Consider the following 288,358-nt stretch of genomic DNA (forward strand, 5'->3'; position numbering starts at 1 on the left):
GCGTTTTCATACCATTTGATTGGACTAGTTTATTTGAACTCAGGTGCGATTTCTCCAAAAGTCTGATTTATTTATTTATTTATTTTCCCCAATAAATAAATGACCAAGTATAATATTTTTGTCTCATTTGTTTAACTGGTTTCTCTTTATCTACTTTTAGGGCTTGAGTGAAAATCATATTTATGCAGAAATATAGAAAATTCTAAAGGGTTCACAAACTTTAAAGCACCGCTGTAGATGTGAGCATGCCAATCGCACTCTGGTGCATTTAAATTTAAAGTCATAAACTTTTAAAGCTTTTAACACATAATACTGATGTTATGAGGCACAGTTTTAATGTGCTATAGAAATCTGAGAATAGAATTTATCAAACAACAGAATGAATACTTACAGTATCCAAAAGACTTAGGTGACATGAGTTAAATCCTGGTTAATGATTTTTTTCACCATGTTAGGATAAAAGAAATAGAAAAGAGACACTGGGTGTCTGTTATTTTGATGTGATTATTAAAGTGGAAATGGAAGATTGCCATTATGATAAAATAGATGCAATGCTCAGTGCTTTGCACTGCTGCTTCATAGCACCACATGATGTATGAAGATTCAGATACCAGCCCTGTCATGTTCACCCCATCTCTTTCATAAGGGATCAGATTTCCTCTCAAACCTAGTGCATGTGATTAGGCTGATTGAAAACTCGGGATGAAGTGTAGATACGTATGACAGTGTTACCAGAGAAGAACTTGTTCCCTATTTTTCTCCAGGTGGCTTAGGCTCCCCATAATTCTATGTTAGAATAAGAAGGTTCAGAAAGTTGATGGATGGTAACTAGTGGAGTGAATATTCAGCAGGTATATCCGGAGCTATTGCATTGACAACTGCAGGGGTACCCACTTCTGTCCTGAAGGTCCACAGTGGCTGTAGGTTTTCATTCCAACCAGTTTCAAAATTAAAAGCTGGGCCTGGCAGATAATGAAACTTGGTATTTTGTTTATAAGTGCTTTCATTCTTCCGAGACAATATCATATTGTAGATTTTCCATTTTCTGAGAACATTATCCATATGCGGTCAGGAACAGATATGTACATCTTTATCCTTCTCTTCTCTTTATAATATTATATTATCAGTTTGTCATTTGCACCTCAGGACCAGAGTTTACACATGGACTATATTATAGCTCTGTAGCGATAGTATTGAACAGGGTATGCTGTTACAGGCTTTTTACCTTTGCTCTCTATTGCCCTCTATCTTGACCCATTAATTTAACCAAAGATACTGTATATGTAGCCTACAACCATGAAGGAATTCCTCCATACCTGTGACAGTTGCCAGTATTCATGCCACAAATCAGGGCTATCTGTCCTATACCCATTTTTATTCTCACCATACCTGAAGTCTCAGTATATCAATAGTGTTACATTAATTAGAATACTGTAATATACGTCAAATTATATTTCAAAGTTTAATATCAAAGTCATCTTGTTTTAATATATTCCAAAACAAAGCTACCACATCACAGAGAACAGAAATTGCTGTGCCTTCTTTCTGAGTCTTGAAAGTTCTTCCTATTTCCAACCAGGGTTTCCCTGAGCCCTCCAGTTAAATTCCAGTGAAAAAGTTTGTTTTTGTTTCTAATTTTGGTCCTAGATATTGGTGAGCCCTGCAATATGCTTATGCCCTATCCTGGGTAGACTTTTGCCGTATATCTATTGCTGCTGGGATTGGCTCAGGACCTTGTATAGAAAAATTAAGCAAACAAAACAGCTAGTTGGACATCTTTTTTTATAGCTTTTTATCACAGAAACATAAATTATTCAATAATTCATTCAGTTCATTGATCCCCAAGTGTTTTACATATTCATAGATTCAGAGTTAAAAAAAATAATTTTAAATTATACATTATAATAGACTACATGCACCTGGCACCCTCATGCTACCTTCTTGTAAATGGTTGTTGTGGTCTACTGATGCACAAAAGCCTCTTGCTGAGCCACCTGCCTTTGTAAGAGACATGAATGCATGTCTTTGTACTTTACATCTGATCAGCTTCAACCTGAGGTTGTGCTTTTGTGTGGGAGGTGGAAGTTCTATCCAGGAAACAGCTTATCAGCATGGGCTTTTTACACAATTCTTACTTTCTTGTATGTTAGATTGGGCAGTGAGATAAATAATCTTCACATTTTATTCACTCATTGTGTGTTTTTGAGTGGTAAATATGTAATGGTGTATGTTGCTAATGGTTTTCAAAGAATTATTAAAACAAGATAAAAACCAAGACCTCAGAAAAACAGCAACAATGTTAAATCTAAAATACTGTTGTATAACAGTCTATAACCTGCTTAGTCCAAGTCACAGTCATAGATGGCCGCAGCCTATTGTTGCCGTATCAGGTTCAAGGCAGGAACTATCCCCAGATAAAGCACCTGGCCATTGCACAGCTCATTATTAAATGAATGTACACTTGCACTGGGCCCATTTGTACTCTCCAACCATTGTAACATGAATGCCATTGAGGGTGTAGAAACCAAATCCATAAATATAAAAGAAGCAACAGGAATCAAATCCAGAGCATTGGACCTTTGAGGTCACACCACCATGCTGCTCCAGGAGTAATTTTTTTTATAGTTACAGGTATTTGATATGTGGGCAGGTGCACCAGATACTTGGATTTGTTCATTCATATAGCACTTTTCTCAGTACTCAATGCGCTATCCACACAGGGAGGAACAAGGAAGCGAACCCACAGTCTTCCACAGTCTCCTTACTGCAAAGCAGCAGCACTACCACTGTGCCACCTGTGAGGATTAGGTGTCATAAGATGAAAGAAAAAACAAAATATATGCATGGTGTAACCTTCAGTTGCATTCAGAGACTTGGAATAGTTTGAAAGTTGAAACATTTCACAAATGTTCTAGTCAGTTATCAGAATATCATTTATTACATCATTTGTAACAGTGAGTAATATTCAAAAATACCGGAGATAACAGAATGGGATTACATGTATTACTAGACTGCATAAAATATGATTCAATGCCAATTTCCATGCTTTCCTAGATAGAAGATTCCAATTCAAGTGATGAAAAGATTCATGCGCTGTTGTTAGTTGTTGGATATGGAGCACCAGTGTATATTTGTACATTAAATTTCTTACAGCACTACATTTTTTAAAGAAGGACCTAACAGAAATCTGTGCTGAAGTCTTATAGTAAAATTGCATGCAAACTGATAGACAGCAGATCATTGAGGCACTTTGCAAAATAAATTTTGTCAGTGAAATACATGAATAATTAATATTTTAGACAATGCAGAGGTGAGGTTTCTTTAGTGTAACAGAAATACAGAGTACTTGTTTAGTCTCTGTAGCAAAAAGTGTCACCGAGCCATCTTTCATACATTTTTACATAAGTTAACTTGCTTAAATGTTTTACTTTTACAAACAAGAAGAAAACATCACTCACTGAATTAGATTTCAAGGAGCAGCAGTAGTCAGACGCTGTGACTGAAGTTTGCAGAAGACGTTGCACAGCCATAAAGATGATACTGGGATAGAGTGGAGGCAGACAGCAGACTGTTAGAATGTAATGAGAACTACCACTTCATCCTGAATATCATTATTAGTGAACTGAAAAAATACACATATCATGTCATTCATTTCTTATATGTTAACACTTGGCCGTCCAGCCCCACTTACATCTTACCCTGCTCCATCCCATGTCGTGCAGTGAGATGTACTTGCTTCAGACTGCATGACTGCAGGTGTTTCACTGCTTTGCCATCAGGAGCAGCTGTTTTAATGAGTAAAACTAAAACAATATAAAAAATATACAAGTTGAAATACCTAGTCTTAAGGTAAAATTAAAACATTAAAGTAATTTATGGTTGGAATTGCACAGGATGTTTACCTGGTTTAAGATCGATAAGTTTGCAAATTCACTAATGCCTTTCAATGTGCGATTTTGATATTTCAAAACTTTGTACAGTAAGCTGTATTCAAGACATCTAAAAAAATGTAACAGCCCTGAAAAATTCCCTAAAAGAATAAGTGCACCAAATTTCAACAAAATCAGTTCACTGGGAGGAGAGTTGTTCGTGTGGACAGATGGACAGACAGACAGGCAGACATGACTATCTCAATAGGTGCTTTGTGCATTATATGTGAATGCACCTAATAACGTTCACACACATGTACTTAACATTCTTAAACTCGTCTAATAAAAAGAGGAACATAGTTTCTTCTGGAAGCCTTTGAATCAAATACACATTTTTTTCTGTGTCCTTACTGCAGACGTTGTTTAAAAACATCAGCAAGCATAAGATTTTCTTATTTTGTCCTACTTTTAAATAATTCTGTCAGGTGATTTCAAGAACAGACTAATTTCACTAACAGCCCAAAGTGGAAAATATTTCCAATTGACTCATTCTTGTAAACTCTAAAAATCTCTTTACTTTTCCAAGGCTGCCATGGGAAGGGAAAGTTAGGAAAAAGAGTAAAGCAGCCCTTTTAAATGAATACATACATTTTCTTCTTTGCCATAGTAACAAACATTTACAGTTTTATTGACATGTTTGATGATAAAATAGCCTTTGGTTTTTGCTCCTTATAACCCAACACATGATGAACTACCTTCTTACATCGATGTATATGCTCATGTTTGCTGCTAGAGACAAGCTGGATATGTGGTGTTGCTTGGAATTGCAGATAATCAATAGAGAATTATACATTTTTTGTGCCATAGGATTAACAGGAAAACTCAAAAAGGTATAGGAAACAAATTCCATAATGAAAGCGGTGGCTTTTAAAGTTTTAAAAGCCCAACACTGTAATTAATTGGTGAGGTAACATAAATATGGAAAGTAATACAAATAAAAGTAAAGTAAAAGTAAAAAAGCACAACAAAAAGTGTAGTAAGTACTAATCGATGATACCACCATAAGTGTTTCTTATGGATTCATCAATAATGAAAAGAGCTAAACAAATAATTTGTATTTTATTACAAGTATTATTAGAATTTTTATGTTATAGCCTTATGTGTTTGAAGCTACGAAAATCATACATTTGGGTGGGAATCCACTGTTTAAATACAGGAATGAACTAGGAAATATTTTAAACATTTTACATCAGAAAGTAAAAAAATAAGATTACTTCACATTTAAAAGGTACAGTTCCATCTGTAAATGTTTTTCTAGTATACTATAAAATAGGTTATAAAGTGCTGTCTGTGATATGTAAGCAAATGGATGGAATAAAAAGGTGGTGTGATGTTTTCACTTTTAATGTATACGGTTTTGAAACTCAACGGGCACTAAAAACCATAAAAATCCCAGCTTCATTTATGTCGTTGGAAACAAGCTTACTCTGACACAGTGGTTTGTGGTTTATTCTTTTGTGTTTCTTACAGTGATTACTCAAGCATTCATATCTGATGATTTAGTGTTATCTATAAAATTTGTTAGCCATAGATGCTTCTCTTCTATTCAGAGACAGAGGTCTAGCTGCTTGTTTACTGCCTCAAGAAAGATACAAATGTTTAAAACTCAACAATTTATAGGCATTTTACACAAGAGCAAATACACAGTTTATGCATGTCATTGCATGCACCTGTCAATGTTGTCCATGCCCTTTTTGCCAGCAGTATCTCCGTTTACCAGATAACAACACTTGTAATTCAAGACACTCTGTTACAGTTTTGATTCTTCCTCACCCAAGTTTTTGTTTTTCTTTATGTTTCTAATTTTCCTCCCATCCCTGGCCTTGTCTTTTCTTTTCTATTGGGGCAGGCCTCTAATCTGGCTAAAGCATAAGGTTCTGCATTTAATATGAGTCACATGTCTGTCTCTCTGACATATGAATAAATAACCACCAATCAATTCCACAGAGTTGTAGGCAAGGCAATCAAATTTAAACAAGTTTTACAAATGACACACAACTATGCATATCAAGTACTCAGTATAAATATTAAGGTGTCCTCTTATTCATTCTTAAGATAATATCAAATGGAATGCACACACAGTAATTACAAGTGCTGAGGCCATCATATCCTACAGTGAGGGGATAGTCATACATGAAGATAAACATGAAGATGAAGACAATTGTGTGTGTCGTGGGTGTGTGGGGACATGGGAAGATGAAGGAAGATGACGGGTTGAACACAAAAGATTAGGGGCGTAAGCCCCTGAAGCCACCATCAATGCTGCCACTGGTCTCAAGTTTGAACAGGGAACGTTATCATTTAAAAGTGGGGATTGTGAATCTTCTGTTGCTGATTTGTTTTGTTTAAGAAAGTAATTAACGTTTGGTTACAACACAATACAAGTTAAGTGCAGGCAGAATAATGTTCCACATCTCTCACAGTAGTGACTAGAACAGCACTATGCATACTGAACACTTATCACCATGGTTCTTAGACTTTTTTGATATCATTAATATGGTAAAAACAGAATCCAACACTTATTTTAGGGCATATAATGTTTCTAGTAAATATCGTCAGGAGTACATTTTGCACAATACAACTATTTACCACACAAAGTTTACTCATAGTTCACTGATTAACTGTTTTACACATTCATTCTTTCAGTGATATTCCACAACCCTGTCTCCCTTTCTCCCCTTCTGCTGTGTTACTTGACTTTTCCTAGATATGCCAATAATCTACAGGCACTATGAAAAACAATACCTCTTGGCCTGCAGGTGTGAAGGTTGTTCCTTCTGTTTCTCACACTTGAAGTCCACGGTTCCTCAGTTTTTCAGTGCTCGACTCATAAGGGCTTATAAATTTTGCTGTGAATGTGTGTTAGTCCGGATCAATCAATCCACGATTGCGTGAACCAGCTAATCCGCTGCTATGAAATCTTGTAGAACAAAATGGCATTTGTTGTGAGATCTGGGATTATCTAATAACTCATTCTGGAACAGACACCAGGAGAGATAAATTGCAGTCAATAAACAATTCTTAACTGGAAAATGAATCAGTATTCTAGAACCTAAAACCAAAATGCTATGTCCAAATCATAATCAGAAAAATAAAATGGAGATCCATTAACCAGAACTTTCAAAATAACAAAGAAATAAAGAGTTAGAGAGTCTGAGTGAATACACAATCTTGGACAAAAGTGTTTAACATGAGAATTTACCATCTATATTCTAAAATGATTTACCTGAAGACATAAAAAATGAGATAGTGGGTTGTTGGCTTATTTGTGGACTTATTTCAGATGTAAGTTATCCTAATTAATTAAGAAAGGGTAGTAGTATATATTGCAGGACTCACAATAAATTAATTGTATTGTTTACTTAATCCTTTGCATAGGAGCTTTTTTTAATTAATGATTGTTAGCTGCGGTGGGCTGGCATCCTGCCCGGGGTTTGTTTCCTGCCTTGCGCCCTGTGTTGGCTGGGATTGGCTCCAGCAGACGCCCCGTGACCCTGTAGTTAGGATATAGCAGGTTGGATAATGGATGGATGGATGACTGTTAGCACATAAATTCTACAATATTTTCATATTACATACAATATTTTTATAATCGTTCAGTGTTTTAATACAACATCACTGTGTGTCTTAAGCAATACAACAATTTTTCACATAGTTTTTCTGTAATGAAACAATTTATTGATACTGGCACATAAAGTAATGCTTACATTACTGCAACCCAAGATAATTTGATTGCAGTTTTAACATTCTGAGTAGAAGCTCAAATGCACATTGCTCTTCATAAAATGTTGTAATTATATAGTCATTGGATTTACCAGTAAACTGTTGGCTGTTTAGCACAAAATATTGGCAAGGGTTTTAATTTCCTGTTTTAGCATGCCAAGTTGACATGAGGGGTAGTGAAGTAAAAGTGCTTATGCATCTGTTAGTTCAGGGGTAGGAAATGTTTTAGTATGCAACACACTATACATTGTTAAAATTATGGAAATCTTAATATGAAGTCATGGCAGGTTTGAACTTTGCAGGTAGGTGCCATAGGAAATACACAAAACAATTGAGGCAAATGCAAAAATATTTTTTATTGAATTGCTTTAGAGTTATGTTCTTTGTAAACCATGTATTGTTTACTGAGAGTGAGGATATGGTATCCTCTTCCCCTCAAAATATTCACAGATTCACATTCATTCAAAAATCTGTCAAAAAATACTAATCTTTGATTCTTTCATTTTTAATAATGTCATTGTCTTTTCTAAGCTCTCACTGCTAGATTTGAAATGTATTCAGAATGAACACATATTCTTTTGAGGGGCTCTTAAGCTTGAGCTGTGTTAATATCTGTTTATTACACTACATAATATCTTGATAATTTCACACTGTTTCATGTCATTAAACACAAGCTGCACAAAGTGTCTAAAAGTCATAAAATCATAAACTTTCATCAAAGGATTGCATAATGCAAACAGCTTCTCGCCCTCATGAACTGCTGACCACTTCAAAGTGTGGCTGCAAATGTAATTTTCCTACTTGCAGATAAAAGGTTGTTCAGTTGAGACACAGTTACTGAAACAGATGACAAAGTGCAAATCTGTGGAGGTGCACATTGTGTGTTTTATTTTTGTATAATGAATGCCATCCTAAAGCACTTCAAAAGCTATGACTTTACAAGTATGACAGCTTACATGTCATTCTTGGGAAATCACAGTGAAATAGAGTAAGGTACCAACCTGAATGCCCAGTAATTTAAAGTCTGATAACTACTCAGTAAATGACCTTCTATATTATAGTAATTTAATTCAAAATAAAAAAATGAATTTATTAGGCATCAGTATCCCCATAATGCAAATGAACAGTGTTAAATCTTTCTAATTTAGAGTGACCCTACAGTTAAAAGCAGGTCTATCCAATTCAATAAATCTAACAGTCCTTTTTCCAAGTGGCAGTACCAAAAGTTACAATATGGTTCAAATGAGGAGTACAGCACATGGAATGCTCTGAATAGGTCTTCCCATTATTACTATTATTATCATTAATCCTATACTTGCTTAATCAGAAAGTACAAAATTAACAAGAAATAGAGAACAAAATTATATGCCAGTAATCTCCACAGGAAAGTTAACAAGAGACAAGTGAAGAGCTAAATAGTTGTATTACTGTGAAAATAACCTGCATAAATTCAAATCTCACCATGACATACTAGCAGTGAGGAACAGGAATCCTCTAAACTAAAAGTTGGTAGCAGTAGGTAAGTCCTATAAGGGTAAGCAAGCCAGTAACACTTTTGGGTTATTGACCTGAAAAGGAAAGGCAGGATTCAGTTTCTGCGAGAAGCAGGAGAAAATGTTTAATGAGGATTGATCAGGAAACGAGACATAGCTGAATAAAACTCAAAGTTTCATAAACCAAAGGTCAGGCCCAATCTTTTGACAAAGCCCTAACAGAAACCAGTTTTATGTTCAAATCACAACATTCTTTAACTGGAGTTCAAAACACAAAGCAATTCAAACACTAAAAAACAGAGTTTTTATCCGTAATCATGGACAACCAGGAAGTGCACAGTGCTGACCTTTATATAGTCACACTAATAATGTCTTATATAACTTTGCTATGGCAATTGTAAACAAATTATCACAAAATGGCAATGCTGATAATGGTATCTATACTAAAATATTTACAAAATTAAAATGTCATTGAATCTTATTCCAAAAAGGAATTTAATAACCTATACAGATTCTGCACCTTTAAAAACTCTAACTGGAAAAGAAAGAGACCTTATATCATGTATAAAAATGTCAGAAATTATTAAAAAAAAGAAATCAAACTATAACAGGTATAAACAGCCACTGACTGTGCCAGGCAAAGATTCTTAATCCCAGATTCCTCTTTGCAATCTCCTTTTCATTAAACAATAGAATACAAAGGCTCTTTGGGCTCCATTTTCATTATGCTATAACTTATTAAGTTTTTTACTCCGAGCCTGTATCCAACTGAATGGAGGACAAGTGGGACATTACATGGAAAATCAGTGAATTAATTCAATGTAAATCCATTTTCATTTATTACAAGATATTTTGAACAATTCTTTTGTCTTGTATTGTTTTCCTGCATTACATTAAAATTGCATAATTAGATTGGGCCCACCCTATATATGACATTTATTTAACAAAGACATCTATGCAGTATATCATGCAAGATGTTATCCCTGCACTGTAAGTACAGTTATACTGACAATTGTTTGTTCAAACAAAGCCTTTATAGACATGAATATTGTCACATGTGTGCGCTTAGGGGGCAGCTAAAGGGCCCAAATGAGCATGAAAGTATAAACGAAGGGGGAACAGGACAGAGTATTAATGCTTTTTTCTTCTCATCAACAGAAAAACCGAACAACAACAACCGTAAAATACCTCAATTCCACATGACTACAATACTTCTGGCTCTCCATGATCTCTTCATTTCTGGCTTCCACTATTCAAGATGTCACCTCCATCCCATAATGATCTTGTCAGTTCCAGTCCCTCGCAAATTACCTGACTTCTGGCTTCATCTGATGATGTTGGCCATCCACCAAAGTAGACATCGTTTCCACCTTCTGATTTCCTGCCAACTCAGTTCAGTTTATTGTTTATCCTACTTCCTCTCTGCTTATATAAAACGCCTCACAAATCTCAATGCCTCTTTCAAATGTCTTATTGTGCCATTTACGACTTGATTTCAGCCCTTAACAAAAAGAAAACAAGCCAGATATTATGCAGAGAATTCCTCCAACCCTTAATGGTATTTCTGTGTCTTTTTATCGTTCACAATATACAAGAGTATCTTTTGCATATAGCTGATAACATCTTTAAGTGAGCACATCCACTTAAATAGGTAAAGTAGTATGATCTAAACATGAATAATGGAATCTATTTTTGTTACTGAGTCAGAGGCTGCTTCCTAGAGAAGTGTCTGCATGGGTAAATCAGATATGCAAAAGTCAGTATGAAGCACCTTTGTTGTAATCGTAATCTTATGACATCAAATTGACATCAGCTGCAGTTCTTAGAACAATATCTGCTCTTTTAACATAGTCAGAAAAACCTTCTCAGACCAATAGTCCAAGTTGCTAAAGCTGGTTAAAACATTTTCTCCAACACCAGTCAGTGTTCAAAAGGTCTAGTGTCGAGAACTGATCTGGAAAGATCTGTTTGCTTGAGGTTGTGGGCCCTGATCTTTATAGGATGCAAGAAGGCACATTTATAGAATTAATTATCAAAATGGTCCTAAAGAAAGGAGCAAAATGAGAAAAAAATAAACTTGCAAAGAACTTTAAAATAATACATTTATATTTACCTTGTTTTTGGAAAGTTTAGCCCTTTCTATCCAACAGAGGGCAGCTAATCTGCTCACCTGCACAACTCTTTCAGATACAGAAAGCTCCACTTTTACTTGCTTAGAAAGGGTCATTATTGCCTTTGGTCAAACCAATCTGATCAACATAAGTATGATGAATGAATTCCATACAGTATGCAAGGTGGAAAGGCCTTCCAATCCATTTTCTACTCCAAAAAAAGGGTTTACAAGAGGGCACCTTGCTAAAACACGCGAGCACTACACATCCTATTGTTTTCCTAAAGGAACATTGTGTATCTTGTTCAAACGTTCCTACATATTTGAGTAATTTTACATCAGACATGAGATTTGTGACAATAAAGAAGCTCAAGTATCCATTCCGCCAATAAAGTAAAGCAACACTCCCTAACTGCCAGGTGAGGAAACAATTTCTCATGTCAAATAGCAGTACCAGTGCACTTCCATCTAATATGATTTTGGAGGTTTTGAACAAAGCAGAATTTACTTTTGCAATTATTTTCAATTTGTCTATTTCAGGCAAGTTATTATTTTTTATTGTTACTTTGTACTTTTATTGTGCCACCTTTATGTGCGTGGGGCAATATTGTTGTCAGTAACCATGCCCCGTTTCTAATTCATCACTGCCAGAAATCACAATGCCTAATATCATCAACTTAATGATATTTAGGCCTCTGGCACAGTAATATGGGCATCCAAGACTGCAAATACTTTGGGGAAACTTTTTATGGCATTAGGTAGAAGAAAAATCTATTTTGAAAGTCAGGACTTGAAGTGTGTTATGACCAAGATATTGTATTCTACAGTATTTATCTAAAAAGTTGAATGTAGGAGCTGGGAATGATGTCACCCATGAGTTAACCAAATTCCAGTAGAACATTTATAAAACCAATATAGGTGCCTTCAGGAGAACCTGTTGTGCTTGCTCTTTCGGAATACAGACTACTACTGAACAAGTTCATAACAACGCATTACGCCGTACTTTGCAAATCCAAACATTCTAGCATCATGTCCACAGGTAACAGCTGGACAGTACTGTTTGTATGATTGATTTAACGAGATACAAATAGACAGAATGCTAATGAAAAGTATAATACTTAAGCTTTCCCTTCTGTTGATGCACAGTACAGGCATCTTGGTTTTCAGGTCAGGGTTGGTGACAGGCATCTTGATTTTCTGAGTAGGATATCGAACTTATGGGGGGGTTCCAGTTGAAACGTTTTACTTGGAACTTAAAAATTCTGACTTCCCAGTTTAAATGGAACGTAACATCAGTCTTGCTTCAGCATATTGGTTTATTTTGAATATTTTGGCTTTGACCTTTCTTTTTGATTCCTGGCCTTTTAATTATTTTTTCTTTTCAACTTTGCAGAAAACCATCTTTCTCTCTCTCACTCTCTCTTTGTTGATCAACACTGGCATCTTCCTCCTACCAGTGGGCCTGATTCAATAACTCAGCCCCAAACTCTATTCTCAATGAGTTCATAAAATGCTTTAAAATGCCTTCCTGGTTTAATCTCTCCCCAAGTTTCAAATCACTTCCATAATTGGGCTGGCCTTTATTTGACTATAGCCCTAAAGCTGCCTAAGAGATCAGCCATGCAGCCTTTAGTGCTATGTAACTCTTTAATCAGTCCATGTTTATTAGCTACTTTCTGGGATGCCTGCTGTAAATGAGTAGCATGGTCCAACTGATCATATTATTTTTCTAAAGAGCTAATGAACGTCCTGAATTTTTACTTTTCAAGCAACAGTGATGGGGGAAATAGCAAAAAGAATGAGTTCAATATTTTGATAACAATCAACAAACCCTCTTCCTTCAGCAGAGCTTACAGTGACATCAGAAAAAAATACAGAGATGATCATAATGGGAACACCATGTACAATAAACAGAAATGTTAAACAAAATCACTTGCCCATCTGCACCTCTCTTTACAGGTTTTAAATTCATCTACTGTATACGTTGAGATTTGTTGGCCCCCTTGTTGATCAAGTGTGGTATGTGACCGGCCATTCATCCCGGCCAATACCCCCACGCCAACAGACGGATCCTCCCAGCAACATGGAGGTGCTCTGAATTATAGCAGGGCATCATAGACCTTGGAGTTTTTCTTCACAGCCCTGCTGGATACTGTGGGGCCTGCCAGGGGATGCTGGTGGGAAGCCCAGGGATTTGTACTTTCAATATAGCCCGGAAGTAATTCACAATCACGGTAACGGAAATGATGATATACTTCCGGGGTGAAGAAAAGAGGAGTTTTGATCTGACCCGGAAGTGCTAAGAATCACATGGACTGGGAGGATCAGAAGTACTTCCGGGTCATGGACTATAAAAGGACTGTGGGAGATCCCAGCAGAGAGCTAAGTTGGGAGGAAGGGTGACAACGCGTCTGGAAGTGAAGGATTTGATTATTGATTGTGTATTGGATTATTGTGTTTATTGAGAATAGTGGAGGTGGAGGTGTTTTGTGCACTGTATTATTGTAAAAATAAAATTATTGGGACTTTTATCTGGTGTCTGGTGTCTGGTCTGAGGGTTTAAGGAAACGACTATCTGTCACACAAGATATTACACAAATCACTCCCCAGGTATATTTATTGTTTAACACTGTGCTCTGCAGAAGTAGTATTTCAGGAGCAGAAGATGAAACAGGGGTCAAAACCAAAAAGACAAACCAATCTTTCACCAAGCCAGAAATGTGAGACAAGAATCAGAATCGTAAACCAGAAAGTAAGTCAGAAAACTGAAAATGGAAATAGAGAGAAGCACACAATAAATATTTTAGTTTTATCCAATACAATCATATAATTTTCAAATCAGTTACATAGTACTTTTTACAATTAATACTGTAGCCAAATGAATTTGTGGTTTTAAAATTTAAAATTAGTTTTCACTTTATTTGATCAAATCAGTATTTTTTCTTGAATCCCATGAGCTGCCTACTATCAGGATAACATCACTAACAAACTAGTAAACACTGTGCGGGCAGCACACTCATACTTTTGGAATAGAAGCCAAAAGCAGTGCAAAAATTATATGAACCTGAATGATTCCAATCAAAGATTCATCATGGCATTTGAGAGGGAGGGCACTAAATCTTGAAAAAACACTATACCAGAAGTTGCATACAAAAGTAGCTAATAATAAGTGCTGCCGTGCAAGTAATGTGGACATTTTACTGCCATTCGAGAGCCAACTCTATTTATGTAAAAAATATCAGCTACTGCACATTGCTAGATTGTTCAATTCTACTGATACATTCGGTTTGTGGGTATCTGGTTTCTCTTCACAGCCTTCAGCCTTGTTTTTTAAGCATACTGTGCCACTCCTATTATTCAGCAAAAGATACTCTTCCTTCACACTTCCTTTCACACTTTTATCAGTGCCAGCCTCAAAGAACTTTCACTCTGAGATAATATCAAGACCCACACTCACTGTTCATTTTCTGTCATATTGTGTTTTTGTTATAATTAACTGCAGTGGGTAAAAATAGAGGCAATTATTTTATTACGAAATACTAAAAGAAAATACAATTTCTTCTAACCCTAAATATCCTCTCTGTGTTATGTACCATTTATTAGCAAAACTGCTTTTCACTTCCACATTCTTTTTATAGAGGAAGTTGAAGTCATCAGTTCCTAATAACTCACGAAGGTGAATTAACTTCTTTTTGCAATGCCTCCAGCCAAAACCACACCACTGTGTTTATAACAACATTTGTAATGACATTCTTGGATTCACTTCACTCATATAGTGTGATAATAGGGTATTCAGGTGGGAACCCTCAACTCCTATAGTAACAAAACTGAGGTAAAAGTTAAAGAGAATGCAAAAATTGAGAGAGGATCATATAGGAAACACCAAGTACAATAAACAGAAATGTTAAACAAAATCACTTGCCCATCTGCATCTCTCTTTACAGGTTTTAAATCCATCTACTGTATATGTTAAACTTTGTTTGCCCACTTGCCCATCAAGAAATCATACATATCACTCCCCAGGTGTATTTATTATTTAACACTGTGTCATGCAGAAGAAGATTGTTTTATATTCCAGGAGCAGAAGAAGAACAAACCTACAACCAAACACACAACCCTACGTGAGAGCAGAATCAGAAAGTACATCACAAGTAAGCGCACAATAACTCTTTTAGTTTTATCCAATGCACAGATACCAGAATGGAGCATAAATTACTTTTTTTAAAGGGTTGTGCCAACGACATCATGTAAGCACGCTCCCAGGAACTTCTAGGAGGTTGATTCAGCTGACGTGAGTAGAATTGAGACCATTACACCACATATTATTACAGGGGTGAGTGTGGGTCCATAATAGTATGCTCTGTATGACCTGAAATTCCTCTTTTTCCCACAGCTACTGAACCCAAAGTGACCGTCTTCCCTTTTTGTGCAGTTGTGTGACTTACATGAGGAAATGATGACTTACACCTACAGATTCTCTATTGCAGTAAGAAAATGAGTCAGCAGCGAACACAGAGGAAAATCATCATTGAAGAAGTTTGTGGGTGAAATTACTTCTTTTGTGCTGAATACAGCATGTGTGTGTAATGGGGAGCATTTGCAGTTTTGACTTCTCACAATCATAGCAGGAGGTTTGTTAATTATGGTTTGAACTTAGAGTGTTAGATAATCATTTGACATACATGGTATGGGTTGCCAGATTTTGATGTTGTGGTTGATATTTCATGATATTTATTGAAAAGTTTTTCTTTCATATTTATCATCTGTTCCTAAAACCTGTCATTGCTACAGAGGAGCTATGCAGCCCTTTTTAGAACTGTTTTCCATTAAAATGTTTTTTGGCATATTTTCACTTGTACAGGAGCAAATGTAGGTAAAATTTTGCCATACAGTAATTTATAACATGAATAGAATAGAATAGTGCATACCAAGTGGTAAGTATATGGAGACAATTGATGAAACTGTACGGTCAAACATTTATGTTTCAAACCCAATTAATCTTTTTCTTTTTTTTTTACATTTTATTAATTTTATTGTAATCATTCCATACAGATCGTTAAATTTTTTCAAAAAAAGAGGATTGAAAACAAGTCGACCCCCACCCCTGAGGGAGAGAGCATGGCCAACGGGGTAAAACTTAATGTTTTTAAACATACCCAAATTGATGAGTTTAATAGACCAATAGAAATGAATGAAGAAGAAAAAGAAACACGGAGATAATTGCTTCCTCTGTGCTTTAAGAGCTTATACTAAAATATTATTGATTAGATCATGTCAGGTTTTGTATCGATCCTGTAACTGAGTCTGATTTTTTCCAATTTCAAATAGTATAAAACATCAGTTTCCCAAAGACATAAAAGAGAAGAGTTAGGATTCTTCCAGTTTAGCAAAATAAGTCTGCGTGCCAAAAGTGTAGTGAATGCAATCACAATTTGTTTTGTCCTTCTCCACTTTAAACCCATCTGGAAGAAAACCAAACACAGCTGTTAATGGGTTAGGAGGGATTGTGACACCAAGGCTGTCTGAAAGGCACTTAAAAATTTTAGTCCAAAATCATGTTAATTTGGTGCAGGCCCAAAACATGTGACCCAGCGAAGCTGGGACTTGATTGCAACGTTCACAGGTTGGATCTTGCACTGGAAACATTTTGGACAGTTTTAGGTGAGACAGATGTGCTCGATATATATAATTTTGAGTTGAATAATTGTATGCTTTGCATATATGGAATTCAAGTGAAGTCTCTGCATTGCTACTTTCCACTCCTTTTCTGATATGTTGATTAAGAGATTTTTTTTTCCAGCATGGACGAGGGGGCGAGATGAGGAAAATCGGGCAGGTTCAGTTTAACAAAGTTCCTAATTTGAAGATTGTGAAAGAAATGTGTAGCTGGAAAGTTAAATTTGGAATGTAATTGTTCATAGGATGCAAAGATATTGTCTATATAAAGATCTCTATGCAATTTAATCCCAAATCGTTTCCAGATATTAAAAATTGCATATGTTTGCGATGGTTGAAAGAGGTGGTTCTCTTGCAGAGGTACCACAGATAACAGCTTCTCCATCCTCTACATTGGTTCCATATTCTGAGTGAGTAAAGCACAATTGGGTTATTAGTATATTGCCGATAACTTGCATTTATTTGGGCACAAAGCAGGGAATATAAAGAAGTACTGCAGGATTTTACTTCTATTGCAGAACAGGCCTGTGTATGTTCATCTATTTGTGTCCAGGTTTTTATATCTTGTATGTTTGCTGGCCAGTAATAAAACTGAAAGTTAGGTAGAGCCATGCCACCTTCTGCCTTAGGTCTTTGTAGGGTCGCTCTTTGGATGCGTGCATGTTTTGAGTTCCCAATAAATGAGGTTATTGTTGAATCCAATTGCTTAAAAAATAATTTATTGGTGTATATTGGAATGTTTTGAAATAAAAAAAGAAGCTTTGAAAGAATATTCATCTTAACAATGTTAATTCTTCCAGCTAGAGTGAGATAAAGGGTTGACCATCTATGCAAGTCTTGCTTAATTATTTCCATGCAGACAGCAAAATTTTGTTGATAAAGAGCTTTGTGTTTACTTGTGATTTTTACCCCAAGGTATTTAAACTGATCTGCAATGATAAATGGTAGGATGTCTAATCTAATATTATATGCTTGAGAATTCACTGGAAAGAGTACACTATTATTCAGATTAATTCTAAGACCAGAGATCTTTTGAAATTCTATGAGTGCTGTTAAGACTGCAGGCACAGAATTTTGTGGGTCTGATATATACAGTACCATATCATCTGCATATGGAGAAATTTTCTGTTCCAGTCCTTTTCTGATAATCCCCTTTATCTGATCAGCATTTCGACAATGAACTATCAGTGGTTCATAGGCGATTGCAAATAGCAGTGGTGACAAGGGGCATCCTTGTCTGGTACCATGTTCTAGTTTAAAGTAGTCTGAACAAAAGTTGTGAATACAAACTGAAGCTTCTGGATTGGTATATAGTAGTTGGATTCATGCACAAATCTTCGGGCCAAACCCAAATTTCTCTAATGTAGTGAAAAGGTATTACCATTCAATCATGTCAAATGCTTTTTCTGCATCCAATGATAATAATATTTCTGGGTTTTGTGACTTTGTTGGTGAGTATATTATATTAACTCTTTGAGGGCTGAATATTTTTTCCAAAAGACAGTTTCTGAAAAGCAATGGTTTCACACAGAAATCATCATAAAATATCTGTTGCTGCATGTTGTGTCTGCCTGTTTGTGTGGCTGGGGCAGCAGCAGCAATGATTACGGTCGCAGTGCATTGCAATCTGGTTTCTACCTCTTATTATTGTTAAGTGGCAGTCCTACCTGGTGAACATTGTTATTATCACAATTAACTGGGGACCAATCAGCTGAAGCTGGAACCTCACATTCGTTTTCGATCACTTGTATCAAAATCGGAGTCTGACAAGTCATAGTCCAGTTCAGAGATAATAGGCAAAATGTTGCCTGTGGAGTATTTTGCTTTATGCATTTGCTTTGATCTCTCAACAGATGTCAGTCCCATTTTTGCTGTTGTTTGTACCTTGCTATTCATGCAAGCCCAGGAAATCTCGGTCAAACCAATGAATCTAACTTTCCTTTTAGCAATGAGAGTCAAACTAAAACATAATAGTTTGTTTTGTTACAGTTGACAGTCGATTACCATCGTCAACTCCTCCTTTTGACAAAAGTTGACATCAGCCCTGAAAGAGTAAGAAGGAAGATAAGTGTCGAGCCTTGATAAATGTAGTTTGATCTTGTGATATTACCAAAGGCAGCACTTTCTCCATCCTTCTAGCTATAATTTTTGAGAGTATCTTAACATCATTATTCAGAAGTGAAATTGGTCTGTATAATGCACATTGTAATAAGTCCTTATTTTGTTTAGGAAAGATGGTGATTAATGCTTGGCGAAAAGTTTGAGGTAGAATTTGATTGTCTCCGTCTTCTGTAAATGTTGCTAATAGGAGGGGAGCTAGCTGAGCGGAGAATTTCTTATAAAATTCTGCAGGGTGGCCATCAGGGCCTGATGCTTTTCCACCTTGAAGTGACTTTATAGCATCTAGTAATTCTGATAGCGCCAGAGGTTCATCAAGTTCCACCGCACTAAAAGTATCTATTTGTGGTATCTGTAATGTATCCAGAAATGTATTAGATTGTGTTTTGTCTTCTTTAAACTCAGTAGAATATAAGGATTTATAGTAGTCTCTAAATGTGTGCATTATGCTTTTATGGTCAATGATTTCGTCTCCGTTTTCGTGTTGTTGATTACTGGGATTGCATTGCAAACTTCTTGCTTATGGATTTGTTGAGCTAAACGCTTATTAGCTTTCTCTCTGTGTTCATATTAATGATGTCTGGATTTATAAATTAGTTGTTCAGTTACTTTAGTTGTCAAAAGGTTGAGTTCTGAATGCAGAGCCTGCCTTCATCTATTCTAGTAATTTCACTTTTTAGCTCTGATACTTTCTTGGTTTCTAATTTATTCCTGTGGGAAAGATATGAAATAATCTGTCCTCTTAAGAAAGCCTTTAGAGTTTCCCAGAGTATTCCTGCAGAAACCTCTGAGGATATATTTGTCTCTAGGGATAAACTGATTTGTTTGGATATAAATTCTGTACAGTTCTTGTCTGCTAATAGAAGCGGGTTAAGACGCCATCTGTGAGGTGAGTGTGTGGGGCATAAAACCCAATTAATCTAACCTAACCAATATTTACACGAGTTAACACATGCATGTCCACTCAAACAGGCCCAGACAGGATTCACCTTAATTCACCCTAATTCACAAACTGAACAATCTTAAGGAAAACTGATATGGACATGAAGAAGAATGTGCAGCTGGTGTCAGAACCAGGAATTGTAGTCAACCCTTTGGAGCTGTGAGACAACAACACTAAGCTCTGTTTATCAGCTAGTGTAAGTTATTTCATGTTTAAAATCATAGTACTACGCGTATGAACACTCAGCTATAGCTATGCCAGAAGAAGGTGTGACATATGGATGGGTGGATGAATGGATGGATGGATAGGAAAATTTGATAACAAAAATGAACATGCAAACAAATAAACACCATAAGAATAAACCCATTTCTTCATAGAAATACTAATATAATGCATTGGGGTTATATATATTTTTTTTTTTGCCAGGTTTGCTCCATCAAAATACTTTGAAAGTTATTAATGATTTCTGAAAAGAGATTAAATAAACTTCTGTTGCCCAAATGAGTTTTATTCTACAGGCTATTTCCTACTTGCTTGGTGCAGCCAGCTCTTCAAAAGATGCATCAAGGTCTCTCCAGAGCCATACACAGTCTACTCTGCTGCTCTCTTTAAACCTGGGTGAATGACATTGGTCTCTTGACAGTCCATTGTGATCTCTCATAACGTATGGTGGCCTCAAGATGAACCTTTACTATGGTTTGTTTCTTCTTGTTGGTGTTACGTTTGCCTTGTAAGGTCCATCCACAACTAGAACAGAAAGATACCTAAACTTTAAAAGTCAATCTTCACTGTAGTAAAAGAGGAGAATGAATTACTTAGTTAATAAATTACCATTTTTTCCTTCACATAGGTTCCACGGCAGAGCTCCAGTGAAACTGCAACAGTTTGCTTCTGGGCAAGTTAGGTTGACTAGTAGCTCTAAATTGGCCCTGTGTGTAGGATGTTATAACAAGGTCAGGCCATGCTTTACACACAGTTCCATAGAAAGCCTGTATTGGAATTAGCAGATTTGTGAAATGAAAAACTAATTCATGATTTATGTGTCAGATGAATACAGTAATTTACAATTCAAGTCATTAATTTAAGATTGGTTTCATGATTGTCCAGCTTTCAAGTAAGGGTTTTCTTCCAGGTGACTGGAAGTAATGCATTGCCCCTTGGATCTGATGTTATTGGATGGAGTTGCATCCTGCTGTTTTTGGTTTCTTTCTGGGGGCCTATCCATCTGTAGATACTTCCTCTCCCTTCCTGGAAAAAAGAAAAAAAACACACTCTGAATCATATAGACTTTTTTGTCTTTCTCAAATGGTTTTCCTTTTTTTCAGACTCATTCTTCACTGGGAGAGGTAGTGAACTGGAACTATGTATGCTATATATATTGTATATATAGTCTCAGACATTGTGAGTCTCTTATGGGGACAGACTTCAGGATCAGACACAGAAAGATTTTGGTGTAACACCTTTACCAAACTGTCTTCCACTTTCAGCCTTAGCATTGAATATCCTACCCATGAAGGTGACCAGTGACTTCACTTTCCCTCTGCCTGTAAATCCCCATATAACACCCCATATTGTGACATGGTTGGCACCAGACTATACTCTGAGTGTCTTGTAGTTTGGGAGTGACTAGGATCAAACTTTAGAGAAGTCAGACATGGAGACACAGACACAAAAAAATGGTATTAAAAAAATAGTGCATTTTATTTACAAGTATGTAAAAACACAAAAAGCAATGTCCCAAACTCCCAATCAAAAATAGTGAATACTGTTCATATTGGTTCTTGCCAGTCCCAAAATGAAAATAATCAAAAGAAAAATGTATATACACAAAAAACTGTAGTCTTTCTAAATAAAGAAAATATGATCAAGAAGAACCTACACAAAATATTTACAAAGAGAAAAAATATGTGTAAATACAAAAGAAAAGGCAAAAAGTGCACCACAGACCCTTACTATATAAAAACCTCTACCAAAACAATATTACAACTAGGAGATAGCTACATCTATTTATATACAAAATGAAAATACTGTATATACAAAATAAAGCACAAGCCGATATGCTTGATGTATTTGGAACAATAAGCTAAACTAAACTTACTCTCCCCACAACTGATTCACAGGAGACAACTCCTAGAGGCAGGAAGTGCATTTTATACCAGGGTATGAAACTTTCAGCCAATCCTACGTAACAACACGCTCTTCCTCCTAAAGTGGCTGACACAGGTGCATTCTGTGCACATGCTACACTCATCTCCCTTGAGGCCTGTAATAAATATCACAGTGGCCTTGTTTGTGTAAGAGCAAGCATGAGAACAACCTCAACATATCCCCACTGGACAAGCTGATGTGTTCTCCAGAGTTGATAAAGTAAAATACTTTATTTAATTTTACCTCGGGATCCCCTTCTCAAAAGTAATGCATGCATGCTTGATCTAAATTAAACCAAACACTGCATGCTTCTTACTTTGTTAATGGCAGGTGGCTATGGAGACGTTTAACTTTTTCGACCAGGCACATGCAACGCCCAGTAGGTCTATTCTGGATATGTGCCTACACTGCTGCTGGAGCCACATAGCGCAGTCCTCCCGAAGCCAAAGTTGAAAATCTTCATGTAAGTTCATACTTGCTTAGGTAAGTATTTATTAAGTGTAAGTCATTTTTACACAATTCTTAGAAATTTCCCTTGCATTGGTAATCCCTGGCAGGTGAATTACCACACCTTCTCTTCCGGTGAGAGCAGACAGGAAGTCATTTTCATTTTGAAGACCAGTTTGTTGGTGGATAAACCAATGCAGTCATACCAAGTCATTTTGCATATTTTGGGAAATTAACTAGGTTTCCCTAACATTTAATTTATGTGCTCTCTTTTGTCTTATACTGTATATTATGTACGTTTTGAGCCTTAACCTGAAAGAGGTATTCAATGGTGCTGATATTGTAACTGGCTAATATAATTAGTTTATAGTGTATACTTCTAGTTTCACAAGAGAGTCAACATTGATGCTGAAAGATACAAAATCAAGTATTGTAATAAAAGATACATTTCTAACACTACAAAATAATCCACCTTAATTCTCACAAAGTCAACATGTACCAGGATCAATCCTCTTCATATGACACAGTCACGAAGTTGACAGCAAAAATGTTTAAAGATGACCTAAAAGTCTCGCTGGCCTTTGATATCAAATCATAAGAAAATATTGCCACTGAAAAGCAAATTATAATTATGAATTGACAGGTGAGAGTGTGTGACAGTGCAGACACTATTGGGATTAGTTATCGGTGGATTAATCCAGTCCTGAATTTTGTTAATTATTTTGCTATTTTTTTAACTACTTTTTTGTTATTTTTTGATACCATTTTAATGAGATCATTTTCTTTTTGGCAGACATCTTAATTGTGGCTTGATCTCATGATTCGTGATATCATGGCTGTAGGGATATAAAAGACAGTGACACAGAAATCTGGTTATCCTAACACTGGGATACTTCTAAAAGCACTGTGCTAGTTTTGACACTTTGATGCCTTTTCTGTGGTTTTGTTTTGCCTGTCAAATGTATTTTTAACGGCAATACTTTAGCAATATGTTCTTTTAAAGACCTGTTATTTAAAGAGCAGGACTTTCCTCAGACCTACCAATGAAAAATTAAATATGAGCAAAGTCACCCGCCATATTCTCCACATCCGAGCCCCATGTTACTATTCTATTCTCAAATGTGAATTGCTAACAAAAGAGTGCACTGTGACAATGATGAAGAAGTCAGGTTAGCTACAGAAGAGTGTTTGCACAAGAATAACCAATTGATTCCTGTAGCTTGGAAAATGTTAATGAATGTTATAAAATGTTAATTAATGTTCAAATGAATAACATAATATTCAACAAAGCAGACAAATGAAAAGTTTTTCAAATATAGTCCAAAATGAATGGAGACCATGAGAAGCATGTTCTTGTGAATGATACAAAAATACTGACATTGTATTTATTATTTTGGCTTTTGGAGATATATTTAAATGAATAATTTACCAGTTAGATTAGAGTATTATGGCTTAACTGACCTTGACTTTAGCTTTGTAATACAGTTTCTAATTTGACTCAGAGAATATAATACCCTCAAGGAAGAATTCCCAGATCATCTAATTACAATATTTCTTTGAAGTAGTGACATCAATAAAAAGATAGACAAACCACTATCCATCAGGCACCAAAATGCAGGAATCTGTGAGGGACAGAAAGAGTTTTCTTCCCTGGAAAAACCTTTGGACATTCAACAAACTCAGCTGGTTGATTTCACAGCTGCATGGCTTTGGTGAACGAGCCACCAAGTAACTCTGTCCAGTTAAGGTAGAAACACATCAAATTAAAAATATGAAGATCACCATTCAGTGATGATTCATCTTAACGCAGCAAACACCAAGGTACCCTAGGCTTTTAGATCTCCAGGGCCAGGCCTTATTCAAAACTTAGATCTCTAGTAAGAAAGTCACATCCAAAAAAACGCTTTCTGAGATTCATGAAAAACATACTGTAAGTAACTCCATCCATCCATTTTCCAACCCATTGAATCCAAACACAGGGTCACAGGGGTCTGCTGGAGCCAATCCCAGCCAACACAGGGCACAAGGCAGGAACCAATCCCAGGCAGGGCGCCAACCCACCGCAGTGTAAGTAACTCACTCTAAGCAAAGTTTTTTCTTTCCTGAGGGAAAAACAAGAGTGTTGTTATTTTCCTATACTCAGTCAGTCAATAACAACAACCAGATCAGGAATGAAAACATATCTTGAAGATGTCTCTGATAAATATGTCATTCTAAGTGGGCCAGACTGAAAATACCAAAGGAGCTACTTTTCATGTTCACATAGTAATAACCTTGGCCTCGGAAGACATGGTAAAGGTGTTCTTTGGCTTCAGAGCTTTGAAAATCAAACCGTGTACAACTTAAATCATTGTGATTGTTACACAATGGATGACTCGAGAAAAACAGGCTTTTAAATTCTCCACCACCATGTGACATTATGGTGCCTCATTTGCTTTGTTAACAATTAATACTTTACCTAGGAATGTTTGATATTTAATTATTACCGGAGGAACATAACCTTATTGGAAAAAAACTTAATGTAACACTAATAAAAATGGAAAACCCAGTAACTGGTAATTTAGTTGTAATTCAGAAAGACAGAACAGAAACTCTTCTTTCACTTTTGAGCAGAGACATACTATTGTTGTGTGAAGAAAAGGGATATCACGGTTTGCCTTAACAAAACGTTGGTTAATACAGCCAGGCTACATATATGTAATAAAGTTGGCTAAACCTAGACTGAAACTGGACTTTTCTGATATTATTACTAATTAAGTTGTGTTACTTTTCTACTAATACCAGGGAGGAGAACTAGACCAGAATTTTTCCATCACAATTAATAATGTTAAATCTGACTTTCCTTAGTGGTGGGTTACTCAAACAGACGTCTGAGCAGTATTGTCACATATACAAAGTACAGTGAAATTTTTACTTGTATGTCTGACCAACAGGCAACATGTCAATACAATCTAGCACCACACTAAATAAGAAGGGCAAAGTGGTGGCTCTGAGGCTAAGGATCTGCACTGGTATCCCGAAGGTTGCCAGTTTGAATCCCTGTTACTGCCAAAAGAGATCCTACTCTGCTGGGCCCCTGAGCAAGGCCCTTAACATTCAATTGCTCCAGGGGTGCTGTACAATCTCTGACCCCAAGGGGTATGCACATACTAACAAATTCTTAATTCGGGAAATTGTATAAGGCAAAATAAAGAACAAAATACAAATACAGAATTTGAGTTCAGTTAATATAAAGTACAAAATAGCTTACCTGAGGTGCTAATTGTTTAAACTAAAGTGTTTAAAGTATACTGGTGGCAAGCATTACTTAAACCTTTCTCTTTGCTCTTCTTTCTAAGTTCACAAAACGGTGCGATGTTTGAGATGTTATGTGAAGAGTATGACATTAATTTCAAATTATAACCACAGTGGTTTGGGATAACAATAAAAGAAAAAAGAAAAAAATGTCATTGAGTGCAAGATTACCTCTTAAACATTAGCAAGTATGACAACATATTAACTATATGCCACAGAAGAAAGAGTGCTGCTCATTGAAAACCATGTTGTTTGCAGAATAAAATATCAGTTGCATGCTCATCTTTCATCATGAATGCCAGTGAGAAGGAAGCTGCAGTATACAACACTAAATTCAATGGAGTATACTGATAAAATACTTTGGTGCTAGTTGTTTTTTTGCTGATTTGCAAATGCAGGTCAGAAGAGGGGATCTAGAAATGAGTCAAAGAAATATAGAAGTAAAAACAAAATAGAGAAGCTACATAATTTACAATTTAGAGGGTCAGTCTATCTTTGCTTGACTTGCTGCTTTGAAAATAAAAATAAACCATAAAACTGGCGGTGAATGAAACAATGCTTTGATTACATCATGCCAGTCTGAAAACACAGGGCTAAATCATTTAACAGTCATCACATCAGACTGTCCTTGTTGAAAGGAATTCTGACTCAGAAGGAATACGGCACCAAAGGAAGCATTGAAGCAAAAGCCTTAAAACGTACTCAGTGTGTCAACTCTGAAGCCAAGAATGTTCCAGAGTTCAGGAACAAGAAGACACTGCCCTAATTTGTTTTTTGTACAAACAAAGAAAGACACTTGCTCATTGTAATACATCTTCAATTTAAAAGCACACTGCTTTAGGATTTCCTTTGATTTGGCAGTTAGAACATTAGAACTTAAGAGCAATAATCTCTGTCTGTCTTTACACTACTCGTTTGAACTTCTTTTAAAACTAGATTCACTTTCCTGCTGCTGAAATTGAACCTTCGGTCAAGTGAACTTGTCATCTTTAGAAATGATCTGTGATAAACAAATTATTCATATTTATCCATATTTTTTCATAGATTAATGGTATGGACACATCAGTAAGAAGTACGTTAAATATGCCGTTTTATGTTTTCTATTTATACTTGCACACCCGACTGCCTGGACATTTTAGTCCTACTATCTCTTTATGTTTTCATATTGCCCATGTATGCTGCATAATATTTTGTTATACTATATTTTATCATTTTAGATTTTATCTTCTTTTACATTCTGTGTTGTTCTTGTATGTTGCACCAATACTATCAAGATACATTTCTAGTACGCATTAATAAACCTGGGCAATAAAGTTAATTCTAATTCTAAAATAAAACTGACTTCTGTATTTTTGCTCCCTTGGCCTTAACCCTGAGTAAAACGCAAGCTTGGAATTCTGTGCAAATACGGGGGTTATGGGGCGCCAGCTCATCACAGGGTGAATATAAGCACATGCATACATGCATAGTAGTGTCAATTTAGCATCACCAAATCCCCTAACCTGCATGCGTTAGGAAGGAAACTGAAGCACACAGAGGAAACCCACCAGGAAAACATACAAATTCCAGGCTCCAAACTCCAGGATGTGGCTCACTTGCTGCAAAGCAGCAGCAGTATTGCTGCGCCACCGTGCTGCAACATGTTTAATATATGCTTTAATGCATTTCATAATGAAAATGATATCAAGTATACATTTTAGTATTCTAAAATGCTCACAGAGCTGTAATATCATAAATGTAATGTATTCTGTGTTGTGATTGCTGCCTGCGCTCATCTGTTGGCGTAAGAGAAGGCATGTTTAAGAAGCACATTGTGATTGAAGATTGGGTCAAGGAACATTTAGAATATGATGCATTTATCATGCTACTTTATTACGATGGGGTTTGAGAAACTCTAGTAAACATTAATTTTAAGATGAAGTTTATGAACAAAATAAACTACAAGATGAAAGTGGAAATTTTGAGAATAAAGTTGACATTTCAACTTTAATCTCAACATAGATGATTTTTTAACACTGTGTCCCTGCTTTTGTTTTCTTCTCTATGGCCCTAACACGCTTCTGTATGACATATTTGACCACTTCTTTTTTTATTTTGGGCACTGTGCAACAGTCTGAACTTGAACTTTTCAGTGCCTCTGCCATGCTGTACCACTCCATCAATTTCCTTTCGTTGCTTATACCACTGCTTAAGCCACGAAACAGTATGTTTCTTCTTGCCTTCACTTCACTGAGCAGGACCTCCATTTCGCATTCACTGAAATTCTTCTTTGTGCTTTTGATATAGTCTTTTAACAAAACACTGAACAGAAGAGGCTATTTATATTGATTTGCATATTCATTAGACAAAATTCAGAGAGGTGTCGAGGTGGGGCTGTAGGTGTATGTATGTGCATTAAAAGTCACGTTGTTTGGGATTTATTGAAGGTGGAAGTGTGTAGAACTTTACTTATGCACAGTTTTATGCATCTGAACTTTTTTGTGCGAATGCACATTGCTAGTTTTATAGTCTGAAGTCTATGCAAGGCATTATACATGAGGCCCCAGATGTTAACACATACAGTGAAACTTATGCATACATCACTGTTAGACCGAACTGCTGTGACATGCCTAGTGAATCTGGTCATCTGAAATTTCACTGTGGTGCAAGTAGGTCTGTGGCAAAAAGCAAAATGATTGTGATCAGGCAGCAAGACAAGAAAGATGCTAGCCCCCTAAGCACTCTTCACAATGCAACAACTGTAAATGTGACAAAGGAAATGTGGAAGTCACTAAGCTTTGTACAGTGTTGGCCTTCAGTCATACAAGGAGCACATAGCAAGTGTGGATCAGGTACTGACATTCTACCATTTCATGTGCAAGCAACAGAAAAAATATCATAAGAAAAAGTGTGCAAAGAAACACGCTTCTACTTTTCCGAGTGCAACATCAGGCAGGTCGCTGTTAACTGTTTCAAAACATATCACACTAAATCTATATCACTACAGCAGAGAACACTAGACATCCTGTATTTAAAATGATGTTTTGGTATTTACATGTTTCCAATACACGTAATTACATTTTGTATTGTTCAAAAAGATTAAACATTTTTGGCTTGTTTTTCTAGTGATAAACAAAATGCTAAGAAGGCTACTATATTGTGTATTAAGGTGCAAGAGAGTTTCAGTGTATTACATGGGCATGCATCATTACAAGAAAAAAGTGAGTGAACCCTTTGGAATTACCTGCATTTCTGCATTTGTTTACTAATAAAATATGGTCTGATCTGCATCTAAGTCACAATTACAGACAAACACAATCTGACTACACAAACAACACTGTCTATTTTAGTTGAATGTAAAGATATGTATTTGCTTTTTATTGAGTGCTATCAGAAAAAGCAAAAAAACTAAATAAAATAAAATTGGAGTGAATCTAGAGCATTACACATATCTAAAATATTATCAGTGTTTGACTAAGAAAAATGAAGATAAAAAGCAAATTTCATAATCCTAAAATATATGGTAAAGTTACAATAAATAACAAAAAAAAAACAGTTTTCAGAGACTCAGACGCTAGTGATTAATGAAACAGAGAACCACATATGTCAGCTCAAACAAGTGTTGTTTCTGTCACACACTGCAAGACTGCTCATTTTGAATTCTCTTGAAACTACTTCAGGGGGAAAGGTGGGTTTCATTACAATCCCACACAGAGTAAAACACCGCTCTGGTTTGCAGTACAGGAAACACATGTACTTTGACTAATTTTACTCAACTCTATTACCAAAACTGGGACGGAAAAGAGTAGAGAAACTGCATTAACTGCATTGACTTTATCTTCTTTAAACATACTAAACCAGTGGAGCTCATGTGGCTTTAATTGCAACATTCATGGAAACCTAATTGGAGTACATCATGCTATTTCTTTTAGCTCTTGTAAATCTTGCAATATTTCCTTTGATCTTCAAAGGTAGGATTAATTTGTTTTTGACATGCTAACAATAGTGTTACACTATTCTCTTTAGTAGCATGTTCATCTATACTTTTAAGCTTTACTTGAATGGTATGTCTTCAGCCTAATAGTTCAGAATAGTAAAATCATTGATTACATGCTAAAAATTGACAGATGTGTCACAGAATCTATGGGTATTAAAAGGGTTTTGGCTGTTCTTTTTATTAAGAAAAATGCAGTTTCAACAACGTTTGCTATCTTAATTCTCACCGGGGCAACCCATGCATAAAAGTAAAAGAATGAGTGGATGGACAAATGGAAATATATTAAAAAAAAGTGAAAATAAAAAAATTAAAAAACTGGACAAGATGTACCAATCGATTTATCTTACTTACTTTCCTGTGTACTTTATATCAAATCATTGTTAAAATATCTCTAGTATTATTTACGTCAAAAGCAAATAAAAACAAATTATTTGTGTGTTTATCATTATTCAATGGTAGTATTCCTACCGGTGTTCATTCCATGTGGATACCAGTGAGAAGATAAATCTCCTTTTTTCTTGCGTAAACGTAATAACTCCAAAATATTGAGCTGTATTTAGCATGCTCAAATAGTCAATTAGATGTTGCCATTTATAATAAACAAATAAGAGCATTTTTCGTTAGAATGTAATATTCTTCTGTTATGCCTATAACAGTTATTGATAATTTTGTTTTCTGGTGAACTTTAAAAATAAAAAAGATATGAAAGAATATAATCACATTTTTTTAATGTTTCAAGTTAGAAATTTCAAAAATAAAAATAGAAACAGTATATGCAAAATTAATACTTTTACATTAAAAGTCAATTTCTGTGCATTTATATTTAAATTAAGATTTTTACGCAAAAGGCGGTGGCCTAGAAGAATGGATATGGAATGGCATCCCATCGTGTTTACAACAAGCTTAGCAAATGGGCAGATCTCTTTAGAAGAGCATAATTAGAAGGTATTTTCCTTATACATTTAAGCCATTTTAGATATCACCTTTAAACTCAACAATTAATAGGAGACAGGGCCATTTTTCTAACAATTGAAAAAGAAAGCTGTTAAATGATATGGCTTTATCAGTAGGCTAATTTTGACCTACCATTTTAGCCTACAGCCTACAAGTATTGGTCTCAATTTAATGTATTTGCACTCAGCAGTAGTACTAATTTTTAGAGTTCACTTGAAATTCAGGGCGTAAGTCCTGTATTTGATGAAGACCTCAATTGTCTCAGGGCTCCACATGTTTTTTATTGCATGTTTGGTTAGTTTTGACTGCCTTCCTGTGCTCTATTTTTTAATGCTACACTATTAGCTTTTTTAAAATCTAATCAGACAAACATTTGAGTCTCACTTTCATTATTTTTTCATTAACTACTGTATTTCTTCATTTTGCTTACTTAATAACCTTATAACAATGTAGCATAAAAATGTAAAATAAAGAATTTTAGGTCCACAAGACTTTCAGAGGTTGGACAAAGTGAAAACATTGGATTTTTACACAGATAACGTTTCATATTAACTTTCTTATAATTGGAATCTTGTCATCTTGAGAATGTAATAAATTGAAAATATATTGAAAATAGTTTTGCATGCCAATTGGCCTCTTTATTAGGTCCAAATGCTACACCAAGCAGCCAATCATGTGGATGCAACTTAATATACAGAGCATGAGGTCATGATCTAGAGAATTAACTGTTGTTCATCAAAAAATTACAGTTGACAACATGGTGACCAAAACAACAATGACCATATCAGGTTTGTTAATGACAAGCTAGATGTTAGCAGCATCTCAAAAATACTGATCCTCCTAAGGTTTTCACACGCTTCACTCTATATATTTTATGAGAATGGTACAATAAGATTGAAAAAAGTATCCAGTGAGTGTCAGTTCTAAGTGTTACAACACCTTATTAATGAACAAAAAATGCCCAAAAGTCATAGAATGTCCAAATTCAATTAAGCAAATAAAAAATCCACACATACTAAAATAACTGCATTTTATACCAGTGAACACACATTGTGTTGAGGTTTAAAATGGGGGGTTGCAGCGGCAAGAGACCATGCTGGATCAGAAAGATGAGGCTGCATAGGTATGTGATCTGCAAAAGTAGACAACTGAAAATTAGAAAAATGTTGTCTGATCAGACAAATCTAAAGTTCTGCTTCGGACAAATGAACTAGAGATACACTCTGCCTTGTGTCAAAGGCAAAGACTAATGGTGATAGCATAGTGGTCTGGGGATCGCATTCTTGACAAAGTCCAATAAAGCTTTTTTTGAAGACACAAGTTATTTAAGCACCACTGGCGATGATATTGACCTCTTTAGGGTTACAGTCCATGCTTTTTTCAAATAGGTAACAACATCAGAAAAATGCACCATATCAAAAAACACACATCTCCTCAAGCTGATTTTATAAAGATGATAGGGACTTTGTTTTACTCAGATATCATGCGCAGCCCCAAGATTTCAATCAAACAAAGGAACTTTAGGATGAGTGTAGTCAGTGTAATCAGTAGTCATCAGTGTAGTGAAAAAATCAGATTTGATGTAAATGAAAATATGTGGCCTGACCAGCAGGAATGACAGGACAATCCAGAACTGGCCTTGTTCTTTCCAACATATCTACCTACACAATAAAATACAGTGTACTTTGTTCCTGTAACATACAGTATAACTTAATTTTTTGAAGGCTTCCAGATTTGTTCTTGGTTCTATGTGTAACATTATAATTTCTGTTTTAAATAAAAATAAAATCACTTAACAAATGTTACAGTTTTTATGTCTTGCAGAAAATACCAATGTAGTAGAACTTTGTAATGTTTTCGAGAACATACTGTAAGTACATGTGATTTGGTGCATAAGCAAATTCAGGCTATAGAGAAATGTTAATGAAGAAAATTGAAATTAAACCTTGAAATACTTCCATAGTATATTTAAAGGTTGACAACATGGCTAAACAGTTTGACTTGTAAGTCTCCAAGCATTGGTTTAGAGATTTCACATTTTGGTGATATTGACTAAATGGTTCACAAGATAATTGCATTTTGAAACATGAATGAAAGGTTTTGAATAAATTAGTTCATTTTGCTGGTTATCCAAATTATTGTGCTACAGTGTACAAACTGCTTTGAGAAATGCACAAGCAGTTGAGAGAGCCTCAGGACTATTTAGAACAATTGTCTAAATCAACTGAGAAAAACTGTAATGATTGTGATTTCATAACTTCAATAACTGGATATAGCACTGAATTCATAATCATCTATTTCTTCTTGAACCAGTCTAATCCATTTCAAGGTTATGAGGGACCAGAGCCCACACCAGCAGCATCAGGCACAGAGCAGCAACCAAACATGGATGCGACTCCACTGCTTTGCAGGCCACACTCTTGCACATACTCCTACTCAGTTAGACTGGACCAATTTAGAGTCACTGGAGGAAACCAAAGTACTCAGATGAAAAAATCCAAGTGGACATGGAGATACCTTGATATAACATGTGTACTCCACACGGATGGTAACTGGAGTGGAGATCAAATCCAGTACTCTGGAGCTGTTTTATACACTAAAGAGCTACACTTTGTTTGAAAAATAATGTAAACACTGCCAGAACTTTAATTTGCTGGCATGGATGATCTGTGCCTTTAATTTAATCATCAGCAGTCCAGTAAAACTTGTAATTGCAAGTTTCACATTAAATATCTTTATAGAAACATAGAACTGAAATAATATGACAATGAGTGAAACTATTTTTGAAACCAGACTTGAGTTATTTTGCTTTTTGACTTTATGCCATATTATTAATTTCTAAGTGCTAGTACTCATGCAACTTCCAGGAAGCAGTACCCTTTGAGGGAATTGTCCAAGTTCTTCCAGCATTCGTAACATTTCCTCACACAGTTTTTAACTGCATGGCTATGTCAAGTTATAAGCTCACATTTTCCCTGACTTTAGTGTGTGTCTTCTGGCAGACAGGTGAGAATTTTAATGTTAAGGTTGATTAATGTTTTGTGCTCATGGTTAATGTCATTTAGGTAACCCTGAATTTAATAAACTGGTCAAAACGTGAATGACAGAAAAATATATACAAGAAATCAATTTATAACTGAAATATGTGACAATAATGACTCTACAAACCTATGAAATACTTTTTGTTTTCATTTCAGGTGGAGTGAGTTTGTTACCAGTTGAACTGAAACCAACACAAGTCACAGTTGATGAAGGAACTTCAGTTAAAATGATTTGCTCTTGGAACGTAACACAAGATATAAGGAGATTAAGTGTGACTTGGAATAATATAAACAACTCCTGGAGTTTCTTACATATGTACAATCAAACAAATAAACATAAAACTGAAGGAAACAAAGAGGGGACAATTTCAGGAACAAATGCAATAATAGACATTATTAACACTACAATGAATGATTCTGGATTGTACCAGTGTGAAGTTCGGATAGAAATTCCAGCACCACTTCTTAAAGGGAAAAGTAATTTGATCGAACTACTCGTTCAAAAAAGTAAGTATTCATTCAAACAGCAGAATACAATTTTCCTACCATATTCTCTATTTATAAAAAGTATTATGATATGAAATAATACAGACACTTTTAGAATATAAATAAGAAAAAAAATAGTAGTATGATAATTTGCCTAGCATAGCTTATGAATTATCTTTCTTACATGTGATATGCTGAAAATGATATCAATACTGCCAGGACCCTAGGGTGCTACTTTCAGCTACATTCTGAAGTACAGTGGTGTGAAAAACTATTTGCCCCCTTCCTGATTTCTTATTCTTTTGCATGTTTGTCACACAAAATGTTTCTGATCATCAAACACATTTAACCATTAGTCAAATATAACACAAGTAAACACAAAATGCAGTTTTTAAATGATGGTTTTTATTATTTAGGGAGAAAAAAAAATCCAAACCTACATGGCCCTGTGTGAAAAAGTAATTGCCCCCTGAACCTAATAACTGGTTGGGCCACCCTTAGCAGCAATAACTGCAATCAAGCGTTTGCGATAACTTGCAATGAGTCTTTTACAGCGCTCTGGAGGAATTTTGGCCCACTCATCTTTGCAGAATTGTTGTAATTCAGCTTTATTTGAGGGTTTTCTAGCATGAACCGCCTTTTTAAGGTCATGCCATAGCATCTTAATTGGATTCAGGTCAGGACTTTGACTAGGCCACTCCAAAGTCTTCATTTTGTTTTTCTTCAGCCATTCAGAGGTGGATTTGCTGGTGTGTTTTGGGTCATTGTCCTGTTGCAGCACCCAAGATCACTTCAGCTTGAGTTGACAAACAGATGGCCGGACATTCTCCTTCAGGATTTTTTGGTAGACAGTAGAATTCATGGTTCCATCTATCACAGCAAGCCTTCCAGGTCCTGAAGCAGCAAAACAACCCCAGACCATCACACTACCACCACCATATTTTACTGTTGGTATGATGTTCTTTTCTGAAATGCTGTGTTCCTTTTACGCCAGATGTAACGGACATTTGCCTTCCAAAAAGTTCAACTTTTGTTTCATCAGTCCACAAGGTATTTTCCCAAAAGTCTTGGCAATCATCGAGATGTTTCTTAGCAAAATTGAGACGGGCTCTAATGTTCTTTTTGCTTAACAGTGGTTTGTGTCTTGGAAATCTGCCATGCAGGCCATTTTTGCCCAGTCTCTTTCTTATGGTGGAGTCGTGAAAACTAACCTTAATTGAGGCAAGTGAGGCCTGCAGTTCTTTAGACGTTGTCCTGGGGTCTTTTGTGACCTCTCGGATGAGTCGTCTCTGCGCTTGGGGTAATTTTGGTTGGCCGGCCACTCCTGGGAAGGTTCACCACTGTTCCATGTTTTTGCCATTTGTGGATAATGGCTCTCACTGTGGTTCGCTGGAGTCCCAAAGCTTTAGAATTGGCTTTATAACCTTTACCAGACTGATAGATCTCAATTACTTCTGTTCTCATTTGTTCCTGAATTTCTTTGGATCTTGGCATGATGCCTAGCTTTTGAGGTGCTTTTGGTCTACTTCTCTGTGTCAGGCAGCTCCTATTTAAGTGATTTCTTGATTGAAACAGGTGTGGCAGTAATCAGGCCTGGGGGTGGCTACGGAAATTGAACTCAGGTGTGATACACCACAGTTAGGTTCTTTTTTAACAAGGGGGCAATTACTTTTTCACACAGGGCCATGTAGGTTTGGATTTTGTTTCTCCCTAAATAATAAAAACCATCATTTAAAAACTGCATTTTGTGTTTACTTGTGTTATATTTGACTAATGGTTAAATGTGTTTGATGATCAGAAACATTTTGTGTGACAAACATGCAAAAGAATAAGAAATCAGGAAGGGGGCAAATAGTTTTTCACACCACTGTACCTGTAGTCCTTTAGGAAAATAATTGTCTTCTGACATGCTCACATCTCCTCTTATCCAACTTCAGCCTAGATCTCAGTCTTTTGCACAGTTTATCTTAAGGAAATGGCTGGTGCTCGCCTTATTAATTTAGGACTTCCAAAACATTTATAGAACAATACCACCCCACTGTGTAAATATGTTGAATATTTTACCCTCCTATATATTTATGCATGAAACTTCATATATCATATATCAGGCCAAATAAGAATTATTTCCTGCTCCACCTACACATGTTCTTCTGGCTCTATTGATGTGTTCTCAAACATCATTCCTACACTATCACATTGGGTGCATTTTGTTGTTTCAAGAATTTCTTTATTGAAAGGCCCATTTGTACTCAAATCATATTATTTTCTTATGCTACATGTACTCAAATCATATTTTTTATTAATGATGCTGGCTCCCATACTGACATAGTGGTTTAACAACAGATGCAAACTCGAATCACATGATGAATTTTCTTCATAAACATCTTCTACATTCTTTGTTATTTTACATAGCCTACGGAGCCTACAATTCATGCTGAGTGGTAGCATGGTGTGTGTTGCTGAAGTGTGAACATATGATTCACTGTGTTGCAATGATAAGTGCTGCTGTCTTATAGTTCTAGAGACCTTGGCGCAAATCACAATCTGTATGGCCTCTTCCCATGTCTGCATGGGTTTGTTTCTGATTTTATGCAAAACACACAAATGTTGGGTTAATCTGAGAGTCTAAACCAGCTGTGAGTGTATGCGGCAGTGAGCAACCACCGTATCCTGGGCTGGGTCTTGCCAGGCACCGGATTTCTGAAACATTGAAATGATTAGAAGGAATGATTCAGCCTAAAAGTCCATGGTGGTTCTTCTTCCCTCTGTTAGGTCCTTGCTGTGTGATACAGTGCACACATGTACATAATATGTTGGACATACTGTCACAAGTTCAATATACAGTACCAGTAAGTTCCTCTAATCTTGCATTTGCTATTTTTGCTATTATTTTCTTACAGTATCTTAAAAATGAATAATAATATTACCTTACAATATCAAAAACAATATTCTGATGCCTGTATTCCCTGTTTTTGTACAGGATTTCAAACAAATTCGGATCTCTCTGTTGTTACTGTTAGCATCATAACAATTTCAGCTGGATTGGTGGTTGTTTTTATTGTGGTAGCTGTTTGCAGATGGTTAAGAAACTACACATCCTTCAAAGGGGAAAATCCTATTTATGAAAATCAAAGAAGTGAGTTTAATTTTTTCTTTTTCTAATTTATTTTCTTTTTCAATTCATAATTATCATAAAATAGAATCCTCTTTTATACTCGCAAGTTGACTAGCTTCACTAAATTAACAGATAGGATGCTTATGAGTGTATAAACGGTATTATTCATTTGATATGCACTACCCTTTTTCTTTTTTATCACAAAATATGTCTGCCTTCCAGGAAACTTGCCCAAAGAATAGGAAGTTGACATTAAACTAACAGACCAAAATACTAATTCATACCATACCATTTTCTAAGCCTGCTTAATACTGAAAAGGGTCGCGGGGGGCTGGAATCTATCCCAGCAAGAATAGAGTACAAGGCAGGGACAACCCCCTGGACAGGGCACCAATGCATCACAAGCTGAACACTCTCTCAATCATACCAGGGCCAAGTTTGCTTTGCCAATTCACCTGTGGGAGGAACCCAGAGCACGCAGAGGAGGGAGAACTCGGGCCACAAATCCTGGTCTCCTTACTACAAGACACTAATGTTCACACTGCATCACCACAATGCCCAAAAACTAGTTCTTTCATTTGATCGCTCCTTATGTCATGTCACCCTTGTATGTTTTAGGATAGCGTAGTATAACATCTGGTAAGGCTTTAGCAATTATGGGGCTAGTTTGAATAATTTTTGCTCTTGCCCCTAAACCTAACATTATTTCAAATTAAGTATCAAAATATAAGATACTATGTTGTATTAAAAACAAAACAATCTAACAGTAATTAAAATCGGTGTGGAATGATCAAGGCAGTACTTCCATATAAATTATGCTTTAGTGATACTTCAGGAAATCATTCAATGGAAGATTTTACAATATGATACAACCAACTGTGCTGTGTAATAATATACAATCAAGTACATTAACAATTTTTATTATGTTCACAGATAAATGTAAAATGAGTAAAATGAATAAGAAACTGAATCAAATAAACAACTTTAAATAATATTAAATTTTAAACTAAAAGCATAGGGTCAAACAAAATAAACAAGTTGCACAGACAGACAGATAGATTGGTGCAGGGGTGGCTTAATGTTTCTGTGCATGTCAGTTTTTACAGATCTAGGTGTGTGATTGTGTTTGAGTGTGTTCATATCTTTCTCTTCGTTATCCAGCAAGTGCTCTGGCAGAGCAAACAAGCTGTCAGATATCTTCATTTATAAATTTCTTCTGAGTGTGTGCATGTTTATGGGTAAGACTGCACTTGCATGTGCCTCAATGTGTGTGTACAAATACATTTTAAAAAAATATATGTATCTCAAAAACTACTCATGAAAAAAAATTGAAAATCAACAGGTCTGGTCCCATGACTAAATGGACTAGACTGCAAAAATCATATTTAAACTTAAAACTATTTTAACAGCATTTATTATTGAATGTTGGTCAAACTGGTTTTGGAGGATATGGGGATAAATACTGGACCAAACTAGACCAGAAACAACACATCTGGAACCTGTAAAGAGCCAAACATGTTGCAACTTGGTTGAAGAATATAGGACATTTTTTTGGAAGTTGTACATATGTCGAGGCATTCAGGGTGGATATATCAAAAACTTGTTCTGGATTATTACATCTTTTCTAGGAAGTAGTCACATAGGAGCTCTATACAATGCAAAAAATTATCTGATGAAAATTGCAATTTTAAGACATGAAAATCAATTTTGATGTTCCACAGACACACTAACAACTAATAAATATACTGTATTGTAACTAAAAATAACAGCAGTACAAACTCAAGCAGAACATCTTAAATGGAAGGAAGATTATAAGAATCTGGGAAAATAGTAGGCGGCACAGAGTTCCAGATTGTAGAAGCAGAAGGAAAGATTTAATAGTTGTGTCTGTTAATGAGATCGATAATTAACTCCACACAGTAAATGGTAGAAACTGAACACAGTGGTACACAGATGAGGTGCACCGTGGCACAATTCTGTATTTTTGAACGGTAAAAGGGCTCCCATTTCTCACTTGGTCAAACAGGCTCAATTGGCTATGACATCCATCAAGAAAAGATAACATTCCCTAATGCTGAGTTCACATACTACTTGAAAGATGGAAAGTAAAAGCTTCCACTTAAGAAGTTTAAAAAGTTTTAAAAAAAGAAATGTCCCTTTTTCAGGACTGTGTATTTCAACAATAATGTTTTAAAAATCCAAATAACTTTACAGATCTTCATTGTAAAGGGTTTAAACAATGTTTTCCATGCATGTTCAATTAACCATAATCAATTAATTAACATGCACCTGTGGAATGGTAGTTAAGACCTTAACAGCTTACAGAAAGTAGGCATTTAAGGTCACAGTTCTAAAAACGCAGGACACTAAAGAGACTTGTCTACCGACTGTGAAAAACACCCAAAGAAAGATGCCCAGGGTCCCTGCTCATCTGCGTGAACGTGCATTAGGCATGCTGCAGGGAGGCATGAGGACTGCTGATGTGGCTAGGGCAATAAATTGCCATGTCCGCACTGTGAGACGCCTAAGACAGCGCTACAGGGAGACAGGAAGGACAGCTGATCATCCGGGCAGTGGAAGAGCCCGGATCTCAATCCCATTGAGCACGTCTGGGACCTGTTGGATCGCAGGGTGAGGGCTAGGGCCATTCCCCCCAGAAATGTCCAGGAACTTGCAGGTGCCTTGGTGGAAGAGTGGGGTAACATCTCACAGCAAGAACTGACAAATCTGGTCCAGTCCATGAGGAGGAGATGCACTGCAGTACTTCAAGCAGCTGGTGGCCACACCAGATACTGACTGGTACTTTTGATTTTGAGCCTCCCTTCATTCAGGGACACATTGTGAAACATTTTTAGTTTATGTCTTATGGTGTTGACTCTTTTAGTGTTCATACAAATATTTACACATTAAGTTTACTGAAAGTAAAAACAGTTGAAAGTCAGAGAACGTTTCTTTTTTTGCTGAGTATATATGTGACTACTATGAAGCTATTCTAAGACTCATGAAATCTAGTTAACAATGATAAAAGTGTGCTTCTGCAACTGCATCAGCACCATCATGTCATCTATGGATTTAGAACCTTTCAGCAAAGAATGGAATGTAGCCTACAACACAATAATAAAAACTAGAGAAGTATTATAATTATTTGTACCTGACTTATAGAGATGTACTAATGAATGCAGTAAAAATAACAGTCTGAAAATGCAGAGCATTCAATAGATAATTATGTGGTTTGTAAAACTTCTGGATATTTTAAAGATTTAATTATGTACATGTATACAACTAGTGAAGCAAAATATGTATCAGGTTCATCTAAAATCCTGATTATTATACACCACACACTAAGAGGAACTTTTTACTCCTTACTCCTTAAAGGTACTACTCAAGCTTGATGAAAGCTTTATTTACAAGTATAATATATTAAGGTAAAGAAAGCAGCCTCTATAAAACCATTTAGAAACAGCAAGACCTAGTGAAAATGCTTTGCAAACATGATACTTTTTTAATGACTAAATGCAATTTAGATTTTTTTCAGATTACTAGATCCTCATCCATAAAAGTGGGTGAAACCACTGGAAATCGCTCGATACAATACAACTGATTGAACTGTACAATAATCAAATACATTAACTTACATAATATTTCCTATGTATAAAAATAAATGCAGATTAAAATGAAGAGGAAATTGAATTAAATGAACAACCTCAATAATATTTTATTTGAAACTAAACACATTAGATCAAATGAATTAAATAAGCTGCAGAGACAGACAGATAGGTACAGGGGTGACTTAATGCCTCTGTGCATGTCAGCCTTTACAGACCTAGGTGTGTGTGTTCATGTGTTAATTTCTTTTTCTTTATCATCAAGTATATGCTTAGGCAAACACACCATCAGCTATTTTCACTTACAAATTTCTTTGAATGTGTGTTTGTGTGTGTGTGGTGTGTGTGTGTGTGATTGTGAGAGCCTCTGTGTATGTGTACATGTATGTTTAAATAAACTGCTAAATTTAGCGAAAGTGCTAAAATTTAGCAAATCAAAAGGCCAGGTCCCTTGATTAAATGTAGCAGACAACAAAAATCCTGGTTAAATAGCGTCTGACATTAATCTATTTAAAAGATATTTGGGGTAAATACAATAGTATTTGTATACTATTTGTATGATTTGTAATAGTATAAAATTGTACTAAACCAAACTAGACCAGAAGAAATAGGCCTAGATCATTTAACAAGGAAATCACAAAGCAACTATTTCGATGAAGATAATTCCGTTTTTTCAGAAGTTAGAGTTGTACATTGGTCTTGGCATTCATGGCAGAAATCTCAAAAACTCAAATCTCAAAAACTATTTTTTTCTGTCTTTGCTGGGATATAGTTATTTGGGACTCTACACAATGCATGCCAAATAATAGATAATTTTCAGTTGAAAACGATAATTTTTAAAACATGAAAACCAAATTTGATTCACCATAGACACATCCATACAGAAAATCAACGTCTCTCGACATTTTGAACATTATATAGTCAGAATCTCAACTTAAGATGATAACATTATTTTAAGCATTTTATTGATTTTACTAAAATCAAATAGCATTCCATACAAGCAAGTCAAGTTTAACAAAACTAGGTTAAAAAAAATCAACCCCTACCCATAAGAAAGAGAGCTAGGCCAACAGAGTAATACTTTAAACTAGTACAAATTGGTCATGGAGACATTGCTTCTGAACTTTTGCTGTCATTTTGTAGTTTTAACTTAAGATAAGTCAGCTTTGATCTTAATTTCCAATTTTCCCAGGAGTTATTGCCATGAAGCAATATTGTTGCGTTGGCATACCTAGAGACAGAGCACGCCCAAAACAAAACAAGCCTCCCAGTAGCAGCGTATGAGAAATAAAATTGAGATATCTATTGACAGTACAATCCAAATACTATAAATATAAAATATAGTCTTAAACAGTCTTGAGAGAGTAAACTCAGGGAATGATGTTAAACAGTAGCCCTGGATAAGCATAGTAAGCCCTAATACAATAAACCAAGGGTATGATGTTAAACAGTCTCCTTAAAAAAAAATGCACACATACATACATGTATAAAATTGTAAAATTAAAACATAAAAAGTGGCTGAGAAGGAAATAGGATGTGTAATTACTGTACCGATACCTTTTCAAGTGGATCAAACAGTCGGTAAGATCTTCTTTGCCATGCTAGGACAGGATGCAATTTGCGATTGTATTTGAAAAAGTGTCGGGATCAGTTTTCTTAGCTCTTTTTCTGCTTCCTCCATGTTTGGGCTGTGAAAGGAAGACTAAGTACCCATACCCTGAATTTAATTTCAGTTTCTTGAGTTATGAGGCAGAAGCTCTGACCAATGCATTGTTGTGTGAAGCATGACAAATTATAGTAACAACATCCTTCATTTATTTACCATTTAATGTTAAGGAAGCTTAAGTTAGTGTCTCATAATTTAAAATGTTAGAGGAAAAAATAGCAATTTTGCAATTTACACCATAATAATTTACTTAACTGAGAGCTCTAAAGTATCTTTGATATTCATACTACATATACTGTACACAAATTATTTTCACTAATACAATAAATACTTTTTTCAGAAAGATTTCTTAATGCTGTAATAAATCCAGAAAGGAAAACATAAACACTGTTCATTTTTGTCTATAAAATTCCATTACAAGACATAATTACAAGTCAGTACAGTAAGAAAAACATCTAAAAGCTATATTCAAATATGTAAATAAATATTTTTTAAATGCTGTTTAATTTCTTACATTACTACTTTCAGAGTCAACTGTCCTATTTATGCACCTAGTTTAACTTCATGTTTTGCCATATAAGTACAGGTACACTGATATATTTACACAAATCTGCCACCTTAGTTAAAAAAGCAGGAGGTATTATGTATCATCATATTGAACTACAGCAGTTCTGATGTTATGCCGTTCTTTTGAACCCAGCATGGTTATTGAACACTGACATCCTAAATTGATAAAAAAATTTTCTACAGTAACCTACCGCCTCTTAGTAAACTGAGGCAGCTAGCTCACACCTGTCACTTGTGAGATAGATAGATAGATAGATAGATAGATAGATAGATAGATAGATAGATAGATAGATAGATAGATAGATTTATTAATTCCAAGGGGAAATTCACATACTCCAGCAGCAGCATACTGATAAAAAACAAAACTCTCCAAGAACATTATATTGTCCAAAATGACTCATCTGTCCCTGTCTGTTTTATGGGCTGCTTATGGTCACCTGACAGGTTAGTGTCAGCTCGAAAAAGCTGATGTGCTCAGTAGACAATTATCTTCACATAAAGCTTTGATTTTTAGCAGTGACATATGGCAGATAAACATTTTATAATGTATAATGACTTTTTAGATGCAGTGGTGCAAGTTTAAAAGCAGAATCGGGGTACAAACTGAACATCCCAAGTGTGCAAACTTCTAGCATGCAATTTTTACACAATGTCCAAGGTTGGCTCCTTCTTTTTACCCAATGCAGCTTGTTAGAATCCAGCATTCTTGACCATGAACTGGACTTGCAGGAATTAATAACACTGTGTACTAACTCATAACAAGCTGTACTAGAAAATATGGTATTACTGTATGATTGTAATGTGCAAAAAAAAAGCACTGTTGTCATGTTTGATTATAAAGCATTTTGTTTATTAATCATCACGTCCGGGGATTTCATTCATCAAAACATCTTTGCACAATGTCAAGAGCACTGCAAGCAACCTCATGAGTGATACAGAAGTTCAGCTAAATTTTTACTACTTATCATTCTCATTGAGGATCAAAATGAGCTTCACTTTAACCCACTGATCACAATGGTAGACAGTGAACAGTACACCAGACCAGAATCCATCTTCTCTATCCACCTCTTTCCTTCTGTTTTGCACATAAAAGCAGCAGAAATGCACAAAGAATACAGCATACCTGCTGCTTCTTGGCACGTCAGTCTGTTGTAGAAGAAATGTTTCATAACCTCTACGCAGCAGATAACAAACACCACCCCATTCATTTGATTTTTCAAAACATTTTCTTGTTTTCTCTTGGCAACCACCAAATGTAATATTAGTATAAATAAAACATAACTGTGGCCCATTGTGTTTCGTAAAAAAAGAATGAAATAAATAACAGTTGACCAATAACCACATCCTCCAGAAAGCAATTTCATGGAAACCATTCACAACCAGATTTTAGAGCTGTGTAAAAATAACAGGTGACTTCTAAGAATGCATGACTTTAACATTTGATTTGACCTGCTCTTCATGCCTTCAAGTTTGAGGCCAGGCAACTTCTTTCTTCTTTACTGGAGCCATCTTACAGGAGGACAAAAGACATCAAGGCTGAAATTTTGATCTAGCTTATGGGAATAATCTTTTATAATTGCTCTAGTATGATAATCAGATATTGCAATAAAATAACATAAAATCACACCCTCTGATCTGCTTAATCTAATTCACAATTGCAAAGGATCAGATGCCCATATAAGCAGAACTTGACATAAGACACTAAACATTCGGAAAAGGGCAACCCTGCAGTGCCCACTTCATGTGTACACTGGGTCAGCTTTGAGTTGCCATTTAACATAAAACACACTTCTTTGAGAATGTGGGAGGCATATGGAAGGTGTATGTGGGAGGAACAGGCAACATCCACATGGACAAAAAGTCTAAAAGGACTTAAAGAAAAGGTTCAGACCAGCTCACACTGTATCATGTTAATTAATTTACATGTTTAATTTCTTAACTTTATATAATGAATTTACAATTCATATTTAGTGTGCATTTTCTTGGCTAAATTTAGTAAATGTACATTAACATTGTGTATCTTACATACATATTGCAAATATTATATTAAATTGTATACTGTATAAAATGCAAAGTTGACTAACTTACTCACTCTCATCAAAAAAACACTATTTTCCTGTTCAGTTATAAAGTTGAAATTTGGCAGGATGATAGACCCAGCTCAGTAGGTATCCAATAATAAAAAACATTTCGATATATCAATATTTAGGGGTAACCCCTCCCCCACACCCACCCATAGCAAAGGAATTACCCCTAAATACCTTGACGGATTTTATTGAAATTTGGTGACATTATTGAAAAAACAAAATTAGCTGACACGTGTTTCTGTATTTGTCCATATTTGTCAATAATAATATTATGGCGAAAGGGCTATTCTAATGCATTGCATCCTTTTCTTGGTGCCGTGCTCAGAAGTGATCTCACAGAGATATGAGACTTGCCATGTATGCAAAAGCAACATGCTCCAATTTCAATCCCCCCCAACCCTGCAATATCTTATACTAAAATGTGCTCTCATCTCCAAGGAAGACTGCTACACTAAAATGTCATGTAAAATTTGCAATGCATTGTGAAGGGAATCAAGAAATCAACAATACAGAGTACCTCCTGCATGGTTTCAATTCAACCACTGGATGGGATAATGGGTAACGTGATCTGTGAAGTGAAAGAAGGAAGATTCAACTATGTTCAAGCAAGACGAGTCTAGCAATAAAACTTGAGTGGTGTTGCCAGGGAGGGTGAAATACAGGAAAAGTAGTTCACTTGCATCCAACACAATCAGGTAGTGACTGCATTAGTTTAAATACTAGTGCAGCTCAGTTAACACATCCCACATGACCAAAAGGGAGAAGGGTGGGCAAGTATACATATACTGAATTTCATGAGATTATTACTTTTTACCTGTTCTCTTCTGTACAGTCCTTACTTCTGCCCTGTTTTAAACCTCACACATTAATATAAAATTGTTCCCTTAATTTTTCATATCAGTGTTCAGTGTTACTACTCAATTGTCTGGATATGGCTAGGGCTAAAAAAAAACAGAAGCTTGAATATACAACTGACAAAAAACATTAAAAGTAATGCTTGAGTGAATGATGCAAACAAAAGAAAAACAAAAACATGATTACCAGTTTCAATTCAAAACAATGGTTTCCTCTAAAATTGTGTTTTGTAGTGACTACCAACTAAAGCCAAGGCCATAGGAAAAGCAAGAACTAATCAATGGCAGAAATATTTTTGTCACATGCAATTGCAATAACATATTCAATGATAAGAAGCTTCAATCACCTAATAATATTACATAAAAAAAAAAAACTACAAATACATCTGACTAATTAATGGATCTACTAATTAATGGCAATCTGGGTGTGCAGTCAAGATGCCAAAATGCTCCAGGGGCTCCACACCCTGCTGGATAAAATGATTGAGCCCCCGCACACTGAAAGCAAGAGTGGGATGTTACCATGCCGCATTAAATGACTAGTCATCCACTTGGTGCATTGTTAAAAGTATGATAAACTCTCTGTTAAGGACATGAGTATCCCAGAGGCCTGTAAGGGTCTTAATCTGGGCTTGAACCAACAGCACTATAACTGAGGCCAACTGTGTTTGTAAATTTCCCTGGTAACATAGCTAGGTAGTATAAATAGTATATACATACAGTATATATATTGACATGAATGCGCTTTGGAGAATTACCTTACGGGCTCATCAGAAGTATATTATACCGCTCTCGGACAACAGGGAGCACTATCGCTAACAGTACCATCTCCATTTTCTACAGTGCAAAGAAGATCCCCAGTGATAGCAACCGACCCTGCCCTAGAAAGCCCAGACATCCCCAGAAAGAGGCACCTCATTTGGTTTTGAGCCCACTGCAGGACCGAACTCCTCCCAAGCCAGAGCTGTTCATTCAAGTTACTCAATTACAGCCAGGAAGGCAATAATCTCCACTTATTATTCTGTTTTCTGGATGCTCATGCACTTGTTTTATTTTTCATTACAACTAAACTAAATAAGGTGCCTCAACATTTCTATTTCTTTGTACTCGTTGCTTACTCTTACTCAACAACAATGTATATAAATAATGTATATAAATACATACATACATGCATATTGTGATCAACGATATGCAGTGGCGGGCGTCCCAGCCGGGAAGGAGGGTGGTTTCTTAAGCAGACGGTAGGCCAGCCCTATGCCACTCCAAGAAACGGGGCAAAGAAAACTCTTCCTTGCCCAGAATAGAAGCAGAGAAAGTCAATTCCAGAAGGAATACATGGGTGTACTGGCTGGGTTAGATCCATGAACAATACCAATCTGGGAGGCCTGTATAATGGAAGGACTGGGGAGAACAATGCATTTGGTACATTGCCTCCCCCAGAACATTAGATGGCAGCTACCACGGATTGCAACATTATAATGGGCTTGGAGTTCTTTGTCTCAGCCCTGTTTGGTACTGTGGGTGATGCCAGAGGATGCTGCGAAAACGTAAGAGCCATATGGCATGGGGTTTTTGCCTAAACCAGTACAAAAGGACTTGCCGCTCTCATCCAGGTGAGTCAGAGTTGGGTGGGAGTGAACAAAGCACACCTGGGTGGTGTTGAGGAATAGAAGAGAGACAGAGAGAGAGGGAGAGAGGAGAAGCTGAAGAGAATTTTGAGGATTATGATTTAGGACCAAAATCAGCTTTATTTGAAAGGGACTGGTGTCTGTGAAGTTGTGTCTGGGGTTTGGGGCTCATAATATATATTTATATACGGTAGCACAGTGGGTAGCGCTGCTGCCTCGCAGTAAGAAGAACCAGGTTCACTTCCCAGGTTCTCCCAGTGTCTGCGTGGGTTTCCTCCGGGTTCTCTGGTTTCCTCCCACAGTCCAAAGACATTCAGGTTAGGTGCATTGGAGATTCTGTATTGTTCCTAGTGTGTGCTTGGTATGTGTGTGTGTGCTCTGCGGTGGGCTGGCGCCCTGCCCAGGGTTTGTTTCCTGCCTTGCGCCATGTGTTGGTTGGGATTGGGTCCAGAACACCCCCGTGACCCTGTAGTTAGGATATAGCGGGTTGGATAATGGATGGATGACAAAAAGGGGCTGAGAACCTAATGAAGACTTTCATTTTACAAGAACAATAAGTGCCCTCAGATGTCAGTTACTAACCAGGTTAATAAAATATCCACACAAACGACAAAGGATTCTTGGATAATATAAAGCGTCCAAAATATGAATGACCTACTTGTTTAACACTTCATAGACTCAATAGTATGTATGCTTAGTTTCACTACAAATGTAAACACAATGATTTTATTTCCTTTCGGAAACCAATTATATTTCCTTCTACACTGAAATAGGCCTGTACTGTGAAATAAATTAATATTTTAAACACATACGAATGGATATAATACAAGGCAAAGTAGATTTTTAAAAGAATAACTACTTACCAACTGAAGAACCAAACTGCGTTTTGGTGACGAGATAAACAGATGGTGGAACTGCAGTAACACTGTTCTCGTTCACTATCTCTGTAAAAATTGTGAGTTTAATATTTTGGTAAAAATAATAGCAAAAAATATAAAGCACAACACTTTTAAACAGATGGAGCACAAATCGCAGGTCCGAGATATATAGGAGACACGCTTGCCTGTAGTGCGCGTTTCATCTTTTCTGGACTGGGAGGCAATTTAATGTTCACATTGAGACCTTTTGATATTATATATATATATATATATATATATATATATAGTGTGATCCCTCACTATATCGTGCTTTGACTTTCGCGGTTTCACTCTATCGCGGATTTTAAATGTAAGCATATCTAAATATATATCACAGATTTTTTGCTGGTTCGCGGATTTCTGCGGACAATGGGTCTTTTAATTTATGCTACATGCTTCCTCAGTTGCTTTTCCCAGTTGATTTCATACAGTAAATACAGTGATTTCATACACTATTGGCGGATGGCTGAGAAGATACCCAATCAGAGCACGTATTACATATTAAATAAAACTCCTCAATGACAACCGATATGCTTCCCATGCGGCGCTTAGCCTACTTGAAAGCCCAAACAGCACATATTGATTTTTGATTGTTTGCTTGTCTCTGCCTCTCTTTCTCTCTCTCTCTCTCTCTCTCTCTCTCTCTGACATTCTCTGCTCCTGACGGAGGGGGTATGAGCAGAGGGGCTGTTTACACAGAGGTTGTTTGCCTAGAGCAGGGGTGAGCAGATTCAGTCCTGGAGGGCCGCAGTGGCTGCAGGTTTTTGCTCCAACCCAATTGCTTAATAAGAAGCACTTATTGCTCAAGTAACACTTGTGCTTCACTTTAGTTGTCTCACTCGTTACGATTCTGAACCCTTATTGCTTGTTTTAGTCTTAAACAGATGTTCTCTTGGTTTTTAATGGCTTTTTATTAGCAATAAGATTCAAATGACAAAAGAAAGCAGCTTTTCTCTATTTAGCTTGTTACCATTTACACCTGTGTGTTTTTATCATGCACTATTGGCTTTAATTAAATACTTGGAAGGAAAGTGAAGAGAAAAAAGTGAAAGATTGAGTATTACTCCATTTTAGCCTTCCAATCATTTAGATGATATCCTTACAAAGGTGAAGAACATCTAGGATGTGAGACTGGCCTGATATGGCAGAGTTAAAGCACTAACAAGCCATCAAATTAAATTATTGTTTTCTAATTAAGCAACTGGGTGGCAGCAAAAACCTGCAGCCTTTGCGGCCCTCCAGGACTGAATTTGCCCACCCCTGGCCTAGAGGATACGGACGCTCCTCCAAAAAATGCCAAAAGAATACCTTCACATTGCTGCCTTCCTTGTAGCTGCTTTGTCCGGCGGTGCCTCGCAAACTTAAAAGCCCAAAAAGCCCTATTGATTTTTGATTGTTTGCTTTTCTCGCTGTCTCTCTCTCTGACATTCTCTGCTCCTGACGCACACTTTGAAGAGGAAGATATGTTTGCATTCTTTTAATTGTGAGACAGAACTGTCAACTCTGTCTTGTCATGGAGCACAGTTTAAACATTTGACTAAAGGGTATTATTTCATGTCTAGAGGGCTCTAATGATGTTAGAAAATGTATTTAGAAGGTCGTAAACAGATTTTCTATGCTTTAACTGCGAAAATATTCGATTTATAAATAAAGAATCCTACTTCGCGGAAATTCATTTATCGCGGCAGAGTCTGGAACGGATTAACCGCGATAAACGAGAGTTGACTGTGTATATATATATATATATATAGTATTCTGTTTTGTGATTTTTTAAAATAATATTATTGATAAATAATATCAAAATTTTATTACATATAATAATTGATATTATATATAAAATGGTTGAAATCTTTTTTTTACCTTACATTATGCCTGAAGTCAAATGTAAGATTATCTGTACTCTCTATGATTGTATCAAACCTATTAAATGATTTACTAATCTAATTATTGTTCTTCTGATTTTTCAAACAGCTGTTAAGATAAAAAAACAAAGGTAAGATACTTTATATTAATCTTTACCATGGCGCCGAATAACATTGATTATCTCATTAGAATGACACCTGTCAAGGGGTGGGATATTTTAGGCAGCAATTGAACAGTCAGTTCTTGAAGGTGATGTGCTGGAAGTAGAAAAAATGGACAAGGATCTGAACAACTTTGACAAAGGCCAAATTATGATGGCTAGACAATTGGGCCAGGGTAAAGCCCCCAAAGTGGCTGGTGTTGTGGGGTGTCCTCTGGCATGCAGTGGTTAGTACCCATCAAAAGCTGTTCAAGGATGGACAACTGGTGAACTAGAGACAGGTACATGGGTGCCCAAGGCTCACTGATGGGCATGGGGAGTGAAGGCAAGTCCATCTGATTTGATCTCACAGAACAGCTACTGCAGCACAAATTGCGGAATTACTTAAGGCTGGCCATAAGAGAAAGGTGTTAGAACACACAGCACATTGCAGCTTGCTGCATATGGGGTTACGTAGCCACAGACCAGTCCGACTGCCCATGCTGACCACTGTCTACTGCCAAAAGCCCCTACAATGAGCAAGTGAGTTACAGAACTGGACTATGACGTAATGGAAGAAGGTGGCCAGGTGTGATAAATCATGTTTTCTTCAGGCCATGTGGATAGCTAGCTGAGTGTGTGTGCGTAGTTTACCTTTGAAAGAGATGGCATCAGGATGCACTATGGGAAGAAGGCAATCCAGCAGAAGAAGTGGCATGCTCTGGGCAACAATCTACTGGGAAACCTTGGGTTCTGGCATTCATGTGAATTTTACTTTGACACTTACTACCTGCCTAAAGGTTGTTGCAGACTGTGTACACCTCTTAATGGCGATGGTATTCCCTGATGTCAGTGTAAAAGTATAGAAGTACATTTTTGAAGTGTGGGACTAGTTTTTTTATATTAGACTGGCTGTGGCACATGTCTAAAATGGGATGAAATTTAAGTACTCAACATAGAACTCAGTGTACTCAGCTTTAAGATTTGCAGTGCACCATTTATTGGAATGTATTTTATAATGCATGTAGTAATAAAATGGATAGCATTTTTCATTCCAGCAGATGGTGCATCACCAATGTTAGCATTGCTTTTAGGTATCCCATGCCAAGTGACATATAACAGAGAAATATCAACCCGACAGACGCACACACATACACACAGATAGGCACTTGTCCCATTATTAAGGTGGATTGGTGACTCTAATTAAATGCAATGTGGTGACAATGCCACCAACAGCAAGGTATAAATAATCTCTTTTGGAGAAAACTGATTTAACAGACTGTTCAGCGTCATTTACTCCACTTCACAAATTATTAAAGCACCCTCAATCAAAACTGTGTTAAATAATGGATAATAACAGACAGCAGTCCAGTTTTTAACTACTTAAAATGGAATACATATACTGCAGTTATAGTGACTGATTTACAGCTCTTTACCCATAGCTGTCAGATATTTTCATATACATTTGTGTCACGTAAGCATACTTTTACTCATCACTTGCTTTCACTTTTGAACTGGAAGTTGAACATATTGATTATTTATTTGGTTTGCATCTTAGTAAGGAAAAAGTCAAAAATCTGTGGCTGAGAGAAGAAAGGCTACAGAGAAAGGGTTGTTTTATATACCACAACTGTATTTTTTCCTAGTAGTGAGTCATGTACTGGTAATAAAAACAATAATCAATAATTGTGATCCAAGGTGGCAACATTCATAATGCAATAAAGAAAACTATAATGGGACTAAAAAAGACTTAATGCATAGAAAATCTGAATGGAGAAGTATGGCCATTTCTAGCTTTGGATAGTTTCTTATATGTTTAACTATTTGTAGGGTGCAGTGTAATAAATTATTAAAATCACACTATTTTGAGCATTGCAAAATATATTTATATTAGTATTATGAAATTTATAATTAAAAGTAACAGCTGTGAATTATTTTTATCTAATGAGAAGTACATGGATTCAAACATCTAAACTAATATCGGCTTTAAAATTTTACAGAATGAAGGGCTCCCATACTAAAGAACATAAAGAAATTTCAAGACAAAAAGGTAAGGCATTAGTTTATATAATAAGTTATTAAGATGAAAGAAACATCTCTAAATATTGGAGAATAGGTGATAATCAAGAGTTGCCAAAAAGACAGGAAAGAGCAATGAGGGTCTGAAGAATTAGTCTTACTGTAACTAGAAGTGGATGTAAAACTGAGGACAGGAAAGTAAAAGCCAAGGGAGGCACAAGAGGAATAAATGGTGGCAGTCACTTGCTCTTATACAGTAAATGACTGTGGTGAGCAATATGGTTGACCATTTAGAAAGCCATTTTTACACCACTGTTGATCTATAATTATCCCATTTCTGAAATACTAAATGGTGAATGGGATGTTACAGTACCAAAACTCTTGACATACTAATTTACACTTAGTTGAATTCATTAAGTTTAATTTTAAATTTCAGTGTTGATTTATGCATGTGTTCTAGATGCAAACTTATTTTTAATTATTTTATAAGTTGCAAACTGAAAGCTCTAAGAGTTACTGAAAGGCATGGATTTTAAGCTACTTTTTTAACTCTGGAAAGAAAGTTGAGGTTCTGTTACTTTTCCCAACTTAAAAAAGAATGATTTTAGTTTGAAATGGTTCAGTTATAAAAAGATGCAAATTGGTTGCTTCACATATTAGATCGTTAAAAATAGTACTAGAGAGTAAACTGGAGGGGAAAAAAATCAAGTGAAAAAGCCAATGCAGGACATGTTATATTATCTGAAAGATGGTAAATCATAAAAATAATTGAAAAGAAGAGCAGAAACCTGAATTAAATGGAGGAACATTCAATCAAAAGACCTGCATTATGCTGACAACAAAAGAAGACATATTAAAAATGTGTAAAACACGGTTATTTAACAGTGACATAAAACTTCAGGATGGTAGAGAAGGTAGCATTCCTATCTTACAGGATTCAGACTCGAGTTTGATTCACAGCTAGAATTACTTCTGTATGGATTTTTCAGGTTCTTCCCATTTCTATGTGTTTTTTTCTGTGGGAAAATGTGTTTCTTTTCATGGAACGTCAGTGACAATAGGTTGATGAATGACTGTGTTAGCCATGTGATTGTCTTGCCCCTGTTGCTGCTGAGATAGACCTTTTAATTCTGTGTATGGAAAAACAACATCATAAAATATGTGAATTAAAATCATACTTTTTCATAGTAGTAACTGAATCTGATTTTCTAAAAGAATATTTTTTACATTTTTTATAAATCCTATATTATTTGTACATAGTCCATTTTCAGGTCCCAGTTTTCCCTTATAGAGCCAGCACCTATCTCAGCAGCATTGGTGCAATGCAAGAATCAACCCTTAATGAGGCACCAGTCAGTTTCAGGATACACTCACATGCACACACCTATATTCATTTAAAACAAGTTAAACCAGCATCATTAGTTATGTTAAAATACATATCTTTGTTATATAGGAGGGAACCAGAAGTCTAAAATAAAAACCTACACAGACACAAAAGAAAAATTCAGACTCTCTTCATCAGCAACCAAATCAGGAACTAAGCCCGAGTCTCCAGTTTTAACCACAATGCTATCTATCATTTTTGCTTCTTACGGTAAATAGGATAAGTGGAGATTTTTAATGACCTTCCTTTTTTTGAATCTTCCTCCAGTGGCAGCTCGACGAAATCCAAAATCTGACAGCCTTCCATCCCCTGATTCAAGGTTAGTTTTCTACCCACACTTAGCATTTGAAGTTGCACTTAGCTTGCGACGTTCATCTTTACTGAATGATTTATCTGTCATTGCAGCTTTTGCTGGACCTGATAGAATGGTTATATCTATGGAGAGATTCTAATTAGACGACATGCAGAAAAAACAGCAGAATCTTTTTAAGAATGTTCAAAGACTAGATAATAAATAATGCTCATGGTTAATAAAACATGTCTTATTAAACTTGACCCAATACATAACAGATGAAAAAAATAATACTGAGCAACTCATGTCAAGCGCTCTTTTAATTAAAAGATTTGGGAAATTTTTTCATTTAAATCTCACTTCTTATATTCTACACCAGATAACCCCTCTCTTCATGAGGCAGTAAAGCTGTGATGGTTTATTAAAGATTAAACAAATAAATGTTAACGCAACAGAGAAGATTGGTAATTTGTTTCATTAATAGCAGTAATTGGGTTCTCCTTAAGAAACTGGCCTAAACACAAACTTGCAGTGAAAGGGGACACCACCTAGTTTGTAGACTATGTGTAGACAAGTGAACAAAGTGTATATATCTGCATCTACTGGGAAAACAACTATATCATTCTATCATTTTTAAAACATATGCCAGTTTTCATTTTGCTCATGGAATTATTTGATAGTTATAAAAAAGGCAGTAATCATACTGGATAATTTTTCCTTGAAATCATATTGACAAATGACAGCTGTCAATGAATATGTTTATACTAGTCACATGGTATCCGACTAAAATATATGTCTATATGATGTTTGAATGTACAGGTAGTAGTACTATATATACAAGGACAGTATATAGATACGAATACTAATCAGTAAGTACAGATACATGATATGAATAAATATAGATATATGAAATATTTCTATGTACAGAATAGATATATGTAAAACAGGTGAAAATATACATAGAGTAAAGTCAGAAGTTATTGATATTTAGGGAGGTCAGCTGTTGAGTGGTAAGGGTTGAGAGTTCAGAATGGTGATGGTGTTATGAAAGAAACTGTTCCTGAACCTGCTGATGTGGGACTGATGGCTCCTGTAGTGCCTTCTTAATGGGAGGAGGATAAATAGACCATGGTTGGGGTGAGAAGCCTCCTTGATGATGTTGCGAGCTGCATATATATTGTACCGTATATGCTGCAGCTCAGCAATGGACGGCAGTGGGATGCCAGTGATGTGCTGGATGGTTTTCATCACCTATCGCAGGATCTTTCTGTCAACTACCGAACAGTTGCTTTACCACACACCATAATGCAATTAGTCAGTATGCTCTTGAAAGTGCAGCTGTAAAAGTTCAACAGAATCTGAGGAGATAGGTAGGCTTTCTTTAGCCTCTGCAGAAAGTAAAGTACAAAATTAGCAAGAATAGTTACATCAGATATTTCCAAATATTAACAATGTTTGCTTTAATTGAAATGTTTATAGTCTAAATATTCTCGATTATAATAGAAAATGTATATTATTTCACTCTCTGACTGAGGTACATAGTGGGCTAGATTCCTAGTAAAGGATCAAAAATTAAAAATAACATTATATTCCTAACCTTGAAATACTCTAGAATGATACACCAAATGGTTATGTTTGAAATTTGTCATTTATAATCTTCTGGGAGTGGCCCTTAAGAGGACACAGTCCAAAGGTAAAGAATCAAATATCAAATAGGTTACCATATTCATAATCAGCAACCTTGAAATAGCATAAAATGAGACTCCACATGCCTGTAGTACTCTATTTTTTATTTTTTTTTTAAAAGAGTACATTTCACCACTCATATCCCATTTGAGGGTGAACCCCTGGGGTTGGTTGATGTGGGATGCAGAACTTCAAGTCCTTATGATCATTTCCGCTAAAGACACCTATTGGTTTACTCTTTGTCATAAGGGTGTAATTTCTTTCACAAAATATGAACCAAAAATGACTGTAACATGAGTTTTTTGGGGGGGTCTAGAGGTCCATAAATATTGAAGATCCCCAAAAAGCCTGAAGTCTTGCATAACTACTGTAGACATCAAGATAAGTCAAACAGTATATCATGTCATATGGGGATTTTCTTGTACTGGTGAGTCAGGAGGCGCTGGTTAAAAAAAAAAAGAAATCAGAGTGATTTCAAAGTAATAAATAATTCTTATGAATACAAAAAATGAAAATGCAATTTCAGTCTAATGTTTTTTAAATGTACATTATGCTTGTAAGTTGATGCCTTGTCTTCAAAAATCTACTCAAAACGGATCTGATGTATTCCAAATTCTGTAATAATTCCCACATTGCTCTTAACCATTCCATTTTGGTCCTGTAGGTAATATAAGGCATAAGAAGGCATATTATATTGAACAAAGAAGTAGGATTTACAGCTCACTTCTAGACATTTTTATGATATTCTTAAGTGTAGTTTGTTTTCAGGACCTTGCTGCCCTCTAGTGGCTTACCGCTGGTCATAATGTGGAATTCTGCTGTGCCATCCATTGTGTAGTCCAGCTGCGATATGTTACAAGCTGTGTATTTTGTTACAAGCTGTGTATTTTGATATACCACTTTCAGTGCCATTGTTGACTAACTGTTGCAGGTCATTTAAACTTTCTACATGTAATAGTATGTGTTGGGGCTCTCTTAAGCCATTCTCAAATCCAGATTATCAAACTTATGAAAATTGATTTTAATTAACAAAAAGAGAACACAAGCAGTAATCTGTTACACCATAAACAGACAATAACATCCCAACTGTCCCATCTGAGGCATGAATTGCACTCCATTCTTTCTGGTATGATTTGTGCATTTGCCCACTTGAATGTCCTCCTGTGCAACTGTCCTTTGCCTTCCACAGCCTTATTTTACCACCTATCTTCCTCCTGATAGTCAAGTCTCAAAATCTATCACAGGTCTGACCAGGATAAGTGTCAACCTCAGTAGCTACCCTTGAAACTGCTTCCCACTGCCTTGTACATATTTGTGGGCTACTACTTCCAAGGACTCACTCTATAAACATATGCTCTACTAGCACTCTGGTGATAGTCTGTCCTGGCCCGTTGTTGCCTGTAATACTGGCCCTCTCTTGGCACTGCTTCACAATCATTCCTCCCTTTTCATCAGTTTTCTTTTTCTTAATTTTTTTTTCATACTGGTCCATTCCAGATTAATTCATGACACTATAATGAGTACAATACAATTTATTTTTGTATAGACCAAAATCACACAAGAAGTGCCACAATGGGCTTTAACAGGCTCTGCCTCTTGACAGCCCCCCAGCTTTGACTCTCTAAGAAGACAAGAAAAAACTCCCAAAAAATACCCTAGTAGGGAAAAAAATGGAAGAAACCTTGGGAAAGGCAGTTCAAAGAGAGACTCCTTTCCAGGTAGGTTGGGCGTGCAGTGGGTGTCAAAAGAAGGGGGTCAATACAATACAATACACAATCTAATTTAAATGTTACTTGAAGTACTATATCTAAATATTAAAATGATTCAACTAAAGCAATAGTCTGTGTGCTACAGGCAAGGTTGGTACTGATATGTTATTCTTTGCAAGATGTGCCAGTACAGAAAAGACATAACACGTTCATGTTTATCCAATTTTCAAAATGGGGACAAGTACAGAGCAGAATTTAACAGTAGATGGAATCACATATTATGATTTGGATTTGTTTAGAGTCCTGGAGACCTCAGCCATCAAGCTGCCTCCCCCTATTGGCCATTCCACAGCTGAGTCGGGACTGGGCCAGCCAATCCAATGAAAGGACCCCTCTACACGATTCCTGTGATCTTCCATCAGGGATGACTTTACCATAGGCAGGCAAAACCACTTGAAAGGTGGGCCGTGGCACCAAGTGCCACATTTGAGTACCGAGAAGAGAAACGGAATAGGTGAGGGTTAGTAACAAATTATAACTATCATGTTACTTATGTTTTAGTGCTAATTGCTAACAACAGAGATACAGTCTGTACAGTTAATCAGCAGCTCTAGTCAGGATATGCTAAACTAAAGTAGTGAGTCTTCAGCCGGGATTTGAAAGCTGAGACTGAAGGGGCATCTGTTATAGTAGCAGGCAGACCATTCCACTGTGTATGGGCCCTGTAACTAAAAGCTCGACCTTCCGCTGTTATTTTATTAATTCTTGGAATCATAAGCAGACCGCCATCTTGAGATCTTAATGTGCACTCTGGTTTGTATGTCATGATAAGTTCAGACAAGTAGGCTGGACCTTGGCCATTTAAGGCTCTATACAGTATGTTAAAAGGAGGATTTTGAAAGCTGCCCTAAACTTAACTGGGAGCCAGTGTAAGGATTTAAGAACTGGAGTTATATGTTCGTATTTTCTTGTTCTAGTAATAATTCTTGCAGCAGCATGTTGGATTAACTGGAGGCTGTATTAAGAACATTATGAACATCCAGTGAACACCGCATTGAAGTTGTCAGTCCTGCTAGAAATAAATCCATCCATCCATCCATTACCCAACCTGCTAAAACCTAACACTGATTCACGGGGGGGTCTGCTGGAGCCAATCCCAGGACGCATGGCAGGCACAAACCCCAGGCAGTGCGCCAGCCAACCACAGGGCGCACACACACACACACGGGACAATTTATGTCTTTAAACTGTGGGAGGAAACTGGAGCACCTGGATCAGGGAGAACATGCAAACTCCATGCAGGGAAGACCCGGGAACCAAACCCAGGTCTCCTAACTGCAAGCAGCAGTGTTACCACTGTGCCACTGTGCCACCATGCCACCCCACTAGAAATAAATGCATGAATTAATTTCTCAGAATCCTGCTTAATTAGAAAGCACCTTAATTTCCCAACATTTTTAAGATGGAAGAAACATGATTTGGAGAAGTTTCTAACATGCACTTTAAATGACATGCTAGAGTCAAATATAACTCCTTGATTGCGGGCTGATTCAGTAAAATGAATGGTGATTCCGACTGAGTTAAATGATGACAAAACATTGTTGTGATCAGCATCATTTCCTCCAATAATTATAATCTCTGTTTAAACCATTCGCTAATCCATCCACTCCTTTAATTCATTAACACAACTAATTAAAGACAACATTGGAAAAACTTCTTTTGATCTAAAAGAAACGTATAACTTGGTGTCATCTACATATGAGTGAAAATTAACGTTATGTTTTCTAATGATAGAACCCAGTGGAAGCATGTAGAGTGAAAACAGTAAAGGTTCCAGTACTGAGACCTGCGGGACACCATATTTCAGTTCTGTGTATAATGATGGAGTACTGTCAGCACATTTCTGTACGTATCGGAATCGATTTGATAAATAAGAACTAAACTAAGAGAGTACAATGTCTGTAAGTCCAACATCATTTTCTAGCCTGTGCAGTAAAATAGAATGGTCAATGGTGTCCAACACTGTGCTTAAGTCTAAAAGCATAATTACAGTGGAGTTTCCTTCATCAGAGGATATCAATGACTGCAGTACCTCAGCAGAGTGGATTTTGCTGATGTACTCTTGTTGCTACGTCTAAAAATGCATTTGGATTTACGTAAGTGTTGACTCTTGCCCAATGTCCACTTAGATTGCACATAATTCACAATCCATTGGTGTCTTCCTACCAGTGGTTAAAAGATAGGCTCCAATTGACTGTACGTGAAGTCAAATTTATAAAGAATTTGATAAAAAAAAGGAACTATAAATATAATACAATACAATACAATACAGTTTATTTTTGTATAGCCCAAAATCACACAGGAAGTGCCGCAATGGGCTTTAACAGGCCCTGCCTCTTGACAGCCCCCCAGCCTTGACTCTCTGAGAAGACAAGGAAAAACTCCCAAAAAAACCTTGTAGGGAAAATGGAAGAAACCTTGGGAAAGGCAGTTCAAAGAGAGACCCCTTTCCAGGTAGGTTGGGCGTGCAGTGGGTGTCAAAAGAAGGGGGTCAATACAATACAATACACAATCTAATTTAAATGTTACTTGAAGTACTATATCTAAATATTAAAATGATTCAACTAAAGCAATAGTCTGTGTGCTACAGGCAAGGTTGGTACTGATATGTTATTCTTTGCAAGATGTGCCAGTACAGAAAAGACATAACACGTTCCTGTTTATCCAATTTTCAAAATGGGGACTGAAATCATACTTGAATAAAGCTTGTCAAGAAAAAGTTAAAAGTACAGTAAAATCCAGAAACATTATGTTACCTTTAAGCTTACATAAGGTTAAACAGAGTTTTTAAAAATACCACTATGTCATCCTTTCAATGGATGGTCTGCTTAGGAAGCCTGTAGATGACATTGTTAGATGTTAGATGGGGATGCATTCAAATTAAAAGTGCACATAACCAAAGAAGCAATGAATTTCAGTCATTAGGCAAAAACTTACTAACAAAGGAGAAGCAAATGTAACTGTACAAAATCAGGAGAGAAAAATAATGTTATCCTGAAGTGGCAATTTGCAGTCAAATCTCCACTCAAGTCCACTTAATGCAACATAATTCTCACTTACCTGTCCTCTTAAGCTTTGCTGTAATAACTTTGACTTAGTCAAGCATACATAGATATAGAAGAAAGCTCTATCCATAAATCCATTACCATGCCTATAAATCCATTAGACTAAGTTATAGAGAACATGCTGTGATTTTGCGAAATAAGCTACAGGGGAATACCCTCCACCTCTTTGTTCAAACAGCATCAAGACTGTGTAGAGAAAAGATTATTTTTATCAAAACTTACAGTTTTTCATCATAAAGTGCAGGCAATGTGATGCATAAGATAATGTACTGAACTTTAAACCATAATGTTACTGGTTCAGTCTCTTAACCATCCTGTGCTATGACTGTAAGTGTATGTGTACAATTATACTGATCCAGGTTGCCTTGCATAAAGGTGTCAGTTGTGTACAGTTTATAGCAGACAAGGTGGAACTTGACACACTTGCTTCATAAAAAATGAGAGTTGAAGGATATGATTATATAGTGCAATTGATTTACACCATGCTTTCCTTGGTCATTGTTTTTCAGTTCACACATCTATATCAACAGCAGAGATTTAAGGAAGCATCCCTTTCCAGGCAACCAGACCAAAGGTAATGGCATAAGAAAATTAAAGTGGGAATTTATACAACTAATAAAATTAGACTTCTTGAACATATGTCCTGATTGAGCAATACTTGGGGGAGACTGCATGTAAAGCTCTGTAACAGTGTTCTTTAAGTGAAGCACTCATTCCAAATGTGTCCTCTTCCTTAGTGTTTTGTAAAGCAAAATGCAAATCCGTTTACTGTAGTCAATGGCCAGCATTTGCATACCTGAGGCCTTTACCTCACTACTTAAACATTTAAAAAGCAGAGATAATTTGAAACTAAGGTATAATGTCTTCCTTAACATTTACGCTCATTTACATATCAAGAACCATGCTGTCATTTCTCATTTAAACATCAACACATGGCAATTTAAGAAAAATTTTCACTCATATGTAAGTATGATGCTAATTCAAAGCACTGGATCAGTTCCATAATTGAGGAAACATTCCAACACTTAACACTATCAAAAATTGAAAATATACAAAAATAAATGATTTGCCTACAAGACTCCCAAATCTCATGTTATGCCAATCTCTGTCTGTAGACTTATATTTCCTCCTTCTGCCAATTGAGACTGGACTCCAAATCATCACTTGGTTTGAGACTTATTGTGCTTGTGGGCACCAAGTTACTTTAAACTCCATTATGTGGTCACTTCCAATCAACCCCAAAACAACTGTGTGGTTTAGGTTTGGCTCTACTTTTGCAAATGAACCCCATGATTCAGTTTCTTTTAAAAAGCTATGCCCTTATAACAGCTTGGGAATCCTGGTCATTTCTCTCCAGCCTTGAGACTATGTTCTGTCCTCTATTGGTCATGAGGTACTTTAAACCTTTCGTAGCCTTACATGGCATCTGTCTCTCTCTGTCTCTCTTCTTCTGATGATGTTTGGGTATTTTTAGTACTGCTAGCACACTGGAGGTTGTCCCCCTACCTCTATCCTTGCATGCAGTGACTATACAGTAAACCTGGGAGTGCTTTTCTTAGAATGGCAATATATACTGCCAATGCATACTAACCTCTCATTTGTAAGACCTTGTGGACCTTGTCCCTGTTAAATGCCACCCTTTCCAGCCCCTTCCTAGTGTAACCTAAAAGTCTTTTCTTTTCTTTTATAAAGATCACCTTTAGTTTTATAATATAATAAATTGCAAGCCTTTTGTTGCTATCTATAAAGTCTTGAGGACACATACGCAATAATGCATATTTACTTGATAGTCCTATGATCATTATAATTGATGTTCTGTTTGCAATTGCATTATTGTAAAGTACTAGACAGCATATTTATTTATGAAGACACCAAAGGTTGGTATTAGCACATTACACCATATGGTCCCTACTTTGATTCTAGAATGGGCTGCTATCTGTTTAATGTGTTTTTTGTGGATTCTGAATTCTAGTTATAATCACTCCAACAGTAAATTGTCTCACTCTGACTATATTTACTGTGTTCTTGGACTGACTTCCCTTTCAGGTCTTGATTTCTCTATTTTTTTAGTATAAGCTTTGACTCTAAATGACTAAATTTTCAGTACTATTTTTTGTATTTAGCTTAAAACTGAAATGCTATAAGCTACATGTCACTGCAGTGATAAGCATACTTTTCTTCTCTAACAGTTTTTGAATTATCAAATACATGCTTTGGTAATGGGGATAGTGTAATAGTGCAGTGATTAACATGGCTGCTTCATGGATCCAGCATCCTGGGTTGAAGCCTGGTTGTTTTTTTATATGTAGCTTACATATTCTCTCTGTGTGTGCACTGATTTAACTAAAGATACTTTGGTGTTCTGCCCATATTCCCAAAGATGTCCTAGCCAGGTTAATTGGCAATTCCAAATTAGCTTGAATGTGAGTGTGCATGTGAATAGGTTCTGAGGTGGAATGGCACCTGGTCCAGAGTGGTTTCCTGCCTTGAGACTAGTGCTGTTAAGATACACTCCATCCCCCCTGATTAAGGAGGTTTGAGAATGCTATGTATATTATGATTTGGAAATCCTGAGGTCTTGTTTTAGGTTACAAGAAAATGTTGCAGTGAAATAATAAATTATTTTGAAATGCACATCTTCTAATTTTTTTTTTCTTTTTCCAGTGGTTACACACAAGAAGAAAGTCAGTTTACCACATGAGGATAGATCTAAAGATATAATAGAGGATATAGCTCCTAATGTATGAATTAAAACCTTCATTGCTTGTAATAATTTAATGAGCTCACTGTATGCAGGGTGGTGCTCCTAAATGTCACTTTCATTCATTCAATGTTGTTAAGTGTTAAGGTTTGTACTGTGAATGGAAAAAATAAAGAGCAAGTAAGTATGTTACCAATTGTGTGAGATACTTTTTATTTAATTGTTGATTATACATGCTTGTTATAATCTTTGTGAATTAAAAATAAAAAAACTCTGTCTGGGTAAAGGATAACTTTATGCTTATCATCATGTGTTTTTAAAATGTTATTGTATTAATATGGTTAAATTAACAAACATGATAAAAACACCTGGATATCTGATTTTGTCGTTTCTTGTTTTTAAATCATTTTTGTGATTGATTGCAAGAGTTATCCTTAAAATAATCCAAAATTATAAACAGTGTCAATCTAAAGCACTTCTAATTATGTAACAGATGATAAATGCTGTGTGTGCAACTTTTTAGTATAAAACAACAAATAGACTAATATGTGAAAACTGTTTGACAACTCTGAATAGTAAAAATATTTTTTAAAAATAGTTATATGAAACCATTGAAGAATGCAGAAGTTTTAATAAAGCAAATTAACAACCCTGAGTCATAATGAACATCCATCTCTCCATTTTAGGTTAGTTCATGTATAATGGGAAAGGTACTTACAGTACTACAACTGCCATGCTGTCTGTATGCCTGCATTCTTTTTCTTCCATGAAATGTGTGTAGAAAAATAAATTTTCATTGAGATATCTTAAATACAGTTCACTATAAAAATTTATGTGTGATTGTGTTGAGTAAATAAAAGAGATGAACACTAAAAAAGGTCTGAGGTAGCCACCCAACATACTGTACTTGGAGATTTGGGAAAAAGAAAAAGCAAAAATCATCAATATGTCTATACAGATTTGAGTCCAAAACAGGAATGATTCACTGTTAACATGATGGTGTTTCTATAGTAGGGTGGAGGAAGTGAGATCATCAGGCCCTGAATCGGAAATGATGTTGACAGGCTTGGTTGGGGTTTTCCACAGGTGGTCTGCAGGAGAAATAGAGAAAGGGTTAGTGCACACTGCCACCCCCTGGTCCGGTGTGGGATTACCATCTGTCGAGCCCTTTAGATGCCTCCCACACGCACGTGTGTGACAGTTGCTTCTCATAAAACTCCACAGGGATCCTCCTCTCCCCAAGTGTCCCTCACATATTGAATCATGAAGCTCAAAAATCCACGATTCCCCCACTTGTCGACTGAGAGTGATTGCATTGTGGCTTGCGAATTTCCAAGGGGGAAAGCTTGTCGCTCACTTAACAACACATATGTTAATAGCACATCTGTTCAACAATAAAAAAGTGAGAGGGAACACTGGTCAGGGTAGTATGATTTTCTTTAAAAAAAGACTATTTCACAGATAGGAAATAAGAAAAAATAACTAACTGTGAAGAAGAGGTTCTCTCCAGATCAGCTTTCCCTTTACAGCGACCTGCGGGTATCAACTTGACTAGCCCAAATTTGGAAAGCCGTCTTTTGAGTTCAAAAAATGTTTCTTAAAAAATTTCAAAATCATCAAAATGCCTCACAAGAGGGAGAAACCTGCAAAACACTTTGGCTTGTGTGAATAATCACACATACAAATAATATACGTATTTATAGACAAAACAATGACAACATTGTGCACAAAGGAGTGAAAAGGAGTAGTCTAAAATGTAATCCTAAGGCAAACAAGTCCCAAGCATACTAACAAGAATGAAATCCCACAAACAGAAACAAATAATTTAAAAAAACAGTAAACCCATAAATAATATAGAATAAGAAAATCAATTCAAAAATAGGAAACACAACAATAAAAACGAAGATGAATTCAAGCCAGGGGAAAAACTCTGGCTGTAACATAACAGTATCAAGCCATATTGACTTTATCTACTGAAAGGTTCCGTTTTCCAGTACAGTATAGCAGTATTGTGAGTAATTTCAAGTGATATACCGTACAGTAAGATTCATATTTAATACAGTCTTAGTTGAAGTTGTGTATTGAGCAAAGAACAAAAAATATTGATGGAAATATAAGAAAAAGGCATTAAAGCTGGTATGGTAACCACAACATAAAAATGATTGAATACAAATGAGCAAAATAGACATTTTTCAACGTGGCTTAAAAAGGAGGAAAAATAATGTCAACAAGTAAGGTTGTGAAGCTTACAATAAATGTTCATGAAGGCAAAATGATCAATCATTTGCATCTTTGACCTTTTTTTCTTCTTTGTTTTAGGTAATAACTAATTTCCAAACACATTCCAAAGACACCCATCTCATTCAAGTATGGTTAGTTCCTGATATCAGCCTGTGGAACTCCATGTGACCCAAATAAATTTAGGTTTGATAAATTTATGAATGCATGAGGCAAAGAGTGAAGGAAGAAATCAAATAGAGATTAAATGGGAAACTTATTATAGGTTTTAAGGGTCTTGTGATGAGATGCTCTATGTAATTTTGTTAATTTTTGCTAATCTTTATTCAATCATTTTTATGTTGTCGTAACCATACCAGCTTAATGCATTTTTCTTCTCACATTTCCATCAGTAATAATTGTTTTTCTTTGCTTAATACAAAACTTCAACTAAGGCTATAAAGGCTGTCCTAAATATGAATCTTGCTGTATATCACTTCAAATTATTCACAGCTAGACATTAAGCCCGTTACAATAACGGGTGCTAGAAAAGTAGTGCCTAAACATTAGTAGGAACAGTCTGTATTAAATGGCAAGGGACCTTGACATCATTCTGTTTCTTGTCTTAATTTTTTTTTGTCAAAAATATTTTTGCAAGAAGCCTAAAGTAAAATAATAATAATATAAAATAGAAACATATATGACAATACAGTAAGTATAATTAATATTGTCTTAGTGTAAAACTTTGTAACAATCTGTAAGACACAATATCTGAAGAAGATATTTAGGTAAAATTTTCTGTTTTTTTACCTCATGAAATTTTTCTATACAATATCATTATAGACAACATTTCTTGTAAATATTCTGTCTGAGTTTGGCAAAGGTTTGCCTTGTTCGGGAATCTCTACAACTCTTGATAATGCAACATATAACTGACCGTGGCTGAATACTGGTTCTGGCAAGTAAATGCCAACTTTTTCTAAGGTTTGCTCTTCTGAGTCTTTCTCTTTTAGCGTTTTTCTTCTTTTTCTTAAATCAATCTATTTGCTCGTATTTTTCTTTGTCTTTCAGCCTTTCTTTTGTTGATGTTTACTTATTGAGCTGACTGTTCTTCCAGGAGATGTTGCTTATATAGGATTTGATTGTCTGTGTCTTTTGCCCTACTTGACGTGTCCTTCTTTTTGGGTGGCATGTTGTTAGTAGATACATCTGTAATATTTTCTCCTACAGTAATACTGGCTTGTATGTGGCTGTAATATGCATCACTGTATTGTGTGTCTTTAATTTTCTCTCGCAGTAATACTGGTTTGCATTCCCGTAAAATGTCTGTAATTTCTCTGACAGTAATACTGGCTTTGATGTCCGTAATATGACTTTAATTTTCTGTCACAGCATTGGGCAATCAGCAGAGTGTCCCCAGCAACTGATGTAATGTGTGGCGTGTACCTGATAATCGTGCCTGTGGTGCCTCCCCAGCAAGTATTTTAATCTGTGCTGGCGTGCAGCTGATTATTTTATGTGTGGTGTTTTCCCAGCAATGGATTTTATGTGCGTGGCTGCGACTACCCAATCAGCACTCTCCCCAGCAATGGTGTCCTTTATTTCTTATCATGTGTGTGTGTCCACGGTGCCGAGCGCATGGTCGGGGCACAGTGCGATGTGTGGCGCGGGCCGCGCATGCACACTTCACCAGAAGACACACACACACGGACACCTGGATGCACACAGGGGTTTTATTAAAGAGGATATTGCTATACTGTGTGACAGATAGGGGGCGCTATCGCTCCCTTGAACCCTTCACCAAGACGTCAGACACGAGGTAAAAGTCCAAATGTTGACTTTTTATTATTATACAGTGCACAAAGCACCCTCCTCTCCACAATACTCATTAAACACAATCACTAATCAATAATACACAATCCTCCACTCCCAGATGCGTTGCCACCCTTCCACCCAGCTCAGCTCAACGCTCTGGTGTCTTTCTCAGTCTTTTATATTCCCTGACCTGGAAGTGTTCTCATAGTCCTTCAGTCCATGATTCTTTATTACTTCCGGGTCAGATAAAAAGTCATTTTCTTCACCACTCTGTCACCTTGACTAAAACGTACTTCTGGGTTATAGGTGAAACCAAAGTCTCTGTGTCTTCCTGCAGCGTCCACTGGAGGCGCATGTGGTATCCAACATGGCTGTGATGAAAAACTCCATTGTCCATGATGCCCTTGCTGAAACTCGGGCACCTCCATGTTGCTTGCAGGGCTCCACCTGGCGGCCAGGGGGTATTGGCCGAGATGAAAGGCAGGCACGTGTTCTGATGGGTCTCACAAGGTTACCTGGGATTTGGAATTCTTTGTGTTTGAGGACCGGGTTGCCTTTTTCGGCGGGCTGCGGTCTGTCTTTATTAATTTTTCTGCAGACCGATCAGTCATTTCACGGCTCTCCTTACCTTCTTGCGGGGTCAGTGGTGCTTCACTCGCCTCCCCTTTCCCCTTCGGAAAGTTCGGGACCATCTCTTGGACAGCGAAGTCGCAAGCAGTGGGACGTGGACCTTCTCCTTCCCACAATGCACCGGGTTTGGTCAAGTGTCCCTCGCCGGCAGCCAACATGCAGAAGTCCCCTTTATTGCTCATCAGCTCGAACTGGAGCGTGCCACTGTCTTCGGGAATGTTGTCTTTCTCCCGCAGAGCCTCCAGGTGATCTTCTCCGAGGTACATGCATGGGACAAAGTGTGTTATTTTAAACAGATTGTCAATTAAATTCCCGGCACATACCTCAGAGCGATTGTCTGTCCCCGGAGGCTTCTCCCGACTTGTGTAGCCGCACCGTAGCTCCTCCCGAGCGTCAGCCATTATGAGCGTGGCACTCCCACTGGCGTTGTTGCTCTGCTTGTCCTTCTCCTTTCCAATTTCCCGACTTATTTAAGGTGGGCTCCGCCGTTGTTGTTGCGTGTCTGTACATTGTCCTCTTGGGGTTCTCTGTCCACAGACAATTTATTAACAGGTCCTCTGCCAAATGGACGGCCAGAGAATCCTGCCGACTACACCACTTGAACCCTTGACCAAGATGTCAGACACGAGGTAAAAGTCCAAATGTTGACTTTTTATTATTACACAGTGCACAAAGCACCCTTCTCTCCACAATACTCATTAAACACAATCATTAATCAACAGTATAATACACAATCCTCCACTCCCAGATGCGTTGCCACGCTTCCAACCAGCTCAGCTCGACACTCTGGTGTCTTTCTCAGTTTTTTATATTCCATGACCCGGAAGTGTTCCCACAGTCCTTCAGTCCATGATTCCTTATTACTTCTGGGTCAGATAAAAAGTCATTTTCTTCACCCCGGAGACGTACTTCCGGGTTATAGGTGAAACCAAAGTCTCTGTGTCTTCCTGCAGCGTCCCCAAGGTATCCAGCAGGGCTGTGATGAAAAACTCCATTGTCCATGATGCCCTACTGGAACTCGGGGCACCTCTATGTTGCTTGTAGGGCTCCACCTGGTGGCCTGGGGGTATTGGCCGAGATGAAAGGCAGGCCATATCCCACAACTGTATTGGGAAATGGGAAACATATTACAGGTTTTAAGGGCCTTGTGAGATGCTCTATGTAATGTGCATTATAAATAAAATGTAATTGTAATATATCTCCAGGGCCCCTGAATTGGATTTAGTGAGTCTGAAAATGCTGTTACTTAATATAGAGTTCCATCCTCATTTCACTTTCAGATTACACTTTTTTTGTAAGCAATTAGGTTTTCATCTGCAGTGAATACTATTAAACAATTTATGTCACTTTGTAAATGTTCAAATGCTCTAACAACTAGCACTGAGATGACCTCTTCAGGTTTTAAGGTCCATCTTTCCATTCATCCGATACTGAATTCCGTTATTTCATTATTGAGTTAGATGATGTGGGAACAGTTTCTAGCCTGGTCACAGCCTTTGCAGAGATTGCACATTTTTACTGTGTTAACATGCCCTTTTTCCTTGTTTTCCAGTTGACATTTGGCCTGATATGTGGACATAACTGTGGCCTTCAAAGAACTGGCACTACATTAATGGCTAGCACTTGTCTTTCACCAGCTGCTGACAAGAGAAGCTCAGACTCCTCATTTAACCCAGCAATCTCCCATGACTATGGTTGGTAGTAGTTGATGAGTGGTCCCATTGGTGTTATTGCACCTTACACATAATATACCATCTCTAAAATACTGCAAAACCTAGATAGACAAGATGTTACATCTTTGACTTTTATTACTATAAAAAAGATAATAACATTGTTTCATATCTTAAGAAGTAGCGTTATAACTGTCTACAGGAGTTGTGTGGTCTTTTTTTCTTCAAAAGTATCCAGGTGTCTATCAAAATACATGTAGGCAGTGAAAACATTACAATGTTAGTCTGCTAATGCAATGATGCACTTCATGTATTGTACTATTGTAGAAAACCTAAGAATTTTAGTGGGATTACGTGACTAAAAGTGAGTCATTGTATCCTCTATTCTTCTGGTAATTCAAATTAAAGAGCACTTTTTCTTATCCAGTTCCACCCAACCCTTTGTTTTTGCGATCTTTCTCATCTTCTTGTACTTTGTGTATATTAGTGCATGCTCCCAACTTCTCTCTCTCTGCTTTTACAGTTACATCTTTATTTAAAATAAGAAACGAAACCTACACAATAATGGGTATCATAGTGCAAAATAAACAAACTTCACACAGGTGGAGTAAAGATCTTTTATTGAGAGAAAATGTGTTAATAAAACTTGCTAAATTAAACACCTCTGAGGTATATGTAGTCATTGAACTTTCTAATAAACTCACACATATACAGAGCTGGTAGCTGTTTTCATATCCAGTTGGTAGCAGTTGTTTTCAGATACTGTCAGTGTCATCTGCAGTATAGTTTATAATATGTAGCTATTGTAATAGATTAGATAGATAGATAGATAGATAGATAGATAGATAGATAGATAGATAGATAGATAGATAGATAGATAGAGGGTGGTCCAGATCTAATTATGCAGATCCAGATCGTCTGGATGACTTTGATTTATGCGGGGACAATTCCAGTTCGGCGCGAAGACGATTCTTCATGTCGTCAGTTCGCACATCGATGGTATGGGATTTTTCAGGTGACATTCTATGTAATAAACTTAATATAGCTTAATGAAAATTGCATAATTAGATCTGGACCACCCTATAGATAGCTAGATAGATAGATATTTTATTAATCCTGAAATGGTCTTCTGGTTAGCCAAAACCTAATGGGGTGAGAGTCATTGACAAGAATAACAAGCAACTTTCTGAGTGACCTCAATTCTACCACTTCCTCCAAGTGTGTCTAGCTAGGCTTGTAAGATTGAACTAGACTTCTTAATCAGTTTGTCCACTTCCCAAGCACACTATCACAATAGAAAAATACTCTGACCACTACAGACTGGTTGAAAACATGTAAAAGTACATACACCAAATGACCCCAACCTCCTTAAAGAAACAGAGGTGACTCTGACCTTTCTTGCTTACAGCCTCTGTGCTGGTACTCCACTGGAGACTATCGTTCAGATGCCAGGGGATATTACTGAAAAACATCTTTAAAACTTTACAAATACTAATAGTCAATAAAGCTGTACAAGATTGGTGAGCTTTGTTGGACCAAATGACTTACTGTATTCTTATCATTTTATTTCTAATGTCCTTACATATGGATGGTATTATTAGAGTAAGTAAAGGAGTTTAACTGACTATGTCCATTATGCTGAGGTTTAACTAGGTTTGTGCTTGAAGTCCATGATATACTACATCTTTTATTATATAGTTTATCTGAAAAGAATGCTGTATGTACATATTATTTAGGAAAGATGGGCAATCCAAAAAAGGTGGGAGAGTTGACATTTACGTAAAACAAAATTGTAATGCAAGCCTTTTTCAAATATATGGTGAACCACAGCTTAGTGAAGATAGTTGTAATTCATTATAGACCATTAATTACCCAAATACAGTATTAACAAGGCAGTGAATTACAGTAAATTGTAATTATTAACAAGTACAACAGCAAGAGTTTTCAGGCATTTTTTAAACATAATACATTAAAATATTGACAAGAAGGGCAGCCTATCTAGATTTAATATGGTGTAACAATAAAGATCGAAATCAGGGTGTAGAAGAAGTACTGCTGACAAGTAAACATAACACAGTACCATTCACAATGTTTTGGCCGAGGGGGGCCACTGTCCTGTGATAACAAGGCACTGTTCCACTAGCAGTGTTCAGATTTAGATTTGGTCAGGCCACTTGATAAAAAGCTACAGGTGAAGGGCTTCAAAAAGGTAACATACCAAAGCATGGCCTTGCGTCACCACAAAAAAATTGGAAACATATATATTCCTTTTCATTCATTTAATATCAAGGCATTTAAATTACACATAAAGACATTAATAAAATGATAAAAGACAATAATAAAAACATTTTGTAAGGCCCCTGCAGATTGTGAGGCTGTAAAATGCAGCTTACTAAGCAAAGAAAACTAACGTGCGGCAGCTCATCAGTAAGCAATCCAGCAAGCTTGTACTGTACAAATAGCCATGAGCGCGGGTTATTGGACTGCACACGCAACGATCTATCCTGTTTTTGTTTTTTTATTGCAAACATTTCGTGTTGTGGTGTAATGCTTCTCGAATTTGGGGCACGTTAACTGTGTACTAACAGCGTGATGATTTATGTATTGCAATGAGTGTCCTGTGCTAATTTGGGGGAGCATTTTGCGTATTAGCCGGTGTCCCATGGAGTGTGTGAAGGCACGTCAGTAGCCTGTAATACAAGGCAAGCCATTAGCCTATGGGGGCTGGCCAATATCTAGGAACGTCACACTAACCCGTAAAACGTAACAATACACACTCCATACTCTAACTTCTGTTACGTTTTGGAGATGCTGTGACCCAGTTGTCTAGCTATCACAATGTGGCCCTTGTCGAGGTCACTGACATCCTTTCGCTTGTCCATTCTTACTACTTCCAACACATCAGTACAGCAGACAGTAATAATGAGGTAACTCGAAACTTTTAAAACTAAACAGCTTCGTCTTGAAAAACAGGAGCTATATATAAATATGGGAGTTGTAGTCTTTCTTAAACAGTATTTATGGAAACTGTAATGGTGCTGTGTTTTTCTAAAAACTACAACTTCCATCATCGCCAACGGCCCCTCAACCCGGCAGTAGCGAAACACGCAACGCCCATTGACTCTATTGGCTAGTCCAAAAAGAAGGGGAGTTTTGTTAATATAAGTTAAAAGAGACAGACCAAATTAAAAAAAAATGTATCTCCTACTTTACGTAAGAATTTAGTTTCTTAGATTATCTACGTAATTAAAAAAATATTTTCATAGATTTGAAATCAATTTCTAAAACCACACAATAGATATCGTGATTTCCCCTATCAGAGGGTGAGTACTATGGTATCGTCCTGTCTCCATCGCCTTCTTGGCGCGTTGTATTAAAATCGAATTTAGTACATATTTTTTAGTGCAGTAGGTTTTGGGTAGCCGGTCGAGAACGTTCGCTTTTTTCAAGTTTTACCTTTGAGAACAATACAACAGCACAACAATGTCATTTAAACACCGGTCAAGTCGATACGATGATGGTGATGATGATTATAGGTAAGGAGTAAAACTGGATGATTAGGGATGTGTATTTGTTGCAGCAATTGTGTATTCTTGTTGCTAAAATAGGGGGTGGGGAGGAAAAGGAAAGAGATATGTGATTATACGTTAACAGATTGATTATCAAGCTTTTGTTCAGGTTGTAGCCTCTTAAAAACAGAAATAAAATACGTGGTGAGATAAGGGGATTAGTTCAGAGAAAAACAACTTAGAAAGTTTAGGCGGTTTTAGACGGCAGCTAAAAGATTCCAAGTACAGTAGAATGTCAATTAGTGACTAAATTCCGTTTTAGTTGCACAAGAGTCCGATGAAAAATCTATGAAATTGTGGATCGTAGTAGATGTACGGGTACTGTCGTTCTCTTCAGTATAGTGGCGTGGAAACAGAAATAAAGCAGTAGGGATCAACAAATCCTGGACTATATCCTTGTTACTTTTTTTTCTGGTTTTCGAAAGAATATTTTGATCAGTCGTTTTGCATTTTGGAAGATGTACACGGTTTATTTCCAAAATCTTTCATGTTGTACAAGAAAAGCTCTTACAACCAGTACATTGTTTTTTAAATCTATTATAGTCAAAGCATTACTAACACAGGAAAAAAAGTAGCAGGGAGCCATGATTTGTAACAATGAAAGTTAGACAATGAAACGAAGCACTGTAGAGAATTTATGCTGCTGTCCTTGTTGAATGATCGCGATGCCGATTGGCTACTTTAGAAAATGGCTGCCACGGCGCGAAATCCAACAGCTGACTGAGCCAAACCCCGGGTATTCATTTCCCGCGTTGTTTTGTCATTGCATGGAAATGCTGCGGGTCAACTCTTTAAAGACTCTTTAAAGTCAACTCTTCTGTCGACACTAATAAAATGTGGAATAAAACGATTGCTCAGTTTTCATTTTTTACTTTAAAGAAAAAAGTGGATTCAGCGTAGAGTTAGTTTTGACGGGGGTTAATTTAGAACTGTGCATAGTACGATCTGTCGATTAAGTTCTTTTTCGTTTTATTTTATTTTTATTCTTAACGCTATAAAGTAAAGATCGTATCGTATTCATACTCGTAATTTGTGCATGTCTTTTGGATTACAGTTTAACCTTTTGCATTCAGTATAAAAGCAGCTTCTATTTTCCGTACTTCTCGAAGGTGAAAAATCCCAAGGTTGAGTATCTTTAAAAAGTAAAGCTGATTTGCTACAAATTGTTTTGACGCATACTCGTATTGTATCGAACTGTAGGAATTCAACTTCTGTTGAAAAGGCTTCAGTTTGTACGTAAATCATGGAGTCAATTAGTCCCAAGGTAACATTCTATATTCGAGCATTTCTCAAAATATTGTACCCAGTTTTAATTTAAAAAAATAAGTATTGCTGATTTAATATACTCTGATAAGCAGCGCTAAACGTCTACCTTCATTCGTCTTTTCTTTGTAATTATTGTACTGATCTGTGTAATGTAGGAGAAGACCCCCAGCAAGGTGGTCCCAGGGCCGGAAACGTGGAGCTGATGGGAAGCTGAGGCAGCAAGACGACGCAGATTCCACTTTGTTTGATGACCAAGAGAAAGGGAGTTATGATAACCCCCATTTGGACCAAAGACCACCAAGGTAGGAAGAAAATCTTACTTGATATTTGTGAAGTTCTGGGGCCGAATGGTATCAAAACGCTTGATTTTAAAACTTGTATGGACACTTTGTATATATTTTTTTGTAACTTTTGACATAAAAATGCGATTGCCTCTGCTTTAAATGTTCAGATTTTTTTTTGTCTCTGTACCCCACTCATCCCCCAAATGACGGGCTGAGAATTGTCATTTGTCTGCTAAGATGTTTTTATTTCCAGTCAGTATTTATGTAACACATTGTCTATATTCCCTAAGTTGGTCTGTAGTTTGAAAATTATTTAAAAACGAGTGTAGTTTATCTTAAAGTAATTTTAGATTTTTTATGACCATGTATATGTTTGTATTTGAGAGAGATTATTGCTTATATATTTTGTTTTTACATTTTTTTGGATATTTTGCAGTTTTACAACTCCAGAAGCGGAAGGACCATTCCCACGATGTTCAGATTGGGCCAAATGTGTGGAGGAGGAAGAGCTGAGAACAGATGTAAGGAAAGACATGCAGAGGTCAGTGAAAGTGATCTTTTACTAGATGTGCCATAAATTGACATGGTGGCATATAAGCTTCAGTTGCCTAACAGTGAAAGAAAATTTCCACCTGCATAGAATTGTTTGGCTGTTTCGTCTTTTTTTTTTTTTTCTTCCACTTGCTATTTCAAAAGCAACCTATATTTGAGTGAAACCATTTACTTTGGCACATTTGTGTGTGGGTGTAGCCATGTGTTTACTTGTCTTCAAACTTCAGTTATTGAAAAGGCAGACATGCAAATCCATACGACTTACAACAGTATTACAAGTAAAGTGGTCTTTTTACCTTCATCACCCATATCCATGCATTCCTTTAATGTTCTTAGCTATTTTTTTCAGTATTACCCTTTGCTGTTTTAAAATTATAATAATGAATATGTCTTGATTATGAAAAAAATGTTTTGTTTTTTTTTTCTTTTGGGTAGTGCAGATGGGAGAACTTCTGAGTAGGGATGTTACAATACTAGTCTTTTGATATTTAGTAACAATACCAGTAAAATTTCACATTACTCTTGCTTTTCCTTTTTTATTTTTTTTCTCCCCAGTATCAGTGCTACCTCTAAAGTCTGTATTGCACTCATGCGTGACTGTAGGTAGACAAATTACTCCAGAAGGCGCAATAATACATGAGAGAAACTGAGTAAAGACTACATATCAAAATGCATGTTGGAAATTAAAAACAGAGGTTATGTCTAGAAATGATTTTGTGTTTGCGCATGAACATTTTGGCACATGAGTGCGGGAATCCTATGCGCTTTTTTTTTTTTAAAAAAAAAAAAGAAGAAGAATAGGAGCAAAACACGCACAGGGTTGAGCGATTGCCATTTTTGACCCATTATGGAATTACTTCAGAAACAGATTTTTGCATGCTTTGAGAGCGAAATATTGTCACTGATCAAATCAGGTGTAATTGTTTAGCTTTTATAAATGTGTGACGAGTAGAAGGAAGGATAATGGGATAAATTGCTTTTAAACAGTGTCCTTTACAGGCCTGGTAAATTAATATAAGCTTTGCATAGGCTACATTCTCTGATTGTAATGAGCACTTCCACAGATGTCTATTTTATAACCAGTGTATACGGTTCAGAGTAACACTGGATTGTGATTTTTACATGTGTCCATACAGTATAGGGATGTGGGAGGACTGTCGCAGCCAACAGCTGTAGCAAGAAACATTGACATAAGACTCCAAAGAATTGGCTATTTGGCTTGTCTACACCAGCGGTAGACATGAGCAGCTCCATCTGTTAATGCCAAAATAAAATTAATTTAGTTGTTCAATGCTTTAAGGGACAAATTACATCTTTCTGTTAATGTGTACTGTGTTAGCCGAATTATACAGTTGGCAGGACAAGTAAAACTGTACACTTCATTGCTAAATACAAATGTGTAAAAACTAAATTACAGACCGGCTAAATTTGTTATTCATTTGGCTTTTGAGGGAAAACTAACATTAGTTAGTATAACTGTGAATGAAAGCACACATCATATATTTGAATGGTACATTGAAGAATGTAATGCTGTTTCACAGTTATAAATTTGAGTACATGAAGCAAAAGCTGAAGTACTTTTCAGATTCTGAATCTGTACACAAGCAAAACAAAGTCTGATCACTCACACCAGAACATTTGAACATGACAAAACAAAGGCTGCTTTAATAGGATTTCACACAGGAAGCTTTAAAGTTGAGACAAATGTGTAATGATTCAATTATTATAAATATTTCAATTACAAATATTACAAACAACCAATTTAATTTACTGACTTACCAGCCTTTAAAACATTTTTCAAAAAGTTCTTTAAAGAGTTGGTTTAAATGGCAATATCCAGCAGTATCATGGAATTCACTAGTTTAACAGTACATATATAGAAACTTTTTGAAGTTCTGTATTTAGTATAGATTTTAAGCAGTAATTTTCAGTTTGACAGAAAATAATGAAGAATCAGAATGTGCGCATACGAAGGGTCATTGACGATGAGATGATATCATTCTTTATGAACCCTATGCTGAAATCCACACGTGCCCTAAGATTAAAGATTCTCAGTTAGATGTTACACTTCAGGGATCCCCATCTCCAGCACACATTTACATTCAAACCTTGCAATTGTATTTTTGTATTTATGAATGCAGGTGCTTACTCAAGTGATAGTTGGGTAATAACTTGATGGGTATACCAGTATTTTAGAACTGTCGTTACTGTTGGTATTGGTCTGTATTGGTGTTGGTACAGCATCTAGACGCCTCCAATAGCCTTTGAGTGTCTGGATTCTGAATGGAGGTATTTTTGACCAGTCTTCCATACAAAATCTCTCCAGTTCAGTTTGATGGCTGCCGAGCATGGACAGCCTGAGGGAACTGTGACGGCCATTCCAGAACATTGTACTTCTCCCTCTGCATGAACGCCTTTGTATATTTTGAACTGTGTTTTGGCTCATCGTCTTGTTGGAATTTCCAACCCCTGTGTAACTTCAACCTTGTAACTGATGCTTGAACATTATCCTGAAGAATTTGTTGATATTGGGTTGAATTTATCTGACCCTCGACTTTAAAAAGGGCCCCAGTCCCTGAACTAGCCACACAGCCCCACAGCATGATGGAACCTCCACCAAATTTAACAGTAGGTAGCAGATGTTTTTCTTGGAATGCGGTGGTGTTCTGCCATGCAAAGAGCTTGTTATGACCAAATAAATCAATTTTGTCTCATTAGTCCAAAGCACTTTGTTCCATAATGAATCTGGCTTGTCTAAATGAGCATTTGCATACAACAAGTGACTCTGTTTGTGGCGTGAGTGCAGAAAGGGCTTATTTCTCATCACCCTGCCATACAGATTTTCTTTGCAATTCAGCAAATTGCGCTGAATTGTAGAACGATGTACAGATACACCATCTGCAGCAAGTTCTTGCATGTCTTTGGAGGTGATCTGTGGGTTGTCTATAACCATTCTCACAATCCTGTGCATATGCCGCTCCTGTATTTTTCTTGGGCCTGCCAGACCTGGGTTTAACAGCAACTGTGCCTGTGGCCTTCCATTTCCTGATTCCATTCCTTACAGTTGAAATTGACAGTTTAAACCTCTGAGAGAGCTTTTTGTAGCCTTCCCCTAAACAGTGATACTGAACAATCTTTGTTTTCAGATCTTTTGAGAGTTGCTTGAGGATCCCATGCTGTCACTCGTCAGAGGAGAGTCAAAGGGAAGCACAACTTACAATGGACCACCTTAAATACATTTTCTCATGATTGCACACACCTGTCTATGAAGTATAATTCATGTGCTTAAAGAGCTAATCCAATTAATTCGGTGTTGCAAGTAATCAGTATTGAGCAGTTACATGCATTCAAATCAGCAAAATTACAGGTTGACCCACATTTTTGCACAGCCAGTTTTTCACATTTGATTTAATTTCATACAACTAAATACTGCTTCACTAAAAATTTTTGTTTGGAAAATACCCCAGTACTCGGATGTTCCTTGGAAATGAAAGACATAGCACTGTGACGTGTTTTTTTTTGCTTTGTTGATAGTAGAGTCAATTATTATGCAGGCTGAAAGGGGTTCCCAAACTTTTTCACATGACTGTAAGTGACTGTGAAAACTGAAAATGTATATAATTAGTCTGCTGACAAATGCATTTTCTTTATTGTATTAAGAACGTGTGCAATAGGCAAACCTTCTTGTCCTGAAGTGCTAATAATGAATGTTACTCTTTCATATGCCTTGGAAAATGAACATCTAAAAGTATGTGAATCCTTTCACATAAGCATTTTTCCAGCTGTCCTTAAGTGATGAGTTAAATTTCTTATGCCACTAATCCACCTTATAAATGGTTTTGGTCCATTCTGTGAAAAGTAAGAATTGATGTTGTCATTTGGCTTTAGAGATAAGAGGGCTACGCATAATGTAGTATGCATGTTCATGATGATGGCTCTGTCCTGGGGCCCCTCCTCTTCATTATTTGCCTCCTTCCCCTTGGCAGTACCTTTTGTAAATATAACATTAATTTCCACTGTTACATTGACACTTGGCTCTATCTCACTAGCAAACCTATGTTTTCCTTCCCACCCTCCTCACTTATTGAATGCATAGCACAAATTAAATCCTGGTTCTTCTCAAATTTTCTTAAATTTAGATGTGACAAAGCTGAGGTTCTCCTCTTTGGTACAAAAATCAATATTATCCAAAACTGATCATCTTTCATTTTTTATTAATAATTCCTCTGTCTCCCCTTCACCATAGGTCTAGAGCGTGGGTGTCATCCTTGACAATACTGTTTTCAGTCCCACATCAATAACCTCTCCTGGTCTGCATATTTCCACTAGCTTAACATTAATCATATTGGCCCCTCCCTCACTCACTCCCTATACCACTTCTATCCTTGTTCATAGCCTTGTCACTTCTCGCTTGGATTATTGCAGTTCCCTCTTCTTTGACCTTTCTCGCAAATCTCTCTATAAGCTTCAACTGCAGAATTCAGCTGCCCGCATCATTACTAGATCTCCCTCTATTCATCATTTTATTCCTGTCCTGCAGCAGCTTCACTTGCTTCCGGTTAAGTTCCGCATTGACTTAAAAATTCTCCTGTCGACATTCATGGCTATCCACAGTCTTGCCCCTCCATATCTGTCGGACCTCCATGTTGCCATTGTCTCCTGCAACCTTAGATCCTCTTCCTCCATTCACGTGACTGTCCCCTTCACCCATCTTACCACTATGGGGAGCAGAGCATTCAGTTGCTCTGGAACTAATTACCATTGGAGCTTAGAAATATTGATTCATTTTCACTTAAATCTAAAAATCTCAAATCTAAACTTAAAACTCATCTGTTTAATACTGCTTTTTCTCTGATCACCATTGCTCTGTCTGATTTAATTTTTTTTGTTTTTTATATATATTCTTTGTATTTTTAGTTTTGTTTATAATGTGAATCTTGTCTTTTGTTTGGTGTCCTTGAGTGTTTAGAAGGGCGCCTATGAATAAATGTAGTAGTTGTTATTATTATAATAAGGGATACATCTCGCTAAAGCCATATTTTTGTACAGCACAGATTTCATAAGTGAAACTATGTACCGTTCCCAAAATTTAAATGAAATCGGTCTTCTAAAGTATGTTCTTTGGTTACATGCATTTGACAACTTATTAGCAGTGCAGCACTGTTTGCTTTGGTGTAAACCAAGATGTTGCCTTTGGTAAATTTTTGTTACCTTGTCCTGACCTGGTATTTCTTTTGTTTGTTCAGGTACAGAAGACGAATCTTGGTTAATGAAATACATGACAGGGAAAGGAAGGCCTCCTCTGGAAGGTATGCGTTATATATAACAGTGTAGCCAAGACTCCAGTCACTTCAAACTATGGCTGCAAGAGTAGCAAGATTTTTTTTCCAGTAGCCTGTAGGCATGTTTGAATGACAATTAATACATATTTCCTAGATATTTTCAGTATGTGTAAGTACAGAAATATAAGATGCACCCCAACTTCAGTTGAGCTTGTAGACCTTTTTGGATAATGGTCTTCAGCAGTTTGATTGGGATAAGCAAAATTGTGTTTAAAAAGTTACATAGGTTAAATAGACAGTTGTTTGTGGCAGGCATGTTCAGTGATAGTAAAAACCTCTTGATTGACAATTTTTTTTGAAGTTCAGAATAAAGCCTGCATAAGGGTACTCTGAGTGTTGATGCATTCCACGGTTAATGATGTAAAGTTCTCAGAAGGATGACATCAAAAATGTAGTGAGAGAGAGGTGTTAAAGCGTCTGTGAATTAGGAAATTTATCGTTAACAAAAATACAGTTGGCTGAATAAATGTTTTTGTATTTTCTGGTTAAAAATCCTTTCTAGTGCATTCCTTGCAATCAAGAGCGCTTGAGAATCCTTTTGATTATTAAAGTAATTACTTGCCAACAATTCAGAATTGTAATTATCTTGAGAAAAGATAAATAAGTGCTTTTCAGTTTGGTTGATTTCTGTGTTTTTGTAAGTAACAAAGTATTTATGATAACTTTAACTCATTGGATGCTCTGATCAGCTGAAGGTGATGTGGAAAAAATTTTTCAATTCGAAGTTCACCTGTTTAGCAACGTATAGTAATTTTGTGCATGCCCATATGAGTAAAGGTGTCTTGAGTTTATTTTGTACAGTACATTTACACTAACGTTTTAACGCATTTGCTTCATTGAGTGTGATACCAACATATAATCCTCCCTCCAAGGGTGCTAGCAAATCTCACTTCACTGGCTTAATCAATTAAGTGTTATTTTTCAGTTTGACCATTAGCTGTATATTCTGTACTCTGATGCATATGTTTGTGGATGCACTATAATAGGTGGTAATTGCAGCCCAGGCCTATATGTGCATACCTGGTGACTGTCACTATACAGAGCTTATTTTCAGCTGAAAATTTGTAAATTTGTTGCACTACTTGGAAACTCTGTAGTTAAAATATGCATTAAAATGTACATTCCACTTCCATAGTGCAGTGTATTCATCTCAGTTGTCCTTTTAAATAGTAATGCTACCTGTCTGATTGGTTAAAATCTAATCGGGGTTTTTTTTTGTTAATATTAGACACTTCTACATGTTTTTCCCATTTTTAATTTTTTTCCTAAACATAGCAACTGGATGCACACACAGATACACAGACACTTACCTTTCATTAAATTGGGTAAGTTGATTTTTCTCCCTCAGGCAGTTACTGTCTGTTAGACTTACTCACCATGAATGTTTGCAGCGCACCATTTATCGGAATGTACTTTATAATGGATGTTGTAATAAATTGCAGTGCATTTTTCATTCCAAAAGGTGGTATATCACAAGCTTAGCATTGCTTTCACAAATCCCATACCAAATGGCATATAACTGTCATAGCAATTGGACAGATTCACAGTTGCAGAAAGATACTTGCCCTTTAATTAAGGTTAGGGTGTTGGGTGTGTATGTATAAGTCTATGAATGTGTGTTTTGGATGGCATGGTACTTGCAAAGTTGCTAGGGCTGCTGCCTCACAGATCCAGCATCCTCCTTTGAAATCCCTGATTCTAAATTTGATTAGTGTTAATGTATGTTTTGGTATTCTGTCCAGTGTAGTTTCCTGCCTTGTCCTCGATTCTGTCAGAATAAGCTCTGGAACATCATTAACCTGAATTGGGTTGAGAAAATTGTGTTGCAGAAAAAATTAAACATGTTTCCATGGAGTGGACATTTTATATAGTTTAAATGTAGCTGTGTTATTTATGTTAATCTCTGCCTGTTACACTTGCATTCTATAGCTCGGATTCCAGAGACTCTCCAGTGCCAGCTGAATTGGAAACTGATGAGAGAGTACTTATGCGGAGACAAAAGCAGATAAACTATGGGAAAAATACTATTGCTTATAACAGATACATTGAAGAGGTTCCTAGGTAAGTAAGACTGTTTAGAAAATCATCCATTATTGCCACTCTTCACTGAAATGTGCCTTCAACTTCTGTTTCTTTTACTTGCTTTTCTCATTTGCCTGTCATGTTCTCCATCTGAAGCTTTTTAAAAACTGGATACGTTCTTAGTCACTCTGATCAGATGCTTGTGTTTCTTCCTTATAGTGTTTCACTAATATTCTGTAACAGTCTCCCCATGCTGTTTTATTTATGCTTCAGTTAATTAAATATTTAAGAATACCCCACATTCCTTCCTATAAGTATATGGTTTCAGATATGGCCTTAAATGTACTCCTCCTTTTGTTTTAATACTTTTTTAAGTAATTTGACAGCCATTATCCTAGCATTTATTTTCTAATAAATAAAAACCCTATTAATAATGTTAAATGCTTCAGTGTCTAAACAGTAAAATAGTTCATTTCCAACTGCCCTCCCCTAGCCAATGAGTTAAGCCATTTAACATGCATGTATAAAATAGCAGGCTATATTCTGCACAGCCACTAAGAAGTTTATTCTTTGAACAACTCCTTTTACTCATTTTTGCTAATGATGCAGTAGATGTACGTTAATGTATTGTAAATTGTTCGTGCAAATGCATAGCAGTTAAAGGTAAGGTACTTTACTTGAAACTCCAAAAACACACACACATTTTTGACTGATTCAAATATTTATACAGTCAATTCAGTTATTTTACAAAACCTGTTTGGGCTACGCCAATACAGTCTGTAGCCCCTGAACGCGCGCAATGGTAAAGTAACCTGGTCTAAGCATTTATGTTCATTATGTGTGATGTAGCTGCTTTGAAATGCGATTCTGTAAAGAAAAGTCAAATCGCTGGGTATTTGCTGGCTGTAGCGAAATAGATCCTAGTTAAGCTTAGTAAACAATCTTTTGACACCAGTGTTATGTACAGTATGTACACAATGTATATTTATATTCCCAAAGAGCAAATAAGGCTTACCTACTGTATGACATGAGTTTTCTTAGCTGCACTTACCTCTGTTTTGGGGCTCACACCATTTGTGTGTATTTGTGCGCACGTCCACCGCATCCTGTGCTTTTTGACGAACACCAACATTCAAAATTCTGATATTTGATTGGTGTTACTTCTGCCGATCAGATTTGCTACATGATTAATCGGCGAGACTCATCTTTTTATAGAAAAACAATCCAGAGGTGATTTTATTGATTGATTTAACAAGTAATTTTATACAGATAACTTGCAGGCATTTGAATGTTTACTTTTTTTTATCATTTTATGTATTTGAAAAATAAAAGCACGCAGTTGTGCAAACATTTCTATTTTTTTTTCCCCCCCAGATTTCATCTACATAGTTGTCCTGTAAATGCACTGAGGTGTATGGGTGTTTTTTTTTTGTTTTGTTTTTTTTTTCCCCCCCTCACTTTGTACATCACATTGAGAGGACACCCAGCTACATCTTTCACTTTATGGTCATATTAAGGCATTGTGATACATCTGAACAGGGCATTTTGTTTCTCACCAACCTTGTATGTGGTTTGATCAACCTGATCAGTTTGCTTTATTTTTAAAAAGTTTTATGCTGAGCTCTGTCATCGTATAAAAAGACAGTTCTATTATTTCCAATAGGTTGTGCTTTTTAAAGACTAACATTAAGGTGCATCACTTTTGTTCAGTCCCTCCAACTTGTAAAATATACACACACACTACAAGAATATCTCTAGAAAGACTTAGTGGTGATCCTTTTGAAGTTCAAATGTGTGTGACAAACACAGTAGGCACTGTAGCCTCAATTTTTTTTTTTTTTTTAGTGTTGGTGTATCCTCAAAAAAAAATTGTCATCTTACACTTTTCAGTAGTTAATTAAAAGTACTTTATGAAGATTGATTAAATCTCTACATTTTGTTAATCTTGTCACAGCAGAGGAATTCATTTTGACTTTCATTTTAGACACTTTCGACAACCAGGGATTCATCCAAGGACTCCCAATAAGTTTAAGAAGTACAGTAGGAGATCTTGGGACCAGCAGATACGTATCTGGAGGGTTGCCCTACATGCTTGGGATCCACCAGAGGAAGAAGGCAGTGATTTACAAGCAATGTAAGTGTGTGTTTCCTCCCAATAACAATAACCCCAAACATTACCTAATTATTAACTTTTTGTAGGTGAAATATTTTAATATAAATTATAAAATTTACTAACAATATAAATGTGTATAACTTATTCCTAAATTTAAATTAGGGTTATAAAAAAAAAAAAAGTTACCACGTAATTGGTCTAAAATGTGAAGTAAAAATATCTGCTGTTCATCTTATGGCTGCCACAATACCAACATTATAAACCTCAATATATTAGGTACTAGCAAAATACCCACGCTTCGCAGCAGCGAAGTACTGCCTTTAAATTTTTATTAAGAAGAAAATTAAGCCTTTTTAAACTGAGGGAAAATATACCAATAATTATTTGTTAAGGATCTCTTTGTATACCACATTGTCAGTTCGGCCCTCTGGTTGTAATATGACCAGGCTGTACGCTGGGCTTACTCTTGAGCATGCAACGTACAGTTGGCCATGTGAAAAGTAATCTTGTCTGAAATCTCACAGTTTGGATTGCTGCTGTCATAATCGGTTTGTTTTTCATGGTTTGTTTCAATTACGTTAGTATTTGCTGGACTTGTTGTGTTGAAGTGACATTCGGCATCTATCAAGCATTGTAAGCAAACAACTGGTTTCATCGATAACTTAATATCCAGCTTTTGAGAGTTTAAACATTCATAAACATCAAAGTGTACACTACTGAAATCGTCACCTGTGAATCTAAGATGTTTAAGAGGCATTGGCGGTTGTCGAAAGGTGTAAAATATTTGGCCATTTCGGTACACTTGAAAGTGACAACCGAGCAATTCAGCGGCAGCCATCAACTCACATGCAGAACCATAGGTGAAGGGCTTAAGCATTTCACTCTTCTAGTGCTCCTGTGTAGTATAATTATCTCCTGTAAAGCCATCGGTCCACACCTTGAACCTGTCCCAGTCATTCAATACATAAGACAGAATGTTCCTCCGGATATCAAGAGTGAGCCTGATATGGCCATGCAATATGTAACAAAGAGAATGGAAAAGGCAGGTGCCATCTCCGGGCATGGAAACCATTTGGTAAGTGACAATTCTTTGATCGATGATGATCACCTCGATAGACATGTTAATGGGGGTACAGTTGGAATGATAAAGGAAATGGGTACCTGAGCAATGCAAAGTAAGTTTAAAATACCTACACAATAACTATAATCATAATAAACAAACAATAAAATGACGAAGAAGCTGTGGAATAAATAAAAAGGCTGCAGTTATCAGCAGGGAGACGTGAATCCCGTGGCGAAGCAAGGAAGAGAATGTAAAGACCGTAGCGACGGACTGCCTTATATAGGCAGGCAGCCAACAACGTGGGAGGCGTTGGGATGGGGGACCCAACGCCGCCTCACACGGTGACCGAGCTGCAGGCTATGGACGTATATATGTACGTAAGTAGGATTCAGTTAGCGTTGGGAACCTGCGTACCAAATTTCTTGAAGATTAGCCCATAAGTAACAAAGACCGTTCTACTCTCAAATGAAGACAAAATGGACTAGTTACTGAAAAATATGTAATCGTAACGGTGATCTTAAGTAAAGATTATAAAGGTGATTCTGCACTTTTTTTCTAGTATGCAATGCGGCATGAGACTTAGATTGTAATGTCTTCAAGCAACTTGAGAGAATTGTGATGTCCAAAGCTTGTATTGCCTAGTTCATAAAGATTCCTTTGGTTTTTTTAGCAAAGAGTGCCTCTTCAGGATATACAGACCCCTAGCTAACAATTGAATGTTGTGTAGCTTTTTATAGATATATGCCCAACTAAAAAAAATAATTAATTTCACAGATGTCATGTAAGTGTTGGTTTATTTGAAATTGAATAATTAGAAAAAGCATTTTACCGTAATTCATTTTGCTGCCACTGATGCCTTTTGACTCTTTCTGTTTAGTGAGCCGATTGACTTGGATGATATGGAGGTTGAATCAGGGGCCAGTGGTTCAACAGAGTCTGAGACAAGTTCCCATTATATGAAAGCCTGCAAGGCGCCAGCTTCAACACCAGAAGTAAGTAGAATTGGAATTTCTTAGGCTGCCTGGAACTAAATCGCCTGATAGGCCTCAATTAACCAAAAATAATACAACATTTGTATAAAATCAATTAACTTCAAACATTTTTTTTCATAATATATGAAAGATCTTTGTGCACATTAGAAATATGCTATAGAGAGGGGCATAGCTAACAGTAAGGCTGGACAATATAGACCAAAACCATGTGTCAGTATTTTTAGGCTGAATGGAGCTTTATGATCTATCTATCTATCTATCGAGCGATCGGTTAAATCTTCAGTTTTATGTCAAAGCCACATGTGAGAGGTTACAAACTCTTATTAAAATGGAATGCAATCAAAAAAAATACAAATAGGCTAACAGGATATCCAGTGCGCAAGATTCCAACATGTAAATCAAAAAATAGCCTATATTAAGTAAAAAAAAATATGCTTGTCTTTGAGAATGATTTTAATTATTTACAGCAATACAACACTGATTAAAATATTGTTTAATTACTGTTTTATCTCTCCTGATTAACATAATACACAGCTCTGTAAATAACGATAAAAAATGTAAACCAAAAATAAGAAGCCGCCTTATTCTGACAAATGAAATTTTCAGCTGAGGTGGATATAGTCTTCCATCTGTTACAGATTTTTGTGCAAGGAACATAGCTTATTAACAATCTCAGGTATGAGATGTCCTCTGGCAGGTTACAACATTACTATTACAGCGGTAAATCCTTTCGGAAGGAGATTTGAGAGGATCTGTAGAATTCTTCACACTAAATACAGTGGTGTGAAAAACTATTTGCCCCCTTCCTGATTTCTTATTCTTTTGCATGTTTGTCACACAATATGTTTCTGATCATCAAACACATTTAACCATTAGTCAACTATAACACAAGTAAACACAAAATGCAGTTTTTAAATGATGGTTTTTATTATTTAGGGAGAAAAATCCAAACCTACATGGCCCTGTGTGAAAAAGTAATTGCCCCCTTGTTAAAAATAACCTAACTGTGGTGTATCACACCTGAGATCAATTTCCGTAGCCACCCCCAGGCCTGATTACTGCCACACCTGTTTCAATCAAGATATCACTTAAATAGGAGCTGCCTGACATGGAGAAGTAGACCAAAAGCACCTCAAAAGCTAGACATCATGCCAAGATCCAAAGAAATTCAAGAACAAATGAGAACAGAAGTAATTGAGATCTATCAGTCTGGTAAATGTTATAAAGCCATTTCTAAAGCTTTGGGACACCAGCGAACCACAGTGAGAGCCATTATCCACAAATGGCAAAGACATGGAACAGTGGTGAACCTTCCCAGGAGTGGCTGGCCGACCAAAATTACCCCAAGAGCGCAGAGACGACTCATCAGAGAGGTCACAAAAGACCCCAGGACAACGTCTAAAGAACTTCAGGCCTCACTTGCCTCAATTAAGATCAGTGTTCACGACTCCACCATAAGAAAGAGACTGGGCAAAAACGGCCTGCATGGCAGATTTCCAAGACGCAAACCACTGTTAAGCAAAAAGAACATTAGGGCTCGTCTCAGTTTTGCTAAGAAACATCTCAATGATTGCCAAGACTTTGTTGAAAATACCTTGTGGACTGATGAGACAAAAGTTGAACTTTTTGGAAGGCAAATGTCCCGTTATATCTGGCGTAAAAGGAACACAGCATTTCAGAAAAAGAACATCATACCAGCAGTAAAATATGATGGTGGTAGTGTGATGGTCTGGGGTTGTTTTGCTGCTTCAGGACCTGGAAGGCTTGCTGTGATAGATGGAACCATGAATTCTACTGTCTACCAAGAAATCCTGAAGGAGAATGTCCGGCCATCTGTTCGTCAACTCAAGCTGAAGCGATCTTGGGTGCTGCAACAGGACAATGACCCTAAAACACACCAGCAAATCCACCTCTGAATGGCTGAAGAAAAACAAAATGAAGACTTTGGAGTGGCCTAGTCAAAGTCCTGACCTGAATCCAATTGAGATGCTATGGCATGACCTTAAGGCGATTCATGCTAGAAAACCCTCAAATAAAGCTGAATTACAACAATTCTGCAAAGATGAGTGGGCCAGAATTCCTCCAGAGCGCTGTAAAAGACTCATTGCAAGTTATCACAAACGCTTGATTGCAGTTATTGCTGCTAAGGGTGGCCCAACCAGTTATTAGGTTCAGGGGGCAATTACTTTTTCACACAGGGCCATGTAGGTTTGGATTTTTTTTTCTCCCTAAATAATAAAAACCATCATTTAAAAACTGCATTTTGTGTTTACTTGTGTTATATTTGACTAATGGTTAAATGTGTTTGATGATCAGAAACATTTTGTGTGACAAACATGCAAAAGAATAAGAAATCAGGAAGGGGGCAAATAGTTTTTCACACCAAACTATAACTGCAAGTAGCTTGAAGGTTAATTTTTAATTGTCTCCGTGTCAGTGGCCGTTTTCTCCTTGAGGAAGCTTGCAAGTGACTTCTTTACCCTAACTGTTGGTGGCTTAAGTCTTCGCTTCTTTTTGGTCTGCAGGCTTGGCACAGTAGTACAGCTGTGTAAGGCCGAAGCTGACCTAATTGGCCAAGAGGAACTGTGCCTCCAAGACCACACTGTTTCAATGAGTTAATCTTGTCACTGATGATATTTGACACTAAACCTTGGATTAGATCCACATTTGATGTCATGTTATTGCAACTAGTTTAATAAAGGCATCCTCTAGGGCTTCAGCTGTACACTCTCCAGTATGATCTTGCAGGGAAATAGCTAGCCTGTAAACATGCACATTTCTTCTCCCACTGTTCAGTGAAATGTACTATTAAGTTCATATATGACATGCATGTTCTGCTCGAGCACATTGTGAAATGCATCACTTCTGCAAGCTGATCAGTAAGACTCTGGCTTCAGTATGCATTTTTGGATAGTGTTTCGTTTGCAAAACAGTTCTGACCATGCAACTGTTATTTTCCATACAAGCATTGTTGGACAAGGTTGTGGGGTCCAGTTGCTGTGGGGCATCTGTTGCTGAAGAAAGATTCACATATCTTGACTTGGCTGATGATGCTGTGATCTTTGTGGAGTCAATGGAGGCTCTGATCAGGACCCTCGAGAGACTGAGTGAGGAGTCAGTGTGTCTGGGCTTGCGAGTGTCCTGGATAAAAACCAAGATCCAGGCCTTTAATGACCTCTTGGGCACATCCATCAGCAGTGTGTCTGTTTGTGGAGAGAGTGTTGACCTTGTTGAGAGGTTTACTTACCTTGGCAGTGATATTCATGTCTCTGGTGACTCTTCCTGTGAAGTCAGTAGATGGATTGGGAGAGCATGGGGGGTCATTAGGTCGCTGGAAAGTGGTGTGTGTCGCTCCCTATATCTATGCAAAAGGACAAAGGTCCAAGTCTTTAAAGTCCTGGTGCTTCCTGTCTTGCTATATGGTAGCGAGACATGGACGCTATCCAGTGACCTGAGATGAAGACTGGACTCCTTTGGTACTGTGTCTCTCCAGAAAATCCTTGGGTACGCTGGTTTGACTTTGTTGATTGAGCGGTTGCTCATGGAGTCCCGAATGAGGCACATTACCTGCATTTTAAGGAAGTGTCAGTTACGGCACTCCGGCCATGTGGCGCGTTTCCCAGAGGGTGATCCAACTCATAAGATCCTTATTGTTGGGGACCCAAGTGGCTGAACCAGGCCAAGGGGTCACCCACGTAACACCTGGCTGCAGCAGATAGAGGGTCATTTCTGGAGGGTGGGACTGGACCGAGTGTCTGCCTGGGGGGTTGCAAACCGGGATCCTGAGTTGTTTTGCAGTGTAGTGGGTGCGGCAACGCATGCTTAAATAATTTGGGGTTTTTTTTCCCCCCTTCAAATCAGAAACACTTGAGCAGCTTGAACTGTGGCTCTGTATCCCTACGTAGTTTAGGAAGTAGTGAGCAAGTGGAGGCAGGGTAGCACACAGTGTGAGAAATGCTAACAATGGTATAGTTTTACAAAATCCATTTTACAGAAACTAACGCATAATAAAGTAGCATGATTTAAACAGTGTTGTCATGTATCTACCTCATTTGAAAATATATACAGTAATCCCTCCTCGATCGCGGGGGTTGTGTTCCAGACCCCGCCGCGATAGGTGAAAATCCGCGAAGTAGAAACCATATGTTTGTATGGTTATTTTTATATATTTTAAGCCCTTATAAACTCTCCCACACTATTAACATTATTAGAGCCCTCTAGACCTGAAATCACAACCTTTAGTCAAAAGTTTAAACTGTGCTCCATGACAAGACAGAGATGACAGTTCTTTCTCACAATTAAAAGAATGCAAACATATCATCTCTTCAAAGGAATGCGTGTCAGGAGCAGAGAATGTCAGAGAGAGAGAGAGAGACAGTGCGAGAGAAAAGCAAACAATCAAAAAATCAATACGTGCTTTTGGTCTTTTAAGTATGCCGAAGCACCATGATAAAGTGGCATTTTTTTTTTAGAGGAGCGTCTGTATCATCTAGGCAATCCGCCTCTGTGCAAACAGCCCCTCTGCTCACACCCCCTCCGTCAGGCGCAGAGAATGTCGGAAAGAGTGAGAGAGACACAGAAAAGCAAACAATCAAACACCGTGCGGGAAGCATATCGTATATCATTGAGGAGTTTTATTTAATAAGTAATACGTGCTCTGATTTGGGTAGCTTCTAAGCCATCCGCCAATAGCATCACTTGTATGAAATCAACTGGGCAAACAAACTGAGGAAGCATGTACCATAAATTAAAAGACCCATTGTCTGCAGAAATCCGCGAACCAGCGGAAAATCCATGATATATATTTAGATATGCTTACATTTAAAATCCGCGATGGAGTGGAGCCGCGAAAGTCGAAGCGTGATATAGCGAGGGATCACTGTACTCAGATTCATGATTCTCTGTTTATTATTCCCCTTTAATATGAGAACCAAGATTTCTCTCTCTCAAGCACCATAATACTAGAGGATTACTACAACTTAATGCTTAGAAAAGCAGATGTGGGAGGTGGTTTGAGATTAGCCACTTTGGCTAGTAGGGGGGCAAAATCGGCTGAAAAGTGATATATTGCCAAATGGAGTGGGATTTTTTTTTTTTTCCCCAGGCCAGTAAATTTTGTGTATATTTTATCCATTTAAGTAGCAACTTTCCAATGTGAATATCTGGTTTGTTGGAACACTACAAGTAATGGAAGTCAACAAGTGGCACCTACAAAGGATAGACCGTTAACCTCAAGAGAAAAGCGCTCACTTAAATCCTATTAATTGGAACATATCAACACTGCCCCCTACATTTACAGTTACATCACTTACATATCACCATTGCTGATATCATTTTGTAAGCTGTGCTAAAACCAGACTTGTAGAAGATTAATCCAGGAGATGGAACATATTTTACATTTCTGTGGTGTTTGTTTTACACAGTTGGACAAAAATCTGTAAGGTCATTTTTAATATACAGGTTAAATTCCATTACAACGAATATCTTTACAACTAAATTTTCATTACAATGAATTATTTTTATAGCCCCGACAGCTTCCCCATATGACACGAGTCTATAGAAATTTCGTTACTATGAAGTAAATTCAGCAGATACTTTCATTACCCAGTGCCCAGAAGACCTTGAAATGCCTAAATGAATCATCCACAGAGCAGTTAGTTCTGTGGCTGCAACTCAGTTGTGCACAACGATCCTCAAACAGAAACACTAATTTTTTTTTTTTTTTTCTTTCTTCGTACTGTTTTTTTTTTTTTGTTTCCTGTGATTTTCAGTGATACCTTTTGCTTATTGCTCATCAACATTTGATAAACATCTGTTGGAATGTAACTCATTGTCACCCTCTTATAGAAACGGCAGACATGAAAAAACGATAACAGTTCATGTTAGAAAGAAAAAAAAAACTAAAATTTTTTGCATGTCTCGATTTGCGGCAAAAAGAAAAAAGACATGGCCAGTGAATTTGGAATTTCGCCATCGACATTGTCATTTTTCTTGATAGAACAAGCAAAAAAAAAGTAGAAAAATCTCGGGTTGCAAACGTATGTGAACTGCTGCTTTTGAAGACGTCAAAAGCCATTTTTATGTGGTTCAGTGATGCTCGTTCAAGAAACATTCCTATTAATGCAGCACTCATTCAAGAAAATGTGAGGTTTGTAAACTCTCTTGGGACCTCCCCCAACTAGACAGCAAGCACGATCTCCATATCTGTACAGGACAATAGCAGGCTCACAAATATGCGTCTCTCCGCCAAAGTAAATGGAAAAGATCTTGATGGGTGATGCAAGGTTAGGAGCACGTAAATTGTAAATGCATATAACGGGATTACTTGATCACTGATCTGGCCTCGACCCATCCTGACTGCTGTGTCTGTGTATAGCAGAGTGGCAGATCATGCAACAATAAATAGCTGTGCCGTTCTTGTTTGAAGCTGAATAAAACTGGTTTTGCTAAAGTACTGAGACTAAGCCTCGTGTTTTGAGGTGCAAGACAGGGACTTATAGCGCGACCCTGACCTTTTATAATTTGCTTCTGTAGCGCTTCACTGCAGCGCCTTGAGCCTCCTATTGCCCTGCCCCAGCAACGGACAAACGGCACTGCAATCGCGCTTCAGGACGCACTTTAGTGTATCGTTCCCGTTGGGTGGGGAGTGGGGTGTGTCTCAAAAGAGTTCAGAAACCTCACAATATGAAGAAGAAATAATGATTCGGCTCCTGATTGATAACTGTGCTGCCCACAACATGCTTCCACATTTAGATAATGTTCTTGTTGAATTCCTCCCACACAATTGCACGGCAGCACTTCAGCCATTGGATTTGGGCATCATTCACACCCTGAAAGTGTATTATTGCAAGGAAATGCTGAGAAAAATTTCTCGTCCGCATAACTTGTAGGCAGGAGGAGATTAAAATTAATGCGAAAAGCTATTGAAATGATTGCAAATGCCTGGATACAAAGTTAAAGAAAGCACTATAGTAACAAATACAGAATCTCATTACAACACAATGTACGTTACAATAAAATATTTTTTAGGTCCCTGGGAGTTTGTTGTAACGGAATTTTACCTGTATTAGCTGAAGCTATTTAAATCTTATTTCTCATGACCTAATTTAACTGCTGCCTTCAAGAATTTTTCACTACTTGCTAAGGCTGTTTGTGATTCCTGAAAAAGTGGAGCCTATTTGGAGATTACATTTATATAAGTCATGAAAGTAACTTGCACTTTTTCCCAAATGTAATTTTCAGAATTCCTGTTCTGGCACTCCAAACAAGATGAGACGCACAGAGAATGAAATGGAGAGTGCTTTCGACTTGGGAGCGTGCTTGGCAGATACTGAAGATGGCAGCCTTTGGATAAGCTAGTAGTAAACTGGTCATTTAAAAAAAAAAAAAAAAGTTTACTGGACTAATCCTGCCACTTTTTCTGGTTCACAGAAAAAATTTTTGGCAAAAGGGTTATTTTGAAATGCTCTTTCAGTTTTGTTTTCCTATTTGTATTTGGGCTTTCTGTGAATTGCACAGAATTGGAAGTTCCACATTGACCAAGATCTTGTTTTAACTTAAACCTTTGCCAAACATTTGGTAAGTATGATATCATATTTCAAAGAGTTCACATTTAAACCTTTGGCATTCCTTGAGTAAAGTTAAGCCTATGTTTAAGATTTACATTTTTTTTTTTTATTATTATTTTTTTTTTTTTTGTAACTTCTTGGCTCTTAATGTTTTGTGTTTTCATATGCACAGCTTTCCAGGGTTTGTCATAAGATATTCTTATAAAATGCTGTGCAGTTTAATGTATACCTTTAACTTTGGATTTCAAAAATTATAGTTCTGCATTACATATTATGATTCTGTATTTGAATAATGGTTGTTATATTTAATGCTAAAGTGTGTTCTTGGATGCAGTTTTGGTGAAATTTTGAGCATAAAAGATATTTAAGATTAATACCATTTTATCCTCATTGTTCATATTTATTGCCAACACTGTTACAAAAAAAAAAAATCAAGTCAGTTGGTTACATGGTTTGTATACATGAGTGCTAAACATTTATTCAGTTTGGCGGAGTTTCTTTATTTTCTTATGGACTTAATGGAGTGAAAAAATATAAATTTTAATTCGGGAGACCATGGATAATAAACAGATCAACATCTGTTTACATAAGTGTTCTTAAGTCCTTCTGTTTTTAATTGAGAATTGTGTAAGGAGGTGGTAAATTTATTTAACATGAACAAGATTATAACACATGCAATAAAAAGTTGTTTTCCCAGTTAATTCAAGAATACAAGTACATTCTCTGTATGCATTTAAAATACTGTGCAGATTGTGGAGCTAATCAACCCCCCTTTTTTAATTCTGGAGTATAGTTTTGTTTTATCGTTTTTTTAATGTGGATTTTTCTTGCTTATGTAAATAACAGCCTTGTATATATGTACTTTAATATTTTGTTCCTACAGAACCAGAATAAATTGCTGGTATTATATTTTCAAGATAGAATGCTTGACAGATTGTTAGCAATTCCCTCTGATTTGCAGTTTCTTTTTTGCGATGAAGGAAGACATTTTGCCAGGGAGGATAAACTGTATAATAAAAGGATAAACTTCTCTCTTTTCTGTTTTTATTTATAATGAACAAATGGATAGTAATATATAAAACCACAATATTCTCTAGAAGAGGCGGTTGACATGACATTAAAGAATAAAGCAGCTGTGGAACTGTGTTGCTTTATCACGCTTGAAAGAGTTTTTTTTGTTTTTAGAGCACAGCTGCAAGTCAAACTACACTCATTTTTCTGTCAACACTGTGACGTATGGTTTACATAAAGCTCTTTTAAACTGACTGAAAATGCAGGTCTCCTCCTGTCCAAGTCTGGCTGAAGGTTTGTTCTTTTGAAAATTTTTCAAAAATACTTGAAGGTGCAGATTAAGAACACATTTTGTACAATAACATGGCATATGGGTGTTATGTATGGTAGTGCATGTAATCCCAGCCTTGGCAATCCTTGGGCGTCAGCTTGTACAGTTTTAATAATACATTCTTTCTGGAGTGTCTGTCGATAGTTTTATCAGTTCTCTCTACCTAAAGTGGTAGAGCTGTATTTCAAGGTATGATCCAGACATTAACATTTAATTGAGGAAAGGCTTCATTCTAGAGCTGCTGCCAATCAGGGTTTAAATGAAAAGGTCTCCAAATATCTAGCTGCTTTACAAAAAACAGATAAAAATGTATGTTTATGGCAAGTATTCTCTTAATGCTTCTAATATCCTTGTTTTTAGTATTGCTTTGAAGAATGTCATCTAGCTATTTTGCAAACTAATGAATGAGATGGTTGTTGCTGTGTAGAGCATAATGCTGCAATTTTCTGAAACAAGGGTCCAGAATCAGGTGTTCTATCAGAGTTTGAAAAGGAATACCTGCCCCTTCTATTAAGCAAGTAATATTATTTTCCATTTGTGCTCCTAATTTTCTTTAGCATTATTTGTCTTTGGCTGATGCACTTCCCCAACCTGTGCCCTTGGCCGGGAATGCGACTTCTTGGTGCCGTCCTCTGCAGCTGGGTTTTTGGCATCCTATCTAAAAAAACTGTGTGTGTGTACAGATTGGCAGCATCACGTCCTGCACACTGATAGTCAACATAAGTGTACCACAGGATAGTGTGCTCAGCCCCCTTCTGTACTCCTTGTTTAAGCAAAAGTAATCAGTACAGTGGATCGAGACTGTTATTTTAAAATGAGTTCATCAAGAACACATGGGCCACAGTTGGCAACTTGTTAAGGGTAAATTTCACACAAACATTAGGAAGTTTTTCTTTACACAAAGAACGATAGACACTTGGAATACGCTACCAAGTAGTGTGGTAGACAGTAAGACTTTAGGGACTTTCAAAACTTGACTTGATGTTTTTTGGGAAGAAATAAGTGAATTGGACTAGCAAGCTTTGTTAGGGCTGAATGGCCTGTTCTCGCCTAAAGTGTTCTAATGTTCCTCTGTGGTTATGCGGTCAGGTACAGCTCCAGATAATCTCATTAAATTTGCTGATGACACCACTATCATAGACCTTATTAAAAGTAATAAGGAGATGGATTACAGCGAAGAGGTTTAACTTCTGGCTCATTAGGGGCCAGACTATACATACTATATGTCTGCAAAAATAAGGAACTAGCCCTAGACTTAAGGTAGCAGAAGGCATGCCACACATTAGGTGGGATGCTGTTGAGCAGGCATGTTGGGGAGTTTTAAAGTTCTTGGAGTGACATTTACCAGTAAACCAAAGTAGGCACAACACATTTCTGCCTTTTGTTTTTTCAAAAAAAAAAAAAAACACATCAAGCAGCAGCTTTTGTTCTCACAGACTTCAACAGCTGTACAGTAGAGTCCATTCTCACTGGCTGTATCAAGTCAAGTTTGTCATGTGGTACTTGGCACAACAAAATTCTTGCATGTACTGTATATACTGTCCTGCACTCGTTAGGCTCAAAATCATAAAGCACTGCAAAAGGTAGGGAGGAAGGCACAGATCATTACTAGTACCAGGCTACCTTCTCTACATTTACTGCCTTGGAAGGGCAAACAGTTTTATTAAATATTGACCTGCATGGTCAATTTTCTCCCACTTCTGACAAATGGAACAGGACCATTGACTATTAAGCAACCTTATGCATGTAAGTGCAGATCGTGAGTATGTCTGTATATATTTACATGTGGGGTATATACACTGTAAATCTGCATGTGTACTTTCCTGTTTTACACTTATTTGAAAACCAGCTCCTGTTTGACCTTTTTTATGTAAGTATGTGTGTGCAGTATCCACAGTGAAGCTGTGGTTTACTGTTGTGTCATGGTTGCCAACAAATTTAACGTCAATCGCAAATCAGACCAGTCCAAAAAATGTGCCAGAAATATATCCATTTGTTCTAAAGATAATCTTAAAAATGTACTAGATTTTTACAGAAAAAAAGCACTTTTTTTTTTTTAATTATTATTAACAAACACTTCTTGAGTAGTTACAAAATGTAGAAAATCTGGATCACTTTTCAAGAATGAAATAACAGGTTAAGTAAGCAGACAGTTGTTCAAAACAATATGTTTAAAGTTTTTAAGATAAATGCATTTCCTGAAACCAGACTTCAATTGACCACAGCAGAAACTGAGCAAATATACTGTACAATGAGTATAGAAAATTATGAAGTATTCCTATTTTTTTTTTTTTTTTGCTTTACAGCCTTAAGTGAAAACACACACTAAAAATATTTCTTCCCAGCTTTACTTACTCCATGCAACCTATAACATCCAAGTGAAAGATATCACAGCTATAGCTCAGAAAAATTATGAAAAATCAAAAATAAGAACTACTGAGATTAATAAAGGATCACCCCCCAATGTCAATATTTCATTGAACCACCTTTTGCTTTAATGACAGCCTTGACTCTTTTGGGATACTTCCCTATCGTCTTTGCACATCTAGATTGAGCAATATTTGCCCATTCTTATTTACAGAACTATTCAAGTTCGTTCAGATTGGATGGTGAGTGTTGGTAGACTGCTATCTTCAAATCTTTCCACAGATTTTTCAATGGTATTTAGGTCTGGGCTGTGACTGGGCCACACGAGGACATGCACTTTTTTTTTTTTTTTCTCCTTCAGCCACTGTGTGGTCAATTTTGCTGTGTGCTTCGGGTCGTTGTGTTGAAAGGTGAACATTGTGCCTGTCTTCAACTTTCTGAAAGAGGGTAGCAGGTTTTCCTCAAGAATTTGACGGTATTTTGCCCCATACATTTTTCCTTCTACCATAACCAGAGCCCCAGGCCCTGCGGCAGAGAAACACCCCCCCAAAAGAGGATGCTGCCACCTCCATGCTTTACTGTAGGTATGGGGTGTTGTGGATGGAGCTGCAGTGGATTTCTGCCAGGTGTACCATTTGATTTTGGTCTCATCTGCCCATAAGCCTTAATGTGGCCTGTCCTGAGAGCAGTTTTTTTTCCTTGCAACCTTCCTGAACAAGCCACAATTGTTGCCACATCCACACGATGACCACTCTTTGCCATAAAATCCTGTAACTCCTTCAAAGTTGTTGCCATTGGCCTCTGGGTAGCCTTTCTTATCAGTTTCCTCCTTGCTCATTCATCCAGTTTGGAGGGATGGTCCTAGTAGTACCAAACGCTTGCCACTTCTTTATTATGGATTTTACTGTGCTCCTTGCGATTGATAAAGCCTTTGAGATTTTTTTTTTGTATCCATCTCCTGCCTTATGTCTGTCCACAACTCTATCCCTGAGATCTTTTAAAAGTGGCTTGCCACCTGTAATCAGTTTGCTGTCAGTTGCTCAACCAAGCAAGGGAATGAATGCTTCAGGAACAGCTGTTTTTATGCTTCATTAATCACAATGATTACAGTTGATCACAGGTGGAAGCCAGTAACCATGTTCTGTAACAGAAATGGTGGTTACTTAAATCTGATTTGAGTTTACAAATATTGTTTAGGAGGGGGGTGATCCTTTAGTAATCTCAGTATTTCTTGTTTTTTATTTTTTTAAATTCTTCTGAACTGTAGCTGTGATATCTCACTTGGATGTTATAGATTGCATTAAGTAAAGCTGGGAAAATATTGGGTTGCGTGTTTTTAATTTAAGGCTGTAAAGCAAAAAAAAAAAAAAGGGGAATATTTCGAAGGGGTGATTCTTTTATATACCCGCTGTACAAGCTGTGAAGCTATCAAGCCTTAAGCATGATATTTTAATCTGCAATCCATTGTGTCACTGAAGTGTTTTAATTGACTCATGTATTTAATAGACCTCTTTTCAGTGTTCGAGATCTTCATCAGATTTTTGTTATGTTAGCTTATGTCGAATGTGTTCAAAGATGTTTCAAGTAAGTAAGGCAGAAGTTTTGAGCTAAAATAGTTATATTTGCTCATCATGGCGCTGGAAGGGGAGGGTGGCGATGTGTTGCATATTGAGTAGCACGCCCAAGTAACAATTTCACTGTCAATAATTACCCAATAAATGTAAAACTAACATTAACCTTTATTAAAAGGGAGTTTCCATGGTAACCCTGAATTTTGCTCCATGAAATACAGATTTAAATGACGAGAGATTTTGTGTGTGTGTGTATATTGTTACATTTGGGTCACCAAAGTTGCACAGGTTCATTCAGGGTTTTCAAGAAACAAGCTTTATTCAAATACAGCATAATAAAGAATAAAGCAGAGGATATCTGGGGGAAGAGAGACAAGGCAGTGAGACAAAAGTACAGCTACGGTGCAGAGTTTTAAATGTTTGAAGCCCCTGCATGAGATGCAGATCACTCGGCCCGGCAGCAGCAGGCTTGCAGCTGATCCAGCAAAGTGGAGATAAAAACTGTTTCCCATTGAATCAGTTTTTAAGAAGGAGTTTCTGAGGCGTGGCCATATTCTTTTTCGGGCTGCCTTCAGTGTGTTCACACTCAGTCCCTCAGCTTTCTGAGGAAACTGGATGTTCAGGGCCCTGAGCCCACAGATGAGGACAGGTTGAGATTGGGCCACGGGTGGAGCATCCAAGCAGCCTGGGAGCCTTCCAATTGTTTGACCAAGGTAAACAGCGAGTCGCCATCATGCCAAAAAAATTAATCTTGGAGCACTAAAGGTATCCCTGCCAGCACCACGTCAATAGCTACTTTTTTCACAATGCACTCAATTGGGTCCTCTTGGAACCAGCTTTGACTTTGATGAAGTAAATCCCTCAACTGAGCATGGATAGGGCGATTAGGGTCCAGCTTCCATTGGCGAAGCGCAGACCCCTTAGCCAGGTAAGTTGTGGAGCCCTGGATGGCAGTACTTCCACCACACTCTGAAGTACTGCCAGTGCAACCTGGAGTACTTCCAGGTACTCATGCAGCACTTCCTCCATATTCAAGAATACTGCCGGAAGCTAATGGGAGCGCACCTGGAGCACTTCCGGGTGCAATATAAAAGAGGCCGCCTCACTCTATTCTCGAGAGCTGGGGGCAGGAGGTGGAGGAGTGAAGGAGATGGAAGAAAAGGTAGGGAAGAAGAGAGAAAGAAAGAAGGAACTGACAATATTGTTGGTGATATGTGGACAGTATTGTGAAAAGGCAAATGAAAGAGATAAAAGTGGTTTTTGGGACTTGTGTGTCACTGTGCCTATATATATATATATATATATGTATATATACGTACAGTGGAACCTTGGTTTGCGAGCATCATTTGTTCCGGAAACATGCTCACAGTTCAAAGCACTCGTATATCAAAGTGAATTTCCCCATAAGAAATAATGGAAACTCAGATGATTTGTTCCACAACCCAAAACTATTCATATAAAAATGATTAATACAAAATATAAAGTAAAAATACATAAAACAAATTAACCTGCACTTTACCTTTAAAAAGAATCATGGCTGGTGTGAGTGAGTTTCTAAACTGTTGTGGGATTCCACCCAACAGGAAGACACGCAGAAGAGTGTCCTAAAGCAATCGCAATCTCCCAGCGCGTAGCAGTTCGGCGTATAAGTGTGTCCAAAAAGAGAATAGGAGACGATTGCCCTCAAGAGAGAGAGAGAGAAGAACCATCAGCTCAGTTGTGATCATATGATGCTCAGCAGACAAAGTGTATCCATACTACTCGTATTGCAAGACATCACTCGTTTATCAAGTCAAAATTTATTAAAAAATTTAGCTCGTCTTGCAAAACACTCGTAAACCAAGTTACTTGCAAACCGAGGTTCCTATATATATATATATATATATATATATATATATAAAACTAGGGGGCTCTGCCCCCTGCTCACTTTGCTCGCCAACCACCGGACAGGCGCGACACGCTAGCCACTTCATGGCTCTGCCGCTCGGATATGAGGAGGCGGATGTGCAATGTAAACAATATTTTCATGGGAATTGTTACATATTGTGAAGGACAGCCGGGTCCCATGGCCGGCAGGGACGCCCCTGCTACTTATGTTCTGGGGGAGCCACCATGGGCACTCCAGTACCTCCCCCGGGATGCTTGGTGGCAGCCTCCATGGCTGACGGTGATTTCCCAACCACCTGCAGGGCTCCATAGGAGATGGAGTCCTCCACAGCCTGGTTGGGGGCTCGGATGGCCGCTAGGGGGAGCTGCATGGACTCGGCAGCCTGGCTGGACGAATCTTCAGCCCCACCCAGAGGTGCAATTAGGACCAGGTGGTCAAGCACCTGGGACACTTCCGGGTGGGTTATAAAAAGGGCCATCCACCACTACTCGAGGAGCCAGGGTCAGGAGGAGGACGAGGACGAGGACGAGGACTACGCTTGTGGAGCAGTGGTAGTAAAGGAAGAGAAGTGTGTTGTGCTTTGAAAGTGTGTTTGGGCTGTGTGGCACGGGGAAGACATGTCCCACAGTTGAAGAGAAAAATAAAATCTTTGTGTTTTCATACATGCCTCCGTGTCCTTCTGTGTCGGGTCAGGCGCCTATATAGCGCCTTTGTTACAATATGCATAATAGAACTAACTATTTTACATTACAGCAAGTAATTAAACATAGTAAAATGTAATAAATTGAAAGAAAATGTTTCATGCTGCGTTATATGTTTTTGTTTGGCTTTGAAATTAACAAGCAAATACTTTTTAAAGTTACACTTTTACTGTAAAACTTCGGTGAAAACAATTTTTTGAATTAAGTTTTTGTCAATATCACATTGAATTTTGATTCCATGTTTGTGACAACGCAATGTATAACTGCCCGTGAGTGAATATCGTTTCTCTCTCTCTAATACATAAACTGACTTTTTTGAATGTTTGTCCCCATAATTTGTTAATTGTCATAGCAAAAGCTATTTGAATGGGAAACTGTAAACGTTTTAATATGAATGGCATATCAAGATCTCCTTTGGTCTCTAATGTAATCCTCGGAAGATGTACTACATTACCTTTCTTGCCGCCTGTTAAAATTTTACGTCAGAATTGTTCAACCAATTTTGAATACAACTAATCTTGTCCTATTGCATAGCCAATCACTCAGACGTAAATTACGCAATAACATTAACGATACATCCTTCTTTCAACAGCAATTCTGTGGGTGGAAGACCAGACGGTGTTAACAGTTGCAGGTATTCTATGGGATATTTTAAGTGTACTTCTTCCGTTCCATCACCACCAACTTTTTCAGCATAATCTACCGATCGACAATTTTCATGTTAATTTGTTTAAGTTCATTGTTTCTCTGTGCTAGGATTGCCTGTTTACTCATTTCTTTTGTTGACAATCCCTCAGGATGAAATTCTTCAATAAGATTTGGACATAATAAGTCTTCTTTTATTGGGAACTTAAAAGTGAGAAAAACGTAAAAATTTCTAAGAACTGAGAGCACAGGAACTGTGTCTGACAAAAGCATTCACATGAATGAGAGGTGAAAAGACCGTGGGCGTGGGCCGTAAATGGTCGAGAGGAGGGCAGGACTTAAAATGTCTTGGCAATAGTTTAGTCTCACAGGAGTTGAAAAAATCTCTTGGCAATAGTCTAATCTCAAGATTTTCTTTTATATATTAATATCTCTCAATTATATAAAAAATTTTGGGTCGAGACGTGATTTTCTCAGAAACAATTTAATGTCCCGCGAGACAAGGATGACAGCTGCTGTACAGGCTTTTAAACGATCGAAGCGCAGCGTGACATGCAGATCACGCAGCAAGACGTAATAAGTATAACACCATTTTGCACTCATGGTTTAATAATGACATATGGTTAGTTACAGAATTATTAAATATGAGTGGCAGGTTATCATACATAGAATTTTTTAGATTAATTTAAAATTGTTGTTTCCCATGTTGAATTACCATCACTGTTCGTGCCTTTCCTGACAAGGTGATTGCTTTAATCATCAGAAATGCAGATTTTGCTGTTGTGAACCTAATCTCTTACATGAGTGATTTGTATATAGGTAACATTAAGTTGTTAGACATAAACTGTAATAATATTCATATCAGAAGACTGTGTTAACCCTTGTGCAATGCCTTAATGTATTTACTTCTAGAATTTAATATTTGATAGTAATGACTGGAGCCCTGTATGAACAGCCCAAAATTGCTGCTGTCTGACAAATAAGGTAAAAGAAGTTACTTATAGAATTGTACATAAAATTGAATCTGTTAAGCTAACCCTGGTCAAATTTAAGCAAGATGAAGATGAACTTTGTACTACTTGTGCTACTCAAAAACAAATAATTTAACATTTATTTGGTACATGTATTTATATCCAGTGTTTTTGGGTGGAAATTCAAAAAATAATTGTCTAGAACTCAAGATTTAATGTTAACTTTAAAGAAGTTGACCATTTGCTGTGTTATTTGAGGGATCAGATTAGTATAAATAAACTTTATTAATCCCATCGTGAAATTCAAATACATACAGCAGCAGCAAGGTTAAAAACAAGAATACAGACTCGCAGAGCAGATCATACAAACATCCACTCAATCAATATATATATATATATATATATATATATATATATATATATATATATATATATAAATAAATAAATTTAACAAGTACATCAGGTAGAAGCACTGAATTGCCTGATCGCAGTGTGCAGAAAAGAGCCCCAGAAGTGCTTCTTCGCACACCGTGGTGGAATGAGCCTATGGCTAAAGGTGCTTCAAGAGACAAAATCATCCACTTTTCCTATCATCCTCTTTTCTTCAACAGCTTCTAGTCTGTCCAGGGTTAACCCTGTGATGGAGCAGGCTTTCATAATAAGTTTGTTTGGGAATTGTACTTCTTTTTGCTCATGTTGCTTCCCCAAGAGACTGCAGCTTAGAACACCACACTGGCTTCTGTGGATTGGTAGAACATTTCCAGCAGCTTGCTGCACACATCAAAAGACCCGAGCCTACTTGTCAACTACAGTCTGCTCTAGCCCTTCTTACACAGTGCCACTGTGTTGTCAGACCAGTCCAGTTTGTTGTTTATGTGGACCCCCAGGTCCTTGTAGCTCTGCACCACTTACATGTCCTCCCCATGAATGGTGACTGGTTTCGGAGGTTTCTTGGCACGCCAGCAAGTCCATTCTTTTGTCTGACTCTGACTCATCTCCATTATTAATGCAGCCTATGGTGGACGAGTCATCTCAAAATTTCTGTAGATGTCAAGCGCTGATATTTTGCTAGAAATCTGTTGTGTAGAAAACAATGATCTAAAGAAATGATATACATTACTAATTTGGTAGTAATTTGGAGAGTCATGCACAAAATGCTAAATGCGCTCTTCCACTGTTCAATACGTTCAAAACTGAACTTCAAATGCAAAGAGGAAAACTGAAATATGTAAAGAAAAAATAATTTGATTTAGCAGGATATCTCGGATTAATGATAGACAGTACTGCATACTGTATTGTCTTGCACGTTCTCTAAAGTGGATTGGCACTCCAGCTACTGTAAAAACAACAACAAAAAAAAAACACTACATCACCTCCTGCGCTCTTAACAACCAAATGTCAAACGTCACTGTTTACGGTAGAAACCATACGCAGCCTGTCCAATCCCATAACTTTACGTGCACAGGCACCAATAAATATTCTTGTTATTGACTTTTTTTACGCCTCTAATGTCAAGAATAGCCAATTACGTGGCACGTTGTTAAAGTGTTGCGCGTCCTCGGAAAGGATTGGCCTTTAATATCAAAATGGCAACACTGGTGTATGCAATACTGTTCTATTTCTAATTTATTTTATTAATATTTGTACAGGACTTTCTTCGTAGATTGCTTGAACATCAGCAATCAGTAAAATGTGGTCAAGACTGTTTTAGAAAAAAACAGGTATGTATTTTATTATAACACGAACAATGGAGATACTTTTGAAAATATTTTGCAGTTCAGTTTTAAATGTGCTTTTGCTACGGAACTTGACACGCTAAATTTTAAATCGGGAAAAATATTGACTAATGGAACCGACTGTTTTTAAATATCTTGTACCCATTTATTACATTTTTTTATTTGTTAGAAAATACGCAAGTTTCTGGTTTCAGAAATATGTTCTTGCTTTAATCTTTGTGCGGAGTCTTTCCATTAATGCCATCCATCCAACTGCAAATTGTCCCGGTGTAGTTTTCTGGAAGCTTTTGAAGTAAACTATATCAATTGCGGTCTTGAAACTGGTGGTGTGTGTATACCCAATGGTAGGGAGACACCCTGACTAAATTCCAGTAGAGCGCTCGTTAACTGCGACGTCGGTTTCAGCCCTCCATGAAAACTGATTAGATTTTTATAGTTTTGCCGATTCGTATTGTTTTAATTTTTTTCTTATGAAGTAAATCTTCACACGCAACTCGGAACAGTCAGTCGACGTCTACATCATGTGTTAATTCTCTAATGAAGTATAAAAAACTGACTTTCTGAAAAAGACCGTATGTACTGGAAATACAATATTTAGTACACTAAACCAACTGTTTTACCGTGGAATAATTAGTTAAAAAATTCTCGAGTTAGTCATTATATGGAGGAACTTCAGATCACCTGTGTGTCGCTGAACGCTATATGTAGAACTGCATTGAGCCATAAGGGGGAATTTATTCTTTTTACAAACGCTTATTTAAACAAAAAAAAAAAAATGAAAATAAAATATATGCACACTTAGTTTAGGTCTGAACAAAGACCAGAATTACTAAAAAATAAAATTAATTAAAAATTTAATTCTTTTTAAAAAGAATTTAAAAGAGAAAATTAAATATTATTATTATTGTTAATAAAGCCATTGCTAATCACTGAAAAGGCTATTGATTACACATTTAAATTTGTCTCTAATCAAGGGACATTTTGTTCCTGCATACAGACTGAAAATACCTTGTGACATCACCCAGTACCAGCTCTTCCAATTCCGCACCAACCTCTCGAGATTAATCTCAAAAACCAGAACCAAATATTAATTTTAAAAGAACATACTAGACCAATCTGAGCCCCAGTGCCTAAATGGTTGAGAACTACTGCTTTGGATACTCATCGTGTTTTCACTTTCATGTATATATGCTCAAACTATTAGGTGGCCGCTTTTAGGTAAGTTAAAGGGCTCACACCCCAGACACTAAGGGGGTACTCTGGATGCCTCTTAGTAAAGTCTGTATGCACCAGGCACCGAAGGGGGGCCCTGCTTAGGGCTCAATATGGGGCCTTCCATTACCACTCCTTGATGAGTGAAGGGTTAATCTTGTAAGATACTGTAACACTAACAAATTGATGCTGACTGCATCACCACATGGCGGGGAAATGACAATGTAGAAGTTACCTAGCATAGTTTACCATGGCAAAATTTACATTTTTATTTGTTTGTTTTTGGTATTTATATTCTTGAGCACCACTGGCAAAGTTAACTGTGTTTGCGCCTCACAGCACTTGGATAACCATTTTGATTGATGCCTCCCAGAACTCTGGTTTTCTCTCACACACTAAGGGCATGCAGTTGGGGTAATCAACAAATCACTTAATTTGCCTGTGCCCTAACTGTAAAGGATAGATTTAAACAGATGTAAAATGGATCTGTACATCAAGTGGTTTGGGGTGGCTTTTGCAATAGACAGACACTGTATGTAAAATACACTTGTTAAATTTGATTCTAGGGTTTAAAATAGTTTTTTAAGCCTATGCTGCTGTATGTATCTTTTTGTATTTCGTATGATCTTTCAAACCATTACGTATGATCTTTCAACCCATTACGAGTTGCATGTTATAATGGTATGTATTTTAAATGGTTACGTTTCTTCTCTCGCCTCTGTGCTGCTGGAATATTCTCTTGCAATCAGTGACCCTGAATTGAAGTGGATATAATACCATTAGTTTACCACTTGTCAAAAACAAAGCAGTTTGGTTCAGACATGGTAGTGATATTGTCACTTGTATATCCTTCCATATAGTATCTTATAGTTTGTCATTTAATTTCTTTAGCTATCACGCCAGTTATTTATAATCTTTAACTGAGACTTTTCATTTACTTTAAAAAATTTGACTGTGTTAAGTAATTTCTTTAATGGATGGTCATATGTATTTTATATTTTAAATTTTACTTTTTTTAGTGTTTATATCCTCATCTGTTATTCTTCAGATTCTTTTGTTTGTGAAATTCAGCCCATTCATGGGATAACTTGCTTTCAATCAATCAATCAATCAACATTTATTTCTATAGCACATATTCATACAAAAAAATGTAGCTCAAAGTGCTTTACAAAATGAATAGAGAAATAGAAGACACAATAAAAGATAAACATAAGTCAACATTAATTAACATAGAATAAGAGTAAGGTCCGATGGCCAGGGTGGACAGAAAAACAAAAAACTCCAAAGGCTGGAGAAAAAATTAAATCTGTAGGGGTTCCAGACCAAGAGACCGCCCAGTCCCCTCTGGGCAATCTACCTAACATAAATCAAACAGTCCTCTTTGTATTTAGGGTTTTCATGGAAGGACCTGATGATGATGGTCACGTAGACTTCTGGCTTTCAGTCCATCAATGTTGGTGCATCATGATGCTTTGAGTAGGTGGTGGTGGCGCAGGCCGCCACCACAAAGAAACCGGAAAAAGAAACAGAAGAGAGTAGGGGTCAGTATGGATTTTGGAGCCACTGTGAATAATTATTATGAAGAATTGAACATACAGAGTATCAGTATTAAGTTAAAGTGAAGTTATAAAAAGGCCATGTTAAAGTAATGTGTTTTCAGCAGTGTTTTAAAGTGCTCTACTGTATCAGCCTGGCAAATTCCTGTTGGCAGGCTATTCCAGATTTTGGGTGCATAACAGCAGAAGGCCGCCTCACCACTTCTTTTAAGTGTAGCTTTTGGAATTATAAGGAGACACTCATTTGAAGATCTAAGGCTACGATTTGGAATATAACGCGTCAGACATTCCGATATATAAGATGGAGCGAGATTATTTAAGGCTTTATAAACCATAAGCAGTATTTTAAAGTCCATCCTGAATGACACAGGCAACCAGTGTAGTGACATCAAAACTGGAGAAATGTGTTCGGATTTTCTTTTCCCAGTTAGGATTCTAGCAGCTGCATTCTGCACTCGTTGCAAATGATTTATGTCTTTTTTGGGTTTGCTTTGATATGCAAGTAGTGGTCACAATAAAAAGAAGTTTAGTCTAACCAAAACAGTTCCCTCCACCTGCTCTTTTTTTGTCTGAAGCCAAAAGCAATCTGCAAACAAGAACTGTTTGCTTACAGAAACTAGTCAAATAGCTTTCTCATAGTTTTGTTAAAAATGGAAGATGGATATGAGACATTGTTAAAAATTAAAAATATTAGGGTGCTTCGCTCGCCAACCTCCCCACCTGCGCTACGCGCCAGCCACTTTGTATCTCTGCCGCTCGTGTATGTGGATTTTACTTTCACCATGCAACAATCTTTTAACTCTTGCGGATACACGTTTTCATTTGGAGGAAACGCTACTTTTCCCTGATGGCAACACAAATTAGACAATCTACAAGTCTCCGAATTAAAGTTTAAATCCGAACAGTATCTACATACTTCTGACTTATCGCCTATGTCCTTATATTCAATTTCTTTTCACTGTTCTGTTATTTCACAGAGTAATACTTTCCATTTGTTTGCACTAATGTGATCTTTACTATAATTTTTTTGAGACTTTCGAATTGTAGTACTTTCATTATCTCTAACCTGCTCTGCAAATGTATTGCAGCAAAGTTTTTGAACCTCTTAACGACATTCTACTTTGTCATCTACTCTTTGTCAACGACATTCTACTTTGTCATCTACTCTTTTTCTTTTATTTCCGGTCTTGGGCGTGGTTAAATCTCTTGGTACAAAGTCTCCTTTCGCGGGACATGAAAGTATTCAAGAAAAAATTCTTGTCTCTTCTTATCCCAAGATTATTTTTATATAATAGGGAGACAATAAAAATGCACAGCTTCCGTATGTAAGAAAGGCAAGTGTTGGCAGAGGTTCTGATTACATTTTTAAACTAGGGGAAAAGTTGAGTGTTCTCCAAGTTTATGGGATTATCTCAAGACTGTAGTTTGACACATTACTAAATATTTAAGCACTCTCGCTAATGGAGGATGTCATTTTAGTAGGTGAACTGTTGAAGCAATTTTTTTTTTTTTTAATATAGAATATTTATAAGTAGATGGTCTAACTTTGATTTTGCAATAGATTTAGTCTGCTTTAATTGTTTGACAAAAGATTCTATCTTGAAATCGCTACACGGATTTTATTCATAAGCTAATGATTACATGACTGCATGTTTCCATGAAAGGTGTGTTTTGCCTGAATCATTTCCACAGCAGCACTGCATTCTTTACTATCTCAGGATTCCAGCATAGAGAGACAAAAGTATTTTTTGTTAAAGAAAGGTATTCTGTTTGTTTAAAGATTGTAATCCCTTCATCATTGCACTTGACAGTTGAGTATCATTTTGAGTATCATTTTAAAGTCAAAACATGGTGGTTGAAAATAAATAAATATGTATACAGGCTTAATAATAATGTGTTCAGGTTTAATACCTTAAGTGAACAGCAAAAATACATAGAAAAGAAATGGAATTTCTAAATAAATGTTTTCAGTTGCATTATTACATGTGTGTATGTTGTCTTTAAGCCCTGCAGCATTAAGCGCATTTTTTAAAAATGATTTTTCAGTCTGTTTTTGAATTGAAATGCATGTATGTATGGTGTCTTTAAGCCCTGCAGCATTAAGTGCATTCTATAAAAATGATTTGTCAGTCTGTTTTTGAATTGAAATTTTATCCAATTCTGGCCACCATCCTGCCTATATGGTTGTTGGCAAGATCAGGGAACACTAGCCAGCACATGGGTAAAGCAGGATAATAGGTACATTAACTTGCACATAATAACTTTGTGACTCATTTCAGTATTTAAAGGCAAGTAAAAGAATGTTATAGGCAAGAAAATAATGTTTTTAAGTTCTAAACTCTGTCCAAATGAAGCAACTTAAGATGAGTATTAAAAAAAAATTCTGGATGGGTACTGTCTATTTAAAATATATAATTATTGCTGATCAGCTCATCCCCATTTCATCAAAAAGGTTTCTTACTTGAATAGGTTGAGTTTATACTGTTCTGAGGTATTCTTATTAAGATTTCTGTATTTGGCCTTATTATGGGAAAGGCTGTTTATAAATAACTTTATTTTACAAATAAAGTTCTATGTGCCCTATGATAGGTTGGTCCCAGATTTGCATTCATTAATAGACCTGGCCCTCAAATTCACTAAGCTATTACGCAACGAGAGCTTCTAACACTATGTGTTTATCCCAGTGCTGCAGTATTCACTTGATATTTAATGCTGAAATTGATGCATCTATAAACTGAATTTGGTTTTGCTTTTGAATGTATAATTATTTATATGTATGAATATTGCATCTTTTTTACAACAGCACTATCAGTGTGTGGCAATGGCAGGCCAGCACTGCATTCTTCGGTTCTTAAATCAAGGAACTAGTTTGTTTTTCTTAGATATTAGATCATATCTTGATTATGTTTCTCTCATTCTCAAGATTTATTTTATGAATCTTTTGAGAGCAAGTCACCTTCCGTATTCAAAGATTTATTGGACATCTAAATAGTGCCTTAACATCAGGATGTCATCAGAAATGAAAATATCATTATTTAGAAATGTCTTGGTTTGGAGTTTAGGTATTCTGTATTTATATTTGTTTTTCTTACATTTTTTCCCCCCTCATGGTTCAACAGTGTAGAGCTAGGTTAATTAGATCTGCTAAACTGATTTCTGGGTTTGCAGGTGCCCAGCAAAACTGTTTTGTCTTATGCTCCATGGTCTTCCGAATTCAGATCTGATACTGAAAGAATAAAAGTGCTGCTTGTTTTGTGTGATATGTTACTATTGCCTGTAGAAATGTCACTATCTTCACAAATTCTGCTATTTTTATTTAATTATCTTGGTCCACAGTTTGGTTCTTGTTTCTGCTCATTTTAACAAATTAATCAATATTTGAGTGCCTCAGTTATAGAAAACTGAATATGTCTTAAATTTAAAATGAGATTCTCAAGAGGAGATTGAGAGGAAAATCCAACTTGACTCGGTTTGCATTTTGAGATCAATTTGGGATAGGCTTAATTTCTTTTAATAAGTTTTTTCAAATAGATATTGGAATATATATTCTTTTTGTCAATATAAGCAGACCAGTGGCAATTATTTTTTGGGCAAGAATAAAGAGAATCTTAACAAAGACCTTATGAAAATAAAAGTAATATCAGTGCTTGAAGCTGGTTCCCTTGATGGGGTCAGATACAGCATTTTCATAGCAAAGCAGGTCAAAAGCCATATTTTGCTTGTAGGTTTGCAACAAGTAGTAAAAGCTTTGTCTAGAGTTAAACTTTTTTTCCAGATATGTAGACGGGGGCATATATGGTAAGTTATTAAAAGCCCTAAGGTTTTGGGATCACTCCTACTCATAGAGCTTACAGTATTAGTTACACAGAAACAGGAGACTTGTCAAAGCAAAATAAATTCTTAGGTGATTAATTCTGAAAGAGCTTACTTTTTATGCTAGAAAGCATATTTTGTGCTCATTGTTTTGTTTTTTGTTTTAGGCATTATAATTTTGTGTATTTGGTAAAAAGCATCACATATGTACCATTCAGCCACAACATTAAAAGCACTGACAGGTGAAGTGAATAACAGTGATTCTCTTGTTACAATGCTACTTGTCAAGGTTAGGGATATAAGAGGCAGCAAGTGAGCAGTCAATTCTTGAAATTGATGTGTTGGAAGGAGAAAAAATGGACATGAATTAGGATCTGAGAAACTTTGACAGATTGTGATGGCTAAATGACAGGGTTAGAGCATCTCGAAACCACTTGGGGCTTTATGCATAATGCTGTGCGTAGAATTCACACTAAAATGTGGAAATGTGCATACGCACAAAAATATCCAGATGCATGAATCTATGTGTATACCAACTTCCACGTTCTTCCACTCAATGAGTGCCTGCCGTCACACCCCACCTTCTCCCAGAATTACTCCTCTTTGAATACGCAAATCAATATAAATATCCCTTAAGTTCAGCTTTCTGTGAAAAGACAATGGAAAAAGCACGAGGTAAAATAGAAGAATTTCAGTGAATACCAAGTGGAGGCAAGGAAAAACATACTATTTGTTGCTTTAAACATTGGTATAAACAACAAAAGAAAGTTGATCGAGTGACATAGAGTGTTGAAGAAACTCAAAAGCTCAAGGCAACAAAGTCATACAGTGCCCGAAATAAAAAAAGTCAGATATCAAAGTCGCTGTGAAAAAGTGAGTGTCATATGGAAGCTTATTAAGGTACAGAGAAATTAAAAAAAAAAAAATAGGGACGCAGTGGGGGAAAAAAAAACCTCCAATTTAATCACGTAGTTTATTTTGTCATTAAAGTAGAATGTCATAAACTTCATCTTAAAATCGTTTAATTTGCAAGTTTCTCAAATCCCATCGTAACTAAAGTAGCACATTAAATGCTTTGTTTTACAGTATGTGCTCTATGTGTGTGAAGTACTAAGTACTTCTTAAAAGGGCTTTCTCTTCCTCCGACAGGACACAGAATACATTACATTCATGATATCACAGCTCGCTGAACAATTTAAATACTAAGATGTACACTTGATATGTATTAAACATGGGAACACGGTGGCGCAGTGATAATGACAAGCTGGTGCCCCGTCCAGAGATGGTTCCTGCCTCCCACAAGATGCTTGTTGCACCGTGAGTGACCTTCTATGAAATAATTTATTGCAGCAGTATTGTCTCTTTCAATCATGCTAACCTCCAATTCCTGTCCTTGCTTTTCTTTCTCCAAGTAACTAATCACCATTTGTAAGCTGAGAACACAGATTCTTCAAAACTTTTAAGAAACATTCAAATATCTTTGTAGTACATGTTTAATTATTCTATCCATCTATCCATCTAGGGTTGCACCAGTCTCAGCAAGCATACAGCGCGAGGCAGGAACAATCCCTGAATGGGGCGCCGTGTCCTCACATGTTTAATTATTTCTAATATAGATTATTTAAATTATGTTAAAATTTTATCTGTATAATGTAATGTACTTTACTGCATTTCATCTTAAAAATGATACCATCCTCATATGTAAATGAGCACTTTATAAAGTGGCTCCGGTTGTGCAATATTATAACTGTATTGCAAGTTTACAGTAAGGTAATTGTACTTATAAATACAAACAGTTCTACAAGGAGCACTTGATGGACTGATTGATTTCGTTTTTTGTTCTTGGGATGAAACTCTTTCTGAACAGCGAGGTCTGTACAGGAAAGCCTCTGAAGCATTTGCCGTACGGGAGCAGTTCAAATAGACTGTGTACATGGCTGAGGCAGCATGTGCTAGGTGCTGTATACCGATAATTCTCTTTCCGATCAGCTGCTATACAGCTGTGATTCCACACTTTGATACAGTAGGATTAAATTAAATACTGCAAGTAGTGCAGTGAGAAAAACAAAGCTAAAGCAGCTGTGGTATTTGGTATAGTTTAGCCATTGCATGGGTCATTTTATTGTTTCAGGTTAATTACAATCAGATGCCTTAAACTAATAAACATTCTACTGTTAATTTCAGTGTATTTGATAAAGCTGCGTAAGGGATCTGGATCTAAAAAAGAAAGGGAAACCACACAAGAACAGGAGCACTGCTTTGACACTGGGTGTTACCAATTTGCAACACCAAGTGGTGAACTTGCATACACCAGGAATTGAGGCAGCGTGAAAATGTGCATGGCTTTATGCCAAGTTTAGCTTTTATACATCGCAATGTGAGCATGGAAACGGGCTTATGCAACATTTTTGTGTGTACACACTGTTTATACATGAGGCCCCTGCTCTTGTGAAGTATTTCTGGCATGCAATGGTTAGTACCTACCAAAAGTGTCTAAGGAAGTACAACTGGTGAACTGGAGGCAGGGTTATTGGTACCCAAGGTGTATTGATGCAGGTGGAGAACAAAGGCTTGCGTGTTTGCTGCCATCATTTGGAGGAACTGCTCTAGCACAAATTGCTTAATGTTGGCCGTGAGAGAAATGTGCATTAATATGTTTGTAGATATATATATATATTCTATATTCAGCCATTTTTGCAACATAACATTTAAAATCAGTTTTGTAGTTAATATTCAGTACCTGCAATTAGAAAAAAAGAACTCTGAAAATCTCATCTATAAGAAAATGAATGAGAACCTAAACATGACGTCATGCTTACTCCAATGAACAGTGTAAAATGTGTAACACCAGGGGTGATTTTGATGTGTGTCTAGTTTTTCTTTAAATTTATGAAGTTGCCTAGCCTCTCCTGATTCAAAGTATTCTTCCTAGCACGATTCTGCCTAGTACCCTATTCCAGTAGTTTTTGGGACAAAGGCTATGTTCGGTTTAGACCACACATAACATTTGACTTGTGGCAAAAATTCTGATTTATATTTATCTGGTTATAAGAGCTATTACATGTATATCCATACAGGTACTTTACAGTTTTGGTGTCTTAAAGTAATACAGGGCTCATTGTGAGGAAGCAAGATACTGCAATTTTTGTGACTAGTTTCTTATGCAAGGGTGCGGAAATCCAACGCCCGACTTGTCCGACAAGGGTAAATTGACTGTCGGACAAGCGTGTTTTCTGGTTTTAGTTGTCCGCGGATAAGTGCAATTTTTCTGGAGAAAAAAAGAATTAAATGTGCAGTGCAGGGCACATTTTTACCACTACTTTCAAATTTTAAACATTTGGGTACATACTTCGTGCGGAAACAGTTTACTTAGGCATGTTCTTCATGTATCAAATTGGTATTTAATATTGTTTACAAAATGATGGCTGATTTTTCAAACGGGAAGCACTCTTGTGATTTTACATAAGTATTTTACCCTACTATTTACACGCTTTTTTTCATGCCGACATTACGATGTAATTTGATGATTTTTCATTATAATCGATAACTTTTATATCTTATTAATAAAATTTTATTTTTTCTACATAAAAATGCGGTCATTTCACCTACAATGCAATTGTTTTCGCCACATAAAGCTTGTTAGGCATTTGATCTTTTCTGGAATTTGCGATTTCGCATAGGTTGTTATATATTGAGGAGTTAAGAAATTTATTACGTGACATCAATTTTGATGAGCTGTCTATAGATTGTTTTTGATTAGAGAATTTTTCAAATAAAACAAGTTGGTTTCGCGCTCTCAGGTTTTAAAAAATTAAACATTCTAACGGTTTCCAAATGTTATGAAATATCAATAAAAATCTTCACTTAGACGCGATTATTTTTTTTTTCGACAACATCGGTAATATTTACTTCTTTGGAAATGTAACCTCTTGCTGGATTTCGAATACGTCATTAGGAATTACCTGCGTAACCCATAATGCACTGCGGTAAGCACGTTGTTCTCACTATATGCGTGTTGTTGAAACTCAAGCAAGTAGCATCGCGGATGAGAAATGGATAATTTCTTGATTAAAACTGGCACAACAGGCCTTGAAAAACCTAAGGAAGCGTAGTAAGGCCACTGTGAAAAAAATACGGACACAGTGAAGACAAAAAAATGTAAATGTCGAGATTAAAGTCGACATGTTGACTTTATTCTTGTAGTTTATTTTGTCAGTTGAATGTCGCAAAATAAATTTCATCTTAAAATGAATGTTTCATTTACTAGATTTTCTCAAACCCCGTCATAAATTTAATGTAGCACATTAAAAGCTTTATATTAAGTGTTCCCCGCCCCAGTTGTTAATCTCTGCGTGCTTCTTAAACTGACTTTCTCTTGCAGTGAGAGGTGCCAGCAGCAATCGCCTCACATTGACTTCATGATATTCCTGCTCAATGAACATTCAGAATATTAAGATAAATACTTGATATCTTTTTCATGATGAAATACATTAAAGCATGTATTCGACATGGGTGGCGGGGGGCACTGTGGCGTGACTGTAGTGCTGCTTTCTTGCATTATGGGGTTCTCAGGTCTACGTTCAGTGTAGAGAAGTTTATAGCTGGTGTGACGAGGCTCCAAAAAACTGGATACTGTATTTGAATGGGTATCGCACAGGTTTAACTGAAATATTGCGTAAATGTTGGGTTCGTAATCTGGAGATCATAGATACGAACGAAGAATTCAATGGATGTTTTTCTGAGCAGCCTTTCTTTATTGCATGTTTGCTGTGTCTATCGTACGTACTAAACCCCCAGTTCCTAGCCTTTGTCTTTCTCCATATTACCAATCACCACACGATAAGCGTCTTTGTGAAATTAAAACCTAGACCTCAGTTTTCAGAACTTTTTCGTTATACATGTTTAATTATGCCATCCATTCAGAGGTCTAAGCTTATAACTAGTTTTAATTTCACAAATACGTTTATCGTGTGGTGATTGGTTATGTGCAGAAAGAAAAAGGATAGGAACTGAGGGTTTAGTACGTCAGATAGAGACATGAGTCTAAAAGTAAGAAAAAAGTTGGTTTAATTGAAAAAGTGTTTTCTAAAGCTGAACGCTCGAAGGGTTGAGCGTTATGCTAGGCTGTTCAATACTGCTTCTTTATAAGAGTTTGACCCACGACCAGCTGTGGAATTCTGTCTGTCACCTGGCAACAGGCACATCACTCATAAAAAAACCTGAAAAGTCATCAGCATCCACTTCTGCAGGACCATCAGTCCAGGAACCATGCAGTTCAGCTCAAGCAGAAATGAACAGCATTCAGCCCATGCTGTCTGAGATGGTAAAGATTCTTGGGGGAGAAGATGTTGCAAGACAAAAGCTGAAGAACATGGCAGAAAATGAATCAGGACAGTGTTCTGTTATGTAACTGTAATATATGAAAAAAGAACTAGTGTAGCTATAATGAAAGCATTGTTTATTAGCTAGTTAAAATAAAGGAATCTTTTATATAATGTTCTAGAGCAAGGTGGCAAAATACTACTCCCTGAAGGAACTTTTTTCAGTTTTAAAATGGAAGGCAGTTTTGGTATCAATAAAAGAGATTAGAAAAAATAAACTATTTTTCACTTTTGTTATTTGTTTATGGGCAAGTGAATTTAAATGGCGGACAAGTGGATTTTCTAAGTTTACTTGTCCATGGACAAGTAGAAACAAATTTGATTTCCACACCCCTGTTATGAAATATTGAGACTGCGCCTTTTCATCCAAGGCCTAATACTTTGTGGAGATTTTTGCTATTTTTTTATTTTACCTAGCTGGGTGATAATACTGAGTTATATTAAATTACACTTTGTGCTATGATTAATGGTTAAGTAGTAGTAATCTGTTCATTGTTTTCTGCCTAGGATAGTTAAATAATTTCACACAAAAACTTTGACCAGTGCTGTTTAGATGCCTTCCATCAGTCTAAACGAAAGAATATGTATTCATACTTTGAAGGGAATCCCAGGAGAATATGATGAGTTCATATTTAATGCATTGCAGTTGGTATTCGAATGTTTATAAATAAATTGCCATTGGTGATGCCACTAGTTGTGCCTGTTTTTATGTATTTTAGATTTATAAACCTATTGCATGTTGTTGCAAGTAATGTAGGTTAATTATACTTTTCAGGCTCCACACAAAGGTGATGCAAGAGTGAATCATGGGTTGGTGCTGATAATGTCCAAAATGTCACAGGCATCGGGAGGTATCTTGCCTTCTTTAAGTTCATTGGTTGGACAGAGAAAAATCTCCCCAGAGGAACGAATAAGTAAGGAAGAATGGCCTTCCCTAAGTCCTCAATTAAGTAAGATATAGCAAACTTAAGTATGTAACTGTAGTTTGTTTGTGATGTATCTTTATTTAATTATATACCACTTCTCAAAGATAAGCTCTATTTTAATTGATACAGTTGTTGGATAATATGGATAGTAATAGTGATGTTTCAAGATGTCTAAGTATATGTACTTTTGATTTTCCATGATAAACTGGTACATTTTATTGATGCCTATTGAGAAGTTAGCACAAGGCACAACATGTATATTTTTAAATCATATACATTATTATTATTATTATTATTTTTTTTTAAATGTGTATGCTGGTGCATGCACTCACTCATACTGGGCCAGTTTTGAGTTGCCAGGCTTGTAATTTAAAGCTTGGTTTCCATCTCAGTAAGGCTGTACTACTAAATACTGTGCTGGCCATCATGTCACCCTGTGTATCCTTAATTATGGAAGGTCTCCTTAATCAAAATCAAAAACTGATGCATTAAAACTTGCTCTATTTAATCTATCATGACATTTAGAATAATGTAATTAGTAAGACACAAATTTCAGCAATGTTGGCAACATTCTTGCCATTGTTTTTTGTTTGTTCTGTCTTAATGTGATTTTCAAGTTGGTAGCTCTAACAGGCTCTGTGAAGGCTTTTTTCAGTTAGAATGCTTTTTTTTCATGCACTATTTGATATACAACCCATAATTCTGAATCAAGGACTCTTATTGTACAACTTATTTAAGTCTGCTTTTCTTTGTTAGCTAACACATTATTTTAATTTTGATGACATTAAGCTGCCCTTTTTATTTAGTGGATATTATAATGAACTTGATTGTTCTAATCACATTTCTGAAGCTTCTTGTTATTTGTGTATTTTAAGGTATTTTTGCTTTTGTTAGGAGAGTTTTCTACTAGCTGTTACAAGATTTGAGTTTTATGTGTCATTGTCACTCCTATGGCACTTAAGCATCTTTTATACCAGCTATAAAAATTTCCCTCGGAGTCCTCACTGCCATCATTCTCAGGTCCTGGTACAGACCGGAGTTGCCATCAAGCTGTGCGCTGTGAATTCTTTTGATGATAACCAGGGTGTCCTGCAAGTTGAAGTATCTCCTTCTGGGAGCAACACCAACACAACCCTCTGCAACCTTCAGGGTCTTGTCACAGAGCGTCCCCCTCATCTCATTAGGATTGGAATTCGAACCTAAGTCTGCAAGTTCCTCACACAAACTGTGTGCAGACTCATTAAAAATAGCCTGTTCTTGGAGACTAGCCTAATGGGCCTAAGGAGGATCATCAGAGTTACAACAATGGTTCTGTGGTTGGAATTCACAAACAGGGCAATTCTGTAGACCTTGCAGTTCATTAGGATCCTCCAGTGTCTGCCCACAAGGATGTGATCAATTTCCTTCACCGCACTGCAAGTACGGTACCATGTCCAATGATATGATTCGGGGTGCTGGAACCAGGATCCCGCAATCCATAGCCCCTGACTTTTTCCAAAGTCAAGGAACATCAAGCCACTTTCACTTCAGTTGCCAGACCCATGGGGACAGACACAACCCTCATACTTAACCCTGTGGGTGCCAGTGGTTGCATTGAAGTCATCCATGACCAGAAGAGTGTAACCATTTGGGTACACATCAACCACTGAGCACTGTTGCAAATAAAATGTTGCCCTCACCGAGACATCGTGCTTGCGGTGGGAGAATGGATAGACAATAGATAAGGCACCCAGAGAGTGCTTTAATCTGAGTCTAGTAATACACTTGTTGAAAGGAGTGACATGAACACTATCCGAAGGAGCCAATCCATCACAGCAACAGGTACTCCCTGAGTGTGACAGCCTTCAGAGCGACCAAACCAATAAAAAGTTTATCTACCTACAGAAATCTCGCCAGTCCCAGGTCTGCACACCTCGGACAGTGTCGCTCCTGAAATGTGAAGTTTATAAAGCTCCTATGACAGCAGGAGAAGATGATCATCCTGCTGGAGAGACTAGACATTCCACACTCCTACCCAGATGGATCACCTCAAATTGGGACCCAAATGCTGCCATACCACGGGTGATACCTTGATGCCACACCAGTTCTGATCCCCAACAGGCCTGAACCCATTGGCTTTCTTGCAGTTTCTATTCTTTCAGGAATGAGTCAGGAATGAGGCTCCCATGGGCTTCTCCCATCCACTTCATAATGTGGGCAGCTGCAGAAGAGCTACTCCTGTGACTCCTGTGGAGAGCATCTGCCATTTCAGAGTTGTGTGAAGTTTTCACAGTGATTGGATTGCCAATCCTGCCACCAGCCCCTCAAGTTTTCCCTGCAAGTTGGAAGACCACTTGCAGGGCTGGATGCAGTTTAGCGTCATACCCAGGATGAAGTGACACACTTTTTAAGGTACAGTGACCTACGTCCTGCTTATCGAGGAATCAAATCATTATGGACATCCAAATTTGTTCCTTGGAGAGTCAGAGTAGAGGCGGTTGATGGAATGGTTTTTACAAATGGTGCTGCAGTTGTAACCCAATGGGCTGGCTACTTTGAGGAGCTGTTTAAAGCTGATCCTCCAGCTAGGATGTTGGACATTTCTGGATCCATGGTTATTTACGCTAATTAGCTGTGAACCACCCAATCTAATTGAGGTTGCACACATGTGGTGAGGCAGCTGAGGGTAGGGAAGGCTGTAAGGATCTCTGGTATCTGGAGTGAAATACTACAAGCTGGTGGTAAGGCTGCCCTCCTGGCATTGCAAACAGTCTTTGCTTCCATTTGGGAGATAGGTATCATCCCAACTGACTGGAAAATGTGATGTGTCCCTTTCTAGAAAGGGAAGGGTGAGCTCCTGGATTGCTGCAACTACAGGGGGATAACACTGCTCTCTGTGCCTGGTAAAGACCTTGGCTGGGTCATCCTCAATCTGATCCATCCTAAAAAGAACTTCTCTGCTTCAGCAAACGTTAATATTCAAGATTCAATCATTAGAAAGCAAAAGAAAGAGCAGTAGTGGGGAGTAGCAATGTAGAAACTACTGCTAACCATGAAAAATATACTATAAGTTTTCAATTATCATTCTCACTTGCCTAACTCACAAGTATGAAAAGATAAGGCAAAAGTGGAACACTTTTAGCAATATGAGTCCCATTATGTCTGGTTTAAAGGAAACACAACATTCCACATCAAGCCAATAGGCAAACATGTGGGATACTATGCTGCCTCAGGATCTGTACAGATTGTCATAATACAAGCAGCCGTGAATTATACTCTGTATAAGAATATTCTTAAATAGAATACCTGATCATCCATCTGAATGTGTGGTTATGTCATGCAGCAAGTGATATTTGACTTGAAGAGGCAGAAATCTGTGTGCTCAAATATAATTGTTCTTTGGGGTGAGATAGGAATAGTGACTGAACATAAATACTTTGGAACTCTCCTAGATAATTATTGATATACAAATACAACAAAATGTATACTCTAAATGCAATCGGTGTTTATTTCTCCTCCTTAAACTCACACCATTTAATGTCGACAAGGACCTTAGGTTGTTTTATTATTGTAATATTATCCAGTCTATCATCCATTTCAGCTTCATTGCCTAGTATAGTAGTGTAAAAAAACAAAAATTTAAAAACCTCCAGCATACGTATTACCAAACATGCAGCTAAATTTTTGGGGCTGGCGTACATGATTTGGTAAATGTTTGTCAAAGGGCAATGTTAAAAAATTAGAAAGTTATCTCAACAAATGACAGACATTCATTACATGCAGAACTTAAATTCTGTAAATCAGGGAACACATCAATTGCTCCAGAAATTCCTTTCTTCCCAGCACCATACACCTTTTTAAAAAGGGATATTGGAGACATTCCCGAAGTGCAGGGTTAACAAATAATTTGTTTTTCAAATAATGTAAATATTTTTAGAATTAATGTGTAGGTTTTTAATCATTTTGTTTTTATTTTATTTCTGTTTAGATAGATACTTTATTAATCCCAAGGGGAAATTCACATTATCCAGCAGCAGTATACTTATACAAAAAACAATATTAAATTAAAGAGTAATAAAAATGCATGTAAAAGCAGACAGTAACTTTGAGTAATGTTAGCATTTACTCCCCTGGGTGGAATTGAAGAGTCGCATAATGTGGGGGAGGAACGATCTCCTCTGTCTGTCAGTGGAGCAGGACAGTGACCGCAGTCTGTCACTGAAGCTGCTCCTCTGCCAATTCTCCATGATTGACAGGAGTTTGCTTAGTGCCCATCGCTCTGCTACAGATGTTAAGACTGTACAGCTTCATTCCTACAATAGAGCTTGCCATCCTAACAAGTTTGTCCAGGCGTGAGACGTCATTCTTCTTCATGCTGCCTCCCCAGCACACCACCGCGTAGAAGAGGGCACTTGCCACAACTGTCTGGTAGAACATCTGCATCTTATTGCAGATGTTGAAGGACGCCAACCTTCTAAGGATGTATAGTCGGCTCTGACCTTTCTTACACAGAGCATCAGTATTGGCAGTCCAGTCCAATTTATCATCCAGCTGCACTCCCAGGTATTTATAGGTCTGTACCCTCTGCACACAGTCTCCTCTGATGATCACGGGGTCCATGAGGGGCCTGGGCCTCCTAAAATCCACCACCAGTTCCTTGGTCTTGCTGGTGTTCAGGTGTAAGTGGTTTGAGTTGCACCATTTAACAAAGTCTTTGATTAGCTTTCTATACTCTTCCTCTTGCCCACTCTTGATGCAGCCCACAATAGCAGTGTCGTCAGCGAACTTTTGCACGTAGCAGGACTCCAAATCGTATTGGAAGTCTGATGTATATAGGCTGAACAGAACCGGAGAAAGTACAGTTCCCTGTGGCGCTCCTGTGTTGCTGACTACAATGTCAGACCTGCAGTTCCCAAGACGCACATACTGAGAGGTCTGTCTGTAAGATAGTCCACGATCCCTGCCACCAGGTGTGAATCTACTCCCATCTCTGTCAGCTTGTCCCTAAGGAGCAGAGGTTGGATGGTGTTGAAGGCACTAGAGTAGTCCAAAAAAATTCTTACAGCACCACTGCCTCTATCCAAGTGGGAGAGGGATCGGTGTAGAATATAGATGATGGCATCCTCCACTCCCACCTTCTCCTGGTATGCGAACTGCAGAGGGTCGAGGGCGTGGCGGACCTGTGGCCTCAGGTGGTGAAGCAGCAGCTGCTCCATGGTCTTCATCACATGTGACGTCAGAGCAACAGGCCAGAAGTCATTCAGCTCACTAGGACGTGATACCTTTGGGACTGGGGTGATACAAGATGTTTTCCAAAGCCTTGGGACTCTCCCCTGTTCCAGGCTCAGGTTGAAGATGCGCTGTAGAGGACTCCCCAGTTCCTGCGCACAGGCCTTCAGCAGTAGTAGCGATACTCCATCTGGATCCGCTGCTTTGCTGGCACAAAGTCTCCTCAGCTCTCTGCTCACCTGCTTTGTTGTAATTGTGGGTGGGGATGCCTCTCCTATGCTGGTATCAGCAGAAGGATGGTTGGAGGATGCAGTACTCGAGGTGAGAGTGGGTTAGGTGGTCAAACCTGTTAAAGAAGTTGTTCATTTGGTTTGCTCTCTCCACGCTCTCTCGATGGTGGCACCCGCTTGAGCTGCAGCCAGTGATGATCTTCATCCCATCCCACGCTTCCTTCATGCTGTTGTTCTGCAACTTCTGCTTCAGCTTTCTCCTGTACTGCTCCTTGCGCCCTGAGCTGGACTCGGAGTTCCTTCTGCACGCTTGAGCTCATGCTGATCACCGCCTTTAAAAGCCCTTTTCTTCTGGTTCAAAAGGCCCTTGATGTCACTTGTAATCCATGGCTTGTTGTTAGCATAGCAGCGTACTGTTCTTACTGGAACTACAATGTCCATACAGAAGTTGATGTAATCAGTTGTGCAGTCAACAGCCTTTTCAGTGTTCTCACTATGTGACCCCTGCAGTATATCCCAGTCTGTAGTTCCCAAGCAGTCTCTCGGAGCCTGCTCTGCCTCAGGGGACCACTTCCTGAATGAGTGTGTGGTTGTAGGTAGCGCCTTCACTCTTGGTTTGTAGTGAGGCTGAAGCAGAACCAGGTTATGATCTGCTTTCCCAAGCATAGGCAGCGGGGTGGCGCTGTATGCGTCTTTAATGTTTGCATACAGTAGGTCAATAGACCTATTTCCCCGGGTGTTACAATCCACATGCTGGGAGAAGGCCGGTAATGTTTTGTCCAGCGTTGCATGGTTAAAGTCTCTAGTGATTAGCACAAGCGCCTCGGGGCGCTGTGTTTGTAACTTACCAACCGCGGAATGGATGACGTCACTTGCTATCTCTGCGTTCGTTCGAGGGGGGATGTAAACAATAACAACAATCACGTGTCCAAACTCTGTGGGCAAGTAATAGGGACGCAAACTTATGGCCAACAGTTCGATGTCCCTGCAGCAAGTGGAGATTTTAACATTTACATGTCCTGAGTTGCACCACTTTGTATTGACATAGAGAGCGACACCCCCTCCTTTCTTCTTACTGCAGGTATTTGCGTCTCTGTCCGCTCTAACTGTGCCTAACCCGGGTAGCTCCACGTTGGCATCTGGGATGGTAGCTGGTAGACATTGTTTAACTAAAACACAGCAAGCTGCATTCTCTGTAGGTTCTGACATTTTTCACCAGCACAGCCAGTTCGTCGATCTTATTTGTTAGTGAGTTCACATTTCCCAGGATCACAGAAGGCACCGAAAGTTTATACTGCCACTTTCTCGCAAGCCACTTGGCTTTTATCTTAGCTCCGGCTCAGCTATCCCGATATTGTCTTCTTGCCTCATCAGGTAAATAGGGAATCACACCAGCGTGGGCATTTCTTCTCAGTGCTTGAAGTTGACTACTTGAATAGGCGAGTCTTGGCGTGTACAAATCCATGTCAAGTAGTAAAATGTGTCCAGGGAGCGATTCCACATAAAAGAAAGTGGTAGAAGTGATCAGTGAAATAGGTAAAAGGATAAAATCATACATGGAGCTGCTGGAATGGCTGCCACTCAAGGCGGTATTACTGGATTCAGCTTAGAAGGCAAATTTATGTTTTATTGTGCACACTCGACTAAATAAAACCTTAAATCTTGAAGCCAATGATTCAAATATGAATTATGTTTCATTTTACATTTATTGCATTATTGCACTGTTTTTAGGTGAAGGCACCTTATGCATTGTTTTAAAATGTGCTTCTTTTTCTTTTTTAAAGGTAAAAATGAAACCAGTACTTCAGCTGGATTTGTCGATTTTAAATTTCCATCTGAGGAAAAGGTAGGGCAACAGAAGTTTTACTTTAGTAAATTTGTCTTTGATTAACATACTGTCTAGTGCAATTGTTATCCACCTTAATAAAAGAACTAGTGTCTATGGGTCTGTGTCCATCATCACATCCTGCACGATGGTCAAGTCATATCATACTACAACTTTTGGGAGCAAGTCCCGTGATACACATGCAGAGCAGGTTGGACATAATGGAAGTAGGAAAATTCGAAAGTCTCAAAAATATGAGAGTAAAGATTGCAGTAACGCAAACAAATGGAAAATATTTCTTAGTGAAATGAAACAGCGAAAAGAGATCACATAGTATTTGAGGATGTCTGAGGGGGAAGAGAGACAAGGCAGTGTGTCAAAAGGACAGCTGCTGTGTACAGGCTTTTAAACGTTTGAAGCGCCACACAAAATGCAGATCGCACGGCATGGCAGCAGCAGGAAGTCAGCAGCTGATCGAGCAAAAAAGAGGTAATAAAAAGCAACTGTTATTTGTTTTCCATTGTATCACCATTTAAGAGGGGTTTTGGAGGAGCAGCCGTGTCTTCTTGGGGTGCGTTCAGCTCCCCACTTCACAATGGCGCGTAGCGCTGGTGGGGGGGAATGGGTTTAGCAAGCGAAGCGAGCAGGAGGCAAACCCCCTAGTTGAGTAATAAAATTAATTGCTTTTGTTAATTCAATAGATGACGCATCAAAAACATGCACATTGCTTATACGACTCCCATTCCAAATGGCATATAACAGAGAAATACGTTTTGCGTGGAGCACTACAAATGTTAAAGGCGAGGTCTAAGTTGATTAGTTACATTTCCACCCATCTTAGACATGTAGCACAGCTAGTTTTAATTATATTTTATTATTTATATTTGAGCTAATTTTAATGAAAGAAATAGTTTAAGAAATAGATGCATTTTTCATTTTCTCCTATTGGCATTTTTATTATTGTGCTTTAATTGATTGAATTATTTCAGCTGGATATTTGCTTAACTTTTATGTGCCATTAACAGTAATGTATTCTGAATTAATTTAACAAGTTCTTTTTGTCTACATGTCATTTTTTAGAGTTTTATGCCTGCACTTATTATCTTATGATTTCAAATAATGAACCTTTCATAGCAGAGTTCCAGTATGGAGGAAAATAAAAGACTGCAAAAGAGAACGTTGAATCTGAAGACTGAAATCATACCAGTTGATGAAATTCTGCAAAAAGAAAATGCAAATGTAGCAGGTTGTCCTTCAACTTCTTCTTTTTCTTCTTCTTTTTGTTTTTATTTTTATTTTGACAGAAGTTGAAAACTGATTGACTTGAGTCTTTGCTCTTAGAATGTCACCAAAATTAACCTGGAGTTATTCCAGAAATGTATTCAGTCAAAACCAACCTTAATATTCCTAAACAAATTATCCTGTATGCTGTATTCTGTTCTAAAGCTTTTGCTTAGAACATAGTAATATTGCCTCTCTGATCACTGATTTTAACCTTTTGGAAAGGACTAGTATTAAATTTCACTGGAAGAGCAAATGTTAATAAGGTCACTGACAATTGTTCATGTTTAAATTCAAGAGCCAGTGTGCATCTAAGATACTGTATATTTAGTTTTGTGTCAATTGCCATGAATATAGTCTGTATAAACTGTAATAATATATGCACCATGTGTTTTAAAAGAAACAAAGTGTGAAATTATTCAAACAAACTATGTACTCATATGAGGAACAAGCACACTGTTGCAGATGAAAAGAGAAACAAAGGTTTGTTCATAAAAAACAATCCTACAACCAACCTAGGATTGAATATGGCCCAGGATAAATGAGGATTCTGCATTTCAAATTCACACTAAAGCCTCGTTTAACACTAATAGAGATATTTCACATGCCCAGTGGGAGAAACATATGTAGAAGTATTAGATTGCATTCATAATTCACAATGTGCTGATTAGTTCAGTAATTGAAGCCATTGAGGTGTTTAAAAAGCTTCAAAGCAGTAAGACCTCAACAATAAATGAGATCTGGCTCTAAATTTTCAAAATCATGAATATTGTTTGGATATCCTGGTTAAAACACCTAGTTGCATAGGTGAAGATAGTGCCTCAATGCGAGTAACCTCATATGGTGGTCCCCATTTTCAAAAAGGGTAGAAGAACTAAAACAGATGCACTTGATAACAAACTGGGATTTTAAAACAAGTTAACTAACTGACTCAACAACTTCACTAACCAAATGAGCCTTTTGGACTGCGTAATCTCCTCTCATGTGTTCAACATCTGTTCTTACCAATTTCAAAAGAACATTTGTGAATGTAATAACACCATTGTATACTTAGTTAGAACAATGGAACTATGTAGATGAGAACAGGCCATTTAGACCAACAAAGCTTGATAGTCCTATCCACTTAATTCTTCTAAAAAAAACATCAAGTTGAGTTTAGAAACTCCCTAAAGTCCTGCTGTCTGTCACACTACTTGGTAGCTTTGTGAAACAACACTGCTTATATCGGGCATTTCTGATAAGGTTTCTTGCACCATCACCCTCTGCTTCCTGTGTCTGAGCCAATTCTGCATCCTTCTAAAAACATCACCCTGAACTTGCCCTTCTTTTAGTATGATACCCAACCTCTCATGTGGCACCTTATCAAAAGCTGTCTGAAAGTCCAGATAAGTAATATAATATGCTCCACTTTGATCATACCTTTTTGTTGTTTCCTCATAGAATTCGTGCATGTTGGTTAAACATCACCTCCCTCTTCTGAACCCATCCATGCTCACTGTTCAGAAAAGCTCCTGTACTTGTCTTGTGCTGCTCGATATTATCCTGAATAATTATTTTCATTAATTTTCCTGTGATGCACGTTAAGCTTACTGGTCTATAGTTGCTTGGATCTGCCAAGTCACCCTTTTCATATAATGGGATAATATTTGCCATTTTCCAGCCCTTCAGAATCAACCTAGTGTGCTGTGACATCCTAAAAATGTGTCAAGGGTTTATATGTGTACTAACTAACCCCCTTAAGAATTCAAAGGTAAATATTATCTGGTCCTGGGATGTGTTTGATTTTAGCCTATTTAATCTGAGCTGTACTTCTCCCTGTACAATTTCTTAATCACTCAGAACCTCCTTAGTTAGGCCCATTACCACTGGGAGATTATCTACTTCCTCACTTGTGAAGACCTCATAATAATGCTCATTTAGAACATCCTCTATTTCACTGTCTGTATTATTAATTCCCTTTTACCATTCTTGATACACTTTGCTTCCTCCATGGCTGTTCTTTTACTACTAAAATACTGAAAGAATCTCTTTTGGTCATCTTTTGCCTTATCTACTGTATTCCTCTCCAACTGCCTTTTAGCCTACATAATATCCTCCTTAATATTTGCCTTCATATGCCCTCTGATTCACATTGGAGTTATTAGTCTTTTACATCTGTTTATTTTTTTCTTTGCAGCTTTTTTTAACTCATTATTAAACCACTGTGGAGTGTTTTTTTTTTTTAATTTCCTATTAATCCCTAATTCAGGTATGTACCTGTCCTGCATTACATGTAAAAGATTTTTAAACCTGCTCTACTGCTGCTCAACTGTCTCCACTTTTAAAAGCTTATCCCAGTCTATCCTCTTTAGACATTGCCATATTTCCTCAAAATTTGCCCTAACAAAGTTAAACTTTAGCAATTTTAGTCTTTCTATCTACATTCTTACAAAAACACTGAGAATTGTATTATGTTATGGTCACTTGACCCTAGTGGTTCAATCCCCTCTACACCCCCATTTCTGCCCTGATTATTAGAAAAATCTAAATTTAGATAGGCTTCACTTCACATTGGTGCTTTAACTTACTGAGATAAAAAAACAGTCATTGATTACTTCTAAAAACTCCTGCTCTTATGCTCCACTATTTGCAAGTCCGACTGAGGAGGACTTGCATTTAAATTCTGTTTGACATAAACAGGAACCCCACTCCTTTTCTGTTGTGTCTGTCCTTCCTATAAAAGGTGCATCTTTCTATGTTATCCATCCATCCATTTTCCAACCCGCTGAATCCAAACACAGGGTCACGGGGGTCTGCTGGAGCCAATCCCAGCCAACACAGGTCACAAGGCAGGAACCAATCCCGGGCAGGGCGCCAACCCACCGCAGGACACACACAAACACAAACACACCCACACACCAAGCACACACTAGGGCCAATTTAGAATCGCCAATCCACCTAACCTGCATGTCTTTGGACTGTGGGAGGAAACGGGAGTGCCCGGAGGAAACCCACGCAGACACGGGGAGAACATGCAAACTCCACGAAGTGAACCCAGGTCTCCTAACTGAGAGGCAGCAGCGCTACCACTGCGTCACCATCCCGCCCTTTCTATGTTTTGCTCATCTCCATTCTTATTATTTAGCCAGGACTCGGTTTTTGCTATAATATCACAATTATGCTCTGCTGCAAACATCTCCAACTCACTTGTTTTATTTTTGATACTTCTAGCATTAAGGCAAGCTATTTTTAATGTGTTACTCCTTTTACATTTAAATGTTGGGTTAGACTTTTACATTACTATTCATTTTTATTTTTACACTATTGTTTGTTCCACCATGTATAGTTCTAAACCTGGCCTTTCCTAAACTCCCTGCCACCTCCATTTCCTAGTTAAAACAATCCTTAAACAACAAGTATTCTGCCTCCCCAACACATTGGTGCTCTTCCAGTTCAGATGTAACCCGTCATAGCGGAAAAGGTCCCATCTGTTCCAAAAGGATGCCCCTGCACAAAGATTTGAGCCACACATTAAGCTTTCTGATCTCCTCAATCTTGCCTGGACAGGCGCATGGCACAGACAGAACTTCAGAGAAGACTACCTTGTCAGTTTTGCTCCTCAGCCTGGCACCTAACTCTTTTTAAATTTGGATTACAAAACTGATAGACTTACCCTTATGTATGTAATTTGTTACATCATGGACAATGACCACTGGATCCACCCTTCCAGGGATGTTTCCCACGTGTGCACAGGAAGGCAACATACAGTACTCTGGAACAAACCTGTGCTTTAGTCCCCCTAATGATTGAGTCCCCAACTATCACTACCTCTTTTTCTTTAAACTAGTTTTGAGGTGGCCCTTTGGAGTTCCTCATCCTTGCCTATCACCTCAGAATCTTCAGAGACACTGTCTAGCTCCACAAGGACCTGAAAACGGTTTTACACTTCCAGATCTGGGGTTGATGCCCCCAGACAGTGTGCAAACTTTACCTTATGTCTTGTGACTCTGACCCACCTATCTGTACCTGTCTGTTCTGGATTCTCCTCCCATGCCACCTTAGGGGTATACACTATGTCTTTAAAGGACACCTGAGCCAAGTCTGCCAGTTCTATACTACAATATAGGCCAACCAGCTCCTCCTCTGGTTCAGCGACCCTGAGCTCAAGGTACTGGATCCGCTGGCATCTCCTACAGATGTAGCCCTCATAGAAGACTGGCTCCTCCAAGCCATCACATAAAAAAATGTAGCATCTAACAGGGCTTGCATTGCACTAGCCTCATTGTTAAAATTTGATTGAGGATTACTATAACTGCCTTTTTAATTAAAATTAAATGATTTAACTTAAATGATGAAACTAAAAAAAAATTAAGCCAAAGAAATAAAATTTTTGAACTGCTGCAGCTATTTTACACCTTCTGGTCCCCAAAAGTCCTGCAATATTCTCCCTCTTGACTGCCTGCTGTTTGTTCTTCTGTGAGGTTAACTTTACTTTTTTCTGTCTGTCCTCCTAACCTTAGCACTCCTCTTATTCCTTACTTAAAAACTCCCCAATCACACTGTTTTGTACTCCTTCATATTAATGAACTGTTACACTGCCACCCTCCTTGAGTGCTGTTCTTCCTGACAGCTAAGAACTGTTCATTCTGAATTTAAAAAAAGAAAAACTTGCTTAGTGAATATCTGCTGCTAACTAACTTCATATTATCTTATCTTCTGCTAAAGCCCTTTGCCTAATTGGGTGTCTTAAGGCTGGCTGCTTACCTACCCACTGCTGAGCCTTCCCGTTTATTACTTTGAAGAGAGCCATGACCCTTTTAATAAATAATAAAAAAAAAAAAAAACTTGTTAAAAATAGTGCTTAACTGTCATGAATAGTAAGCATAACTACATTCAGAAGAATATACAGTAGGCTGTGAGTACAGGGAGGACTAATTGTGATTGTGGATAAGAAGAATAAGAGTACTCTGTGTTTATGAACATAATAAAAATAATGCATTAAATGCTGCAAGTTATATGTTAAGTTTTATATAATACAATGGTTAATACCTTTCTCTAAGTTTTTTCTGATCTCTTCCAGTTTTTGCATAGTTATTTGTTCATTTTGTGTAAAGCAGGGTTGCATTCATTAACATTGTTATACAGTATACTGTATACACTTATATTCACGGAATGTTTTTACTGTAATATTGTTGTAGAGTTTTAAGTCTCAGTAAAGTTTTTACGGCTTTTTACACAGAATCAGTGTTTATTCACTGTTGATATTGCCACTTCCATTTTCCTGTCTCACTGACAGTGTTCTTAGGCTGTTGCTTCTTCTCTGTAATATTATGAAATATGCCAAGTGTATTCTGAATGATATACATGGCATTGATAATTCAAGCTGTTAATTAAACAGTTTTGGACTTCTACAACAGTGACTATTTGCATGGTAACAGTTAAGTTACCCTTTTTGTTGTACGGCATGCAAAACTAGGTTTATTTTAATTTTCCATTTTTTCATGCTTGCCAGTTCTTCACAGACTATATGCTGTCATGTGTACTTTCAGTTTAAACTGCAAAACTTACTTTAAAACTTCTTACTGCAAGAAACACAAACATCCAATTGAAAAGTAGTTTACAAATCGCATATTGTGTTTTGTATATTATGCCATTTAAGGCCAGAATTGGTATGTGAATTATGCCATTATTAGTCCACCACTACTGTGGTTTTCCCCTTGTCTTTTGACTTTAGAAATGCTTTACTGCTTCATGTATGAAAGGTAATACACTGGTCTTCAGCAAAAAAAAAAAAAACGCAAAGTAGTTGCATCCTTAAAGTGGATGCTTCATTTTATGATCTGGAGTTCTTTCTAGGCATATACTTTAAGACCCTCCGTTTACTAATGACACTTAACAATTTTACCTCTTGACATGTAATGTACCATTCTCACTGCAGTCAAATTTTGCATATGAGGTGTTGTTGATTGAGAGGGCGTAGTTTTATATCTGAACATTTGGAACTAGGTTTTCAGGTTTGCTGAAATGTTCTTCTAAAAGACTAATTTAAGCAAAGGAATGTATGTTTATCATTAACCTAAAGTTAAGTATGTATATATTATAAAAATAGTGTAAAATACCACAAATGAATTCCCCATTAAAAATAAAACTAACATTCAGCATGAAGAGTGATATAAATTTATGACCTCTGGATTTTACCTGCTTGCTTCACATATGATGTCTAAGGAGACGATGTGATAAAAACTAAATAGCAAGATTTATGGTGTATTTTAGAATAAGCTGATGCCCTTTTTTAAATATTTTTTTAAATTGGTTATAGACTCAGACTTCGATTCAATGTTTTGAGTGCTCAAAATTGTGTTTAATTATTATTTATTCTTGCTTACTTATCTTTTACCTTTTTAGATCCTGGTGCTCAAAACACTTTGACAAAATCAATACAGAAAGCTGAAGCACTTTTAAGGACCCATCTAAATCCTGGATTAAAATGGTGGCTCAAGCAACGATCTGATGGTAGCTCTTCTGATGTGGATGATTCATTTATTAGTGAAGATAAGTTCAATTCACATTCTTCAGAGAAGTTTCAAAGGCTTGAGCAATGTGTCCTTGGAATGAAGATGCATTTCAGTATAATTCATTATCCAAATACCCAGTTTCTGCATGGCCATATAAAAAAAATACCCAACTCTTCTCAGTCATGTGAATTCTTTTACCACCCTGCCTATGGAACTCTTGGGAAGCATTATGGAAAGCTGCAGACTTTACTGGAACAAAGATCACAGCTCCTTTTCTTTCATGAATATACTAGACGCCTAAAGGGTGTCTTGGATTTTAACACCCATCTTTCAAAGTTAATCATCAAATTGGACAAACAATTCAGAATGCTGTCTGAAAATCTGAATGCTGCACAGCTTTTTCCAGAATATAACCTCAGCAGTCTTTGTAAGGAGCTAAGGGTTCACACCAGTCACTGGGGCTGTCTTTATGAAAAAGCTACCCATACTAATTGGTTAAGACCAATTCTATTCCAGAAGCAGCACAATTTGGAAGACATGAAAATCTCTTTGAATATGCTTGGCCTTCATTCCCTTATTCTAATGGAAAAATATATTAAAATAATTTTTAATGTCTTGGCTTTAACCACACCTGAAAGTCTGACCGCTGAGACAATATTTGATACTTTCAAGGCAGTTAAAATATTCAACAACATAGTTTCAGAAATTAACTTAGAAACAAGATACTTTGACCCACAGAAGTCCTATATATGTAAAGGAAATCTGGAATTCAACCCACTGCCTCACAAATCAAAAATGGTACAATATAGTAGTGAAAGCGTTCCTGTGAACACATTTGCTGTTGCAAAGATTTTAAGGATTCTCTCAAAGCAAAGAGGAAGAATGGCAGCAATGATATTATATTGTTGGATGATCAATCAGAACAAGTTTCTTTCTTGTATTGATAGAGTTAAATTTAATTCTATGGACTGGAATGATGTAAAAGTGCCTTTTTTCAAAAGAATGTCAAAGACAGGTGGCCAGGCCATTAGATCTGGTTTATTGAGACCAAAACTTGGGGAGAGTCTACATGGAACAAACATTTCTTCAGATAAGCATCCTTTTAAAAAGTTTTTAAAAGGAGACAAAGAGTTTATGGATAAAATTCTCAAAGCACTGTCTTCCACAGGAGCCTTGGGGTATCTTGCTTTAAACAGACCTAAACCTGATAAACCAGTTGCTACTGATTCTGATAACTTAAGTATGGAAAGTGACATAGACTTTTCAAGAATACAATCTTCAGGGTGCCAAAACTTTCAAAGTTCAGCAGAAACAAATATTTTTTACTCACAGTATAGAGTATTATTTTGGAAAGATTTTGAAGCTGCTCTTCTGAGATTGCTTTACCAACCGAAATTCAGTAGTTACCTTGGAAGCTTAAATCAGTGCGGAGAACAGATGGTGTTCCTTTTTTTAAATGAATTGCATTTTGAATGTTGTAAAGGTAAGAATCTGGTTAATCATATGATTTTTATTTATAGATATTTGGTTTTGTGTGTACAGTAATCCCTCCTCGATCGCGGGGGTTGCGTTCCAGACCCCCCCGCGATAGGTGAAAATCGCGAAGTAGAAACCATATGTTTCTATGGTTATTTTTATATATTTTAAGCCCTTATAAACTCTCCCACACTGTTTATAAATATTCCCCGCAGAGTTATACAGCATAATCCCTTTGTATTATCTTAGATATTAGGTAAGATTCATTTAAATTATGTATATAAACACACTGTTTATATACAGTAAAACCTAAATATTATTTTAAAGATATTGAGTGTCTCCGATATCGCATGTTACAGCCATTACGATAGACATGCCACCAGCAATAAATATGTACAATGCAACAAAAATAGTATACAGTAAATGTGTGTGTACAGTGACACTAAACGTATGTACATGTACTAAGTACTGTAAGTAGAAAATTAATTATGGTTACTCACCAACAATGACACGATGACTTGTCCGATAACAATGAGTTTAATTTTACTGCACAACAAAGGAGAGTGTTACAGCCCTTAAAGGAGCCACTTCAGGCGATTGTGTAGCACTGCCGTTGTTCTTCTTCTGGCAGTCTTCAATCCAAATCCCTAAAGCAGATTCCATCCAGACTACTGCCTTATTACATCCACTTACAACTTGTTTTGCACCCTGGTTAAAAGGACACTGCGGCCGTAGATCTTATATTCCTTTCCTACTTTTTAAATAAAAAGAATCGTAGCCTTCAACAAATCCAAAACGTTTACCTTTTCAGCAATCGTTAACATCTTCCGTTTGCGCTTGGGCACGGCCCCTGAAGCAGTAGCAGATCGTTTTGGAGCCATAATGAAGGGCTTGACTATGCACAAAGATAAACGCAAAAGAGCACAACTCTTTACACAGCGAAACACGTTGATGCTGAATGAGCGAGACGAGACTTCCTGGTTAACACTGCATTCAGCACGCAGGAACTTAACTGCGTGCTCTGATTGGTTAGCTTCTCAGTCATCCGCCAATAGCGTCCCTTGTATGAAATCAACTGGGCAAACCAACTGAGGAAGCATGTACAGGAAGTAAAAAGACACATTGCCCGCAGAACCCGCGTTATATATTTAGTTATGCTTTCATATAAAATCAGATAGAGCGAAACCTTGAAAGTCAAAGCGATATAGTGAGGATTACTGTATATATATATATATATATATGTATATATATGTATATATATATATATATATATGTGTGTGTGTGTGTGTGTATGTATGTGTGTGTGTGTATATATATATATATATATATATATATATATATATATATATATGTGTATAAATATAATATATATATTTAATCTCAATCAGTGGTAACTTGGTATACGCCCTGTTTGGATGCGAAAAATTTTGCTTATTATATGACCTTTGTTTGGAATATGACTCGTGTGCTAGAACACCTCTCTCGAGACAAAGCCATGACTGCCCACGAGTGTCAGTAAATTTTCATTTATTTCATCTAATTGCTTTTGTATTTATGTATTTTAGTATTAAGCAGTGTTTAAACAATTTTATACAACCCCATCAATGTATAATATGAAAATAACAATAGGATTTTTTTGTCATGGGAACGGATTAATCATTTTCCCTTTATTTCTTATGGGAAAAATTAATTTGTTATACGTCCTGTTTGGTATAAGTCAAAGGATCTGGGACAGATTAAGGATTTTATATATATCTTACAACAAAAGTTAAGCAGGTTTCATTTCGAAATTCTATGCGTAACGGTCATAACAATCAACAACGTCCGCCATATTGAACTTTCTTATTCATGGCCCCATCTTCACGAAATTTGGTAGGTGGCTTCCTTGCGCTAACCGAAACCAATGTACATACTAATTTCAGTGGTATGACGCCACTGTCAGCCACCATATTGAACTTTCCAACGTCACTAATTCTCCAACTTCCTGTATAGGTAGAAGGCTGAAATTTGGCAGGCTCATTCCTTACAGCTTACTTACAACAGTTAAGCAGGTTTCATTTCGAAATTCTACGCGTAACGGTCATAACAATCAACAACATCCGCCATGTTGAACTTTCTTATTTATGGCCCCATCTTCTTGAAATTTGGTAGGCGGCTTCCCTGCACTAACCGAAACCAATGTACGTACTTGTTTCGGTGGTATGATGCCTTATGGGCCCATCTTCAAGAAATTTGGTACACTGGTTCCCAACGCTAACTGAATCCTACTTACTTACATATATACGTCCATAGCCTGCACCTCAGTCACCGTGTGAGGTGGCGTTGGGTCCCCCATCCCAACACCTCCCACGTTGTTGGCTGCCTGCCTATATAAGACCGTCCGTCGCTACGGTCTGTACATTCCCTTCCTTGCTTCGCCACGGGATTCACGTCTCCCTACTGATAACTACAGCTTTTTTGTTGAATCCACGGCTTCTCCGCTGTTTTATTGTTTGTTTATTACAATTATAGTTATTGTATAGGTATTTTACACTTACTTTACATTGCTCAGGTACCCATTTCCTTTATCGTTCCAACCCCCATTACCATGTCTATCGAGATGATCACTATCGATCAAAGAACTGTCACTTACCGAGTGGTTTCCATGCCCAGAGATAGCACCTACCTTTTCCATTCTCTTTGTTACATATTGCACGGCCATATCAGGCTCACTCTTGATATCCGGAGGAACATTCTGTCTTATGTATTGAATGACTGGGACAGGTTCAAGGTGTGGACTGATGACCGTACAGGAGATAATTATACTACACAGGAGCACTATAAGAGTGAAATGCTTAAGGCCTTCACCTATGGTTCTGCATGCGAGTTGATGGCTGCCGCTGAATTGTTTGGTTGTCGCTTTCAAGTGTACCGAAATGGCCAAATATTTTACACCTTTCGACAACCGCCAATGCCTCTTAAACATCTTAGATTCACAGGTGACGATTTCAGTAGTGGACACTTTGATGTTTATGAATGTTTAAGCTCTCAAAAGCTGGATGTGATTTTATCGATGAAACCGGTTGTGTGCTTACAACGTTTGACAGATGCCAAATGTCACTTCAACACAACAAATCCAGCAAATACTGTCGTAATTGAAATAAACCATGAAACTCAAACCGATTATGACAGCAGCAATCCAAGCTGTGAGATATGAGACAAGATTACTGTTCACATGGCCAACTGTAAGTTACATGCTCAAGAGTAAGCTCAGCGCACAGCTTGGTCATGTTACAACCAGAGGGCCAAACTGACAACATGGTATACAAAGAGATCCTTAACAAATTAATTATTGGCATATTTTCCCTCAGTTTAAAAAGGTTTAATTTTCTTGTTAATAAAAATTTTAATGCAGTACTTCGTCGCTGCGATGCGCGGGTATTTTGCTAGTGTATATATTTGCATTAAATTACTTTTTTCTAAATGTGGATTTAATCTTTTAGGTGGAATATCCATGGAATTTGATGACATAATGAAGAATATATGCTTGCATTTACTGTCAAAGGTGGCTTTTCGGAACTGGGATCAAGGTAATTCTTTTTTGAAAGAAACAAGTCATAATTATAACTCTAGGTGGCAGAAGAGTTCATTTTTTTTGCATCAGAATTCAGTCCTATCAGTAATAGTCAAAGAGAATACCTGAACTGATTATAGATTCAGTTAAGACATGTTATTGGTTTATTTTTAAAGGTGAATATTTAAGTAAAAATGTACTTGTAATCGGCGGTCATTGGTGACCAAGCCCATACAGATAGGTAAGCCTTCTGTCTTTTTCTTTGCTGCTGCTACCCACGTTGTGTTTGGGCAGCCAAATAAGCAAGTTTAAATTAACCAAAAATTGTTTTCTGTTCTGGCTAATTAGGAATAAAGCCCACGGTTCTATTTACTTAGAATTGCCTGTATAAATATGTTTTAAGCATTGTGAATGCAGGGTTTCAGCCTTTACAGTAATCTATTGATCAATATTTAATACCTTATAAAGGGAGATCTGTAATCTTTTTTGCTTACTTTTGAAACATTAGAACAAACATCATTGTTTTGCATCAGAGTGCTATACATGTAGCACCAGTCAGATTTTTTTTAGAATGCTTAATTATAGTTTTGCTGTTATGGCTGGTGGAACGTTTAGTACATTATCTAAAGATAACTGTGTAAATGAAAAAAAGAATAGTTACTTGGAACTTTAAGACTTAAGACTTATGTTTATGCAGAGGTAAAAGTGGCACTGCTTTAATCTATTTTTCCTGTCAATATACCATATTTGTATTTGGGCAGAAATATAGGTAAAACAACAGTGTTCATCTTGATGCTGAGAGCTCTGCTACTGTGACACAAATGGAAAAATGACATCGATATAGATTCTATTAATATTTTTTTAGTTTCATCTGTTGGTAGCAATGCTTTTTTTTGCCTGTGTTTCTTTATTCTCTTAATTGTACAGATGAGTGTAAACTGCTTAAAAAACGTAAATATTAAAGAGCCTAAATTCCTATATGACATATTGTTTATTAACACATAGTTGCTTATTTAACACTGTATAGGGTTTTATTCACGGTTATACAATTTACAAACTTGTCAGAGTTTCCTTATTGTTCCTTTGTGGCACCTTCTGTTAATTTATAGGAGACTAATTGAAATACTTGGAAATTACAAATTTCAAGCCTAGAATCTTATTGGAGGATATTGCAATACATTTTGTTTACTACTGTGGCTTTTTTAAATTTTTTTAATTATGTTGCAAATCAAGGTCCATAAAATTACCACATATGGCTCCTCACTGGTCTAAGGTAAAAAAAAAATCCAGAAAATTTATATATAAAAAATATAACAATAACACATATAAAAATAAAGGAATGTTTATTTAGGAACTTTTTTTTCTTGTTTTCTTTCAAATTTCACAAATGTATCAAAGTCCAGTCCAGTCACTAGTACTTGATAAAGCAGCTATGCTCAGCATTAAAGCACAGGTAGACCTTGCAGACCCCTCAAGATGTTCCCCTTCCTAAAGCAGTACTTGCAGGTCTGGTGGTTGGCATGAAACGGGCTCAAGTCAAACCTCACAGAATTATCTGGTGTGTGGCTGCAGTGTCCCTGGACAGGTATGTGGTCATCACTAGAGGTGCTGAGGTGGGGGCGGGGGCCGGGGGGACGACGAGCCGTAACTGCTTTCGGGCTACTGGCACTCCTGAACACCATAATCTTCAACTTCTTTAGTGACAAGTCATCCACAGCTAGTGCCTTACAGTCCCGTCTGTAGATGAACCAGGTGTTCATGAGGCTGACATCAATTGCATATGCAAACATCCACATGTACCAATTCTTGGAATTCATGGGGGTACAGCAGAGGTGAACTAACATGTTGCTGTTGTCAGTGAATCCCAAGTTGGCATTGTAGCTTTTGATGATAGCAGGGCAGCTCACTTTTTGCTTCCTGTTGTCACTATGGTACCAGTAGACTGAGGACATGGGCTACACCCCCATGTGTGTTGACAGCAGAGTGACATTTTTGTCCTTCCACGTGAGGGCCTGGATCCCATCATCATTGGTGACATAGTCACACATACAACAAGTGACGGCATTCTTGTTCATCTTCTTGGGGGCCGAATTACCTGATGAAGTACTAAAATGGAGTCACAAAAAGAAAAAAAATAAGAGAGTGCTGGTACTCAGGCAGGACTGGGCTGCCCAGGTCAAACTTCTTCCAGGTAGTTAGATTTTCTGCTCTTTCCAGGTAGTTAGATTTTCTGCTCTCTTCCTCTTCTTGGTGAGTCTCCTGGCTTGTGGTGCTGGCTGGTCTTTGTCCTCTTCCTCATTGTCATCCTCGCACTTTTTTTTTTTTTTTTTAAAAAACTCCATTGCAGGCTGCATAAAGTACCTCTTGGCAGAGAGACACATGTCACTTGGGCATGAAGTGTCCAGGTTGTGGGTGGATGGGGTGAAGTTGATGTCTGCCACAACATTACCTTCCTCCTGGGACCTCTCATCGTCACTGATAGTGGGGTGAGCTAGCACAACAGTAGTCTCTCTCTTTCCATAAAAGAGCTGAGTAGACAGCTGCAAAAGAAAAGCGAGTACGTTTTTGAGTCAATATGAAGCCCACTTTGAGTTATTTGTGAATGGAAATAGTAACAGTGAAGTGTAGACAGAATGAAAAAAAGAATATTGACATATAAATTGTAAATATGTAATAAGAAGTGAAAAATAGCATTATACAGTAAGTACTGGTGAAACCATTTATTTTATCTTATAATTCAATCAGAAAAACTAAATATAGCACTAATAATGAGTTACTAAATCAATTTTAACAGTAATAAGGCTCACAGTAAAAATCGCCAAAATCACACATATTTCACTCCACTTTCTGAAAATGTTTTTGTTAGATTGTGTTATTGTTCATGTTTGCCTATAATGTCGATATAATAATTATAAAAAAATTATTTCTCAACTGAGGCCCTCCACCTGTGTCCTTGACCCAATACCAACACATTTTTTCCAAAGAAGTATCGGGCGTGCTAAGTATAGTAAGTGATAGTATTCTTCACATAGTAAACTCGTCATTAGATACGGGGGTCTTCCCAGACTGTCTTAAGACTGTTGTAGTTGAACCCCTGCTCAAGAAAAATAATATTGACTCCTCTGCTTTTGAAAATTTTAGACCTATTTCTAACCTGCCTTTCTTAAGTAAAATTCTAGAGAAGGCAGTCATTATGCAGCTTAATGATCACCTCAGTAAATATGCTATTCTTGATGTTTCAGTCGGGTTTCAGAACAGATCACAGTACAGAAATTGCACTCGTTAAAGTAGTAAATGACTTGCGGGTAAATGTAGACAGAGGTCGTTTATCTGCTCTTATTCTTTTAGATCTGAGTGCCACGTTTGATACCATTGATCACGGTATTCTTAGAAATCGCCTTAGTCAATGGGTGGGCCTCTCTGGCAGTGTCTTAAATTGGTTTGAATCCTACCTGACAGGTAGAAAATTCTTTGATAGTTGTGGTAATTATACTTCAAAGACGCATGATATTCTATATGGTGTTCCACAAGGCTTTATCCTGGGTTCGCTGCTCTTTTTGATTTACATGCTTCTGTTAGGTCAGAATATCTCGAGGCATAACGTGAGCTACCACAGCTATGCTGATGACACACAGCTGTATTTATCAATAGCACCTGACGACCCAGACACTTTTGATTCACCGACACAGTGTCTCACTTGTGTTTCCGAATGCGTGAGTAGTAATTTTCTCAAATTAAATAAAGAGAAAACAGAACTTTTACTGATTGCCAATAATGGCAAAAGTTAGACCTCTTATAACATTGCAAGATGCTGAAAAAGTAGTTCACGCTTTTGTTTTCAGTCGGCTAGATTACTGTAATGCACTTCTCTCAGGACGACCCAAAAAAGACATCAATCGATTGCAACTAGTGCAGAATGCAGCTGCTAGAATGTTAACTTGGGAACGAAAATCCGCGCACAGCACCCCAGTTTTGATGTCACTACACTAGTTAGCTGTGTCATTTAGAATTGACTTTAAAATACTGCTTATGGTTTACAAAGCCTTAAATAATCTCGCTCCATCTTATATTACACTCCAAATCATAACTTTAGATCTTCAAATGCGTGTCTACTTAGAATTCCAAGAGCTAAACTTAAAAGAAGTGAAGTGGTGAGACGGCCTTCTGCTGTTATGCACCTTGTGGAGACTGGCCCGGACACAGACAGGCAGACACATTCATTTTTCCCACCACACGTTTATTTACACTATTTACAAAAGTCCTAAGTGCCACACAAACCCAAGTCCCCAAAGTCCTGGCCACACTATGCCTTTCTTGCGGTGGAAGTGCTGAGGTCCAGGGCTCCAAAGACATGGGGGCGCCCCCTGGTGATGACCACTGGCCGCTACAGGGTTGAGCTGCAAAGCTCTGTAACTGTGGTCCCCATAGCAACAAGGGTGGCTGCCCCCACTTGGTCCGAGATGGGCGCACGCCCTCTTCCGGTCCTCCAAGGCGTCCCGGCCGGATATCGCCCCAGGCATCCCTGACAGTGCCCCACCGCCAGCGAAGACCACTCGGGAGGAGTGGCACGCTCCGCAAGGGCAGCTTACCCCCGAAGCAGGGTCCTACTCCTGAGCCACCGGGGTCCAACTCTGCACCCTGGGGCCTGCTCCTTCGGCACTCTCTCAGAGGTTGTCATGCCCCTTTGGTTGGAGCCACTCGCACCCTCATAGCCTCTGCCAGTTGTGGCAGCACCCCCTCGCCAGTGGAGAGTCCTCCTGTCAGACGGCCCGTCCCATAAGGGCAGGTTCCCAACGAAGCGGGTCCTACTGCTTGTCCAGGGTCCAGTCCTGTAACAAATAGAAACAAGGGGGCAGAGCCGCTGCCTGCACATCCTTCCCTGGCGTCTCTCTGTGCTGCGCACTGGCAGCGTTCCCCCCTCCAACCCGCACCCTGGTACTTGCCTGTTCGGCACCCCCTCCGTGGGTTCCGTGTCCCTCCTGTCGATGAAACAGACATGACCGCCTGCAGTCCTTTCCTCTCTGCTGACCTCATGGGTTCCCTCTGCCCCTGCAGAGGGCGGCCAGCAACCGGACGTGAGCCTCCTGCCTCACGTCCTCCCATATCGGAGGAACCGGCCTTTTTTCCTCTGGGACGCCGTGACGGTATAGGTCTGAGCATGACAAACGCTCAGATCCGATCCTGTCTGCGTCCCCACAGAGCGACGGGAGACTGTCGCGGGCTCGGAGCATAGGGCGCTAGGACCCAGGGCACTTATCAGCCCTCGTCTTGCCAGCCCTTGCGATGTCTCTCCCCTCACCTCACGCACAGCACTCACCGCCGCATCCTCTGTTGGAGAACTGCCTACTCGATGCCGGTCATTCGTATCACGGCCAATTTCGACAAGTTCTCCTTTATGCTTTACGGGGTCGGCTGTACTCACCATCCGCGCCGTCCCTCTCCTGCTGAAGAATCCAGCGTTGCGCCGTCTTGTTGCCGTTTGCAGCACTTCAATTGACGCGACCGCCTTCCTCTCCAGTACCAGCAACTCTGCCCTGGGGGGCACGCAGCACCTGTAACAACCGCTGCTCTGCAGGCTGTAGGCAGGCCTCCAGCTCACGCAGAGCAGCCGGCTAAGACAGGAAGTTAGCCGACGGTGAGCTCACCTGTCTGTCAGCAACACACGCAGGCGACCTCTTCCTCTGGCCCACTCGGGGCTCTCCCGGGCACGAGACGGACATTCCTTGGTCCCGCCTCTATACAGTCATTGGCAGGCACACAAGACACACCGGCCAATCCCGTGCCTGTCAGCAGATGGGACTTCCGGTCCGCAGCCATCTTGGCTCTCCTCTTCCTGGTGCGATGGCATTTTTGGGCTTGTAGCTGCTGCCACGCCGCTGGAGCCCCGCAATTCGGCATGCCCCCGCCACTGATGTGGATCCAGGCAGCCCCTGCGCTGGGAACAGAAAACACACTCGGCCCCACAGGGCCGGTTGCCAATACGCAGGGAACTTGCCTCCCGGATTCCATCTGCACGGGGAAACGTCCCCGGCATGGCTGCACAGGGCGACACCACATTGCGGGCGCCTCCAGGGCCGGCATGCTCGTCGGAACCCGCTGCTGTCTTGCCCTGGCCGTTGTCTCTGTCCTGCACCAGGTGAGAACCAGTCCTCCACGGGCCGGTAGCGATCTGCTGTGCGACTCTGTGTCGGGCTATGGGCACGCCGCACCCGCGGCACGTGTGTGGGTGCACCTGCTGTGCTGTGCCGACCACAAAATTATTTTGTGATGGGGCCCTCCGCCTTGGAACAGGCGGAAAGTCCCATTTGGGATGCCATTTTGGGGGCTGGCCCGAACACAGACAGGCAGACACGTTCATTTTTCCCACCACACGTTTATTTACACTATTTACAAAAGTCCTAAGTGCCACACAAACCCAACAAGTCCCCAAAGTCCTGGCCACACAATGCCTTTCTTCCTCTTCAGGCCACCTCCTTACCTCCTCCAGCAAGCTCAGTCCACTCCACTCCTGACTCCTGCCTCGAATGAAGAGAGGCGGCCCCTTTTATTCACACCCGGATGTGCTCCAGGTGCTTCCCGCCAATCTCCCGCCGACACGCCCCAGTGTGGCGGAAGTGCCGGCTGTATCCCCGGACGCATTCCGGGTGTCCCTGCTCCTCTTCCTCCCAGCACTTCCTGGCACTTCCTGGTGTGGCGGAAGTGCTCAGGTCCAGAGCTCCAAAGGCATGGGGGCGCCTCCTGGCGTTGACTATAGCAACAAGGGTGGCTGCCCCCACATGGTCTGAGATGGGTGCACGCCCTTTTCCGGTCCTCCAAGGCGTCCCGGCCAGGTCATCGCCCCAGGCATCCCTGACAACCTAAAATCTGGAATAGCTTGCCAATAGGAATTCATCAGGGTAAAACAGTTAAGCACTTTAAAACACTGCTGAAAACACATTACTTTAACATGGCTTTCTCATAGCTTCATCTTAGTTAAATCCTGATGCTCTGTATATTCAATTAATTATCATCATTATTCATGGTGGCTCCAAAATCCGTACTAATCCCTACTTTCTCTTCTGTTCTTTTTCCGGTTTTCTGTGGTGGTGATCTACACCACCACCACATCAAAGCACCATGATGTCCTTACATTAATTGATTAAAGATCAAAAGTCCATTATCATCAAATTCTTCCATGAGAACCCTTAATACATTGAGGACTGATTGAGGTCATTTATGTTAGGTAGAATGCCTAAAGGGAGCTGGGCGGTCTCGTGGCCTGGAACCCCTGCAGATTTTATTTTTTTCTCCAGCCATCTGGAGTTTTTTTTCTCTGTCCTCCCTGGCCATCGGACCTTACTTTTAGTCAATGTTAATTAGTGTTCCCTACTTTTAATTATTTATTCTGTCTTTTTCTCTTTCTTCATAATGTAAAGCACTTTGAGCTACATTGTTTGCATGAAAATATGCTATATAAATGAATGTTGTTGATATATGCTATTTAAGTACAAACCAGATTCCAAAAAACTTGGGACACTAAACAAATTGTGAATAAAAACTGAATGCAATGATGTGGAGATGGCAAATGTCAATATTTTATTTGTAATAGAACGTAGATGACAGATCAAACGTTTATTCCGAGTAAATGTATCATTTCAAAGGAAAAATATGTTGATTCAAAATTCCACGGTGTCAACAAATCCCAAAAAAGTTGGGACAAGTAGCAATAAGAGGCTGGAAAAAGTAAATTTGAGCATAACGAAAAGCTGGAAGACCAATAAACACTAATTAGGTCAATTGGCAACATGATTGGGTATAAAAAGAGCTTCTCAGAGTGGCAGTGTCTCTCAGAAGCCAAGATGGGTAGAGGATCACCAATTCCCACAATGTTGCGCAGAAAGATAGTGGAGCAATATCAGAAAGGTGTTACCCAGCGAAAAATTGCAAAGACTTTGCATCTATCATCATCAACTGTGCATAACATAATCCGAAGATTCAGAGAATCTGGAACAATCTCTGTGCATAAGGGTCAAGGCCGTAAAACCATACTGGATGCCCGTGATCTCCGGGCCCTTAAACAACACTGCACCACAACCAGAAATGCTACTGTAAAGGAAATCACAGAATGGGCTCAGGAATACTTCCAGAAACCATTGTCAGTGAACACAATCCACCCTGCCATCCGCCGTTGCCAGCTGAAACTCTACAGTGCAAAGAAGAAGCCATTTCTAAGCAAGATCCACAAGCTCAGGCATTGTCACTGGGCCAGGGATCATTTAAAATGGAGTGTGGCAAAATGGAAGACTGTTCTGTGGTCAGACGAGTCACGATTCGAAGTTCTTTTTGGAAATCTGGGATGCCATGTCATCCGGACCAAAGAGGAGAAGGACAACCCAAGTTGTTATCAACGCTCAGTTCAGAAGCCTGCATCTCTGATGGTATGGGGTTGCATGAGTGTGTGTGGCATGGGCAGCTTGCATGTCTGGAAAGGCACCATCAATGCAGAAAAATATATTCAGGTTCTAGAACAACATATGCTCCCGTCCAGACGTCATCTCTTTCAGGGAAGACCCTGCATTTTTCAACAAGATAATGCCAGACCACATTCTGCATCAATCACAACATCATGGCTGCGTAGGATAAGGATCCGGGTACTGAAATGGCCAGTCTGCAGTTCAGATCTTTTACCTATAGAGAACATTTGGTGCATCATAAAGAGGAAGGTGCGACAAAGAAGGCCCAAGACGATTGAACAGTTAGAGGCCTGTATTAGACAAGAATGGGAGAGCATTCCTATTTCTAAACTTGAGAAACTGGTCTCCTCGGTCCCCAGACGTCTGTTGAGTGTTGTAAGAAGAAGGGGAGATGCCACACAGTGGTGAAAATGGCCTTGTCCCAACTTTTTTGGGAAATTCTGAATCAACATATTTTTCCCTTAAAATGATACATTTTCTCAGTTTAAACTTTTGTTCCGTGATTTATGTTCTATTCTGAATAAAATATTAGAAGTTGGCACCTCCACATCATTCCATTCAGTTTTTATTCACGATTTGTATGGTGTCCCAACTCTTTTGGAATCCGGCCTTTATAATATAACCATACAAGTAATGCCATATAAATAATAAAAACTACAAAAGGTCACAAAACTGACCATAAACTACAAATTTCACTATTTAAAGCTTGAAAATGTCTGTAAATGGGTTAAATTTCTCTCTGTATTACTGTATAATGTTATACAAACCAGTGCGTTATTAGTTAAAAAAAAAAATACCGAAGTATGGCTTACTAGACACATCAGGCATATTTCTAAAAATGGACTTGCTGTCACCTGCGGTAAAGTATCTATCTATCTATCTATATTAGGCGAATGGGATGACCAAAATGTACAAATGTCAATTTCTTTAATGTTTTCATTTTTATCAATAAGTTCATAAAATTTTATATATATGTTAAATGCCTAGCTCTAAGCAAATGGCATGGGATAGAAATTTAGTAAATTGCTTCTTTAAGTATGCAAAGTATAAATCGACACAGTCACACTCTCTGAATCTGTGTTTCTGAGACCTTTGTTCATTATAATGCTTCACAGACATTTGAATGAAGGAGGATATTTTCTGCTTACTTGGATTCTAGGCACCATCTGGTATATTTTGGGGTGGTATTTTTTTTTATTTTATAATGCCTTTAGAATAGTAAAATATATCTTTGCTGTGCCAGTAAATTTTCTTACATATCTGTTCTGTTTATTCAGAGACTATAACATAGATGAAGGATGCAAGAATTGCCACAGCAGAAAAATCTTCATAGAGGTGCTAGTGTTCCACAGTGCATGTTAAAAGTTCAGAAATGACGCTAATGCAGATTTCTTGCAAGATGAAAGAAACTGGTCTACTGGCAGATATATCTGCATTTTATGACTCTTACTCGTAGTGCTGGCTCTTTGTGAGGAGTTGGTGGCATCCAGTTATGTCTGTTGTAACCTTTTTTAAAGAGTCAATATTGTGTTTAATATTGGAGTATCAATATCATGTTTTTGGCCCATTTCGTGCATTCATGTCCCTCAAACCCACTAGTCTTCCTAGGAGAGATGAATGTCAGATGAGCGTTAACTCCTTTTGAGGTCTCAGGCCCCACCTTTTAGGAAAAAAAAAAAGTTTTTTTTTTTTTTTTTGGCTGCCTGAACATGTCAGGGGGCTTTGGGGGTGCCAGAATGACATTCTTTCTTTTAACTGTGTAGACAATAATTATTTAGCATTAAAAATGTGCCTTTAGTATGTATTATCCAGGGCTGTTTCTGACCTATTAGGTGCTCCCAGAAAGAAAATCAACCTCCTCACTTCACACTACCATACACAGACACACACACGCATGCAAACACACACACAATATGCTAACACAGTTTAGTCACTTATTTAATTAAAAATGAATAAATGTAAATAGAATACTAAAATAATAAGATCTCTTTTGCAAGTAAATTGTCTATGTACCAAAACATACAAAATTGGTATAGAACAATAAAATAACAAATTAGAAATGCTTTCCATGTAAATAAATTGACAGATTCTGAAACTTTTATATAGAAGAAGAAAGTACAACAAATAAATAATATCAGAACATGTCTCTGGTAAATGGTGGGACTTAACATTGCAGATAAAAGTCTCTTTAAAATTTGACACATCTTGCTTTTCTTGCATTAAAATCATTTATAACATCATCATTTGATATATTCCTAGACACGTCTCTGTTAATACTCATCATTGCAAGGCCATCGAGACTGTCTTGTGACATTGTAGACCTGAAGTGAATTTTTATGAGCTTAAGTTTTGAGAAGCTCTTCTCTTTAGAAGCTACAGTTATGGGGGTAGGCCTCTCCTCAGGCTCACTCTCTCACCTTAGTACATGCAGAACTGAGGAACAAGCCAAGCTGGTTGCAGAAATGACAGGAGGAAGCTGCCTGGACTGCACCCGGATTGGTCTTCATTCTCCCAGTGATGCCATGCTTGAAGAGGAGGAGGAGACTGGGACTTAGCTGTGCGTCCGTTTGGGAGGCTGTACATCATGTGGGAAGACCAGGGGGGAAAGAGTCCTGATTTCTGGCCTTGGCAGCGACTAACTGCTGAAGTTGAAGTGGCTTTGCCTCACTGTCATGGTCGTGGCGCACCGGTTGTGGTAATGTGCACATTGCACGAGATGCCTGGCATGCTGTCTGCACTACTGTATGCAACATCACACAGATGGTGCTGTGCATGATGCAGACAGTGCAGGTACTGTTGAGGTGAACATTTCTTTGTGCTTGGGTCCAGTCCTGGCAGTTTTTTTAAATAAAATAAAGATAGGATTCTCTACAGAGAGCTGCAGTATAGGCCCATGACTGGACAGCCTATTTTCAGATATGGCATTTGAGAAAAAAAATGGACAAATTGTTTATGGTGTTGAAAATATTTCTAAAATGCTGCTGCCCAAGAATTGTGCTTACAACTTTTTAGATAGGATTGTCAATGACTGACCATATATCGAAATATAAAGAGTAATCTAAATGTGTACAGTGTGTTTTTTTTTTTTTTCTGTACAACAGTCTGTTCCTGTTTGATTTGAGAATGTTTTGTTACCTTTCGTTATGAAGGGCTGTTTGCAGGCAAGGCTTAGTTTTTGAACTCTGTGTCTAAATATTCTTAGAATTCTTTCAATCGTAATTGTTCCTGTCTTTTCAAGTATTCTTTATTTTTCTCTGCCTTAACCCTAAATTTAGGATGAAACATTCATGATTTAATTCTTAAATGCTATGAAAGGTTCAGCTTGATGTGAATTAAAATTGTGGCCTAACGTATAAAATGAAGAAAAAAAGAGCACTCCAAGCCTCCAAGGTGTCTGAACAGCACATGTTCGGATGGATACAAGACAATGCCCAAGTTACTGAATATCACTTGAAGTACTGTTAAATCAATCATTAAGAAATGGAAAGAGTTAAGTACGGCTGTAAATCTACCTAGAATAGGCTGTCCAATAAAGCATTGTGATCATGCAAGAGTAGACTAGTCATTGAGGCCACCAGGAGACCTTTGATAACTCTGAAAGACTTGCAAGCTACAGTGGCCAAGATTACAGAGACTGTGCATAAAACACCTGTTAACCTAGGTGTTTCACCTGTCGCAGCTTTATGGGAGAGTTGCAAAGACAGAAGACGCTTGGAAAACCCTGAAGTCATTTATTATTTTTGGATTAAAAATGTTTGTTTATCTAAAAAAAAAAAAAAATCCAATCCAACTGAGTATTTGTGGATTCACTTAAAAATGCTGTTCATTCATGATCTCCATGCGAGCCGATAGAGCTTGAGCAGTTTCGTAAAGAAAAATGGTTAAAATTGCAGTGTCTAGTAGATGTACAAAGCTGATAGAGACCTGTCCACATAAACACAAAGCTGTAATTTCTGTCAATGGTGCATCTAATACTGAGTTAAGGTGATAAATACATACATAATCAATTTTTTTTGTGTTTTATTTTTATAATTATTTGAGATCACTTTGCCCAGATCTGTTTTCATTTTGATTTTAAAGAGACTTTCACTGTTGATCAGTGTCAAAAAAACTATTTGAATTTACTGTGATTCAATGTAGTATAATAATAAAATCTGAAACCTTTCGGGCAGGGGAGCCTATATTAGCTATGTCAGATTATTTACATAATCGTAGTTCATCAGAGGCAGTCACATTGCTCTCCACTGAGTGCAGGCCGTGTAGTGTGACATGCTGTTTGGCAGGCTGTGCATCATGTGGGAAGACCGGGGTTGAGTCCTGACTCCTGGCCGTGGCAGTGGCTAACTGGTGAAGTTGAAGTGGCTCTGCCTCACTATCATGCTCATGGCGCACTAAGAGTGACTCAGGCCAGTGAGTCTGCAACTTGGCCCGAAAAGGTCAAACTTATTTGATTTTTGTCTTAAGACATAGGGGCAGGCTGTGTATGCATGAGGGCTGTCAACCAGTACAAGTGCAATGCATATAATCCAGCGACTGGAAATAAGTCAGTGCCTAAAAATGGTTTTCTGCAAGAATAGAATAGATTTATTGTAAGTGGTTGAGGTGAACACCTTTCACTCAATAGAGGGGATTTTAAAGGGGGTTGGTGCAATATTAGCAATCTTCAACGCTGTATTTTATGAGTTAGCTTACTGAAAGTTTGGGATAGATATCATTTTAAAATTAAACTTCTAGAAAATATGTGACCTTCCCCAACTCCCACTGCCAGGCTCAGGTAATGGCTTCCTCACAGGGTGCCACACCAAGCCTTCCTTTACACCTGCAGCTCCTGCTGCCTCTTCCTGGACTTGCATGGCGAGTAGCTCCAATGAACAGTGCATCCCTCCAACTCCGCTCAGAGTGATCCACTTCATTCTCTCTCTCTCTCTCTCTCTCTCTCTCTCTCCTGCCCTTTTCTCCATCCTTTAACCTCCATCTTTTCTGTTCTTTATCTCATCTGTTTCTCCCTCTCTGCCATGTGGTCTTTTACTGCCGGTTTTCAAAGAGGGCGCAGGTGTAATGTGTCGCTCCCTCCAAGGTAACGATGAACCACCTGACTGATGCTTGCACATGCAGTCAGTCAGGCACACCAATCATACCAGAATGAAGCACATTTGCGCACCCTCCCATGCCCGATTTGGAGCCTGCACTTTTGCAGAGAATGAATACAATACATTCTGTTTTTATTTTCCAATCTTCAATGTGATTAAGATGTAACAAAGCACCTTGTTTAAAAGTATTCATTTTATTGTAATTTTTCATTATTGTTAGAGCTCAGATTAGTGAGGCTTACAAAGTTTTTATTTTTTAGATAAGTAAATATCCACCTCATTATTTAATAAAAATACTTTTAATATTATGCATGCAGTAATCTCTATTTTTTTTCAGTGTTTGTTAACTCTGTTCTGTTTTTTGCCCTTGTGCTCAATGTTCATAAGATACTTCTCGGCACAGTTATATCCACACCAGTGATGTCTAGATATTGTGCTCATGCATAACTTTTAGATATGCTTCTTCATAAAGTAACTTTCCAGTAAATTAATATTTTCATTTTGCATTTATTTTAGTGTTATGCAGGACATTGGGTACAGGATTTCTAGACAAATGCCTTCCTACCCCTGTCAGCAAGGAGCAAACCTCTGCACGGACCAAAACAGCTGAGATACTTCAGCAGCTGTTCTTTCCTCTTCATGTCATGCTCAACTGCAATGATTTAGAAGCCAAAGGAAATGAAGGTATTATACAATTTTATTTTTTTCTGCCCCACCCCGCTAATTTAACTCTGATTTGACTTACTGGTAACATCATCATTTGTCTGTTTTGTGTTACATTTCTTACACATGTATGTTTATTCTGTTGAATATTAAAACTGGAATTGCTGATATTCCTTTTGTTCCTGTACGGGATTTGTGTTGGTAGAGTCCCTTTTATTCATGTCATCTACTGTACAGTTTCTGTTTCCCCGAAGTGTGTACATGGTTACGACAAAACCTTTAGGTGACAGCAAGTCAAAGTGCTGCTATGTGTGTGGTATCCTTGTTGGACTGCAGATAGGATGATGCAGTATTATAACTTTTTTCGTATTGGTGTTCCATTCTTTACCATGTAATTTTAATAAAAGCCTTTTTTAAAGAGGCAATTGTTTTTATTATATTTCTCACTTTCTCTTGAGAGCAGTGTATTATATCACTGTCCTAAAAAAGGTTTAGCTTGTATTTGCTTCATGTGTTTAGATGCATTACTTTTAGCTTTGAAGCCTTGACTATGCCAGCATATAGAAGTTAGGCGTGTCACCTAAATGTGTGATGTATTTATTGTATGGATGGCATTGGTTTTAATAATTTTTGACCCAAGACCTAAATGCTTCTTGTAAGCACAGGGATAGTCACTGACATATATACCAGATATACCCTGCCCTGCTGCTTTTGATTCAATACACATTAAAGTGGTTTTGAAAATTTGTTAAAGTTTTTTATTTTGCATTTGCAAAAATATACATAGGCATATTATTTATAAATTGTAATTAATATATAATTTTCTCTTCTGTCTTTGATTTAAACATTTATATCTAGACCAAGGTACAATATCTGGACTGAGTCAAATTACTTCTTGGTATGGTGTGTGTTAGGAAATTGAATCCTAGTCCATTTGTTTTAAAAATATTATTCTTCATGTATTGAATGTTACTTGAACTCATCATTTTATCGACAAAGTCTTTACACTGGTAGTAATGATCACAATAATATTTGTTTATATAGCACATTTCACATATTGAAAGCTGCTCAAAGCACACATTTACAATAAAACCTTAGAGAAATTTTCAATAAAACCTTATATAAGTGTGTTTAGTTACAAAACAATAAATTGATACAGGTAAAATATGCTACGGATGCTAATAATAATTCTTAGGAAAGCAAATTTAAAATATAAACTAAAGGATGGTTTCTGGTTATGGTGGTCTTGATTTATGGAAGTTCCACAAATACAAACTCTTAGTTCCACAAATACAAGCTTTTCTCATCTGAATTTCAATTTATTTTCATTTAGGTACTTCCACTTTTTACTTACAAATGAAGCAAACTATTTTTAAAGTGGATAAATACAGAAAAGCCATCACTAACACATTGTATTTTGTTGCAGCATGTGCTTTATCATGTTTATTCAGTTTTGTGTTTTTGTACGCATGTTTCCCTAAATACAGACAGCCACGCAATAACTTCCATCACAGGTAAGTAACTAGATCAGTAGCTGGCTGTTCAGATGAGCTGTAGAACCTACTGCTTGTAATTCCCAGTATATTGCAAGTACACATCCCAGCCATACAGTCTTAAGGACTATAGCTGTTGAGAGCAGGAAGTGACACTCAGTAATTCCTCATCAAACACCGCACAATTCACACAATTGTCAGCTAGTGTTGGATTTTTCTGCCATCATTATGTGTTTTTCAAATTAATAAGATACTGAATCATCAAGCTGCAAATTTTAAATATAATGTAATCTACAGATCAGTCATGAGAAAGAAACAAATTCCTTAGGTGTCAGAGGGCTAAAAGCAGGGGTTTAGCTGTCTAGAGGAGGCAACATTTGCAAACCGCAGGGGTGAGAGAGAGCAAGAGCACTTACACTGTGAGTGCTTTGGAGGTGCTGCTTTGCTTCTAAAGTTCTGGTTGTATAGCCATTGGCTAGTTTTGTGTAGGATCCAAGCATTAGGTTCGCTGACAGTGTTGGGGAAAAATGTGGCAGATGTTGCCATTGCTAACAGGCGAGTGGTGTGAGGTGGATTAAGTGGCATGGACTGTGCAATTGAGAGCACATTTAGCTGCATGGAAAGAGCCCAGAAAGACTAAGGTCCTGATGGCCAAAAAAATGATACCTTGATTTTTGTCATTAAGGAATCAGTGGTCTGTTTAAGGGTCTGCTGCCACCAGCAGTGTCTTGATAGCTAATGCCATTCTTCTGATCCTCACAACCTTGTGAGTCATTACAGTAAAGTTGACATATTGTACATACAGTGCATCGGGAAGTATTCACAGCGCATCACTTTTTCCACATTTTGTTATGTTACAACCTTGTTCCAAAATGGATTAAATTCATTTTATTCCTCAGAATTCTACACACAACACCCCATAATGGCAACGTGAAAAAAGTTTACTTGAGGTTTTTGCAAATTTATTAAAAAGAAAAAAAATAAGAAAGCACACGTACATGCACTGTGAATACTTTCCGGATGCACTGTACCTGTTGTTTTAAATTTTAAACAGCAAGACACACATAATTTTAACTAAATTACTGTAATATTGCTTCATTACAATATTATTAATGCATCTGAAACAGTTTTCTTTAAAATAAGTAATAAAGTATTATGCTTGTTTGTTGATTTCCCATTAACAAAATTTTTCAGTGTATATTCTGACCTGCATACAAAATTGGGTTATTAACATCATCAGGGGCCTCATGTATAACGCCGTGCGTAGAACTCGCACTATAACATGGCGTAAGCACAAAAGCCGAAATGTGTTTACGCACAGAAAAATCCAGATGCAGGAATCTGTGCGCATCTAACTTCCACGTTCTTCCGTTACATAAATCCCGATCAGCGTGAAAACTAACGCCGCACGCGATTATGTAACGCCCCAAATCCTCCCAGAATTACGCCTATTTGAATATGCAAATCAATACAAATCGCCCTTAAGCGCAGCCTTCTGTGAAAAGACAATGGGAAAAGCACGGGGAAAATATAAGAATTTCAGCGAATACCAAGTGGAGGCAAAGGAAAAACATACTATTTGTTCAAATAAACCGTGGTATAATCAACAAAAGGAAGTTGATCGAGTGACATAGCGTGTTGGAGAAACTTGAAAGCTCACGTTCACAAAACCGCACAGTGCCGAAAATAAAAAAGAAGTCACATATCAAAGTCGCCGTGAAAAGCCGAGTTGTAGCCCACTGTCTGAGTGTCATATGAAAGCTTATTAGGGTACAGAGAAAAAAGGCACACGGTGGGGAAAAAGCACGAAATGTCAACTTCAATCTCGACATTTCCACTTTAATCACGTAGTTTATTTTGTCATTTAGTAGAACATCATCTTAAAATCGTTTAATTAACCAGTTTCTCAAATCACATCGTAATTAAAGTAGCACGTTAAATGCTTTGTTTTGTATTTGATCTTCTACTCGTATGTGCTTTATGTGTGTAAATCACTACTTGCTTCTTAAACTGGCTCTCTTCCTCCAACTGGACACAGAATCCATGACATTCGTGATATTACAGCTCTCTGAATAACTAAAATACTGAGATGTATACGTGATATCATTTTCATGATGATAGGAGCTAAAGCACATTATTAAACATGGGTTTCATGAACCTCGTGCTCATGACAAGCATTTATCTTTTGTCAAAATTTGTCGCTGCGTTTTTAGCTGTGTTGTTATTTTCTCTTTCTGTTTTATATTTAATATATCTTGGCGTGGCTGCCCCAAGAGTCCTTGCTTTTTTTTCCCCAAGTATCCGATCGCCATACAATCAGCTCTGTAATAGACGTTAAGCCATCTGTAAGCTTAGCGCCGATTCTTCAAAACGTTTAAAGAACATTGAAATATCTTCGTAGTACATGTTTAATTATTCTATCCTTCACGACACTCCCAGTGAAGAATATAGATTATTTAAATGAAGTTCAAGTTTGATCTGTATAATTTAACAAACATATTTTGCTACATTTCACCTTAAAAATGATATCGTCATCATATGTAAATACGCGCTTTATAAAGTGACTCAGGTTGTGTAATATTATAACTGTAGTGCAAGTTTACAGTGGGGTGATTGTACTTATAAGTCCTAACAGTTCTACAAGGTGCAATTGATTGAGTGCATTTAAAGTTCTTGGGATTAAACTGTTTCTGAACAGCGAGGTCCGTACAGGAAAGGCTTTAAAACGTTTTGCCGTGGCAGAGACAGCGTGCTTAATGCCGTATACCGATAATTCTCTTTCCGATCAGCTGCTGCTGTGATTCACACTCAGATACAGTGATATAAATACTCCGAGTCATGCAGTGAGAGTAATATGGAAAAAGATGATCCGCTGTGGCAACTCCTAACGGGAGGAGCTGAAAGAAGAAGAAGAAGGAGAAGTGAGAGCAGTTATGGTATTTGGAGTACTATGGCTATTCCCTGGCCCATTATATTGTTACGAGTTAATTACAATCAGATGCATTACACTAATAAACAATATGCGGTTAGTTTCTGTGTATTTATAAAGCCGCGTCATGAAAATAATGAGTAATCACACAGGAACAGTACCATTGCTTTAACGCTGGGTGCCGCCAGTTTGCAAAACCGAGCGGAGAACTTGTGAACGACAAGGCATTAGGTACCGTGGAAAAGTGCGTGGCTTTACGCCAAGTGTAGGTTTTATACATCGCGATTTGAACGTCGAAAAGTTCTTATGCAACATTTCTGTGCGTACGCACCGTTTATACATGAGGCCCCAGGATTGGAACTTATTTGTAACCTAAGATACACTTTTAAAATAAGTAACATAAAAAGACACTGAACCTGTTAACTGTTTGAAATGATAATGTGATAGTTATTAGGTTATTGTTTTTACAGTAGTTATGACTATAAAGCAAAAGAGGAGAGGAAGTGAACTTCAGGGATCTGAAACCTGGAGAACATTTATTTCTGGGTACCAAGGTCATCACTAGTTCAAGAATACAAATATTTGTTAACTAACCCTAAATGACCACCTGACACCTCCTTTGCTATATTACATTATCTAAGTGTCACACACATGCGAGTAGGAGGCAGCTAAAGGGTCTGAATAATTGTAATAAAACATCCGACCAGGGTGCAGCGGAGTGCACTGACTGTCTTTCTTAGTTCCCTGCAGACTTTTCCCGGGAAATCCTGAAAGCTTCCCGCGCCTCAGAAGACATCACTTCCGGAGCCGGCCCCTGTTCGGATGTCACTTCTGGTTCTGGCCATTTTGATTGACATCATCTTGCTCTATTGTAACCATTTCTGTTTTGGACACTGTTCTATGCACATTGTGCTTCAAAACATAAACTTTTGCAGCTGGGAAAAACAATATACGGGTGGCTGCCCCAAATCTTTATGATATCTTTTGTGTATTCTTATCACACTACAGTCTGTCTTAATTTCTTGGGGATCTCATGATTCCAGAGATGCTGTTAAAGCAGGATTGCTGTGAAAATTCAAAAAACGTTTAGTTGCTTAGAATGCCAAAGCAGGATCCCAAGAAAGAAAAATTATTAATAACTAATGATAATGCTAAATGGATCATGTTTTCGTTACACTGCAAACAGTTGTGGTGAATAAACTAAGCTAACATAATTTCAGTATTTATATATACATATATTGAGAGTTTTACCATTTTTAAATAAGACCTAATAAACCGTTCAAAAATGCCAAACTGAAAATTGTGCTTCTGCATAATCTTAAAATGTTCTGCCATGCTTACTTAATGAATCTCTGTGGTGAGCCATTGTAAGTTTTGGTGCATAAAACCAAAAAGCATCATCAACATCAGTTTTTTTTAATGCTTCATTATAGGTAGGTTGGATGGAGAGAATTTGAAGAGAAACCAACTTTGGGTATATGGGAACAAGAATTCCTGAAGTTGAAGTTGCAAAATTGTTAAGAGCCTTGCGTACAATTCAGAATACTTAAAATGCAGTACTTAAAGATACTGAAGTCAAGAAAGTATGGTGAAAACCGGTGCTAATGCTCATTCTTTTTTTTTTTTATCATGACTCAGGCTGTAGCTTGTTCTAAATTGAACAGCAAATGTATTTTGTCCTTTGGCAGTCCTGTTAAGAGTGCATTACAGTAATCCATCAGGCAAAAACATGTCTCAACTACTCAGCTCTTCAAGTGACGGAAAAAGTCTTAAGTTGTGCTATGTTTCATAAAGAGAAAATATTGTCTTTGTAACCTGGAAAAGGTTACATTTGATGATTTCTCTGAATCCATACCACCTAAATTATTTAGTTATCTGTGAAGCTATATGATCAATTTTTAGATCCTTGTTTCATTCACTATAGCAAATAAGAGATTTTTTTTCTTGACAGGTTAAGAATAGTACTGTTCATTCATTCTGTAACGCTAGATAGACATTGCATTAATTCTTCTTGTAAATAGTAAGCATTTTATTTCTCATATTTGAAATTAATTCTTCCTTTATGAGTTGAATTTCATTGAATCACAGTTTGTTACAAAACTGTTTTATTTTTTGCCCCTGGCATTTTCCCAAGCTTCGAACAATTTTAAAGGTTGTATGACTTTGGGCTATGTCAGTGCAAATAACCTAATTATTACAGCTCTATATATTTATGTCAAATAATTAGTTACATTAAAATTTATACTTAAACTTGTCCTAATATGCTGACCTTGGCATAGTGGAGTAACATATAAAATAAAAAAAAAACAAAAACTGGTAGAGCTATTCTTGCTTTGGTAGGGCCTACCTCAGCAGTTTAACCTAAAAGTTATGGACCAATTGAAGAAAATTTTAAAATTGATTTCTTTGGTTGTTTGAATGAAATTTATAAGGATCTACCCCACAACAATTATAACAGTTGTTTAACTGCTTTGAAGGCTTTAGTTTTAATACAATTAATATAATCTTTTCAGTCAGACTTACTGTTGGAATTGTTTATAGTCAATAAAAAGTGAAATGACTTGTATCTGAACATTGCTGGAAAGAATTAGTTTTTCCCTACATAAAGTAGATGTCTTACACAATAGTATAAAATTTGTGTAGGGGTTATAAAGTTAGTTTTAATGAGTTCACCCTAAGTGTATGTAAACATCTGACTTCTATAAAGAAATACTCCAACCAAAAATATATATTCTTTTTTTCTCTGTTTCTTACTGTCTGTAGTTTGTAGTGATGGACAAGAAACATTTTAAATATCATGTTTTCATGGCAGAATGAAAAATAAAGTTTGTGATATAATATAAGCCAATAGTTGGCAATTTCTGTGGGGTAAAAATATTCTTCTGTTACATGTGTCTCATAATCCACATGTCAATTATCCACTCAAATACTCAGAATGCATGCTTATTTGCCAATATATATTCCAGAGTTATCAGAACACATCCTAATCCTTCTGGTCTCTGTCCCTCATTTGTTGGTCAACAGTCATCTCTTTAGTTCAGAAAGTTTGTCCCATGAGGCCTTGGGTTTACTGTTTTACAAGTCGGTGTTGTATTTAATCTGAAAGGATCACGTATGGGTCATGATCAGGACCTCGATTTCCCAGCAAGGATGATCAGCAGGAATTCTCCATGGGGGACCCGTCCCTAGCTGTGTCAATTTTCCTATGGTGAGGCTCTGATAATCGGTGATTCCTCAAGGATTGAAATGCCATGACGATCACCAGGTAATGGGTCTCGAAGACATTAAGAAAGTCAATATTGGGTTGCAACCAAAAAAAGTTTAAGAAATCCTAAACTGGGTAATTGACATTAGGATTATGTGACATGATTTTCCCTTGCTTATTTTTCACATTGTTTGCCATTTTATAACATTGGTCACTATTACTATAAACCTTTTTTCTCCATTCTGTGATGAGACTAAAAAATGTTCTCCAGTAAAATTTAAAACTACATGAAGTAAGAAACATATAAAAATGTTTTTGGATGGAGTGTTCATTTAACCCAATTTAGGGTGATGTGCCTGGTGTGCACTAGGCACAAAGCAGGAAACAAACCTGAGCAGGGTATTGCAAGGCACTCGCATACATACTCACACACACAGATTCAATTTGGAATCACCAATCAGCCTAGCAGCCATGTCCTTTTGTGATCTTTGTAAATTTTAAAATTTTCAATTCAATTCAATTTTCTATCAAAAGTTTAAAAGGTACAAGCAAGAATTATTCTCAAAGAACTTGTTTTGTTTTAATTAGCTGCTCATTTTTGGTAGCAGTGAACGTTTATCCAGGTGCAGAAACTTTCTTAAGAAATTTAATCCTTTTATTTTCTGTGCATAAGTGGGCTTTAGTTCAAGTTATAACCCAGTTCATCTGCGTCATACCAGTTAATAAAAGTATTATGTAATACAAAGGCAATTAGATCAAATACTTCTACAGCAGTGTTGTATTAAAAGTTACATAAAGCATAATTTATAATAGTTGTCACTTATATATTAAAATGGATACCAATGTATTACTTTTGACAGGAGAAGCACCCTTTGAAAAAGGCACACCTGCCATCCCATTTCTTCGTCTTGCCGTCCTGAGTCGTTGCACTGCTACCATACATTATGCTTCCATCTGGGTGATAACCAAAGCCTTTCAATTTCTTTCTTCTTGGTCACTTAATCAGTTTCTTCTGGTAACACAGGGTGATTTAAAGGTAAGTAAAATAATCTGCAGCAACACAACAACATCCTTAGTTTATCACTGCTATGCTGGTAGTGAGTTATAAAGAAAAAAAAAATGTGTGTTTACCCAACAGTTTCAGCCCAGTTTAACTTTTAGAACCTGGTTTTAAGATTAATACCACTATTGAGATTAAAATGTAAAAATTAGATATTTTGAATGACTTTAGTATGTCAACTGTGTTATCTTTAATTGATAAAATAAAAACAGTATATACAGTAAATAATGCATAATTATTAAATCCAAATAACTGAAAAAAAATTGAGAATTTAGTGAATCATAGGGTGCACTAACGTTTTCATGTGTTCTATACTCAGCAAAAAAAGAAACGTCCTCTGACTTTCAACTGTTTTTACTTTCAGTAAACTTAATGTGTAAATATTTGTATGAACACTAAAAGAGTCAACACCATAAGACAAACTAAAAATGTTTCACAATGTGTCCCTGAATGAAGGGAGGCTCAAAATCAAAAGTACCAATCAGTATCTGGTGTGGCCACCAGCTGCTTGAAGTACTACAGTGCATCTCCTCCTCATGGACTGGACCAGATTTGTCAGTTCTTGCTGTGAGATGTTACCCCACTCTTCCACCAAGGCACCTGCAAGTTCCTGGACATTTCTGGGGGGAATTGCCCTAGCCCTCACCCTGCGATCCAACAGGTCCCAGACGTGCTCAATGGGATTGAGATCCGGGCTCTTCCACTGCAAGGATGATCAGCTGTTCTTCCTGTCTCCCTGTAGCGCTGTCTTAGGCGTCTCACAGTGTGGACATGGCAATTTATTGCCCTAGCCACATCAGCAGTCCTCATGCCTCCCTGCAGCATGCCTAATGCACGTTCACGCAGATGACCAGGCAGGGACCCTGGGCATCTTTTCTTCCTGCGTTTTTAGAACTGTGACCTTAAATGCCTACTTTCTGTAAGCTGTTAAGGTCTTAACGACCATTCCACAGGTGCCTGTTAATTAATTGATTATGGTTAATTGAACATGCATGGAAAACATTGTTTAAACCCTTTACAATGAAGATCTGTAAAGTTATTTGGATTTTTAAAACATTATTGTTGAAATACACAGTCCTGAAAAAGGGACGTTTCTTTTTTTGCTGAGTATATATGTTTCTTCTTTGTTGAATGAAAAAATACATTGTAAAATATTTTGTCTTCTGATGTTAAATATATTTATAATCTTACTATGTGGTGAAGACTACATAGGCGTAGGCTAGTTACAGCTGAATACACATTATAGTACAGTGTATTTGGCATATGTGTCCCGTATTTATATGTATATATTAGTGTCTGTTATAGTAAAGAAGAGTAATCTTCATTATAAACTGAACATGGAAGAAAATAAAATTCTGCAGGGAAAATAATGATTAGGAAAAGATATTAAAATCTGTTTCACCTTAGTGTTCATAATGTTTGTGTAATGAAAGCGTTACACAAGACCTTTTTTTAACTGAAATCAATATTTCCATTGTACTTTGAATTCCTGTTTCATGCTTAAACTTCAGGACTGGGAGGGTTACTGTGACTGTAACTGTATTTGCAACCATGAGGCATACAGAATTTAATTTATTGGTATTAGAACATAGTATTTTTGCCAAACTTGCTTATGCTTAAACTGGACACTTGCAGAAAGTTGAGTAGTTTTCAACCTCCTTTTAACAAAGTTTTATTGTCGGCTTTCTAGGATAGAGAACTAAATAAAAATAACATGTGATACTAAAGTAACATCAGAATGTAGGCTTCATGGAGTGCAGTGTGAGATCAAAAGGCAGAGCAAGCAGATGGGCATGAATGTTACCAACAAACATGTTGATGCTTGGTACAGAATATGTCTTAAATTAAAAGGAGAAATAACATGCAAAATTTTGCCCACACATAAAGTTTATACGCAGTCACACCTTATTATACCTATGCTAAACCAAAACATATACTGAATTTTGTGAAACTCCAGTATCTTTCTAATGCCAAGCACATGTCTGCATTCAGTAAGTGATGGTTAATGTCTCTGTTGATGTTTTTAGGATAGATTCAACTATGTAGTTAGCTAGCTAAATGTTTGCTAAAATTCGTTCCTTAAGATGACGCTCATCATGTCAGAGCAAAGTGACCTTTAAATTGTTATATACAGTCATGGCCAAAATTATCGGCACCTCTGGAATTTTGCCAGAAAATGCACCATTTCTCCCAGAAAATTGTTGCAATTACAAATGTTTTGGTATACACGTGTTTATTTCCTTTACGTGGATTGGAACAACGAAAAAAGCCAAATCTGACATCATGTCACACAGAACTCCAAAAATGGGCTGGACAAAATTATTGGCACCTTTTCAAAATTGTGGGTAAATCGTTTTATTTCAAGCATATGATGCTCGTTTGAACTCGTCTGTGGCAAGAAACAGGCTCTGGCAATATAGCTGTCACACCTGAAGCCAGTTAAAATGGAGAAAAGTTGACTCAACCTTTCTGTTGTGTGTCTGAGTGTGCCACACTAAGCATGGAGAACAGAAAGAAGAGCAGAGAATTGTCTGAGGACTTAAGAACAAAAATTGTGGAAAAATATCCACAATCTCAAGGCTTCAAGTCCATCTCTAGAGATCTTTATGTTCCTTTGTCCACTGTGCGCAACATAATCAAGAAGTTCACAGCACATGGCACTGTAGCTAATTTCCCGGGACATGGACGGAAGAGAAAAATTGATAAAAGACTGCAACAAAGGATTGTCCGAATGGTGGATAAACGGCCCCAATCAACTTCAAAACATATTCAGGCTGTTCTGTAGACCCGAGGTGCAACACTGTCAGCTCGAACTATCCCTCGACATCTGAACGAAATGAAACGCTATGGCAGGAGAGCCAGAAGGACCCCACTGCTGACACAGAAACATAAAAAAGCCAGACTGGAGTTTGCCAAGATGTACTTGAGGAAGCCAAAATCCTTCTGGGCGAACGTCTTGTGGACAGATGAGACCAAGGTAGAGCTTTTTGGTAAAGCTCATCATTCTACTATTTACAGAAAACGGAATGAGGCCTACAAAGAAAATAACACAGTACCTACAGTCAAACATGGTGGAGGTTCTAAGATATTTTGGGGATGTTTTGCTGCCTCCGGCACTGGATGCCTTGACTCTGTGCAAGGCATCATGAAATCTGAAGACTACCAAAAGATGTTGTGGCAGAGGACATGGGTGTTCCAGCAGGACAATGACCCCAAACATACCTCTAAAAGCACCCAGAAAAAAGAGTTCTGAAGTGGCCAGCAATGAGTCCAGATCTAAATCCGATTGAACAGTTATGGAGAGATCTCAAAATTGCTGTTGGGAGAAGGCGCCCTTCAAATCTGAGAGTCCTTGAGCAGTTTGCAAAAGAAGAGTTGTCGAAAATTCCAGTTGAGAGGTGTAACAAGCTAGTTGATGGTTATAGGAAGCACTTGATTTCAGTTATTTTTTCCAAAGGGCAAGCAACCAAATTTTAAGTTGAGGGTGCCAATAATTTTGTCCAGCCTGGTTTTTGAGTTTTGTGTGAAGTGATGTCAGATTTGGCTTTTTTTCTCTGTTTTTTTTTTTGTGTTGTTCCAATGCACATAAAGGAAATTAAATGTGTATATCAAAACATTTGTAATTGCAGCAATTTTCTAGGAGAAATGGTGCATTTTCTGGGAAAATTCCAGGGGTGCCGATAATTTTGTCCATGACTGTACATCAATCCATTATATGCTTACTTTGATTTTTATGTATACGTTGTTTGCCGAACATCACTGCTTCTATATGACTTTAGATCCATGAGCAGCAACGCAACTTTTACTTCACTTCTCTTCTTTCCTCTTCTGTTCTTATTCACCTCTTGTAATCAGCTTTTTTTATTTCCCTTGCTCCACTCTTTAAACTTTGTCCCCTTCCAATTTAACTTTTATCTCACTAGGCATTTCTCTGTTATAAATTTATTTTGATATCACTTCTGGCCATTACAATCCTTTAATTTCATTAATCCAGTGATGCGCACCACTTTTGCTGCAGCAGTGTGCTGTCAGGTGAGACTCAACATGTGTGGGGGGCTCTGTAGCAGATTGAGAAAAGGCAGTTTAGCATTTATTTATTTTGAACTAGTGGAACTTTGCTTTTACAGCATAATTGCGCAGGGAAGCCAAGCAGGCTGTGCAAATGTTGATAATTATTCACCTGAGGACTACCTTTCCTTGTTAGTGGCTAAACGGGTAAGTTGATTCAGCACCTGTTTTACCTAGGGTGAGGGGGCTGTGTAAAGGCAGATGGAAAAAAAGTTTGACTTTGGTCTCTATTTGGGAGTTTGAAAGACAAAAGATGATGAGAGACTGGTAGCTCCAGGTGGGAAAGTCACTATTATAAACAACAACATTTATTTCTGTAGCACGTTTTCATACAAATGATGTATCTCAAAGTGCGTTACAAGATGAAGAAAGAAAAAATATATAAAAATTAGGTAATACCCATTAACAAAGAATAAAGTAAGGTCCAATGGTCAGGGTGGACAGAAAAAACAAAACCAAAAAAAAAAAAAAACTCCAGAGAGCTGGAGAACAAAACAAAATCTGCAGGGGTTGCAAGGCCATAAGACCGCCCAGCCCCCACTAGGCATTTTAGGCATTCTACTTAACATAAATGATCAAAATCAGTCCTCATGGTTTTCAGGCTTCATGTGGAAGAATTAGACAGTGATGGTTATGTGGACTTCTGGCCTTCATCAATGTAGGGACTGGACGGTGCTTTGATCAGGTGGTGGTGGTACAAATCACCTCCACAGAAAACCGGACAGCGAACAACAGAGATAGTAGGGCTTGCCCCATGAGAGGAAAAAAAAGATAATTAAATACAGAATATCGGGGTTACACTAAAATGAAGCAATGCGAAAGCCATGTTAAAGTAATGGGTTCTTAGCAGTTTTTTTTTAAATGCTCCACCGTATTAGCCTGTAGAATTTCTTTTGGTAAACTATTCCAAATTTTAGGTGCATATCAGAAGAAGGCTGCTGCACCACTTCTTGGAAGTTTAGTTCTTGGAATTATAAGCGGACACTCATTTGAAGATCTAAGGTTATGATTTGGAGTGTAAGGTAAAAGGCATTCTGAGATATAGGATGGAGTGAGATTATGTAAGGCTTTGAAAACCATAAGCAGTATTTTAAAATCAATTCTAAATGACACAGGTAACCAATGTAGTGACATCAAAACTGGAGAGCTGTGCTTGGATTTTCTTTTCCTATTTAAGATTCTGGCAGCTGCATTCTGCACTAATTGCACATGATTAATGTCTTTTTTGGTTAGTTCTGAGAGGAGTGCATTGCAGTAATGTAGTCGACTAAAAACAAAAGGGTGAAGTAATTTTTCAGCATCTTGCAAAGTTATAAGGGGTCTAATTTTTGGTGTATTTCTTAAGTAAAAATGCTGTCCCAGTAATCTGATCAATATGTGTTTTAAAATTTAGGTCAGAGTCAATCGTTACCCCTAAATTCTTTTCCTCTATCTTAACTTTCAAGCACAACGCATCAAGTTTACTTCTAATACTCTTACTATATCTATTTTTGTCAATCACTAAGATTTCCGATTTCTCCTTATTTAGTTTGAAAAAATTACTACTCATCCATTCTGAAACACAAGTAAGAAATTGTGTCAGTGAGACAAGAGAGTCGGGATCATGAGGTTCTATTGATAAATACAGCTGTGTATCATCAGCATAGCTGTAGTAGCTCACGTTATGAGTTGATAATCTGACCTAATGTAAACATATAGATTGAAAAGAGCAGTGGACCCAGGATACATCCTTGTGGAACACCATATAGAATATCATGGATCTTTGAAGTACAATTACCACAACTAACATAGAATTTTCTACCTGTCAAATAAGAGTCAAAACCAATTTAAGACACTGCCAGAGAGGCCCACCCACTGACTAAAGCGATTTATAAGAATATTGTGATCAATGGTATCAAATGCGGCACTCAGATTTAAGAGGTTGAGAACAGATAAATGGCCTCTGTCTGCATTTACCTGCAAGTCACTTCCTACTTGAAAAGGTGCAGTTTCTGTACTGTAATCTGTTCTAAAATCTGACTGAAATTTGTAAAGAACAGCATGTTTATTCAAGTGATTATTTAGCTGTATAATGACTGCCTTTTCTATGATTTTACTTAATAAAGGCAGATTAGAAATAGGCCTAAAATTTCAAAAACATAGGAGTGGAGATTATTTTTCTTGAATAGGGGTTTAACTACAGCATCTGGGAAGATGCCCATATCTAATGATGAATTTACTATGTCAACAACACTTTTAGCACATTGGATACTTTTTTTGAAAAAACTTGTTGGTATTTGGTCAAGGACGCAGGTGGAGGGTCTCAGTTGAGAAATTATTTTATATAAATTAGGTAAGTATATCCTGGTGAATTCAATTTGCTTAAAATGGAATACTGAGTTTTAAGAGGATCAGTATTGGGTGGATATACAATATTATTTCTAATATCATTAATTTTGAGATTAACAAATATAGCAAAAACCTCACAAGATTCACTTGAAGTTTTCATTTCATTGAATGACCTGGGTTTAGCAAACAATCAATAAAGAGATAGTGAAAGATGGTTAACCATTTTATGAAGTGGACAGGAGTCTGGGTAGATAGCAAAGTCGAACCTACCCTGCTGCAGCAAGGAGCAGGTGAGTCATTTTGGGCATTGTTTCGTTCTGCATACACCAAGGTGCAGTGACATAAAAACAGTCTAGATGCCGAATTCCTAGACAGAGAGTGTAACTTCTGGCCAGGAGCAGGTTGTAGGCGGGGAATGTTGGAAGAGGAACTGTGGTCATGTGCAACTGAGAACATGGATAAGGACAGAGTTGGTGTAGCGAGCACTTAGTGTTACTAGCTCACTTTGTTGGTGAAAAGGCAAAGTATGCAACGAAATGTGTCACTGATGAAATATATGGTAATTGCTGCTGTATATTGGGGATTGAAATTTTTGATTGTGCTCTATTTACTGACAGTCTGAAGTTCACTATTTTAATTAAATACTTATTTATTGAAATTGAATTGATTCTGCAATTTGGACATTTTGTTGATGATAAAAAATGCACTTAGCACTGTCGAACTTGTTTTCCATGTCTCTCACTCACTGCTGTCCCATCCTCTGTACATGAACTACTAAGGGGTCAAGCCTACATCGGAATGTCAGGTGTGTCCTGGCATGGTGAACCATGGCATTAGGTAGTCAGTTTTTATACTGTCTTCACGGCCAAGAGGTTATTATCAATAAGTGTACAAGTAGACTAGTATGTGCCCCTTGGCTGTTGGGGGCCAAAGTCTCTTTTACTTTAGTAAGTTGGTCCCAAGTCTGAAATATCTTAAGTGGCTCAGATTTACATGAAACTTGTATTATTTTTATTGGATAAATGTTTTGCTTAGTCCCTGTGTTTTGACAAACTGAATTTCTAGACTACTTCATTTTTGATTTTTGTTTCCACTGTTGATGACTCAAAGTTGCTTTCACTGTTTTGATAAGCAAAAATGTTTTTTTCATTCGAAAAATTCCTCTGTTTTGTTTTTTGTTTTTTTTTTTCTCCTCCAAGGATTCCAGTCAGTGGAGGTAAAACTATAGTTCCTTTCTGGACTACAATGAGCAAATTTAATTAACTGAACTCAACCATACACAATTGCATAGATACTGGACTTATTTAGAGCTTCTGCTCAACCATTGACAGTGTCATTTAATACTTTTAAGAAACCTGCATTGAGAAAATGTTTGATTTGATTCTTTCAGGTAAAGTTGTTGACTGATTAAACAAATATATTATTAGTTCACTTTCAGTTCTGGCAGATCTCAGGCCATGGAAGTCTTGAGTTAAAGAAATTCCACAGATATGAACAAGCACAAAAATCCCAATTTCACTTAAGTTTCATCTAATGCCTTTTTTCTTTATAACAAAAAAATACTAGTTTTAACAATCATAAATATGTAACAACTGTCACTAGCTGTGAGGACTAGTACTGAACACTTTGGACTTTCTCACCATTTTCAATCATTTTGAGGTTTCATGCACACTTATCACTGAATATAACTGGTGTAAGCTCCAGTCACAAGTAATCGGGTCAGTTTGCAGGTACTTGCTGAGTTCACCAGTGTGTTCTTTAAGAATGAACCGAATGGTTAATTTGACCACTCCTGTTTCTGCTATGTCTCTAAAGGGTTTATTTTGTTTTCTCTGCTTAATGATGACCTGTTTTTACTTGCATGGACAGCTCTTTGGACGTCATATTGAGCATTCACAGTGACAGCTTCCCAATGCAAATTCCAGACTTGGAATCGGTTCCAGACCTTTTACCTGCTTAACAGTTAATGAAATAACGAGGGAACTGCTCCCTCCTGATGATAGAACAGTCGGTGGGGGGATGGGGGTTTGTTAGGGAGCCGCTATGCAGCAAAATGGCTGTTATTCCTAAACAACACATACATTCTTGGTAAACCCCTTAATTTAAAGCTGAAAGTCTACAGCTCAATCACATAATGATAGATTTATTTATGTTATCCATAATGGCAGTGTACAGAACCAAAATAGTGAAAATTGTGTTACTGTGCAAATATTTATGGACCTGACTGTATGTATTCCCTGGGAAGCCTGTGGGAAGTTGCTGGTGATAAAGGCATCTCTTCAGCACAGCTCACCAGAAGCAGAAAGAAAAAAAAAAGTAAGAACCATGCTTCCTGTCTCCAGAACAGAAATAGCCATCTAGCTGGTTCTGGTGGTTCTTGCATGAATTATATTGCCCCATATTTTTTGCAGTATCTTTATAAACTTCCACTGTTAACATCTTTTTGTGGTGTATGGTTCCAAAAATATGTAAAGTTTTACTGTGTAAAAAAACAAAAAGGTATATAAACAACATTAGTTTTGCAGTGTATGTTGCTTCACTATGCAAGAAGTCTTGTCTAAAAAAACACAGTTCAGTTTTACATTAAACAAACTTTGTATTCACATTACATTATACCATGGCAATGTATTGTAGGATGGCAGAGTGGCTGATAGCAGTTTTCACTTATGTCTAATTGTGCACACACTGACAATAAAGCTAGAAGGACAAAAGAACACTGACAAATGCACAGCGGAGAAATGTACACAGCAACAAATATTTACAGCTAGTAAAGGGTCACTGCCCTGTACAATTTGCAGAGCCACAAACAAAAATGCAGAACAAAACATATAATAGGAAAAACAGAATACACAAATACAGCCACAATCTGGTGTGTAAAAAAAAAAAACACCAAAAATATTAGAAAACGAATTTTTTTCTAAGATGATCAGTATAGGTTAGAGGGTCTTAAATATTACAATAAATGCTCCAGATTATGTAAAATCTACAATAGGGCATTTTAATATATTTTGTTCTTGTCATTCATGTAAAAAACATATTTTAATTTATTATGTGTGAAAATAACAGGACCTTCAAAACCATTTTTTCTCATTTTTAAAATCTCATCAGCCCCCTGACCTTTGCCGTGCTATATTATACTTTTCGCCCTACTTTTGCTTGTTCGATTCTATTTCTTCAGTGGATATGTTCTGTCATGGCTTGCAATAACTGAAAGATGTGTGCTGAAATCATATGGTTATTTTTTCCTAAACGTTGCCTTCTTTTTGGCTATTACATTCGGTGTTGTTACTTTGCAAAGCCTACAAAGTGAGATGCACACCAAGTGGCAATGTGGTGAAAAGAGCAGATGTGAGATTCATTGTACTTAGTACACATAATAAATCTGAACGTAAACAAATTCTACTGCATTTTATCTTGCTACTTAACTTGTTTAAACTTGTTTGTATGTATAAACCTGCTGACACTCACTAATAGCAAATAAAAAAAAAAACAGAACAAAAACGGGGTAAATCATGCAAAGTCCATGGATGGATAATAACAGTAATAATAACATTACAACTTTATCAACTAGAAGAACATTTTTAACCAGGAGTTGTTGCTTTATTCATGCAGTGTAGGATACTGGGGTTTGCATCCCATGTATTCCCTGCATGCTATTTGCATATTTTCCCCAGGTGCTCAGGTTTCCTCCCAGATTCAGACTCATGCAAGTTACGCGAAATGGCAACATACACTGGTGCCACTTGCTAAACTGGCTGTTTGCCCTGCAATAGAATGCTGCCCAGAGGTTGTTTCTGCACCACACCCTATGCTTGCTAGGATAGATTGCTACTGCCCCAAGACACTGCCATGAGTAAGTGGGTTAAAATGATGTGTGGATGGATGAATGTCTCTATTGTCTATTCATTTCTTTTCACTTGATTGCATTCCACATGTGTGCTCAATATTCTCTGTCACTGAATCACATGTACAATATCAATACTGTGGCAGCAGGCAATATTTATGCGAAATAACTCGATAAGCTTCCATATAGTGAAAGTATATAAGCAGTCGTAAGTGTATGTTGTTGTTGTCTGTCTGTCAACAGCATAGAAAGCAATTTACTTCTGGGCATCAACATGCAGTGTCAATAATGGTGGATGAAGATTAGCAGCAAAGTAAAATGCACAGCTGGACTGCTTTTTAAATAACTGAATCTCTCAGCAATGGTTTGCTTTTTGGTTTTTTCCTTCTTAAAATGACATGGATAAACTGTTTTGGAATATGTGTGTAATCTTAAGATGCAGATCAATGCTTAATATTATTTTTGGCTTAAAAAATGCACAAGTTTTAAGGCTTTTCTTCACAATAGGACCCCAGTACCTATTAACTCCATTATAAAACACAAGAACTAGATAGTAACTTTTTAGAATTCACAAAATATGCTCCACTTTTCAATGCAATTTTATATGGTAAACTAATATACTGTATGCCATGTTTGTGAAGAAATATATTTGAATGTGTTTGGAGAACTGTGATGGAAAATGGAGTAAAATGTACTCAAATACTACCTCAAGTACCCAAAATGGAAAATATTAAAGATATAGTAAAAACAACTTATGTTAAGGGTAAATTTCAGTCAGCTGCAGTTGGTTGTTCATCTTATGCTTTAGAATTTTATTAAAAAGCTTAAAACAATTTATAATCAGTTGCTGTAGCATTACCATGTACTGTACTCGTATTCAGCAGCTGCAAAATTGAGTCTGGAAGGTATAAGTGAAGTTTTAGTATAATATATTTGCATATCTCCAATGTCTACTGAGTTTTTAAGATTGATCTTGACGGCATTTGTAGCATACTGCTGTGCTGTGATTTCACACTAATTACTCTTTTGCTAGTTATTAAATCATGACTTATTAAGAAGATGCAGTGTATCTCTGAGATCTAGTATTTTCCCGCCTATTATTAACTTTGCAGCTCTTTTCTAACTTTATTTTAACTTTTGCGGAGCCATCTATTTCATGCTATCCATGTTTCTTTATCTGTTTCAAAGTGCAACATTAGTGTAAACTGGAGAATTCAACCCATTTTAAACCGGTAGGAAACCGTCTTTTCTGCTCTGTTTACTCTTTAACTTAAAATAGATTATGAAGTATGTAACATACAGTACATACTTCTACATAAAAAAATAAATTGTATAAAAACAGGTACTATAGATCTCGATGCATACAAAAGCCAAAATATTTTAAAATGTTTTATTTATTCAAAGGTACCGGAAAGAAATGGACAAAAACAAAGCATCTAATCAAAACAAAAATTACACTGTATACCTCTCAGAACCTAGCTTCATAGTTTAATTTTCTCCCTCTGTAGACTGTTTTCTCTCTGCCAACTAATGTTTTTCATAATTTGTCTCTGTATTCCTTTCATACAAAAATATAAATGCATGAAAAATGAGTATTTTTACTTGTGTGTTCTCATAATATTAGCATTTTTAATATTTTTTTATATGGAAACACAACTACTGGTTTTCAAATACACGACCCTGGCAGCAGTGGGCACCAGGTACTCTTATACACATCCATGCCCACATGTAGTAGATTAGTGTTACTAATATGGGCAATGAATGTTTGTGAATTTTGCACCCAGAATACTGCCACACACATACAGTATGTATTCTTTTTTTTTTTTGTAAAACACACACAAACTACCCCCTCCATCACCCGAAAAGCCCTACTATTCTAAATAAATCAGCTTGTATCTATTCTTGAAAAAAGACTATGTTCTTGCCTGTGCATATGTTACCCATAATACTGTTCAAGGATAGGATATAAATTTTTATTAAAAGTAATATAAATACATCTTACAGAAAATATATACTAAAATATTTACAACTCGTAAACACATTTAGTGAAAAATGTTTAGTTTTGGAAGTACAGTCTTCTGTAGATTTGTTAATAGTTCATTAGCTTGGTTAATCGTTGAAGGTAGGGCCTTTGTAGATATTTTGGTTAAGTTATGTTCTTATACATATGGAATATGTATAGGAACATATTCCTATATGTGATGCGCTTTGAATTTCACAGTTTATGGTATAAACAGTTTTTATAGCACAGGTTTAACATTGTTGCAAAAAAAGCTCTGCTTGCTACTACTTGATCACATCATTTGACTTAAATGGAGCTTGATTTCCCCATACAAATTCTGTTTAGAACTCTTGGTCAGAAATGATCAAAAGCTACTGTATTTGACAAGCAAAGCATTTTAGGAATTCAGATGATTAATGTAATCTCATCTCAAAGCAAACATTCTCCTAAAGTCAACTCAAACTGTGCTGGACTGATCCATGCAAAGCAAATACTGTATACAAATCTGCAGAGTGTAAAATTCAGAATGAATGTCGATTTAAATAGGCAGATCCTAGTCTGAGGAATGTTTCCCTACAATGGTAAATGTGTGTTAATGTTTAAACTATAATTAACAGTAAAACATAAATGGACAAAAATGTTTGGAGCTAGACCATTTCTAAAATATACTTATTCTGATAATAATAATACTTAATTTTCATGTTCAGTTCAAAATAGATATATGTATTTTAATTCATATTGTATTTATTATTACACTTCTTTGGCTCCTAAATCATTCAACTCAACATTGTCCATCCACTGTATCTCCTTTGGTAGCCTTTGTAATAAGATGAAGACAGACTTACAGGAAATATAGCTAATATGATAATTTTCCATTTGCTTTTCCTGTTGAAGTTGTAGGGGCAATCCATTGAGCTGAACATACTGGGCCAATTTATCATCAGGACTAGTCTCTAGGTTCTCTTAGGCAATTGTAAGTACTTGCAAACTTGCTAACTGAGAATCCCTTGATCGTTTTTGGGGTCTGCTTCTGGTTCTTTTGGTAGGTATATCTCCTTTTTTTGGCACAAGACATCCTAAATATATATTAAAATCTCTCCAGCTGGCTCATCATAGTCCACAGAAGCAGTGTTTCTACTCCCATATTGCTGAACTCTTCGTGTTATTAGTAGTCCTCAGCTATCAGTAAATACAACAATCCTGTACAAAACTCTCATCTTATTTTTTATTCTTTCATTAATGATGCAGTACTTTCTGACCTTAACTAAGAATGAGATTGTAAACTGACCAGTAAATGCGAATCTTTATTCTAGACATATACTTTGTTTCACTATGATAGTCTAGTTAGTAAAACATTTGCAAAGCTGCTACGCCTGTAAAAATTCATTGATCAATCTTATTATCTCCCCAGCCTTCAGTGGTGAACAGTATCACAAGATACTTGATCTTCTCCATTATGTGCAAGGCAAAAACGCTTTTCTAGATAAATATTATATCCTCAGAATTACAGGTGCAATTCTCTCCACCAGTTCATCACATTCAAGTGGAAGAAACTTTTGGGTGTGTTGGAATCACACTGACTCCAGGAAGACAACAAGATTAGCAAACTGCATTAGGTTCCCATTCTAGGGGTTATTCCTTGTAGCAAGCTCGGCCAGTAAGTCTAACTTGATTTGACAAGTCATGCTTGTTTCAGATCCTCCAAAGAGGATTAGGGCAAGTTACACTTTGAAACTTTCGCTGAGGTTTCTCATACATTGGGAGTTTCATGAACTCGCAAGCCACAATACTACATTAGGCTTTACCTTCAGGATGATATGAATCAGGCTAAGAGATGAGGCTTAGTTGCCACAGTTACAATTTTTTTATAGCATATTTAATTTTGTGGTATTTCTTAGTTCATTAACAACATTACTGAAGTGGGAGCTCAACTACTACATATTGCTTTTAGACCACCATAATCATTAGAAATAAAACTGTTTTTTTTGGTACAGTATATATGTCATACCAATATTTGTATGTATCATATATATTAATAAAGGGTAATATACAGTGGTGTGAAAAACTATTTGCCCCCTTCCTGATTTCTTATTCTTTTGCATGTTTGTCACACAAAATGTTTCTGATCATCAAACACATATAACCATTAGTCAAAAATAACACAAGTAAACACAAAATGCAGTTTTTAAATGATGGTTTTTATTATTTAGGGAGAAAAAAATCCAAACCTACATGGCCCTGTGTGAAAAAGTAATTGCCCCCTGAACCTAATAACTGGTTGGGCCACCCTTCGAAGAAATAACTGTAATCAAGCGTTTGCGATAACTTGCAATGAGTCTTTTACAGCGCTCTAGAGGAATTTTGCCGCACTCATCTTTGCAGAATTGTTGTAATTCAGCTTTATTTGAGGGTTTTCTAGCATAAACTGCCTTTTTAAGGTCATGCCATAGCATCTCAATTGGATTCAGGTCAGGACTTTGACTAGGCCACTCCAAAGTCTTCATTGTTTTTCTTCAGCCATTCAGAGGTGGATTTGCTGGTGTGTTTTGGGTCATTGTCCTGTTGCAGCACCCAAGATCGCTTCAGCTTGAGTTGACGAACAGATGGCCGGACATTCTCCTTCAGGATTTTTGGTAGACAGTAGAATTCATGGTTCCATCTATCACAGCAAGCCTTCCAGGTCCTGAAGCAGCAAAACAACCCCAGACCATCACACTACCACCACCATGTTTTACTGTTGGTATGATGTTCTTTTTCTGAAATGCTGTGTTTCTTTTACGCCAGCTGTAACGGGACATTTGCCTTCCAAAAAGTTCAACTTTTGTCTCATCAGTCCACAAGGTATTTTCCCAAAAGTCTTGGCAATCATTGAGATGTTTCTTAGCAAAATTGAGACGAGCCCTAATGTTCTTTTTGCTTAACAGTGGTTTGCGTCTTGGAAATCTGCCATGCAGGCCGTTTTTGCCCAGTCTCTTTCTTATGGTGGAGTTGTGAACACTGACCTTAATTGAGGCAAGTGAGGCCTGCAGTTCTTTAGACGTTGTCCTGGGGTCTTTGTGACCTCTCAGATGAGTCGCTCTCGCTCTTGGGGTAATTTTGGTCAGCCGGCCACTCTTGGGAAGGTTCACCACTGTTCCATGTTTTTGCCATTTGTGGATAATGGCTCTCACTGTGGTTCGCTGGAGTCTCAAAGCTTTAGAAATGGCTTTATAACCTTTACCAGACTGATAGATCTCAATTACTTCTGTTCTCATTTGTTCCTGAATTTCTTTGGATCTTGGCATGATGTCTAGCTTTTGAGGTGCTTTTGGTCTACTTCTGTGTCAGGCAGCTCCTATTTAAGTGATTTCTTGATTGAAACAGGTGTGGCAGTAATCAGGCCTGGGGGTGGCTACGGAAATTGAACTCAGGTGTGATACACCACAGTTAGGTTATTTTTAACAAGGGGGCAATTACTTTTTCACACAGGGCCATGTAGGTTTGGATTTTTTTTCTCCCTAAATAATAACAACCATCATTTAAAAACTGCATTTTGTGTTTACTTGTGTTATATTTGACTAATGGTTAAATGTGTTTGATGATCAGAAACATTTTATGTGACAAACATGCAGAAGAATAAGAAATCAGGAAGGGGGCAAATAGTTTTTCACACCACTGTATACACTGATCAGCCACAGCATTAAAACCACTTGAACTCTTCGTCAAGTACCTCAAACAATTCCAGAATCATTTTTGCAGTGTGGCAGGATGCATTATCCTGCTGAAAGAGGCAGCTGTCCTCAGGAAATACCATTGCCATGAAGGGGTGTACATAGTCTGCAACAATCTTTAGATTGGTGGTATGTGTCAAAGTAACATCAACATGAATGCCAGGACCCAAGGTTTCCCAGCAGAACAATTGCCCAGAGCATCACACGGTCTCCACTGGCTTACCTTGTTCCCTAACCCTGGTGCCGTCTCTTTTCCCAGGTAAATTGCACACACACACACACACACACACACACACACACCCAGCTGTCCACATGATCTAAAAGAATACTTGATTCATCAGACCAGTTCTGATGCTCACATATCTATTGTACGCACTTTTGGCAGTGGACAGGAGTCACCATGAACACTTTGCCTAGTCTATGGCTAGGCAGCACCATACATGGCACACTGTAGTGTACTGTGTGTTCTTACTTCTTTTTCTTATGGCTAACATTATTTTTCAACAATTTGCGCTACAGTAGCTGTTCAGTGGGATCATGGGCAGGTGGGGGTAGCCTTTTTTTTTAGCTTGGGTGCTGGTGACCTTGTTGCTGGTCCTCTAGTTGTCCTTCCTTGAACCAATTTTAGAAGGGACTAACCACTCCATAAGACCTGCCATTTACAAATGCCCTGAGATGTCATCCAGCCATCACAATTTGGCCTTATACTAATTTGCTCAATTTCATATGCTTGCCCATTTTTCCACTTTCAAGAACTGACTGTTTTATTGCTGCCTAATACTGTATATCCCACCCTGTGCCTCTTCTAACAGGATAGTTAATGTTGCTCACTTCATCTGTCAGTGTTTTTAATGTTGTGGCTGATTGGTGTGTAACATTCATTCATTGCGCACCTCAATATATTATTGCACTTGACAAAATATTTTGTAATTAAGGATCGAGCAGTAAAATAGAAATATGAATTGCAAAAATGGGCAAGTATGGTCTGTTACTTGTACTAATTTACATACAGGTGTTTCTGGTTAGAGTCAATATTTAAAAAGCCAATTTGCTTTCCACAACATTGTTCGATCCATGGCAACTCCATTCTTGGAATGCCCTTATTTTTACTCTTAATACTCCTATCATTACAGCAAGCAATTTTAATTTATAGCTTATTTTTACTTTGGCTTTTTAACAGTAGACTAGAACGTTCAAAGTTATCTTGTATACAGTATTGACATTTATATGACTGCTTGTCCAATTATGTAAAGCTGTAATCTTGGCATGTCTTAAACTCCCTGCCCAACCCCGCATTCCATAGTCTTAATAATACTCCACTAACATACTTAAATGCCTTCCCAATGTATCTTCTGTTGAAACGTAACCTGTCATGGTGGAACTGGTCCCATCGGTTCCAGAAGGAATCTCAGTGTCTCATAAACCTATGCCTATCTATTCTATACTAAGATTTGAGCCAAGTGTTAAACGTTCTAATCTGATTAGTTTCTTGTGAACTTGTGTGTACCACAGGCACAAGTTCAAAGCATATCCACATTGTCAGTTATGCACCTAACTTTGGCACCTAACTCTTTAAATTTTAATTGGAGAATGTACAGCCTGCCCTTAACCATATGTCTTCTATTACAACATGGACAATGACAACTGAATACACTTCCACTCTGGCCAAGAGCCAATCCAGTCCTCCAGGGAGAAGTCCTACTTGCTTACACCACAAAGCCAACATGGTGGTTTGCGACTCTTCTTATCTGGAGTATACCAGTATCTCAGTCCTACTAATGAATGAGTCCCCAGCTATCATTGCTCATGTCTTTTTGGTGGCTGGTTTTGAGGTGACCCATTTTGAGCTCCTCTTTCCTATCTGTTACCTCGGTGTTATCAGATTCACCATCCAGCTCTGCAAGGTCCTTAAAAGAGATGGAACCTCAAACTCTGAAGTTGATGTCTTCGGACAGCTGCACTTCTTGCCTGGTGAGTGCATCTGACTGTCTCTTCCTGCACTTCTTTTGAGGGTACTCATTATCTCCCTAAAGAGAACCATGGAAAGAACTGCAAATTCAAGGAAAATGTTGACCTTGACTGGAAATATTTTCTGAAAATATTCTGTGAGATCTGGTATACCATTTCCAAGTATTTGTTTTTATATATATATATATATATATATATATATATATATATATATATATATATATACATATATATATATATATATATATATATATACACACACACACACATAGAGAGAGTAAGTTTTATTAGTCATTGCATTTACACAGTGTACTGTTGTATCTGTCATTCAGATTTTTTAATTTCCCACATTACAGAGCTCTTTGTTTTGCACATTTTTGCTACTTTTTTTTATTTATTGTAATTTGATAACCTTTAGTGTAGAGTTTTTGTTACACCAAGTAAGTTCTTTTTTATTTTAAGAAATGAACTGAATACACTTGTTACTTTTAAATTAAAGTGTAGCCCCTGTGTAGTTTGAGCTTTGAAGGTATTTTTTTATTTTTTGGACTATGTTAAATAATTCACTGTATTTTTCTAGGTAATTTTTTATTATTGTATTTTTGGTGGTGGGTAACACTGGTGCCTCAAACTTCCTGGTTAATTTTGTTGGCAGCTGTAAATTATCCCAGTGTGAATGAGTTTTCCTGCATTCATTCCTGAATTGCACTTGATACTACCAGGATAGTCATAAACCCATCATCAGTACTCTAATTATATTGAGCAGTTCTGGAAAAAAATGAATGAATAAATTAATTTTTGTTATTCAAGAATTTTAAGAAGTTATTTTTTAAATATAATGTATAATTATATTTATAATATATAATCTAGCATTTATAAGTTGTTTTTCTTTTATTTACATGTACAGTCTTTGCAAGTAAGCTAGTCTTGCACTTTTAACTGTACATTTCTTTATTCTGTAAAAATAATTTTTGGGTTTAATTGAATAGAAAATATACATAGACTATATATAGATTTGGACTCTAGTTTTTGAAGAAGCACAAAAAAATTAATATTTAAGCACATATAATGTTTTATGTGACATTAAATGTCTTGAATTATTTTGCCTTTTTATGTAATGTTTTTATAAGCTGAAAATCTAATTTGAAGAATAAGGTTTTATGACCAAGTCTAAAATGAATTAATGTTTAAGTACAAAGATCAATTTAATGAAAGAAGTCTTGGTAATGAGCAATATGTGGAATTTCTTTGGAGGCCATTTTATATTGGTAATGCTAGTTTTAGTGCTTGATAAGGTGTTAAAGGATATTATATGAGTGGTTATTATGCTGTCATCAGTTATGGTAAAAGATTATTCCTTCACTTTCCTTTTAATGCATTCTGTTCTTCTAAAGCAACTTCAGCTGTGTCAGCTTTTAATTCTCACGCTCTAGAATCTCTGCCTGTGTAACAGCTGAGGTGGCAGAATTACTGGGAGATGCCATTTCACACCAGCTGTGGTGATTCTTTTGTTAAGGGATTTCAGATACGTGGAAAACTGACTGCATACCAAAGTCTGCTCTGCTTAGAGCTCAGGCCTTGGAACTGAAATTAATTCTGACCAGATGTAGTGGATTTCATAATGATAATCTTAAATATCATTCAAAGAAATCTGTAGACTTTTTTTTTATTTTGCTTCATAGTGCATATTGCTTTACTTAGTTAAGACTCTCAAACCAGTTATATTTGGGTTCAGGGTTCCCAAAATAATAATTCATGAATAGTTTGAATATGTCTTTAAATGTTCCAAGCCTGACCTTTGTCGAAATATTTTTTACACTTTGTAGATTAAAATATAATTGAAAAGTTGGTTCCTCAGCCCAAGTGTGCATTTGAATAAATTATTCTATACAACATGTATAACAATGACAAAATTACTAGAATGCAAATTAGTTTGTTTCATTCTCTTTAGTTAAATGCTCAGTTGTCTTCTAATTTAGAAAAAATGATTGTTAGCCCATACATATTCATAAATTGGTAATGCCAGGAAAAAAGCTAAAAAAAATATTTTTTCTTTAAAAAGATTTGTATGATAGACTACTTGCATTGCAGCATATTTCTCAAGTATATTGCAGACATGAAACCCTGCCTTTTAAGCTATTGAAAACATTTTAGAATTGTTCTTGTGCAGTGACTAGCTTGCAGTTAATTCCATATTCTACAATTTTGAAAAACTAGTGTGATTATCTATACTAATAAAAGGCAAAGCCCTCACTGACTCACTGACTCACTGACTGACTGACTGACTGACTCACTCACTCACTCACTGACTGACTCACTCGCTGACTGACTCACTCATCACTAATTCTCCAACTTCCCGTGTAGGCAGAAGGCTGAAATTTGGCAGGCTCATTCCTTAAAACTTACTTACAAAAGTTGGGTAGGTTTCATTTTGAAATTCTACGCGTAATGGTCATAACTGGAACGTATTTTCGTCCATATATACTGTAATAGAATGCAGCTCGATAGCCGTGGGAGGCGGAGTTTCGTATAAAAGCATTTAACCAATCACATTTCAGCCATCATTTGTTGCCAGGCAGAGAGGCTTTCACAATCTGTTGTGGAGGCACTCTAACAGAGAATAAATGTCGATTAACCTGTTGCTTCAACCAATCAGATTTTGAGTTGGTGTCAGTAGGGCCCTTTAGCAGGCGTACGGCAACGTCCCCGTATTCAGACACATTGATTGGATAGAAGCTGATATGAGGAACTCTACGAGGCCATTGAACGCACCGCAAACGCTCCGAGCGAAAGATCGTCACATGCACTACGGCCAACTCCATGGCAGGATTATGGACAATATTATTTGACAGACACAGACCAGATTTCCAGATGGGGCAGCTGTTCACATTGGTATATTTGGCTGTGAGCATTCCTGTGTAAACTGCTTCTGTCGAGCGGACATTTTCAGCACTAAAGCAAAATCAAACTTATGCCAGAAATACCATAGGGCGGGTTCACCTTTCAGCATTAGCTTCGATGGCAATAGAAGGTGAGTTTTTGATGGAACTGAAGCGCACAGATAATCCGTACGACAGAGTAATTGAACTGTTTTTGAGGAAAGAGAGGACGATGGATTTTGTTTACAAATAATTATGTGTGTCACGGCTGTGGCTGCAGTAGAAAGGAACTTGTTCATCCCTGGTTTGTCTATAAAATAAAGGCATTTATTGCGGCTACATGAGATATATATATATACAGTGGTACCTTGGTATACATCTGCTTTGGAATAAGTCCTGTTTGGACACGAAAAATTTTGCTTGGTATACGACCTTTGTTTGGAGTACGACTCGCGTGCTAACCTTGTTTACCTCTCTCGAGACAAAGCCACGACTGCCCACGAGCGTTAGTGCGCCAGTTGCTAGCATTCAGTGAACAACCCGCTATAACTCTCTTTGGACTTTCACAAGTGTGATATAGCGGGTCCACAGCTCCTGTCAAAGTCCAGCAAAAAAAGCAGCGGGGCACCAGGTAAAAAGGCACCAGGCTTCTTCTTGTTTTTTTTTTTTATTTTTAAAGAATGCCTCCTGCTGTATTTTAACTTCGTTGTTTTTAAGAAGACTTTTTTCTATTGTTTTTAACCTCCACATTTCACTTCTGATTTTATGGATTACTAGCAAAATACCGGCTTCGCAGCGGCGAAGTACTACTGCATTAAAATTTTTATTAAGAAGAAAATTAAACCCTTTTAAACTGAGGGAAAATATGCCAATAATTATTTGTTAAGGATCTCTTTGTGTGCCACGTTGTCAGTTCGGCCCTCCGGTTGTAACATGACCAAGCTGTGCGCTGAGCTTACTCTTGAGCATGCAACTTACAGTTGGCCATGTGAACAGTAATCTTGTCTCAAATCTCATAGCTTGGATTGCTGCTGTCATAATCGGTTTGAGTTTCATGGTTTGTTTCAATTACGACAGTATTAGCAGGATTTGTTGTGTTGAAGTGACATTCGGCATTTGTCAAGCGTTGTAAGCACACAACCAGTTTCATCGATAAAATCACATCCAGCTTTTGAGAGTTTAAACATTCATAAACATCAAAGTGTCCACTACTGAAATCGTCACTTGTGATTCTAAGATGTTTAAGAGGTATTGGTGTTTGTCGAAAGGTGTAAAATATTTGGCTATTTCGGTACACTTGAAAGCGACAACCGAACAATTCAGCGGCAGCCATCAACTCACATACAGAACCATAGGTGAAGGGCTTAAGCATTTCACTCTTCTAGTGCTCCTGTGTAGTATAATTATCTCCTGTACCGTCATCAGTCCACACCTTGAACCTGTCCCAGTCATTCAATACATAAGACACAATGTTCCTCCGGATATCAAGAGTGAGCCTGATATGGCTGTGCAATATGTAACAAAGAGAATGGAAAAGGTAGGTGGTATCTCCGGGCATGGAAACCACTCGGTAAGTGACAGTTCTTTGATCGATAGAATTTCTTGAATATGGGCCCATAAGTAACAAAGACTGTTGAAAAGTTCAATATGGCGGCCGACAGTGGCATCATACCACCGAAATAAGTACGTACATTGGTTTCAGTTAGTGCAGGGAAGCCGCCTACCAAATTTCGAGAAGATGGGGCCATAAATAGGAAAGTTCAACATGGCGGACGTTGTTGACCGTTATGACCATTACGCGTAGAATTTCGAAATGAAACCTGCTTAACTTTTGTAAGTAAGCTGTAAGGAATGAGCCTTGCAAATTTCAGCCTTCTACCTACACAGGAAGTTGGAGAATTAGTGACGTTGGAAAGTTCAATATGGCGGCTGACAGTGGCGTCATACCACCGAAATAAGTATGTACATTGGTTTCGGTTAGCACAGGGAAGCCGCCTACCAAATTTCGTGAAGATGGGGCCATGAATAAGAAAGTTCAATATGGCGGACGTTGTTGACTGTTATGACCGTTACACGTAGAATTTCGAAATGAAACCTGCTTAACTTTTGTAAGTAAGCTGTAAGAAATGGGCCTGCCAAATTTCAGCCTTCTACCTACACGGGAAGTTGGAGAATTAGTGATGTGTGGAAAATTCAATACGGCGGCCGACAATGGCGTCATACCACCGAAATAAGTACGTACATCGGTTTTGGCTAGCGCCGGGAAGCCACCTACCAAATTTCGTGAAGATGGGGTCAGCCTTCTAACCACACGGAAAGTTTGAAAATTGGTGACGTTGGAAAATTCAATATGGGGGCCGACACTGGTGTCATACCACCGAAATAAGTACGTACATCGGTTTTGGTTAGCGCAGGGAAGCCGCCTACCAAATTTCGTGAAGATGGGGCCATAAATAAGAAAGTTCAACATGGCGGACGTTGTCGACCGTTATGACCGTTACGTGTAGAATTTCGAAATGAAACCTGCTTAACTTTTGTAAGTAAGCTGTAAGGAATGAGCCTGCCAAATTTCAGCCTTTTACCTACACGGGAAGTTGGAGAATTAGTGATAAGTGAGTCAGTGAGTGAGTGAGTGAGTCAGTGAGGGCTTTGCCTTTTATTAGTATAGATTTATTGGAACTTTGGAGACTGCACTTTAATTTGAACACCTTGTTTTGTTAATTGTTTTAATAAAAGCACTTTGCACTTTTTCACCTTCCCCTTGCTTTACCGATGAGGTTAGCAGTGAGGCACATTACCGACAGTTAGGGTTCAAGGGCTCCCCGGCAGCAGATGGGAGCATACAGCAAACCTGCATCGTCACAATGTGATTTTGTGTTTTTTTTTCATGTAAATTTGAACTGATTGTTGAAAAGTATGAAGGTGGCATGCGTATCCGGGGCATGGCTGTTGCATACCGTTTGCCGAGAACAACGGTATCTACGATTGTGAAAAACAAAGATGTTATTAAAAAGTAAAGTGAGGTAAAATTTTCATTTATTTCATCTAATTGCTTTTGTATTTATGTATTTTAGTATTAAGCAGTGTTTAAATTATTTTATCCAACCCCATCAATGTATAATATGCCAATAGCAATAGGATTTTTTTTTTCATGGGAATGGATTAATCATTTTCCCATTATTTCTTATGGGAAAAATTTGTTTGGTATACGTGTGTATGTATATGTTTGTATATGTATGTGTATATATGTATATATGTGTATATATGTATATATGTATATATGTATATATATATATATAAAATGTGTGTGTGTGTATATATATATATATATATATATATATATATATATATATATATATATATATATATATATATATATATATATATATATATATATATATATACGGACACGGATACAGACAGACGGACACCGGTTTCTCACCCAACGCACCCATTTTATTTACAGTTTATTTACAGTTGCGCTCACGTGCACTCCCCAGTGCCTCTTGCACCGTTCCCCCAATGTCCAGGCCTTACAATGCCTCTCTCTCTCTCTTCTGGTCGCCTCCAGTCCTCTCTCCAGCTCCGTCTCTCTGCCACCTGACTTCCGCCAATGACTGGAGGGAGGCGGCCCCTTAAGTATTAACCCTGATGGGCTCCAGCTGCTTCCCGGCACTCCCCCTTGGACACACCCCTGTGTGGCGGTAGTGCCGGCTGTGCACCCGAAAGCCGTCTGGGTGTCTCCTGTCTTCTTCCCTCCAGCACTTCCTGCTGTGGCGGAAGTGCTGGGCTCCTGGGTTCCTCAGGCACTGGGGCGTCGCCTGGCGTTGGCCACGGGTCCCTACAGGGCTGGGTACCCGAGGCCCCCAACATAACCAGGACGGACGCCCCCTTGCACAATCCACAAAATATATATATATATATATATATATATATATATATATATATATATCTATATATATATCTATATATATATATATATATATATACACTGCTCAAAAGAATTAAAGGAACACTTTTTAATCAGAGTATAGCATAAAGTCAATGAAACTTATGGGATATTAATCTGGTCAGTTAAGTAGCAGAGGGGTTGTTAATCAGTTTCAGCTGCTGTGGTGTTAATGAAATTAACAACAGATGCACTAGAGGGGCAACAATGAGATGACCCCCAAAACAGGAATGGTTTAACAGGTGGAGGCCACTGGCATTTTTCCCTCCTCATCTTTTCTGACTGTTTCTTCACTAGTTTTGCATTTGACTACAGTCAGTGTCACTACTGGTAGCATGAAGCGATACCTGGACCCTACAGAGGTTGCACTGGTAGTCCAACTTCTCCAGGATGGCACATCAATACGTGTCATTGCCAGAAGGTTTGCTGTGTCTCCCTGCACAGTCTCAAGGGCATGGAGGAGATTCTAGGAGACAAGCAGTTACTCTTGGAGAGCTGGAGAGGGCCATAGAAGGTCCATAACCCATCAGCAGGACCAGTATCTGCTCCTTTGGGCAAGGAGGAACAGGATGAGCACTGCCAGAGCCATACAAAATGACCTCCAGCAGGCCACTGGTGTGAATGTCTCTGACCAAACAACCAGAAAGACTTCATGAGGGTGACCCAAGGGCCCCATGTCCTCTAATGGGCCCTGAGCTCACTGCCCAGCAGCATGCAGCTTGATTGACATTCGCCATAGAATACCAGAATTGGCAGATGCACCACTGGTGCCCTGTGCTTTTTACAGATGAGAGCAGGTTCACCCTGAGCACTTGCCAGAAGTGAGAGGGTCTGGAGAAGCCATGGAGAACATTATGCTGCCTGTAACATCATTCAGCATAAGCAGTTTGGTGGTGGGTTAAAGATTGTCTGGGGAGGCATATCCATAGAGGGTCACACAGACCGCTACAGGCTTGACAAAGGCACCTTGGCTGCCATTAGGTATCAGGATGAAATCCTTGGACCCATTGTCAGATCCTATGCTGGTACAGTGGCTCCTGGTGCACGACAATTCCTGGCCTCATGTGGTGAGAGTATGCAGGCAGTTCCTGGAGGATGAAGGAATTGATACCATTGACTGGCCACCACACTTTCCTGACCTAAATCCAATAGAACACCTCTGGGACATTATGTTTTGGTCCATCCAATGCCACCAGGTTGCACCTCAGGCTGTCCAGGAGCTCAGTGATGCCCTGGTCCAGATCTGGGAGGAGATCCCCCACAACACCATCTGTCATCTCATTAGAAGCATGCACCGATGTTGTCAGGCATGTATACAAGAACACAGTGGCCATACAAAGTGCTGCGTACAATTTTGAGTTGCTGCAATTAAATTTTGGCAAAATGGACTAGCCTGCCACATAATTTTTCACTCTGATTTTTGGGCGTCTTTGAATTCAGGGCTCTGTAGGTTGATCATTTTCATTTCCATCAAATGATGTGGCATCCTTTCGTTCCTAACACATTACCCAGTCTATATCAGTATAGATATCCAGGAGGATTTCTTTTTCCCATTGAGACCTGATGTGTTTTCAAAGTGTTCCTTTAATTTTTTTGAGCAGTTTATATATATATATATATATATATATATATATATATATATATATATATATATATATATATATATATATTAGGGATGCACCGAATGTTCGGCAACCAAAATTATTCGGCCGAAAATAGCCAAAAAAAGCACTTGCGGTGTTCAGCCGAATAAGTAAAAAGGCAGAATAAATTTTGCGAACAATGACGCTTTTAATGACGCGATCAAATAGTAACCCGCGTAGAGTGAGAGGCGCGCGCTTTATGCAGCAAAAATGTCAGCAGTGTGGAAGCACTTTAAAGCGTCAGAGAAAGAGGTAAAAACGGCCATTTGCAGACACTGTTCTGCTGAATTGTCCAGAGGGGGTGCATCTGCAAAAATGTACAGCACTTCAAGTTTAATTTATCACTTAAAATCAAGACACCCCGAACATCATGCAGAGTATGAGAAAGACATGGCGGCGGCTACAGCAACAGCAGCAGCGAAAAGGAAAGTAGCTCCTCCCAGTCCTAGGACACCCACTCCATCTGTGGCTGACTTCTTAGAAAAGGCAAAAAAGTTTGCCAATGACAGTGCCAAAGCTAAAGGTATTACTAAAAGGATAATAGAATTCATCTCATTGGATGATCAACCATTCTCTGTTGTAGAGGATGTTGGATTTCACAGGCTTATAGACCATATTGAGCCCCGTTACACCATGCCTAGTAGCCGGCATTTCTCAGACGTGTGCTTACCTGAGATGTATAACGTCGTTTCAACTCGCGTCCATGAGCTCTTGGCTACAGATATTGCAGCCCTCAGCTTCACGACTGATATTTGGAGCTCGGATGTGAGCCCCACCAGTATGCTGAGTTTAACTGCGCAGTGGATCGACACAGATTTCAAGCTACAAAAGATTGTGCTTCACTCACAAGAGTTTAGAGGGTCCCATACAGCTGTAGCCATATCAGGCGTTCGCCAACATGTTTGACACTTGGCGTATCGACCGATCTAAAGTGCATGCGGTAGTCAGTGACAACGCAAGAAATATGGCTAAAGCCATGGAAGATAGTGATCTGAAAGGCATACGTTGTATGGCACACACAATTCAACTGGCGGTCAACGAGAGATTGTTGAGTCAGCGCAGTATAGCAGATGTGATAGCGATAGGCAGGAAAATTGTTGGCCATTTTAAACATTCACCGCTTGCCTATGCGCGCCTACAATCTATCCAAGAACAGTTCGGAACGCCACAAAAACGTTTCCAACAAGATGTGAGCACAAGGTGGAACAGTACATATTATATGCTGGAAAGCCTTTTTGCGCAAAAGCGAGTCTTGGCTACATACATAGCAGATCATGACCTGCCCGCGACATTCACCGCATACCAGTGGGTGTTAATCGAGAACGTTCTCTCTCTTCTCGCCCCCTTTGAGCAGATAACACAAGAGATAAGCTCATCTGATGCATCTGTGGCAGACGTCATACCTTTACTTGCAGCACTAAAGCGTCTTTTAAACAAAGAGGCTGAAACAGACCACGGAGTTAAAACAACTAAAAGTGCGCTCTTGGAAGCTGTCAGCACACAATTTAGTCAGGCGGACTCAGAACCCCTGTACTGCATCGCACTGTGCTTGATCCACGATATAAAGATCATTACTTGGATGTGGGGAAAAAGCTGCGCACACGAGAAATGATCCAGGCCGAGTTGGATTTGGGAAAGCCGCTAGGTAATGGAGACGATCAGGTGATGCACAGCGCAGGAGATGAAAACAGCGCAGAGAGTAAACGGGCTCGTACTACAGATGAGCCGCGCACAGTCTCGCTGTCTGACATGTTCGATGAGATCCTCCAAGAGAATAACCCATTTGCAAGACAGAGGACAAGCTCAACCGCTCAACAGTTAGATGGTTATCTCTCAGAAGTCCCCATCCCCAGGAGCAATAACCCTCTCAAATTTTGGAGGACCAATCAAGGCCGCTTTCCCGACCTGGCACAGATGGCACGCAGGTAGGCTACTTCTATGGGAAATTTAATTTAAGATTTTATTTATATTTTGGATTATGGTAACACTTTATAAGTAGTTTCTATTTTTAACATTAACTAACAATGAAAAACCCTTATTAAAAGCATTTATTAATCTTAATGTTAACATTTACTAATACAGTATTAAAACTAAGTATCACATTTTTAATTTTTGAATTAAAAGTATCAAAAGTGGTAGGCCTATTTGTTAAAATTGTTAATGCACTTATACTAACATGAACTAAATATTTTTTATTATCTTACATTAACGAAGATTAATAAATACCATAACAAATGTATTGCTCATTGTTAGTTAATGCAATAATGTTAACAAAAGGAAACATTGTAAAGTGTTACTACCTATATTTTATATTATGTATTTTGTGAAAATGTAACTATTTTCAGTGTAGTAAAATAGTAGGCCTACACTGGTTTTCAACCATTTCATTATCTTGAAGACATTGTTCGTTTTGAAATGAGCAACTGTCAGAAAACTGCAATAAAAATTTCAACTATTCTGCAGGTACTTGTCTGCTCCATGCACAAGCACCGACAGCGAGAGACTGTTTAGTGCTGCATCTCATGTCATCGATGAGACGAGGAACCGACTTTCATGTGAGAAAGCAGAGAAGCTACTTTTCATAAAGAAGAACCTTTTCCTGAAGAAGTAGGCTAAGTAGGCTTATGTCTAGGACAGTTATTCATTTTTTGTGGGTTCATCCACATTTTTTGCACTATTCAATGCACATTTGTTGTTGTAGACATACAGAGTTACATTCTTTCAGTAGTCCGTTATAGGCCTAACATAGGCTATTCAAGAAGGGGTGCTTCAAAGATATCCAAATAAAAATATTTTTTTATTTTACTAATTTATTTATTTTAAGTTATATTGTGCTTTGTTTGTATAATATCTGCTGGAATGTTAAAAAAAATATATTCAGTGTTAAATAAATATTTTGAAATTGTATTTTTGTTATTTGATTTATTTCTCTGAAAAGCAACACAAAATAGTAAAAAGCAAATTTTTACTATTTAATTATTGTAATGGTGAAAAATTTGGCAAAATAAATGGAAAAAAAATGCGAAACACCGCGTTCGGTATTCGGCCTTCGGCCAAGCATTTCATTTCTGTGCATCCCATATATATATATATATATATATATATATATATATATATATATATATATATATATATATATATATATATATATATATATATATATATATATATATATTGGTGTTAGAACAAATTGCAGTTTGCATATCATCATTGTTATTGCAATGCCAGTGAGTGTCATTAGTCAATAATGAAATTATTTATTTTCTTTAGCAATAAGATAATTGTCTTTTTGAAGCACCAATAATTAAATAATACCAATTAAATCACCTCAAATACCTACACAACATAGGAATTGGTACATTTTTTGATGATGTCTGCCTTAAATTAACAGAATTGTACACAGAGAATAATAATAATAATAATAAATAATAATACATTTTATTTATATAGTGCCTTTCCCATGCTCAAGGCACTTCACAGAGTTTAAGAGAGAACAGCAGGGTATACAGTATATAGCATTGTACAAACTAAATAAATAAATAAAGAAGATTAAGACAGTAAATTCAGAGAAAAGCCTAACAGACAACACAATTGATGGTCTAGCACACACACACAGGTTATATGAGCATCTTGACAGAGAGGTAAACTGAGAGAAGGGTAATAAACTCAAATAAAGCTAAAAGACTTACTGAACAGATGAGTTTTAAGTTGTTTTTAAAGGAATTCATGGAGTCAGCTGATCTGATTAATTTCAGTAGGTCATTCCAGAGTCTGGGTGCTATACAGCTGAAGGCCCTGTCACCCATGGAGTGAAGATTAGTGTGGGGCACAAAAGGATTGCCAGAATCAGAGGACCTTACTGGGCGGGCAAGCATATAGTGATGGAGAAGATCACTGATGTAGTTTGGTGCGAGGTTATTTAAGGCTTTGTAGGTTATTAGTAGGATTTTATATTCGATTCTGTAAGAAACAGGGAGCCAGTGAAGACAGAGCAGGGTGGGTGTGATGTGCTCACTGCTGCTGGTTCGAGTAAAGACTCTTGCAGCCTAGTTTTGAATAAGCTGGAGCTGTGATATAAAATTAGAAGGGACACCTGCCAACAGCAAGTTACAATAATCGATGTGGAATGTGATAAAAGCATGGACAAGTTTCTCCGCATTAGAAAAGTAGAGGAAAGAGCGAACATGGGATATGTTACGGAGGTGAAAGTAAGAAAGTTTCTTAATGTGATTTATGTGGGTGGAATAAGAAAGGGAGGAATCAAAAATGACACCAAGATTCTTTGCAGTGTAGGCAGGTCTGATGAGATCACCGCCAAGACGCCAAAATGGACTGGGAAAGTGGAACAGTGGTCACCCCTGCACAGAATCTGCTGCTACTTCTTTTTATTAATTAAATCTATAGTTAGCCCTTCAATATTGTGAGGCCTTAAAAATACAGTGCCTTTGCTTCTATTTTATCACTGCACCAAACATGGGAATACAATCATTTTGTCCTATTTATGTTTGAGAAAGGGTGGTAAGTAGCAATATTTTCTCATGGATTCAATGTCTGAGGTTTGAGTCCTGCAGCTGGTTATTGTCCATGTAGAGTCTGTATGTTCTCCTTGTGTTTCTGTGGGTTATGCTAGTTAGGTGTACTTAACTGTCAGTGAAGCTATTGGATGTACTGGCACCCTAAGCAAAAAGAATGATCATACCTAGTAACAATTTTAAAAGTATTTTATCTGTGCCATTAATACACTACAACCATAATTACGGTGTAAATGTTTTAATCTAGCTTCAGCATGAAGTTTGACAGATTAAATATAGTAATGTTCCATCTAAAGCTACTATTACTAAATGTTTTAAAAAGTTTAAAGTTATTTATATGCATTTCTTCATGTGGTTTCGAAGGTCACCATAGGAATTAAAGTTAATAATTAAAGCAGAAATGTAGTGTATTAGGTAAAAAGGTTAGCGAGTTGCTAATTTATTATTGACTTTGTTTAACAGTAGAGGAAAAAGGTGACTAGTGGATCAAAGTGAGTTTCTAAATTTCTGCGGCAAATGCCAATATAATTGATTTTTGTAGGAAAGGCAAGTCCAGTTCATAAATGTAGTATGAGTGACAGTTTAATCTAGATGTTCATGCTGTCCTTGGTCTCCCTGATGGCCTTATTAATACACTTGTCTGAAGGGGAATCGATCTTGAAGGCAGAAGTTTTGGCTGCAGAGCAAGGGCACTGGGAAAAAAAAAAAAAACTGGATACATGCTAATACAACATTACATTTAAATGCTTGTACTTGCTTGCTTTTGTAAATATTGTAACTGCCAAAAGTTTAAATCACCTTTTCTAACGTTTAGCTTTGGATTTATTAAATTCATCAAGTAATAGTATAAGGTAGTTCCATGGCAAAATGGAAAAGCTGCTACTTCACAGATTGATGTCTTACTACAGTATTTTGATGTATGCATGTTCTCTGTCTTCTCATATCTGTTCACTTTGTGGTGTCCAGTTTTAAATGACTTGAAGGTATACTATTAAATTGAGTGGCAATCTAAAATTGATCCTATGAATGAGGCAGTACATATTAGTATACTCTACTGCTTACTGGTAATCTAGCTCTTGCTTTGAATCCATAGCTGCATGCAAGGTTCTGGTTTATTACTGTATGTCCCTAAAAAAACAAGTACAGAAAATGGATTGATGCATAAGTTAATTAATCATTTCTGATAATTTCATGATTAAGTTCTCATTATATTCCATCCTTCACAGTATCCCACACTTTAAATTGCTATACAAAGCTTACTGTACAAACTGATCACTATATTTAAAAGTTAAGAAATAGAGGTGGGAAATTGTTTAGAAAGACAAACACCAGTTTATATAACGGTCCCACAATTGATACTGCATATCAGGACAAAATCCAAGCCATGAACTCCAAGGAACTCTTTATAGACCTCAAATTTGGTGAAACACATTAGGGGTCAATGGCAGTGTATGATTTTTAGTATAGAAACAGTTCACCAGCTGTTTTGTGTGTGTAGGTGCACTGTGTTGTGAAGCTGTGCAGCCACGGGATGTTCAGTAGGGAAGCAAGCTGATAGCTTGTTACGTGTAAGCACAAGCAGCTCGGCTCTTCTCCATTGACATTCCGCTGGTTGTTAGGTTGAGCACCTGTGCCCACAAAGTCTAAAAGGCGCCTGGGGAATAAGGAGCGGGAAGGAGAGAGAGGGAAAAAAGGATCATGATAGAGCCTGTGCAGTAGAGAGGAGACATGTTGGCCAGGGAGGAAACCCCATGTGGAGCAGCAGCACTCTGTGGGTAGGGTCACTCCTGCTGAACATGGCATAGGAAAAGGAGTGGCCAATCACTCTGGAGGAGGTCTCATGAACACTGAGGGATGGCAGTGGGACATGAGAGATGTGGACAGATGCACTGGGGCTCCAGTTTTGGAGGGAACCGATCTTGGCTGTGTTTTAAATCTTGATTTTGACTTAATAGTGAATTATTTATTTATTAGAATTATAACCTCCACAGATACGCTGTTTTAATATGGATTATTTTTTTATTTATTTGTTGAAGACAGTACCACACTTTAGTTTGGATGCTGCCTTGATTATTGTTTGAAAATAAAAGGCACTGACCACTTTATATCATACCTTTGCTTGTTATTCCTCAGTTCATGACTATCAATGACCTAGTTTCAAGAGAACTATTCTAGCTACAATCAACCTGGGATTCACAGACACAGATCAGAGCAAGGGTATGAAACCCTCTCCAGTTCTTTGAATGTTTCAAGGAGCACAGTGGCCTCATGTTGTGAAATAGAAGAAGTCTGGAACAACCAAACCACTGGGCAAGAAGGACCATGATTAGGGATCTAACCAAGGACCCATGGTTACTCTTAACATTCAGAATGATTCAGAAGTCATCTGCTGGGAGAGGTGAACCAATTGGAAGGACAACCATGAATCAGGCATTTATTGTAGAGTGGCTAGATGAAATGTACTTGAGTAAAAGTTTGCCAAATGGCATTTAAAGGATTCTGAGAGCATGAGAAAAAAATTGTCTGATGGGACAAAAATTGAACTGTTTGAGCAGAACTCCATGCACTATGTCTGGTGAAGACCAGGCACTACACATTGCCTACCTAATACCATCCCTACAGTTGACGCATGATGGTGGTAGCATCAGGCTATGGGGGTGCTTCTTGATAACACGAAGAGGAATAGTAGTCAGAATTGAGAGGATGAATGCAGCTAAAAACACAGAGGACCTTAAAGAAAGCCTGCTCTCCAAAGTACACACAAGTTCAGACTGGGGCAATGACACAAAGCATACAGTTAAGACAATGCTGACAATAAGAAACATCTCACTTTTAATGGAAACTAGTTCATTCAAAGTAAAACAAAGCCCTCATCAAGAAATAAAGTTCCTATACACTCCAATCAACTTAATGTCCAATTTAAATGGAAAACATGCTTCAGTTATATTGTTGTACATTAATTTCCAAGGGTGCCAACAATTGTGGCTCATGTGTTTTTGTTAAAAATATTTATTTCTTGATGAGGAAGAGGATCCTCCAATTTGCCTCTCACTGAGATTGCACAAGTGGAGAACCAGTTGAGGGATGAACTTCTCCAGGCTGCTGTTAAGGCTGTCCTCCTGATATTGCAAGCAATCTTTGCTTCTATTTGGGAGACTTGCATCATCCCAACTGACTGGAAAATGGGACTTGTCATCCCTATCTGGATCGCCTGAATTGTGGCAACTACAGGGGGAATAACCCTGCTCTCTGTGCCATGTAAGTTCCTTGCTAGGGTCATCCTCGATAGGATCCGTGATCACTTGCTCACCTACCAGCGACCAGAACAGTCTGGTTTTACACCTAAGATGTTTAACATCGACCACGTCCTGGCATTGAGGGTTCTCATGGAGCGCAAACACGAATATCGGCAGAGTTTCTTTGCAGCATTTGTCGATTTTTGCAAAGCGTTCAACTTAGTTGATCGATCTGCCCTGTAGGACATCCTCAGGATTCGCGGGATCCCCTTGAGGTTGCTGGATATCATGGCCGTCCTATACACTGGTACTGCTAGTGCTGTGCAGAGTGGAGGCAGAACCTCTGTGTTTTTCCCAGTTGATTCTGGGGTTCGTCAGGGATGTGTTCCTGCATCTACTCTGTTCAATGCTTGTATGGACTGGGTGTTGGGCAAGGTCGTGGGGTCCAGCGGTTGTGGGGCATCTGTTGGTGAAGAAAGATTCATGGATCTTGACTTTGCTGATGATGCTGTGATCTTCATAGAGTCAATGGAAGCTGTGATCGGGTGTGCTTGAGAGACTGAGCGAGGAGTCTGAGTGTCTGGGCTTGTGAGTGTCCTGGATAAAAACCAAGATCCAGGCCTTTAATGACCTCAGCAGTGTGTCTGTCTGCAGAGAGTTTGTTGACCTTGTCAACAGGTTTACTTACCTTGGCACTGACATTCATGTCTCTGGTGACTCTTCCTATTAAGTCGGTAGATGGACTGGGAGAACATGGAGGGTCATGAGGTCACTGGAAAGGGATGTGTGGCACTCCTGATATCTATGCAAAAGGAGAAAGGTCCAAGTCTTTAGAGTCCTGGAGCTTCCGGTCTTGCTACATGGTTACGAGACATGGACTCTATCCAGTGACCTGAGACGAAGACTGGACTCCTTTGGTACTGTGTCTCTCCGGAAAATCCTTGGGTACCGTTGGTTTGACTTTGTGTCGAATGAGCGGTTGCTCATGGAGTCCCAAATGAGGCACATTACCTGCATTGTGAGGGAGCATCAGTTACGACACTATGGCCATGTGGTGCGTTTCCTCGAGGATGATACAGCTTGTAAGATCCTCATTGTTGGGCACCCGAGTGGCGGACCAGGCCATGGGATCACCCACCTAACACCTGGCTGCGGCAGATAGAGGGCCATTCCACAGGGTGGGACTGGACCGCGTGTCTGCCTGGGCTGTTGCCAATTGGGATCCCGGGTTGTTTCATCGTGTATGTATCAGATGTTTGTCATTTTTACAGTGCAAGATGATGGTTCTTCAGCAAACAGTGATTTTTTTTTTTTTATAACCCTTCTTACTAATTTTTACAAGGAGTGCCAATAATAGTGGAGAGCACTATGTATTTCTGTGTAACAACATACTAAAATTAGTACCCCTAAACAACATAAAAATGAAGCTCATACTTTTGCTCATCAAAATTTATAATACATGTACTGTAGTGTAATGTACATCATCAATAAACAGAACTGGAGTAGTTAGATGCACTTCAAGGTAAAATGTGAAGTCATGACTGTAAGAAATTAGTTTTCTCTCCATAAGGTGATAGTTGCTCACAATGAGTGTGTTTATATACACATAGGAAACTGGTTTAAGATTAGCAACCAACTAGGGCAGAAACCTGGCTTCTTACAAACCTCTGTTTACATGTGCGAGTCCACTTGTGAAGTTGTCTTATGAGTCCACTTATGAAGTTGTCCCTTGGAAAAGCACTCTGATCTCATCAAAATAAAAGACAAAACATCATCAGCAGTTGCCGTGATTCAGAACACAAGGATAGAGAATGCATCTCTCAAAGCACTGCGGGTAAAATTACTTCTAAAAGCAACTCAGTTACATTATTCCTTTAAAAATAACTTTTTCCACGTTTGTATGGAAAAACTGTACATTTGGCTGGTCAACAGTTCTAAATAAATTCTTAAATCCTAAGCCCAGGATTTTCCTGACCAGAAACACAAAATTCATAAAGTGTAACTCTGTTATGGGTTTGCATGGCCAAATATCCAGGTTACTCGCAGAGAAGTCTACAGGTATGTCTGTTAACCTTGTCCAATATATCTGTTTCGCTAATCAGAATAGGGCTATACATGGCATTTACCATGGTATCATTCATCTCTGCTCTACTTAAATGTATATACATAAAAAACTGTATCAAACTGAAAGACAAGATCCTCACTGCCCTAAACACATACACACACACACACACACAAAAAGTGTTCTTTGGGTTTTATTTTAGTTTTTTTTTTTTTTTTGTTTTGTTCAGTTTTATAACGTTCTTTCAATGATTAAAATTTTTACTCAGTCAGACTGGCCTACGTAAGTTATACTGTTATTCTGTTAATTGCTTTTGCTTCACTGCTATATAGGGACAAAAGCTTGCTAGTTTTTCAGACTGATTGCTTTCTAAATGTATATCGCATAGTTTTTAAGGGAAATTAAAAATGTCATGCACTTAATTACTCGCCAAACTGCATTATATATAATTTTTAATATTTTCTCAAGTATTGCACAAATAAGACATTTTTATGTGCTGTGACAAATTTGAAAAAATAATACAGATATCCTAATTTATTTGTATTCTGCAATTGTAATGTAATGAAAATGTTTTTCAAGCTTGACACTCATGTTCAGAGTTGTTTGTAACTTTAAGACATTTGTATAAGGCTCAGTGTGGGTAGTCAGAAAAATGTTAAATGCTACTCCACAACATGTAATATTTGTAGAAGGTTTATTAATGAGGCGTCGTCTGTTTTTATTAGTTTCTTGATATTACTATATCTGTTTCTAGTTGATTAGGAAACTGTCTATGTAGTTACAATTCAGAAGTAAATAAAAGTTGATTATGATAGTCATCCATTCTATAACTAATATCTGCCCTTTATTTAATAATGCAATAAGCTGAATTCTTTTTTATAAGTATAGGCCTAGTTCTAGTACTCCTGTTAGCTGTTGGAAATGTAATTTTCTAGTGATGGTTTTATTTCTACACTCAAGGTCAGAACAGACAGTATATTTAGAGTACAATGCAAAATAATTAACTTGCTTGTGGTTTTGCCATAGCTTTATTCATCCGGAATAGTGTAACGTTTTACTTTAAAGCATTAGATTGAATATTTTTAAGTGAAGAAAAGACAAAATCTGGAATGTAAATATTAAGAATGCATAATTATACAGTGTCTTTACACTAGCAACATTGGGCAGTCTCTTGTGCAGGTCATTTACATGATACAGTTGTCAAACACCCTGTCTGTGAGTATTTAGTAAAAGAGCTTCTGTAATTTGCAGAATAAGAGCATCTGTCACCAAGGTGGCAAAAACAGTATAAATTTGTAATTTTGAAAGGATCCTAGTTCCAAGGTAGGCAGGTATTCCAGTGTATCAAAAGCCTTATATTTTTGTTTCTGAAATGCTTTTGCCAAAAAATGTCTCTCCATTGAGTTTCAAAAGTAAATCTCATAAAGGGTTAATCCGACAATAGGTAATGCTTTGTAAGAATCTGATTGACATATAAGTGTTTCTTTATGTAATAAACCAAGTGTAGATGGTCAGAAGCTTACTGTACTTTCAAGTATCCAGTATGCGACAGTTAGACCTACCCATCATAGATTGCCTTGTTTGGTGTATCGTGTAGTGTTAACTGGGAATGGGCACCTATTTAATGAACAAAAAGCAATAGCTTACCTTCACATTTTGTGCATAGAGCTGAAACCTTACTTTTGTGACCCCGGCCTAAAAAGCAATATATATATAAAATATATTAAAGCAAATATGTAAAATGTTTTACAGCATATAACATTTAAAGCAGTATTGCATGATGGTGCAATAGCCACTGCTGCCTCACATCTCAAGGAAACATGGTCACTGCCTGTGCGGAACCTGTACATTCTTTCTTTTTTCGGTATGGAGGTTCCTCAAAGTGCTCCAGTGTTCATCTTGTATCCCAAAGATATGTGTGTTTATTTAAGTGGTAACGTTACACTAGGCCATTTATAAATGTCTGGGTGTGTTCATTTGTATCCACTGATGGATTTATGCCACTCACACAGTTGTTGCCTACCTTATGGTTGAATTTGCTGGGATAGTCGGGACCTCCTTATAAATCTAAATTTAGATTAAGTGGGTTCAATAAATAGTAGAATGGATAATTATATAATTTATACTTTATGTCATTTGGGAGAGAAGGAAAACATGCCGCTCATGAAGTTAAAAGTTAAAAATGGTCAAAGGCATTTAAACCTTGAAATATCTAGCAGAACGTTCTTTTATGTCTGGTAATAAAGTTATAGGATTTGGAACTCATTGTTTTTTGGTTCTAATTTAGATTAAAACAATATAATTCTAATTTATGTAGAAGAGTACATTTTGACATATGGATTTTGGTGATAAATGAACAAAAGAGGAGGAGAGTTATTGCCAAAAACTGATAAATTATTTTATTTACCTTTGAAATATTTTATTCAATACTTAAAGGTTACTTTTTTGTTCACGATTGTGAGTTTTGTGAGTCAACAGCCTTTGTGTATTCTGTGTATTATAGATTCTAAAGAAGGAGGCAGAAAGACTTCTGCCACTTATAGAAAGTTTCAAGCCAAAAGAAGACTATGTCTCTCCTCCATGTGATATATTAATAATACATCAAGAACAAGCATTAGCATCACAAGTTGTGGAAGGCACTGCCTACATTCGGGTAAGATTGTTTTGAACAGTTACTTTTTAACAGTGACTGATATAAAGACATTAATAATAGATTAGCTAGTAAAATTGCATTACATTCCTAATAAATAAATTGACCTCTTATTTTCAAGTGCTTGATCATCTTTTTTTTCTGCTATTTTGCCACCTCATCCTTTTGTCTACAGTAAAGCAAATCAGCTACCTTTCATGCCAACCATCCTCACAAAATACTTTGTTAGTGTTTGAGCTTTTTTGGTCTACTTTTCCTCTTTTTCTAATTTTGCTAGACTTGTGAATATTCTGTCAGTTCCACAGTTGTCCTCATCTTTCAGTATTTCATAAAATCTCCTTTTACATTGCAATTTAGGAAGAAAAGCATGTATCTTCATATCCGTTGTTCACACAATACAATGTTACCCTCTTTTCATAATATTTGATCATCTGACAGATGTAATGGAAAAAAGCATTATTTTGACAGGGCAAGTAAGATGCACATAGCCAGAAATCTGTTGTGTGTATGGAGATGTATATGCGCATGCGTACGCACACACACACACACAAATATATCTCAGGTTAGGCAGGTACCCAGAATACTTATGAAGGTAGATGACAGAGTTAGTTTAAGCTTTTTTTATCTGATAAAAGTACCCATACTATGGATTGGAAATAAGTCTGTTAGTAAGAAAATGTATGAATTGATGTTAGTGTAATAATTTCAAGTGGTGCTCGCTGTAAAGTGTGATTGTCTGTTTAATAAAGCCCCACTGTGAAACAATTACAAAAAAAGAAAAGACACTATATTCTCAGCATTCTTATTTATTAGATAAATTCTAGGGTTTTTTGATATTGCATGATATATATATATATATATATATATATATATATATATATATATATATATATATATATATATATATATATATATATATATATATATATATATATAAATGTTATTCTGCCAGTGCTCTAATATGTTAAAATATTAGATCTTAAGTTCTATAAGAAGACTGTTTATCAGTGACATCTTTATTCATTATCTGATCCCCAGTTAAAGAAATGCTTTTGTACTACAGTGTCACTTTTTTCTTTTGAAGTCATTCAGTGAAACAGTGTTGAGGGTATTTTCTGTGGACTGCAAAAAAATGGCTGTGGAAATATTTCAGCAGACAATGCCTTTAGGAAAACACTGGAGGATCAATTGTAAAACAGGTAAATTTATCTAATTATTTACACTCTATCTGTTGTGTTTTTACACTTAAACCAACAGTATACTAATATATTAATAAAGACTGACACAAATGCATCAATTATCAAACTTCCATCATTTTATGTGTGAAACAAGTTCCAGCAGTAACATGCACCTTATACCAACGTGCAGGCACATCACACATTCAATGCAATTATATTTAACTTAAATAGACCTTATATTTAGTCTTAAATTCTTATATATACATAACACTATCCCACTAAGTTGTTCTTGTCAATCCAGTGAATGCAGCATAATACATATGATAACTGTAGTCCACTGGGACTTAATTGTTGTCCACTGGGACTCCTGTCTAATCTCATCTGTCAACCTGTCCATCACCACTGCAAATAAGAAAGGGCTCAGAGCCGATCTCTGATGTAATCCCCCCTCTACCTTAAATGCATCTCTCACTCCTACTGCAGACCTCACCACTGTCACACTTCCCTCATACATAACCTGTACAACTCTTATGTACTTCTCTGTCACTCCCCACTTCTTCATACAATACCACAGCTCCTCTCAAGGCACCCTGTCATATGCTTTCTCCAGGTCCACAAAGATGCAATGCAGCTCCTTCCGGCCTTCTCTATACTTCTCCATTAACATCCTCAGAGAAAAACATTGCATCTGTGGTGCTCTTTCTTGGCATGAAACCATACTGCTGTTCACTTCTCATCACCTCACTTCTTAACCTAGCTTCCACTACGTTTTCCCATAATGTCATGCTATGGCTCATCAATTTTATCCCCCTGTAGTTACTACAGTCCTGCACATCCCTCTTATTCTTAAATATCGACACCAGTACATTTGTTCTCCACTCCTCAGGCATCCTCTCACTTTCCAAGATTCCATTAAACAATCTGGTTAAAAACTCCACTGCAATCTCTCCTAAACACCTCCATGCTTCCACAGGTATGTCATCTGGACCAACGGCCTTTCCATTTTTCATACTCTTCATAGCTGTCCTTAGTTTCTCCTTGCTAATCCGTTGCACTTCCTGATTCACTATCTCCACGTCATTCAAACTCTTCTCTCTCTCGTTCTCTTCATCAGCATCTCAAAGTACTCTTTCCATCTGCTCAACACACTCTCCTCGCTTGTGAGAATGTTTCCATCTTTATCCTTTATCACCCTAAACTGATGCACATCTTTCCCAGCCCGGTCCCTCTGTCTAGCCAAAAGTACAGGTCCTTTTCTCCCTCCTTAGTGTCCAGCCTCTCATGCAACTCCTCATCATGCTGTCACCCTTACCACATCTGCTGTAGTTTCCCAACTGTCTGGTATCTCTTCACTACCTCCCAGTGCCTGTCTCACCTTCTCCCTAAACTCAACGTTGCAGTCTTCCTTTTTCAACTTCCGCCATTTGATCCTTAGTTCTGCCCTAACTCTCTTCCTCTTCTTGATCTCCGTCATCCTACAGACCACCATCCTATGCTGCTTAACTACACTTTCCCCTGTCACCACTTTGCAGTCTTCAATCTCCTTCAGATTGACTGTATTGCATAGAATATAATCTACCTGTGTGCCTCTTCCTCCACTCTAGTATGTAACCCTGTGTTCCTCTCTCTTCTTAAAATGCATACAGTATTCACCACGGCCATGTCCATCCTTTTGGCAAAATCCACTATCATCTAACCTTCTTCATTCCTGTCCTTGGCACCATACCTACCCATCACCTCCTTGTCTCCTCTGTTCCCTTCACCAGCATGTCCATTGAAATCCGCTCCAATCACCACTTTCTGTCCCTTGGGCACACTGTTCATCACTTCATCGAACTCACTCCAAAAATCTTCTTCCTCATCCATCGCATACCCAACTTGCTGGGCATATGCACTAACAACATTCATCATCACACCTCCAATTTCCAGCTTCGTAATCATTACTCTGTCTGACACTCTTTTTTCACCTCCAAAACATTATTGACATATTGTTCCTTCAGAATAACCCCTACTCCATTTCTCTACCTGTCCACACCATGATAGAACAATTTGAATCCACCTCCAATCCACCTGGCATTACTCCCCTTCCATTTAGTCTGTTGCATGCACAATATATCAGCCTTCCTTCTCTCTATCATATCTGCTAAATCTCTGCCCTTACCAGTCATACAGCCAATATTCAAAGTTCCTACCCTTAGTTCCAGTCTCTTTACCTTCCTCCTCTCCTGCTGCCTCCGGACACATCTCCCCCCTCTTCTTCTCCTTCTTCGACCAACAGCAGCCCAATTTCTACCAGCACCCTGTTGGCTAATGGTACTGGTGGTGGTAGTGGTTAACCCGGGGATCGACTGATCTGGTATAGAAATTTGTATTGTTGTCCACATATTGATTTGGCAAAATTTTACACTGGATGCCCTTCCTGACGTAACCCTCCCCATTTATCCAGGCTTGGGACCGGCACAAAGAAACACACTGGGTTGTGCATCCCCTGTAGCTGGGTTGATTGAAGCTCTGGCTACATGCTTGCTTAATATTCTCTCTCAGTGAAACAGACATGAATTTTCAATCAAGCTGCAGCAGGCAGTATCTTCGCAAAGTAAGGAAAACGCTTCTGGGTATTGGAAGAATAGGCAAATTGGTGAAGGAAGCACACAGCTGGTCTCTTTTTAAAATGGTTGAATCACAGAATCTCACAATGATGGTTTGCTTTTCGCTTTTTTTCCCCTTTTTAAAACAACATAGATAAACTGATATATGCATAATCTCCAGGCAGGGATCAGTACTCTGTAACATCAGTGGCTTGAAAAACTTAATATATTTTAAAGCTTTTCTGTATAACAGGACCCCAGTACCCTTCATCTCAGTTTTTAAAAAGCTAGAGCAGGGTAGGTATTTTTTAATTTATAAAATATGCTTCACTTTTGAACACATTTAATAAATGCAGTGATTGTGACAAAATAAGTTTGACTTCTTTAAGAGACAAAATGTCAGACCTGGTGCCATACCTGAATAAATGAGGACTCGGTACCTGACGTCTAATGTACTGTCTCCTGAATTTTGACCAGGGATTTCAATTGTTTGAGTTATTAAAATTCTGCAATTTTTTTTTTATTTTTTTTTTGTCAGTGGACTGCTTCCTGTCTTAAATACTAAGTCTGACTTTTCTTTTTCTACCTTTAATGCTACCAGTGCTATTTTAGCAGACAGAGAAAATGGTGTGCTACTAAAAAGTATAAGCTAGATGCCAGCTTTTTGTAACAGATTTAAAGTGAGCCTTTAACATTAACTAGTAATGGGAAATCTGAATAGTTATTTGGACATCATGAGCTTTCTCTTTCTTTGATGTTGGTCACATTGTGGGGCTATGCAAAAATATGATCTCTGCAACATTGGAGCTATGATCCAAATTCATCAGACATTGTGAGAATGTACTTTATGCCACAGAGTAAAATTCTGTGTGTGATAGTTTAGTAATGCTCAACTGAAATAAGCTTTTCAGGTTTTCAGTTCACTTTAGTTTGTTGTTATACCATGCAATACAATTAAATGTTTGCTTGCTAGTTTTCCAGTTTAGAAACCTACAGTGAAGTACAAGATACAGTGACACACATAAATTAAACAAATAAATGACAGTTAAAAAAGAGATCAACATAATATCTCACATCCACCCAATCCAATTTAGAATTGTGTGGGACAATTGACTATCTTGGCAGCACAAAGCTATTGTTTTTTTTTTTGTTTTGTTTTTTATTAGTGTCATTAACTTAACTAAGACATAGCAATTTTTATGTTTTTCTAAAGTGATGGATGTTACTGTTTATGGTAATAATAAGGATTTATTCAGAGAGGCCACTTTATTAAGTACATTTAGTAGTTGTTTAAGAAACATTAAAATTGTCAAGATGCTTGATGTAAAGGTCTTTGAGGTGTATTTTATTGGTAGTGATGGTTCAACTATCTTAAACAACTGCACTCCTGTAATGTTAATATGATAAAGTCTACAGTTTAAAGATTATTTTGTAATAAACAAAAAACATCCACTGAGTGCCAGTTCTGTGGGAGAATACTCCGTGTTAATTAGAATGGTCTATGAAGTTTTGCTAACATTTTTTCAAGTTAACATCAATGAGGCACATGGGCAACAACAGCAGCAGAACATAATGCCAGCTTCTGCTCCTGTCAAATAGAAAATTCCATATTAAAATGTTTTTCCTTGTGTAATAATCTAAAGCTCCATTTTCCTTGAAACACTGAACATTGACCAGTTCTCCAAATGTCTTCCCCTGCTGCTATGCCTACAAAATGGATCCTTATAATCATAGATCAGTAAGTCTTACTCAGTTTTAAGGTTGTGGAAACTGATGTAAGAAAACAACAATAGAATACCTACGTAATAAATCCAAATGGCTGTTGTTTGTATATTTTATGAACAAACAATCATGCCAAGCCACTCCATTAGACGTATATGTCATAACTTACGCTGTTCAGTGTTCATTATGGTTCTACAGCACAGATGAATCTTGAAGCTAGAAGCCAATGACTTCAGCAGTTATTTAAACTCAATTTCAAGCTGTTTTTTTCTGCAGAGGGTAAAAAGTGTGTAGATAAGGGGAGTAGGTTGAAAGTATCAGTGGAATTCCTCCAGGATCTGTGCTCTTATTACTTTTTCTGATATGCTGTACATTATTCACTTTGGTTCTGAAGTAAGTTAGGCACAGTGTTGCACAGCGTATATGGCATTGGAGTTTAAGTTACAAAGTTGTTGGTTGATTGCATAATTGTTGGTGTCATAGTCTTTCCACCATCCGGACAGTGGCTCTTCTGTGAGTTTTATGCACTCCAATCTCTAAAATCTAACAAGCAATAAACAAAGAATATCTAGCAAATGGCAATTCTGTGGGCAAATATACCACATTTTGATTTAAGAAAAATAGACAATGTTCAGAATGTTGCAAATGCTTAAAAATACAATTTAGTGTTGACAAGTGCCGCATTCTACATGCAGGGTGATATGAAAAATTTTAAAAAGTTTTTATTGATTTAAATTGACAAAGAATTCAAGTCTTCCACTAAGTGCATAGACGTGTTTACAAAAGCAAATGCTCTGTTAAAGATTATAACAATGTGTATGTATTCTGTAGTTTATTTCATGGAACAATTTCTTTAAATGCAGTAAGTCAAAGTTACACAGAGAGAGAATAAAAATAGTGTTACACAATAAATACATGGAACTGTTTTTATGTAGGAGAGCAAGAATGTTATTTTGCAGTGGTTGTTAAAACACTTTATATATTTAATTGATGACTCGAGAATGTTTAACAGATGAGTTTAAATTTTTAACATATGAGAATGTATTGGTTTTGGTTATACACTGGTAGTATTCCTAGTATTTTCTCATGATGTGTAAAAATTTACATTGCATAATTTTAGAACCACATTTAAAATACGGCCAAAATTTTTTGAATGTCGACAGATGGGCGTTCAGACATTATTGTACTCTATATGTAAGTAGATGCTAAAAATAATAATTTATAATTTTAGAGCAGTCACAGTGCTGAATGAATTGAGACAAAGTTATGTTCATAGTGTGCTGTGTACACAGTAGCTTTGTACTATGGTTGACGTGACTGCTTGTCTGGGGTGCATTTTGTGGAGGTTTTTATGTGTTCCCTGTATTTTCTGCCATTTATATGTGAGCTGTCCGGGTTCCTGTCACACTCTAAGGGCATACTGTGAGATGAGCTAATTGGTGAAACTAGATTTGACTTGATTTCAGTCGCTTTGTTTGTGTGCATACTTATAGAGTCTAGGGATAATTTCCTGCATTGTCCCCAGCCATTGACAGGGTACCAGTTATTTGCAGGTCATACATACACACTTACCATATACACTTAAACTGTGCCAATTTAGAGTTACCAGCCAATTTAGAAGTGCCAGTTAATTAAGCCTGCATGTCTTTGTCATATATGTGGAAACCTAAAACGCAAGGGAAACATGTAAGCTCCACTCAGGTAACATGGAGGTTTGGGATTCAACCTCAGGACACTGGATCAGTGAGTGTTGCAGTAGAAGTAATCAATGTGTTACCCCAGTGAAGTATGAAAGCCAATGCATTTTTTTCCATTATAAAGTCATCTGCCTGGGTCTTCATTTATTGAACCTCTTGCAAATAAGACATCAATAAAAATATACAAACTGGAGACAACAATTATTATTATTCGCCAACTACCAATTTAACACAACAGTATTACCTTCAAGATGTTAAATTCATGCATCTCACAAGTTATGAATTAGTAATTTTATGAGATTTACTAGTCATGGTCTTCAGTGACCTAATTCCTTTACCAACCTGCTGGAAAATGAAAAAAGAGTGAGTTGAATAAGATAGCTTTGTATTTTCATTCTGACAGTAACATGTCTGTAAATTAACAGTCTGTGGTGTTATTACTTTCAGTATTAGTATAAAAATAATCCAAGATCAGCAAGAGAAAATAAATGCAAGAGCTTTTGTGCACTGCTGGGAGCCTGATCCTTCTGTTATTTCTAGATGGGCTCACACAGATCTGTCACGTCTTGGCTAGTTACTTATTATACCTAATAATTACTACTGTATGCTTTTTTAACTTGTCTATGCATAAGCTGTAGTATTAGGTAATTAAACAAAAACAGGAAAAATCATGTGGCTTGTCTAGTGTTTCTAGAGAGTGCACACTGGTACAGGGGTACCTTTTTTGCTTGTTTAGCCTGTTAATGAGAAAAGAAAAATTGGTAGACAAATGTGTAATTATTTAAATGAAAACCTACTAGCACAAGAAAACTTTATTCTCCAAAAGCTACAGTGTATTTTTGATAATTATTTTTAAATCATTAAACAGTAAGTATATTTTTTTCCCAATCAGCCTGCATGCTATTAACAACAAAACTGTTTAGAACTGTGACTGTATACATAATTTAGACACTATTTTTGCCAACTCCTTTCACATTGTTTGAGAGATGATTCTGATTACATATAAAGCATGATATAATATTATTGTAATTGTAAGTGTTGTATAATATAAGTAATATATGATATATTTAGCAAGATGTATTCTATTTGCTAAGGTTTTGTTTATGTATTACTATGTATATTCATATTCACAGAAGATTAAAAATCTTTACACCCTTTTCAAAATTTGAATTTTTTTAATGTACAGGCTGAAATCAAGACAAATATACTAAATGTTTATCATTGGAAAACCTTGAAAGGTCTAATACAAAGTTTATTTAAAAATCATTTATTGAATATAGCATCTTTTATGCAATGATGATGAAACTAATTGCATGGTTTTGACAAAAAAAAATACAAAATTGTGGTGGTTATTTGCTAAATTTCAGTGTTTTGTGATGAGTAAAGATAAGAGAAAACATTTACACTCGAAAGAAAGGATAATTTTACTTACAGTGGGTACGGAAAGTATTCAGACCCCCTTCAATTTTTTATTGCAGCCATTTGCTAAAATCATTTAAATAAATTTGTTTCCTCATTAATGTACACATAGCACCCCATATTGACAGACAAAAAAATAATTTTTGAAATTGTTGCAGATTTATTAAAAAAGAAAAACTGAAATATCACATGGTCCTAAGTATTCAGACCTAGAAGCACCCTTTTGAGCTAATACAGCCATGAGTCTTCTTGGGAAAGATGCAACAAGTTTTTCACACCTGGATTTGGGGATCCTCTGCCATTCCTCCTTGCAGATCCTCTCCAGTTCTGTCAGGTTGGATGGTAAACGTTGGTGGACAGCCATTTTTAGGTCTCTCCAGAGATGCTCAATTGGGTTTAAGTCCAGGCTCTGGCTGGGCCATTCAAGAACAGTCACAGAGTTGTTGTGAAGCCACTCCTTCGTTATTTTAGCTGTGTGCTTAGGGTCATTGTCTTGTTGGAAGGTAAACCTTCAGCCCAGTCTGAGGTCCTTAGCACTCTGGAGAAGGTTTTTGTCCAGGATATCCCTGTACTTGGCCGCATTCATCTTCATTCTATCCAAGATAGAACTTTTTGGCCTTAATTCTAAGCGGTATGTGTGGAGACAACCAGGCACTGCTCATCACTTGTCCAATACAGTTACCACAGTGAAGCATGGCGGTGGCAGCATCGTGCTGTGGGGGTGTTTTTTAGCTGCAGGGACAGGACGACTGGTTGCAATCGAGGGAAAGATTGGCATCCAAGCTGTAACACCAACTTTCAGCAATACTCAACAGAGAACTCACTAAATTAATGACCTCTCAAATCACAGCAGGAATTTTCAGTCATAGACTTCATTTCCATAATTTTGGCGACTGTCATCTGAGGCAGTCACCGTGGGATCTAATGACTACCAGTCATGTAGTCTGACATATCCAATGACTCAGTCCAGACAGTGCACTACTTTCTGATTTTGCCTATAGGGACGATAGGGTAAGGCTTGTATTTGCTTATGCTCTGACCGCAATGATTGTTTACCTGGAAGTGTTCACCTACAAAGCCTATAATGCAACTATGAAGAATATGGACCTACGAGTGTTTTGAACCTGACAAATGGACAAGAGACTCGTTAGTCTGATGTCATATGTTTAATGTACCATGACAGAATTTAAAAAAAAAAGGGCCAAGATTGCAGCTGAGGTGCCGTACCTGTACAGTGTTATGCACTGTCACCAGCTCTATCAGGCAGTACATTATTGTTAGTCAGAAAAAGGAGCAAGAACTTGATAGTTTGGAAACATGAGATGGAGCTGGTCCATCATCACATGGCCTCTTTATACGACATACCCTAGTCATGTGGTGTGACATACTTAGGCGACAAGATCATCAGTCGTAATGTTTTGACACCCTTTCTTCAACTAGAAGTGGTGTAATGTGACATCAGCTTTAGTGTTTAATGCATGAAATTTTACACATATTCTGAGGTCTGTATTACATTTTGTTTTGTCATAGAGTTGCCAAACAGCCCTAGTGATTATGCATCATCTGCTGCTCAGACTGTGATTGGTCAGGTCCTGGAAGGGATTCAGCCTTTGCCTGATGAAGCCCAAGTACCGCCATTAATAGAAGCAATGACAGCTTTCATGGAAGCTTGGATGGACCATATTTTAAAAAAGAAAATAAAGTTCAGGTAAAGCTTTATTTTTGAATTGCTTGCTGTTAAGTCATGCATCTGCAGTGTCTAACATTTGAAATGTTACATTGGTCTGGAATAGATTTTATACATTTTCAAAGGTGTGGAGAGCTAAAGTGTATATTATCAATTTAGTTTTTACTATTAGTTTTTGTCCTGTTAACATTAGTTGTACTTAAACCTTCCCTTTTATGTCTATCTCTTCTCTGTACATGACAATAAAGTATATCTGTGTGCATCTTCATTTCTTATATAATTTGAAGTTGACTGTTTACAGCAAACTGAGACAACATTGAAGTGTTTTGACAGAGGTGGCATATTCTCATTTTGCTAATATTGTCAAATTGCTTAATGCCTAAAAACAGAATTTATTTAGCTTTAACTTCAAAATGTCTAGGATGATGTATACAGAATTTGTTTTAACTTGCTCTACGCCACTCCTCTGCTCACATATACACCTACATTCACAGTAGGCTAATTTTCAGTTTCTGGTTTCTGTAAGCAAAATGTATATTAAGGCATATGCAATACTGCATTTCATTAATACATTTTGAATGCATGATTATGAAATCTTATGACTTTGTGTTAAAGTATTTCTGTGTAGTTGACTGGTTATATTACATTTCCATCAATACATCTTCCAGCTATCTTCTGAAACCACATAGGCTAGGTTAGGATCACTGGGAACTAATGCCTGTCCTGTCTGCGTCGAGTTTATGCAGGGACATACCCTGGAAAAAGTCTCCCGCCCAATACAGAGCACATTCCCATACTTAACCCATTCTCATACCATTTTGATGAACATGCCAGCCACTCTGGCCAATGATGTAGCACTTCTAGCCACTACATCAGTATTCTGTCTTTTGTATTGGGAATTAAGATTAGTAAAATTATAGTAACTTTAACTCTTTCCCCTTGGCTAGAAGAAATTATTATAAGTGGTATTCCTCCCTTAATTTGGGATTTATTTGTTTTTCAAATGCTTTGGTGTTATTTGTAGTTTACCTACATAGTGTTTTGTCAAGACAATACTATTAGCAGAATAATTTTCGAAGACATATATGCTTTGTGTATATGTTTTAATTTTTTTTAGTTAAGTAGAAATAAAAAAAATAGTTTTTTAGCTTCAGAACTATATTTTCATTGAGCAAAAACTATACATTATATTTCCACAGTTTTAAGTCCCTTATTACAGTATTTAAACATAATCCAGACCAAAATATTGTGTTAGTACAGTTCTGAGATGCACATCTGATTAAAGGTGTAATGTGTATCTTGTCTTAAATAGTATACGCTGCAGTTGGATGAAGTCTACAACAACAACAACAAACATTTATTTATATAGCACATTTTTATACAAACAGTAGCTCAAAGTGCTTTACATAATAAAAGAATAGAAAAATAAAAGACACAATAAGAAAAACAAAATAAATCAACATTAATTAACATCGAATAAAAGTAAGATCCAATGGCCAGGAGAGACAGAAAAAACAAAAAAAAACTACAGACGGCTGGAGAAAAAAATAAAATCTGTAGGGATTCTAGACCATGAGACCACCCAGTCCACTCTGGGCATTCTACCTAACATAAATGAAACAGTCCTCTTTGGATTTAGGGTTCTCACGGAAGGACTTGATGATGATGGTCACGTAGACTTCTGCCTTTTAATCCATCCATCATTGTTGGAGCATCATGAAGCTTTGAGTAGGTGGAGGTGGCGCAGGCCACCACCACAAAGAAACCTGAAAAAGGAACAAAAAGAGAGAGTAGGGGTCAGTACGGATTTTAGAGCCACCATGAGTAATTATTATGAGGAAATTGAACATACAGAGTATCAGGATTAAGTTAAATTGAAGTTATAAAAAGGCCATGTTAAAGTAAAGTCTAATAACTGTCTTGTTGTTATTTTAGAGGATACTAACACTAAATAAAACTTGTGCTAAATAAGCAATTTGATTAACTTTTTTTAAGTTCTTTTAAAGCTTTGGAACTTTCATACACTACAACAAAAAACATCACCCTGTTAGATTAATTTACAATAGTGCTGTTAGTCTGTGCTGCCATGGTCATAAGGCTAGTAATATGCACAGTTAAATTAGAAGTCAAGATTATATGGAAACAGGGAACCAATCATGCATGCTGCCTGATGAAATAAAGCTAGTCATTTATTACTCATTGTGTGGTTTTTACAATCACATATATCAAAAATATACAGAATGTTTTAAACACACAATCTATTTCAGGAACATGGAGACTGATGCCCATCTCAGCAGTATTAGGTTCAAGGGAGAAATAAACCCTAGATATTGTGCCAATCCATCATCTCAATAATAGTTGTATTCCATCTTTTTCAGCATGTTTTTGACTGTCTTAAGTCTTGAAACAGAAGCAATCGTAAAAAACAGACAATACTGGAAATACTGCACATTTGCTTTCTAAATATAGTTGTCCATCAGACCATAACACTGATTGTTACTGGTATAATTTCTCATCTGCACACGTACAATGTTATTAAACATAAAATTATTTTCATTATATTCTTATTTCACTTAGAATTTTCAGGATTATTTCCATATCATCTTTTATGCTGATTATTATTTTTTTCATATCAGTATACACTGTATGCTAATATGCATTTTAGTTGTATAATAGTCATTTTCCCAGGGTCTTTTCAATGTTTAATTTCCCAAGCATCAAAAATTGTTATATAGTTGCCTTGAATTATATTTCCGTACAGTTTGTTAACCAATATGTGAAAATGCATTTGAAAAAGCACTATAAAATATTTTGAAAACAATGTGAATGTGAATTTTATGTGAATTTTTTTTTTATATATACATAAAATGGTAAATAGCAACAGGGCTGTTTTTACCGTACCAGTAGAGTCAAACAGCTGAGGTGAAGGTTCACAATGTATTGTATTTTGATTATATAAAACACTTTCTGATAGTATCTATGTAAATTCTGTAAATATTGTTTTGATTGTTTTTTATATTAATCATTAGTTATTTTGTTCCATTTAAAATTTTAGGTGACAAAAGATCAAGAAGACTAAATTAGTCCAGGGTGGATATATGTGTAAGTGTAGTTAAAAAATAGAATTTAACATTTAGCAGCATCTCTACAGGTAATAGAATTTAAGAAACTTATAGCCTTAGGAACAAAAGAATTCTTAAATCTGTTGCTCTCTTCCTTTGGAAACCTAAATCTGTAGCCTGATGACAACTGGAATTTAGAGCAAAGAGGATGTCTGACAGAATTGAGTTGGCTTTCTTTCTAACATGTGTGCAATACATTTCAAAGATTGAGGTCTGCTGTGAACCAATAATTTTAATTCAGATTTTTATAATGTTGTTAAGATGATACATATTCTTATTACTGATGTTGCCAAACCAAGAGATAAAAGCAAATGTAACCATGGATTCAATGAAGGACTTATAAATAGGTGTCATTATGTTTTGTCCACTTTAAAACATTTCAGTTTCCTTGGAAAGAAAAGTTGTGACTGCCCTTTTTTACAGATTTACACCATGTTAAGATTAATGTTTAGTTTGTTATCAATGATTGTTCCCAGATATTTGAATTGCTCTACCATCTCCACTGTCTCCCTTTTAAAGCTGAGACAGTGGATGGTGGAGAGCACCTGAAATCTACAACCATATCTTTTGTCTTAGAAATATTAAGTCATAAAAAGAGTGATGACACCATTGTATAAACTCATCGACAATAGGTCCGTGGCTGCCTTCCTTATCTTTTAGAAGCCTCACAATGACACAGTCCTCTGCAAATTTCAGGATAGGTCTATTCTTGTGTAAACTCCTGCAGTCACTTGTATACAGGATAAACAAAATAGGAGATAAACAACAACCTTGCAGAGTGCCTGCAGATATACTTAGGCTATCAGAGAAACAGCCATTGACCCTCACTCTTTGTATTCTGTTTGTTAAAAAGTCCAGACATCATCTTCGTTCCATTCCATAATGAGCCCAGATTTAGACAAATAACTATAAGTAGTGGACCTCCTCAGAATGAAATCTGTAGTAGAGCCCCCAAAGGTCAATTATCTTTAAAACTACTTGCATGTACAGGATATTTGTTGCATGGCTTTAGTTCATCTTGTGTGTAGGCAAGGTTTAAAAAAATTTTTTTTAGAGTAAAAACTAAAGCATTTTTACCAGGATCTTTCACAGAGAAGGAATGAAAGTTATTTTTAAGATGATTTAATTATAATATGCTGTATTATTTAATCTGACCATCATATACTTTTTTTGTAGTTTTTTTGTACTTAAAATATTTAATGCTCCATTATAATATTGGCTTTTGTTTTTATCCCAGCAAATGTTACTAAATTGTTTTAAGTTTTGTGAGCTTTAGATTTACAACTTCTAGGAGTCCTTAGTGTTGAGGCGTATATGCTAGTCTTTACCATTTTTGGGTTTAAGACTTTTGGGAATCTTAAATTTATTTTTTAAGTACTGAAAATGTTGTATTTTTTTCTTTTGCTTAATTATTTTATTCTTTGCTAGCCATTTGGAATGTATTTTTGATGAGCTTTTTTTCTTTATACCTTGCAAATTAGAGTTTTGATTTCATTAACTTAAATATTACTCCTTTCTGGTTCCCAAGTTAATATCTAGTTTCTTCATCTTTTCCCTCCTTCCTTATCCTTGATTCATAATGTGAACCACTCCTAGGTAGGCCACCAGTCAAGCTTGGGACTCACACATGCACATATATAGATGCCAGTTATCCAAGGATGCATGTGTTTGGGGATATTTGTACTCTGAGGGAAACAAAAATAAGAATGGTGAATGTTCAAACTACAGTGACACTGGATTTGTGAAGTGGCAGCGACAGCCAATACACTACTGTGCCATTTTACCATATGCATATGTCTCTTTCCATAATGTTGGACTACTCTAGAATAATTGTCTTTTCAAAAAACCTTTAATCTTTCTTGTCTAGAGTATCTTAAATACAGCAAGTTGCATTAAACACTTTGGAAATCCTAGAGTTAATTTTAGTTCATGGTGTGTTTGAAATAGTGTATACAATATATTTTGTTGTTTTTGTTGTGAGATCTTTTTCTGCTGATGAGTACAGTAAAGAACATTTTTACAATACTGTTTGCTTTTATTGAAACTGTCGCTGTAGGTAGAATGTTGTAGTTTTACTTACTACAATAGTGTGGACCTTTTAAGGTATAATTTTCTTGTTTTGAAACATTGAAATATGTATTTTAAAATTATGTCTTTGATAAAGATGATGTACAAACTAATGTTAAGAATGAAATGAATATTACACTGTCACTACATAGGTGACATAATTTTTTGAAAATGTGTTTTTCTCTCTCGGTGTAATTTGTTTTTTGGAAAATAAGTATTACAGAAAATGGATACTGGTGATTGTTTTTAAACCATGTGTACTAGCACTTCATTATTTATAAAGAATATAAATATATAATTTATATAACTATGAATATTAAGGATTAAATGATATAAATACATTATAAATTTAAAATCATTGTCATCTTCTTTCAGTGTTCAGGGTGCCTTACAACTGAAAAAGGACTTTGATATGATAAGGGACTTATTAATATTGGAAGAGTACAACTTGTCAGAGGAGATCAGACAGAGGCTTCTTTCACTGAGAGTTTTCCATCAAGTTGACAATGCAATCCTTTGTCTCCTGCAACAGCCAATGAACAAGAATTATATTCCTTCTAGTACTTGGGAGCCACTCTGGAGATGCTGTAAGTGTGCTAAATCCCTTTACAATGGCTACCTCCGTCTTCCTAGAGCAGTATTATTACAAGATGGATGACTTTGGGGGAAAAATAAATCACATTTTAATAACCTATTGCCACTGTAAAGGAGATTTGTTTAACATCTAACACTTGAATGAGGTCTAAAACAGCTTTGACAATAACAGGCCTTTTAGTCCAGAAAGCTCATCAGTCCTATTCACCAAAATATCAAGTCAAGATTTGAAGGTCCGTAGGGTGCTACCTTCTATCACACTTCATCCCAGGTGTCTGTGGTTCTTTGTGTGAAGATCAACTTTGAAATGTTTGTGAGTAATTTTCTTTTAACAAGTTTTGAACTTCTGTTCCTGTGTTCTTGTTGAAGAGTTGATGTTAAAGTCATAGCTGAGATCCAAGATGTCAGTTCTTTTCATATTTTTCAGTCATCTCAACCACATAACCCCTTAATTAAGGTTCATCTCCTTTGTTTCCTTATTATTTATGGCTCTCAGTTCTGGGATCAGTCTCTTCTGTAAACTTTCTCTATTACTGCAATCTCTTCTTTTGTAATACGGAGACCAAACGTGTTGATGCCTCACTAGTGAGTTATTTAGCTTGATTTCTTTTACTCTAAACATTGATCTACAGTATATAACCTAACATCCTGTTGGTGTCCTTGTTACTAAACAGTAACCATTCCTTTTTTTTTTTTAACTTTCTATGTGTAACATATGACATTTTTTACATTAAATTTCATCTGCCACAGATATGGATATTGTCAAGGTCTCCCTGTAATGATGCTACCAGTAGAAAGTTTTAGAACACCCTCATCTTTCCAGTTTTTATTGAAATTTAAATTCAAGTTCAGTGAATTACGTGAAAAGGTAAGCAGTAAATCTCCAGAGGTAAAGTGCAGGTTACCAGAAACTGAAACCTTATGTAATATTAAAGTTATTCAAATAGGCATGTTTCAGGGAATGAGTAATGACTTAGCAACTTACAACTTTCCTGCAGTTAATTCTTGAAAGTCGATGCAAACAATTCTGTGTATTTAAAATTAGTGTAGGTACAGCCTGTGTTGCTACACCTTCTGAACCATTATTTTGAAAATAATCCTATGATACTGGCAAGAAAAGGGCAATTAATATCAAAAGACAGATAGGCATTTAAAAACCTTTAAAAGTATACTGTAGATCTTTATTTTAGAGAAACTGCAAAGAAAGCCAAGATATCAGTGAGTACAGTTTCCTATACTATCAAAAGGATCTTGAAAACGGGGGAAAAAACTCTTGACAGGATCAGGTCTGGCAGGCCCACATCCACAACAGAATAAGGAGATATGTTTTTGAGAATTACTTATCATTACTCAATTTATAAAAAAGCTCCTCTTACTTTAACTTTTTTCCTGGTGTTTAAGGGCTCATTTATACTTCACGCTCAGAACGCGTACGCGCCCGCATCATGGCTGCCACACGTTCCCAGCATTCATTTCACGCGTCCTCTGAGCAGGTCCTCAGAAATTAACGCGACGCGTGCGCGAGTTGCAGTACCAGCAAAACGTTGGGGGGCGCAGTGTGCTAAAAGTCGGAACGTGACGTCAGAGTCTCTGTTTACTATCTGCATGTGACAGCAAGCCTCTATGGAGATCCTTCGGGGATCGATGTGCACACTTTGCTGTTTGATGAATGGCTCAAATACAGCGCTATACATTATATTGCCGATGTGAAGTTGCAAAAAAAAAAAAATAGACGGCACAAAAGATGGTATGTGAGACTTTTAAAATGTATTGTGTCATTTATATAAGTCTTTTTTATTTTTTAATTTTTGCAACTTAACAACAGCAACATAATGTATAGCGTTATATTTGAGCCACTGAGAAAAAAATAAAGAACATGGTGAAGACGTGTATTTTGTGATGAAAGTGGTAATTTCGGCTTTAATCTCGAAATGTCCACTTTAACCTCGTAGTTTATTTTATCATTAAAGCAGACGGTCGTAAACGTCATCCCAGTTTTTAATCGCTATGAGCTTCTTGGACCTGACAGCAGGTAAAGTGAAACAATAAAAAATAGATGGCACAAAAGATGGTATGTGAGACTTTTAAAATGTATCGTGTCATTACGATCGGGAATATGCGACGCTTGAATATAAAAGCACCACGAATGCATCTGTATGTCGGCATTTTGCTTCAGCAGTGGAAAGCAGCAATAGATCGCCAAACAGAACAAATTAAATGTATGATATTCCAACTCTCTGCACATTTAGAATCTTTAGATTTATAGTTGATATCACTTTCATGATGAAATGCATTAAAATGTGTATGTTACATTTTACATATAATTTCATTTAAATAATGAATACTGTTAATAAATACACACATGGGGGAATAATTACACACGTGGGGGTGTCACGGTGGCGCAGCGATAGCACTGCTGTCTCGCAGGGAGTTATGTTGCTGGTATTCCACACTGTGCTCCGGTTTCCTTCCAAAGATATGCAGATTTGAGGATTTGGTGCCGCTAAAATGACGCTAGTGTATGTGTGTGCTTGTATTCACCTTGCGATGAACTGAGGCCTCGTCAAGGGACTGTTTCTCACTCGTGCCCAACGCTTCCTGGAATGGACACATACATCCCTGGATTTATGGATTTAATCAATAAACATCCTTTTCAGAGATATTGTGGTAAGGTGTTATCGGAATTTAATAAGTGTTTTAGGCAATTCACAACACAGAGAAGCTGAACATGTTCTCACTGCAATAATATCTCGCACTGCCACCTGGTAGATTCCTCCAGATTTACGTAAAGTACGCGCGCTAGTACAAACACTACAACGCTTGCGTAGCAGGAGCGTCTGCTGCAGCATGTGTCGCGTCGCGTGAAGTATAACTCCGGCCTAAGACAGCTTTACACCCACTTACACACTGCATACTTAATTCATAGAGGCCTTATAAAAATCTTTCTTAATATCAAGGCCATTCATATCATGTCCACCTCTCTGATTATATACTTGGTTGCCTCCTCACAGAACTTCAGCATATTATTGAAACATCATCTAAACCTATGGTTTTTGCTAATTAAATGTTTTTTACCATCTGATGCTCAGACTTTTCCTTAATAATCATAATTAGTTTACATAAATTGCATGTTAAACTTCATGGCCTATAGTTTCATAAATCAGCAAAATCACCTTAATATTTGCTGCTTTTATGTGCCTAATTTCTCCAGTATGCAGTGATATATTTTTTTTTTTTTTTGGTTGAAAAATATAGTCATTTCATATATGTACTCATCCATATGCTTAGGCACTTGACAATAAATGTTATCTGGCCCTAATGATTGGTTATATTTCAGTTTGTTTAATCAAAGTGGCACTTCTCTCTGTGCAATTTCCAAATCATTCAATACCTCCTTAGTAGTCCTTGTTAATTCTGGGGGAATATTGATAGGTTCACATTTGCAAATTTAAAAAAAAAGTTAAGTTTAGGGCTTTTGACATTTCATTTTCTGTATGATGTACTTCACCCTTTAACTGCCCATAACCTGCTCTTAATATCCATTTTAAATGTTGCTCTTATACACCCTATGGTTAGCGCTTGTGTAGTTTGTCTTGTACATTTTTTTATAGCTTCCTTTGAAGTTCCTTATTTATCGACTGCATAGTTTTCATTAATTTCCGGCTGCTTTAAAATTTTGAGATAAATAGGTCCGCATTTTATGTAAAACACTTTAAAACTTGCTTCACATCTTCAACTATCTGCACAGTTAGATGCCTATCCCAATTTATCCAACTTTGATTTTGTAGCATCTACTCAAAATTTGCTCTCCCTAGAGAGTTTTTGAAAATGTGCCCTATCCAAAAACTGTGTATTATATTATTTTATGGTCATGACATCCTAAATATTTAAACACATCGAACCCCTGAGCTCTATCCTGAATATTTCAAAATGCTAAATCTAGTCAGGTTTCTTCTTATTGGTGCTTTAACAAACTGTGGGTTTTTCTTTTTTTGGGTTTTTTTTTAAGTCATTGGTTATGTCTATGTAATTCAGTTACAGTGCTCCACTGTATAGTGTGTACGACTGGCCCAGTAATACCACCCTTTAAATTTGCTTTTTGCATTCACATATAATGCATGAAATCCTTACTGTAATAGCAATTAGTGGCTGTCTGCATTTCCACGTCAACGACTCAGTCCTCCAAGGACCAATTTTGTTGAAATGTGGCACACTTTTTCTTCAAGGAAATTTGTTGAGACAATCCAATTTTCATTGAGATATTTTGAACAGATCATACTGTACACAGTTTTAAAATTTCAAAATCCCCCATGAAAAGCATTGATGAATTTTTTGAACTCATCTATCTTAAAGTAGAAAGAATTTGTGTGATTACAACTACAAATTAGTTTACAGTTTCACTTTTATTTTGACAGTGGTTACATCATCTTTTATTTTTTGTATATTTTCCTCTTTTTCATCTTTGATAGTCACTACTGGTGGCAAGCAGATTCCCAATAGAAGTGAATGAAACATCAGCAGACTGCTTCAATGAGTAGGATGTCATTGTCACTGGCTGGTTGTGTGCAGGCAGGCAGTCCACTATTGGCAACTACAGCTGGTTGTTCACAGAAACCTCCTAACGATTTAAAAAATAGCAGGAATGTTAAATGATTTTTACCAACTGTAAAGGTATAAAATGCAAGCACAGAAAACAATAGGTTATCTAGATATAAATGAAGTACCCTGGGAGTATATGCCATTGAGCAAAAAAAATATATTCAATATTTACATTACATTAAGCTAACCTCACAGCTCTGATATCTGCAGATTGTTATAATTCACTATTTCAAAGTCACTATAGCTTACTAGGGTGGCCAGAGTGTCCCAGTGACAGTCCTGTTTTCAGGCTATGCATACAGATAAAAGTGATGAATATCAAAATGTTTTAAAAGGCTACCCATCTAATAAAACATTGCTCTGCTGAAACAAATATCCTCACAATATATTAAGAATAGTGTGCACCAAACTCCGGGGACTACCCATATGCCAGCCCCATACCTCTTGATGCAACATACATATAATAGCACAGTCAACTCTGATGGGGGAAAACTTGGTTAAGAACTTGTGTTAAATGTGAGAAGCATCGTAAGGATGACCAGGAAGCAGACAAAAACAGATAGTACTGCCATTTATTTCCTTCCACATCAACCACTGTGTAGAATCATATACTGTATGATCATTTGGAAAGTGTTGTTTTTGTTTTTTTTTTTGCATTTTTGTTTTGCCCTTATCACTTACTAATGATGATGAGATAAGCAAATAAGGATTAGCGTGATGCATGGACATACATATTATACATGTGTCCCAACATGTTCACCCTATAATTTATCATAAAAGTGGCATATTTACCTGCGTACTATAATGGTTATTTGCTGCAATAAAGTTTACCATCCACTTGTGTTATCCCCAAATATTGTTTGATATACAGATATCTGCAGGCAGAGAAAGAATTAATCACAAGTTGTTTTTTTTAAGGTTTTGTCAATTGCCAATTGCAAATTGACACTATGTGTGAATATGAGGTGTGTTTTTATTTCTTTGTTTGTGTGAGTGAGAGTGGTCTTGGTCATGGACTAGAGACCTGTTCAAGCCTGTTTTTAGCTTTTTGTCCAATCATGGTTAGAATCTTGGATTGTGAAAGTTCTAGAACCTACCTACTGAACTTAGTCCATTAAGGGATACGTAGCCTACACAGTCCTCGAATGCACCTGAATGTTACACCATGCATATATTTTCTGACTTGTTTCAGTATGCCTTTTTATAACACTATTAAACTATTGTCTGTATTGTAAAATTGTTATGTATCTGGAGTTCTTGTGCCAACATGCTGGATGTTTCCTAAACCTAATTTGTACTGTCCTACATCTCAAAGTACATTAAATTAGTTTTGTATTCAAAGGATATTTAACCACTAGGAAAGTTAATTAAACATAAACAATACATGGGACTGGACAGTAGTACAGTGGTAAACACTGCTGCCTCACAGATCCAGCATCCTAGGTTCAAATACTGGCCAATTTGTTGTCTATGTAAAATGTGAACTTCTCCTCATCTCTATTTGGGCTTTCTGACCACATCTTTAAAGAAATGCATGTTAGATTAATTGGCATGTCTAAACTGTGTCCTGTATATGCCCTGTATAGGCTTATATTCTGCCTTGTGTTCTGTGCTTTCATTACAGACTCCAGTCTACCTTGCCCTTTAGTTTGAGCATATTTCAGAATGTGTTTATATGTGTAAAAAGCAGTGTAAGCATTTCAGGAAATTTTCAGAAAGGTCTATTGCATTTTATTACTGAAATATCAACAATAACAGCAATGAAGACATATTATATAGCACATTTTCATACATGAAAGTAGCTGAATGTGCTGTACAATAATAAATTCTAAAAGAGTAAAAACTAAAGAACTTTTTTTTTTTATAACCAATTATATAAAACAGTAGAGAATCACAATATTCAGCTTAATAGCAAAAGCTATTGTCCTTTTTACTAGATTAAGTTTATATATTTGTGTGGCACATGATTATCTTGTAAAAATACACAGATTTTACCTTTTCTTTTGGTAAATAACCATTTTATCAGATGAAGCAGTTAGGTGTTCACTGTTATGCCAAGAAACATAAAATGTAAATATAGTGGATATCAAAAGTCAAGACAATGTTTTTGAAATTCTAGCTTGGTCATTTGGATAAAGCATATCAAGACATTTTTGAATTTGATAAAACCATTTAACCAACAATATTTTTCTAAAAACTGATACTTTTAGGAAAAGTCAATAAAAACAAAAAATAAGGGTGTGTAAACTTGTGATATCGACTGAGCATTCATTCTGCGCTTCCTACAGCACTAGAATTTCAGTTTAGGAGGGCATAGTGTGCAGAGTAGGTACTTATTTTCTTTCAGTGCTATAGCTGAAAGGAAGGCCTTTTGTATTACCTAACTCTCTTTACATGGTTAATCTTGGCTGAGTCGCGCTGGATGTTTTAGCATTATGAAATTGATGATAGCAGTTCCATAATTACCAAGCTAAAAATCTAATTCTACAATACTTTGTCCAGTGTTTAAAAGATTTTGGTGATCATAAGAAATATACTTGGAAATGAACAGCTAACATAATGAAGAAAACATTCTCAAGGACCAACACACAACAAATCATGGTTCTTTGGCACCATGATCGAAATAATGGCTAAACTGGTGTTTATAGTGAATAATTTGCACTCACTTTCCTTGCCATATATGGATTTGGTTTTATATTTATTCCACAAAAAAAGTGCTTGAGCACACTGCCTGCAACCAAGGAGATTTATTACCCCACATCTGGGAAAACAAGTAAATTCAGTGTTGTATGGTTGTTTAAGAAATGAGGCATTAAATTGAGTAATGTCTTGTACTTGGATTTACACATGTCTAAGGTTATTTTGTGTATGAGAGTTAATAAGAGAACAGAACAGCTCCTACACATAACATTTTCATTCAATGACAAAATCTGTTAAATTGAACCTGTTTAAATATTCTCTTACATGATAAAAAGAAACAAAAAAAAGATAGTAACAGCTTGTTCTCAATGAGTTTAACTTTTCTTTTTTTTGTACCTGCTGCAGTTGATCTTTAGGTGACTGTTGTGAGTTTATCAAGTACAATTTGGTATTAAATAGTAAATATATTATTATTATTATCTTCATTCAACTAAAACTTTACATTTTCTTATATATTAGGTTAAGAAACTTAGTACGGGTATTGTTTAAATTAGCATTGAGACAATAGCAGGCACTTTGAATTTACCGGCTAAATAAACCAATAATTGCTGTTGGATGAGGCGAAGTTGTAAAAAGAACACAAATTGCATTTATGGCTTTTTGTCCTTACTTTACAACTGTGTGTTTTTTTTGAAATTATACATTATTTGTGTCTGGTTTTGGGGTCAAATTAAATATATTTGTTTGTGAGTGGTGCCTAATGAAGTGTTACAAAAACATTAGTGGAAATGCCATTTTTCTGTATGTTTTGTTCAAAGGTAGAGTCATTCTAGATAATTATCTTCTTTCCGCTCTCATACATCATTTTTTGCATCTTAATATCCATCTCTATACAGTAAGTGTTACCTACTACTGTTGGTATGTAACATGACATGTACAGTCAGGTCAATTATTTTTAATAATTCATTTTCTTTTTGAGACCCAAGAACTCTTTACACAGACATTTAAAGTCCACTTTTTTATACTTGGTCCCTTGCTATTAAATATATACTCATTTAAACTCTTGAGGTAAGTCACCATAGAAAATGTTTGGAAAGCAATACTTTTGGCTATAGTATCATTTACAGAAAATTGCTGTCCTAGCCATTTTACTTACTTGAAAATGCATGACAGTGTCAGAGTATTTTGAACAAGTGCACTACTTCGTAAATGCACAATATTGTTTTTATTAATGTGAAAATGTTAAACCATTGTTAATGTTTCAAGAAGACTGCACTACTGTGTTTTGGTTTTTTTTTTGACATTTTATTGGCTTTTCTCAGATGCTTTTGAACAAGTGCCCACTCGTTCAAAATGAATTTAGTTATTTTTTTATATAGTTTCTTTTTATTAGGAAATTTTCATGTTCAGTTGTTAATGAATCCTGCAATCATACCCTCCCTGTCTGTAGCATTAAGGTATCAAAAATGGTACAGAATATTCATACTTTTTAAAATGTAGTATCAAAAAGTTTGGAATATCAGTATCATGACAACCCTATTTCAGGTAATGTGCAACTTTCTGTTCAGCTGTGTTTACTTTTACTTTTATTCATTTAACAGGGGACTTTCATCCAAAGCAACTTACAGAAAGCAGTCTACCATAATCAGATAACATCATCTTGGGAACTGTTTAGAAACAAGTGTTACCGAGCGAGTTTACAAAATGAATCATCACAAGAGAAACAGCAGCGCAAGATGAATTACTCTTAGTTACTAAGAACCTAGCATCAAAGTTATTGTCAGTTATACAGATATACACAGAATAAGAGAAACTTCAACGTGCTAAGAAAATCTGTGGTTCAGATGAATGTGTGCAGCTTGTTCATTAAGATTTGAGGCCATGAGGTGGTGGTGGTTCACTAGCAAACCTGAATGAGTGAAAAGGAGCATATAACTTCATGAGAGCTTCCATATACATAGAAGCTGAACCTATTGAGTACTGTGTAGGAAAGCATCAGGGATTTAAACTTAATGTGTGCTTCTACTGGGTGTTAGTGGAGTGTCAAGAAAAGAGGGGTGTTTCTTGGCTGATAGAATCCAGAATGCAGAATACCCTGGAAATGTGCATTCTTTATTCTTTTTTTTTTTTCCTACAAAGATTCCGAGGTTTTCTGCAACTGAGAAATGCCTTACCTAGCTCTTACATAGAAAATGAATAATTGGTTTATGTCAGTTTAACAAATCTCCATTTGCCACCTTTGCAGCATATTGTTCTGACATCATGGACAGCACATTCTGCATAAGCTTTCCAGTGGCTGTTGGTTTTTGGATTTTTAATTTTGAATTTTTTTTATATGTCTGTAATTTAAACATTAGTTCTGAGTTTTATGTTTCTGAAATGTAGATATTACAAATTTAGTATTTTTTTCTGTTTGTTCCTAATGTCCAAGTGAATCAAACCAAACAGAGGTCTTGGTGATTAGTAGTATGCCAGCTGTATGTTTGTATGTCTGAATCCTCATGCATTTTATTGTATTTTTGCTATAGGCACCAGTAATAACCAGACAGCCGATTTCAGCAGTGGCAGCCTAAACAGTCTTGAAAGCCTGGACCTGCAGGCGGCGAGAAACAATGTCATAACACAGACAGAAAATGTGCTGGCTTCTGACCTTCTTGGAAACATGAGGACTAACGGAAACCCTGAGTCCTACTTAGAAGCAAAACAACAGGAGTGGCTAGCTCTCCGCGTACACAGTGGTAACAGATGGAAAATACCAAGGCTTTCCTGCATGAACAGAACACCTGAAAACTAAAACATTCTTTTTCTACCAGAGATGGACCATATGCCATAATTACTGCTGCTGTTTTGATGGATTATGAAGTGTTAAGAAAAAGACAAAGCACATCATTAATTCTGAAAGAAACTCTGTTGACGTTTTTAAGCCATCAAATTATAGTGTTTATTTCTTGTTAATTACTTGTAGTAAAATAGTTTAAATCATGCTGGATATCTGTAAATAAAGTGTACATTACAATAAAATGTAAAACAGAAAAGGTTTCCCTAATGAAGTTTCCATTATGCAGACCAGGCCAGGGAACACAATATTATTAATTTGATGTTCCATTAATTAAACGCATCTGCTGCTTAAATGCCAAGAAGTAAGCAGAATATTTTTATTTTTTTACTGCACTTGTCACTTTGCCTATCTAGATTATATTTAGTTATTTAAAATATTATTTTGCATGGTATGTATGATTTTTCATAAAGACTTGAAAATGTACATTTTAAACCAAACAAATGTTTTATCAGTTTAATAGCAAGATACTGACTTACTGTGTTAATTATATGTAAACAATTTTATATTGTTTCATAAGTTTAGATTTTTTATTTATTGGATTTGCTTTTAATTGTCCAACTTCATGACAGTAAGTATATTTTGTTGTGATCATTCATTTTTATAGTCTTGCAGGCAAGTTGATCTATTTGTTGATTTTTAGTTACATACAGAAATATTTTTTTTAATTCTTTATAAAACAAAATGCTATATTGTATGTATTTTAAGCAAAAGTGTTTTAAAATAATATACATTATAAAGAAATTGTTTTTTGTATGGGTTTATGCACACATTTAAATGTCATTTTTTTAACAGGATTCTGCTGAGCAGTTAAGAAATTAGTGCAAATTTTAATAGATTTTGTGACACAAATTTATTTTAATACTAGTTATACATTATTAGACTTCTATAAATTAAGTGCAGATGTACATCATGGTTGTCCTATTATTTATATTAAAATGTCAGAAAAATTCTTATTTTGTCCATTATCCTTTAAAATGAAATGCCATCTAAATACAGTAAATATGCTGTAAAATGTATCCTCTATTTGGCACATTTCTCTTCATCTCTTATTAACTTGGAAAGCACTGTATTCCTTGTGTCTAAAGTTCATAAAATGGCTGCAGCATTTGAAGTAATTGTGTTTCAGGTTTATTTTAATGTACTTTTATCTTTATAGATGTGGTGTGTAGGGTTTAGTTTTCTATCATAAATTCAGTTTATTCGTTAAGAAATTCTTTGTGTCCTTTTGCTAGATGAATCAGTTAAAAGACAGCACTTAAAGACTTGGACAGTTTCACTTTTGATAGCTCTTTTTGTTGGCCAGAAAAATTAAATCACAATCAATTTTATCTGCCACAAAACTGAGTGTAGTTTCTTTCATAACCTTTTACTAAGCTTGTTTTAAAATACTCATTAGAAGCACTCTCTTCTTAATTATTAAGAATAATGCTACACTCCGATAGCTGTATATTAATAGCAATAATTATTAATTATTGTATGCTTATTTATTAAGGTGGTATATACAGTACACTAGAAAATGTCATTTTCTTACAATATGTTTTAGAGGTGTGGACTGCCAAATTTAACTCCAGATAAGGTCCCAGTCTGTGACAGAACACCCTCATGCACAAATCCACACTATTTTACACTAGGCATATTAGTGTCAATAATCAATCTAACCTGTATTTCTTTGAGATTTATTGGCCGAAAAATTGAGGATAACATGTACATTTCATAATGGACTCATGTAGTGAGCACTCGAAGAATCAAATCAAGACATCAGGATCTGTGAAGTAGAAGTGGAAACGTTGGGCCACCATGTATTGTAATTTTAAGAATGCAAAAATAAGAGTCCAAATACAAAAAATGAAAACACACCAGCCTCACTTCACTGAGTGATGGAACAGGCATAACCCTAACTTGTGTATGTACACTGTTCCTGGCAACTTGGTTTTTCTTACTTTATGAGGCACATGAAAGAATATTACTTGGCCAATTTTCCTGTGTGCCATAATACAATATAAGTCAATCAATAGCTCAGAAATGGAAAGCTACTCTGCTTCAGGATTGCTATTAATATTCAGCTATCGGAGTGTAGCACCATTAAAATGAATAACAGCTGGCTGACATGTTGACAGAAAGAAATTACCTAACACACAGCCAGTCAAGTTTTCTTTCACAAAGAGCTGCTGCTTCACATGGATATTGATTTCTTGGATAATATGGCTCTAGAATGGTTAGATGCTTTCTCTAATATTGAGTTATGTGTTATTAAAACTTGATAAAGCAGAGGGATGCATTACTTACACATTTAGCACATAGACACTTCAGCACATTAGCACAAACCCCGGCAGAGGTCTTTTAACTCTTTGAATGCTAGCATTTTTTTTCTACCTGGTAATGTGCTTTTGCGCTCTACCCTTTCTAAATCAGCTGTCCTGCTTCTGATCTGTGAAAAAAGTTTCTCTTTTATAATTATATATAATCGCGAATACAAGCGGCTGAAATGAGTTTCCTCTGCAGGGTGTCTGGGCTTTCCCTTAAAGATAGGGTGAGAAGCTCAGTCATCCGGGAGGGGCTCAGAGTAGAGCCGCTGCTCCTCCGCATCGAGAGGAGTCAGATGAGGTGGCTCGGGCATCTGATCAGGATGCCTCCTGGACGCCTCCTTGGTGAGGTGTTCCGGGCACGTCCAACCGGGAGGAGGCCCCGGGGAAGACCCAGGACACGCTGGAGGGACTATGTCTCCCGGCTGGCCTGGGAATGCCTTGGGATTCTCCCGGAAGAGCTGGAAGAAGTGGCCGGGGAGAGGGAAGTCTGGGCTTCTCTGCTTAAGCTGCTGCCCCCGCGACCCGACCCCGAATAAGTGGAAGAGGATGGATGGATGGAAGGTAATTAAACGCTTAAGGTGCAGCATAAAATAGAGGTTGATTGAGTGAGTAAAGGCTCCATTGCACACTGGAAATTGAAAGACTACAGGAGATGATATTCCAGAGATTTTAGTGTCTTCTACAAACATGGCCTAAATGTCTTTGGAATATCATGGGAGACAAAGTAAAAGGCCTAGATAAAAACCACACATATAGGGAGAATGAAAATAGTTCAAATGGACTGGTGTAAAATTAATTATTGTCAGGGCCAGGCAGCAATAAAAAAAATGGAGAACAAAAATTTCATATCCATTTATAAAAAATAAATGAAAGAATACAGTTCAACTAGTTGTCCTAAAGGAACAGCTGCCAAGCAGACGGTGCTTTTATATGCAATAGAAGATGAGAAACATTAAACTGTCTTTCTGGAAATGTCAGAAATACCATAGCATTTGAAATAAGGTGCAGATATCATGTTTCATTGTTGTGTACTACTTCTAGATCTTTTGGTGCAGTTGTTTATGTTGCATTTCATAACTTCTAGATCTTTTGGTGCAGTTGTTTATGTTGCATTTCATGACACTCGAGTCTGTTTTGTCAAATTCAGAGTCATGAAAGCTGGTGCCTGTGCCATCAGCACTGCGCATAATACAAGAACCAAGCCTGGTTAGGGCAGCAGGCCTTTTAGATTCACCAAATGCAACATACATGGCCTGTTTGTATTTGACAGTTAACCTAACACATTTCTTTGAGATGGGTGAAGAAAGTCCACACAAGCACATCTGGAACATATAAAACATACACAAATGCTAACCAGCAGCAAGATCTGAAACAATACTGTGAGACACCTGCACTTCAACAACAACAACATTTATTTCTATAGCACATTTTCATACAAACAATGTAGCTTGAAGTGCTTTACGTGATGAAGAAAGAGAAAAAAGACAAATAATTTAAATTAAGGAACACTAATTAACATAGAATAAAGTAAGGTCTGATGACCACAGAGGACTGAAAAAAAAAAAAAAAAAAACTCCAGATGGCTGCAGAAAAAAATTAAATCTGCAGGGGTTCCAGGCCAGGAGACCGCCCAGCCCCCTCTAGCCATTCTACCTAACATAAATGAGCTCACAATCAGTCCTCATTGTATTCAGGGTTCTCATGGCAGAATTTGATGATGATGGTCATGTGGACTTCTGGCTTTTATCCATCAATGTAGGGACATCACGGTCCTTTGATCAGAACAACCGGAAAAAGAACAGAAGAGAAAGTAGAGGTTAGTATGGATTGTGTCCAATTTTCAGTCCTTATGACTCCCAAGAAGTTCTCATTAATGTTTTGCACCACTGGCACTTTGATCACAATAACACTTGTGACCTTGATATATGCCATCAGAGCCTTAGTTTCGCTGAATACAAACTATACCATACAAAGCTGAGGGAAGGGTGGGCAGGAATTATGCCTCATTCACCAGGACCGTGGCTGTAGTCAGGGTCAGTAACAAAACTAAAAGAACCAAACAAGATGTAAGTTGTTAATATAGGCAGAGAGTCAAAATAGCAATAAATATGGCAGTTCTGAATAGAATAAAAGGAAAAAAATAATCATGACTTGATAAGAAGCTGTACTACATCATAAGTCGTGATTGGGGATTCATAGAATGGAAACAATGGTGACAAGATACTAAACAACAAACAAAAATTAGACATTACTTAAATCTTAATATGAATACCAAAAAAAACAGTTACTTAAAACTTCACATCCAGATGTTTATTTTCTGTATAAGGGAAAGTGTTCAATCTGTACACAGGCAGTTAACAGACTATTAATTAAAGCATAATCATTCAGAATAATGTTGGTCATTATGAAAACATCTCTACTGTTATCAGGTGCATATTTGCTGCCCTAAGAATTGACGTGAACCAAACAAGACTTTTTGCCCTCAGGCACCTAGAAATAAAGGGTTGGTTGTGTAAATGGGGACATCTTAAGACTTAGCATGACACAAACTCTTTGCACCGTTCAATATTTGTGTGATGTAGTGCAAGACAGTGAGTGTCCTGTGATATTTAGAATCATGATCATGAGCTTGAAGTGTGTCATGATCAGTATCTGAGAGAATATGCATTCAAGTACTGTCACCCTTCCAGGTTTGCAAATTTGACAATTGCAGTTTCAGTTATTAGTGAGATGCCCTTCAGCAATTAAATGAGAATATTTTTCTAGCTTGATAAAAGATTCCAGAAACTTGTAGACGCAAAAGAAAGAAATATATAACCAATACTGAAAATAATTTGCATCACATAAAATCATATAAATATGTGTTATTCAATATTCATTACTGCAATAATTTAATAAAGCAGTTCTAATATTATTTGCAAATTTTCACATTTGCAGGGGTCTTCTGTCCCTAACCATCATGAATGTGAAGGAGTGACTAATTTTCTTCCAGTTGTCTCTGTAGGAAACCAGTGCACAACAATTTGTTTGATAACTAACTGATGCCAGCAGATGATGAATTCTACAATTAAGGATTATTTACAAGGTAATTTTGGAGTCTTTTTTTTTTTTTTTTAAACTAATGTTTCTAAACACATATTAAAATACAGAGTCAAACAAATGTGTCATTTTGTTTAGCACAGACTAAGTGACATATATGAAAGATATACAGGTATGATGTACAGAGAGCATGTAATAAATAAGTGACATATATGAAAGATACTGTATATGTTATACAGATAGCATTTAAGTGATATATATGATAGATATATGGTATTTATTTAATGCTATCTGTATAAGTGACATACAGCTAGGTCCATAAATATTTGGACAGAGACAACTTTCTAATTTTGGGTCTGTACATTAATACAATGAATTTTAAATGAAACAACTCAGATGCAATTGAAGTGCAGACTTTCAGCTTTAATTCAGTGGATTGAACAAAAAGATTGCATAACAATGTGAGGCAACTAAAGCATTTTATTAATACAATCCCCTCATTTCAGGGGCTCAAAAGTAATTGGACAATTGACTCATCATGCCTTTGCAGTTCCAGCACCTAAGTTATGGAATGGTCTGCCAATTGAAATTAGGTCAGCTTCTTCAGTTCAAATGTTTTAATCTAGACTTAAAACACACTTGTTTTCAATTGCGTTTAACTGTATATGAGTAATTCTGGTATTAATTTTATTAATAATGTATTTTTTTTTCAAATCCATTGTTATTCTGCAAATTATCTTCTAATCGGTTCTTTTAACTTATTTTAGTATTTATGTAATTTTTGCACTTGTTTTTACTGATTTATTATTGATATTTTTTTTATTGTACAGCACATTGGTTTTACACTTATGGTGTTTTAAAATTGTGCTTTTTGAATAAAGTTTGATTTGATTTTTTTGATTTGATTTGAACTTTAAATTAATAAATCCATTCAAAAATGATATTTTTCAATATCTTGCCTCGTGGTTTGTAGTGGTGACAGAAAAAATAAATAATTTAACGTTTTCTTGTAAAATAGAGTTAACACGTCTTACAGAATGGGCATCTATGAAGACCAATGCTGGAAAACGGCAAAAATTATAAAAATGGCCATGAAAAACAATCTCATGTTGCATATGTCAAGTCATTATGTCATTTGCTCACAACTTGCAAAGAGCATGCATTTTTACTAAGGTATTGTTGAATAAATACCTCAATGTCAATCAAATCAATGTTGTGCAAAAACAGGAAGTGTGTTCAGATGAGAACGAGCTTTTGAATTGAAGACCTGCTTCTCCCCCCTTATTAATTGGTGAAGAGTTTTTGTTGTGTCCGATGCTGCTTGTAATACTTTGATGCTTTGTGACACCGAACTGAACCAAACACTAGGTAGGCAGCCAGGCAACACTGCGACAGCTTGAAAATTCCTTTGATTCTCAATGAAAGTGCAACCTCTAGCACGCTCTCTTAGATTAGACTTGTAGTTTGTTTTTGGAATACTTAGTCTTGTATATCTTAAGCAAAATGCAGAATAATAAAGGGATGGAAAAAGACAAACTTCAGTATTATCATTCATTACCAATGCAATCATGGTGCAAAACATTATATGGGAAAGTTGCTACAACAGGTATTAATCACCACAATGTTTGGCTGATAGCATTCATCCCCTAACTCAGAATAAATGCCAAGGCAGCTAACGTTAATCAAAAAATGAGTCTTTGTTGTGAATATAATGGAAAGGAGGGAGATTAACACAAGGAATAAGAAAGTCCAAAGTAACCATTCCTCGTTCATTTCAGTCCACTTGCCCAGTTGTAAGCACCATAGATTTCTCTGCCCATTATTCTCTGGCCTTACTTCCACTTGCCATTTACTAACCTCATAGCTCCATGCTTACTGGTTGCAAGAAGATTTCAAGCCTCTCTTCCAGGGACTTCTTCCATAACCATCATTCTGCCACTTATAGTATCAGGATCACCTTCTGAGACCTACCTACCAAACTCTAAAGGGTTAGGCAACCACTTGTAGCCTGGCCACCAAAATTAGTTTGGTCCCAAAATTGAGAAGCAGGCTTAATGGCCTTCCCAGGCCAAAATGAAGCCTAAGTTTGAAAAGAGAAAGCGAGGCTCTAAAGCAAAAAATAAAGAGAAAAAAGCAAGATGATTATCCATAAGGGTTAACAAGTATGCAAACAAAAGCCAAACCTGAAATCCAGAACCAGCATGAAAAGTCTAAAGTAGTTTCTGTAGTAGTAATTGATGTCTTCAGCAATAATAGCCAAGAAGTAAAAATCAGTAAAACAAAGGACAACCAAAAAACATTAGCATAGGCGAGTGTCTCAGTGCTGTCATGTTTGGAGTTGCACTCTGAATTTTTGCAGTTGTTCCTTGTTCCTTTTGTTTTGTTTAGATATGTTGTATTTATGTGAGTACATTTTGTGGCAGCGCCATTTTGTGCATTCGTTTTGCTCTTGTTGAAAGCAGTTGCTAAGCAAGGTCAACCAAAACTTTGCGGCGTATAACATCACTAGGTCAAGCATATAAGAGTCAGTGGAGTGTACTTCTAGATTGTCTCACTTGTGAATACAACAAAGAAAATACTTAGCATTGTTATCAGTGTGGTAATCTGGTATTTGGAATCTTATGTTTTTTGTTTATGTAAAATAATGTTTGGTTTTCATCTCTCCATTATGTTCTTTGATTTATCATGTGTTGTTTATGTCTCAGCCCAGATATCTCCTCTGGCTGGGATTCAGTTTCTTGTTTTATGTCTGTTCTGTTCAGTTTTAATTCTTTTTCCTATGTTAATATTGCTATTTACTTAGTCTCTGTGTACCTTTGTAGACTTTGTTACAGTATGTCCCTTGTGTTTTCTGGGTGGTTCCCCATGAGGCAGGACCACCTGCCCATCACTGGCCTGGACTGCTTTCAGCTTTATAAAGGCAAGAGTTTCCCATAGTTCCTGGTGATTCATTTGAATGCGCTAGGGAGTCGGTGAGTGTTTTTTGTGTCTCTGCTTATGCTTATTGTGTTTTCTGGATTTTTGACCTGGCCTTAATTTACTGTATTAAGACTTTGTTTGCCTTAGATTTCCTTTACTGGCAACGCCTATTGCCTTTTTGCTCTGTGGAGTTTCATGTAATTTCAGAACATTTTCGTTAAGAATAAATCTTTTATTTTTTTAACAATTCTGTGTGGCACTTTGTGTTACTAGTTGAGGTTTTTTGATAGGATTTCCCCTTCTAGTGGCTATTTTTGGAACTGTTTGGGATTTTTGTGCTTGGGAAATCTCAAGTGTCACCACACATTCTGGGCTTGTTTATTACAATGATGTCTTCATAGTATACACTTTTCCATGTTAATTGAACTACCAGCCTCCTTCTGATTCCACTCATAGTGGAGTTAATACAAGAGCAGGGTGATGGGTTGTCAGGTGAGAGGGCTTGACCAGGAAAAGCAGGGTTGGGTGCTAAAGATCAACCTGAAGCCCCTCCCACATGACACCACTGGCTACGTTTGTTATAATTGACCCAAAGCCACACCCCAAATCTTGGTTGTCTAGTTTGCCCATAAAGAATCTGTTGCACTCAAGACAGTAGAAACATGTTTCTTTGCGGATATTTCTAGAAATATTTGTTTTTGATACTTGAGCATGAGATGGTAGAATGTCAGTGTCTGATCTGCATCATTGACTTGCCCCTTGAGTTATTGTAGGCTACCACGGCACCTGGCTTAGTGACTTTCCTCTGACACAAAGTGACAGTCGCTGCATTGTGAAAAGTGCACTAACATCTTTTTTTGTCTTCTACTTGATTACAGTCATTTTCACTTTTTGCCACAAAGCTACTTGCACCACAGTGAAGCTTCAGACGACCAAATTCACAAGGCATATCTGAGCAGTTTGGTCACACAGTGCTGTATGCTTCAATTTAACTATCTGTGTCAATGTCTGATGACCAAGTCACACTGTCCTCCCTATCGCCTGATTCAACTAATGGTTCAGTTTCGGTTTGTTCTAAAACTGCCTTTACATTGTCACATTTACATGTAGTTTTGTTTTGGTTGAAGACTCCTCCCCACTCATGAATACCGATGAGTTACCTTAGAGTGGCAGAACACATAGAAATGTTCGTGTTTTTTTGCAGCATGATGTTACTTTATCCACTAGATGGCACAGGGGAATACTGTCTCCATAATTTTTTTGGCTAAACACCTTAAATCGGTCCACAAAAGGGTGACCCCAGAGACATTCAAGCTTAACTGTTCTTACTTAGAATTCCTAGTCCGAGAGACACTTGGGATTAACTGTTTTTACCTAGAATTCGGACTCTGGGTTAATACCAAGGAGGTTAAAGAAGGCCCCAGTTTACATGGCTCCTTAATGGCAAGTGCGGGGACACTAGGAACCACTAGAGACATCACTAGTCAGTTTACAGAGAATTGTAATTAATTTGTATGCTCCTTGTTTTTACATTCCCCACTGTTCAGTCTTATACGTACATTAATGTACATACAGTTGTATCTATTTTTTTTTTGTTTTATTCCAGCCTATCTGGTTGTTTTTAAATGTATACTTTATAAACTGTCATTATTTCATTTGATGGGGTTTACAGCATATTCAATCAGTGATGTTAACTCACTCTCCTGCTTGTCTGGGCAAGTACTCAGGTAATTTTAGTACAAGGAGGAACAGACGTGACATGCAGAAGTGTAGCAAGCTCCAGAGACAAATGGACGAGAGGTGACCTTTCCAAAACAGAAATTTGACTATGAAGATTTGATAACCCTATAGAAACTCATGATGATAAAATATATGTCTTCTAAAGAGGTAGGCTGCAAAATGTATTGCAGTTTTTTTGCTTGTTTTAATAGTGCCATGATTTATCTTATTATTATTATTATTTACTTATTGGTGTGGCTCTGAGGTTAGGGATCTGCACCAAATCCCGTAAATCCCAGAACACCAGAAGTGATTCTACTCCATTTGGCTCTTGAGCAAGGTCCTTAACCTGCAATTGCTCCTGGGTATGACGTGGATCTGCATCCAGCCCTGCAAACAGGTCCTCAAGCTTGCAGCGAAACTTGGGGGATGGTTATAGGATTGGCACTCCAGCCATCATAAATAACCTCACACTGTTCCAGTGTAGTGCTGAGATTTCGCCTGCTGCACTTGGGTCTCAATCCAGATGGTTCATTGTTTGGTGGGTGTGGCAACACAATATCAATGCTTGCTCCCAACCTCATGCAGGTGAAGGGTGTAACAGAACAAGATACAGAGGACAGAAAGATATGGAAGAAGATGATCTGCTGTGGCGACCCCTAACGGGTGCAGCCGAAAGAAGACAACGCTCCCAACGTTATTCTTTACCCAAGGCGACTTCACATTTGAGATAGCATTGGTTGCATTGCTTTTGTTTTTCCAGTTAGAGCATAGGTAGGTAAAGTGACTTGCTCATGGTCTCACAATGTCAGTAGCTAATGTATATGTTACTGGCAATGTATGAAATGTGGGCATTGTATAGAATGCCTGGCATTTTTAGGTATGAAGTATGAAACATCCAAATTATTTTAATATTATATATACATTCCCTAGGCATTGTATGTAATACCTAGACATTATATAGAATGACAAATGCTATTTAGGCAAAGTATTAATAGAGAGTCGTGAAAAGGCTTTTATTGAAAAGATGTATATGAAAATGAAAGAAATACAAAATAAAGTATAGGACTTTCTTATTGAGGAAAACAAGAGAAAATAAAATATGAACATACTTGTTGCAACAAGGAAGGTAAGAGTTTTATTTTAAATTGCACTTAATTCCGAACAAAAACTGAAATGCAAATGTGGAATTCTCCCTCTGAGGCGAGCGCTAAAAGTCACGTGACATTAGAAACGTCATTAGTGGGAGGATTTTATACTTTGTGGGTTTGTCTTTTGGCATTGCATAGAATGCCTAGGAAATGTATGACATATTAATTGTTTCATACTTTGATGTCCAGTTTTCAGCATTCTATATATTGCCTAGGCATTCTATACAATTCCTGCCTTTCATACATTGCCAGTAACCGATACATTACATTATTGTTTGTTTTTTTTATGTAGGGACGTGACTGCTGTTTGAACTCAATCAGTCCTTAAAATGGCTTTCCTGGTGCACTACAATGTTTACTTCGAGGTGATGCTGCATTCACTATAGCAATACCACATCCCCATCCCCAATTTACTGGTATAAGCTGCCCGCTTTTTGACTGGTTTGTTTTGGTAGACATCATTCCTGCGCGTCTTACATTTAGCATGTGCTGATATACCCTGGTTGCTATTGTTTCAATGGAATAATGTTGTCTTGCGACTATAAGTTGGTTTGCCTTTCTTTAAGATGGGCGTAATAATTATAGCTTAATACCTGTCTGACATACCAACCTGACTGGAGGTTAAATGTCTGTCTGTAGCAGCGTGTGATTAGAATACTTCAGCATACCTGCTTGACTGGATTTTCGCTAAGTCTGTATTGTTACAATATATTACATTCATTCTGTGCAGTGTCTTTAGGAGTGTTCATGCCCAGGGGCTCTCAGTAGCCTTAATCTGGTCCCGGATTGACTTTGTCTGTTATCTTTAAGCCAATTTTCATACAAGTTTATTGTACATACCCTGTGTTTTTCTAGACAAAAATGTTCCATTTACTGAACTCTCACAGTTAAATATGTGAACTGGTATGCCAAAGTAGTCCTGCATTCAATGTCTCAGGTATATTTGCTTGGGCATGCTTTCACAAGACATTTTTGTGATAAGGAATATAAAGTAAGCTTCAGTTCTGTTATGAATGTTGCATTTTTCTTGTAGGAATTTCCTGGTGAAATTACTTTTTTTTTCTCTAATCAAAACACCTTCAATGATAACATTTTAGAGAGGCAATGCTTGCAGAGATATCTCATATAGCACAGTCTCATTATTTGTTATTGCAGGATTCTAACAAAAAAGACCATAATTGCTTTACATTGTTGTGTATAAGACAGTCCGAGTCAAAAACTACAGGAATAGTTTAAAATGCAAGCTGGAATCGGATTGCTTTGCTACTGGACTGTAGAAGAGCCAGTAAAAGGCATTGGGATCAAAACAGGAGAACAAACTGTGGCTCAGATGGGCGAGTGGCAGCTCCTTATCAGAGACACACATTGTTAATTAATTTATTGGGTTTGCCTTTGTTTAGAGGTGTCATTCATTTTTTTTTAAATGATTTATTTATGATCTTGTCATTTTGTTATCTTTTTGTGTTTTTGCTTCTACCGACACCCAACATTTTAGTGCCTTTATTTGTCATAATGATTGTTAGGCCTGTGATGACATCATGATATTAAAGATAATGCCACACTTTCCTGCCAAAGGCATTTCGGCAATTAACAGAAATATATTGAATTTTGTTTTGTTTCAGATCCCACTTTGGCTTCATCCTTGAAAGCTTTTGATGAACCTTTTTTATGATTCAGTATGTAATGACCTTACAACAATGACATTTCTTTTGTTTATCCCCTAAAGATTATCCTGCTTTGAACCCCTCTGCTCACTTAAAACATCAGTATGCAATGGTCCATACATTACTTCCATGTAAAGTTCACTTTAGTGATACCACAGGAAGTCACTCAATGGAAGATTTTACAATATAACACAATCGATTGCACTACACAGTAGTATACCATCAAGCACATTTATTAACTTGTATAGTATTTGTGATGTACTATGGTACATAACCCGTATTGTGATGCCAAACCCATTTAATTCAACCAAAGTAAGAAAAAAGTCTTAACATAACCAAAAATCCAGAAAAAACACATTTTTTGTGTTTCTAAAGTTTATAAATTGATTTGCATGTCATTGAGTGAAATAAGTATTTGATCCCTGTGGTGTACAGATTACAATCAGTCAATCAATTATAGATACTCCTGATCTCAGCTCATTATGTGTATAAAGCACACCTGTTCACAGAATCAAATTCTTCCATTCCACCCTCTCCACCACCATAGGCACAACCAAAGAGTTGTCAAAGGAGGTCAGGGACAAGACTGTAGACCCGCATAAGGCTGGAATGGGTTATCAGACCACCAGCAAGAAGCACACAGAATTCTGGCTGGGTTGTAGGCGATCAAATGCTTATTTCACTCAATGAGCTGCAAATCCAATTTATAACTTTTTTTTTTCTGGATTTCTAGTTGATATTCTGTTTCTCTCCATTAAAATGAAACTACCATAAAATTAGAGACTGTTCATTTCTTTGTAAGTGAGCAAACTTACAAATTCAGCAGGGGACCAAATAATTATTTGCCCCATTGTATACTCGCATAGAGAGAAGGAGAAACTCATATCAGATAAATATGAGGTAAAAAAGGCTGAACCCGTGATACCCACAGAGTGATTTAACCTTGCTAAGAGGGTCTTATGATCATCCGTGTCAAAGGCTGAACTGAGATCAAGCAGTACTAACACTGATCACTCGCCAGCGTCTGCAGCCATTAATAAATCATTTGAAACTTTAAGGAGAGCTCTTTCTGTGGAGTGATGTTTTCAAAAACCGGACTGGAAGAAATCCAAAAAGTTATATTCCTCAAGAAAAACAACCAGCTGTTGCTCAACAACCTTTCCTAAGATTTTTGAGAGAAATGGTAGTTTAGCAATGGGCCTCTAATTTATAGGAGCAGAAGAATCGAGATTCGATTTTGTTCAGCAAAGGATGAACAACGGCATGTTTAAAATAGCTAAGGACACAGCCAGACTGCAAACAGAAATTAATTATCGATACCAGGCTGGGGCTAATAGGGTCAAGAACTTTTAAAAACAAAGACGTTGGTAAAACATCTAAAGTGCTAGAAGATGGTTTAATTTTCTTAATCAGTGGCACAAAGTCCTCAAGAAAGACTGGATTAAAAGAGTTAAAAACAAAAAAAACAAGGATCATGGAGGACCAGCTCCTAAAGAAGCAAATATTAAAGGAAAAGTAGACGTACCATCTGTGACTTTACTAACAAATATTTAAGGAAGTCATCACAATTAAGGTTTGAAGAGACCAATATATTAGATGGTGCTGGAGAAACAATATTGGATATTGTAGCGAACAGAACCTTGGGGTTGCATTTGTTATGTGATATTACATTAGCAAAAGAGGAAGATCTGGCTGCTCTCTGTTATAATCAGAAACAAGATATTTAAGATGGAGGTAATAAACCTCCAAATTAATGGCCTTGCATAATTGCTCAACCTGTTGGCAGCTACATCTAAAACTACGGATATCATCATCCGTCCAAGTGTAGTATTAACAGCAGCCCTGTGTCTCAGTGTTATAAAGGGGCCTCAGGCCTTAAATACTTTAAATGCACAAAATAAACCTCTAGCTTAAAAGGACAAAGACAAAGTGACTTTTTTTAATTTAAAGGATTTATTAAATAACCAAAAAAAAAAGAAAGAAATCATAATCCGGAAAACAGAGACCAAACACAAAGCAAAACTCCACAGTAACCAGCACATGCAAAGAAAGTACATACACTAATGCTCTTGACACCACAAACCTCCGTGAACCTCTGAGGAACCTTGCTGCCCAGACTGAACTATATGGTGGACCCTTAGCATTGAAATAATGGTCACCCCACCTCTCTCAGAAAACAAGGAAAATGGGAAAACAGCATATATAAACATGTGTCTGCTTCAAATAAATGGCTCAGTAGTTTGTTCCAGACCCCAACAGCGCTCTGTGTAAAAAAGTGAGTCTTGGCTTTAGACCTAAATGCACTTCCCCATAATTCCCGCTGATGTCCTTGAGTACGTGATTCAACCTTAAGCTGAAAGAATGTTGCTTGATCTACTTTATCAATGCCCCTGAGGATTTTGAAAACCTAGATTATGTCTCCACACAGTCTCCTTTGCTCAAGAATAAATAGGTTTAATTCTCTGGGTCTGTCAGAATACATGTCCTTAAGTTCTGGGATGAACTTGGTTTCTCTCCTCTGCACAGTTTCAGGTGCTGCTATGTCTTTCTTGTAGCATAATGACCAGAACTGCATGCAGTACTCCAGATGCAGTCTCACTAGTGCATTATGTCCCCTGATTTATGCTGAACGCTTATACAGATTTATACTTTACAATATAAAGCAACATTTTATTTTCCTCTGTAGTTGATTGTTTCTACACATTGCTTAGATCAGTGGTCTCAAACTCCGGCCCTGGATGGCCGCAGTGGCTGCAGGTTTTCATTCTAACCCTTTTCTTAATTGGTGACCTGTTTTTGATGGCTTATTAACTTCTTTAGATGGAGAAAACATTGTGTCAACATAACTCCCCAATCCTTTTCAGCAGTTGCTTCCTTTCAGACAGTGTCTTGTATTTATAATTAGCTTTCCTTTTGCCCAAGTGTAGCAGTTTGCACTTTTCTACATTAAACTACATCTTGCAAGTGTTCACCCAGTTTGTCTGGGTCATTTTGAATTGTTTTGTTTATACTCTGTATCTGCCATTCCTCCAATTTTAGCGTCATCTATGAATAACTATACCGATATCAGTGTCATTAATATAAATTAGAAAAAGAACTGTTCCAAAGACAGACCCCTAAAGGACACCACTCCTGACCTCAGTTAATTGCAGAGTATTCTCTTATTATCTATACTATTTTTCTCCTGCTTGTTAACCAACTTGAAATCCAGTGTTTTTGGTTACATCTGATGTCTATAGCTTGTATTTTAAGAATTAATCTTCGGAGTGGGACTTTATCAAAGGATTTTTGAAAGTGTAAGTAAATTATGTCATATACTTTGTTTTTGTTGACTGTTCCAGTAACCTTTTCAAACAAAGTCTAAAAGATTGGTTTAGCAAGATCTTCCTTTCCTTCGCCCATGCTGGTTGTTATTTAGCATATTATTTTCATACAGTTTTCTTATTTTGTATAGTTTCCATAATTGTGCATAGTACTTCAGCTCACCACACTCTATGTGGACAGATATGAGTGAATTGCCAAAAATGGATATAATGAAGTTATTAGAAATAAACTTGATCCATTAGGATTAAAAGTCAAGACTGAGGTAAAGAATTTAGGGGTAACTATTGACTCTGACCTGAATTTTAAATCACATATTAATCAGATTATTAGGACAGCATTTTTTCACTTAAGAAATATAGCAAAAGTTAGACCTCTTATAACATTGCAAGATGCTGAGAAATTAGTTCACGCTTTTGTTTTCAGTCAATTAGATTACTGCAATGCACTTCTCTCAGGACCCCCCAAAAAACCTCAATCGATTGTAACTAGTACAGAATGCAGCTGCTAGAATCTTAACTAGGAAAAGAAAATCCGAGCACATCTCTCCAGTTTCATGTCACTACATTGGTTACCTGTGTCATTTAGAATGGACTTTAAAATACTACTTATGGTTTACAAAGCCTTAAATAATCTCTCTCCATCTTATATTTCGGAATTGTCTTACACCTTAAACTCCAAGTTGTAACCTTAGATCTTCAAATGAGTGTCTGCTTAGAATTCTGAGAGCTAAACTTAAAAGAAGTGGTGAGGCGGCCTTCTGCTGTTATGTACCTAAGATCTGGAATAGCTTACCAGCTTACCGATAGGAATTTGCCAGGCTAGTACAGTGGAGCAGTTGTTGTTGTTGTTCTTGAATGCCCAACATTTACTAGGTTCTACAGACCCAGTGGAAAGGAAAAGATAAAAAAAAAGACTAGAGGAAAATAAACGAAAGCACAAAAGTACATAGTTGAAAGCTAAGAAGATGCTTCAAAATTTAAGCAAGTAGAAGTTACAAAAAGAGAATCATAAGACCTGACAATCTTACCTTTGTTCTACAGCTGATTTTATAGTTAATAGAATGGCTACAATTTCTTTATTTGACCATGACAACTAAAGTCAAAGTCACATCACACAACAATCAGAGGGGGAGGTCATATTTGACAACTAAAGTTGCTGATATTGTTGTCTGAAGACATCAGATTATGTAACTAGAAATTGCAGGGTATGGAAAATTAGACACCTGCAAGAAGACTTTCCAGCACAGTTTAACATTTTCAAAATACTACAAACATGCCTCTTCTTCAACCGTCCAACTTGAGCTGACCCTCTACTGTACTCATTTCTAATCTTATCCATCCTTGTCACACCCAGTGCAAATCTTCAGCTCCAGACCTCCAGCTCTGTCTCCTGCTTTCTGGTCAGTGCCACCTCAATTTATATTTTAAAAAACATTTTTATTCCCTGGAATTTGGCTAATAGTTAAGAACTTATTCTTAGAACTTGTTAAGATTTTAATGTATTAATTTTGTGTATATCCATTTAGTTATTTATTTATTTGCATTCATATGTATTAGCTTTTAGCTTCTGAAAACTGTGTTTTAGTGTAAAGTACTTTAGTCGACATATAGTTGTGTTAAATGTACTTTATAAATAAAGCTGACTTGACTAGAGGATGATGAGTCTCACGTCTGTTTGCTAGCTTCAAAACACCTGCATTTCTTGTAGCTTCTTTGTATGCTTTGTACATGTGAGCGCTTATTGGTTCTTAATTCTTGCACGCTCAATCCCGCCCCTACGACTAAAGACTAAATCAAAGCTGTTTCATTTTGTCAGGGCGATCAAGTCAGAGACTGGTTGGACTGGGTGTGTCACACTACACAACTGAGTGCGCCACGACTGCCCCTGATGCTCTAAGATTATGTAAATGAAGTTTCAAACTAAAAATCTCAGCAAAAGTCATGTAATGTGACATTTATAAATAAAGGAGACAAAAACACTGAATAAGAGTTGGGGATACCAATGTTCTAGCACCGTATACTTGAAGAATTGGGCAAGAAAATAGCAATCGTCTTCACAGACTTGAGCTCACTACAGAACTGAAGGCAAAAAGAATGAATTGCAGTTTATATAAAGGTGTAGACCTGAAGGGGCGGCGCCAGTAGAATGGAAACAGGAAATGATGTCAGCAGTGGAAGAGTCATCCATCAGCTGGCTTGACAAGTAAGTACACTCATTCAAGCCGATAAGCAGTCTCCCATGTGTGTGCCTGTCACATATGGCTTAAAGTGACATCATTACTTGGAAGCAATCCCTGGAGCAACACAAGATTGCCAAATAATAATGCAAAATTAAAAAAATATGAAAATCAGTTCTAAAAGCACACGTAAATGTGCTTAACCATGTGTAAAGCCTGTCAATCTTAGACTATATTAATATTCTATTAATTTATTTTATTTAGAAAAATTATTCTTTTTCCTTAAATACTATTTGCAAAATTTTTGCTTTTTTAAAATTTTTTTTTAATGTTTCTTGCTTGTATATTTGCTTTCCTTCATAAGTCGCTTTATGTTCTGGAGTTTCTTTCTGTTTCCAAACGTGCCAGTCAGGCTGGTTGGCTCCAAATTAGCAAAGCAAGATTGTGTGAAGTGCAGACCTCTGCATTCTAAAGGCCTTTCCTCATGTTGAGAAACGTCAGGAATGAGACATTTAAATGGATCCCGTTTAAAACCTGTGTATTGAATGTGGTCTTCTGAAGCATAAAGTTGTCAGCCATGCCAGGAAATGTTGCATCCATCGTTGGGGTTCTGTGGAGTTATATTTTTTTTTTGTATCAATTCGGAAGAGGCTGAGGTTTGTCTGGGCCTGCAGAAAGAAAGTGGTTCTTTTTTTTTTTTTTGCATAGGGCTGTATGAAGGTGCCATGTACAATGCACAGTTATTTTATTTAAACTTTATAGTGGTGACAAGAAAAAGAAAGCCTATGAGGAAATTGAGTTGCACAAGCGCAGACAGGGAATAAGGCGTGGGGAAGCTTGTGGTCGCTCCCTGTTGGGCTTTTTTTATTTTTATTTTTTTTTTACTTTAGTATAGCTCTATGCGGCATACAATTTTTCTTTGTATTTGGTAGCATAATTCACAAAGGATTTTTTTTTTTTTTACAGGAAGAAGAAAATAACCCTTAGTGCTCAAAGCACATGGGAAGTCACAAGTGTTGAGGGGCCCAGTAATACTGACATTACCATCTCAAGAGGAAGACATAATGAACCTCCCTTGGGCATATTTTTGAAGGGCTTGTTTTGCTTACCTATACCATTTGGAGGGCAGCATAAGCACATTTGTGTTTAATGTTTTTGAAACAAATTTTCTTTAGGAACTTCATTTTGCCAGCATTGGCTACTTGATTTTAAAACTTTCACTTCTTTCTTTCTTCTTTCTTTCTTAGGGTGGAGGCCATGTTCTTGTCATCCTATAATGTCTGACTTTTAACTTCCACCCGGAGTTTCTTTTCAAGTATGCCAGCACAGCCTTTTCCACGAGAAGATGTGAGTACAACACGATATTTTGGAAAATTCACTACTATCAATTTTTTTTTTTTTAGGAAAGCAGACAAATCAATGTGCTTTATTTCACTTCATTAATAGCATTTGTCATCACAAGACACGTGCCTTCATTCAGCTATTCATAAATGTAATTAAATTCCTATGTAATAATTGACAGTGTCATCTGAGGCACATATTGATTTTGAGGATGTAAGTTTATTTTAGCACTTATGAAGGCGTCCAAGTGCTTGCTAATCTTTATGGTCATTTCTGCACACAGTCTGCAAGCCATTAGGCTACCTTGGTCTCCTCCACCTAAGTGCCTGTACAAAATGACATAACTTAAGATGTTACAACTTGTGTACATTTAGAAATGTTACATGAAATGGCATGAAATTTTCAGTTAAAGGATTAGCCTGAAATTTTTTCAAATCAAAGTTATTCATTCACAATCATAGTATATATTAAAATCATGGTATATCTTCATTTGCCACATAAAATTGTGTCCTGAAGTGAAGCATTTTTTTTAATAAACTGTAAAAATGAATCTTACAAATGGCACTAATGAGTCCACAGGTGAATGGAAAAAGCCTTAAAACTTACCGAACACATCAATTTTGTGAGCCAATAATGTTATGGAGTATCAGTGCATGTCTTGAAATTGCACACATATTACAAAACGGCATATATTTGTTGTTTTAAGAAGGATAAAAAGCACAAAGCAAAATATGGTTATGACTTTTCACCATTTTAAAAGGAGACTCTGCACTTGACTCAGCCACTCATCTTCTTCCATGACTTGTTTCAAGGTCAGGGGTTGTGGATTCACCTCAAAAAGCATTGCCATTGACATTGAATGTGGATGGCCTGATGTGATTTGCTGTGTCCTGTAGACAGCTAATTTAAAAAAGGCACACTTACAATTGCTTTTATTCTTTCAGTTGTATCGGGGCAGATGATGAGGCAAAGTAAATTAAAAAATAATTAGGGTACCAAACAGGCAAAACCCTGTTTAATTCTAACAAAAGAAAAACTTCAAATGAAACATTAATGCCATGGAGCTATAGTAACAGGGCAGTTGCTTTTAATTCAATCACGTGACGTTCTCATAGACTCGAGGTCAGGTCCAAATGAGTCAACACCTTCTATAAGCATTTTCCTTTTATATCGGATGGACCAGAAGGGGCAGCACTTCTTTGGCTCTGTTGCTCTCAAGAGACGGAGGATAAAAGGAGATGAGACTGTTGGCAACAGCACCTCATCTCGTCCTGGGGTGTGTACCACATGTCTTATGTGAGCCCAGAAGGAGAGATCCTCTGGTGAACATACATGACACAGTATACAGAAATTTACTTCATTATTTCAGTGGCCACCTCCATGAAGTGGCACATAAACAATCTTTTTGTGTGTCATGATTGTTCCGGAAAACATTTTGGACTTAACAACATGTATTTCTATTAATAATTTTGACTTTATCACATTACCATTTTGTTTCATGCAGGTGCTGCCATTTTGTGATTTTTTTTTCCCCTATTGTTGCTTTTGGTATTGCCCCTCACTATTATTTTCCAACTTCCCAGTTGTGTACACTTGCTTGTTTTTCGACTTCTCTTTTGCTTTGACATATCTACTTGCCACTTTGACTTTGTTCATTTTAGGACATGCCTTTTCTCATCCAAAATGCACAATCATATGTCCCCCAATGTTCTTTTAAGAAATTTTATTTTGACGTAACAGTTGACATCAACCCTATTAACACCCCTTTGTAATGTCAACGATTTCTATAATTTCTCCTGTTAATATCAATTTTATTAAAGCAAAACATTTAATTTGATCAGCATTTCTTCATCACTCACACTCCTTACTTCTGTTATCAATCTAGTTGCTCATTTATGGACTTTCTAGCACTGCCAAGTCTTTTTTGGCATATTTAGTCCAGAACTGCTCACAGTACTCCAGGTGAGGTGTGACTAGTCATTTGTCCAGCTTAAGAATAACCTCTCGTCCTGAACAACAAGCCATTCAGCATAATCTGACATCTGGTTAATAATGGGTGCATAAGTTTCAAGTGTTTGTGGAGCTTTGTTGACATCAGTCTTACCTGCTTGGGCACTGGGAGCAGGACTGAGAATATTGTGAAGTTCTGATTGAATTATAGTCATGTAGGTAGCACAAGGACTTTCAGGAGTTTTTGGTCTTCAAACTTGATTATCAAGTAGAAAGTATGGTGTTACAAATTTAAAGGGTGTCCATGGGTTCAATCGTGTGGTTTCCATCATCTAGACAATCCTAAAGATATACAGTTTAGGATGACTAATTATTTTAAATTGACTGCATTATTGGACTGGTGATCTTTCTATAGTTTTGCTCTTGCTTTATATCTAGTCTTGCTACAGAAAAACATGGAAAAATAGCTACTATAGTATTTAATATACAATGGAAAACTTATTGTGAGACTCTCCAACTGGCCAAAAAAAGCTTAGTGGTTTGCAATAGGTTACTAACCATGGTTCATGCTCATTTGTTTTAAGGTATGCCAATTGCCTTTCCAAAAACTCCCAATAACACTTAAATATACAAATAAATGATTAAAAAAATCATTGTTTGCCCCCTGGTAATGTGGAAAGATAGCATTCAAGGTACGAGGCCCATTAAATTGTGAGATTCCCCATAAGGGGCATATTTAGAAAATTGGTTGTCCACGCCTAACCTCCTGTTTTTACAGTACCCCGACCCTAGACACAACTACACAGACACAGGGTCAGACTCCAATAATAAGATTTATTGCCACAAATACCTTAAAGTATTCCACTGTTTCAGCAATAAGACTCTTCTCCACTCTACACAGTTAAACATTTTCCTCGGACTCTGACCCCCAGGTGAAGTGGAGCAGCTTCTTTCATACCAGACCTGAGAGTACTTCCGGCGCTATCACATTGAATCCAGGAAGCCCTTGCAGTTCAGGTGGAACCTCCCTGTGAAAGGAGAGTCTAGCTATAGCAGCTCCCTCAAGAGGCACCCAAGACATCCAATGGGTCTGTCCATGAAACCTACAACTCCTGTTCAGCCCTGCGGGTGTCCAAACAAAATGCACACCAAACGGATGTCCCAACCCAGTCTACTGGCGAAGCACATGGTCCTGGAAAGTTGTTCCCCACCCCATCCTTCCATTATAATGGCCACCCGACCAGGAAAATCAGAACTAATCAACCTGGTTGGGATATCCTCCTACATCCTTCCATTAAAAGGGCCTCCCAGCCACATAAGGATACATCCATCCTTGCTGGGATGCCAGCCACCTCTTGTTGCCCATGCATAGTTACTTGACCTGAATCTGTAATCCACCATGTCAAAATAAGTGAAATGCTCTAGATACGTTATAAAAGCAAAGCAGCTTATCCAGCAAGTGTTTTAACTTGTTTAATTTTATTTATCTGGGCCCTTTTCCAGGTCGCCGTCAGAGTTTTAGGCCCTGATGTTTTTCTGAAAGGCTGTACCATGTAATTTTTTTTTTTATGCGTCCTTGAAATATTCTAATGGTTACTGTATTTTCTGGGTCATTACACAAGTACAGCTACAACAAGAAGTTTACAGAAGTTTAGTTACCAATAACAGAAAATGTAGCAGAACAAAGAGAATGGAAATTTACATGTGCTGTAAACTTTTGAACTTTACTTCTTGTGGTCAAGGGTATTTTTCCTGTATTCACACATACTTTTAGAGGTGAGACAAGGTAAACATAAAGTAAAAGTTGCCATATTACCCAGATTGCTGTGTAACACAAATTAAATGAAATAAACACTTTAAAATGAGTGTGAGTGGTGTATTCTGCTTAAAAGATTAGCTTGAGTCAGCTGTCTTAAATACTTTTCCTTATCCCTATTGAACATTTAGCTGGTTTCAAGGATTCAGTTGTAAAGAACTACAGGAGATTAGGTTTCAGCCTAAAGACGCAAGTTGCTATCATTTGAGCTGCTTTCCAAAATGTTTCCAAAATAAAGGCCATGTTGCATTAGATTAAATTTCCAGGGATTTTTTTTTTCCAGTTATAGCCTACTTTTACATAATCTTAGTGAGTCGGAATCAGTCACTTAATGTTTATCCTCGGATCAGCCCCACTTTGTTATCTTGCGGCCTCAGGGGAAGCGCCTAAAAAATGAGTGGACATCCCATGGGTGTAACTTGACTTCATTTTCCCAATATGATCAATACTTCATTATCTGTGTTTTCTGTATCTGTGAAGTTTTTCAGGAATGCAACTGTAGATAACAGTTGACTATAGTTAGAATGACTACAAAACTAAAAAATAGATGCAAAATTACTATCAATGCATTGCATCATAACACAGTGACATCAGAGGCCAATAGAGGGAGCTCTACTCTGATGTATTTGAAGCAAAGATGGGACATCCCAAACCACAGAAATAAGTGTACAGTGACCTCTGGTAGACATTTAAAGTTGGCTCCTGCTCAGAGGTCCTTTTATTGTAGAGCGAGGAGGACAATTAGTGACAAACACATGACTGACAGAAGAAATAAAGGCTTGAAGATAAAAGTGAGAGAGGGAGATGAAAGGTAAAAGAACACATCTGATTCTTGACACAGGATCTGGGTACAAGGCTAATGGACAAGCTGCCTCATGGATAGACAAGAACATATTCCAGGAAAGTACACAGAGGCAGTCATCATTTTTAAAATGGCCTTTTTAATGTTTTTTCTGATTGGCCTTTATCTTTTCCTCTTTATTATTTTTCTAGTAAAACTATTTTGTTTAACGATTTGGCATCTTTAACATTTGAAAGGACACTATGGAAGCACCCCTTATATTCCATTGCCAGACTGAAAATCTTTTGATTCATTTTCTAAAGGTTTGTGTTGAATACAACTTTAACATTATAGTCTCCTTAGTGTTACCCACTTACTAGTTGCTTTTTATTCCTGGACTTCATTTCTGTACATTCCGCTTTGCTTTTTTTTAGTCAACACTTATTAAAAAAAAAAAATACAAGGATCCTTTAATCCCCTCCAATTTGATTTTTGCACATTTTCATACTCTAACTTCAAATAACAAGCAAATTTTACCTAAAAACTAGTAAATGGATAGAAACCATTCTCCTCTGATTCTGAAATGTAATTCACTAAGCCATACTGATACAACTCATTACTGGCGATTTAAACTTTTTATTTTAGAGGATGAAAATGTCATTATATTATTTTTTTCATAAATATATATTTTCATAGAAATCAAGAAATCTCCTTAAAGATCCACGGAAACACTCTAGGAAACCCCCATACCATATCAAGGGAGACAATCTATTTCATATGTCTCCAATTAAAATAAATTTCAAATTAGTAAGTGTTGTGGTGTGAAATTTTGCACAAATTGATAAATATTTTGTATGTCTTTATTTGTAACTTAGGCAAAGCAATGTAATATTTGTATTTTATTAATGAGAAGCATTCATATTTACTCCCTAGGACTAAGTCAGGATAGTGAATTTTATGACAGGATGGGGTGGAAGTGCTTCGAACAAGTTTGGCAAATGTTTCTCTGCAGGACTCTCTTAATCAACCCTCATAGGAAAGCCAGACTGCCTAGCTGGCAAGCTTCACCTTAACATATGGCAGGTGTGAAGGTATTCACTGTCCCATTGGTCTGAAGTATGAACTGGCTTGTATCAGAAGCCTTTAAGTACGATGACGGCCTATTGGCTGTAGGGGTTGGACAGAAAACCTATAAATTTGCTTGCTTTACCCACTTCTCTCTCTCTCTTACCAAATGATGAAGGAGCATTTCACACCATGAACTGAAAAGGACAACAAAATGAAGAGCACAGCTTGGCAGCTGTATTGAGACAGGCATGTGGCCTGTTCTGAAGAAAGCTGCCCATAAATGAGGACTTAACTAGAGACATTTTAAGTAACCAACTTGTCTGTGCGCCGCCTGAAACTTCACATCAACATTTATCAGGCTGTATGGTTGCCAATATTCAAATGTACTTTGCATATTGTTATTATTTATGAATATTATCAATAATACATTATTTAAAGTGTAACCTGCTTTTCTTTTACTTAACCTAACTGCCTGAGGTTATAAATGTAGAAAAGAAGATGTGGAGAAGTTATATGGTACAATACCTTATAAACAGTGGTAAGTCGGTGAGATTTGAGGCATTCTGACAAAGGCTACATATTAACTCTTTTTGGGCTGATGTTGACTTTTATCACAATTCAGGGGTAGAGGATTGTAATCAACTGTAAATTGCGACAAAACTCTCCCTTGCTTTTTAGTTTGACTCTCTTTGCTTGAAGGAAGGCTGATTTGACCTTGATTCCCTGCGCGTGCATGAGAAGTGAAGAGCAAATATCTGGAGATACTAAAGCATATGTGCAAAGCAAAATACTGCATAAACGTTTTACGTATTATCGCTGAATCGCACTCTGACTTGTCAGAGTCTAAGTTTGATGCAAGTGATCTGAATATATATATCGAAAATGAAAGTGAGGTACCAGCATCAGCCTATTGGACACCAGCTGATCGTGGTGGTGAACATGTAGATAATACGCTTACAGTAGCGTTCGCCTAGGAGGACCACCACTTGTGATGATGAGAGGTTCACACCAGATTGCATCACACTGCGACTGCAAAGACAGAGAGGTAGCTGGCGCGCCCTGCATTCCTGCTGGCCATTAAGCCGCCCCTGTGCAGCCACTGCTGTAAGAGATGCCAAACAGGTGCCAACAGCAGCCACAGCACATAGCAACAGACGTTTTATGTTGATTTATGTGTGAAACTAGTGCATTGTGTGCTTTTCAAAACACTTAGTTTTTTGGAAAAAATATTCAGCCCTCAAAGAGTTAATAATACAAAAGAGAAAAGTAGAGTAATATATTACTCTACCAAGACAAAAAAAATATGCAAGCTCACCTGTTGGGATGCAATACAATAAAAAGTCATTACAAGCAGAATTAAATCTTCTGACTTACTAGAAAAATGGAGGAGCAATTTGTTTAAGTCTTGCCACTGTTTGTTATTGAACATGGACAAAAGGCTTTTAAGATTCCAACTCAATAAATACATGAAAAGAAATTACAGAGCTTTTCAATGCAGCTGGATAAAAGCTTAGCTAACAAATATAAAGATATGTAGGGGATATCATAAGTCTCTATACATATCAAAATACTGTATAATGAAGCCTTTGGTAACAGTTTAATTAATGAATTTGAACTGTCTCAGCTCAATGCGTTTCTTATAGACAAACTGGACAAAATACTGAGCCTCGTCCAAACTCGAGATGCCAAAAAATGGAAACAAAGTGGGAAGGCCATGGGTCCAAGTGGTTGTCTGATGAAATAGCTGTTTGTTAAATTACACAGCCATATATGAGGAAGCTTAAGAAGATATTGTTCTTTCCAACACCTTTAGCTAAGCACTGATTGTTGTCTTGTAAAAGAAGAGTAAATGCCCTATAGAATGTACATTATGCAGACCAATTTGTCTGCTGAATAATGATACCAAAATATTGACACGCTTTTAGCAAATAGATTTTTTTAATTGTAGGTATCTACTGTAAAACTTTTAATGATATTTTATTAATCATATTACCACGGATTTTAAGTTTCAAGAAATTTTGCTGTCTCTGCGGAGATGGTGAAAATAGCATTTAATAGAGTTGAATGAGGACATTGTTATTTAGTAGTGGAAAAAGTTGAATTTAGACCCAATATTTGAGCTTAGATCAAGGTACTTTATTTAGAGTTAAATAAGTAGTGCCAGTTCAGATAAACAATATGATTTCCAGTTATTTCAGAAAAGAACTCGGGAACCAAACATAGCTGTCCACTATACCAATGCCTTTTACAATTGCTTTTGAACTGCTAGCTATGTGACTTTAGCAGTAGTTGGAAATAAAGGAAATTATTAGGGATGTAATTAAACAAGAAGCATCCCTTTTATCGAGTGACATGGTCCTCTTCATTAATGATTCAATCTCATCAAAGCTGATCATACTAAATCTACTAGACATATTTAAGGCCCGAGTTCAAAATGAATTTCAATAAAAGGCTGATCCTTCCATTTAAGTCACTAGCATGCCACATTACGTTATATTAAATCACTTTTCACTGACTGTATCAGAACAATATTCAGTGGATACAGACCCCTTCAATTTTTTCACATTTTGGTTGAGGTTAAAGGAATTGCCTGTCGAACTTGAAGGCAAGATTATGTCAAGGCACAGATATGGGGAAGACTACAAAAAATTACTGTGGCAATGAATATCCTAAGAGTACAGTTGCATCCATAATTCTTACAGTACATGGAGGAACTTTGGAACAACCATGACTCTTACTATAGTTGGTCACCTGGCCAAACTGCGCAATCATGGGAGAAGGGTATTGGCAAGAAAGGTGATCAAGAACCCATTTCTCACTTTGGCAGAACTCCAGAGAACTTTTGTGGAAATGGGAGAAACTTCCATAAGGAAAACCATCACTTTAACAATCTACATATCTGGGCTTTTTGACAGACTGGCCAGACAGAAGCTTCTCCTCAGTAAAAGACACATGGAAATCCACTTGGAGTTTGCAGAAAGGCATCTAAAGGGTTCTTAGTCTATGAAAAACAAAACTCTTTAGCTTGATGAAACCAAGATTAATGTCATGTCTTGAGGAAACCAGACACTGCTGTACATTACGATTCTGACAGTAAAGCGTGATGGTAGCAGCATGATGTGGAGTTGTTTTTTAGTGGCAGGAACTGGGAGACTCATCGGAGGTTGAGGGAAATAAATGAAAACATGCTCCAGAGAACTCTGGAACTCAGATTGGGCTGAGAGCTCACCTTCCAACAGGACAATAAAACTAAACACAAAGCAAAGACAACACAGGTGTGGCTTACAGACAACAATAGAAATGCCCTTGAGTTACCCCACCAAACCTTGGAGTTGAACCAAACTGAAAATCTCTGGAAAGATCTGAAAACAACTGTCCACTGACAATCTCCATTCAATTTGATAAAGCTTGAGACTATCTGTAGAGAAAGAAAAGTCAGGCACCTTCTTCAGGCAAGATGTAATGTCTTGTAATCACATCTTGCATGAAGAAGGGGCCTGAGTTGCCTCGAAAGCTTGCATATTGTAATCTTTTTAGTTAGCCAATAAAAAGTGTAATTTTGCTTGACTTCTCACTACATTCACAATGGCTAACACGGTACAACACCCTAGTGCTACCTGAAGCATGTTAAAAAGCTTTAAACAAGATGTTAATGTCATGATTAGATTCCTTTGCATCAGGATTTACTTATTAGTTTACATGTTTGACATCAGTGAAGTTAGTCATTTTCTAACCTGCTTGGTCCTGAACAGGGTTGCGATAGGTACTCAGCTGGCAGAATGTGGCACAAGGCAGGAACAAACACTTAACAGGGTGCCACTCCATTGCAGGGCTATAACACACGCACACACACCAGGGACAATTTAGGATCACCAATTCACCTAACCTGCTTGTCTTTGGACTATGGGAGTAAACCCACGCAGACATGGAAAGAACATGCAGACACCACACATGGAGGACCCAGGACATGAACCCTGGTCTCCTTATTATAAGGCAGCAGCGCTAGCACTGCACCACCCTATCAATGTGTTTTGTGATTTTAGTTTTCTGGTTTAGTGTTGTACAATGCTGATGCTGATAGGTACCGGCAGGACAAGCGGAATGCGGCTTCGGTGGTTGCTGAGGCAAAAACTCGGGCATGGGAGGAGTTTGGGGAGACCATGGAGAATGCCTTTTGGATGGCTTCAAGGAGATTCTGGTCCACCGTCCGGCGGCTAAGGAGGGGGAAACAGTGCAGTGTCAACGCTGTATATGGTGGGGATGGTGTGCTGCTGACCTCGACTCGGGACGTTGTAGGTCGGTGGGGGGAGTACTTCGAAGACCTCCTCAATCCCACTAACATGTCTTCCAATGAGGAAGCAGACCCTGGGGACTCTGAGGTGGGCTCTAATATCTCTGGGACTGAGGTCACCGAGGTGGTCAAAAAACTCCTTGGTGGCAGGGCCCCGGGGGTGGATGAGATACGCCTCAAGGCTCTGGATGTTGTAGGACTGTCTTGGTTCACACGTCTCTGCAACATCGCATGGTCATCGGGGACAGTGCCTCTGGATTGGCAGACCGGGGTGGTGGTCCTCCTCTGTAAAAAGGGGAACCGGAGGGTGTGTTCCAACTACAGAGGGATCACACTCCTCAGCCTCCCTGGAAAAGTCTATTCAGGGGTCCTGGAGAGGAGGGTCCGTCGGATAGTTGAATCTCGGATTCAGGAGGAACAGTGTGGTTTTCGTCCTGGTCGCGGAACAGTGGACCAGCTCTACACCCTTAGCAGAATCCTAGAGGGTGCATGGGAGTTTGCCCAACCAGTCTACATGTGTTTTGTGGACTTGGAAAAGGTGTTGGACCGTGTCCCTCTGGGAACCCTGTGGTGGGTGCTCCGGGAGTATGGGATACCAGACCCCCTGATAAGAGCTGTTCGGTCCCTGTACAACCGGTGTCAGAGCTTGGTCCGCATTGCCGGCAGTAACTCGAGCCCGTTTCCAGTGAGAGTTGGACTCAGCCAGGGCTGCCCTTTGTCACCGATTCTATTCATAACTTTTATGGACAGAATTTCTAAGCGCAGCCAGGGTGTTGAAGGGGTCCGGTTTGGTGGACTCAGGATTGGGTCACTGCTTTTTGCAGATGATATTGTCCTGTTTGCTTCATCAGGCTGTGATCTTCAGCTCTCTCTGAATCAGTTTGCAGCTGAGTGTGAAGCGGCTGGGATGGGAATCAGCACCTCCAATTCCAGTGCCCTCTCAGGGTTGGGGTAGAGATCGTGCCCCAAGTGGAGGAATTTAAGTATCTCCGGGTCTTGTTCACGAGTGAGGGAAGAATGGAGCGTGAGATCGACAGGCGGATCAGTGCGGCATCTGCAGTGATGCGGGCTCTGCATCGGTCTGTCATGGTGAAAAAGGAGCTGAGCCGTAAGGCAAAGCTCTCAATTTACCAGTCGATCTACGTTCATACCCTCACCTATGGTCATGAGCTATGGGTAGTGACCGAAAGAACAAGATCGCGAATACAAGCGGCAGAAATGAGTTTTCTCCGCAGGGTGTCTGGGCTTTCCCTTAAAGATAGGGTGAGAAGCTCAGTCATCCGGGAGGGGCTCAGAGTAGAGCTGCTGCTCCTCCGCATCGAGAGGAGTCAGACGAGGTGGCTCGGGCATCTGATCAGGATGCCTCCTGGACGCCTCCCTGGTGAGGTGTTCCGGGCACATCCAACCGGGAGGAGGCCCCGGGAAAGACCCAAGACGCGCTGGAGGGACTATGTCTCCCGGCTGGCCTGGGAACGCCTTGGGATTCTCCCTGAAGAGCTAGAAGAAGTGGCCGGGGAGAGGGAAGTCTGGGCTTCTCTGCTTAAGCTGCTGCCCCCGTGACCCGACCTCGGATAAGCGGAAGAGGATGGATGGATGGATGGTTTAGTGTTGTTTTAAAATATTTATTTACATTTTTCCTTGACAGCATTTTGATTTCTCACTGGAATTGCAATCTAATGTAGTGTGTTTACCGATTGCCATATGGTTGTTAGCAACTACATTAGCGGTCACAAACAAAGTGAAGTCAGAGGTTATGGGATATACAGTTCGCTTCTTGTGGTCACTTAATTGTCCAAATTTGCAGAGTTGTCCAACAAAAGCATAGTAACTTCAAAGTTCAATTCGGATTTCTGGATTTCCTGATTGCTTTCTTTCTTTGGTTTTTGACTACAAGTATGGATGCCACTTTGGGTTTTGTCACTTTGATCTTTTGTCCTCCTGGTTGCAATTGTCTCTTTGTTTCGACTCCCATTTATTTCCCTATCTTTCCATTTGCCCTCATGGCACTACAACTAATTGGTGCTCAGCTCTTTAGCTCACTCTTATCAGTGAGAATTTAAATTATTAAAATAAATATCCTTCCAAACCTCTTTTTCTCCCCCTCAGAGTGCTCCCATATAGATTAATAAAGCTTTTTTTCAAAAGTCTTGACTAAATTGTAAGCTTGTTTATTTTGAAAGCCAAAAAGGACACATAATTTAAACATGCCGAAGAGTAAAAATGTGTGTGACCTGTAGAGAAATGATGTGCTATATTAACTAAAACTCTGATTTTCCTTGCATAGAACAATACACATTAACATTTCACATTCTGGCAAGAATTTCCCAGTGTTATTCTAACATAAGTCTGTTAGGTTCTTTTTAGTAGGATGCATACGCTTTCCTATGAGAAGCATCCCTCGGGGTCTTGCTTATTTATTGTTCTTTGCTGCAGAATGGACAACACAGTTTCCTCACAGCTCCAACAACCTGAGCTTAGATCCCTGGCCCATTGTGCTGAGTCTGCATATTCCCCGATGTTGCATTATTTTCTGTGGTTATTTCAATTCTGTCCAGTGTCTCAAAAATGGCCTGTTGGTAATTCCATAATATGACCATATGAAGGGAGGTGTGTGTATGTGTTGGTCCTGCAATGGCCTGGTTCTCCAGTCTGGAATAGGTTACTTTAGAAATTGAATCTTTGTGCCTATAGTTCTATGACCAGAACCTGAGCTAAAACTCCCCCACTTTTAAAGACAATCTGAGCTTTAAACTCCCAACAAATACAGACATCAGTTCTAACACATCACTAAAATGAGGAGAAGGAATTTTGATTTGGGTTTGCATGCCGTTATAACATCTCCGAATTACAGCAATGAACTTACTTCTTCTTTATTGTCGTATCTCCTCCAAATCCAGATTCTTAAGTGCCAGCCGGAAAGAAACTTTGTAGTAAAGTAAAATAAATGTAATCAGAAATTTCAGATTACTAGAACAGCATCATACTGCTGTCCTTTGTTAATCTGTATGGGAAGAATGAATAAGGACCGCGTGTTCTTTTTGTATTAAGGCCCCCCAACCCCCATAGTGTCACTGACTTCCTGAGACAGGGGCTTTTCATTTGGCCAAGACTCCCTAAGCACCACTGAAGTGTTTAAACACACACGGCCCTCTTTGGGGCCCCCAGGTACAAGCCGGTTAGAACCTGCCATCTCCACCACCTGTAACTCTTTAGGGACCACCTTGTTATCCTATAGCGCTGCATAATTATTCTCAATGAATTATTTTTATACTTCTCATTCACCTTTATGTTTCATAGTTTGTAAAACATTTACAATAGATACCAAAAAGCAGGCAACCTATCCTACCATTGGAAACATTCCTATCACTATGACTGTGTATTTTTGTGCATTTCCAGGGTTACTAAAACCACACACAGGAGGAGTATCAGGAGATCACGTCTGAGCTCTTGTTCCCTAGGTGCGACAAAGGGGATAATAAAGCCTACGGCTTTCCATTGGGAACAAAACCAGGTAGGAGAGACATGAGTTTCATGTGCAGTAAAAAATAATTGTTATTAATAATGGTCAGAGAAATATTTGAGACGAACACCATTTACGCATTTAAGATTCTTTTGCATCTCTTCCCTGATATTTTCATGTGTTTGTTGAACCCACTAAGTCGACACCCCCAAACAATTTCGCTTAACAATCCTCTAGTTAATACTTCAAAACTATTCACTGATTTCTTTTATTTTTTTTTTATAGAGAACAAGTTCTGCTCTGCCCTATTTTTCATCCTGAAATCTCTATATCTGGTTACTATTATAATGCAAATGAATATGCTTGTTGTAACCGCAGTAGAAGAGGGGGAAAAAAGCAGTTAGACTATAGAGATAATGATACCCCTGCCCAAAGCGTATTGTGTGCGTGTGAGGATGTACTGTATCTGGCTAAATACGGCTTTTCTTATCCATGGCTTCTCACCAAGGTTAAAAGGTTACCTTAAAGACACAAGCAAGTTACATGGCAGGATAGGAAGGTACATGTCTTCTGTTATGTATGTGTGTGTGTGTATGTGCAGTTAAGAAATATAAAGGAATAAAAAGAAGCAGAAAAATGAAAAACTACTGTGGTGTGTTACTATCATCTTAACATGTGAAGAAAGTATTTCAAAAGTGAATTTTTACAGTATAGTTTTAATTTTACAAATACTGCAGTGTAGAAGTCGGATGTTGGTACAGCTGGTTTAAAGTTAAGTAGGTAAAATGAGCAGCTGCTTGCATAAAAGTGGCATGCTGTACTTTTTTTTTTTTTGTATTCCTAAACCACAGAGGTAGATTTCTGAGCAATAAAACAAAGACAGCCTCTATGTAGGGGATATCCGACTGCTGACTAGCATGCTGGGAGTCTGTTCCATTAGAAGCATGGAGGATTTTAGCATCACTGAGATCAAAAAGGACCGTGAGCCTCACAGGTTGAAATAACTTTCTGTCACATTCATAGAATATATGTTAGAACAACTGTAACAAGGACGGGCTTCTTAGCTAAACAAGCTCACCCATTCATTCAAATAGATTGTCTCCAAAATAACATCACATTGAGATTTGAAGGTCCTTAAAGTCGTGCTATCCACCGTATTATTTGGGAATTTATTCCATGTGTCTATGATTCATCTTTGCACCTTTTCTGAATGCTTCGGCATTCCAGATATTCTAAAGGTACTTGTTTTTATTGATAACGCTGGTCAACAAGCATTTTGCTACTGGGAGTCTTTCACCTTTTAACAGGTTTCACTTGCTGACTCCAAATCTGAAAATCGTTTTCTTCCAGCACGTCCCGTTTTTTAGTTATGATGTTCCAGGTCTTGGACAACTAGGGTGACTGGACAGTAAAGTGGATGGATAACCATTTTGATAAATGCTGGTAATTCCACTACGGATGCTATTGAGATAAAAGAATTCACCACATGTTACTAACAGCTGTGAGGTGTTTACCTTGTCATTATTAATTTTATTTAAAAATGATTAATTTTTAATTAGCAGAAAAAATATTTGTTACTGATTACCAAGTCTTATATGACTCTAAAGCATAATGACACCACTCAGATATGACAGTGCAGGAGGTAGAGGTTTTACTGTTAAACATAACATTGCATTTCAGGACATTTTCTTTGTTAGATTCACCATTACTTTGAAAATTTTGTCAAGGCGATGGACAGAAACGGTGATGCTTTTCAGCGTTTAAGAAATAAGTTAGGTCTCGCGAAAAGTGAAGCCAAAATTAAGGAAGGTGTTTTTGTTGTCCCTGAATCCATGAAATGATGCTTGACGATGAGTTCAAAAGGAAACTGAAGCCCACTGAATCGGCAGCATGGGAAGCATTTGGGCGGGTTTTCCAGAATTTTCTTGGCAGTCACAGAGCAGAGAATAATGCTGAGCTTGTGGAGAACCTGCTGAAAGCGTATCAGCTTATGGGAGCCAGAATGTCACTAAAGATACATTTTTTACATTCTCATCTCGACTTTTTTCAAACTAATCTGGGCGATGTCAGCGATGGGTATAGGGAAAGATTTCATCAAGATATAAAGGTGATGGAAAACTGATATCGGGGAAAGTTCTCTCCGAGCATGATGGGCGACTACAGTTGGTTCTTGCAAAGAAAGACGGATGTGCAGTACAAGCGCAAAAGCGAGTGACTCCAACATTTTTTGGCACATTGACCTCACTTTTATATTGGGGTAAATTTACATAAAGACAGTATGCTTTAACATGTCTCTGGTTTGTTTTCAGAATAAACACATCAATACAATTTTGGTGGGACATAGTCCAAACTCCAGATATCGTGTTGATATGTTATATTGATATTCAAAAGTGTCAAAATGTCAATGATGTGTATTTCAAAAACCTGACGTGCTGGCTTAATTCCGATTTCATATATGAAATCAGTGTAAAAAACTTAACAAAGAGCTACTGTGAAGTTCCCAGCAGCAAACAAAAAATATTTTTTTGTAGACCAGTGTAGTTCATTCTTCCATTCACGCATTTAGCAGTCAAGGTTTATACAATCTCATGCCGCGTGTATGCATATGCATATGGGAAGTATGTGACTGTAATTCTATTGTTGCACTAGGGGTTGCGGCTGTGATTGAGGTATAACACCTCAGACATCACTTCTGGCGTCTGCCTCTTCCTGCTGGTAGGACAGGAATCTGCAGTCTTGGTCAATTCTATTCTTAACTCACACCTGGAAAGATGTCTCCACTATTATTGCATGTTTATATTTGGAATATAATGTGTCAGACATTCCGATATATAAGATGGAGCGAGATTATTTAAGGCTTTATAAACCATAAGCAGTATTTTAAAGTCAATCCTGAATGACACAGGCAACCAGTGTAGTGACATCAAAACTGGAGAAATGTGTTTGGATTTTCTTTTCCTAGTTAGGATTCTAGCAGCTGCATTCTGCACTCATTGCATATGATTTATGTCTTTTTTGAGTAGTCCTGAGAGGAGTGCGTTACAGTAATCTAGTCTACTGAAAACAAAAGCGTGAATTAATTTCTCAGCATCTTTCAATGATATAAGAGGTCTAACTTTAGCTATGTTTCTTAAGTGAAAAAATGCTGTCCTAGTGGTCTGATGAATATGTGGTTTAAAATTCAGATTACAGTCAACAGTTACCTCTAAGTTTTTTACTTCCGTCTTAACTTTTAATTCTAGTGCATCAAGTTTATTTCTGATAACCTCATTGAATCCATTATTGCCAATCACTAAGATTTCAGTTTTCTCTTTATTTAGTTTGAGAAAATTACTATTCATCCATTCAGAAATACTAGTAAGACATTGTGTTAGTGAATCGAGAGAGTCGGAGTCATCAGGTGCTATTCATAAGTATGTGGCCTTTTTTGTATCTAGCTGTGGTTTTTGACAGGAATTCCCCAGCTATCGTGCATTTATGGAAGGGATTTTGAGACTTACGTATTCTAGGACTCCAAGTCATACACGGCAAAATTTAAAAATATATATATTTTTTTAAATTCTATAGACTTGTCTTTCTCAAATGGAAGAATTCTAATTCCCCTCTTTTAAGTCAGTGGTTAACTGATGTTATGCATTATTTGAAAATGGAAAAAAAATCAAATTCTCACTTAGAGGTTCTGTGCAAAAATTTTTTAAAACCTGGAAGGGTCTAATCAATAACATTTTGGAATAAACATTTAAATTGAGGAAGTGGATTCTCTTCCCATTTTATTTTATTTTATTTTTATTTATGTATGTATGTATTTATTTTTCCTACTATTAAACTAGTTCTCTTTCTCATGGGTGGGGGTTGATTTAACTTGAACTTACTTCTGTAAAATTTGACTTGCTTGTATGGAATGTTCAAAAATAAAAGAAGATCTAAAGGGCCGAAAAGTTTGGTCTATACAAGGCAAACCAAAATACATCACTTACAAGTAAATACAGAAATCCAAAAAGAAACAATGAAAAAACAGAAGATTTAACTATGTTTCAGTGATGGTACTGAGATTACATAGGCCTAAGGGCAGTTCCCCAGGTGCAGAGTTAGCAGCCCCTTCTATTATGCTAGTGAAAACCATGCAAAAGTATCACAATCCATTGAAAAAGAAACCTGTACATTCAATTCAGTGTTTTCAGAATGTCTTTTCATTAACATACCTTATTTAATACAGGGATGATAAACGTATCCTAGCATCAGTGGATGCAAGGCAGATATTAGTCCTGGATGGGATGCCAGTATTCTATCCACACACATATTTAATCATCATTTTCTGTCATAATATAAGATCCTGCCTACTCCGCCATCAAAGACATTGAGACATTTGTTTGCAAACATATAACTATGACAGTACTTCTACATATGAATGTTTTGATTGAGTTGTTGAATTAATTTCACATGCAGTTATGTAAATTATTTTGTGGACTCTGGATGTGCAGTTAACGCAGTATTTATATATAAAATTCCAAGGTGGAAAGGGCAATTTAGTATAGGACCCTTCAAGGATGGGAGGATGTCATAGAATGCATGCAGGCAGTGGGGGCATCCCCAGCTTCCCTTAGGTAACAGGCCGATTATTTATGCATGCCTGAACTGCTGGAACAAACAATACAGCAGGTTCTGCTGTAATTTGATCTCCCTTATCTGAAGGCTTCCTTTCAAATAAAAATGTAAAAGTTAAACAACATTGATAAACCTGTCATAATTTGAATAGCTTAATTAAAGAATAAAGTGTTCAACCTGTTCTACAAAAGAAACAAATTGAGAAATTGGCATACACTTAAATGGCTGGGAAGTGCTTGTTTATTGGCTTCTGTTTAAAGCATGAATATAGGCCATTTAAAATCAATGCTATATTTAGACAGTTGGTTGCAATTTACTTGCAGAAGCTGACAGCTCTCAAATGTATTGTACAGATTAAAACATAGAGTGGTGTAGGGCAGCTGCTAAAAGGGTTTTTGAAAGTTTAAAAGGCTTCTGGGTTTGTCTAAAGATGGAGGCACAAACTCTTTTATGCCAGCTAATCCCATGTAGTGTGATAACATGCTTGGAATATTAAAAAAAAATCAATTCAGGTTAATGTTAAATATGGTTCTTCTTTGGCTCAAAACATACACACCAATTTATAACTATAATACTGGAGTAGTAATAAGGAAGTACGGCACTGGCATGAACATTATGTTTTACTTCTTGGAAGAAAAATGAAATGAATTATGAATCACAGTAAGTACCCTTATTTTTGGAAGAATAATTACTAGTATTGCTACAGAAGAGGTTTCCATTTTATAATTTTTTTTTCTTTTCTAAATTAAGGAAGTGCAGATCAATTAGTGTACAATTGTTTAAGTATGTATAAAATCCTAGATCAGTCTTCTCAATTCAGACCTCTTTTGTAAATTTAATTATCTAATAAAGAAAGTCTTCTTTGAAAAACTTGAGTTATACTTCAAGGACACACTATGCACATAGTGCATCAAATTACCATTATACTACATCTCATAATCCACCTCCATGCTCTGTCATGTCAGTCATAGTCGTGCACTTGTGGAATTGTGACTGGCCTTTTGGATGGCAGTCTATTGTGGGGTGCACTAAAACATTGTTGACAAAATGAAAGGATAACTTGTTCACTCATTTATAAACTAGACAAGGAGAAGGCAAAGCTTTGATTTATTTATGTGTATAACAAAGCAGCCAAAAAGGTTCCAGAGCTGCCATTTCCTAAGAACACGCAAACAGGCAAGCAAACAACCTTTATGTTCTATAATACCTTTCTGTCCATCCAAAGATATTTAGTAACCACATATTCTAGTATTCTTTATTTATATATAAAGTTGTAGACATATATACATTTACAACTGCTGAGCAGATTATTCAAGAGACCTACTTGGGGTTATACCATGAGTCAGTGGTTGACTCTGAGCCAGGAACCCAACACTTCAAAGAGGTCAGTAGGCTCCATTAGGGATTAGAAAGGTATAGGTATATCTTAAAAGGCGAGACATTCTAATTTTAGTAGACATTAAACGTAGTGAGAACTCAAGCAAAATGACTCCTTTTATTGGCTAACTAAAAAGATTACAATATGCAAGCTTTCGAGGCAACTCGGACCCCTTCTTCAGGCAAGACAGTAAATAACAGTGTTATAGTATTTTATATCTCTGTGGCCTGTCAAGAAATAAATGGCATATATATCAAATTGAACCAACATGAACTTTAGAGCCACTAACCATGTACTAGGTATCAAGTACAGTGTATTCAAAAATGGAATATAGTCTGCTAAAATGGGAAATCAAATATATGCATTCATGTAAATGATGTCATTTTACCAGGCAGTGCAACCTATCACACTTTCTCCAGGTTGTCAGCCAGGAGCAACCCTTCTGAGATGTTTTCCTCCTTTAATGACGGAACATCTCCGGATGGTGGGGCAGTGGTCAGAGGCATCTTCTTGCCACCCTCCTATAACTGGACATAGATGTTAGTGTTGCTTCATACCACCTTGATAGTCCTCCTTAGTACCCTAGGCCTTTCCTCCTTAGCCAAAGCCACAAATTGGTTTTCTATGCCTCTTCCACCATTTATTTTAGCACCTTTCTCCTGACAGCCCAATGTCCCTCAGAAAAACTTCTTGTGGAAATGCCCATGAAGACGCTGCAGCCAATCTCCACTGGGTAGGCTGAACCTCTCAAGTTGCTCTTCCTGCATTCACTCACCAACACCCCATATATGGCCTTGTTCCTCTTGTAGGCTGTCACCATGTTTTCTTCCCAGGGGACTGTTAATTCTACCTATATGATTTCTTTTTGCTTACCTGACGAGATGACAATGTCAGGTTTTTTTTTTCCATCAGCTGTTGGCTTAAGTCATACTTTCATTTTCCAGTCTTTCCCTCAGGCAAAGAATAGTGTAAAGTAATTGCGTTTATAGTGTACAAAGCTAGGGGATATCTTCAGATGTTCTCAAAACCAAAGCCAAGGAGGCAAAAAATATGCAAAAATGCAGAGTGACAGATAAATTAAATTATTAATTTATATAGAATTAGAGATTTACATTGTCATAGCATTCTTATTGTCTAAGCCACGTGTAGGAAAATTATGGCACGAGTGCTGCATCTGGCCCAAGGCAAAGGTACCAACAGACTGAGGGCTTCACATGGAAATATGATATTTTGCCTGTCATGTGGAGTCTTTAACAAGACAATGTTACGTTTGGCATGTTTAAGTGTAATAAACTGCCATACCGTGTCATCGAAAAAATAATTAAATAAGCTAACCTTTATAAACCACAAGAATAGGGACAGTCGGTAATGCTGACACATAGAGGGATAAATATGGATGTTTCAGCTGCTTTCATTGCAGCTGGGCCTTTGGGCAATTTGTTTCTTTTTTTTGAAGTCAGAAGAGGAGGATATTTATGGCTTTCCAGGTAAACGCCTTTCAATTTTGCAACAGTGCTGTTAATGTCTTTTTCTCCATTCTTCAAACTTTACAATAATCTGAGTTAGTTGCATCAGGATAAACTTGTTCATTCTCCTAATTTCAAGGAACCGTGTTCAGACAGGGATGTAGAGTTTGCCAGACCTGCCGGTCAGGTTGCCATCCTTTTTTTGTGAATTTGAATCTCACTTCCTGGATTCTAGACAAGTTTTGCAATTTTTCATCTCCTTTTTGCTGGCGATGTGGACAGTGTTCAAAAAGTCTTGCAAATGGAAGTAGTTAAAATCTAGTACAATAGTAGACCCAACAATAAGTTTACCAGAGTTTCTTTACTTGATTTCTGCAGACTGTACATTGCTAAGAGTTTGTTTCCAAGGCTTTGCAAATATGTTGTGTGTCTGTCATTATTATTTGATAGCACATACAACTGATAGCAGGGCTTTTCATAAATGAAAATGATTGAAAGCAAGTATAGAGGCCTACTAACAGATACAAATCCTTGTATTAACTATTGCAATGACCAGCATCTCAGTTGATATTACAGGTCAATGCAGAAGCAAGCATTTTCTTGTTCATGACTAGAACAATGTCATAGCCTAATCACTTTAATTTCAAATGACTCTCTTATTGGTGCTTGAGTGTTGCTGTGCAAGGCTTTGAATAAAAAAAAAATTATAATGAAACCATTAATTTTAAAGTCAGTTTTTTGTCATTAATATGTGCTAGACAGTCACACCTAGATTTTATTTGGTCCACTGTATGAGTGACCATTTAGCCTGCAGCAATAAAAAGTTCACCATCCCCTTCTGTAATCGATACACAGACACAACGAAAGGGGCAAATAAAATGTCAGTTGAAATTGTAAGCATTGTACTGGCAATCAGGCAAAAGGAATTAATGGCAAGAGTGGTGCCAGCTACCTGATTGACAGCAAACATCTTTAAAGCATCCCATCACTTCCACAGCTTTACAGAGGTTACTGAGAAGTAAGTGGGCATCCCATGGTATGGGTGGTTCAAATAGGATTGCCACAATTACCTGGCAGCCCCATGTTTCCAGTGGCATGAATTAAAAGGAGGGAAGTCTACTTGAAGAGGAATTCTGGAAGGGTGGAAGATCCAAAGTACTCATGTGAGGATTGGGAAGAAGCTGTGCAGCTGGAGGGAGTTGGGATAGACTGCATGTGTTAGTGCAGTTGTGGAGGTCACAACCCCTGAGAGCAGATATCGGAGTGTTGGCCACAGGTCTACTAGTGCATGACAAGGTGTGGTCTGCAGTCATCACAAGTGCTTCTGGAAACAGGGTTACTTGTATGAGCTTTTGGTGCATGTTGGTTGTTTTGAGGACATTTCCTGTAGCCTCTAAAAGTGGAGACAGTTATTTAAGTATATTACTATTTGGCTGCTGTAATTGCTTTTACTTTATACATTTTTCTATTCTCTATTTTTTCACTTTTTGAACCACATGAATTTGATAAGTAGCACTGTTTTTTTATTAAAACTTTGCTTTAACATAGTTGGAGTAATTTACCCAGATTTTACTGCATCTTCATTTGATATTTAACAGGACTTATCTTTTTGAGATACCAATTCTAGGAGGAAATAGTGGGTTGCTACGGAATGTGTCCCCTGAAAGTCACATTTATCGATATCTTTGGTAGAGCAATACTTAAGCAGGAATGGCAGGTGACTTACTGTCCAAGTTTTTGGGTATACTGTGAAAGTCTTTTGCATTATTAGCATTGATTTCTGCCAAACAAACTAAAACTCTGATTTCTGTTTTCTGATCTTGATTAATAATAATAATAATACATTTTATTTATATTGCACCTTTCCCATGCTCAAGGTGCTTCACAGAGTCTCAAAGAAACAGATGGTATGTGAAACATTGGTAACAGATATTTTCTGCATAGAACACTAAAACAGATAAATACAGGATATACAAACATTAAACAGAATACAATAAACCATAAAAGAAATACTAAATTCAATACTAAAAGAAAAGTGTGACAGATAACATGATATAACACACACAAATTATCCTGAATATCTGGACAGAGAGGTAAACTGGAAGAGGAATGTCAGGTTAAATTAAAAACGTTCCTGAACAGATGAGTTTTAAGTTGATTTTTAAAAGAATGAATGGAGTCAACTGATCTAATTAATTTCGGGAGGTCATTCCAAAGTCTGGGTGCTATGGACCTGAAGGCCCCATCACCCATAGTGTGCAGGTTAGTATGGGGCACAATGAGATTGTTGGAATCAGAGGACTTTAGTGGGCAAACAGGAGCGTTGTAATGGAGAAGATCATTAATGTAATCCGGTGTGAGGCAATTTAAAGCTTTGTAGGTAAGACACAGGGAGCCAATGGAGGCAAAGCAGGATGGGTGTTATGTGCTCGCTGTTTCTGGTTCATGTAAGGACTCTTGCAGCAGAGTTTTGAATTAACTGGGACTGTGATATAAGATTAAAAGGGGCACATGCCAGTAGGGAGTTTTAATAATCGATGCAGGATGTGATAAAAGCATGGACAAATTTCTCAGCCTTAGAAGAGGACAGGAATGAGCGAACACAGGATATGTTACAGAGGTCAAAGTAGAAAGGTTTCTTAATGAGGTTGTGTGGGTGGAGTAAGAAAGGGAGGAATCAAAGATGATACCATGGTCCCTTGCATTAGGAGAAGGTCTGATGAGATCACCATCAAGAGGAGCTCATTTTCTTAAGCTGTACTTTAGTGACAATTTGCAGGAGTTCAGTTTTGTTGCAATTTAATTTTAAAGAGTTCTGCCCCATCCAGGTTTTAATTTCACTGAGGCAAGTTGTGAGCTGAGAAAGCTCTTATGAAGTTTCACTTTTAACATTGCAATAGAGTTGAGTATCATCTGCATAAAAATGATAACCCAGTCCAAAGCTGCCAATGATATGGCCAAGGGGAAGCATATAAATACAGAAAAGCAGAGGACCAAGGACAGAGCCCTGAGGAGCCCCTTGTGTGACTGGCACTGAGCTGGATCTGCTGTTGCCAAGACTAACAACCTCTAGCCCATCAGTCAGAAAGGACTTAAACCACTGGATGGCAGTGCCAGAGACACACAGATAGTAGAATGCTACACTAAGATCTAACAAAATTAATATGCTGGTTTGTCCAGAGTCGGTTGCCACAAACAAATCATTAGTTACCCGAATCAGAACAGTTTCACAGCTGCGCTGTGCCCTGAAACCAGACTGAAAGGGTTCCATCAAATTATCAGAAGTTAAGCAGTTGGGAGGAAGCAACATGCTCAAGAACTTTTGACAGTACAGGTAAATGAGAAGTTTTCCAAAAATTATTAAGATTGTCAGCATCAAGACCAGACTTTTTAACATTGGTGTTACAGAAGTGATTTTAAAAGGGACAGCACAAATCCAGTGTCATTAAATCCAGTGGATTTAGGAAGTGTGGTGGGGATGGGTCCAGTACATGCAGATAGTGGGCCTCTTCTTACAAAGCAGGTCAATAACAGATGGAGATGTGACTGGTGAAAATTAAGAAAAAAAGGCTGGATAGAGTGGGAAGATATAAATGGATGATAGATATTTAGTTGAATTATTTAAAATTTTATTTTATTGCGGAAAAAGTGGAAGAATTTTTCACGGACTTTGGCAGAGGAGGTAATTTGGCTAGATGCAGGTTGAAGTAATTTATTAACTACAGAGAACAAAACCCTTGAGTTATCACAGCCACTTTCTATTATTCTACTGTAATGTGTGTTCTTGGCTACAGTTAGTGCATCCGTATTTGACGGTCACAGAAAGCCTGGATGTGCACGGTGAGGCCAATCTTACGTAACATTCTCTCAATGTATCGGCCAGCTGCTTTCATAGACTGTAACTCTGAATTGTACCATGGAGCTGAGTGATTAAAAGAAACCTCTTTATGGTTTAAAAGAGTTGTTTTATCTAGTGCTGAAAGAGGGGCTGGGTTATAGTGATCTACAAGACTAACTAGTTTTGATGGAATAGGTGACAACAGAAAAAGAACTAGCAAGGATAGGAGGACAGATATTTTTAAGGCTTCTGAAAGAAATTTGACGTTTACAGGTAAGAGAAGGGAGAGGTAATGAGACAGTGGAAAGTAATGCTTTATGATCGGAGAGTCCCAAATCACTGCTATAGGTGTTGCCAACAGATAAGGCAGAAGTACAGATCAAGTCTAATATATGACCTCCAGAGTGAGCAGGAAAATGAACATGTTGCACCAAGTCAAAGTATTCCAGTAAGGATAGGCATTTCTCAGTTTACATGTAGTAATGTCAATATGGATGTTGAAATCGCCAAGAAGATTGATTCTCTGTGAAAGGGAACTTAAGTGGGTTAATAATTCAGCCTGATCAGATAAAAATGATGCATTGTATTTCGGGGACGATAAAGAACAATGAGTAAGACAGGACCTGATTTTGTTTTTAGCTTAAGAGCCAGACACTTGAAAGACTATGGGCAGTCATTTTGGATAATTTTGATGTTTAGCTCCACTCTGACAATTACTGTGACTCCTCTGCCTTGTCTTGAGCTGTGAGGCTCTGCAAAGTTAATGTATTGGGATGGTGTTGCCACCATGAGAGACATAAAATCGTTTGGTTTTTGCCAGGTTTTTCTTAGGCATAGCATATCAATGTTGGAGTCTGTAATGAATTCTGATAGCACCAGCGCTTTGTCATTAAAAAACCTTGAGTTAAACAATGCAATTTTAGCTGATGAGGGTTTATTGTGCACAGAACCGTGATCAGATTTTGTTTTAACAAATTGCAAATTTGGCACACTGAAACTCCTATTTCCAAAGCCATGAATAGGACGGCGTATTCCTGAACAAATGCTGTCATTGGACTTTTCATTCGCAGCCTGGAATTGGTGGCAACCTGACCCGCAATGTAAATGTTTTGGGTGCTACACAATGTCAGTGTCTATTAAGACATTCCAGTCTGACCATTTGCTCTGGACAAACTGTTTAATACAATGGTGTTTGTCACAAAAGTATTTTAGCTCAGTACAGAGCAAAACTTATCTGATAATAGCAGAGAAAAAGCAGAGCACAGCAGAGAAGCTGAGATGGGTGGGGTGGGGTGGCACAGATGAGCGACAATAGGAAGCAGCAGAAGAAGCATAATAGGAGACATTAGAAGATGCGCATGAAGATACCAGAATTTGGAGGTTCCAAAATAAAGCTACACTGGGCATTACAGGCGTGATTGCCCAAGAGCCGCAAGCCAGGTGTGTGTAAAATCAGATAATTTCTCAATCATTAAGCATGTATAGAAGGAATCGAGAGCAATCCAGTATACCCATTATAATCAAGAAGGCAGACCATCTCCACCTCCTACATCACCCTGGTGCAAAGAAATGTTCATAAGATGCATCCCGTAAACCACAGAAAGATTCAGTTGTCCCCAAGGCTGCAAACCCAGTTAAGGCAAAGCCAATAAACTCTATAAAGATAAATCCAAATCAGTAGAGTTTGTCAGATGCATCCATGAACTATACATACAATAAAAAAGTGAAAGAAGTGCAAAAAGTACAAGTTTAACACAAATTTTAATAAAAAGTGCATCAGCAACATTCATGCACCAGCATCTCCTACCTGACTGATTCTTCATTAACGGTTTGGCTCTGACAGAAGATAGGTTTGTCTTTCTGGTTTTGACCCTTGCTTTATTGTTTGACATAAGGCTATTTTCCTGCTCCATCTTCCCTACCTTTCCGCTACACTACACCTTGGTGATAGAGCATCAACAATTTCTCTGTTTTGTGCAACACAATAAATACTCCTGTTCACACTGCTCATCCTGTCTTTGTGTCTTTCTTGTCTCAGCACTTGTGTATATACTGTATGTCAAGACACATTGCACTTAGACTATGTTACTGAAGTGAAAATGTTCAGGGAAGAAAGCCCAGTGCATCCTGGACTAAAGGACATGCCTTACTCTCACTGGCTATGGGAAGTAAATTACAGCAGTCTGGAACAAAAATAGCCAATTTGAGAATCTAATCCTTCTTCAAAATTCACAAACATATTAATGGAATTAATATCCAGCAGTATTTGGCCTAATAGTGACCTTGTAGCCAGAACACCAGTAGAAAGTAAGGCTAGGTGCAGTAAAGATGGAACCCAGAAAGCACTTCCTAGCATAAAGGGTCATATTAAATAGCCAATAAACTACCATGTCACATAGTTCAAGTGGAATCCTTGACAACGTTTCAAAATTGTCAGGAGGAACTTCATGGACTGAATGATCTGCTCTCTTCTGTATGATTTCCTTAAGTTAAGAAGATCTGCACTGTAACAAAGCTCATAAATATTTACCAGTAAACAGAAACTAATGAGCTTTATTTTCAAGTAATATGGTGATTTACTTATTTTATTTCCATATTTTCTGTTAGGAACTAAGCTGTCAATAGCTATACACCTAGTTCAGAATTCTCCTTTGCAAAATCTCACTATCAAATCCACTCCTATCATCTGTTTCTGTGACCCTACAGACTTGCTGCTCATCTTTTTAGAATAGATGCTAAATATGTAGTCTAGAGTTTGCAAGTTTACCGTACACATTGCAACGTTTTACCTCCTCAATCCAAGACATGCTCCAGAGTTAACCAACAAATCTAATCTGACCAGGAATGAGTGAGTGGCTGTATTCATGAGTAAACTCCATGAATGAAATGGGCCCACTTTGCCCTCAATTATACCAGAACCTCCACAACCCTGAAGTGGAAATGGCAAGACTGGAAAAATCCAAGGCTTGTGAAATTATGACTTGCCTCTTTTTAATGTTGACCTTTGTGATGTCTTTAACTTGCTACTACAAAATGTCACGTTGCTTCTTATTTTTTGTGACAATTTTTATGCTTTAACATTGTAATCATGTAAATTTATGAAAAATATGAAAAGAAAGGCAAATAAACAACAACCACTCCCATCTCCCACTGCAATTTTTTTTGAATAAAACATTATTAAATTTTAGTTTTAGACACCCACAGTAAAATTCCTAACCACGCCTTCCTCTTTCATCATACACTGTTTGAATGCTGCTCCTCATCTTCACATTAACATTTAACATTTATGTGAGAAATAATCTGAAATACAGAATTTTCTTAGATTCACTACATACTAGACAGTTTCTATCTCAGTCAAACTGAACAGCCGATCATAGTAACAAATATTGTATGTGTTCTTGTATATTTTTACATAATTGTGTATTTGTTCATTCTATGTACAGTATGTATGAATGTGTGAGTGTGTGTCATTTTTTTGGTACTTTTACTATTCTAAAGCGCTATGCAAGTAAGAATTTCATTCTATTTTGTACTGCCAGATTATCATACCTTTAAGCTTTTCTGTCCTTCAAGAAAACGGATGTAATGGTGGGGAAGGACCATGGTGGGGAACAGTGTAACTGAAGCATAATTTTCATACAGCGAATACATTTGCATTAACTCATATAGCCAACTACCATCTTAACATTTCGGTGCCTGCAAATAGAACCTTGTGTAGCCTGGGGTGCGATCACTTACATTGAAAGAGCGATGTGTCACTTGTGCGAGAAACACCAAGATCTGCTAGCATGGTGCCTGTTTTTCTATTCTTGGGTTATGGGGAGGATATCTTGACTCATGATGTTGTTACACATCTGCACACAAACAGGCTATTTAAATAAAAAATTAGACTCCTGATGTGTCACCCTTTATTATCAGCTCTGATAATCAAAATGCAAGTTTCCTGTAATATACTTTTCTTCTCTGTATGTTACTGCAGTGTTAAATATTAATTCCAAAGAAGTGGTAGGAGAGTTTGGATTTTCTGTACCTTGCTTTTAATTCTAAATGCAAAACCAGTCAAGGACAGAAATTACACTGTAAAAAATGCCAGCATTTCTCAGGATCAGCCTGCCAAAGAAGGGGCCTGAGTTGCCTCGTAAGCTTGCATATTGTAATCTATTCAGTTAGCCAATAAAAGGTGTCATTTTTCTTGACTTCTCATTGCATCCAGGAATTAACTTTAATGTTTCACATTAAAATGCTATATTGAGAAATGTATTGTGTAATCACAGCAATCTTCTGACGTAAAACAGCATTTACTGTAACATTGTATTGGAACGGGTCCACGTGGCATTGTGGGATATTTTTAGTTTATGCATTTTCATTCCATTTCACTGATATGTGTGATAAGATGACAGTTAAAAGTGAAATCCTGGCTACGTGGGCACAGATTTTGTACAAACATTAGAAAGTGTTCATTCGCACAGAAATCCACAGACAAGGAATAAGTGACCAAAATAGTGAGGTGGACAGGAGGAAGACATCGGACCTTCAAACCTCAAACTGATATACATTTTAGAGGAAATAAATGAATACACTGTAAGCAAAACTCTGTAAGGATGTATTACATTAACTGTGTATTTAACAATAAGTTGTTAAAGCAAAAAAGTTTAAATAGATAAATGCACGCAAGCTTAAATTTAAGAAATGTTGTTAGTAGTCAATATGTTTATTTATTTATTTTTTTAAAGAGAGAGAGTTTGCTTCATTTTTGTAATTCACAAGGGACTTTTACGTTTTTTTTTTAATATTTAAATAAGACCAACTTTCTTCCTTAATGTAACCACAGCAAAGATCAGCACAGCATCAAAGGAAGTTGTATGCCATACCTTTCATTTCAAATATTTTTGTAAGAGCCCCAGTCTATCCAAATGAAGGATGCTGAAGCCAGTTAAAATACAAGAAGTCTCTTCAATGCTGAATGCAATTTTCTAAAAGTTAAAACATCTTAACAAGCCACTCCTTCAGCTGTAATCTTCATCACTCCTTCTCAGTGTCAAAGAGTATTTTAGTTTGCCTCATTTTTTGATGGCTCTTGAAAGTTCTCCATGAGGTCATCATCTTCATCAGTGTCCTCTGCTTTGGGTGCTTTGTTATCCAAGGACTTGTCTTCAGAACTTTTCTACAGGTTTACGAAGCCTTGATGTGGTGTCAGCTCCTAGCTGGCTTAGAATGCCATGGGAGCATCTGTGTAAACTGCTCCGTCACTACATGACGTGTTGGCAGACAGGGAGGCCAGCACTTTGAGATTATTGAAGTGAATCACTGTTCCAACATCCTTTATCATGTGCACCTCTTCAATGCCAGCAGTATTGTTAACAGCAAGTCTCTTTTTGGAACTTTGAAATTTCTTGTCTTGTTGGCTGTTGTGTTTCTATGTACAACCTCCCTCTTCCTCACGACTGAACCGTTTCCACCTATTTGGACCTGTGCTTGAAGCTGTGCTGGTTTTTCTTGATTCATGCTGAAGTGTCTGATATTTTGTAAGGTCACAGTCTCCTGGCACAGGACTACACAGCTATTGCTCGTGTGATGAAAAGAGATAGAAGAGAAAACTTGTGCAGCCTCGCTCGATAGACTCTCTCCACAGCACTGAGTTTTAGTATAATAAGATGGTTTTTATGAATAATTGATATACTACTGTAAAGTCAAAATGGCACGGAAAACCAGATGTGCATATACTGTAATGTATATATTTGCATAAGGAGTACCCACCTTAGCAGCAAACCTGTAACTTGTTCCTAATGTCCCCCACACCTTTGCACTTTGAGAAAGATGGCTAGAAAACTAATTTTTCAGTGTGTGCTCAAGTTTTTTTGGTGGTTATGGAAGCTCATTTATGATTTTGTTTTTGATAAACTGTTGATTCTGTAGCACACCCTATATCACAAAAAAAGCAACCTTTTGTTTTTCATCAGACAACATGAACTAGGCCTACTTTTTACTTAAAACTGAATTTGTATTAGTAGATACAAATGGTGGCCCATATGTCTAACAGCAGAATTCAAAAGTCATTTAACGTTTGGGTAACAGGCAAGTTTTAATCACGATGTGTTTTAACTATAATAGGTTTAGTAAACTTACAGTACTGCGGTGGGTTGGCACCCTGCCCAGGATTGGTTCCTGCCTTGTGCCCTGTGTTGGCTGGGATTGGCTCCAGCAGACCCCCGTGACCCTGTATTCGGATTCAACGGGTTAGAAAATGGATGGATGGATGAACTTACAGTATATTACTGAGAACTGAGTTGCAGTACTAGTACAGTTAGCGTGTAAACATTCAGGAAGTTACTTTAATTCAACAGCAGTGTATTGCTACATCAGATTGATTTTGTTGCCCAGTTTACTGTAAAGTCCCTGTGTAGTATTGTATTTTTGTTGTAATATATAGTGACATCCATCCATCCATTATCCAACCCGCTATATCCTAACTACAGGGTCACAGGGGTCTGCTGGAGCCAATCCCAGCCAACACAGGGCGCAAGGCAGGAAACAAACCCCGGGCAGGGCGCTAGCCCACCGCAGTATATAGTAACATCATAGTGTAAAATACTGTGAAAGTAAGGTAATGTAAAAGAAGCACAAACAACAAGTTGAAAGAGTTGGGGAGTCCGTCCCCGTATACTGTAAACCGGTTTGTTTCGCAGACTTTTGGATCAAGCATGAAAACTCAGTTCAGACAGTTTAAAATGAAAATGGTGAACATTAAATGCTGTTTTGACAGAAATGGAACGGGAATGCTGGGAAAGGAATGGCTGAGGTAGATGGGATATGGTGACATCATCATAGGGGGACCAGAGGGAAGGAAGGAACCCGGAAGTGACTTGTTCTGCTGGCTAAGGTATTCGGGTGGATTCGTGATTGCATTTTTTCTTCTTTCCTGAAATAAAGAATGAAAGGTTAGCACACTGTCATCGTCCCCTGCCTTGCGATTTTGCACTGCTCTTTAGGTTGTCGATGACCCAGCCGGGACACTTTGAGGGACCGGAAGAGGGCGTGCGCCCATCTGGGATCACGTGGGGGCCGCCACCCTGGTTGCTTTGGGGGCCACGGGTTGAGGGCTTGGAAGCCCAACCCTGTAGGGGCCCGTGGTCACCGCCAGGGGGCGCCCCGATGCCTTTGGAGCCCTGGACCTCAGCACTTCCGCTACACCAGGAAGTGCTGGGGGGAAGAGAAGCAGGGACACCCGGAATGCTTCCGGGAGTACAGCCGGCACTTTCGCCACACTGAGGATTGCCGGGGAGCACCTGGAGCTCATCCGGGTGTGGATTAAAGGGGCCGCCTCCCTTCATTCGAGGCCAGAGTCGGGTGGAGGGGGACAAGGTTGCGAGGGAGGAGTGGTGGTGCCAGAGCCGAGTGTTTGTGCTTGTGCTGTACTGGTGTTTGGGACTGTGTTGTGGCTGGGGGGAGTACGGGGAAGACGTGCCCTCCAGCTGAAGAAGAATAAAAATCCTTTTATTTTACACGTGCCTCCCGTGTCCAATCTGTGTCGGGTCAGGCGCTATATAGTGCCTTTCACAAGGTCTTTAAGCTGCTCCTTAAGCGCTCGTGCATGACAGTAATTAATAGCCAGTATTTTACTGCAAATTTATCGTCAACATTTTTACAATGATATAACAACTCCTACTTCAGCATAAAACAATAAGTACAGTTTACAAACTGTAGCAAAACCACCATTATACTGAAAATTCTAATATTTTTTTCAAAAGTGAAACAGAAAAGAAGACTTCAGTTAATTTGGCAACATTTTAGCAAACACAATGAGACATATTTTACAGTTTAAAACAGCATACTTTACAGGAGGTAAGAGAGAAATGATGTCTAAAAAAGGACATGTTTTAATAGAAAATCTAAATTTGTTTTGAGGTTTAATTATTGTCTGACAGCTGACAATTTTTATTTTTAGTGGCTTTTGTTAACTTGAGACTATATACATTTGTGGATGTCCCACTACAGGGACTTTGGGTATAGGGACCAGCCAAGTATAAATAGAAATAGGGATAAATACGGACTGTAAATTAGAGTAAACACAATGCCATTTAGGAGGTCTAAACAGTAATGCTTCTGAGATTTTTTTTGAACATCACCAAACAGCCCAGAGAGTAAGAACAAATCGACCCTCCTGTAAATACCAAGCTTTTCCCAAATGAGACCCAGTTGTTAATAAGGACAATGCTTTTGGAGGTACACCAGGCCTTTAATGGGCAGTTAAGTCAAGAATGCCTGCTGGACAATGGCTCCTCTCTGAAAGAGACTTGTGAATGGCCAAAGTAATTTTTAAACTTCTTTAGTACACAGAGTTTAATTCTGAAGAAGACAAGTTTCTTTTTCCTCAGAAGTTAAGTATTAAATATAAGCCTACTTACTTTTCTTTCTGTTTTATACTATATACACTATTACAAATGTATCTACTTAATAAAGCTGAGTGTGCTTCTCTGGTATGCAAATCCACACTTTTTAACTTATCATCCTCAAAGTGTGACATTGATACCCCATATATACAGAGGAAGACCACAGGCTGTTCTTCAGTCCAAACTTTTCCCCTTGGGGAACTTTACCTAGTGACCCCCACCTGCACTTTATTAAGGAAGTGCCCTTTATGAGACTTGGTACAGGTGTGCAGAGTTGTTATCTTTGGTGGGCTTAGTTAGTGAAACTCCCTGGGGAGTTTATAGAAATGAGTACATTTGAGGGTTCAGCTCAAGTTGGACAGTTGGGAGACAAAGTCAGAGAGGCGAGATTGCGTTGGTTTGGATGGTGACTGCACCTACACTTAATTCTATCTCGAGCAGCACCAGGTACCCCTGTTAGTTTATTATGTGTATGTTTAAAAGTTTCAGTAAAGTATCCTTGATGAAGCTCTTTATATTAAACATTCTGAAGTGTAGGTTTATAAAAACAAAAATCCACTTCCTTGTTTCACTTGAGAGTCTTTTTTATCACCCTGTGTTTTGTGTTTGAAGAGATGAATTAGAAATCAGATACTGAGAAATATGACAAATTGGTGAAACTATTAAAAGAATTTGTATAGGTAGGAAAGAGTTTTGACTCTGAGGCTAGGGATCTGTGTTGCCAATTGGAAGGTTGCTGGTTCCTGTAAACGCCAGAAGTGATTCCACTCTGTTAGGCCCTTAATAAAGGCCCTTCACCTGCAATTGCTCTGTCCCTGACTTGATGTTAATCTGCAAGCTGGTCCTCCAACTTGCAAGGGAAAGTCCAGGGGTTGATGGCAGGATTGGCAATTCAGCCACTATGTTCTATTTCATCTGACCTAGTCTGGTGCTGAGGTGTCACCCGATGCAGACCTACACTTGGTTTCTAACTTGGAATCCTGAGGTGGGTCATTGTGCAGTGGATGCGGCAATGTGCTGTATCAGTGCACGCTCCTTACCTCCTCCTGATATAGGTAGGAAAAGCTGAATCGAGAGGTCTCTCAAAATGCATTTTAAGGTATCTTGAAATTATCACGATATCTTCAACTTGATAAAATGCCTTTTCAAGATATCGTAATGCGATTAACTCATGGAAATACAAATGATGACATCAACATTCCATATTCAAATGAACAACTTCACTGCCAGTTGCATTGGAGCCAATAAATGGGTAATCAGAATCTTGGAATCAGAATATCTTTATTGTCATTGTAACAAATACAATGAAATTAGGTGCAGTCCCTGCGGTGTCAAAATATAAATAACTATAATTACAAAAGGATAAGAAAGGATAAGCAGAAATAAGGTAGAACGCAAACATTCAACATAAGACCTTCATTGCACATGAACACTATTACACAAGATGTCATCTATTGCACTGCTGCATTGGAGGTGATTAGGTGGCATTCAGTGCCCTAATAGCAACAGGGTAGAAACTGTTTTTCAGTCTATTAGTCTTTGTTTTGATGCTGCTATATCTTTTGCCTGATGGCAACAGTTGGAACATGTCATGAGAGGGTTTGAGGAGTCTTTTAAGATATTTTCTGCTTTCCTGAGGTAACAAGAGCTGTGCAGCTCATCCGGAGAGGGTAAAGAGCAGCCGATGATCTGCTGGGCAGTCTTTACGATACGCTGAAGTGTTTTTTTCTGTGCTGTTGTGCAGCTGGAAAACCACATGCAAAGGCAGTAGCACAGGATACTTTCAATAGAGCAGCGATAGAAGGACACCAGCAGTTTTTGGGGGATATTATTTTTCCTGAGGACTCTCTGCTGAGCCTTCTTCTCCAGCTCAGCTGTGTTCACACCCCAGGACAGGTCTCCCATGATGTGGATTCCCAGATAGCGGAAGTCAGACACCCTGTCCACATAGTCCCCTCCGATGTAGAGTGGATTGATGTCCGTTTTCTTTTTCCTGAAGTCCACAACAAGTTCCTTGGTCTTAATTGTGTTCAGGAGCAGGTTGTTGTCAGTGCACCATGCTGTCAGCCGCTCCAGTTCGTCCCTGTAGGCGGACTCATCCTCCCCAGAGATGAGCCCCACCACAGTGGTGTCGTCTGCAGATTTGACGATGGTGTTGCTGTGGTGGGTGAGGTGCAGTCAAAGGGAGTAAGATGGAGGATTTCAGACAGGGAGGAACTGAGGCCTGGGACAGTGACAGGTTAAAGATCTTTGTAAAGACCCCAGCCAGCTGCTCTGCACAGCTCCTCAACACACGCCCAGGGATGCCATCGGGACCTGCTGCCTTCCTAGGATTGGGAGCCTGGAATAAGTGTCTCACCTCATGTTCCTCCACCCTAAGGGAGGGGGTGATGTTGTTGTGAATTGCTGCGTGTGTAACGGCTGCCTCTGGTAGTTCCATCTCAAAGCGAGCAAAGAAGTGGTTCAGCTCCTCTACCATTGAGGCGTCACTTTCAGCAGCTCCATGGCTGGTCCTGTAGTTGATGAAGTGCTGGACTCTCTGCCAAACCTTCTTGCTGTTATTACTGTCCAGGTGCTCCTCAATCCTTCTCCTGTAGTCCCTCTTAGCCTTTCTGATGCCTCTCTTCAGGTTGGACCGTGTCACGATTTAGAGAGCCTTGTCAATGCACCTAAAGGCAGTGTTCCTTTCCTTTAGCAGCCACTGAACCTCTCTTGTCATCCAGGGCTTCTGGTTTGGATAGACACGGATACGTTTCTCCACTTTGACAATGTCAATGCAGGTTTTGATGTAACACAATACACTGTCGGTGTAGAGTTCCGGGTCTGGACTTTCAAAAATGTCCCAGTTAGTCCTGTTGAAGCAGTTCTACAGCTGCAGAGAGGCTTCATCAGGCCAGGTTGTGATGGATCTTGTGGTGGTAAGAGCAGATTTGCAGAGAGGGGTGTATGAAGGAATCATCAGCAGTGACGTGGTCAGACTGGGCCAGGTGTGGAAGCTGTTTAGCTCTGTAGCCCAGCTTGATGTTTGTGTAGACCTTGTCTAGTGCGTTGGCTCCTCTAGTTGCACACTTTACGTGCTGGTGGAGTTTGGGGAGCACTGCTTTTAAATCCAGGTGATTAAAGTCCCCTGCAATAATGAACACTGCATCAGGGTAATGGCTCTGTTGGCTGCTAATGCTGCTGTATAAATGTCTCGGAGCCAAGGTAGCATTAGCAGCTGGTGGTATGTAAACAACGGTGATCATTACCACATTGAACTTCTCCGGTAAATAGATAGGTCTGCATTTCACAGTCATGTACTCCAAGTCAGGGGAGCAATGTCTATCCACTAACACTGCGTCCTTGTGGCAGTTATTATTGATGTACACACACACACCCCCTCCTCTGCTCTTACCGAAGTCTCTAGTCCTGTCGTAGCGCTGCGATGTATAGTCTGTTAGCTCAAAGGCCGAGTCTGGTATGCATGAATGAAGTCAGTTTTCCGTGAACGCAAATAAGCTACTGTCCTTGATCATGCGGTCTGAAACAACCTGGAGCCTCAGTTCATCCATCTTGTTGACAATAGATCTGGCATTAGCTTCACAAAGCTACGCTTCCAAGCCTTTTCCTCGCTGTCTCCGTAGTCTAACTAGCACGCCAGCCCTGCATCCTCACTTCTGCTTCCTCTCTCTGCGCCGCCTTCGTTGTTGGCCTCTGGGGATGGTAATCCATGGGGAGCCGGGTGTCCTGGCTACATCCACCGGAATGCTGTGCGAGTGAATGAATTCTGCCATAACACTCCCCTCGTAAAAAACTCTGATCTTAAGAAGATTGTCTCGGTTGTAGTATATGTTCGCCCAACAGGATGTAGAACGAACTAAAATCAACACACACACAAAACAAAACTCCGAAGGGGAAAGCACCGAGCCACTGCAACTATGTGCGCTGCCATAATTGTAAGCCTACCATAGTCACATGATCACTATTTTAGTAATCATTCTAAGGATAGTGAACTGCCTAAAAGGGTGATGAAATGAACACTGGTAAACACAGCATAGTGCTTCAAATGATACCTTGGTCACTTTGACTTGTCTGAAATACCTTTTAGGTTCTTTCAAATAACATTTATTTATATAGCATGTTCTCAAACAAAAGATGTAGCTCAAAATGCTTTACAGGATGAAGAAAGAAAAAAGAGAATATAAAAATAAAATTAGGCAATACTAATTAACATAGCATAGAAGTGATGTCCAGGGAGGATAGAAAAAACTAAAAAAAAAAAACTCAACGGCTGGAGGAGTAAACCAGGGTTAAACTAAAATGAAGCTATGAGAAAGCCATGTTAAAATAATGAGTTTTTAGCAGTTCTTTAAAGTGCTCCATCGTACGATTTGGGGTGTAAGGTAAAAGGCATTCTGAAATACAGGATGGTGCGAGATTATTTAAGGCTTTGAAAACCACAAGTATTTTGAGATATCTTGAAAAAACTTCAGGTGCAATTTAAAACATCTTAGATCTGCTTGAGACATCTAGAAACACCATTGTGTACATTTTGGAATATCTGAAATGGAATTAAAGCTTTCTCAAGTCAACTTTCTACAAAATAGCCAATGTTTTCAATAGAACTTAGTATTATTTAAAGAGTCAGAACTTAGTAGTATTTAAAATATCTTGAAATGTATTTGAGATGTCTGGAACTGTACAGGAGATTAAATATAGATTGAAGATATTGTATCTTTAAATCATTGTGAGATATCTCAAAATGGGCAGGTTGTTATCTCAAGATATCTTGAAATGTAGCAAGAGATCTTATCGCTGAGAATATTTTCAGTTATCACCTACAGTATGTCACCTATAGTATGTATGGAGGAAGTATAAAGTACTGTGGGTCACCACTTTTTCACTGGTTTAGGTATGTGGATGACACGGACTTCAAAGCTGCAACACTTCACAGACCACATTAACTTGGTGGACAGTCACATCAGCTTCACACAGGAAGAGATCAAGGACAACCAATTAACCTTCTTAGACTGTATTGTATGCATAGAAGCAGGCGATAAACTCAGGATTGACATATACAGCTAGCCAAAACACACATACGAGTGCTTGCGTTTTTGCTCGCACCACCCCCGGAACATAAATTAGGAGTCATCAAAATATTATATTACCAATGGACCCTACTTCTAAGGAAGAAGAAAAGCTTCACGTGAAAAAGTCCTAATCTGCTTCTTGCTATCCAAAATGGGCTTTTATAAAAACAGTGCAAAAAAACAAAATAGATATACGAGAAAACCAAAAACACGGAGGAAATGGAACTTTCTAGACGTGTTAATGTCACAGTGCCTTATGTGAGTGGTGTGTCAGAAATTTCAGGAGAATTTTCACACATCACCACATCCCAGTTGCCTTCAAGCCTTACAACACTCTAAAGAAAAACTGTTGACCCCAAGGACCCAGTCCCACATTACAGACAGAATTATATTGTATATGCGGTGTCAGGAGAGAACTGTATATTGGAGAAACAGCAGCTATTGGCCAGTGCCGGATTAAGACGTTTAGAGTCCCTAAGCATTTAAGTTTTTGGTGCCCCCGTATATATGACCTGATCACTACTATGTAGTGACCAGATTTTTACCTTGCGCAACATCACAAAGCAATGCACAAAGTGGCAAAGGCAGTTATACATAAACTTTGTAGACTTTGAAAAAGCCTTTGGCAGCCTCCATACAGAATAAGAGATTTTGAGATTCTATGGAATTCCCATCAAGACCATACATATCATCAGAAGTTTTTATGCAGACTTTACCAAATGCAGTAGGCTATAGCAGCCTTTCCTTTGTAGTCAAGACAGGAGTAATACAGGGCTGTGTGATGTCTGCCATACTTTGCAACCTGCCCATAGACTAGGTGGTGAGAAAGGCTGCAGCAGAAGATGCACAGAGGGATATCAGATGGACTCTATTCACCACCTTATAAGACCTTGACTTTGCAGATGATCTTGCCTTGCTGTCCCACATACACCAACATGTGCAGTGAAAAACTGAACGACTGTGCCTCTTTGGAGGCCAAGTGGGACTGAGAGTGAGCCAAAAGAAAACTGAGATCATGAGACTAAATGTGACATCCCCTGCACCAATCAAATTATATGGTGCTCATTCGGTTGCTGGCTGGAGCATCACTTCTGTCTTTTTGTTCGAGATAGTGAGGCCAAAATTGGAGTATGCAGATTGAAGTCAGTCCAGGCTAGTATGCATGTCCTTTTGTGAGGTGGTGTTTGGAGCACAGTCATTCATGAAGGGAAGCCATGGTCTGTTTTCATCTGTGCCTTTGTTTCATCCTTGAGTCATCTCAGAATAAAAAAGTTTTCTCTCCATGTGAAATCATAGATCAAATCCCACAATGGAGTTCCTATATTCCTTACATAGCATGCCAGAAAACTTGAGACTGAAGAGGGTAGAAGTGGGAGTGCAACTTTGTTTGACACCATTTGTGACAGCAAACAGATTTAAGATTTCACCATTGTCCAGGACATGGTGCTAACATGCTATTATGAAATTTCCTCACCATTGTAATGAATGTCTGCAGACAGCCAAACTTGACCATGATTTTTCACAGCTTGTCTTACTGTGTTAAATGCTTTGGTGATGTCCATGAAGGTGATATACACCATGTCCTTCTGTTCTTGACACTCTTTTTGAAGCTGCAGAGTCAATGACAAAGTCAGTGAATTGCCAGTATTTTGAACAAGGATGGTGGCTTTGTGATTAAGGTTCTGCATTGGTATCTGAAAGGTTGCCGGTTCAAATCTCAATCATGTCAGAAGGAATCCTAAGTAATTGCCTGAGTAAGGCAATTAACCTGAAAATTGCACTGCATAAAGGCTGACCATGACTCCCAAAAGTCATGCAATTTTCCCCTCAGGGGTTAAAAAAGAATATCAAATCAAAAAGATCATGGGATGTGCAGAGTCTCAAAAGAAGATATCCATTTCTGTTGCATTTCCCAATGCCATGTGTGCAGATAATTCCTTCCAACACTTTATAATCTGAGCCTATGCTGGCATTAAAGTCACCCAGGATGATGAGCTTATCAGTATCTAGTACTAACATAACATCAGAGACCAGTTCCTCTTAGAATCTGCCCTTCACTTTATCTCGGTTGGTCGGTGTAGGCATGTATGCACTTATCAGTGTTGCCTGTTTCTTTTCATGTGTTAGCAGGTATATTGACATCAGGTGATTGTTGATGCCCTTTGGTTTTGTAATGAATTGGTTGACTAAGTTGGATCTGATGGCAAATCCCCTCACTTGCTTCATGACATTCCCCCTTTTGCCCAGCAGGCCAAAAGAGCACATAGCCTGCAGTTGATTCTGTAAGCTATTCTTTTTCAGGCAGGCTCATTAAGCACTGCAATCTTAATACTGTACATGGTGAGTTCTCTGGCGATAAGCACAGTTCTTCTCTCAGGTCTCTCTTACTATCAAGAAGAGCCTGTATGTTCCATGATCCAACTGTAATGGGGTGATCTTAATTAATTTCCTTTTGTATTTTTTTTTATCTTTGTGTCCACTGATTTTGGGATACCTGCCAGCTCCAATAGGTTGGTCAGGTTAAAGATAAAGCAGGCGATTTTTATGGCACCTTTTCCTGCCTTCTCCTCTTTGTTGATGTAAGCAGTGCATCGCTTTGTAGTGCTGCTGAGTCTTTCAAGTAGCTACCAAAGTCCAGCACTGCTTTTTTAGGGCTATAGCTTCCAGTGAATCCCCACCTGATGGTTGTGCAAACAGGGAAGGATTAAGAATTGGTGGAAGGCTAGTAGATGAATAAGTAGGAAAGAAGTGGAGGGAGGTGGGTATATGATAATATCATATCTTGAGCTTCATTTTGATTAACGTGAAGGAAATTTCCACACCATTGGCCTTCCTCTCTCTTCCGGGTCTCTTTAGTTCTAGTGACAGAACAAGTTCCCGACTAATGGAGATGGGGCTTGATGCAGTGGATGACCAGGGCTTACTATTTTACTGAGAGGTGCATAATCACTGTCATTTGGCATTGTCTGTGTGTTTCCTAAGATATTTTTGTCATTCGCCATTTAGTTATATGTGTTTTGCTATATGGTAGTTAGCTTTTTGAAATTAAAAAGGTGAAAATGAGCAAGACAATTGCAATACCCAATATACAATGTATTGTGGTTACCAGTCAATGAGTTTTGGGAAATTTGATGGTGACATCAGAAAATCCAGTCATGAGACTGCTTACACTTCAAAACAGTTGACTGAAATTTCTGACAGATTATACAACAAGGGCAGCACGGTGGCGCAGTGGGTAGCGACCCGGGTTCAGGTCCAATGACATGCAGGTTAGGTGCATTAGCGGTTCGAAATTGTCCCTAGTGTGTGCTTGTGTGTGTGTGTGCGTGCCCTGCGGTGGGCTGGCGCCCTGCCCGGGGTTTGTTTTCTGCCTTGTGCCCTGTGTTGGCTGGAATTGGCTCCGGCAGACCCCCGTGACCCTGTAGTTAGGATATATTTTAGGTTGGATAATGGATGGATGGATTATACAACAGTCAAAGTGTAAGATGTGGTCAGGTATCGCAAACCCTCTCATACTGCTTGTGAAACGATGGCCAATGAAGCTACAATTTTGGCTGATTAAAAAATTCAGTTTTTGATTGCAAATTGGACTTAAAATCTTGTCCAATTCACCATAAAATCATCAATTGAATGCATTAAGTTCATAGTGCATCAACAATTATTTTAACGAGTTAAAGAAAATCCGAGCACATCTAACCAGTTCTGTCATTTTTACTT

At 37.5% G+C, this 288,358-nt stretch overlaps 4 protein-coding genes and 1 pseudogene across 8 annotated transcripts; 4 read left to right on the plus strand and 1 right to left on the minus strand.

The window, feature by feature from the left end:
- Positions 1–22,536: 22,536 nt before the first annotated feature.
- On the plus strand, positions 22,537–63,887 carry LOC120527860. 5 transcript variants are annotated; one of them, XM_039751763.1, is made up of 8 exons: positions 22,537–22,623; positions 34,009–34,359; positions 37,319–37,474; positions 50,749–50,770; positions 52,780–52,829; positions 54,450–54,501; positions 61,504–61,568; positions 63,659–63,887. In XM_039751763.1, the coding sequence occupies exons 2-8, from the start codon at positions 34,080–34,082 to the stop codon at positions 63,739–63,741; spliced, it is 708 nt and encodes a 235-aa protein (XP_039607697.1). In that variant the 5' UTR covers positions 22,537–22,623; positions 34,009–34,079; the 3' UTR covers positions 63,742–63,887. The 5 variants fall into 5 exon arrangements, with proteins under 5 accessions (XP_039607697.1, XP_039607698.1, XP_039607695.1 ...); XM_039751764.1 differs by having other exon boundaries at positions 22,580–22,603; XM_039751761.1 differs by lacking the exon at positions 22,537–22,623 and adding an exon at positions 29,663–29,831.
- Positions 63,888–73,354: 9,467 nt separating this feature from the next.
- Positions 73,355–95,828, plus strand: LOC120527861 (stem-loop binding protein). Its single transcript, XM_039751766.1, has 8 exons — positions 73,355–73,563; positions 75,018–75,164; positions 75,583–75,687; positions 80,945–81,007; positions 82,970–83,101; positions 85,047–85,196; positions 87,116–87,230; positions 94,473–95,828. The coding sequence occupies exons 1-8, from the start codon at positions 73,511–73,513 to the stop codon at positions 94,587–94,589; spliced, it is 882 nt and encodes a 293-aa protein (XP_039607700.1). The 5' UTR covers positions 73,355–73,510; the 3' UTR covers positions 94,590–95,828.
- A 10,087-nt stretch (positions 95,829–105,915) lies between these two features.
- Positions 105,916–227,591, plus strand: ccdc142 (coiled-coil domain containing 142). The gene is made up of 13 exons (XM_039751767.1): positions 105,916–106,004; positions 118,757–118,931; positions 126,130–126,191; positions 127,305–127,416; positions 133,836–135,428; positions 138,904–138,990; positions 153,034–153,201; positions 161,668–161,843; positions 200,592–200,741; positions 201,823–201,937; positions 210,873–211,050; positions 216,594–216,805; positions 226,580–227,591. Exons 2-13 carry the CDS (start codon positions 118,805–118,807, stop codon positions 226,843–226,845), a joined length of 3,246 nt encoding a protein of 1,081 aa, XP_039607701.1. The 5' UTR covers positions 105,916–106,004; positions 118,757–118,804; the 3' UTR covers positions 226,846–227,591.
- On the plus strand, positions 189,810–190,884 carry LOC120527863 (zinc finger BED domain-containing protein 4-like). The gene is made up of 2 exons (XM_039751769.1): positions 189,810–190,183; positions 190,722–190,884. The coding sequence occupies exons 1-2, from the start codon at positions 189,867–189,869 to the stop codon at positions 190,867–190,869; spliced, it is 465 nt and encodes a 154-aa protein (XP_039607703.1). The 5' UTR covers positions 189,810–189,866; the 3' UTR covers positions 190,870–190,884.
- A 48,641-nt stretch (positions 227,592–276,232) lies between the features above and the next one.
- LOC120528640 lies at positions 276,233–276,687 on the minus strand (annotated as a pseudogene).
- Positions 276,688–288,358: the final 11,671 nt, after the last annotated feature.

Source organism: Polypterus senegalus, chromosome 4 (assembly GCF_016835505.1).
Source record: "Polypterus senegalus isolate Bchr_013 chromosome 4, ASM1683550v1, whole genome shotgun sequence".
Classification (NCBI taxonomy): Eukaryota; Metazoa; Chordata; class Cladistia; order Polypteriformes; family Polypteridae; genus Polypterus; species Polypterus senegalus.

What these genes read in the sequence shown, in the direction of transcription:
- LOC120527860 (XM_039751761.1), top strand. Translation starts at nt 29,777, where the DNA reads ATGCTATTTCTTTTAGCTCTTGTAAATCTTGCAATATTTCCTTTGATC. An exon ending in ATTTCCTTTGATCTTCAAAG is followed by an intron (nt 29,832 to 34,008) that starts GTAGGATTAATT and finishes TTTTCATTTCAG; the next exon opens with GTGGAGTGAGTTTGTTACCA. An exon ending in TATTTATGAAAATCAAAGAA is followed by an intron (nt 37,475 to 50,748) that starts GTGAGTTTAATT and finishes TTTTTCAAACAG; the next exon opens with CTGTTAAGATAAAAAAACAA.
- LOC120527861 (XM_039751766.1), top strand. Translation starts at nt 73,511, where the DNA reads ATGTCATTTAAACACCGGTCAAGTCGATACGATGATGGTGATGATGAT. An exon ending in GATGGTGATGATGATTATAG is followed by an intron (nt 73,564 to 75,017) that starts GTAAGGAGTAAA and finishes TGTGTAATGTAG; the next exon opens with GAGAAGACCCCCAGCAAGGT. An exon ending in TTGGACCAAAGACCACCAAG is followed by an intron (nt 75,165 to 75,582) that starts GTAGGAAGAAAA and finishes GATATTTTGCAG; the next exon opens with TTTTACAACTCCAGAAGCGG.
- ccdc142 (XM_039751767.1), top strand. Translation starts at nt 118,805, where the DNA reads ATGTCCAAAATGTCACAGGCATCGGGAGGTATCTTGCCTTCTTTAAGT. An exon ending in AGAAAATGCAAATGTAGCAG is followed by an intron (nt 127,417 to 133,835) that starts GTTGTCCTTCAA and finishes TTACCTTTTTAG; the next exon opens with ATCCTGGTGCTCAAAACACT. An exon ending in AGAAGCCAAAGGAAATGAAG is followed by an intron (nt 153,202 to 161,667) that starts GTATTATACAAT and finishes TACTTTTGACAG; the next exon opens with GAGAAGCACCCTTTGAAAAA.
- LOC120527863 (XM_039751769.1), top strand. Translation starts at nt 189,867, where the DNA reads ATGATCCAGGCCGAGTTGGATTTGGGAAAGCCGCTAGGTAATGGAGAC. An exon ending in CTGGCACAGATGGCACGCAG is followed by an intron (nt 190,184 to 190,721) that starts GTAGGCTACTTC and finishes ACTATTCTGCAG; the next exon opens with GTACTTGTCTGCTCCATGCA.